This window comes from Caretta caretta, chromosome 1 (genome assembly GCF_965140235.1).
Source record: "Caretta caretta isolate rCarCar2 chromosome 1, rCarCar1.hap1, whole genome shotgun sequence".
NCBI classification, from domain to species: domain Eukaryota; kingdom Metazoa; phylum Chordata; order Testudines; family Cheloniidae; genus Caretta; species Caretta caretta.
The window spans coordinates 265,499,244-265,757,435 of record NC_134206.1 but is presented as its reverse complement, the minus strand read 5'-3'; the positions used below and the strand labels follow the sequence as shown (position 1 = coordinate 265,757,435).

At 45.1% G+C, this 258,192-nt stretch overlaps 22 protein-coding genes, 2 long non-coding RNA genes and 1 pseudogene across 27 annotated transcripts; 10 read left to right on the top strand and 15 right to left on the bottom strand.

Annotated features, from left to right (window-relative positions):
• Positions 1 to 46,730: 46,730 nt before the first annotated feature.
• LOC125630017 (histone H4) lies at positions 46,731 to 47,235 on the top strand. Its single transcript, XM_048835404.2, has one exon. The coding sequence runs from the start codon at positions 46,795 to 46,797 to the stop codon at positions 47,104 to 47,106; it is 312 nt and encodes a 103-aa protein (XP_048691361.1). The 5' UTR covers positions 46,731 to 46,794; the 3' UTR covers positions 47,107 to 47,235.
• A 1,087-nt stretch (positions 47,236 to 48,322) lies between these two features.
• Positions 48,323 to 48,967, top strand: LOC125629997 (histone H3). Its single transcript, XM_048835380.2, has one exon. It carries the CDS (start codon positions 48,384 to 48,386, stop codon positions 48,792 to 48,794), a length of 411 nt encoding a protein of 136 aa, XP_048691337.1. The 5' UTR covers positions 48,323 to 48,383; the 3' UTR covers positions 48,795 to 48,967.
• A 557-nt stretch (positions 48,968 to 49,524) lies between these two features.
• Positions 49,525 to 50,116, bottom strand: LOC142070712 (histone H3). The gene has a single exon (XM_075124676.1). The coding sequence runs from the start codon at positions 50,053 to 50,055 to the stop codon at positions 49,645 to 49,647; it is 411 nt and encodes a 136-aa protein (XP_074980777.1). The 5' UTR covers positions 50,056 to 50,116; the 3' UTR covers positions 49,525 to 49,644.
• A 1,087-nt stretch (positions 50,117 to 51,203) lies between these two features.
• LOC142070711 (histone H4) lies at positions 51,204 to 51,702 on the bottom strand. Its single transcript, XM_075124672.1, has one exon. The coding sequence runs from the start codon at positions 51,642 to 51,644 to the stop codon at positions 51,333 to 51,335; it is 312 nt and encodes a 103-aa protein (XP_074980773.1). The 5' UTR covers positions 51,645 to 51,702; the 3' UTR covers positions 51,204 to 51,332.
• A 1,790-nt stretch (positions 51,703 to 53,492) lies between these two features.
• LOC142070710 (uncharacterized) lies at positions 53,493 to 55,449 on the top strand. Its single transcript, XR_012666660.1, has 2 exons — positions 53,493 to 53,660; positions 54,985 to 55,449. It is a non-coding gene; the product is annotated as an uncharacterized LOC142070710 (long non-coding RNA).
• A 1,719-nt stretch (positions 55,450 to 57,168) lies between these two features.
• Positions 57,169 to 58,301, bottom strand: LOC125629989 (histone H1.01-like). Its single transcript, XM_048835373.2, has one exon. It carries the CDS (start codon positions 58,274 to 58,276, stop codon positions 57,641 to 57,643), a length of 636 nt encoding a protein of 211 aa, XP_048691330.2. The 5' UTR covers positions 58,277 to 58,301; the 3' UTR covers positions 57,169 to 57,640.
• A 14,819-nt stretch (positions 58,302 to 73,120) lies between these two features.
• LOC125630006 (histone H2A.J) lies at positions 73,121 to 74,824 on the bottom strand. The gene has a single exon (XM_048835390.2). The coding sequence runs from the start codon at positions 74,790 to 74,792 to the stop codon at positions 74,403 to 74,405; it is 390 nt and encodes a 129-aa protein (XP_048691347.1). The 5' UTR covers positions 74,793 to 74,824; the 3' UTR covers positions 73,121 to 74,402.
• Positions 74,825 to 76,600: 1,776 nt separating this feature from the next.
• On the bottom strand, positions 76,601 to 77,159 carry LOC125630019 (histone H4). Its single transcript, XM_048835406.2, has one exon. It carries the CDS (start codon positions 77,095 to 77,097, stop codon positions 76,786 to 76,788), a length of 312 nt encoding a protein of 103 aa, XP_048691363.1. The 5' UTR covers positions 77,098 to 77,159; the 3' UTR covers positions 76,601 to 76,785.
• An 8,000-nt stretch (positions 77,160 to 85,159) lies between these two features.
• LOC125630025 (uncharacterized) lies at positions 85,160 to 89,475 on the bottom strand. Its single transcript, XR_007354532.2, has 3 exons — positions 89,321 to 89,475; positions 87,058 to 87,104; positions 85,160 to 86,565 (listed from the first exon to the last, which is right to left on the bottom strand). It is a non-coding gene; the product is annotated as an uncharacterized LOC125630025 (long non-coding RNA).
• LOC125629990 (histone H1.01-like) lies at positions 87,792 to 88,424 on the top strand. Its single transcript, XM_048835374.2, has one exon. The coding sequence runs from the start codon at positions 87,792 to 87,794 to the stop codon at positions 88,422 to 88,424; it is 633 nt and encodes a 210-aa protein (XP_048691331.2).
• An 8,178-nt stretch (positions 89,476 to 97,653) lies between the features above and the next one.
• Positions 97,654 to 99,256, bottom strand: LOC125630018 (histone H4). The gene has a single exon (XM_048835405.2). It carries the CDS (start codon positions 98,861 to 98,863, stop codon positions 98,552 to 98,554), a length of 312 nt encoding a protein of 103 aa, XP_048691362.1. The 5' UTR covers positions 98,864 to 99,256; the 3' UTR covers positions 97,654 to 98,551.
• Positions 99,257 to 100,072: 816 nt separating this feature from the next.
• Positions 100,073 to 101,679, bottom strand: LOC142070703 (histone H3). Its single transcript, XM_075124648.1, has one exon. The coding sequence runs from the start codon at positions 101,516 to 101,518 to the stop codon at positions 101,108 to 101,110; it is 411 nt and encodes a 136-aa protein (XP_074980749.1). The 5' UTR covers positions 101,519 to 101,679; the 3' UTR covers positions 100,073 to 101,107.
• A 3,166-nt stretch (positions 101,680 to 104,845) lies between these two features.
• On the top strand, positions 104,846 to 105,563 carry LOC125629988 (histone H1-like). The gene has a single exon (XM_048835372.2). It carries the CDS (start codon positions 104,873 to 104,875, stop codon positions 105,524 to 105,526), a length of 654 nt encoding a protein of 217 aa, XP_048691329.2. The 5' UTR covers positions 104,846 to 104,872; the 3' UTR covers positions 105,527 to 105,563.
• Positions 105,564 to 106,338: 775 nt separating this feature from the next.
• Positions 106,339 to 107,299, bottom strand: LOC125630007 (histone H2A type 2-C). The gene has a single exon (XM_048835391.2). The coding sequence runs from the start codon at positions 107,075 to 107,077 to the stop codon at positions 106,688 to 106,690; it is 390 nt and encodes a 129-aa protein (XP_048691348.1). The 5' UTR covers positions 107,078 to 107,299; the 3' UTR covers positions 106,339 to 106,687.
• A 117-nt stretch (positions 107,300 to 107,416) lies between these two features.
• On the top strand, positions 107,417 to 108,191 carry LOC125630010 (histone H2B 8-like). Its single transcript, XM_048835397.2, has one exon. The coding sequence runs from the start codon at positions 107,423 to 107,425 to the stop codon at positions 107,801 to 107,803; it is 381 nt and encodes a 126-aa protein (XP_048691354.1). The 5' UTR covers positions 107,417 to 107,422; the 3' UTR covers positions 107,804 to 108,191.
• Positions 108,192 to 111,258: 3,067 nt separating this feature from the next.
• On the bottom strand, positions 111,259 to 153,048 carry LOC125630009 (histone H2B 8). Of its 4 annotated transcripts, none has more exons than XM_048835394.2 (2): positions 152,489 to 153,048; positions 111,259 to 113,440 (listed from the first exon to the last, which is right to left on the bottom strand). In XM_048835394.2, exon 1 carries the CDS (start codon positions 152,870 to 152,872, stop codon positions 152,492 to 152,494), a length of 381 nt encoding a protein of 126 aa, XP_048691351.1. In that variant the 5' UTR covers positions 152,873 to 153,048; the 3' UTR covers positions 111,259 to 113,440; positions 152,489 to 152,491. The 4 variants fall into 4 exon arrangements, with proteins under 4 accessions (XP_048691351.1, XP_074980354.1, XP_048691350.1 ...); XM_075124253.1 differs by having other exon boundaries at positions 152,496 to 153,048; XM_048835393.2 differs by lacking the exon at positions 111,259 to 113,440 and adding an exon at positions 140,930 to 142,684.
• Positions 120,542 to 120,985, bottom strand: LOC125630002 (histone H2A.J). Its single transcript, XM_048835384.2, has one exon. The coding sequence runs from the start codon at positions 120,929 to 120,931 to the stop codon at positions 120,542 to 120,544; it is 390 nt and encodes a 129-aa protein (XP_048691341.2). The 5' UTR covers positions 120,932 to 120,985.
• LOC142070701 (histone H3-like) lies at positions 126,143 to 128,549 on the bottom strand. The gene is made up of 2 exons (XM_075124647.1): positions 128,121 to 128,549; positions 126,143 to 127,594 (listed from the first exon to the last, which is right to left on the bottom strand). The coding sequence occupies exons 1-2, from the start codon at positions 128,515 to 128,517 to the stop codon at positions 127,524 to 127,526; spliced, it is 468 nt and encodes a 155-aa protein (XP_074980748.1). The 5' UTR covers positions 128,518 to 128,549; the 3' UTR covers positions 126,143 to 127,523.
• On the bottom strand, positions 130,734 to 131,161 carry LOC125630013 (histone H2B 8). The gene has a single exon (XM_048835400.2). The coding sequence runs from the start codon at positions 131,112 to 131,114 to the stop codon at positions 130,734 to 130,736; it is 381 nt and encodes a 126-aa protein (XP_048691357.1). The 5' UTR covers positions 131,115 to 131,161.
• On the top strand, positions 134,034 to 134,467 carry LOC125630008 (histone H2A.J). The gene has a single exon (XM_048835392.2). The coding sequence runs from the start codon at positions 134,034 to 134,036 to the stop codon at positions 134,421 to 134,423; it is 390 nt and encodes a 129-aa protein (XP_048691349.1). The 3' UTR covers positions 134,424 to 134,467.
• LOC142070544 (histone H1.10-like) lies at positions 135,010 to 136,326 on the bottom strand (annotated as a pseudogene).
• LOC125629999 (histone H3) lies at positions 149,741 to 150,360 on the top strand. The gene has a single exon (XM_048835382.2). It carries the CDS (start codon positions 149,764 to 149,766, stop codon positions 150,172 to 150,174), a length of 411 nt encoding a protein of 136 aa, XP_048691339.1. The 5' UTR covers positions 149,741 to 149,763; the 3' UTR covers positions 150,175 to 150,360.
• A 142-nt stretch (positions 153,049 to 153,190) lies between the features above and the next one.
• On the bottom strand, positions 153,191 to 154,846 carry LOC125629985 (histone H1.03). Its single transcript, XM_048835369.2, has one exon. The coding sequence runs from the start codon at positions 154,823 to 154,825 to the stop codon at positions 154,157 to 154,159; it is 669 nt and encodes a 222-aa protein (XP_048691326.1). The 5' UTR covers positions 154,826 to 154,846; the 3' UTR covers positions 153,191 to 154,156.
• An 18,234-nt stretch (positions 154,847 to 173,080) lies between these two features.
• On the top strand, positions 173,081 to 241,202 carry LOC125635098 (uncharacterized). Its single transcript, XM_075126095.1, has 13 exons — positions 173,081 to 173,217; positions 179,795 to 179,949; positions 197,110 to 197,229; positions 219,951 to 220,236; positions 221,350 to 221,504; positions 224,403 to 224,447; positions 226,928 to 227,213; positions 229,000 to 229,158; positions 229,709 to 229,721; positions 230,597 to 230,636; positions 233,314 to 233,599; positions 234,311 to 234,465; positions 240,579 to 241,202. Exons 1-13 carry the CDS (start codon positions 173,081 to 173,083, stop codon positions 241,184 to 241,186), a joined length of 2,445 nt encoding a protein of 814 aa, XP_074982196.1. The 3' UTR covers positions 241,187 to 241,202.
• A 3,799-nt stretch (positions 241,203 to 245,001) lies between these two features.
• Positions 245,002 to 250,670, top strand: APOLD1 (apolipoprotein L domain containing 1). The gene is made up of 2 exons (XM_048835367.2): positions 245,002 to 245,133; positions 247,929 to 250,670. Exon 2 carries the CDS (start codon positions 247,933 to 247,935, stop codon positions 248,671 to 248,673), a length of 741 nt encoding a protein of 246 aa, XP_048691324.1. The 5' UTR covers positions 245,002 to 245,133; positions 247,929 to 247,932; the 3' UTR covers positions 248,674 to 250,670.
• Positions 250,671 to 258,192: the final 7,522 nt, after the last annotated feature.

Sequence of the window (258,192 nt, the reverse complement as noted above, 5' to 3'; positions counted from 1 at the left end):
CGCCCCTCCCTCTGTCAGAGCAACGGCAGACAATCGTTTCGCGCCTTTTTTCAGCGCAGACGCCATAGCACTGGGAACATGGAGCCCGCTCAGATCACCGCAGCAATTATGAGCACTATAAACACCATGTGCATTATCGAGCAGGGTATGCAGAACCATAACCTGCAAGAAAAGCGAAACCAGGCGAAGAGGAGGAGACTGCAGCGCAGTGATGAGAGTGATGAGGACATGGACATAGACTTCTTACAAAGTACAGGCCCCTGCATTGTGCACATCATGGTGTCAATTGGGCAGGTTCGTGGCATGGAATGCCAATTCTGGACCCGGGAAACAAGCACAGAGTGGTGGGACTGCATAGGGTTGCAGGTCTGGGATGATTCCCAGTGGCTGAGAAACTTTCGCATTCGTAAGGGCACTTTCATGGAACTTTGTGACTTGCTTTCCCCTGCCCTGAAGCACAAGAATACCAAGATGAGAGCAGCCCGCACAGTTGAGAAGTGTGTGGCGATAGCCCTGTGGAAGCTTGCAACGCCAGACAGCTACCGGTCAGTCGGGAATCAATTTGGAGTGGGCAAATCTACTGTGGGGGCTGCTGTGATGCAAATAGCCAGTGCTATCACTGAGCTGCTGATATCAAGGGTAGTGACCCTGGGAAATGTGCAGGTCATAGTGGATGGCTTTGCTGTAATGGGATTCCCTAACTGTGGTGGGGCCATAGACGGAACTCATATCCCTATCTTGCCACCGGAGCACCAAGGCAGCGAGTACATAAACTGAAAGGGGTACTTTTCAATGGTGCTGCAAGCACTGGTGGATCACAAGGGACGTTTTACAAACATCAAAGTGGGATGGCCTGGAAAGGTACATGACTCTTGCATCTTCAGGAACTGTGGTCTGCTTCAACAGCTGCAGCAAGGGACTTACTTTCCAGACCAGAAATTAACCATTGGGGATGTTGAAATGCCTATAGTTATCCTTGAGGACCCAGCCTACCCCTTAATGCCCTGGCTCATGAAGCCATACACAGGCAGCCTGGACAGTAGTCAGGAGTTGTTCAACTACAGTGCAGAATGGTGCAAGTGCAGAATGGTGGTAGAATGTGCATATGGGCATTTAAAAGCCCGCTGGAGCAGTTTACTGACTCGGTTAGACCTCAGCGAAACCAATATTCCCATTGTTATTACTGCTTGCTGTGTGCTCCGCAATATCTGTGAGAGTAAGGGGGAGACGTTTATGGCGGGGTGGGAGGTTGAGGCAAATCGCCTGGCCACTGATTACGTGCAGCCAGACACCAGGGCCGTTAGAAGAGTACAGGAGGGCGCGGTGTGCATCAGAGAAGCTTTGTAAACCAGTTTCACGAATGGCCAGGCTACAGTGTGAAAGTTCTGTTTGTTTCTCCTTGATGGAACCCCACCCCCCCCCACCCTGTTTTCACTCTACTTTCCTGTAAGCTAAGCACCCTCCCCTCCCCTCTTCGATCACCACCTGCGGAAGCAATAAAGTCATTGTTGCTTCACATTCATGTATTCTTTATTTATTCATCACACAAATGGGGGGATAACTGCCAAGGTAGCCCGGGAGGGGTGGTGGAGGAGGGAAGGACAAGGCTACACAGCACTTTAAAACTTCTTGAATGCCAGCCATCTATTGCTTGAGCAATCCTCTGGGGTGGAGTGACTGGGTGGCTGGAGGCCCCCCCACCGCATTCTTGGGCGTCTGGGTATGGAGGCTATGGAACTTGGGGAGGAGGGCAGTTGGTTACACAGGGGCTGTAGCGGAGATCTGTGCTCCTTCTGCCTTTTCTGCAGCTCAGCCATATGCTGGAGCATATGAGTTTGATCCTCTAGCAGCCTGAGCATTGAATCCTGCCTTCTTTCAGCAAGCTGACGCCACCTACCATCTTCAGCCCACCACCTCTCCTCACGGTCATACTATGTTTTCCTGCACTCTGAGATTGTCTGCCTCCATGTATTGTGCTGTGCTCTGTCAGCGTGGGAGGACAGCATGAGGTCAGAGAACATTTCATCATGAGCGTGTTTTTTTTGCCTTCTAATCTTCGCTAGCCTCTGGGAAGGAGAAACATATACAGCTGGTGGAGGGAAAAAAAAGGGAGAATGGTAGTTAAAAAAAATCATTTTATAGAACATGGGTACACTCCTTCATGGTAAACCTTGCTGTTAACTTTACATAGCACATGCACTTTCATTACAAGGTTGCATTTTGCCTCTTATTGAGGGTATGCTGGTTTGGTGTGAGAGATCACTCACGCAGGGCTGGGCAGCAGAATTCGGCTTGTAGGCAGCCATGGTAAGCCACAGTCTTTTGGCTTCTTTAACCTTCATAACATGTGGGGATGGTTTCAAACAGCAGCGCCCTTATTTCCCATATGAAGTAGCCGTTGGGTTGTCCATTAAAAATGGGTTGGCAATTTAAAAGGAGGGGCTGCGGTTTCCAGGTTCACATGCAGCAGAAACCCTACTAACCCCTCCCCCCCACACACACCCGCCCCACACACCCAATTTTCTGGGATGATGGCTTCATCCCTCCCCCCACCGCGTGGCTAACAGCGGGGAAGGTTTCTGTTCAGCCACAGGCAAACAGCCCAGCAGGAATGGGCACCTCTGAATGTCCGGTTACTAAAACCACCCTATTTCAACCAGGTGACCATGAATGATATCACTCTCCTGAGGGTAACGCAGAGAGATAAAGAACGGATGTTGTTTGAATGCCAGCAAACACTGGGACCATACGCTGCAATGCTTTGTTCTGCAATGATTCCCAACTACGTGTTACTGGCCTGGTGTGGTAAAGTGTCCTACCATGGAGGACGGAGTAAGGCTGCCCTCCCCAGAAACCTTTTGCAAAGGCTTTGGGAATACATCCGGGAGAGCTTTATGGAGATGTCCCTGGAGGATTTCCGCTCCATCCCCAGACACGTTAACAGACTTTTCCAGTAGCTGTACTGGCTGCGAATGCCAGGGCAAATTAATCATTAAACACGCTTGCTTTTAAACCATGTATAATATTTACAAAGGTACGCTCACCAGACGTCCCTTCTCCACCTTCAGGGTCCAGGAGCCTGCCTTGGGTGGGTTCGGGGGGTACTGGGTCCAGGTCCAGGGTGATAAACAGATCCTGGCTGTTGGGGAAACCGGTTTCTCCGCTTCCTTGCTGTGAGCTATCTACAACCTCCTCCTCATCATCATCTTTCTCGCCCCCAAAACCCGCTTCCGTGTTGCCTTCCACTCCTTGGATGGAGTCAAAGCACAGTGTTGGGGTAGTGGTGGCTGCACCCCCTAGAATGGCATGCAGCTCATCATAGAATCGGCATGTCTGGGGCTCTGAACCGGAGTGGTTGTTTGCCTCTCTGGTTTTTTGGTAGGTGTGCCTGAGCTCCTTAATTTTCACACAGCACTGCTGTGGGTCCCTGTTATAGCCTCTGTCCTTCGTGCCATTGGAAATTTTTTCAAATATTTTTGCATTTCATCCTTTCTAACGGAGTTCTGCCAGCACTGATTCATCTCCCCATACAGCGATCAGATCCCATACCTCCTGTTTGGTCCATGCTGGAGCTCTTCGGGAATTCTGGGACTGCATGGTCTCCTGTGATGATGAGCTCTGCATTGTGACCTGTGAAGGTGAGCTTGCCACCCTGGCCAAACATGAAAGGCCGATTTCAGCACTAATCTCCTCGTCAGAGGTGGAGTAAAGAAATTGATTTTAAGAGCCCTTTAAGTCGAAAAAAAGGGCTTTGTCATGTGGATGGGTGCAGGGTTAAATCGAGATAACGCTGCTAAATTCGTCCTAAACTCATAGTGTAGACCAGGCCTCAGACAGAGTGGGGCTGAGCTAAGGAGAGAGCAGGGGCCCAAGCTGAGCTAGGGAACAGAACAGTGCCAGCCAGAGGAGCCAGAGACACAGCCCAGGGAGAGCAGATCCTGTGCTGGGAGCAGGGCTGCAGCCATAGATCCAGAGAAGCAGCCCAGGGGGCTGGAGGCAGAGCAGCAGCAGCATCAGTGCTGAGGCAGAGTGGAGCCAGAACTAGAACAGGGGAGCTGGAGCAGTCTGGAGGTGGGTGCAGTGAGCAACTGGGGCCAGCCAAGGGAGACCCTGGGCAAAGGGCCCAATGCAGAAAGACACCCCCAGCCAAGGGTCCTCGCAAGACAGACTGGGAGGGTGATCTTAATCCAATGGAGGGCTGACGCTGGGAAGAAGGGTCCCACCACCCAAAGCCTGGAGGTGTGTGGACACCACCAGAACAAGTGTCGAACCCACAGCATCCCTGCAGCACAGCCAGGGCCTGAGAAGGAGGCCTGGGACTTACAAGGACAGACTGTGAACTGCCCGGACATTCCAGAGACACTGTTTGTTTTGTGTTCCCTGCCACAGAGCGGGGTGATGTGTTCCCTTTAACCTTTCCCATTTTTCCTTATTCTTTTTAAAATTAATTGTTGATTAAATAACTTGTACAGGGGTCGGCACCCTTTCAGAAGTGGTGTGCCAAGTCTTCATTTATTCATTCTAATTTAAGGCTTCGTGTGCTAGTAATACATTTTAACATTTTTAGAAGGTCTCTTTCTATAAGTCTTTAATATATAACTAAACGTTATGTTACATATGTTGTATGTAAAATAAATAAGGTTTTTAAAATGTTTAAGAAGCTTCATTTAAAATTAAATTAAAATGCAGAGCCCTCTGGGCCAGTGGCCAGGACCCGGGCAGTGCGAGTGCCACTGAAAATCAGCTTGCATGCCGCTTTTGGCATACGTGCCATAGGTTGCCTACCCCTGAACTTGTATTTGCTTTAACTTGTATGTAATGGTCAGTGGGTCAGGGAAGTGCCCAGTGCAGAGAGAGCACCCCAGAGTGGGGACACCCTATCCCCTCTCCTAGGTGACCACAGCAAGGTTGGGGGTCGAGCCCCCCAGGAATCCTGGGTCCAGCCTTGTCGGGGTTACGAGGACTCTGCCAGACAGGAGTGTGGAAGGGGAGTCCTCAAGGGCGGGGAGGCCTCTGGGTAAAGGAAGTGGAAGCGAGGACTCAGATCCTTTCACTAGCCCACTTCACCAGGGTAATGCAGAAGCCAGGAAAGTTCCCCACAATAGCAGAACCATTCACCAGCTTACATAAGACTTCTGAAAGCATGCTCCACACCTTGTCCCGCTCAGATTTTGGAAGGCACTTCAGATTCTTAAACCTATTTTTAAAAATCTCACATTGGTACCTTCTTTGCGTTTTGTCAAAATTGCGGTGAAAGTGTTCTTAAAACCAACATGTGCTGGGTCATCATCCGAGACTGCTATAACATGAAATATATGACAGAATACTGGTACAACAGAACAGGCGACATACAATTCTCACCCAAAGAGTTCAATCACAAATGTAATTAATATATATATTGTGATACAGCATGGCCAGAGGGTAGCACGTTCGCCAGCACAGACTTTAGCCACAGAGAGATTGCTTTCACTACAATTTTGTAGTCTGTGCTGAGGAGCGAGACGGGACGCCAATTTCGTAAATCGCGGAGGTCCCCCTTCTTTGGCAATAAGGCGAGCACAGCTCGCGTGCAAGAAAGAGGGAGGACCCCGCTCTGCACAGACTCGGCCCAGACGGTGACTAGGTCTGAGCCGAGGACGTCCCAAAACAAGCGGTAGAACTCCATGGTCAGCCTGTCCATGCCTGGAGACTTATTAGTGGGCATACGACGGAGGGCTTCCGAGAACTCGGCCAGAATGAGAGGCAACTCTAGCCGGTCTCGGTCACTCGCGCTGACTGTAGGGAGCTCCTCCCAGAGTACTCTGCAAGCTCTAGGGACGGTCGGATCCGGGGAGAAAAGACTTGCGTAGAAGGTTCGGGCCCTCCCGCACATCTCCACCGGTTCCGTGAGGGGGGTGCCATCTTCTGCCAGGAGGCAGGTGACGTGTTTCTTGGCCCCCCTCATTTTCTCCAGGGCATAGAAGAAGCGGGAGCCACGATCCATCTCCCGAAGGAGGTGGATGTGGGATCAAACAAAGGCGCCCCGGGCCCGATGGTCCTTGAGGGCCCGGAGCTCCTTCCGCTTCTCCCGGCACGCTCCGCAGAGAAGCGGGTCCTCGGGGCTGGCGGCCAGATGCCTCTCCAGCTCTAAGACCTCCCGTTCCAACTGCTCTATCGCCGCATTTCTCCATTGGCTGGTGCCCCGGGTGTAGTCGCGGCAGAAAAGCCGGTCACGCACCTTCCCCAGGTCCCACCATTGCTGCGCCGAGGGAAAGGCATGCCGCTGCCCTCGCCAGGCCAGCCAGAATTCCCAGAAGGACGTCACGAAGCCCTCATCCTCCAACAGGCTGTTGTTAAAATGCCAATAGGCCGGCCCTGGCCTCTCTGCACAGAGGGAGGCTGTCACGGTGGCTAGGTGATGGTCAGAAAATGGGGCCAGCCGAATGCTGGAGGAGTGGGCTCATGAGAGATGGAAACATGATAAATAAATGCGGTCCAACCGGGAGTGGCGCGACCGATGGGCCTCCACCCGGACAAAAGTGAACGTGGAAGTGTCATCCGGGTGGTGGTCACGCCAGATGTCCACTAGGGAGTGGTGTTCGACTATCTCCCGGAGGGTGTTCGCGGCGGCCGGGCTCTGCTTGGTCCCCGAGTGGTCCCGCTCCTCGAGGGTGATATTAAAATCCCCTCCCAGGACCAGGTACTCATAAGAATCTAAGGTGCCGAGGAAGGCGGACACCTGCTGATAGAATTGCAGCCACTCCGGACCCGATGTCGGGGCATAGACATTAACAAGGTTAACCACGATCTCCTCCATACGGAACCGGAGATGCAGCAGGGGACCCGGCACGGCCTCGGCGACCCCTAGCACCTCGGGCTGTAGGTCGGGGGAGAACAGGGTCGCCATTCCAGCCTGTTGAACCGTGGAATGGCTAAAGTAGACCCCGTCCCCCCACTCCAGCCGCCAACTGTCTTTGGCGGTCGGATCCATATGGGTCTCCTGCAGGAAAACCACAGAGTACCTTCCCTCCCGAAGGAAGGAGAGCACCTGGGACTACAACCCCGGGCGTTCAACATTGCGATCGTGAGAGGGGTCATGGGGAGGATCCTCACTGGCAGGGATGCTCACATCCCCCAGTGGGCTGCGCAACAGTCCTTGACCCATCCCGTAGGTGAGTAATTGTTCATGGAAGACGTGGACCCACCAGTAGGCCGCGGCATCCCGCTTCCCCGTCCCTTTATCTTCCCCCATGAGGGCCCTTGTGGCCCAGAGGATCTGAACCCCATCGCTGGAGAGCAAGCTGTATCATGTTGCGGGAGCCATGGGCATCTTCTAAAAACTTCTGCAGCTCTCCTTGCATCTCATGGCGGGGTGGGGTTACGGTTTCCCGATTGTTCCCCGGAGGGGCCCTTGGTGCAGCCCTGTGGCCCACTAAAACGGGCAAGCAGGGTGCGGACCCTCGACGGGGTGCCTGATGGGCTGGAGCTTCTAGGCCCGCCCCAAACCCTGGGGCAATAGAGGGCAGTGGAGGGAAAATAGCAGCCCCTAATGGGTCAGGGTAGGAGAACACAAAGGCCACTCCCTGGGGGTCATCAGTTGGAAAAGGGAAGGAGACAGCCCCGGGGGCGGCAATAACATTGCAGGAGGTAAACTGGATAGAGGTAAGGGCAGGGGCAGGGGCAGAGGCGAGGTTCTGGGAGGCAAGCAGCTGGATGGTGGCGCCTCCCGATCAGGCTCGAGGGTTAAGGGGGTGGGGAGGGAGCTCTCAGTGATACCGGGCGCAGGCTCTATGGTGGATTTAGCGGCCACAGCATCAGGAGGTGGATTATCTTCTGTAGGGCCCCCGCCCGGGAAGGAAGTCAATTGCTCCGCACCAACGGGGGGTGCCCCTGACTACTCCTGTCCCGGCCGCGTGGCGCTGGCTGTCACCTGAGCAGGCTTGGTGGTTGTCAGCAGGGTGCCATCAGTGGCTGGGTTGATGGAGGAGTCCAGGGGCTCCTTGGAGGTGGGAGCAGAAGCAGCAATTAGGAGGAGGGAGCATGGGGAATAGAGGGGTGGAGTGAGGTCGCCCAGATCGAGGTTTGCTGGCAAAAGGTCATCCTTCTCCTGGGCAACCGGGGTCAGATCTAGGGCCTTGATCTCCTCAAACATGGAGGAGAGGACACTTTCTGCCACCCTGGGGTTCTCCCTGCTGGCACCCGCCACGATGGTTGCCTCGGGGTTCATGGGGGATTCAGGTAGTGTCAGGACAGACGGGGCTTCCTCGAGGGTCTCGGAGGGGAGGGTCTCCCATGGAGGGGAGACACTACCTTCCAGTGCTGCCACGTCTTTCCCGGCTGACACCGGTGGATGGGACGCACTCGTGGGCAAAGCGGAAGGCTTGCATCCGTGCCCCGCTTCCTGGTCTTCCGGGGGGCCTCCGCTTCGGGTCGATGAGGCAGAGCTCGAGCCTTCTGCTTGCCTCGCTTCCCCTGGACTTGGGCCTGGCCCTCCATGGCATCATCTGGGGGCTGGTTAGCAGGAGTCGTGTCAGGGGGTAGAGGCGATGGCTCAGAGATTTGGGGGGGGGGGAACGGTGGGGCAGCATAAGGGAGGGAGGATTCTCCCTGGGGCAGGCTCTCTCCCATGCCTGGTGGTATCTCTGCTACACCCTCCTCCATGGGCCCCGCCAGATTGTCAGCAGCGAGGGCGGGGCTCTCCCGCTCGTCTGGGCGTTGTAGGGGAGGTGCCCCTTGGGCCTGAGCAGGAGTAGCGGTGGTCCGATTAGGACGGGGGGCGGATTCGGGTATGGGGCAGCCAGGGGCATCGGCAATGACGGGGCCGATGTCCGGCCAGGTCTCGGGGATCCCAGGTGCCCCTCCTTGGCGGGCTAAGGGGCAGTCCCTCTGGACATGCCCCGACGCCCGGCAGAGGTAGCACCGGGCTTCCCCCATGAAGAAGTACACCCGGTAACGGGCCCCCTGGTGGGGGATAGGAAGGACCCCTCGAGCGCCTCTCCGTCACGCGCCGCCGACGGCAGTAGAAGCTGCACTTGCCGGCGGAAGGAAAAGATGTGACGGAGGGTGGTCCTTGCAGCCCAACAGGAGAGGGCTGATAACAGAAACAGGTTTTCCCAGGATGGAAAGGGCAGGTAACAGGGCAGCATTGGGGAGAAAAGGAAGGACAGAGGTCAGGACCAGGCAGATGCCCAGGTCCTCTAGCAGCTCTAGGGGGACAAACACCCCCCCCCACCCACCGCCAGGCCCCTTTCCACCGCTTCCTGGGCGGCAGCCTCCAATGCTAAGAAGAAAACGACCTTCCTGTACATTTTGGAGGCTGCCACAATGGCTGAGGGCCCCACCACCCTCGCCAACGCCTGCACGTAGGTCTCCATGTGGGGCGAGGCGGACACCAGGAGGCATCGGACACCGTGCTTCCTTGTCATGGTGGGAAATGGGCCCCGGCCGCTATTGATGGTGGCGGAGGCGGTGGGTGGGAGAGATGACGAGGCAGCAGGCAGGGGGGGCTGCCACCGCCCGGGCATACATCCTGGGGGCTGAGGGAGGGACACCCACAGAGCTGGTGGAGGAGGCAGCGCGGAAGGACGCCGTGGTTGGTGGCGGGGCTGCAGCAGTGGGGGTGGCCCCTGCCATGGAGGACCTGGTGGTTTTAGTGGGGCCCTTCCCCTTCTTCTTGCCCTGGCCTTTCCTGCCAGCTGGGGGAGCTCCCCTAGAGTCTGGGGAGGTGATGGGCATGGCAGCGGCGGAGGTCACCCCGGTGCCCTCCATTGCCGATGCCCCAGCTGGGGCGGTGGCAGGTGGTTAACAGGAGTTGGGGTCAGGTAAGAAGGGACAAGCTGTGGGGTGGACAATTCGGGGTGGGGGGGCACATGAACCACCGTACGCTTGTCCAGAGAGTCCTGTTTGGTTGGCTGGTGCTTCTGGCCTACACAGTGGAATCAGGGCAAGCAGCTGAGTCCAGAGGCAGATGTTAAACAGCCAGCAAAGACGGTGGAGGGGGGCAGTGGTGAAGATAGTAGCGTGGGGGTTGGGAGGACACAGATGGATCGGGGGGCAGCTCCGTGCCACACCCCCTGTGTCCCTACAAACACAGTCAAGACACAGTCAAGGCCTCCCCCCACACGAGAGCACAGTTCGAAAGTTACTCAGTCTTAAGGCCCCCTCCATGGCGATTTGTAGATTCCCTGGGAGGTGTTCCTCTGGTAGATGGCTTTTTCCTTTTCTTTTCCGGGCTTTCTTTGCAGCTGTAGCATTCCAGGGATGCCGGAACAGATGATAAGAGTCTCTCTCAGCCAGATACAGGTCCACAAACAAACAGCAAGCAGCTGGGTCTGGGGGCTGGGTCCCTCCACTCCCCCCCTCCAGGGAGCAGGTCAGCAGGCCGCCCCCCCCAGGGGGTTTCAGCTGGAGTGGTAGCAGCGTCTGAGAGCGGGCGGGGGTGCTGACAGCCAGCAGGCAGCCGACCAGCACTCAAGCAACAGCAGAAAAACAAAAAAAAGGGGGGGGGGGGGGAGAGCGTCTGGCCCGGTTGGGGGGAAAGCTGAAAGCAGGGGCAAAAAGTAAGGAAAGCTCAGGCCAGAGGGCAGCAGGAGAATGCCAGAAGGGAGCCTTATTCCCTGCAGAGGGAAGCAAGTTTGCTATAAATTAATTAAAGCACCTGAAGCCAATTAAAGCACCTGAAGCCAGTCACATGATAACCCCCCCCCCTGCTTCAATCAGACAAGAGGAGGAGTTGAAGCAAAGTGGATTTGTGTTGGAGCAGAGAGCAGTTTGGAGGAGTTAGAGTAGAGTGGACTGGTGTTGGAGCAGAGAGCAGTTTGGAGGGAAGCAGAGGAGAGTCTGGAGAAGTGCTGCGGTGGACTAAGAAGACCAAGACCTAGGTAAAGGGACATCTGGCTTGTGCAGAGGGAGGGTAGGAAGTCCCACAAGCTGAAGGGCAGGTGAGGGAAGTAGGCCAGGGGAAGGAACCGCTAGTTCTAGTGGTTTACTGCTATCCCTAGGGCCCCTGGGCTGGGACCTGGAGTAGAGGGCGGGCCCGGGTCCCTCCTTCTCTACTCCCCTCCTCTAGGATACTAGTGGGGCAGTTAATACCCCAGTTCAGGGACAAGAAATGGCACCCTGAACCCCCCCAAGAAGAGAAAGTGCAAGATCCATCATAGTAGTGCCAGCAATTTGCCACAATATATATATATTTTTAAACGAGCATCATCAGCATGGAAGTATGTCCTCTGGAATAGTGGCTGAATCTTGAAGGGGCATACAAATGTATAGTACACCTCTACCCTGATATAATGTGACCCAATATAACATGAATTTGGATATAATGTGGTAAAGCAGCGCTCTGGGTGGTGGGCCTGTGTGGTCCGGTGTGTCAGCATGTCTGGCTCTGACATGCTGCTCTGAGCAGCGTGTTAAGGATGCCAGGCTGGGGCCAAGGGGTTGGATAAGGGGCAGAGGGTCTCAGGGGACAGGGAGTTGGGGGATTGGATGGTTCAGAAGTTCTGGGGGTGGGGCTGTGAGGAGACGGGGAACGGGGGCATTCGATAAGGCGTGGGAGTCCTGGGGGGGGCCTGTCAGGGGGTGGGGGTGTGGATAGGGGTTGGGGCAGTCAGGGGACAGGGAGCAGGGGGGTTGGGTAGGGGGTTGGGTCATGGGAGTGATTAGGGATGGGAGGGTCTCTGGAGGGGGCAGTTAGGGGACAAGGAGTGGGGGGTTGGATGGGTCAGGGGTTCTGAGGGGTCAGTCAGGGGGCGGGAAGTAGGTGGATAGGGGTCAGGCTGTTTGGGGAGACACAGCCTTCCCTACCCGGCAAGTTCGATATAACATGGTTTCACCTATAACAAGGTAAGATTTTTTTCGCTCCCGAGGACCACGTTCTATCGGGGTAGTGGTGTATATCTGGCATATAACTACCTTGCAACACTGACTACAAAAGTGCCATGAGAATGCCTGTTCTCAATTTCAGGTAACATTGTAAATAAGAAGCAGGCAGCAGTATCTCCTGTAAATGAAAACAAACTTGCTTGTCTTAGCGACTGGCTGAACAAGAAGTAGGACTGAGTGGATTTATAGGCTCTAAAGTTTTACATTGTTTTGTTTTTGAGTGCAGTTGTGTAACAAAAAAAAATCTACATTTGTAAGTTCAACTTTCACGATAAAGAGATTGCACTACAGTACTTGTACGAGGTGAATTGAAAAATACTATTTCTTTGTTTATCATTTTTCTAGTGCAAATATTTGTAATAAAAATAATAATATAAAGTGAGCAGTGTACACTTTGTATTCTGTGTTGTAATAGAAATCAAAATATCTGAAAATGTAGAAAAACATCCAAAAATATTTAATACATTTCAATTGGTATTCTGTTGTTCAACAGTGTGATTAATCACAATTTTTTTTAATTCCAATTAATTTTTTTGAGTTAATCATGTGAGTTAACTGCAATTAATAAACAGCCCTAAAAAATGATCAGTGACTGGGATAAATGTGAGCTCTGTAATTCATGATCAAGGCAAATATCACCCAGAAAAGAGCCTGTAACAATGTGTTTTAGAGGATTGGTTGTAAATGCAAAACATGTGAGATATGGATGAAGGAGATAAATGGGGAAGATGGATGTTGAAAACAAATATATTAAAATTATTAATCAAGAAAAATATATATAATCTATTTCCTGTGCCAGTTATTTGTGCTCAGAATTCTGGGGACAAAGGTCTCCAACAATTTGTTTTAGGTCAGTCTGAAGTAAGTTGAAGAAATCTGGAACAGATGATTTGTATGGAACTAGATTTTAAGGCCCCCTGAGGCTTAGCAATGGAGCTTTATTAGTGCAAGCCCCTAGGAAACAGCTAGCAATACCGATCAAATTCCTGCCCAGCATGGAATTGTCAAACTTGCTTACATTACACCTTTAAGTTTGTTTCCAGCAGCCAATTGGAAAAGATTACCAAAAAAACAAAACAAAACAATGATGAATAGACAAACAAAACAAAAACAAACAAGGGGAAAAAGTGATTTTTCACTCACTTTCCTCCCTAATTTGTGTAGGTGCCACAGAAAAGAATGGAGGGAGAAGGGGCACCCCTTAATCTGAGCTTCAATTTTGTCACTCTTGCACCCCAGACAGCAATACGTGTTTTTTGTGATGCTTGGGAGTAGACACAGGCCATTGTTTACTCCCATTGCCATTAATTTCCTTTTACTTGCTTGGGAGTTGGAACATATGTGGAAATTTAAGATTAACGTCTCTCATATTCTGAACTGAGTGGACTACACTATGGCTATTTTTTGTTTGTTTATGTTTTTTTTTTTCTCGTTCAATATAAGGTGTTTGTGATGAAGGAAGATGTCTTGGAAATATTGTTTGGGTAGCAGGATATAGGTTCTGTTAGGACAAGGCTTGATTACTCTTTGTGTATAGGATCTCCATAAAGGAGTCAGAATGTGTGAGGAGAAAGGAAAGTTGGTACTGGGTATTGTGACACATGAACAGCAAGGGTTAAACATCCTGCAGGATGAATGACTCAAAGTCAACCCTTAAAGACAGTATGGGGAGATAATGTTTATGTTTTTGTGTATTTACATATCTATGGGTAGTGGCCAACAATGTAATCAACAGTCCCTGTCTATGCTGTATGCTGATAAATCAGAGCTCAAAAGAACATCCTAGCATTTAAATGAATTGTAAATATGGGATATGCTGTATTCATCTCTCTTTGAAATGTATAGCAAATCATTTGTAAATGCTGGAGAAACAGGCAAATGCCTTCTTTTAATTCATATAGCTAAGTACTGGTGACTGACCTACTTAAAAGTCGCCCTAATTACCTATTGTTCCCTGAGGGACTTCCACTTGTCAAAGAAGGTTTGAAATTGTATAAAAGATCCTTGGGTCCCAATCCTTTTAATCTCATATCCGCTTAAGCGTCATCAGGGGAAGTTTGAGTTGCAAGATTGAGGTCTCAGTTCATCTGGAGACACCCTGAATATGATATTGGACATTGGACTATAACCTATGGACTAAATTCTAAAATAACTCTTTGCAGCTACAAAGCTCACCATCTCAGCTATGTATCTGAACCTTAAGAATTGAACTCATATCTGTATGTATATTAATCTTTTAACCATACTCTTTCTCTTTTCTTTTTAAATAAATTTTAGTTTCATTAATAATAATTGGCTGTAAGCGTGTATTTGGGTAAGATCTGGAATATTCCTTAACCTGAGACGCATTATGCCCATTATGTTTGGGATTGGTAGAACCTTTTCTTTTATATGATTAAATAAGATTTTCATTAATCCTCCTCATAAAGGGAACTGCGTTGTTGGCTTCTGGGCAACCAATGAGATAATAAAGAAGCTGTTTTTTGCTGGATTGGTAAATCTAAGCATTGAAAATATCCACCAGCTTTGGGGATTGTCTGCCCCATTCTTTGCAGTTCACCCTAATGAGTGACCTCAGATGGCCCCCCTGGGACTCCGGTCACAGTAGGTAACTGGAAAAAAAATAGTTTCTCTAACTCTATTCTGTCATGGTTCCTCTCTCCCTCCCCTCTTCCCCCTCAAATCCCCTCCCCATTACATTCTGTTTCTCTTTAAAATAAGATCCTGCCACCTTCCAACCTTCTGGAAAATATTAAGATTTCAGCCAATGAAAAGGTTCAGCAGAACTGAGTGGATCTAAAATACTGAAGTGTTTGCCAGTGACCTGGTATTATCAGTCTGGTTCACTCAGCTTCCCTATAAAGATAAAATTCTCCAAGGCATCCAACTCTAGACCTAGATGCACCAAAATATTAAGTTTTTAAAGCATAACATGTTGCCTTGTATTTCAATGTTTGTCCTCTCCTTCTTTGCTCTGGGCAAAAATACCAAAGAATACATGCAAAGATCCAATTGATCCTGGGAAGCACTATTTATGCTTTACTTAACACATGTAAACTTCATGCTCCTCATTGCTATGGGTATGAGAGCCCCCCCATACATATGACCCTGCCAGAGTCCCAAACACCACCCTCCCACACTGTCAAGGTTTCTTCTCCACTCCGAACTCTCGGGTACAGATGTGGGGACCTGCATGAAAACCCCCCTGAGCTTATTTTTACCAGCTTAGGTTAAAACTTCCACAAGGTACAAACTATTTTACCTTTTGTCCCTGGACTTTATTGCTGCCACCACCAAGCGTCTAACAAATATATCACAGGGAAAGAGCCAGCTTGGAAACCGCTTTCCCCCCAAGCCCTGCACCCCCTTTTCTGGGGAAGGCTTGATAAAAATCCTCACAAATTTGCATAGGTGAACACAGACACAAACCATTGGATCTTAAGAACAATGAGAAACTAATCAGGTTCTTAAAAGAATTTTTAATGGAAGAAAAAATAAAATAATCCCCTCTGTAAAATCAGGATGGTAAATACCTTACAGGGTAATCAGATTCAAAACATAGAGAATCCCTCTAGGCTAAACCTTAAGTTACAAAAAGACACAAAAACAGGAATATACATGCCATTCAGCACAACTTATTTTATCAGCCATTTAAACAAAACAGAGTCTAACGTATATCTAACTAGAAGAAAAGGAGTACTTGTGGCACATTAGAGACTAACCAATTTATTTGAGCATAAGCTTTCGTGAGCTACAGCTCACAAGTACTCCTTTTCTTTTTGGGAATACAGACTAACACGGCTGTTACTCTGAAACCTGACTTTTTACAGGAGTTCTGACCTGCATTCCTGCTCTGGTCCTGGCAAAAACCAACACACGCACAGACAGAGAGAACCCTTTGTTCCCCCCCTCCCCCCACACACACCCCTCCAGCTTTGAAAGTATCTTGTCTCCTCATTGGTCATTTTGGTAAGGTGCCAGCGAGGTTGTCTTAGCTTCTTAACCCTTTACAGGTGAAAGGGTTTTTTCCTCTGGCCAGGAGAGATTTAAAGGGGTTTACTCTTCCCTTTATATTTGACACACACATTCCATATAACACAGCTTCCTTGGGCAACATCCTGACACACAGCTCCACACTCTTTTGCCCAAATCCAGACACCTCCATGCTCCCAAATGCTCCACTCCATCTGATCTTTATCTGTGCACCCACCACTACCCCTTATATATCATAACCTGTCCAGGGACACAACAGAGGTGGGAGGGCCCAGGAGGCTCTCCCCTGCCACCCCCCCCCCCGACCCCCTCACTTGGCCATCTCAGAGCAGAGACCCAGCAGCCACTGCTTACTGTTTCATCCATGCCTGGTACAGCAACATAGGGTGGCCCTGCAGCAGTGGACCTATTGCCTGTACAGGAGGTAACAGATGGGGGCTCCCACATACCTTCCCTGCCAGAGTCCTGGAGCTGCAGTCTGGGAAGGGAGGTCCCAGCACTTCCCTGAACCCCTTGCCCCGGGTGGGACAGCAGTGGAAAAGGGGCTGCACCCCAGATGCCAGGGATTTTCATGGTAAATGTTAGGGGCTTATTCCTTCAGCCACTCACTTCCCTGGTCCTTCTCGCATGAACAGAGAGAAACAATACCCGAAGTCCAAAGATGCAAACAATTCGGTGTTTATTGGGGTGAACTTCCAGCAAGCATGATTCCAGTTTCCTTCCTTAGTATCCTCCTTCCCAGCTCTGACACCAGAGCCTTACACCTGTGTCCCTGTTCCCATTCCTGCCCTTAGCCAAACATGATTCCAATTTCCCCAGCCCCATTCCCTGTTCCCATTTCCCCTCTTAGCAAAACATGATTCCAATTTCCTTACCCCTATTCCCTGTTCCCATCTCCCCCACCCACACACCCACCCCCTCACTTCCTGATTGACTGACTGCAGACTATATAGTAAAACTTGAGTTCTGCTTAGCTATACCTGAACCAATCATTTTCCTGAAATTTAACTAACCAATCCTAACATATTGTAACATGATTATGTACCCAGTTATATCCCACCACCTTAATTAGTTTACACCCAGCAAAATTAATTATACAGCAGACAGAAACAATCACAGAACCAGACAGAGATTATACAGACAAACAATAGCAAAGTGGGAACTATAATGACAAAACAATACAGAAGTGAGGATTTCACATCCCAGCTATAGATAAGTGAGTTCTTGCCAGACAGGATGCTATCAAACTAAGTTTCCTTTTACATTTTCTAGGCACTTCCCTTTCTCTGGAGGTGATAGGCACTATCAGGACAGGATTGTATTTCTAACAGTCCAATAGCACCTTCTTTCAATGTGACTAGTTTGGAATGTGAGGATGTGACCGGTCGCTTCCCAGCTTATGGTTGCCTCTGTTGCTTAGCCAAAGGCCTTAGCCTAAGAACAGGGCCTCAGACTGTCACAGTAAGAGAAGGCCCTTACACGGGCAGACAGTGATTTTGATTTTCTTTTGTACCTCTATAACTAGCCAAGTGATAAGAATACACCTAAATTCTTAGGGTATGTCTACACTACAGAATAAGGTCGAATTTATAGAAGTCGGTTTTTTAGAAATCGGTTTTATAAATTCGAGTGTGTGTGTCCCCACAGAAAATGCTCTAAGTGCATTAAGTGCATTAACTCGGCGGAGCGCTTCCACAGTACCGAGGCAAGCGTCGACTTCCGGAGCGTTGCACTGTGGGTAGCTATCCCACAGTTCCCGCAGTCTCCGCTGCCCATTGGAATTCTGGGTTGAGATCCCAATGCCTGATGGGGCTAAAACATTGTCGCGGGTGGTTCTGGGTACATATCGTCAGCCCCCCGTTCCCTCCCTCCCCCCGTGAAAGCAAGGGCAGACAATCATTTCACGCCTTTTTTCCTGAGTTACCTGTGCAGACGCCATACCACAGCAAGCATGGAGCCCGCTCAGGTAACCGTCACCCTATGTCTCCTGGGTGCTGGCAGACGCGGTACGGCTTTGCTGCACAGTAGCAGCAACCCCTTGCCTTCTGGCAGCAGACGGTGCAATACGACTGGTAGTCGTCCTCATCGTGTCCGAGGTGCTCCTGGCCGCGTCGGCTGGGAGCGCCTGGGCAGACATGGGCGCAGGGACTAAATTTGGAGTGACTTGACCAGGTCATTCTCTTTAGTCCTGCAGTCAGTCCTATTGAACCGTCTTATGGTGAGCGGGCAGGCGATACGGACTGCTAGCAGTCGTACTGTACCATCTTCTGCCAGGCAGGCAAGAGATGGGGATGGCTAGCAGTCGTATTGCACCATCTTCTGCCGAGCAGCCATGAGATGTGGATGGCATGCAGTCCTTCTGCACCGTCTGCTGCCAGCCAAAGATGTAAAAGATAGATGGAGTGGGTCAAAACAAGAAATAGACCAGATTTGTTTTGTACTCATTTGCCTCCTCCCCTGTCTAGGGGACTCATTCCTCTAGGTCACACTGCAGTCACTCACAGAGAAGGTGCAGCGAGGTAAATCTAGCCATGTATCAATCAGAGGCCAGGCTAACCTCCTTGTTCCAATAAGAACGATAACTTAGGTGCACCATTTCTTATTGGAACCCTCCGTGCAGTCCTGCCTGAAATACTCCTTGATGTACAGGCACCCCCTTTGTTGATTTTAGCTCCCTGAAGCCAACCCTGTAAGCCGTGTCGTCAGTCGCCCCTCCCTCCGTCAGAGCAACGGCAGACAATCGTTCCGCGCCTTTTTTCTGTGCGGACGCCATACCACGGCAAGCATGGAGCCCGCTCAGCTCACTTTGGCAATTAGGAGCACATTAACCACCACACGCATTATCCAGCAGTATATGCAGCACCAGAACATGGCAACGCGATACCGGGCGAGGAGGCGACGTCAGCGCGGTCCCGTGAGTGATCAGGACATGGACACAGATTTCTCTGAAAGCATGGGCCCTGACAATGCATGCATCATGGTGCTAATGGGGCAGGTTCATGCTGTGGAACGCCGATTCTGGGCTCGGGAAACAAGCACAGACTGGTGGGACCGCATAGTGTTGCAGGTCTGGGACGATTCCCAGTGGCTACGAAACTTTCGCATGCGTAAGGGCACTTTCATGGAACTTTGTGACTTGCTTTCCCCTGCCCTGAAGCGCATGAATACCAAGATGAGAGCAGCCCTCACAGTTGAGAAGCGAGTGGCGATAGCCCTGTGGAAGCTTGCAACGCCAGACAGCTACCGGTCAGTTGGGAATCAATTTGGAGTGGGCAAATCTACTGTGGGGGCTGCTGTGATGCAAGTAGCCCACGCAATCAAAGATCTGCTGATATCAAGGGTAGTGACCCTGGGAAATGTGCAGCTCATAGTGGATGGCTTTGCTGCAATGGGATTCCCTAACTGTGGTGGGGCTATAGACGGAACCCATATCCCTATCTTGGCACCGGAGCACCAAGCCGCCGAGTACATAAACCGCAAGGGGTACTTTTCGATAGTGCTGCAAGCTCTGGTGGATCACAAGGGACGTTTCACCAACATCAACGTGGGATGGCCGGGAAAGGTGCATGATGCTCGCATCTTCAGGAACTCTGGTCTGTTTCAAAAGCTGCAGGAAGGGACTTTATTCCCAGACCAGAAAATAACTGTTGGGGATGTTGAAATGCCTATATGTATCCTTGGGGACCCAGCCTACCCCTTAATGCCATGGCTCATGAAGCCATACACAGGCAGCCTGGACAGTGGTCAGGAGCTGTTCAACTACAGGCTGAGCAAGTGCAGAATGGTGGTAGAATGTGCATTTGGACGTTTAAAGGTGCGCTGGCGCAGTTTACTGACTCGCTTAGACCTCAGCGAAACCAATATTCCCACTGTTATTACTGCTTGCTGTGTGCTCCACAATATCTGTGAGAGTAAGGGGGAGACGTTTATGGCGGGGTGGGAGGTTGAGGCAAATCGCCTGGCTGCTGGTTACGCGCAGCCAGACACCAGGGCGGTTAGAAGAGCACAGGAGGGCGCGGTACGCATCAGAGAAGCTTTGAAAAACAGTTTCATGACTGGCCAGGCTACGGTGTGAAAGTTCTGTTTGTTTCTCCTTGATGAAACCCCCCCCCCCCTTGGTTCACTCTACTTCCCTGTAAGCTAACCACCCTCCCCTCCTCCCTTTAATCATTGCTTGCAGAGCCAAAAAAGTCATTGTTGCTTCACATTCATGCATTCGTTATTCATTCATCACACAAATAGGGGGATGACTACCAAGGTAGCCCAGGAGGGGTGGTGGAGGAGGGAAGGAAAATGCCACACAGCACTTTAAGCACAGCACTTCAAAAGTTTACAACTTTAAAATTTATTGAATGACAGCCTTCTTTTTTTTGGGCAATCCTCTGTGGGGGAGTGGCTGGTTGGCCGGAGGCCCCCCCACCGCGTTCTTGGGCGTCTGGGTGTGGAGGCTATGGAACTTGGGGAGGAGGGCGGTTGGTTACAGAGGGGCTGCAGTGGCAGTCTGTGCTCCAGCTGCCTTTGCTGCAGCTCAACCATACACTGGAGCATACTGGTTTGGTCCTGCAGCAGCCTCAGCATTGAATCCTGCCTCCTCTCATCACGCTGCCGCCACCTTTGAGCTTCAGCCCTGTCTTCAGCCCGCCACTTACTCTCTTCAGCCCTCCACCTCTCCTCCCGGTCATTTTGTGCTTTCCTGCACTCTGACATTATTTGCCTCCACGCATTCATCTGTGCTCTGTCAGTGTGGGAGGACAGCATGAGCTCGGAGAACATTTCATTGCGAGTGCGTTTTTTTTTCTTTCTAAGCTTCACTAGCCTCTGGGAAGGAGAAGATCCTGTGATCATTGAAACACATGCAGCTGGTGGAGAAAAAAAAAGGGACAGCGGTATTTAAAAAGACACATTTTATAAAACAGTCGCTACACTTTTTCAGGGTAAACCTTGCTGTTAACATTACATACATAGCACATGTGCTTTCGTTACAAGGTCGCATTTTGCCTCCTCCCACCGCGTGAACGGATTTTGGTTGAATGCCAGCAAACATACACTGCAATGCTTTGTTCTACAGTGATTCCCCAGTACGTGTTGCTGGCCTGGAGTGGTAAAGTGTCCTACCATGAAGGACGAAATAAGGCTGCCCTCCCCAGAAACCTTTTGCAAAGGCAGAACCGCAAATGCCAGGGCAAAGTAATCCTTTCACATGCTTGCTTTTAAACCATGTATAGCATTTTAAAAGGTACACTCACCAGAGGTCCCTTCTCCGCCTGCTGAGTCCAGGAGGCAGCCTTGTGTGGGTTCGGGGGGTACTGGCTCCAGGTCTAGGGTGAGAAACAGTTCCTGGCTGTCGGGAAAACCGGTTTCTCCGCTTGCTTGCTGTGAGCTATCTACAACCTCCTCATCATCATCTTCTTCGTCCCCAAAACCTACTTCCGTATTGCCTCCATCTCCATTGAAGGAGTCAAACAACACGGCTGGGGTAGTGGTGGCTGAACCCCCTAAAATGGCATGCAGCTCATCATAGAAGCGGCATGTTTGGGGCTCTGACCCAGAGCGGCTGTTCGCCTCTCTGGTTTTCTGGTAGGCTTGCCTCAGCTCCTTCAGTTTCACGCGGCACTGCTTCGGGTCCCTGTTATGGCCTCTGTCCTTCATGCCCTGGGAGATTTTCACAAAGGTTTTGGCATTTCGAAAACTGGAACGGAGTTCTGATAGCACGGATTCCTCTCCCCAAACAGCGATCAGATCCCGTACCTCCCGTTCGGTCCATGCTGGAGCTCTTTTGCGATTCTGGGACTCCATCATGGTCACCTCTGCTGATGAGCTCTGCATGGTCACCTGCAGCTTGCCACGCTGGCCAAACAGGAAATGAGATTCAAAAGTTCGCGGTTCTTTTCCTGTCTACCTGGCCAGTGCATCTGAGTTGAGAGCGCTGTCCAGAGCGGTCAGAATGGAGCACTCTGGGATAGCTCCCGGAGGCCAATACCATCGAATTGTGTCCACAGTACCCCAAATTCGAGCCGGCAACGTCGATTTAAGCGCTAATCCACTTGTCAGGGGTGGAGTAAGGAAATCGATTTTAAGAGCCCTTTAAGTCGAAATAAAGGGCTTCATTGTGTGGACGGGTGCAGGTTTAAATCGATTTAACACTGCTAAATTCGACCTAAAGTCCTAGTGTAGACCAGGGCTTAGAATATAGGCCTTTACAGACAGGCCTGAATATCTATATCCTAACAGTAAACAGGGCTTCTGGGATCCCATGGGCCTGCATGGTACCTCCCCATGCACGCTCCTGGCTGTGCCCTGAGCTGGGCTAGTGGTCAGCATGTGCCTGTACTTCCTTCTTGGCCTGAAGCCCTGCAAACCTGCCTGTGGCTGTCTCTGCACTCTGCGAGCCTGGCTCAGAGCCATGCATCTGGGTCACCCTACACCCCCACCTTCTTCTCCATCCCATTACAGGCACCCTACTAGAGAGGTGTCTCTACCTGGGTGCTCCTTAGAAAAGTTCTGGTTGCTTCCTGGACTTCCCCTCCTGGGCATACACTTTGTTCAACTTGTATCTCTGGGCACTAGTGTAGCCCTGGTACCCCTTTGTAGGGGAAAAACTTTAGTGCTGAACATCATAGGTGTGCCATCTTGAAATGCCTAAACAACAACCCGGAATCCATCTTGGATGCCCTTCTTCCCCCTCCTCAGGTGTAGCTTCCTGCCCTTTCTACGGAAAGGCGAGAAACCAAGCAAACCATGTGACCTGTGATCTGCCCAGTAACAGCAGGGCATATAAGGGCTGGCACGTCTGAGGGAAGGGGCTTCCCTTCTGAGTGGCAGAGTCTGAAAGTGCTGCTGCTGCAACTGTTGGAAACCACAGCAGACACCTCAATACTCTAGGTTGCCTCAGAAGAATATGCTGAGCACCGCACTCTTCCAGGTGGTTGCAGGAGGGTAATTCTCACTTGCAAGCAAAGAGTGTGTCACCAGTGGCCACTCTTTCACTGAGGACAAACACACCCCCACGATGTTGCAGGGGAGTACAAGCCAAGTCATTGCTGGGGCAGAGCTGTCATTGCCTGATCCTGATGTCCCTCCTTACCTGTGGGTTCCACCTACCTGGACAGAGTCCGGAGCTGTCCTGTTGTCATGAGGGTCCTCAGAGCTGCAAGACATGGTAGTGGTCCATTGATCCTCCATCCTCTTACCTGGGTCCCATCCTAGGGGAGGGAACTTACTCTCAGTCACAGTCAGCATACTGCCAGTCCTTTACTTACCTTTATATCACCTGTTGTGGGGGTCCTTGCTTTACCTGTGTTCCTATTCATTTGGTTTACCTCTGGTTTACCTTGTTTAAAACTGTTGATGGTTTAATAAATACCTTGTTTGTTTATACCCACACATCCTAGTTGTTTTTTAAGGGGCTCACAACAAACCCTGATGACAGATGCGGGTATGGGGATATTCCTCTAGATTGGTTTCAACACCTTCAGCTTCCTCACAGGACACTTGCCTGTAAATATCAAGCAATTCTGGCTGTTTTTCTTAACTCTGTTTTGAATGCCCTGTAGATCTCTTCAAAGCCTATTTATTGACTATGCCTCCAACTTCTTGGTTTGAAAAACCACTTGTCAAGGTCCCTTCCCCACTCTGAATTCTAGGGTACAGATGTGGGGACCTGAATGAAAAAAACCCCTAAGCTTATTTTTACCAGCTTAGGTTAAAACTTCCACAAGGTACAAACTATTTTACCTTTTGCCCTTGGACTTTAACGCTGCCACCACCAAGCGTCTAACAAATATATAACAGGGAAAGGCCAGCTTGGAAACATCTTCCCCCCCAAAAATCCTCCCAAACCCTACACCTCCTTTCCTGGGGAAGGCTTGATAAAAATCCTCACAAATTTGCATAGGTGAATACAGACCCAAACCCTCGGATCTTAAGAACAATGAAAAAACAATCAGGTTCTTAAAAGAAGAATTTTAATGGAAGAAAAAGTAAAAGAATCCCCTCTGTAAAATCAGGATGGTAAATACCTTACAGGGTAATCAGATTCAAAACATAGAGAATCCCTCTAGGCAAAACCTTAAAGTTACAAAAAGACACAAAAACAGGAATATACATTCCATTCAGCACAATTTATTTTATCAGCCAGTTAAACAAAACAGAATCTAACATATATCTAGCTAGATTACTTACTAAATTCTAAGACTCCATTCCTTTTCTGTTCCTGGCAAAAGCATCACACAGACAGAGAGAACCTTTGTTTATTCCCCCACCCCCTCCAGCTTTGAAAGTTTTTCCTCTGGCCTGGGGGGATTTAAAGGTGTTTACCCTTCCCTTTATATTTATGACACCACTAAACTCTTGTTTAACCGGGGTAAACACAACATAAACATAACAACAGAGTTTATCAGTGGCATGCAGTCAAAGTATGAAATGCATGCCTTGTTTGCCCATGAAAGCCTTGACTATGACTTCCTAACTATCTATGCCCGTGGGACAATTCCATCTGAGCCCCAAACACTCATGGAGGATGCCATTTTTGTAGAGCATACACATAGTGTGACCATGCACACACCATGTGTGCGAGGTGATGCCTTACTTGCAAATGTAGAATTGCATGCCTTACTAAAATGTTGTGGCATGCCACTGGCATTCACTAACCATTCTACAGTAGGTGCTCTTTAGCAGCAACATTTCAGTGCCCTTTTGTTATGTTGCATCTAAGCAGCTGTTGCTGTTATAGGGAGTACCGAGAGTTAAGGGAGTTTCAGAAGGGATGGGGCAACCATGCTGTGTATGGGTGTGAGGTGATGGAACCCGAAGTTTGGTGGGAATGGGGCAGGGGAACCCTGGGTTTGGCAAGGGAGACGCCAGTCAGCAAAATGGCTGAATGAACACGGCTGCTGGGGACAGGCTGAGGATGCTCCCACTGGCAGCTTCATGCTTCCCCCTGGATAGGGATGGATGGCTGGGGAGAGCACTGTCCTCACCCTCCAATGGGGGATCTGGGTGGCTTCTAGCAGAGACGGAAGGGGGGAAGGGATCCCCCAACCCCACACTACAAAATAGCACACCTACACCCTGCTGCCAGCAACCAAGTTGGAGGGGACAGCTCAGTGTATGGGGGGAGTCCCCAAAACACCCCACTGCAAAATAGCAACCCGCCATCACTGCCTGCAAGCCAGATGCTGAGAAAGGGAGGAGGAACCCTTCCAGCTGCACATCTGCTGCAACCCCAGCTTCCCCCAACCCCCGAAAAATCCCTCTCTTCCAGACTTTCTCCCTACAGATGCTCTCTATGCAGCTTCTCTCAGGTAGAATCATAGAATATCAGGGTTGGAAGGGACCTCAGGAGGTCATCTAGTCCAACCCCCTGCTCAAAAGCAGGACCCTTACCCAATTAAATCATCCCAGCCAGGGCTTTGTCAAGCCTGACCTTAAAAACTTCTAAGGAAGGAGATTCCACCACCTCCCTAGGCAACGCATTCCAGTGTTTCACCACCCTCCTAGTGAAAAAGTTTTTCCTAATATCCAACCTAAACCTCCCCCCTGCAACTTGAGACCATTACTCCTGGTCCTGTCCTCTTCCACCACTGAGAATAGTCTAGAACCATCCTCTCTGGAACTACCTCTCAGGTAGTTGAAAGCCGCTATCAAATCCCCCCTCATTCTTCTCTTCTGCAGACTAAACAATCCCAGTTCCCTCAGCCTCTCCTCATAAGTCATGTGTTCCAGACCCCTAATCATTTTTGTTGCCCTTTGCTGGACTCTCTCCAATTTATCCACATCCTTCTTGTAGTGTGGGGCCCAAAACTGGACACAGTACTCCAGATGAGGCCTCACCAATGTCGAATAGAAGGGGACGATTACGTCCCTCGATCTGCTCGCTATGCCCCTACTTATACATCCCAAAATGCCATTGGCCTTCTTGGCAACAAGGGCACACTGCTGGCTCATATCCAGCTTCTCGTCCACTGTCACCCCTAGGTCCTTTTCCGCAGAACTGCTGCCTAGCCATTCGGACCCTAGTCTGTAGCTGTGCATTGGGTTCTTCCGTCCTAAGTGCAGGACCCTGCACTTACCCTTATTGAACCTCATCAGATTTTTTTTGGCCCAATCCTCCAATTTGTCTAGGTCCCTCTGTATCCTATCCCTGCCCTCCAGCGTATCTACCACTCCTCCCAGTTTAGTATCATCCGCAAATTTGCTGAGAGTGCAATCCACACCATCCTCCAGATCATTTATGAAGATATTGAACAAAACCGGCCCCAGGACCGACCCCTGGGGCACTCCACTTGACACCGGCTGCCAACTAGACATGGAACCATTGATCACTACCCGTTGAGCCCGACAATCTAGCCAACTTTCTACCCACCTTATAGTGCATTCATCCAGCCCATACTTCCTTAACTTGCTGACAAGAATACTGTGGGAGACCATGTCAAAAGCTTTGCTAAAGTCAAGATACAATACATCCACTGCTTTCCCTTCATCCACAGAACCAGTAATCTCATCATAGAAGGCGATTAGATTAGTCAGGCATGACCTTCCCTTGGTGAATCCATGCTGACTGTTCCTGATCACTTTCCTCTCATGTAAGTGCTTCAGGATTGATTCTTTGAGGACCTGCTCCATGATTTTTCCGGGGACTGAAGTGAGGCTTACTGGCCTGTATTTCCCAGGATCCTCCTTCTTCCCTTTTTTAAAGATTGGCACTACATTAGCCTTTTTCCAGTCATCTGGGACTTCCCCCGTTCGCCACGAGTTTTCAAAGATAATGGCCAATGGCTCTGCAATCACAGCCGCCAGTTCCTTTAGCACTCTCAGATGCAACTCATCCGGCCCCATGGACTTGTGCACGTCCAGTTTCTCTAAGTAGTCCCTAACCACCTCTTTCTCCACAGAGGGCTGGTCACCTCCTCCCCATGCTGTGCTGCCCAGTGCAGCAGTCTGGGGGCTGAACTTGTTCATGAAGACAGACGCAAAAAAAGCATTGAGTACATTAGCTTTTTCCACATCGTCCGTCACTAGGTTGCCTCCCTCTTTCATTAAGGGGCCCACACTTTCCTTGGCTTTCTTCTTGTTGCCAACATACCTGAAGAAACCCTTCTTGTTACTCTTAACATCTCTCGCTAGCTGCAGCTCCAGGTGTGATTTGGCCCTCCTGATTTCATTCCTACATGCCCGAGCAATATTTTTATACTCTTCCCTGGTCATATGTCCAACCTTCCACTTCTTGTAGGCTTCTTTTTTATGCTTAAGATCTGCTAGGATTTCACCGTTAAGCCAAGCTGGTCGTCTGCCATACTTACTATTCTTTCGACACATCGGGATGGTTTGTCCCTGTAACCTCAACAGGGATTCCTTGAAATACAGCCAGCTCTCATACAGTAGGGCAAGTGGATGGAGCTGTGTGCCCTGGAACTGCGCTGAAGGGCCAGGCCGGGAGGAGAGTGGAAATATTCAGTTTCAGGGGGGAGGCAACACTCTTATATGCCCCCCCCATCTCCACCCCTGGATGTGACGTCACCAATGTTGCTCTAATGCGGTGGCTCTGTTGCTGTTACTGAGTGGACAATTCGCTGTAGGGAAAGTGTTGCTCGTAAGCGGCGGTTGCTCTTGCAAGGTATTGCTGCAAACAAGTGTCTACTGTACTTACTGCCAGAGGGAAAGGCTAATCTTGAAAGGATACGATTTAGTCACGGATTCTGTGACTACCTGCAGCTGGATCCAGAACTGGAGCTGGGGTGTGCTCCTCCCCTGCCCTGTGGCTGCTGCTGGGGCTGTGCCCCTCCTCCCCTTGTGGCGGTGGGGCTCTGGCTGTCACTCCCTTCTCGGTCCACCCACCCCAATGGGGCTCCCGCTATCATTTCTCCGGCCCAAGCCCTCACCCACCCAGTTATTTTTAGTAAAAGTCACAGATGGGTCACAGGCTCCTGTGAATTTTTGTTTATTGCCTGGAACCTGTCCATGACTTTTACTAAAAATTACCATGACAAAATCTTAACCTTAAAGCTCAGCAGTTTCCTGATCACAGCCTAGCTCTCCGACCTCCTCTGTGATTCTGCTCCTTCTACTCACAGGAGCCAACTCTTGAGCTTTCAAATTCAACCCCTGCACATTTCTAAATGGGCAGTCTGGGTAGATCCTCCATCCAGGATCCAAGCTTCATTCCTCTGTGCACCCAGCAGCTTATGTTTGGCTTTTGTTTTTTGTCTTCATTCAGCAACATACTCATCATACAATTTTGCTTAATAACACCTACCCTAAAACAATATCTCATATCATACAATTTTAAGTTTTCAGAGGCCCTTCTCCACACACCTGTAAACCATACACTCCCTTCTAGATACCCTCTTCCCCACATTGTGGAAAGTTGGAATCAGAGCTATGGCTCCTTGGAGCACCATGACTCTTCCCATAAGAACCCTCCCAACTCAAGCCCCATATTTTCCAGTGCCACTGTTGTTGTTGTTGTATTCTAGCAACACCTAAGGGTTCCAACCTGGATTGGAGCCAATTTTCTAGGCATTATAGTGTGTCTGAGTCTTGCTATTTTATTCGGAGTAATGTGAAGTTGGTCTTTGCTGCAGGCTGTCTTGAGATGAAGAGAAAAGCTGCAGTTTATACACATTTATTTCAGTACTTTTAAAATTAAATTAAATTCAGTTTATTCATTCATTCATTTATATAGAGGTATTTTTTAAAAGGGAAGAAACTCTGCTCCAGAGTTTCTTAGATTTGTTGTTGTTTCAAGATACAACTAGGCAAAGCTACAGACAAAACAACAACAGAACTTGGGTGGGACATCAGGGGATCTTCTTTCTCTTCTGCTTGCAGTTTAGTTGCTGAAGAGACACAGACATATCACACAACAGGCAATTTTAATGGACAGTCCAGGTCATGAGAAACTTTCACTGGAATTCAGCTGCTAAGGCATCATTCCAGCTCGCCACTCTTGTTCCAAAGTAATGTGACATGGGTACCTTTCTTGTGGCTTGCTAAACTGGACACTTATGAAGCAGAAAAGAGTAAGACAGATAGAGAAGAGGTAAGAGAACAAAAATACTGGAAAGAGTAATATAATAAGGACCTCAGGTTCACAATTCTGGAGTTGGTTAGAACACAGCCATGTGGGTAGCAAGTCCAGGCCTAGGGAACAGATTCCTTGATCTCCAGAGTCATCCACTAGTATCCATTTCCATCTGGAGTCCAGGGTCCTAAACTGAGTTCCCCTACAAAAGAATAAGTACCCCAAAATCTCTAGCATGTCAGCAGTCAAATATTTGTCTACTGTGGGCTCTGCAAGTAGCCGAAAGACAAGGCCACATTACAACTGACAGTTACCTCAATTAACTCCTCTCTGCAAGCACTGACAGGATGGATGAATGAAGCAGAAGGCAAAATATCATTGGTAGAAAATCAGATAAAAAAACCTTTCTGCCTAGGTGCAGAGAAGCCTAACAGATTTACCTTTTCTGAAATTTAAAGTGGGCAGACTTGGAGAGGAGCTCTCTCCACTTTTATTTGAGAATTATAGAAGTACCTGTAGTAGGCCACTAGAATTTGCCTAGAAAGTCAACACCCTAGAATTTGTTCCCTGGCTCCTTACGGAAGTGCTCAGTCTGCCAGATGATTTTAAATTTGATTTAGAAAGAGCACATAGGTCCCTGGCTCCTATGATGGTCTCAAATGTCAAACCTCATGCTTCGATTGTCAAATTACTTTGATTTACTGTTAAAGAAAAAAAAATGCAGCTAGCATATGTGGGGAAAACAGTTTTGGGGGAGGCCACAAAATAAGATAATATTTTTTTCAAGTTTTTTTTAGAGATGTGGTTGAATAGAGATTAGCCTTTTAGAAGGGTTCAGGAACTTGCCAAGATGCGAGGGCTGAAATGTTTTTTGAAGTTTCCAGCTCAGTCCCATATCAAGGTTGTTGAGGAAAACACAAAGGCATACCCTTGTCAGACCTGGTTAAAAATATCATGTTTGTGGAGTGTGTGCTACATTTCACCTCCTTATGATGTTGTTGCTACTTTGTGGTCTGGGAATTATAGGACACTTGTTAAAAAATGTAATTTAAATAATGGTCATTGATGAAGCTTCCAGCCTGGATGGTGGGTCTTCCGGATCCATCTCCTCTGCAATTTACAGTTGGTTTATTTTTGTCTATAGAATTATAGTTTTGTTTACAGAATCATAGGAAGGGACCTCAAGAAGTCATCGAGTCCAGCCCCTGCTAATGAGGCAGGACCAAGTAAACCTAAACCATCCTTGACAGGTGTTTGTCCAACCTACTTCTTAAAAACTTCCAGGGATGTGTGATACTTTCTTGGCATGTCCAGAACTATGGGTCACCTTGTTACCTAGACTTGCTGGGGTTAAACTGTGTAGCTATTCTCTAACACTCACAATCACTTAGCCACCCAAACAATCTCCTCCAAAGCTCTGTTAGCCTTTATTTTGTCTTGCAGGCAACACTTGGCATACCTCAGTTCCAGAGCCCCCTGGAAGAGGGTTCCCCTGGAGTATCCACCCCATGTCACTGGACACTCACAGAAGTAATTAAGTTTGCTATCTCCAAAAAGACCGTATACACACCAGCTTGTCTGACTAAACTAAGAATTCACACCTTGCTTAATATTACATCAAAGAGATCTACTTATAATAAAACAAAAATAAGTTCATTAACAAAGATAGAGAATTGTTACTGAATAAGGATAGTGGAAACATAATCTTTGCTGGCTAAAATCTTTGTCTAAGTTAAGCTTCTCACCAAAAGCAACTTCTCAGTGTCACCAGCCCCAGGATCCAGCTTTAATGGATGCAGAAAGCACTCTCCTTTTTCCCCCCACAGTAATGGATACTGAAAATATCTTTTTGCCTCCTTCTTATGGTCAAGTGAACCTTTAAAATGTGTTCCTGCTGTTTGTTCTTCAGCATGCTGGTACCATGTTGCTTTTCTCATCCACTTATTAATTTGCTTTTCCCATTGACTTCAGATGCAAATGAACTCCCATTGTGTTTGTCTTATCCTGTTTACTCTGCATCACAGATCTAGGCAGACAGTGAAATCAATATTCCTTTGACTGGGGGAAAATTGTTTATCAACCTTGCCTGGTTACATAGTATAAACATATTTTCAGTACATGCATAAAACTTCTTGACAGATGTCTGCACATACATCTCTCAGTGATTATAAGTTTTTTTATTTTATATATTACACAACATTAGCAATGCGTTGTGTAGTGACTTTGTCAGTCCTGATAGAAGTTGCTGTTACATGACAGTGAACTATTTGCCAGTTGGCACTGATGCCCATAACCATCCTTGGAAACCTATTCCAGGGTTTAATTACCCTTATAATTGTAAAGTTTTCCCTAATATCTAGTCTAAATTTCCCTTGCTGCAGATTAAGCCCATTACTTCTTGTTCTATGTCCAGTGGAACTGGATAACAATTGATCAGTTTTCTGTATAACAGCCCTTAATATATTTGAAGACTGTGATCAGATCACCTATTAGTCTCCTTTTCGCAAGGAGAAACATGCCAGCTTTTTTTGTTTGTTTGTTGTTAACCTTTCCTCATAGGTCAGGATTTCTAAACACTTTTTTCTCGCCCCCCCGCCTCCCCTCTGGAATCTCTCCAATATGTTCCCATCTGTCCTAATGCGTGGTGCCCAGAATGCAACTTCAGATGAGGCCTCGCCTGTGCAAAGAGGAGCAGGACTATTATCTCCCATGTCTTATATAAAACACTCCTCTTAATACCACCGTGAAGGATATTAGCCTTTGTATCAACTACATCACATTGTTGACTCATATTCAATTTGTGATCCACTGTAGCCTCCAGATCATTTTCAGCAGGACTACCACCTAGCCAGTTATTCTCCATTTTATAGTGGTGCATTTGATTTTTCCTTACTAAGTATAGTATTTTGCAATTAACTTTATTGCATTTCATCTTGTTGACTTCAGACCAAGTCTCCAGTTTCTCAAGGTGATTTTGAATTCTAATCCTGTTCTCCAAAGTGCTTGCAAGCCCTTCAGGCTTGGTGTCATCTGCAAATTGTATGCACATATTCTCCATTCTATTATCCAAGTCATTCAAGTCAAACACTGAATAGTAACAAACCAAGTATTACCCCCTGTGGGACCCCACTAGATACACCCTCACAGTTTAACACTGAACCATTGATAACTTCTCACGAAAGCTCATGCTCAAATAAATTGGTTAGTCTCTAAGGTGCCACAAGTACTCCTTTTCTTTTTGCGAATACAGACTAACACGGCTGTTCCTCTGAAACTTCTCTTTGATTATGGTCTTTCAACCAGTTGTGTATTCACCTTATAGTAAATTCATCCACCCCACATTTGCCTAGTTTGCTTATGAGAATGTCATATGGAACTGTGTCAAAAGCCTTACTAACCTCAAGATAGATCACATCTACCACTTGCCCTCTATCCATTAGGCCATCATTCCTGTCAAACAAGGAAATTGAGTTGGTTTGGCATGATTTGTTCTTGACAAGTCCATACTAGCTATTCCTTATAAGACTATTCTCCACCAGGTGCTTACAAACTGATCGTTTAATAATGTGTTCCACTATCTTTCCTGGTATCAAAGTTAGGATGACTCAGCTATAATTCCGTGGGTATTCTTTGTTCCCCTTTTTAAAGACAGGTACAGTAAAAGTTTTGTTAGCCGGCATGTTGGGAGAATAGGGGGTGCCGGTTAGTCAAAAATTCTGGTTAACTAAGAGTTATATGGAGGGACGGAGTTTGGATGTGGGAAGGGGCTCAGGGATGGGAGTTGGGACGCAGGAGGGGGTGCAGGGCTCAGGCTCTTAGAGGGAGTTTGGGTATGGGAGGGGGCTTGGGGCAGGGGGTTGGGGCATGGGAGGGTTTTGGGGTACTGTATCCGGGCGGTGTTCAACTCGGGAGCTCCCCAGAAGCAGCGACATGTCTCTGCTGCTCCGCAGTGGCGGCGTGGCCAGACGTCTCCACACGCTGCCTCTGCCTGCAGGCACCGTCCCCGCAGCTCCCACTGGCCACGGTTCCCGGCCAATGGGAGCTGTGGAGCCAGTGCTCAGGGCGGGGTGGGAGCAGTACACAGAGCCCCCATGGTTGTTTCTCCACCTAGGAGCAGAAGGGTCATGTTGCTGCTTCTCAGGAGCCACGTGGACCCATGCCAACCAGACTTTTAATGGATATCAGAAATGCTGGTTTCTAGAGCTTTCCAGTTGGTAAAGTGCCAGATAACACAGCTTTTACTGTACTAAGTTTGCCCTTCTGTGGTCTTCTGAAACCACACCCATCCTCCATGAGCTTTTGAATATAATTACTAAAGGTTCTGAGATTTCTTCAGCTAGGATGAATTTCATGAGGCCCTAATGACTTGAATACATTTAACTTATCTAAATGTTCTTTAACCTGTTTTTTCCCTATTTTGGCTTATATTCCTTCTCCCTTGTTGTGATTATTAATTGTGTTGAATATCTGGTCAGCATTAACTGTTTTAGGGAAGACCACCCTATACGGGAAACCTACTGACCGCTATTCCTACCTACATGCTTCCAGCTTTCACCCAGACCACACCACATGATCCATTGTCTACAGCCAAGCTCTAGGATACAACCACATTTGCTCCAACCCCTCAGACAGAGACAAACACCTACAAGATCTCTATCAAACATTCTTACAACTACAGTACCCACGTGCTGAAGTGAAGAAACAGATTGACAGAGCCAGAAGAGTACCCAGAAGTCACCTACTACAGGACAGGCCCAACAAAGAAAATAACAGAATGCCGCTAGCCGTCACCTTCAGCCCCCAACTAAATCCCCTCCAACGCATTATCAAGGATCTACAACCTATCCTGAAGGACGACCCATCACTCTCACAAATCTTGGGACACAGGCCAGTCCTTGCCTACAGATAGCCTCCCAACCTGAAGCCCCCCCCCCCCCCCCCCCCCGTTCCTCAGACGTTCTTGTTAACTCTTGGAAATGTGCTGGAAATGGCCCACCTTGATTATCACTTCAAAAGGTTTTCTCTCCCCCCACCCCACTCTCCTGCTGGTAATAGATCATCTTAAGTGATCACTCTCCTTACAGTGTGTATGGTAAACATCCATTTTTGTATGGTCTGTGTGTATATAAATCTCCTCACTGTATTTTCCACTTTATGCATCCGATGAAGTGAGCTGTAGCTCACGAAAGCTTATGCTCAAATAAATGGGTTAGTCTCTAAGGTGCCACAAGTACTCCTTTTCTTTTTGTGAATACAGACTAACACGGCTGCTACTCTGAAACCTGAAGGAAAAGGGGTGTTAAACATCTCAGCTTTCTTGATGTAACCACTTATTAGCTTTCCTGTCCTGCTGAGTAAAGGACTACACTGTTCTACATCTTTCTCTTGCTGCTGATGTATTTAAAGAACCTCTTCTTGTTGCCTTTTATGTCCCTGGCTAGGTCTAATTCAATTTGTGCCTGAGCAGTTTTGAGTTTTTTTCCTACCTGCTTGTGTTATTCTTTTGTATTCCTCCTGAGTAATTTGTCCATGTGTCCACTTTTGCAAGGATTCCTTTCTGATTTTCAGGTTATTAAAGAGCTCCTGATGGAGCCATATTGGCTCCTTACTATTTTGTCTATCTTTACTTCACATTGGGATAGTTCACAGTTGGATCTTTTATATTGTCTCCTTGAGAAACTGCCAGCTCTCCTGAACTCCCTTTTCCCCTAGATGTACTTCCCATAGTAGCTTGCCTGCCAGTTCTCTGTGTTTGTTAGAGTCTACTTTTTTGAAGTCCTTTGGCCTTATTCTGCTGCTAAAATGGCTGTCTCTCTGGTTACTTCCTCCACTTTCTAAAACAAAAAGTTTTTCTTTGAGTGCTTGTTCATGTCCATTCAAATCAGGTGTGTGCGCATGCATGTGCACGTTGGCCGAAAGATTTTTCCCCTAGCAGCATCCATCGGGTCAGTCTGGGCACCCCCTGGAGTCACACCTAATATATAGCCCTGCCGACCTGCCACCCTTTCAGTTCCTTCTTACCGCCAGTGACGGTGGCTGGAACTTCCCTTAGCTCTTTCACCGCAAGTTCACTCTCTATCCAATTGTATGTAGTTAGTTGTTAGTGTTGTCAGAGTGATTAGAGTTTAGTATAGTGTTTGTTGGGGGCTGTTTGCCCCTCCCCCCCCCGCCCACTCCGGTTCCTGGAACCGTGGTATGTCACGCTCCCCGGGTTTCAAAAACTGTGTGGCCTGCGCCAAGCGCATGCCCAAGAGTGACCAGCACTTGTCATGTCTATGGTGCCTGGGGCAGACCCAACAGAAAGATCGCTGTAATCTGCCGTGAGTTCCATCCGAGACCTCTTAAGGAAAGGGAAGAGCAGCTCAAGGTGATCCTCATGGAGGCAGCTCTACGCCCCCACTTTGATCCAGGCTTGGGAGACCTGACCCCCTACTGCGTCGTCCTCTACGCGAAGAGCCTCGGCACCAAGAAAGAACTCTTCCCGAGACGCTCGGCACTGTCACAGCTCTTCAAGGGGCCTGTCTGACAGTAGGCACCGTTCCCACTCACTGATGCCTCAGAAGAAGAAAAAGCCGGACAACTGTTCTCCTCTGGCTGAACCATGAGATGTGCTACCCCAGGTGGGCCACTCCTTGGGATCTCGTTCCAGGGCTGTATCGACTACTGCCCAGGTGCGGCAGTTGAGTCCGGCCCTGCCTCGAACACCGACACCTAAACAGCAGCTGCAGCTCCCATCCATGCTGGAAGCGTACCAGGCTGCTCGGGACCTCCTCCACCTGACAGCACCATCCTCGCCTGCCAGGGAGGAACCCTCAGTACCTGCAGACTTGCTTCCTCTGGTGCATTCGAAGGGGAAGCCAGCTATGATGTTGAGACGCTCCCCCTCGCCATGTCCCTTGGCGCCCACCCGCTCCGACAAAGAGCCTACCTGCTCCCCGAGCTCTCAACGTTTGAGGCACCGAGGACTGACTCCTCCATGGTCTTCAGTGTCTGAGACCTTGGAGTCAGAGTCCAACTCCTATCGCTCTGGTAGGAGCAGAAGTCGCACACTGAGGTCCGGTAGAGACAGAAGAGAGTCCCAGGTGTGGCCTCCGCAGTGGCAGAACCCACCTCAGTGGCTCTTCTAGACCCCCTAGGCTTTTCACCAGGCAGGAACCCAGGGTCCACGCTCAGCAACATCTTCCATGGCCTTTGGCACCATCATGCCACCTTCTGCTGCGCATCTGCCCTCGGTGGCTACGGTCCCAATGCCTCTGCCTCCAGCACCGTGCTTAACTCTGATCTTGGCACCTTTTTTCACGACGTCAACACACCCGTCTACCACACCTGCACCGTTGTCGACATCAACCTCGAGGCAGGCACCTGCGGCCCCAGTGTCAATGTCAGCACCAGGCCCCCTGCTTCTGGTGGCTCCTGTGAGCGTGCTGACACAGCTCCCTCCTGTAGGACTGACGCTGTTGCCATGGTCCGTTCTGACATCCATAGCCCGATGTCACCGTCACCGCCAGCGGCACCACTACCTCCGATGCTGCCCCAGGAGCCATCTGACCCCCTCGGGAGTAGATGGTAGGGAGCTTCCACTACGAGCACACACGTCTTCCTCCTCGTTACCGGACAAAGCATTGGCAGGGACAGCCATAGCCCCTGCATTAGAGAACAACAGACTCCTGCAGCAGTTGCTGTGCAGGGCCGCCCAGGGTCTGGGCATCAAGGCTGAGGAGATGGTAGAGGAGACACATCCTGGCACCCTTGGAACCTTCACATATAGCCTTGTCTCTTATAAAGACCATTGTGGACACCACTAGGACCCTGTGGCAGACGCCGGCATCCTTGCCATCTACTGCCAAGCACAGCTGGTTTCAGCCCAGCACATTTCATCATGGATCGTGGCCTGTATCAGTGAGGGCTACAATCTAGCAGAGGTTCCTGCGCCTCTGATCACAGCGCACTCTACCAGGGCACAGGATTCATCGACGGCATTCCTGGCTCAAGTTCCCACCCAGGGAATCTGCAGGGCAGCGACATGGTCATCCATACACACTTTCGCCGTGAACTATGCAATCACCCGACAGGCCAGAGATGATGCGGCCTTCGGAAGAACAGTACTCCAATCAGCTCTGACCCCACCTCCTGAATTTGGCTTGAGAGACACTGATTGGAATGGACATGAGCAAGCATGCGAAGGAGAAAAAACGGTTACTCACTTCTTGTAACTGTTCTTCGAGATGTCTTGTTTATGTCTATTCCAATACCGACCTTCCTACCCCTCTGTCGGAGTAGCCAGCAAGAAGGATCTGAGGGGGTGGGGGGGTCAGCAGGGCTATATATTAGGCGCCATGAGGGCGTGACTCCAGGGCCACACAGACCAATCCGATGGATGCTGCTAGTGCAAAAATCTTCCAGCCAACGTGCACATGTGCTCACATATACCTGATTGGAATGGACATGAACAACATCTCGAAGAACAATAGTTATGAGAAGTGGGTAACCGTTTTTTTGTCCCCAGTGTGACGGGTGGACCCCCTTTCTGGGGTGCCACCTGATGTGCTGGGGTCCCACTGAGCCCACCTGTCCACCAGCCTGGGTCCCCTCCCCCCACACTGTGCTGCTGTGTCCGGCTCTCCAGTCCCCTTCCAGCACAAACACAGGTAGGGACATGTCCAGCTGTAGAATCACACAGCATCTGCAATCAGCTCTGTGTAGGAGGACTCAACTGGGGAATTGCCCAGCTCTTCAATGCACACCCCCTCTGGTGTGTAAACCCCAAATGATATTGTCTTGCGCTGTATAAAAATGTATACAGCATAAGCTCATAATATTCATCTCCTCCCTCAATGTGAAGGAAGATATGTACAGCTTTCTCTCTTCTCCCACCCCCACCCCCCAAGTTATGAATTGCACAAACTGGGTTTTGGAATAAACAAAGAACAAGTTTATTAACTACAAAAGGTAAATGTTAAGTGACTATAAGAGATTGCAAACAGAACAAAGCAGGTTACGGAGCAAATAAAACAAAACACAGAAACTAAACTTAATACACTTAAGAATACTGGCTACAGATAATAATTTCTCACCCTAAATGTTCTTTCAAGCTGGTTGAAGAGTTTCTTGAAGATAAACTGCACTGCTTGCAGCTTAAATCTCCAGGGATTCCTTTTACAGGCTGATTTGTCTCAGAGTTTATATTCCTAACTTCAGATACAGCAATGATACATATAGGATAATCATATTCAGTAAATCATAATCTTTCCAACGATACTTCATATGACCTCTCTTACATAAAATACATCAGTTATGCCATATTCATAACAATTTTTCTATGAAGAATAAGGGGGCTTAACATCACACCCATTATTTTCCAAAAACTTGTTGGACATTTTGTTGTATTACTTTCCCACCAATATGGATAGTTAAATTTCCACATTACTGCCAGGTCTTGTGTTTTGGATATTTCTGTTATTTGTTCTAGAAATGCCTCATCTACCTCCTGTTCCTGATTTAGTGGTCTATAATAAATCCCTATTATGATGTCACCCCTACTTTTTACTACTTTTCCATATATAGTGTTTGATAATTCCTGATTTTTCATTGTGTTTTGCTTTTTAAGTGGGGAATGGGGGGACACCACTTGGGATAGAGTTGGACAGCCAGTGGTACTTGGCAACAAGTCAAGTTGTTACGTTTATGTTATGCACTTTGTTTTTGTTTTAATCTCTATTTTTGTGCTCTTCCCTCTCCCTCTCTGGTTCCCTCTTCTATAGCCCCTTATGATGCCCATTCTTTTTACCCCGTCCCAGTGCCCTTTGGACAAGCAACACTCAGGAAAATTATACCCTAGACGATTGCGATTTACATCAAGCTTCTGCAGTTGATGGCACCTTATGCTCATGCCTCCCCATAATTCTCCTGCACCTACTTTATTCCCTGGAAGTCTGGCAAGTGGCTGTTACCTGAAATTGGGCCAGCTAGTGGGCTTAGGGAGGACGAATGACCCATGAGAGTTTGGCAGAAAGCAGCACATTCATTATACTGATAGCTAAGCTCAAAAGAAGTGTGTGTGTGGGAGGGGAGTCACATTCACACTCGCATGCTCACACTCCCAGAACAGGCACAGCACTGGAGATGTCAGGATCCTTCAAGGTAAGTGTCCCACTGCACAGCGATGGATGGTGCGATAAAGGTAAGTCTTCCCGAGGCACGATGGAATGCAACGCGGCGAACCACTGGTCAGGCGGTCCAGGCAAAGGGCCTTCACAGGAGGTACAAGCTTGTGAGTGCACTCCTGAGCACATGGCCGCTTCCCCTTTTAAGGACCTGCTCCTCATGGCCTGCGACTAGAGATGACTTGGCCACGTCCGATTGGTCACACTGCACCTCAGGCAGTGTCCATGCAGTGTCCATGCACTGGGGGTGTGAGTGCTGCCTAATTAGAGTTCCAGAGACCTTGTCTACCTGGGAGCTCTTCTGATCTTCCAGCTGTTCAACCAGCCCATTCATCCCACAAGCATTCTAGGAGGGAGGGGGAGGGGGAAAGCCACTTCACAGGTATTCAAAGAGGGAGAGGAGACAACAGCGGGGGGCGAGGGAATGTAACAGATCTTTTGAGCATACAAGTTATATGTAGCATAGTCATACAGAGCATACAGATCACTGCTGCTCCTACAACAGTGGCAAGCATCAGACAAGGTAATCCAACAACTGTGAAATATATGTATGAAGCATTTCATCCATATACTCCCCCTCCTCCCCACCCGCTGGAATTCTGTGTAGGGAGTAGGATGGAATTCAATAGAGAAAATGATACAAACTTTCCATCACCCTCATAAGATCACACATTTAAATAATAATAATGAAAATATCTCTTAACCAGCCAAATGATCCTGAATTTCAATTTTATTTCCTGGAATGTAAAGGGATTCACCATGTAAATCCAAAGGATAAGGGGGATAAAAACATTCTCATTATTAAAGAGAGCAAAGATCAATATAGTTCTTTTGCAGAAGACACACTTGATCACAGATGAGGCTGCTAAATTAGAACGTGACTGGGTAGGAAAAGCAATGTTTTGTTACTACTCATGCAGATCCAGAGGGGTAGCAATCTTCTTCCATAAAGTACTGGAAATAACAGTGTCTGAGTCAATTTCAGATGATAGTGCAGATCTTTAATCCTTAAAGTCGCCAGAAATAGATCTGAGCTAGTCATTGCTAATATATATTTTTTAACTTCTTTATATGGAGCACCCCATCTCCCTACTGTAATTGTTGGGGATTTTAATTTAGTGCTTTAAGTGGATACATCTGCCTATAGGGTCATAAACCAACCAAAAGTAGAATGGCCCTGGAATTGCATATGTAAGCGAGGAAATGGTCCTGCTATTATGGGGAACTTTTCTGGCTTATAAATTACCCCGGCGAAATGGGCTAGAGAAAGGATCTGAGTCTTCGCTCTCACTCCCTTTACCCAGAGGCCTGCCTGACCTCAAGGGATCCCCTTCCACTCTCCTGTGTGGCAGAGTCCTTGTAACTCCAACAAGGCTGGGCCCAGGATTCCTGGGAGGGCTCGACCCCCAACCTTGTAGTGGTCACTTAGGATGGGGCTAGGGTGTCCCCACTCCAGGGTTCTCTCTCCGCACCAGATGCTTCCCTGACCCACTGATCATTTAATACAATTCAAAGCAGATACAATTTATTAAACAGCAATCAATTTAAAAAATAAGGAAAACTGGGAAAGGTTAAATAAAACACTTAACCCCGCTCTGTGGCATGGGGACATCACAAACAGTGTCTCTGGAATGTAAGGGAAGTTCACAGTCTATTCCTCACATGTACCAGGCCTCCTTCTCAGGCCCTGGCTGTGCTGCAGGGATGCTGCGGGTCACTCACTCTGGCGGTGACCACACGCCTTCAGGCTCTAGGTGGCAGGACTCTTCTTCCCAGTGTCAGCCCCCTGTTGGGGTTACGATCCCCCTCCAAGTCTGGCCTGCAAGGCCTCTTGGCTAGGGGTGTCTTCCTGCGCTGGGCCCACTGCCAAGGTCCTTCCCACTCTCCCCAGCTGCTCACTGCACCCGGCTCAGACTGCTCCAGCCCCAACTCCACTCTGCCTCAGTGCAGCTCCCTGGGCTGCTTCTCTGGCCCCTCTGGCTCTGATTACTGCAGCTCTCCTCCCAGCACAGATCTGCTTTTGGGGCTGCTTCTGTGGCTCTGCTCCCAGCACTGACCTGCTCCCTGGGCTGCTTCTCTGGCTTTTGTTGTTGTGGCCCTGCTCCCAGGACGGATCTGCTCCCTGCGTGCTGCTCTGGTTCTCTCTGGCTGGCATGGCCCTGCTCTCCAGCTCAGCTCGGGCCCCTGCTCTCTCCTTAGCTTGGCCCCACTCTGTTCCCCGCAATTCCAGCTCACAGGGAGGATGAGACAGCCCCACCCCCACCCCTGGTCTTCTGACTCCCTCATTAACCTGCCCGCCTTGTCAATCAGGCTGACCTGGAGCATTGGCCTCTCCCCATTGCTCCTGCGGACTGTTAGTCTCAGGGACCTGATTTCTCAATCCATCCTTCCCCTTCCATTTGGTACTGGGAGCTAGTCAACCGAAAAAAAACCCACTTAATTTTAGTAAAGTCCCCTTACACATATTAAAGATCTGGGACTATTTGATATCTGACAGCACATACATTCAAAGCGTAGGGGCTATTCATACTTTTCTCCAGTACAAGGATTCTATTCCCACATAGATTTCTTTTTGCTCTCCAGGGACTTGCTTAATTATATAATTGATTCCTCCATTGATACAGTTGCTGTTTCTGATTGTGCCCCTCTTCAAATAGGAACAGAACTGCATAAGAAACAGACATGTAGATGGAGATTTAATTCTTCTCTTTTATTAGATCCTCATTAAAAATATATACATTGAAAAAGGAATTGGCCTTTTCCTGGAGACAAACAAACCCTCAACATCTTCTAGCAGGATGTTGTGGGAGACTCTCAAGGCCTATTTGAGAGAGAGAATTATTAGTTTCATGACTTCCAAGAAGAGGAAATATGAAGAAAATTTGATTGCCCTGAAGAAAAAAAAGTAAGAGCTTGACTCATCTTATGCCATAGCCCCATCTCCAGATTCGTTGTGATTCCTGATCAATTATAGATATGAACTCAATGAGCTTCACTTGGCACAGGCTGAACTCGCCCTATTTTGACTGAGTAGTATTTCTGGAAATGGAGTGAAAAAGCAAGCAAGTTGCTGGCATATCAACTAAGACAAAAGGCCTCTGTGTGTAGAATCATGGTCTTTTGTGATAAACATGGTAAATTACGTACATCACCCAATGGGAATAATAAATAGTTCTTTAATTTCTACAAAGATCTGTACAAACCCCTCCGCAGATTATTTGGATTGATTTTTTAAAAAATATTACATTATCACAAATTACTGCAGGCCAGTATGGAAAACTTGATGCTCCCCTAACTGAGGATGACTTAAGTGAGGTGATTAAGAATATGAAAGCGGGGAAAGTCTCAGCCCCAGATAGGTTCCCCACTGAGTTCTATAGACATTTCTTTGAACTTCTGTCTGGCAAGATAATTGAAATGTTTAATGAGTCACTTCTAGAAGGCATCCTTCCTTCATATGCTGAGGGAAGCCCTAATATTAGTTATTCCTAAACCAGGAAGAGATGGTGAGATGCCACACTATGTTCCAACTGCAGGCCAATATCCCTTGTTAATAGTGGTATCAGAATACTGTAGTGGCAAAAGTTCTGGGAATGAGACTGGAGAAGGTTTTGGGCTCTATCATACATCCAAATCAATTGGGTTTGTCAGAGACCTTCTTGGCTCTGAAAACCTTTGACAAAGTTAATCGTATCATACGATAGCAGTAAAATATGGTGACCCTGAACCACAAGCTGTTTTAGCCTTAGTTGCAGAAAATGCTTTTGAGAGGGTAAGCTGGAGGTATGTTTTATACTCTACAAAATTTTTTATTTGTACCCATGTTTAGTTCCTACAGCCAACTGTTATATTAGTCCCCAACTTCTCACCTCACAACCAGCAAAGTGATCTTGAATATTTTCAGCCTTTTCAGAGGAACCAGGCAAGTGTGACTGTTGTCTCTATTACTTTTTGATTTGGCTCTTGAGCCCCTGGCAATATTTATACAGTCTCATCCAGATACCCCAGGCATATAACTTGGTTCCATGTTGATGTTATATGCAGAGGATGCCCTGTTGTATTAATTTAGATGGAATATATAGACCCAAAGAGTCCAATGTCTTAACAAGACTGTGATGGGGCGTGCATACCCCGCACTAGGCAGTAAAAGGTTAATCCCACACTATGGGCGGCAGAAGTGCCGCCCCTTAGACCAGATGGGGCATGCTCCAAATGCTGCACTAGTATAAAGGAGAGAAGCCCAGCTCACTAGGGTGGAAGGACACTTGGTGGAGGCGCCAGTCCAGGAGCCACTTTAGCCCTTGATTGCAGGAATCAGAGAGCCTGAGGCCCAGACTGGAGACCGGTTGCCCTCAACCAGTCGACAGGAGTCGGCGTCCCAACCAGCTACCTGTACCAAGGAGCTCAGAGATCCCAATGATGAACAGACCCCGGCTTCGGGATTTACTGTAGGAAGTGGCCTCGAGGGGTGTAGTGAGTGGTGCCTCGCACCTTAAGAGAATCAGCGTGTTGCAGTAGGATCCCCGCTCACTGGGTGGTGATCACACTCACCGCTGACAGGACTTTGGGCCTGGACCCAGTGGAGACGGAGGGACCGGGTCCCCCTATCATCCCTGCTGCTACCCACCCTTGGGTGGTGGTCTGCTTCTTTGACTCTGGCCACTAGGTCACACAGACTTGACCCCAAGGGTAGCTGTGTTGAATCTGACCACTGTGCCTTATCATGGCGAGGTCTGAAACAGTCGGGTAGATGGTTACACGGTGTCAGCACTCCCATCGCCTGCTGCATCAGGGGACAGGGAGTGCATGCATACACTGCTACAAAGACCCAGTCACTGTCCAACATTAAACAGTTTTAAACCAGGTTTGGTACTCAGAAATGCTTAGCACCATGGCAAACACCATTAAAAATCCTTGTATTAAAGACACAGAAAAGGAAGAAAAAGTTAAAGTATTTGAAAAGTAAAATATTAATAAGTAAGGCTTTCACTTTAACAACATCCCTTGTTCCCTTTCCCTGCATCTGTAGCCAGTGTTTAAAGGAAGAACACAAACAAAAACAAACCATCTAAACCTTGTTTGACAGTCTCTTTGATTATAGTAAAGATGGTAACTACTGTCCCTCAGGGAAAAGACAAGTTAGTTGAGATTGGCTGGCGCTGTTTTTGTTGCTGTTGCTACAGTCGTAAAAATCTGATCTCATTTCCTAGAAGACTGTCAGGGTTCCCTCCCCGCTCTGAACTTTGGGGTACAGATGTGGGGACCCGCATGAAAGCCCCCCTAAGCTTATTTCTACCAGCTTAGATTAAAAACTTCCCCAAAGCACAAATCCTTTGTCCTTGGACGGTATGCTGCCACCACCAAGTGATTTAGACAAAGAATCAGGGAAAGGACCACTTGGAGTTCCTATTCCCCCAAAATATCCCCAAGCCCCTTTCCTGGGGAGGCTGGAGAATAATATCCTAACCGATTGTTTCCAAAGTGAGCACAGATCAACCCTCCTGGGTCTTAGGGCATTGAAAAAAAATCAATCAGGTTTTTTAAAAAGGTAAAAGAATCACCTCTGTAAAATCAGGGTGGAAGATAACTTTACAGGGTAACAAAAGATTCAAAAACACAGCAGAACTCCCTCTAGGCTTAGTTTCAAAGTTACAAAATACAGGAATACACTTCCCTCTAGCAAAGGGAAAATGCACAAGCTAAAACAAAAGATAATCTAATGCGCCTTGCCTTACTTACTCTTTTTGCAATATTGAGACTCATTTTAGGATGGTTTATAGGAGAAGGAGTTTTCTGACCTGATGCTTCTCTGCTTCCCAAGAGAACACACACAAACTAAGCCCCTCCCCCAAGATTTGAAAGTATTTTCTTTCCCCATTGGTCCTTTTGGTCAGGTGCCAACCAGGTTATTTGAGCTTCTTAACCCCTTACAGGTAAAAAGGAATCCTAGGCTACCCTTAGATGTATGGTTATGACAAAGACAAAACGAGAAAAAATGTGCACAAAAGGGGAAAGAAAATAAGAGCAAAGATAGAAAATGTATCTTCTGTCTTTGGTATTGACTTTCACTTACAACCTCACTTTTGGAAAACCACAGGAAGAGCACATGGTCTTACCTGCCACTCTGAGACCTGGCAAACTTGTACTAGCATCAAGTTTTTTAGGGTCTGACATTTAGCTGCCTATTTCAAGTCACGGACTTTCAGTTGCACAATATGCAGTCCTGGTCAGTGTTGGGATTATCTGAAATAATAAGGGAAACCTCTATGTTTCCCATTTGTTAGAACTCCTACTTTGCAAACATATCTATGTGCAATTGAAGTTCTTCCGGCTTCTTGTAGTGTTCTCTCTTTGTTCAGGGAGAAATAACCTGGTATTCAGAGTACTAGTAATCCTCCTGTGAGACTGAGAGGCATGAACAAAAGGTATCTATTTAAAAATAATCATCAGTAGTAAATAGGAAAAGTAACCAGAATGTTGTATCGTTTAAAACTCCTGCGGCTTAAAAAACAACAACAACAACAACGTCCATCAGAGGACAGTGGAGGATAAGGAATGAGAAAGGGCGACAAGTTTTTCAACGGCTTTTGAGAACCCCCTTCAGATAACGTCCACCCATGCTTTCCAAAGATATGAGGGTTCCTACTAAACGGGTACAGTGTAGCCTTTGCGTTGCCACACGTGCAGGTATAAACTCCTTTTCTAAGTATTGCCCCCGAGCCCCCCCTTTGCATCTAAGCAATTCAGAAGCTGACCCCTTCCCAACATGAAACAATGATTTCTGCCTCTGAGGTAGAGGAACGAGTTCCTTTCTCTGGAATGGGAAAGCAGGCTGGTTTTGTGAGCGATTATCTCTGTAGTCGTTTTTATGCATTAGTCACACTGTGGCTGTGTCACATGTACTGTGAAAGAAACAGTAAGAATGAGCATACCACCAAATGAACAAATTTAAGGAATGGAAGAAAAAAATGCGGTGTCCCCCGCTTTATCTTTTGATGAAGAAATGTGCACGTTTCGTTCACATTAACCCTCCCTGTACAGCCTTTGGAAAACACAGGGGAGAGACGATGCGTCCGGAAACTTGATTGGTCAGATTTTGATGCAGTCTGTAAATGTTTGAAAATCAGAGGACGGTTTAAAAAAAAAAAAAAAAGCCACAAATATGAAGATCTCTGGATGGAAGACCCTCCAGAAAGGAAGATCATAAGCTAAGGACAAATACAAAGTTCAGCTGGGAAGTGGCTCTTATTTTGCACAATTCACAGAGACGGGCGATATTGCCAGAAACCGCGGGGTTGCATTACAATCCTAATTGCTGCAAGCAGGACTTTTTCGTGGATTCTAAGGCCAGAAGGGATCATTGTGACCATCTAGTTTTGATAGTGTGTCTCGGTATTACAAACGAAGGACTTATCCTGGATCGGATCGAATCTATCTATTTTAGCTTCCTTCTTTAATTCAAATCTAGAGCAGCGTACCCCTGCCACCAGCGGCGGGTGGGCTGGGAAGGAAGAGGAGAGGAGAGGAGGGACAGCAAACTCAATAACCCGCCTCTTTTCTACCGAAGCACGCCTTATGCAGGCATCGGCAACCGGAGGAGGGGGAGTTCGGTGGAAAACAGGGCCAAGGCTCCACCCCTTTTCTTGAGAGTTCTCAAACAGGTCGGCTCCCAGACCATATACGGAGAGTAGAACGAGCCGAAGCAACTTGCTCGTTCTGGTTTTCTGAGAGCGGTGCTTCTAAGGTCGTAGCACTATGTCTGGTCGCGGCAAAGGTGGTAAGGGCTTGGGAAAGGGGGGTGCTAAGCGCCATCGCAAGGTACTCCGTGATAACATTCAGGGTATCACGAAGCCGGCTATTCGTCGTTTGGCGCGCCGTGGTGGCGTAAAGCGTATTTCTGGCTTGATCTATGAAGAAACCCGAGGAGTGCTGAAAGTGTTTTTAGAGAACGTGATCCGTGACGCTGTCACTTACACTGAACATGCCAAGCGAAAGACTGTGACTGCTATGGACGTAGTTTATGCTCTGAAACGCCAGGGTCGCACTCTCTACGGCTTCGGGGGCTAAGTTTCCATCCGGCTTTAAAGTTGAAACATCCTCAAAACCACAAAGGCTCTTTTAAGAGCCACCCACATTTTCACAACGAGAGCTTAATTACTAGTCTGCTTTTGAAATTGCAGAGTGTGTGCGTGTGTGTGCGCGCGCGCGATAAATGATGTGTATTTTGTTAAGTTTTCGGAGTGTTTTATTTTCTCACTTTACCTAAATCATAGATCACGTGGAAAGAGAAGGATTAATGTTCTTTCGCTGCAGAGGGGAGGGGGGTGACTAAACCCCGTGGTCAAAAGCTTTATGGCCGACCTTTATGCTCAGACAAAATCTGTTTCGTCAGCTCTCCGGATAACGAGAGGCAGAACAGCGTGGGGTTCGCGGGAAGACCTTTCTGCTGCCTCACCCGCGTCGTGATAGCTCGAGAAACAATTGATGGGTAAAATGCAATAGCGTCCACTCTGACTAAAAACACTAGTGTCCGTTTTGGTTCCTCCCGCATTTGGGGAGGACAAAAGAGATTTCCCGCTTTGTTCCACAAGGCCCCCTATTTCATACACACTTTTTTCATTTTGGTGGAGAAGATATGGGGGGCATGAGAAGATGTCAATCGAGAACATATGTAAGAATTACAATTGATAAGTGACCTTTGGTGGCCTCTGAAGCTTAAGGCAGGACTGAAGGAGAGTAAAGAGGTCCTTCCTTCATAAGGAGTCAAGCGCTGTCACCTTCTAAAAGCCGATAAATTAGCACACGAAGAGACTTTTTTATGTAGTCAACACATCCTGTGGTTTCAGTGTTACCTTCCGGGGATTCGTGCTCGTGCAAGTTGTTCATATGTAAGATACCGAACATCATTCACGCTTCTTCGCAGTACTGTATCAGAGATTTGGCCCGTTTGGAAGTGAAATATGAGACGACGAGCCGCCTCTTTAAAAGAGAGAGAGGTAGAAGGTGAGGGAGGGAGCGGCGGAGTTTCAGAGGGAGGGGGGAACCGCAAGAATCGGACTATGGGGACATCCAGAGAGCGCGAGTTTAGTGACCTGACCGTTAAAAGCCAGTTTGGGCGAGACTGGTCCCGCCGACGCTGGGGGGTGGGGAAGGGCGGGTCGGATGTTTCGCTGCACAAGCGCGGGCTTTTCAAATGTTCAAATTGTCCAATGATAGCTGTCTCCATGTCAACAACGAATCAGAAAGGAGCACTGGGCTATATATACCACCGGAGCCGGGGGGCTCTACCTTACTTTGTTCTTTTGCGCTGTTTGTCTCAGAGTTGTGATTGAGGGTTGCTGAGAATGGCCCGGACCAAGCAGACCGCCCGTAAATCCACCGGTGGCAAAGCCCCCCGTAAGCAGTTGGCCACTAAAGCTGCCCGGAAGAGCGCTCCTGCTACTGGGGGAGTGAAGAAACCCCATCGCTATCGACCCGGCACCGTGGCCCTGCGAGAGATCCGCCGCTACCAGAAATCTACCGAACTGCTCATCCGCAAACTGCCCTTCCAGCGCCTGGTCCGTGAAATCGCCCAGGACTTCAAGACCGACTTGCGCTTCCAGAGCTCGGCCGTTATGGCCCTGCAGGAGGCCAGCGAAGCCTACTTGGTGGGGCTCTTTGAGGACACCAACCTGTGTGCTATTCACGCCAAGAGAGTCACCATCATGCCCAAAGACATCCAGTTAGCTCGGCGTATCCGAGGCGAGAGAGCTTAAAAGTTTACACCCACCACCTTTTGGCAACTAGGAAACCATTACGAAAGATCCAAAGGCTCTTTTAAGAGCCACCACATTCACATTCAAAAGAAGCTGCAACACACAGTCATAAAATTGTGTATCAATATACTTTGAAATCTTACGATTCTAACTGTATTGCCTGTAATGAGAAAATGTCACTTTAAATTTCAAATTACTAATCAAATGTAAATTGAGTTTTTTGCATGATTTGTTCCGGTTTTGGGGCGGTGGGTGTTTTAACGAGGCTTGTTTGAACTCACTGCCACTGACTAACACACGAGATTTGTATTCTTTTATGTTCTTTAAACGGTTAGGAGAAAAATCCCATAGGCACCTACATTTCTACCTCTAGTTATGCGCACTACTGCCTCACGGTAGGCATTCTGTCATCTCCTGCCTAAACCACAAAACAATGTACACAAACCAGTGGAAGACAGGCACAGGCACACCTATCTCAGGCCTACGGCTGGATATGGAAAGTCTAAAGAGCATTCTAAGCGCCATCCTTAGACGAGCTCACGCAACAGACGGCACGATGTGAGACACGCATAGCAGAAACCAAACTCACGAGAAGAGTTAAGTGCAGGAGGATGTATTTCGGGGAGACAGCAATTTCGACAGGGATCGGGTTGCAATGTTATGTGGTTTTCTCAGCGGTTTTTTTTTTTTTTTTCTTACATAAACCTGATTCGCAAGTATGACTGTCAAGGGTGCACAAATGACGAGTGTGTTGCAGCTTCTTTTGAATGTGAATGTGGTGGCTCTTAAAAGAGCCTTTGGATCTTTCGTAATGGTTTCCTAGTTGCCAAAAGGTGGTGGGTGTAAACTTTTAAGCTCTCTCGCCTCGGATACGCCGAGCTAACTGGATGTCTTTGGGCATGATGGTGACTCTCTTGGCGTGAATAGCACACAGGTTGGTGTCCTCAAAGAGCCCCACCAAGTAGGCTTCGCTGGCCTCCTGCAGGGCCATAACGGCCGAGCTCTGGAAGCGCAAGTCGGTCTTGAAGTCCTGGGCGATTTCACGGACCAGGCGCTGGAAGGGCAGTTTGCGGATGAGCAGTTCGGTAGATTTCTGGTAGCGGCGGATCTCTCGCAGGGCCACGGTGCCGGGTCGATAGCGATGGGGTTTCTTCACTCCCCCAGTAGCAGGAGCGCTCTTCCGGGCAGCTTTAGTGGCCAACTGCTTACGGGGGGCTTTGCCACCGGTGGATTTACGGGCGGTCTGCTTGGTCCGGGCCATTCTCAGCAACCCTCAATCACAACTCTGAGACAAACAGCGCAAAAGAACAAAGTAAGGTAGAGCCCCCCGGCTCCGGTGGTATATATAGCCCAGTGCTCCTTTCTGATTCGTTGTTGACATGGAGACAGCTATCATTGGACAATTTGAACATTTGAAAAGCCCGCGCTTGTGCAGCGAAACATCCGACCCGCCCTTCCCCACCCCCCAGCGTCGGCGGGACCAGTCTCGCCCAAACTGGCTTTTAACGGTCAGGTCACTAAACTCGCGCTCTCTGGATGTCCCCATAGTCCGATTCTTGCGGTTCCCCCCTCCCTCTGAAACTCCGCCGCTCCCTCCCTCACCTTCTACCTCTCTCTCTTTTAAAGAGGCGGCTCGTCGTCTCATATTTCACTTCCAAACGGGCCAAATCTCTGATACAGTACTGCGAAGAAGCGTGAATGATGTTCGGTATCTTACATATGAACAACTTGCACGAGCACGAATCCCCGGAAGGTAACACTGAAACCACAGGATGTGTTGACTACATAAAAAAGTCTCTTCGTGTGCTAATTTATCGGCTTTTAGAAGGTGACAGCGCTTGACTCCTTATGAAGGAAGGACCTCTTTACTCTCCTTCAGTCCTGCCTTAAGCTTCAGAGGCCACCAAAGGTCACTTATCAATTGTAATTCTTACATATGTTCTCGATTGACATCTTCTCATGCCCCCCATATCTTCTCCACCAAAATGAAAAAAGTGTGTATGAAATAGGGGGCCTTGTGGAACAAAGCGGGAAATCTCTTTTGTCCTCCCCAAATGCGGGAGGAACCAAAACGGACACTAGTGTTTTTAGTCAGAGTGGACGCTATTGCATTTTACCCATCAATTGTTTCTCGAGCTATCACGACGCGGGTGAGGCAGCAGAAAGGTCTTCCCGCGAACCCCACGCTGTTCTGCCTCTCGTTATCCGGAGAGCTGACGAAACAGATTTTGTCTGAGCATAAAGGTCGGCCATAAAGCTTTTGACCACGGGGTTTAGTCACCCCCCTCCCCTCTGCAGCGAAAGAACATTAATCCTTCTCTTTCCACGTGATCTATGATTTAGGTAAAGTGAGAAAATAAAACACTCCGAAAACTTAACAAAATACACATCATTTATCGCGCGCGCGCACACACACGCACACACTCTGCAATTTCAAAAGCAGACTAGTAATTAAGCTCTCGTTGTGAAAATGTGGGTGGCTCTTAAAAGAGCCTTTGTGGTTTTGAGGATGTTTCAACTTTAAAGCCGGATGGAAACTTAGCCCCCGAAGCCGTAGAGAGTGCGACCCTGGCGTTTCAGAGCATAAACTACGTCCATAGCAGTCACAGTCTTTCGCTTGGCATGTTCAGTGTAAGTGACAGCGTCACGGATCACGTTCTCTAAAAACACTTTCAGCACTCCTCGGGTTTCTTCATAGATCAAGCCAGAAATACGCTTTACGCCACCACGGCGCGCCAAACGACGAATAGCCGGCTTCGTGATACCCTGAATGTTATCACGGAGTACCTTGCGATGGCGCTTAGCACCCCCCTTTCCCAAGCCCTTACCACCTTTGCCGCGACCAGACATAGTGCTACGACCTTAGAAGCACCGCTCTCAGAAAACCAGAACGAGCAAGTTGCTTCGGCTCGTTCTACTCTCCGTATATGGTCTGGGAGCCGACCTGTTTGAGAACTCTCAAGAAAAGGGGTGGAGCCTTGGCCCTGTTTTCCACCGAACTCCCCCTCCTCCGGTTGCCGATGCCTGCATAAGGCGTGCTTCGGTAGAAAAGAGGCGGGTTATTGAGTTTGCTGTCCCTCCTCTCCTCTCCTCTTCCTTCCCAGCCCACCCGCCGCTGGTGGCAGGGGTACGCTGCTCTAGATTTGAATTAAAGAAGGAAGCTAAAATAGATAGATTCGATCCGATCCAGGATAAGTCCTTCGTTTGTAATACCGAGACACACTATCAAAACTAGATGGTCACAATGATCCCTTCTGGCCTTAGAATCCACGAAAAAGTCCTGCTTGCAGCAATTAGGATTGTAATGCAACCCCGCGGTTTCTGGCAATATCGCCCGTCTCTGTGAATTGTGCAAAATAAGAGCCACTTCCCAGCTGAACTTTGTATTTGTCCTTAGCTTATGATCTTCCTTTCTGGAGGGTCTTCCATCCAGAGATCTTCATATTTGTGGCTTTTTTTTTTTTTTTTAAACCGTCCTCTGATTTTCAAACATTTACAGACTGCATCAAAATCTGACCAATCAAGTTTCCGGACGCATCGTCTCTCCCCTGTGTTTTCCAAAGGCTGTACAGGGAGGGTTAATGTGAACGAAACGTGCACATTTCTTCATCAAAAGATAAAGCGGGGGACACCGCATTTTTTTCTTCCATTCCTTAAATTTGTTCATTTGGTGGTATGCTCATTCTTACTGTTTCTTTCACAGTACATGTGACACAGCCACAGTGTGACTAATGCATAAAAACGACTACAGAGATAATCGCTCACAAAACCAGCCTGCTTTCCCATTCCAGAGAAAGGAACTCGTTCCTCTACCTCAGAGGCAGAAATCATTGTTTCATGTTGGGAAGGGGTCAGCTTCTGAATTGCTTAGATGCAAAGGGGGGGCTCGGGGGCAATACTTAGAAAAGGAGTTTATACCTGCACGTGTGGCAACGCAAAGGCTACACTGTACCCGTTTAGTAGGAACCCTCATATCTTTGGAAAGCATGGGTGGACGTTATCTGAAGGGGGTTCTCAAAAGCCGTTGAAAAACTTGTCGCCCTTTCTCATTCCTTATCCTCCACTGTCCTCTGATGGACGTTGTTGTTGTTGTTGTTTTTTAAGCCGCAGGAGTTTTAAACGATACAACATTCTGGTTACTTTTCCTATTTACTACTGATGATTATTTTTAAATAGATACCTTTTGTTCATGCCTCTCAGTCTCACAGGAGGATTACTAGTACTCTGAATACCAGGTTATTTCTCCCTGAACAAAGAGAGAACACTACAAGAAGCCGGAAGAACTTCAATTGCACATAGATATGTTTGCAAAGTAGGAGTTCTAACAAATGGGAAACATAGAGGTTTCCCTTATTATTTCAGATAATCCCAACACTGACCAGGACTGCATATTGTGCAACTGAAAGTCCGTGACTTGAAATAGGCAGCTAAATGTCAGACCCTAAAAAACTTGATGCTAGTACAAGTTTGCCAGGTCTCAGAGTGGCAGGTAAGACCATGTGCTCTTCCTGTGGTTTTCCAAAAGTGAGGTTGTAAGTGAAAGTCAATACCAAAGACAGAAGATACATTTTCTATCTTTGCTCTTATTTTCTTTCCCCTTTTGTGCACATTTTTTCTCGTTTTGTCTTTGTCATAACCATACATCTAAGGGTAGCCTAGGATTCCTTTTTACCTGTAAGGGGTTAAGAAGCTCAAATAACCTGGTTGGCACCTGACCAAAAGGACCAATGGGGAAAGAAAATACTTTCAAATCTTGGGGGAGGGGCTTAGTTTGTGTGTGTTCTCTTGGGAAGCAGAGAAGCATCAGGTCAGAAAACTCCTTCTCCTATAAACCATCCTAAAATGAGTCTCAATATTGCAAAAAGAGTAAGTAAGGCAAGGCGCATTAGATTATCTTTTGTTTTAGCTTGTGCATTTTCCCTTTGCTAGAGGGAAGTGTATTCCTGTATTTTGTAACTTTGAAACTAAGCCTAGAGGGAGTTCTGCTGTGTTTTTGAATCTTTTGTTACCCTGTAAAGTTATCTTCCACCCTGATTTTACAGAGGTGATTCTTTTACCTTTTTAAAAAACCTGATTGATTTTTTTTCAATGCCCTAAGACCCAGGAGGGTTGATCTGTGCTCACTTTGGAAACAATCGGTTAGGATATTATTCTCCAGCCTCCCCAGGAAAGGGGCTTGGGGATATTTTGGGGGAATAGGAACTCCAAGTGGTCCTTTCCCTGATTCTTTGTCTAAATCACTTGGTGGTGGCAGCATACCGTCCAAGGACAAAGGATTTGTGCTTTGGGGAAGTTTTTAATCTAAGCTGGTAGAAATAAGCTTAGGGGGGCTTTCATGCGGGTCCCCACATCTGTACCCCAAAGTTCAGAGCGGGGAGGGAACCCTGACAGTCTTCTAGGAAATGAGATCAGATTTTTACGACTGTAGCAACAGCAACAAAAACAGCGCCAGCCAATCTCAACTAACTTGTCTTTTCCCTGAGGGACAGTAGTTACCATCTTTACTATAATCAAAGAGACTGTCAAACAAGGTTTAGATGGTTTGTTTTTGTTTGTGTTCTTCCTTTAAACACTGGCTACAGATGCAGGGAAAGGGAACAAGGGATGTTGTTAAAGTGAAAGCCTTACTTATTAATATTTTACTTTTCAAATACTTTAACTTTTTCTTCCTTTTCTGTGTCTTTAATACAAGGATTCGACCCAAGAAGAAGTGGTTTTTTACCCACGAAAGCTTATGCCCAAATAAATCTGTTAGTTTTTAAGGTGCCACCAGACTCCTTGTTGTTTTTTTTTAAAAGTATATATATCAACTTTGTAATGGTAGAAAGGTGAGCTGCCCCTTTAAAAATAGCATGGGGGTATTTTGAGAATTAGGCCAAGAAATTGACGTAATTGTGAGCTCTCTGTAAAATGTATGTAAATATTAATAAGTTGCCACAATAACCTATAACAACAAATTTTGATGGCATAAGGTCTGAAAAGGAGGCAGAAAGACTGAATTAGTTTACATTAAAAGGTCTACTGGTATATTTCAATATCTGTTTTAAGATCTTGCTTGGTAAACAAGAGAATGTGGATCCATAAATCAGTGAACCAAAATTGGTGTGTTGGACATTAGGCCTAAATGGTGGGCAAAATTATGAGGGGATTGGCTATTCTACTCATCATTCTCTTTTTTGGGTCCTGAAAGAAAAAGATTTGGCTGTGTGTGGAATAGACAGAGGCCTCTGAAGCAAGTTTCAGCATCATGGCTGTCATCCCCACCATCACCTGTGACCCTTGCCCTTCATCCTCCGCCTCCGGAGACTGTGATGTCTACCAGACCTGGCCAGAGAGAGGAACACAGATAACACTGACATCTAGCAGCTCCAGCTGAATTGTATACACCACCTTGGATGAAATGGGTTTGGTCTTTAACAACAACAGCTCCAGCCCATGTCAACAAACTTCTTCTCTTCTCCCCAAAAGGACATTTATTACCATCTTTGATACCATCACAGGGGTTTTCCTTCTAAAACTCTCTCCAGCTAAAGGGAAAGAGAACAAAGGATATTGTTAAAATTCAAGCCTCGTTTAATATTTTACATTTCTATGTTTGAACTGCTTTTTCCTATTCTATATCTTTAATAAAAAAAGTTAAACTGATGTATAATAATGGGCTTGTCAACCCCAAACCTTATTTAATTCTGGCAGAGTGCACCAATTGCACATCACAACATTCATAGTCTACACCAGTGCAATCTCATTGACATCAATATAATTGCCACAAAGAAAAAGTTCAGCCATTGGTCAAGGTTGGAGGAAAATACATTGTATTGCCCACATTAAAATGTTCTCACAATTGTTGTCTTGAGATGCTTAAGCTCCTCCATGCTTTAAGGTACATACTTAACGTTAAGCAGATTGGCCACAAAAGTGTCAGGGATATCCTTTTTGTTATCCCCATGAACATCTACCCCAGTGTGGCCAAGTTGTTAGCCTCTGAAAACTCTCAATCCGTACATGTTCAGCAGAGCATTTTTCCTTTGGCAACTAAATTGTCTGAAGTTTGGCTTCCCTTACTATTGTCCCCCCTCAGACCGTTGAGCAGAACTTCCCCTGCAAAAACTCCTGGCATCTACCAAGGATCACTATGGTTTCAGGCACTGGAAATTAAAGCAGGGAGACTGTCTTTTCTGTAGTTTCCATGCCCCCATTTTTGGCACACAGGCAGGATGAAGGAGTATATATTCTAACTCAGGGGTTCTCAAACTGGGGGCTGGGACCCTTCAGTGAGTCATGAGCTTATTACCTGTGGGGCCGTGAGCTGTCAGCCTCCACCCCAAACCCCGCTTTTCCTACAGCATTTATAATGGTGTTAAATATATTTAAATGTGTTTTTAATTTATAAGGGAGGCGGTGTTGCACTCAGAGGCTTGCTATGTGAAAGGGGTCACCAGTACAAAAGTGTGAGAACCACTTTTCTAACTGGAATACAGAGGGGTGAGGAGCTTGGTGAGGGAGCAGGAGACAGGAGATGGTGAAGGGGGAGGACTAGAACATGGACAAGTTAGAAGGGCCTTTATAGACGGGGGTCACACTAAAGATGGAAAGGGGAACTATAAAAAACACTCCCCTCTAGAGTCTGGAATAAAACCTAGGATTCCTGAATCTCAACATTCTTGTGTTGTAAGAAAATATCTGTAAAACCCTCTGAAACAAATGTGTTTCCTTTTTCTCCAACCGCAGGTCCACATACTGGATATCAATCTCAACCCGTTGTTATCAGTTGGACCAACTAACAGAGGTTTACACTTGATATAAATGTCCCTCCCAACCCTTAGGGAATTCCTAATGTATCCAGGTGAAGGTCATTCTGAGAAGCATCAGTAAGATGTGATTTCTAGAGAATTGGTTAAAGGACTGAAAGCACAGCCCGGGAGAGAAACAAGGATAGAAAGCGGACGTGGCGATGGAGGAGAGTATGAACAGAACGGGTATTAATCAAGGAAAGAGAGAACAAACTGAAAAATGCCCCCTCCCCCTCCCCCTCCCGCCTCCTTAGTAGTGCTCTGATTTCAGAGAATAAAGGTTTCCAAGTAAGTGCCAGACGAATCTCATTTGAAGATAAACAAAAATCCCCGTGTGAGGAGGTATAAATTTACATGGGAAACTAGTGATTCCCCCTACCCCCAATAAAAGAAGGGGGGACGAGTTGCCACAGGCCAATCCTTGCAGAGCGCGGGCTTTTCAAACCCACCAACGGGATTGATCCTGATCCCACCACTGTCAGCTGGGCAGAAGAGAGAGAGAGTGTGTGTGTGTGTAGACACGCAGTTTTCCCTCACACACTGTCCTCTCACTTTCCCCTCCTCCTAGACAATAAATCCTGTCCGAACCGAAGCTGATGTGCGAGGAATGGCCACCTTCCTCCCCTCCCCCTCCCTTTACACAATAAGCATGATTGTTAAAGCTCGTTCCTCTCAGGGTTGTTTTTTTTTTTGTTTGTTTTTTCTGAATGGGTAGGGGAGAAAACCTGTTTAGCTGCTAGTAATCATGAATTTGGGCCGATCCTCTAGATCGATTGTAATACACTCCTCTAAAATATAAATGAACCAGCGTCCCACATTTTAAAGAATGGATACCATGTTGTTTCTTGTCGCGGGCAAAAAAGGAAAATGTACGAAACCGATCATTTTATGTCTCCCTCCTTTGTATTACTTTCGTTTCTTAAAGTTGTGCGCCTCATGAAAAGCAGCACGAGGTTACTGAGGTGAACCTGGTGTTTCAGCTCCTCTGGGAAAGGGTGGGTGGCTCTTAAAAGAGCCGTTGGATTTCTCTGTATGACAAATTACTTTCTAACCCTTTTACTTCTTCTTGAGCGCTGCCTTCTTAGCCTTCGTTGCTTTGGGCTTCGTCGGCTTGGGCTTGGCCGCCTTGGGCTTCACCGCTTTGGCCTTAGCCGGGCTCTTGGCTGCCTTCTTAGGCTTGGCGGCAGCTTTCACCTTTTTCGGGCTCTTGGCTGACTTCTTGGCCGCGGCAGCTGCTGGCTTCTTGACTTTTTTCGGGCTCTTTTTCACGGCCGCAGCCTTTTTGGGTTTCTTGGCAGCTGGTTTCTTAGGCTTTGCCGCTGGTTTTTTCTTGGACGCCTTTTCCTTAGTCTCATCCGGATTCTTGTTGAGTTTAAAAGAACCGGATGCGCCAGTACCCTTGGTCTGCACCAAGGTGCCCTTGCTCACCAGGCTCTTGAGCCCGAGCTTGATGCGGGTGTTGCTTTTTTCCACATCGTACCCTCCGGCGGCCAGAGCCTTCTTAAGAGCGGCCAGCGAGACCCCTTTGCGCTCCTTGGAAGCCGACACCGCCTTGGTGATCAGCTCGGTCACGCTGGGACCTGGAGGCTTGCGGGCTTTAGAGCCTCCTGCCGCCTTCTTCGGTTTTTTAGTAGAAGTTTTTGCCCCAGGACCGGAGACAGCAGGAGCTGCGACAGGCGCCGTTTCCGACATAGTGATTCGTGTTTTCTAAAATCAGAAAAAGAAAAAAAAAACTAAGACTAGAGAAAGGCGGACGGCTGGTATTTATAGAGAGGAGCTGCTCTGTGATTGGCGCATTAAAGAGCCCGCCCCACTGAAAGCAAACAGATCTCTTCTCCTCTCTCTGTGTTTCTTCGGAGTTAAAAAGGGGTATTTTTTGCTAAATATCTATCACCAAATCACCCTATTTCTTAGCTGGGTGAAGGGGAAACAGGGCATTTTCATTCAGTAGAGTTTCCAGTAGGAGAGACTAAAGATGAGCTAAAAAAATGCCAATAAATCCTGAGACCTGGGGTTGGAGAGACCTCTGAAGAGAGAAACTTTAGTTTTTCGTTGTAAATTTAAACCATATCACTGTCAATAAAATCACATGTACAATTATATCTCATTCTTTAGAAGGTTTTCTCCAAATCAAGGTACAAAGCCAGTTATTTGAAGTAATGTTGTCAGTGTAAAATGATTTCAAAAAGAAGAAAGTAACACAAGCTCATCCTTGTGCTTTGAATAAGGATTAAGAATTGGCTCTCTTAACCAAATATTCTACCCCCTAAAACACTTAATTCTGTTGAAAAAATCCATTATAGAAAACAACAGAGAGCTGATCATATACCTCAGGAAGGATGTTTATGTTCCAGGAATTGTATATAAAAGTAGTTGTGATGTACCTTTTTTGCTATTTTAATAGAAGATAAACAAGATGTCATTATTATTTTGTAAAGTTCAAATTCATTTTACTGTACTGCTCTTTAACTTAATTTTATTCCAAGAAAGTCACTTCTGTTCATTAAAAGCAGTAGCCATTTTTTAAATGATAGTGTTCTGAACTTTAATTTAAAATAGAAGAACTATTAGGGTGTTTGTTTCATTATAGTCTGTTAAAACTCATAGAAAGTCAGAAGCAATGCTTCAATAAAAATCTAAACCATATGGAGAATTAAAGATCAAAATCTAATCAATCAGTGCTTTTTTTTATTTTTAGCTTTAATATATTATATGAAAATGGCTTCTGTAGTGAGGAAAAATCAATGTTAACCGTGTGATTTAGTCATATCTGTATTGCATCAAGAACTGAATGAGATTTTTAATCTGTTCTGCAACATTACTACAAGATGATTCACTGTTTTGGTTTTTTAAAAGTGATAGGGGCATTCGAACAGTTTCAAACCCAATATATATATATATATTTTTAATAAAATGTAAAATTCCGGATGGGGGTTGGGGGAGGAGGCTAATTTATTCATAATTTACCTTAGAGTTGCAAAAAAATTGAGGAAATCGCTTTTCTTTCAATTCTGCAATGGTAATTAGCTCTTACTTGTGATTATATTGGGTGAAAACTAGGCCACAATCAGCTACTAAACAACGGTGAAGACACCCAATTTTAGATTGAATGTAATATAGTACAATAATAATAATATTTAAAAATAATTAATAAAAATGCAAAACATAATATCTGACCAGTCTGCAACAAGTAATGAGCAAATATTTACTATTCTGAAACTCCACTGGTTGTTTAGGAAATATAAGAGGTCTTTCCTCTCTCCCCTTCCCCTCTCGCACCCCCCCCCCCCCCCAGACACACGGGTTATGCTGTGGATAGGGCTCTAAAGTAAAGTAATAGTAGGTATATGTCATCCAATCCCAGGTTAAAGGGAGAGAAGTTGTTGTGACATTTCAGCAATCACCCAGACCAGTAAGGGGTTCTGTCACCACCCGACTTGTAACTTTGAATGCCTGTTGCTGTGCAGCTATGGGCTCAGCCTTGACACCAGTAGATAGCCTACAAGCATAAAGGTCTCAGCCTGGCTTCCACCAGACTAGTTACTCCTTGCCGGGTGACCTCAGCAGCCCTTCCCATCTTGTCTCCTCAATCTATACCAAGTTCTTAACTACTAGACACTCAGAAGATGTAGTTTTGTTTATTTACAATGAATGTACAAATGCCTGCATCTCAGAACACAGAAGGAATCAAGCAGGAAAACAGCTTCTTTTGCTCAGAGCACCGACAACATCCTTCTCAGCTTGTACCCCTGACTCAAAAAAACTCTCCCCAGATTTCTTTCAGAGTCAGATACTGCTTACAGCTGCTCCTTCCAGATGTCTGTCTGTCTCTCAGACCATGTCTACACTATGGGGACTATAGAAGCATAGCTATGGTGCCGTAGCGATACTGTCATAATCCCATAGCGTAGACAAAGACTACAGCGATGGAAGGGCTTTTTCTCTCTCTTTAGAAACACCACCTCCCTGAGTGAGAGTAGATAGGTGAAAAATTCTTCCGGTGACCTAGCTGCATCTATACCAGCAGTTAGGTCAGCAAATCTATGGCATTCATAGGTGTGGCTTTTTCACACCCCAGAGTACTGTAGCTATGTCAGTCTAAATTTTAAGTGTGGACTTAATTGTGTGTCAATTTGAATATTTTCTCTCCTCTCCCGCCCCCACCACCTTACCCAAAACAATACTCAGCAAAACCCATCCACCTACTTAGTCCAAAAACTCCTTGGCAAGTTCACAAATCCTTTGTCACTGAACTTAGTATATTACTAGTAGTGTGTGTGAATACTGGGCTGCTTGCTTCAGCACTGTGTGCATTCACCAGGAGGGTTTGTATCAATGTGCAGTGCACCATGAATCCGGAGCCTCGTGTGCAATGTGCCAGCACCTGACAGGATGCCTTTGGGGAAATTTTTGCAGTGTCTGACAGGATAGAAATGATTCTCCTAGGGATTTCTAGAGCCTGGGGTCATGATCTTAGCATGCAACTTTGTCCCTCCCATAATACCGTCCATATCCCATAATTTTTGTGCCTTTTTTCCCCCCTAAATTCCACAAGCTAGTGTGGCACTTTTTGGTGCCCACCATCTCCGACAGAAGCGTGGAGCCTGCACAGCTCTATACTCGTCTCAGGAATGTTGCAAATACAGGTCACTCATTTCTCCTGTATTTGCAGACCTGCAGGAAGTACTGCAACAACTGGGAACGTGATGACTGCTTGGAGGACAGCTTTCTGTGCAATAGAGCAGGAAAAAAAAAATCAAGTTTGTTAGTGGCATTCACGGAGCTGCTGGAAGTGGTTGAGCACCAGTTCTGGGCCCAAGAAATGAGCAATGACTGGATACTCACCAGTGGAGGGAGAGACGACCTCACATTTACTCTCAATCAACCAGAAATCACTATGTGGCAAGTAACATCACTCTCTGGGTTAGAAACACAGCTTATTTGTAGATTCATGGATTCTAAGCCAGAAGGGACCATTTTGATTTTCTAGTCTGACCACCTGTATAAAAAAGGCCATAGAACTTCCCCAAAATAATTCTTGTTTGTACTAGAGCATATCTTTTAGAAAAATAGCCAATCTTGGTTTAAAAATTGCTAATGATGGAAAACCCACCACAGTGTGGATAATATTTACCTCCCTAGGTCACAGGAGTATGCATTATGGTAGCCTTTTCCCATAAGTCTCCTTCCTCATTCAGGGCACAGGACGTACCTTCTCAGGGAGACTGTTGTCTGTACAACCCCTACTTCTTTTGTTGCAGAAACTGGAAGGTGTACAGTGACAGAGGCAGGGAATCGCAGGAAGGTCTCATGGGGAAGGCAATGGGATGCTGCATGGGAGAATGCTTTCCTGACTCTGCCACAGAGTTCCTATATGATCCTAGTCAAGTCACTTAAACCAAACATTTATGGCAGACTGTCACTAATTGTGTGTTCCCCATTTTCTTATACAACTTCTTACTCTGGGTCTGGTTTACAAAAGTGCCAAACAATTGAAGTCAATGGGAGTTGTACTTTGAACCTATAATGTGCTGTATAATGCTAAGTAATTTGGAAAATCAGGTCCTAGGAATCAGGTCCAACCTAAATTAGTGGATATTTTTGTCTTTAATCTCTCTGTGCCTCACCTCTCTATCTATCTGTAAAATAGGGAGAATACTGTCCCCTCACCTCACAGGGGTTTTGTGAAAAGGGATTCATTAATATCTGTGAAGCAGTCAGATGTTGTAGGAAGGTACTCTATAGAAAAGCCCATGAGGAATAAATAATTCTCTCTTTAAAACTTGTGTGTAAGAAATAAGGCATGGAGTCACAAACTGAAGAATGAAGTGAAAACAAAATGTTGGATAGTTGCACACTAAAGTCTGGTCTACACTACAGACCTTATAACTATGTCACTCAGGGGTGTGAAAAACCCCCTCCCAAGTGATGTAGTTATACAGACCTAACCCCTCCCCCAACGCCATGTAGACAGCACTAGGTGGGCAGAAGAGATTCTTCTGCTGACATAGCTACTGCCTCAAGAGGGATGGATTAACTACGCGGATGGGAGAGTTCTCTCTGGTCTGCTTGGAGTAGCTCCATGAAAGCACTACAGCAGCACAGCTGGAGTGTCATTTTAAGTGTACATTTGCTCTAAGTGAACATTGTCCATTCTGTGTAGCGAGTGAGGCAGCAATACTATACAAAAAATAGTATGTAATCATGGATTGTCAGTAGAGCCTGCATTATACGAATTTTCACAAGGGGGAGGGGCTGAACTGAAGTTCACAAGCAACCTTAATTCCTGCATTTTCTAACTTTTGAATGACACTGCTACCTTAATAAATGTGCTTTTAATCTAGCTTTTCGTTGTGTAATGGAATAGAATACACTCCACAAACTTAGAGTGGGAAATTATTCAAGAATAGTGAAGGACAAAAGGAAGGAAGCTCACTCTGGAGCTGCTCTGAATTATATATCAGGGGAGCAGGTTTACAGAATCCTTGGTTTAGCTTTGGCTTTGTACAGTGGGCTGAAAATTACACTCTAAGTGGCTCAGCATCCTCAGGTCTGCAGGGTGTGCACTGCTGAGAAGACAACCAATTTATACCCTGCTGAGTGAGGACTCTGACTTTATTACTGCTCTGTTTTGGATTACAGGCCTTTGAACTTCCTCCACATATCGGGGCAATTGGGAATATCCCAGACAATCCACATACAAGATGAGAGAGGCATAGTTTATTTCTTATTATCTTTCACAGAAAATCAGAAGAATTAAAATGCTGATACCTCGTTCCTGTTTCTAAGATTACAGGAATGGCTTCTGGTGACAAGGGCAGAAGACAAGGCTGCATTAATAATGCGTTCTCATTCTAATTTGAAGATTATCATTTTGTGTCCCTTCACAGATCTCCTTCAGCACAGACCCTATTGGAAATATTTGGCGACAACCCCAGATAGGTTTGTAACCATCAGGAAACCATTACTGAGCCTTTAATTAACAGCCTTGTGTTAGTGCAATACATAAAGGATAGAAAGCAAAGGCTCACCAGAGAACAAAAAGAGACTAGCTCTTTTCAGGAAGTTTGATTTTTTTTTTTAAACGTAGTAATTGAAAAACGACATTATTCTCTAGTTTAGACACTAGACACAAAATGCAACTTTATAGAGGAAAACGAACAATGGATTGGCAAAATTAAAAACCAGGATGTACAGTGTAAAGTTGAAAGTTAGACCACTCACTGTCAGGGATAATAAGTCTCTTCACAGGTTGAGGACAAAGCACCCAGGAAATTTATCTAGCTTCTGGATAATCCTCTCTTTGGTGAAGAGTTTGGCTGCAACCTTCCAAATAATGGATTTTAGGGAGCCGTGGGGAAGGGAATGTGCTATCCTTTGGATGCCAGGGCATTTGTTTGGAGGGCTCTTCTGGTTCCTCATATCCTTTACAGTATGGCTCCTAAAGTACTCATCTTCCCATTGGCTATCATCCAGATATCTGCACAAACTCTCCTAACCCAAGTGTGGTTCAGATGCACAGTGCACCTTTATACTATTTATCTAGCAGCATGAGGTTTGGCATACATGTCTGCCAGTCCTGGGGGGGAAGCATAGCTAGGGTTGCCAATTTTGGTTGGACATATTCCTGGAGGTTTCATCACATGACATAGTATTTAATTTGAAGATTAATCTTTAATTCCTGGAGACTCCAGGACATTTCTGGAGGATTGGCAACCTTAAGCCTAGCACACAATATGGCTGCTTTCTGGGTTTCACCCTCTGTCTGTCTTGGCACCCATTACATGATACTTGAGTGTCTTCTGTCCTCAGAGCCATCTGAAAAACCCAGCAGAGCCCTGGGCCTAGGGAGTTACACATGACGGGCATTTGTGGGTTCCAAAGGGAATGGAAAGCATTTAACAACCCACATTTTTTCCTCACCCCATGACAGGGGTCTACAACTCATGGTTTTGCTGAGCATAGAGATGGACAGACTCATTTCCTGAAGAAAATAACTGCGAATGTACTAGAGAAGGGAAAGATCACATTTAATAGGAGTTCCCTCAATAGCAAAGACACGGTACTAGAGAAGTAGTTCCATAGTTCAGGTATGTGGTTTTCAAATAAGAACGAAATAGGAACCATAGTTATCTAAACAGTTAAGTGAGAAAACAAAGTTTGCATTCTTGTTTCATTTCTCTGAAATATGATTTATAGAAACATTTAATGTGTTTCATCTTGTAAAAACCAAAGTAATTAATTTTACTAGAAAGGGGTTTATCCAGTCAAAACCCTGCATCCACTAACACCCACAGGTCCTTTGATTACAATGTACCATTGCCCTATTAATACATATCATATAATATATTGCTTGAAACGGTCAGACTGTATCCTCCAACTTTTATTTTAATAGCACAAACATTTAGAATCAAAATGTGCATATGGATTTGAGGATTCATTCCTGAGATAGTGCTGAAGGTTGCTGGCAAGTACAACTTATAGCAGTCAACCTCACAACCAGAGAATTTTGATCCAGCTCTTATGGACGACCATCCCTTACAATGGTCAAATGGAGGGGTCTATCTTTACCAACAAGATGGGGAAACTTGCATGTCAGGTCCATGTGAAAAGAAAAACTGCATCAGCTTCTAAAAAAAACCCTTGATATTTTTATTCTAAGCAGGGGTTTTGTTGCTTGACCTTGTGTGCGTGTGTGTGTGTATATATATATATATATATATAATTTATTGAGAGAAAAAAATAGTTTTGCCTCTAATTCTGAAAGCCGTGAGGTTCCATGGCTGTTCTTATCTCTTGCGGAAGTAAATTCCATTGTCTAAAAATGTGTTTCCTGCACACAGAAGTCGCCTCTACTGGTCACTAGGATAATACCAGAGGTGTCATAGACCACTAGAAACACCTTTTGGGGGTACATTGGCCAGATATCCCAGCAGGAGTTGCGAGCATCTTGCACTGTTAAGCCACAACTGAGTCAGATTTACCACTGCAAGGGTCCCCAATCTGAGCTGTGTCCTTTTACACAAAGGCAACTGTTAAGCTGTCTGGAGTGACTCCAGGGTACGAGTATTAGCCTCTGAGCAGACTGTTAAGAAGCACGGCACACATCCTAAACCGTATGTAAGATTTATACATAGATTTCACTAACCAAGTTGTGACGTTATTGACATGAATTGTGACCGTATAGATCATTGTTGCAATCAAGGTCCTGTAGTGGCACCAGATCTTGTACAAAGGAGGTTAAGAAAGGTGTCTATGGAAAGGTTATGATTTGCTGGTTATGATTAGTCTATCTGTATGCATGTATCATTTTTGTATATAAAGTTATAAGTATTGGCTTTATATTGTCTGTATTTCAAACTTGTGCTGTGCTTCTGGGTGACACCCCAGACAGTTTGGCATCTGCACTGCCTGGCCTGCTTGATGGCCCATTAAGGACCATCAGCTATATAACTGACCCATTGAGAGAAGGTAGATACACCTTGTGTCTCAGCAAGGCATGCAGGGATATGCCTATGGAGAGGACGCTAAGGCTTTCAAGCCATGTGCTGGGCAGCTTATGTTTGGAAGAAAGGTAGCACAGGCCACATGGCAAAAGACTATAAAAGGCAGCTGCATCATCTCCATTTTGTCTTAATTCCTGCTTCTTACCTCTGAAACAAAGGACTGAATGACCCATCATCATAAGCTGTGGATGTACTATACTACAGAGAGTTGATTTGAGCCTGCAGTTTATTCTGCCACTGCTACAAGCCTGAACCAAGACCTTTGCCATTACTGTATGTAATTACTTCCATTTAACCAATTTTAATTCTCATCTATATTTCTTTCTGTTTATGAATAAACCTTTAGATTCTAAAGGATTGGTAACAGTGTGATTTGTGGGTAAGATCTAACTGGTATATTGACCTGAGTCTGGGACTTGGTCCTTTGGGATCGGGAGATCTTTTTTCTTTTACTGGGGTATTGGTTTTCATAACCATTCATCCCCATAATGAGTGGCACTGGTGGTGATACTGGGAAACTGGACTGTCTGAGGAAATTGCTTGTATGAATTCTGGTTAGCCAGTGGGATAAAACCAAAGTCCTCTCTGGCTGGTTTGGTGTGCCTTAGTAGTGGAACCCCAGTTCCACTGGCTGAACCCCAGCCTTGGGCTGTGACTGCCCTGCTCTAAGCAATTTGTCCTGAATTGATATTCTCAGTGGTGTCCCGCCAAAGGCCGCTTCATTACACAAGAATCAAGTGTGAACTCCTCAAGTGTTATAACAGCCTAACCATGGAGTCACAGACAGTTTCTTGGGTACTGAGGTCTATCTTTCCACCCAGTTCAGCTTGCTTTTGTGATAGATGGCCCCTTCCACCAAAACTCACAAGATTCGGGTTACTCCCAGTCCCAAAAGACCAATCATTTACCTCAGGGCAATTGTACCTTAGATCCCAGGAATGGGAAAACTACCTTATGAGAGGACACTCAAAGAGCTTGGATTGTTTAGCCTAACCAAAAGAAGGCTGAGGGGAGATATGATTGTTCTCTATAAATACATCAGAGGGATAAATACCAAAGAGGGAGAGGAGTTGTTGAAGTTAATTACCAATGTGGACACAAGAACAAATGGATACAAACTGGCCATCAACAAGTTTAGACTTGAAATTAGATGAAGGTTTCTAACCATCAGAGGTGTGAAATTCTGGAAAGGGCTTTCAAGGGGAGAAGTGGGGGTAAAACACACAGCTGGTGTGATAAATAAAAGGGACGGGGTGGCTCCCTTTTATGGGCACCCAGCCAGCCAGATAGATATCAAATTCCTCTTAGTAGTTGTTCTCTACTTGCTTTACCTGTAAAGGGTTAAAAAGTCTCCCTTCATAGGTAAAAGGAAGGGAGTGGGCACCTGGCCAGAAGAGCCAATAGGAAGGCTAGAACTTTTCAAAATGAGGAAAAAATCCTTCCCCTTGGTCTGTCTGTTGTTGTTCTCCAGGAGAAGCAGAGACAGAGCTGGAACTATGCTGTAAGAAGCTTGAAGCCAGGTATGAAAAATCATGTAAATTATACCTAGAAACTACTCACTTGAAACCCCCAGATATGTAAGTAGATCAGGAAATATCCAGGAAAACACGATTAGGTTTATTTTTTTATGTCTTGTGGACTCCTCTGTGCTAACCCCAAATGCTTTTGTTTTGCTTGTAACCTTTAACCTGGACTGCAGGAAGGTTATTCCTGATGCTTAATTTTTGTAAGTGGGTTTTTTAAATCTAGCAATAGCCTGAGTTTTTAAATGTGTTTTTTTTGTTTAATAAAATTTACCTTTTTTAAGAACAGCACTGGATTTTGTGTCCTAAGAAGTTTGTGCATGTTGTTTAATTAGCTGGTGGCAACAGATGATTTCCTTTGTTTTCTTTCTCCGCTCTTCCCTGGAGGGAGGGTGAAAGGGCTTGAGGGTACCCCATGGGAAGGAATTCCCAACTGTGCCTTCCTGGGTTCTCAAAGGGGTTTTTGCACTTGGGTGGGGGCAGCATCTACCCATCCAAGATCAGCGAAAAGCTGTGACCTTGGGAGTTTAATACAAGTCTGAAGTGGCCAGTGTTATTTTTTAGAATCCTTGCTGGCCCCCACCTTCTGCACTCGAAGTACCAGAGTGAGGAATCAGACTTGACAGCTGGCTTCAGGACCGAGCGTGATAAGTTTATGGAGGGTAGGGATGATGAGACTGCCTACTGTGGCGTGTAAGCAATCTGTAACTGGCAGCAGCAAAGCTCCAATGGCCAGTGATGGGGCACTAGATGGGGAGGGCTCTGAGTTTCTACAGAGAATTCTTTCCCAGGTATATGCCTGGCGGGTCTTGCCCACATGCTAAGGATCTAATTGATTGCCAGATTTGGGTTGGGGAAGGAATTTTCCTGCAGATGAGATTGGCAGAGACCCTGGGGATGTTTTGCCTTCCTTTGCAGCATGGGTCTCTTTCCAGTTTAATCTAGTGTAAATGGCGGATTTGCTGTAACCTGAAGTGTTTAAATCATGATCTTAGGCATGGGCAGCTGGTGGAGCCATGCTTTGGGAAGGTTGGCCCCTAGCTCAGCCCCTTCTGCCCACTCCCCTCCCCCACCCGGAGGAGCCCTGAGTCCCTCCCCCAGCTGGAGAAGCCTTGGGCGGGCGGGCTGGCTGGCTGGAGGCCTGAGACCCCCTCCCCTACCTGCCTGGAGGTGTCCCAAGCCCCCACTTGCTCAGAGGAGCCCCGAGCCAGCCATGCCACACCTCCCCTCCCCAGACCCCAAATGGCTGCAGGGAAAAGCGTCTTGGACTCGTCTCTTCCGGCAGAAGCTTTTGCTATGCCCCATGCAGCTTCCAGGGCAGCTGAGGAGGCAGTATTTGCTATTTAGTTTCCTGGGTTCATCCGTAATCTCTCTGGAGTCTAGGGAGATTACTGATGAACCTGGGAAGCTGAATAGCACATACAACCTTCTCAGCCACCCCAAAACCTGCATGGGGGCATAATAAAACAAAAACTTCCCCCCACTAAACCCCACAACCGGGTGTCCAGCAGCCACTCCAGGGGAGGCTGAGCCTTCCCATGCCTATTATACCCACCACCCATAATCTGAGGATTTCAGTAACTCAGCCAGAGGTGAGGGGGTCCATTACAGGAGTGGTGGGTGAGGTTCTGTGGCCTGCAGTGCTCATGAGGTGAGACTAGATGATCAAGATAGTCCCTTCTGGTGTTAAAGTCTATGAGATCCTACACCAAAGACAATACTTGTAGCCAATCCTACAATAAACTATCCAAAAATGTATCAACTAAGAAAGATAAATGAGAGAGATTTATGGGGAAGGGGATGTGGGAAAGCAGTGCTCTCAATACCAGGGGGTGAGGGTTAATTTTCTACCCTGCTTAATCAGTCGCTCCAATACAAATGGGCTTCCATCCCCACAACTGAACCCAGATCACTGTGCTCTCAGCCAGGATCGGGGCACCTGCCCGGTTGGAATCCCCTGGGTGGGAAGAACACACCACCCCTTGTGCAAGGGGGTCCAGGATTGGGCTCAGTTCTCACCTCCTCCTGGTGCAGGTCTCCTGCTGGGGGAAGACCAGGCAGTGCCTCCTGCTGAGCCTGGCTGCTGCTGGGGGCTGTTGAGATCACAGGCACCATGGCGGGGTCAGCGCCCCCTGGCCAGAGTGTAGAGCCACCTCTCTGCCTGGTGCATCTTGCGCACCCTGCTCTGTCTGTTCCATGCACCTGCTCTACCTTCCCTGTAATGGCCCAGCCTGTAGCACCTGGTACACTTCCCAGAGCCTCTCTCCTGCCCCAGTACCTAGCTCCCTCTGCCCCAAATTGCCCCCTGGCTGCATGGTCACCTCCCTTCTCCCTGACACCTCACCTCTCTCCTTGCTGCCAGCACTGTGGGAGCCCCCCAGGAAGCCAAGGAGATGCTGATGCTGGTGGAAGCGCTGCCAGGGGGTGGCATCCCCATCCCCAAAGGACTTTCAGCCCAGGATGCAGGAGCTCAGCTTGCCCAAAGCAACTCCTCCCCCACCCTGCCCTGGACTATCACGCAAGGCGTAGGCGTATGTTTGGGGTGAGTGTTTGTGATGGGGTGTAGGTTGGGGAGTGCATGGGGTAATAAGCAGGGCTGGTCAGGATGAGGGGGTGCATGGGGGATAGGTGGGGCTGAGGGTGCATGTGCTGTGTGTGGGATGGGTTGGTGAATGGGGGAATCGGCAGGGTTGGGTCATTTGGGTGTATAGGATAGGGGATGTATCAGTGCTTAATTTGTGCCAGAACTTTCTGGAGCTGAGCCCCAGCACCTCTTTCATTAGAAATTAAGCACTTCTGGTCTGCCTTTTCACCTTGCTCTAGACCACAGAACAAATGTATATTTTCTTGGTGTGCGATGAAGCACATCCTCCATGTTTTCCCTGCCTGTCCTTCCTGAACAAACTATACCCCAGAGCCATCCCTAGGGGATTGCGAGTCGGGGTGACTGCTCCAGGCCCCGAGCTTTGCGGGGCCCTGTGGGCCGGCGTAATTGGCCGGTGCCACATGGGCGATGGGTGAACTGCTGGCTGGGGGAGGCTACTCCCAGCCCCGCCCCTTCCACCTGAGGGAGAGCGCGCCGGGAGGGAGAGCGTGCAGTGGTGCCATTGCAGCCTCCCCCACCCTGGGAAGTTGGGCGGCATGGCCCCAGCCCCAGTCCCCTGGAGCCCAGTGGCACAACTGAAGCAGGACCGAGGGGGAGGGGGAGAGAGCAGAGTGTGGATGGTGACATGTCTGGCTGTTTAGGGAGTCACCGCCTCCCCCAGCCTCCCTAACCCACCCCCGATGCAATCAGTCCTGGAATGACATCATTCCATGCCTGGCCCTGCCTCTACCAATATTCTAGTCATGAGATGTATCCCACCAAGTCTCTGCAATGCCAGTGAAGTCATACATTTTCTTTGTGTACTAAGACTTCCAGTTCTTCCTGTTTATTCCCTATACTCCTAGCATTTGTACAGACACCTAAGATGTAGAACAGATTCCCCAGCCATTTTTCCTCTTGTTGTTCCTATGAGCCTATTGTAATTCTCCATTTTCCAGCTCTCTGGCAAGGTCACCTTTTTTTATACCCGTGAGTTTTTTTCACCTGGCCCCTTTGAACTTATTTCAAAGCCCTCCTCACCAGGTAGGAGATTTGGTATTCCAAGATGTTATTCTTCTTTGTCAGGTGGACCTCATCTCTTCCCAGCAATCCTTCTTCCTGGCACAACGTCCCATGCTTCAGGAAGCCAAAGTCTTCCTGTCAACACCATCTTCACAGCCATACATTCATACCAGGAGATATTTTTTTCCCCTTCCTGGGCCCCTTCCTTCAACCACAGGCTTGATGAGACCACCACTTGAATCCTTCACTTCTTCACCTTAGATCCCAGAGCCTAGTAATCGCTGCTTATCTCAGGGTCATGCCAGGCAATACCATTAGTCCCCAGGTAAATAAGCAGAATGGGGTAGCGATCAGAGGGCTGGATGAGACTCAGCAACCTTTCCATAACACCTCAGATGTGGGCTTCAGGCAAGCAGTACACCTCCCATGACATCACATCAGGCCACCAGATGTACACCTCTTTCCCTCTCAGAAGGGAGTCCTCAACCACCACCACCACCACCACTTGTCGTCTCCTCTTGGATATGGTAGCAGTGAGCCTCCCAGCCTGGGGGGCAGTTGGCTCCTCCTCCTCAGCTATTGGGGTCTGCTTCTCTCCTCCTGTTGCCAGTACAGCATAACAGTTCTTGACCTTGGTGGATGAAGGACCAGAGTGGGGGTGGAGCGCATCCCACTGCCTGAGGGTCCAGCTATCAGTCTCCTCCCTCCAGAGCAGCCCAAAGCAATATCCAATATTTCATTGGAAGACCAAGACTCAGAGGATCCACCAGACTCCTTGATATTTTGTTCAAATGATTAATAATCTCTGTTAAAAAAATGTATTTTATTTCTAATTATAATTTGACTGGTTTCAGTTTTCTACCATTGGCTTTGGGCCCAGCTTGTCAGGACGTTCCCTGTAGAACTGGTTTTTACTAGGTCAGGGACAAGGAAATGGGCAGCAGGTTCCCAGGAGCATCCATCAGGGCGATAGCCCTCCCAGTGTATAAGGTAATAGAATTGGCCTTGCTGCAGTTTGTAATCAAGAATAGCATGCACTATGCATTCCTCATGACCCTGTATCTTGACTGGTGGCAGACGCTGTTAGGCCTGGTCGAGGAACTGGTCCTATATATAAGGCTTCAAAATGATATGTGGAACACTGACTATATTTTGAGGGGCTTGGAGAGTTGAAGTTTGAAGGCGACAGCATTCATCTGCTGACATGTCCAAAAGGAGAGGAGGAATTGGTTATCCAGCTTGTGGGAAGGTCGATTTGTGTGTAAGTGTCTCACAACAATTGAGTTGAGTAACAAATAGTAGCAGTAGCAGGTTGTCCTCCTATATGAGGACCAGTGCCCTATAGACACACCACAGGTCATCCTCACTTTGCTCATTAGTCACATTTTGATTGGTTTGAAGATTGAGAGGCATGGAGAAGATGGCCTTGGAAATTCAAACTGATGTCTTGAGGCTCTACAATGATCTAGGACAGGAGGGTGCATAACTAGAAAGTAGCACTTGTGCTGAAAGTTTGTAAATTTTCATAAAAGTTATTTATAGTTGTCTCACAGTCCCCCCCCCCGCCCTTTTTCTGTGTATCAGTGAATGTGGCAGCATATGAGAAAAGAGGTAAGTGAGGAAGTCCACAAGAATGAATGTTAGATCCAGAAATCATGATGTATAAACATTTATCTTATGTTTCACATTTGAAATTTCTTGGGTAAAGTGAAGGTTAACAAACACCAAAAGGTTGCACATTTATTAAAAATAAAGCAAAATTGTTTTTATTTACTCCTCCCCCCCCACACACTTGTCAGGCTCCAAATTGTGTCAGACTATATTTTAAACATGTTTAAAATCTGGTCTGCCACTTGCTATCTGTTTGTTCAGAACCTAGCATTATACGGCCTGCACCTGATTAAGATACCTAGGGGTCCCCTCAAGGTAAAAGGGGGTTGGGGATTATATGAATAACTAATACTGGAAAATATTTATTAAAACGTTTCCCAGTAATTAGACTTCAGATATAGCAAATGTACCTTGTATAACTGATTTTCTACTGAAAAGTTCCAGTCCTTTCTCCATGGGGAAAATCAAGTAGTATTCCAATAGAAATTAAAATAAGCCTATTGTGAAACTGACAGAGGTGAACAATGGGGCATTTAAGTATTTATGATTAAATACATATTTATTATTCCTGCTGTTTTGTTGTATGATGGTCTTTATTTCTTGGCTGTTATTAGTAAATATTGAACAGTAAAACAGGTTTTTATATCATTTTCAAGTTCTGCAACTTAAAAAAGAATGTCCATCAGATGGCAGTAAGGGATAAGAAATGAGAGAGTGAAATACATGCCACAGTTTAGCAGAACCCCTTCTGATTATTTTGATCTATAGTTTTCAAAGATCTGCAAATTCTTAAATAATTTGTACAGTGTAGCCTTTGAGTTGACACCTGCACGTACAGCATTGTCTTCTAAATACTGCACTCTGTTTTCATATAAGCAATTCAGAAGCCCCTTCTCAACATTAAGTAAATAAAATCTGCCTATCGGTTTAGATGAATGAGTCTCTTTCCTTGAAATGGCAAAGGGGTCTAGTTTTCTGAGCGACTAGAGATTTGTCTGCAGACTTTCAAACCAAGTCACACTACTTCCTGTATGTACTGCAAAAGGCATAGTAGTAATGAAATTCTTTCCCGAGTTTGAAAAGCCCGCGCAAGGATTGCCCAGTACCAACCCTCCTTTTTTACTTCTTCAGTGAGTTACCTAGACGCATGAGACCTCTATTCTCGTACATTTGAGAATAACCTATAAAGGAGAAGGTTGGATGGGAGCTTGAGAGCTGTAAACACTGACTTCCTGTTGCAAGTTGTGCCGTGGAAAAATGAGTTATGCGTCAAATTTTCCACATCATCTTCAGCCAAAGTTATTCTCTCCCCCTCCCGTACGTTTAGTGCGTGTGTGAACGGGACGTAATTTACACATCCCAATTTAACCCACCGCTAGGTTGAGGGCAAAATCCTGTCCCCGCTGATGTCAGTTAATTGTTTTGTTTGTTTGATTTTTGTTACGCTGGTTTTTGTAAGAGGAGGATTTCACCTTTTGAAGATAATCAAACCCTTTTTTGACTTTGTGGGTGGCTCTGAAAAGAGCCTTTAGGTTAGTTTTAAAGTCGAAGTGTTTATTTCTCAGTCAGCTTTACTTGCTCTTTGCCTTGTGGCTCTCGGTTTTCTTGGGCAGCAGCACGGCCTGGATATTGGGCAGGACACCCCCTTGAGCGATCGTGACTTTCCCCAGCAGCTTGTTGAGCTCCTCGTCGTTTCGGATGGCGAGCTGCAGGTGACGGGGGATGATCCTCGTTTTCTTGTTGTCCCGAGCAGCGTTGCCAGCCAGCTCCAAAATCTCAGCGGTCAGATACTCCAGCACCGCAGCCATATAGACCGGGGCGCCAGCCCCCACCCGCTCCGCATAATTGCCTTTGCGAAGCAAGCGGTGCACACGGCCCACCGGGAACTGCAGCCCAGCCCGCGAGGAGCGAGACTTTGCCTTAGCCCGCACCTTACCTCCCTGCTTTCCTCTGCCCGACATTTGCGATTCACGTTCTGTCTAAGACCCTTTACTCAGGAAAAGAAATGCAAAGTAAACCAAGGGACAGCCAGCAGCCGCCCTTATATTGCTGCCGTTTTCAGAGTCAAACGATTTGTGATAGGCTGGAGACTTGCCTTGTCTGAACAGCCAATGGGGAAGCGGATCTAACTGTGACCATTGGTGAAGCAGAATATGCCTGTTGGGAAGGGGGTGGCTTTTGTATCTCATCGAATTAAAAAATAAGAGGGGGTGGGGGGCTCGGCACCATTTTTCCACGTTGTTATTGCTGACTGAATATCAAGGGAGTTTTCTTTGTGTATTTACAGATTATAAATGTCTGCAACGGGTCTTGTACATTGGTGCTCAGTGACGTGACCACTCATTGAAGGTGCTCTTACTTCTAATTGTGATGAAGTGAGCTGTAGCTCACGAAAGCTCATGCTCAAATAAATTGGTTAGGCTCTAAGGTGCCACAAGTACTCCTTTTCTTTTTGCGAATACAGACTAACACGGCTGTTCCTCTGAAACCTGTCATTACTTCTAATTTAGTTTCTTTGAGGTAAATTTATCAATTAAATTTAAACAAAACCCTAGCCCTCTACCTTCGAGACTATCTTGCGGAGATAATTAAATCAGGACACTGATAAATGGACCAACTATTGATTTAACAGTAAGGATAGATGTAATCAGAAAGACTGGCTAAAGTGAGTATTCCATAACAGCAGTGCACTCAGTTTACAGAAAGACACACAAGAGCATATCTGTAAATATCCAGTGGGTGAGAAATAAGTCTGCAGATGAATGGGGGAATTGAGATGTAATGCATAATGATCATTCTCCCACAGCGGGACTTTTAACAGGAACAGTCAGTATTTGTACATGCATCTCACGTTCCCCACACAACTTTCTTTTACAGATTGTTGTCAGATTTACGAGAATAAAGGTCTTCAAATGACTGGTACACCTGTTGGAAAGTCAAATAGAAAATCCCCGAGACGTAGTTTTGTACCGAACTAGTATTCAAAACCTCCCCCTCCTCCTCCAACCGAGCAAAGGGGATTAGGGATCTCTCCTTGAAGGGGTTAAAAGGACGGTTTGTCACTGGGCAATCCTTGCACAGCGCGGGCTTTTCAAACGCCCACAAGGTTTGTAATTGACTAATCCTTGCACAGCGCGGGCTTTTCAAACGCAGGAAGTTGTTTTTAAACCGCGCCCAGAAACCAGATAGAGAACGGATTTTTGCTTCTAAAATCGCCAACATTTCCTCCCGCTTCCCTCCCTCTCTCTCTCCTCGGAGACGTAGGCCGATATGCGTTTACACGGTAATCTTATGGCTATTGTAGATCAGTCCCCTAACGGCAGCATTTATACGGAAGGAATGATTGGCTCCCGCACTAATCCTCTTTAACTGTTTTACAAAATGCATCTTCCTAATAGATTTGATATAGTATCTCAAAATAATATTAGCAATTATTAGGAGGTGTTTTTTAATGCCCCCATAATGCTGCTTTCTAGAAAATGCGCTGGACTCTTCCTTGTAAATCCACCTTCCTGTACCTCTGCGACTGCTGGAGGAACTGGCCAGAGACTGCGTCTGAGGACACCATCTACAGCTAAATGCTGCTAACTAAATACCTTCAATACTTTAAAACTATTACTTCTATATTCTAAACCAAATATGAATTAACACAAAAGGTAGGAGTCCAGTTAAGGTTTGTGGTGTGTTCCCTGAGGCACTGTTTTACTTGTGGTTTTCAGACCTTCATGATTGAACCCCGCTCCTCTACGTGAGTTAGCAGTAAAACAGAGGCGTTATCTATACAATTTGTCTAATAGAGTGACAAACATGTTGCTTAGATAAAAAAAATTCAGTACCAAGTATTTTTTCCTCGCTCATCTTCCTTCCCGTGCTGATTAGACTGATCCAGCTCTTACTGTGAAAGTATGGGTGGCTCTGAAAAGAGCCGTTGTTAATTATACGTGGGAAAAAGACTCAACCACCAAATCCGTACAGAGTGCGGCCCTGGCGTTTCAGAGCATAAACCACATCCATGGCTGTGACCGTCTTACGCTTGGCATGTTCAGTGTAAGTAACAGCATCGCGGATCACGTTCTCTAAAAACACCTTCAACACGCCACGCGTCTCTTCGTAAATCAGTCCCGAAATACGTTTTACTCCCCCACGGCGCGCCAAACGACGAATAGCCGGCTTTGTAATACCTTGGATATTATCACGAAGAACCTTCCGATGGCGTTTAGCGCCCCCCTTTCCAAGTCCCTTACCACCTTTACCACGTCCAGACATAACTACCTCAGCACTACTCCACACAATGAAAAAAATATAAACTGGTTTATTTGTGAACTATGTAACCGTATGTGGGCTCATCTCCTTATATACAACTGAAACCGACCTAATTGAAAACTGCAAAGAGGCGGTTCTATTCTAGTGCTCTTCCCTTTCCTTCCCCCACTGACCTCTGTACAATGCTCATTTAGAAGAGAAAAGCGGGAGAGCATTCCCCTCCCCCACCCTCCTCCCGCTCACCGTTGGCAGCAGACTGCTTCTTTTAAAATTCAGAAATCTTTTGAGTACAGATATATACATTTATTTCTGTAGTATTTCCTGAAATTTTGTACTTTTATACATTACTAAATCCTACCTAATTATTGGAATCCCAGATTTTCCAGCAATACTGGTCCTTTTAAACTCCTTAAAATAAGAGCCACATTCAAAATGTGCTTTTTATTTGTCACTGGTGTATTTTCACTTCTGGAGGATCTTCCAGAAAAAGTGTTTCACACCATGGGCTATTTCTTTTGAAAATGTTCCTTAGATTTTTAAAAAGTTGCAGTGTGCAGCAAAATGTGGCCAATCAGATTTCCTGACACCTCTTTCACTTTTCTTATACCCCACATTCACTGCCATTTTCCAAAGCATGCATAAAGACGGTTAATGTGATAAGTACGCCTTAATTTCAGCCAAAGGATGTGCTAAAATGGCATTTATTACCACTTCCAGAATCTGACATTCCATTAGTTATGTATGGAAAATTGGGGAATATGTGAGCGTTACCTGTTTCTAACCCTTTTCTATATTCTCAGTGACCTGTAGCACCTGCCATCTGCACTGGAATTCACACAGGCCCAGGTACCCTTTCTCTCTCCTTTCTGATGCACTATTGGACAATTGGTCTGAAATCAACAAGATTAAATGCAATATCGATACGTGCAAGGTACTACCCTTAGGAAGGAAAAATAAAGTGTACAACTACAAAATGGGGATTAACTGTCTAGGTCAGGGGTGGGCAAACTTTTTGGCCCAAGGGCCACATTGGGGTTGCAAAACTGTATGGAGGGCTGGATAGGGAAGGCTGTGCCTCCCCAAACAGCCTGGCCCCTGACCATTATCTGCCCCCTCCCACTTCCTATCCAACCCCCCTGCTCCTTGTCCCCTAACCACCCCCCCCGGGACCCCAGTCCCTATCCAACCCCCCTGCTCCCAGTCCCCCAACTCCTATCCACACCCCTGACAGGCCCCCCAGGACCCCACACCTATCCAACCCTTGTTCCCCATCCCCTGACCGTCACGCCCCCTGCAAAACCTCCGCCCCATCCAACCGCTTCCTGTCCCCTGACCGCCCCCTGGGACTCCCCGCCCCTTATCCAACCCACCGGCGCCAGCCCCCTTACCGTGCCGCTCAGAGCAGCATGTCTGGCAGCCACACCACCCAGCCAGAGCTGGACACGCTGCCACTCTGCTCGGCAGGAGTGCACAGCTCCTCTGCCCAGAGCAAGGTCCGCGCTGCAGCGTGGCTGCAGGGGAAGAGGGACAGTGAGGGAAGGGCCGTGGGCTAGCCTCCCTGGCCAGGAGCTCAAGGGCCAGGCAGGATGGTCCCACGGGCCGGATGTGGTCCGCGGGGCATAGTTTGCCCACCTCTGGTCTAGGATGTAGTACTGCTAGAAATGATCTGGGAGTTAGAGTGGAATACAAATTGAATGAGAGTCAACAATGTGATGCAGTTATGAAAAAGGCAATATTCTAAGATGTATTAACAGGTGTGTTGCATGCAAGACACGGGAGACAATTATCCCACTTTACTGAGCACAGGTGAGGCCTCAGCTGGAATACTACATTCAGTTTTAGGCAACACACTTTATGAAAGATGTGGACAAACTGGAGAGACCAGAGGAGAGTAACAAAAATAATAAAAGGTTTAGAAACCTGACTAACTGGGCACAGACTCACCGGCAGTGCCTCCTGCTGGTTGTCCTTGGGAATTAGCGTTCCAGCCTCCAGAGTGCCCTCTTCAGGCCGGCATCTCGCCTTGCTGCTGGCTCCCATGTCCCTCCCAGGACCCCGGTGCCCCTGTCTTGGGTGCTGCCCCCTGGCACTACCCCACAGTTCTGGGTCTCCCCCTTCCAGGGGAACCCCCCACCCACTAGCCCTACCTTGCCTCAGTCATAGGCTCCTGCCAGTCACCAGCTAGCCCCCACACCCTGGGGCAGACTGCAGTATGAGCCACTCATCACCAGCAAGGTTGGATTTGGACCTGCTACCTCTGCCTACCCGTGGCTGCCCCCTGCAACCCTCATACATAATAGGATTTACCAGGCCCTCAGCCTGGGGCTTCCCTAGGCCGGAGCACCCAGGCTCCCTTGGCCTTTCCCCAGCCCTGCACCAAACTAGGTGTTCTGCTTGACACCTTACACCCAGACCCTTCTCCCTCGAAAGAAAGAAAGAAAGTCTTTTTGAGTGTCTGGCTCACAGCCTTTATAAAGCCAGCTGGGCCCTGATTGGGGCGTGGCCCGCAGCTGCCTCCACTTCCCCCAATCGGCCGGGGTTTTGCTCCCTTCCCCAGCCCCATCCCTCTGCAGGGCTTTTCCAACCCCTTCAGGGCTGGAGTGGGTGCTCACCCCACTACACTGACCTATGAAGAAACGTTGAAAAAAAGTAGGAATTAAGATCAATTGTTCTCCATGTCCACTAAAGGTAGGACAAGAAGTAATGCGCTTAATCTGAAGCCAGGGCGATTTAGATTAGAAATTAGGAAACTTTCTAACTATAAGGGTAGTTAAGATTCAGAATAGGCTTCCAAGGGAGATTGTGGAATCCCCATCATTGGAGGATTTTAAGAACTGGATAGACAAACAGCTGTCAAGGATGGTCTAGGTTTACTTGGTTCTGCCACAGTGCAGAGCTAGCTCAACTTGATGACCTCTCAGCCCTACTTTTCTATGATTCTATTGCTCTGGGTCATTCCAGCAGTCTGGTGGTACATGACACAGTGTACTACAAGGCTTAGTTAAAACTAACCAAAGACAGGATTTTCTTTGGGACTCGGCCCATTGCTCAGAAAAGGCAGAATTAAGATTTGGGGGGTGAGGAGAGGTGTTAGATATTGCCTTAATTGTATTTCCTGATTTTAGTGTTTGGGAGCATATTGGATTTTAGCTAAGGCCTAAAATGGTGGATTTGGCTAACCTTTTCTCACATGTCAATGAGAACATGTTGATATCAGTAGTTCACACACTGTGTATACAGTTAAGGGAGTCATTCTTTACATTGCAGGGAGCATGTGACACACACTGACGTTCTGGAACTGTGCATACTAGTTCCTGAAGTTTTTACTTTATGTTTGAAATTTTGAGGGCGGGGGAGGAGAGTATGGATGTGTGTATCTAGGTTAAGGAACAGGAACCCCCTCCCCTGTAACCGTATCTTTACTGTAAAGAGGCAGTGGACTTGATCTGTGTGGTTATTGACAATCTTGGACAACAAAACACAGCTGTCTTTAAAAGGCTGTATCTGGAGTACAGCTTTGCAGACACAGCTTCAAAATGTGTAAAGCTGAAAAATGAATATAAAAGACACAGAGATAAGCTTAAAGCTTCCAAATGCATTGGCTAAAAAATTGTGCCACACTGGGGAAAAAGGTGAAAAGTTTACAATCCCAGAATTTAGAAGCTAGTGAAGCCTTAGGAAATGTCCTATTCCAAAATGAAAAATGGAAGCTGAGTGATTTAAGGAAGGGGATGTGACGTTAAATGGAGTTTTGTACAGATTATGAACACTACAGAGAGAAAAAGTTAGTGCAAGTATTAAATTGTTAAAAAATGTTAGTATTAAAGGGAATGTTGATGATTCTTTTTTTACAAAAAAGGCATGTTGAGAGAAGGACTATCTACTAAGATCAATAAAAAAATAAAGTAACGTAGCCACTAATATTGCTGTCAGAAAAAGAACAGTTTAAGTGTAGCAGCAATGGTACCTATATTGAAGCTGGATGAAACTTAGAAAAGAATAAGGAAATCAAAGCGGTCTCGATACAGAATATTTCTAACATACAGCAGTTAACAGAGCCACCACCCCCAAAGTTATCTCAGCTGTGAAAAATGTATTCAAAGCCAACATATAACATTAAAATTGCAGTTTACAAATGTAAACGTCTTAATTTAGGGAAGGCCCAATGAAAACTGAAAAGGTATTTTGATGGCCAAGTCTCTGGCGTGGAGCATGAAGTAGGAGATCAGGTGCTTGTACAGTATGTCTCAGAGAAAAAGCCCTTTCCCAAATCCATTTTGGAGGGTCCCTGCTATGTAATGGATAAGGCTAGTCCATCAGTATACCTGGTTCAGGTAAAGGATGAAAAATGGGTGGTGAGTTGATGGTTGCATGCAATGCAGCTGAACCTGTACAGAGGGAGGGACAGAAAGGAATCTACTGATGTAAAAAAAGGGAAGCAAGAATAATTGTTTTCTTTTTCAGATGTTGATTAACATGGGAGGCATAATATGAACTACGTTGGGATCCATGGAATTCAGGATACAGCAGAGAAACAATGAGGGGACAGTGCATGAGGGGGAGAATACCACCCTAGCCTTACGGTTCCCAGGTAGTCATGCAAAAAAGCCTACAATGTTCTGGTACAGACTGGACTGCAGCCAAGGTGGAAGATCCTAACAGCTCTCAGGAGCAGGGACTTGGAATGGGGGACCTAGTGGGGATGGTGTGTTTAAATGGGATGGTAATGGCTAACCTAACCACACAGTTAACACTGTTGGGAAATATTACAATTATATTAGTAAATCATTGAACTACCGCCCATGAATCCACTACCATGCCAGGAAAGTGACTGAGACTTTGACCTTTTTTTCTGAATGTGATTAAGGACTTGCAGAGTACCACTCCCACTCCTGAACATACTGGAGTAACAATGTCTACTACTCTAGAATTGAAGGAAGATAATGAACCATGTCCAGAAATGGAACCATGACCTGATGATGGACTAATGATAAATTGTGAACATCAGATTATGAGTAATAACACACAGTAACAAGTGATACCTATAGTATTGAATGTATCCGATTTTACATTACCACAGCAGCTCTGTCATGTGAAATATTTGCACGTCTAAATACAAATGATATAAGAAGTCAGGCAAAAATTCAGACAGCCAATGGATGGGATTGAATTCAAGGAGATTTGGTGGCCTGAGAAGGGAAAGAGTCAGGGGAAAAGAAATTAAAAAAAGATATGGAAACTGTACTAAGGGTTGGGGCATTGGGAACATCAGCATGGAATCACAATATTGTGGGAGGAAAATTAGAGCATGAGAGTTCAATTGTAAAACCTGTTAAAATTAAATAAACAATGGAATGAGGATATAGGGGAGAATTTAAAGGGTGTTCAGGATGCTAGGATAACAGGACAGATGTTTAGAGAAGTGGAAGCAGCACTCAATAAACTAGGAAAAATCATGAACCATCATAATCTGTCAAAGGCAAAGTACCTGTTTGTGTTTCTTAACACAGGAGCTTCAAGTTGGAGTAAATGAAATTGAGCATGGGGAAATACATGGGTTCATAAGAAATAAGCTGCTAGAACAATAGACAAAAATAAAAGGAGTAGATTGGAGCAGGGATGCTACTCAGGAATCCATTATGCTCAGAAAAGGTGCACGTTTGATGAAACATGGATAATTCCTTGGGTACTAGCAGTACCAGTGGTCACAGGTCTAAGTGATGCATTAAGAGTGTATAGTGTCCAGCCTATAGATAAGTTGGAACCTACCATGGCAGGTTACATCCTTAAGGTATATGTCATTCCTCCTTGGATACTAGTAAGGACAGGTGGGGGAGTCTGGAAATCCCCAAATACCTCATGTTGTTCAAAGAGCCAAGGTACCTAATATGTCATTGTGATGAACTGCATTGCCAGTTTGTGGATTCTCCTTCGATGAAGAAAAAAATCACACAGTACAGCTGAGGCAATGGGGACAAGGTCAAGTCAAGATTGCGAAGGCTGGAGAAGACAAATATTGTGCAATCTCTAGAGTTGGACATTTCCAATTTGTCCACATCTTTCCTGAAATGTGGCACCCAGAACTGGACACAATACTCCAGTTGAGGCCTAATCAGAGCTGAGTAGAGTGGAAGAATTACTTCCGTGTCTTGCTTACAATACTCCTGCTAATCCATCGCAGAATGATGTTTGCTTTTTTTTGCAACAGCGTTACACTGTTGACTCATATTTAGCTTGTGATCCACTATAACCCCCAGATCCCTTTCTCCAGTACTCCTTCCTAGGCAGTCATTTCCCAATTTGTACGTGTGCAGCTGATTGTTCCTTCCTAAGTGGAGTAATTTGCATTTGTCCTTATTGAATTTCATCCTATTTACTTCAGACCATTTCTTCAGTTTGTCCAGATCATTTTGAATTTTAATCTTATCTTCCAAAGCACTTGCAACCCCTCTCAGCTTGGTATCATCCTCAAACTTTATTAAGTGTACTCTGTATGCCATTATCTAAGTCATTGATGAAGATATTGAACAGAACTGGACCCAGAATTGATCTCTGTGGGACCCCATTCATTATTCCTTTCCAGCATGACTCTGAACCACTGATAACTACTCTCTGGGAACGATTTTCCAACCAGGTATGCACCCACCTTATAGTAGCTACATCTAGCTTGTATTTCCCTAGTTTGTTTATGAGGTCATGAGAGACAGTATCAAAAGCCTTACTAAAGTCAAGATCTACTGCATCCCCCCATCCACAAGGCTTGCTACACTGTAAAAGAAAGCTATCGGGTTGGTTTGACACAATTTGTTCTTGACAAATCCATGCTGACTGTTATTTATCACCTTATTATCTTTTAGGTGTTTGCAAATTGATTGCTTTATTATTTGCTCTGTTATCTTTCCAGGTACAGAAGTTAAGCTGACTGGTCTGTAATTCCCTGGGTTGTCCTTATTTCCTTTTTTATAGATGGGCACTATATTTGCCCTTTTCCAGTCTTCTGAGTAGATGTCCAAAACATTTGTTGACCTGAAGACAGGAGAGTCAAAATATTCAAAGCAACATAGATACACTGTGGAATTCCTCATAGTGGAAGTTAGTGTACTATATTGGGGAACATCCATGGATACGCATGATATCAACAGGCTTTGTAATTGTGCAAGCCATCCTAGTAGTGGTGTTAATTGCATTTATTTGGAAGGTTAGGAACATGGTTAGGTAGTGGAGAAAGAGAATAATGTCTATGAAATACAGGCTTTGATGAAGCTTTAGAAAGGATTCTATGGCTTCATGATGGGAAGTGTTGAGGCTGATGATATATTTAGGCTTGACAGAATCCTGCAGTGAATTTTAAGAGTCTGTTCTGACAACATTTAACAGCGTAAGCATAAATAGAACTGTGCATGTGTAAGAAATTGCAGAGTAATCATGTTTGTGAGAAAAAGAAATGACAAAGTAACTAAAAAGATGCAGAAGACCAGCTTGAACACTAAACCTGTACTGACAGAGGAGAGTTAACATGAAAATATGTGTAAGAAAGGGTAACAAAAAGCTGTAAATAAGTAAGTTATAAGTTTGTTTAACAAAGGGAGGTTAAAGCTGTATTGGCCTGTGCTGGAGGTGACTGTGATTAGATCATCCTGATGAACTTCCCACTTCTAAGTAAGTGATCACCACTTGCTGAGTGTTTTGCCTAAATAAAAGATTTGTTAGACCCATCTGCTGAGTAAGTGAATCTCAATCCAACACACAGATGTTCAAGTTTAGGTGCATTTGACATTTAGAGATAAGAGGCACTGCCAGTCAACATAAACTCTGTATTAACCAAGATTTTGGGTAGTGAGTTTTCCTTGATTTTTGAGGAAGTGGTGGCAGAGAGGGGGAAATGATGATAGAGACAACTATGGGAGGGCATGAAGGATCCTTGTGGGTTTACTTTAGCCTCCCCCTGCACCAGCTCTGGGCTTCTCCTGCATCTTGCCCTCTGCCCCCAGTAAAAGTGCAGAGGCCAAGGTGAAAAGGGAATCTGGTAACTGAAGGGTTATGAGGAACAGATCAAGCAGCTGAAGACAAGGCAAACCCCAGATTCTTTATTCCTTTTTGGAGGCTGGGAAGGGGAAAAGAACTGTGCACAATCCATGGAGATAAATGCATTCTGATACAACACCTCCGAGAAGGGTGAGCTGCTTGGTTCATCTCCAAACTTGTTTTCATCCACCCCTCAAAGTAAAATTATCCCCCCACAGTTTTTGTGGAATACCAGTTTTCAATACAAATGTCCTATGTACATGGATATTAGAACAATAGGAATATTGAAATCAGGTCCATATTGGAGGAGTAGAATAAAAACACCTTACACAAATGATCCCACAATTATGAAACAAATCTGCCACAGACCCTGATGCATCACACTTATTTTCAAGTCTCTGGATTATAGAGGAATTTGAATATTAAAATCATCTTCTTAGTGGAAGGGCTGTATATGAGGAACTTTTTGACTCAATGACCCTCAACATTTGTATAACGGAGTGTACCTCTGCTCCTCTTTTGCTTTTAAAATATTACTATGCATGTGGATTTTGAATATTGGGGGTATATCATCACCCACTGATCAAATAACCCCAACTTTGCCACGCAATTTTTACCTGAGGCATTGTTCCATCATGCCAATTTCTAAGGCAATTTACCTATACATTTGGACTTTATAGAATTTTGATATGTGCAAACATCTCATTTTGGATATGTTATATCTCAGGAATCCCTTGGCTGAATGAATCTGAATTTGCTTTATATAGGCTACCCAAATCCTGTTGAATGCCTGTGCACAACCCTTCATCAGTCAGCTACCCGGTCTTGCCGCCTCCTGGCCACTCCATGCCCCTGGGTCTACTGCATAGGGATGGGACTCTGCACTCCAATAGGGAACATGGGAGCCTGTACAACAGTCACAGGTGAAAGACACCTAATGAGAATGAATGAAAACTGAAACAAGAGCTCTGATGTGTGAAGTTCTCAATTCATCACCATGAATGTTCTCATCTCTTCCCCTGTCCCAGTGCCTGGGTGTATGTGTCATATACTGCATCATATACAGTATTTGAGAAAGAGAGTCATTTTAAGGGACATAGTAAAATAAACTTGGGGATTCATTAGGATATAGCTATTGTTATTTCTAACAAATATTTTTTGAGCCTTGCTCACATCACAATGTGTGTAGGGTGGAAAACAAAACAAAAAGAGACAAAAAAACCCTCTGACATTATTACCAGAATCTTCCCTGGATATTTAAGTAGACACTTGCTTATTAGCTGTTACAGGCTAATCAAATAGTATATGATGCCTTAATTTTATCTTTCACATTATATTATCTTCTGTCACAGAATCAGCTTCTTTCTGCTTTTTTAGGAGATGATTTGTGGGCTAGTTTTCACCAGCTTAAACCCAAGATCATCACAAGAAGTGAGAACTGTTATTCTGGAATGCAAAGAGAACAAAAAGTTTCATTCCTTTGTTGTGAGTGCAAAGTAGGTTACAGATAATTCAGTCCTTTTCTGAAGTGATTGGCTCTGAGAAGGTACACAGAGAGAGAGATTTAAAGTTCCCTTTAGCTGTTAAAAAGGCATCAAATGAGTCATATTATATTAGTGCTACAGAACATATACAACAGTCTCCTGCAATTCAGACAACTAAATAAAGTGGTATCATTAATTATACGCTTTAAAGAAGCCACCTTTATATAACATTAAATTAAATAGAAGAAAATAATTTATTAACTGAATTTTCATCTCTAGATAATGGTATCCCTATAGTTTATGTTTATACTACAACATTGTACCTTAATTGTTGTTTTAATCAATAATGCTGTAAAAAGAGACTAAAATACAAAACACTGTTTAGCAAATTACTTGCTTGATACATTTTAAAAAGTTACTTTTTAAGGGAAAATACAAATAACATTAAAATTACTTTGAAACTGTAAAATAGGCTAGCGTGCTTATCTTCAGTCGGAATATCTGAAAAGGCAAAATATAACAATTATTTGCATAAATGTTCAGAGCATAAACATTCTTTTATAAGTATTTAAAAAGTCCTTCATGATTTTGTTTGTGGCACTATTTCAGCAGAATTAAAGGATTGTAGGAGGTAAAAGACATTGTTAAGGGAGCCAATTCTTATTCTGTTTTCAAAACTCAGGGACAAGTTTGTGTTACTTCCTTCTCTTCAAAATTAATTTACACTGAGGAGATCCATTCATATACTTAGTTTTATATTCTGACTTGGAGAAAATGCCCTAAAGAATAATATTTCATTGTGAATGTAATTCTATTGACAACTGTACCATTTTCATTTGTAAGCATAAACAAGTTACCCTCTCCCCAGGTCTCTCTAGCTTCGGGTTCCAGAGTTTATGGGCTCTTCTTTAACTCATCTTTATATTCTACAACTGAAAACTCTGTAGACTAAAAATACCTTGTTTCCTCTTTACCCAGCTAAGAAACTGAGCGATTTGGTAGCAGATATTATCTAAAAAATGAACTTTTTAATTACAAAGAAACACAAATTGAACTGCGAGGCCTTTTGCAATGAAATTGGGCGGGCTCTTTAACTCACCAATAAGACCTCAGTTCATCTCTAAAAATACCAGGCAGCTGATCTGCTACAGTTTGTTTCTGTCCCAGACTGTCAGATACTCTGCCAGTATGTTAGAAACGGCACCTATTGCCTCTCCCCATGTCACTGCTCCTGGGGAGAAATCCCTCGCCAAAAAAACGAAGGCAGGAGGAGGCACCAAAGCTCACAAACCCTCGGGTCCCAGCGTGACCGAGCTGATCACCAAGGCGGTGTCCGCATCCAAGGAGCGCAAAGGGCTCTCCTTGGCCGCTCTTAAGAAGGCTCTGGCCGCCGGGGGGTACGATGTGGAGAAGAACAAAAGCCGCATCAAGCTGGGACTAAAGAGCCTGGTGAGCAAGGGCACCTTGGTGCAGACCAAAGGCACCGGCGCATCCGGCTCCTTCAAACTCAGCAAAAAGCCTGATGTGACCAAGGAAAAGACGCCGAAAAAAAAGGCAGCGGCAAAGCCTAAGAAACCAGCTGCCAAGAAACCCGCCAGCGCCTCCAAGAAACCAAAAAAGGCTGCGGCCGTGAAAAAGAGCCCGAAAAAAACCAAGAAACCAGCAGGTGCCGCAGCCAAGAAAGCGGCCAAGAGCCCCAAAAAGCTTACAGCCGCTAAGCCCACGAAAGTACCTAAGAGCCCGAGTAAAGCCAAAGCGGTGAAGGCCAAGTTTGTCAAGCCGAGTAAACTTAAAGTAGCGAAGGCGGCCCCCAAGAAGTGAAACTGATTAAAGAGGAAAGGAATCGTCTCAGCCAAACAAACCCAACGGCTCTTTCAAGAGCCACCCATCCCTTCCCAAAAGGAGCTGAAATGTCGGGATCACTTACTTAATAACCTAACCGTGTCTCTCTTGAAGGGCAGAAATTCCCTTCTCAGATGGCAACAGAAGAGGACAGATACACGGCTCTGGGAAAGCGTATTATCCTACCTGCTCCATATCAGCTTTAGTTCCGCGCTCTCGGAGAAAAACAGTCTGAAATGCTAAATTTTTAGTGATCTATAGACAAAAGTCTCTTTTCTGACCTGGAAGGAGCGGGGATAGGGATTAGAGCCGTAGTTAGTTTGAAAAACCCGCACTTTTATTTTCTTTAACAGTAATTTAACAGTATCATAAGAGGGGGAGGGATGGATTAGAATCTATATGAACTCACACTGCCCCTCCTTGAGAAGATTAATGGCTACAAAATTATTCCCCCCAGGAAATCTATTTGTTTTCCAGTCAGATTTGTGGGCTATTTTGAACTCTACGTTCTTTTAAATCGGCATCCAAGCAGTGGGTAAGGGAACGCTGCTCGTTGTTATTACCCTTTTGCTATAATATACTTTTCATATAGATTCTAATCCATTCCCCACTCTTATGATACTTCTGAATTACTGTTTCCAGAGATAAACCGGGAATAAATAAAATTTCTTTTGTAGTTGTTTCACTTTTCTCAGAAAGTCAGATAATTTCAGCTCTTGCTTGTTAAACTCCTCGTCTTTACGGATGGCGAGCTGCCAATGGCGGGGAATGAGTCTGGCTTTCTTGTCCCGAGCAGCATTCCCAGCCAACTGGAGAATCTCAGCGGTCAGATACTCCAGCACCGCAGCCATATAGACCGGGACTCTGGCACCTACCCGCTCCGCATAGCGACCTTTCTGAAGCAGACGGTATACACGGCCCACTGGAAACTGCAGCCCAAGAGCCCGTACTTTACCTCCCTGCTTGCCGCGGCCCGACATTATGACGCAAAAACTATTAAATGCGCCTCACTCAAAAAAAAAAAAGTGTGTGTGTGTGTGGGGGGGGAGAATAACGTTTTCACACATTGCTTTTATATCTCTTCTCTTTTTTCAATAAAAGGGCTTATGATAGGCTAAAATGTTCACAGATCTGTCAACGTGCCTTGGGGATGAGGATCTACCTTTAACCAATGGTGACGTCGGATGGGAAAGTTTAAGTCTAACAGCCAATAGTTAACCAAGAAAAGCAGTCCGCAAATTTGCATTAATAGTGGGGCGGGAACTATTATTCTCTTGTTTTGGTGGTTCAACTAAAAAGAGAGGGTTACTTTTAGGACCCTCCGTCTGTAACGCAGGAGCATAACTCATTTTACACGTTCCATTTAGTGCAAGACACTCATCAAATTTCAAAGCACCCTGCCTAAAAGACATTTTGATACGCATAAATTACGTTATATGAGATATCGAAATTATGTTGATTGCACGCTTGACCACCGGTATTTAACGTTCTCGCAGCAAGCTTCTCATGGGAACATTGATTAAAGGTGTTCTTCCCCCTTATTTGGTTTATGAACTATGCTTATAAATAAAAGCGTGCACACCCTGATGGCTGCGACTTTGAGCCCTGGTCTACACTAGGACTTTAGGTCTAATTTAGCAGTGTTAAATTGATGTAAAACTGCACCCCTCCACACGATGAAGCCTTTTTTTCGACTTAAAGGGCTCTTAAAATCGATTTCCTTACTCCACCCCTGACAAGTGGATTAGCGCTTAAATCGGCCTTGCCGGGTCGAATTTGGGGTACTGTGGACACAATTGGATGGTATTGGCCTCCGGGAGCTATCCCAAAGTGCTCCATTGTGACCGCTCTGGACAGCACTCTCAACTCAGATGCACTGGCCAGGTAGACAGGAAAAGGCCCACAAACTTTTGAATCTCATTTCCTGTTTGGCCAGGGTGGCAAGCTGCAGGTGACCATGCACAGCTCATCAGCAGAGGTGACCATGTTGGAGTCCCAGAATCGCAAAAGAGCTCCAGCATGGACCGAACGGGAGGTACGGGATCTGATCGCTGTATGGGGAGAGGAATCTGTGCTATCAGAACTCCGTTCCAGTTTTTGAAATGCCAAAATATTTGTCAAAATCTCCCAAGGCATGAAGGACAGAGGCCATAACAGGGACCTGAAGCAGTGCCACGTGAAACTTAAGGAGCTGAGGCAAGCCTACCAGAAAACCAGAGAGGCAAACGGCCGCTCCGGGTCAGAGCCCCAAACATGCCACTTCTATGATGAGCTGCATGCCATTTTAGGGGGTTCAGCCACCACTACCCCAGCCGTGTTGTTTGACTCCTTCAGTGGAGATGGAGGCAACACAGAAGCAGGTTTTGGGGACTAAGAAGATGATGATGAGGAGGTTGTAGATAGCTCACAGCAAGCAAGCGGAGAAACCGGTTTTCCCAACAGCCAGGAACTGTTTCTCACCCTGGACCTGGAGCCAGTACCCCCCGAACCCACCCAAGGTTGCCTCCTGGACCCGGCAGGTGGAGAAGGGACCTCCAGTGAGTGTACCTTTTAAAATACTATACATGATTTAAAAGCAAGCATGTGAAAGGATTAATTTGCCCTGGCATTCGCAGCTCTCCTGGATGTACTCCCAAAGCCTTTGCAAAAGGTTTCTGGGGAGGGCAGCCTTATTGCGTCCTTCATAGTAGGACACTTTACCACACCAGGCCAGTAGCATGTACTCGGGAATTATTGTACAATAAAGCATTGCAGTGTATGGTTGCTGGCGTTCAAACAACATCCGTTCTTTATCTCTCTGTGTTACCCTCAGGAGAGTGAGATATCAGTCATGGTCACCTGGTTGAAATAGGGTGCTTTTCTTCAGGGGACACTCAGAGGTGCCCGTTCCTGCTGGGCTGTTTGCCTGCGGCTGAACAGAAATGTTCCCTGCTCTTAGTCACGGGGAGGGGTAAGGATTGAGGGGGTAGCCACACGGTGGGGGGAGGCAAAATGCGACCTTGTAACGAAAGCCATGTGCTATGTATGTAATGTTAACAGCAAGGTTTACCCTGAAAGAGTGTAGCCATTATTTTATAAAATGTGTCTTTTTTAAATACCGCTGTCCCTTTTTTTTTTCTCCACCAGCTGCATGTGTTTCAATGATCACAGGATCTTCTCCTTCCCAGAGGCTAGTGAAGATTAGAAAGAAAAAAAAAATGCACTCGTGATGAAATGTTCTCTGAGCTCATGCTGTCCTCCCGCACTGACAGAGCACAGACGAATGCGTGGAGGCAAATAATGTCAGAGTGCAGGAAAGCACGAAATGACCGGGAGGAGAGGTGGCGGGCTGAAGAGAGTAAGTGGCGGGCTGAAGAGAGTAAGCGGCAGGCTGAAGACAGGGCTGAAGCTCAAATGAGGCGGCAGCATGATGAGAGGAGGCAGGATTCAATGCTGAGTCTGCTGGAGGATCAAACCAGTATGTTCCAGTGTATGGTTGAGCTGCAGCAAAGGCAGCTGGAGCACAGACTGCCGCTACAGCCCCTGTGTAACCAACCACCCTCCTCCCCAAGTTCCATAGCCTCCTCACCCAGATGCCCAAGAACGCGGTGGAGGAGCCTCCGGCCAACCAGCCACTCCACCACAGAGGATTGCCCAAAAAACAGAAGGCTGGCATTCAATAAATTTTAAAGTTGTAAACTTTTAAAGTGCTGTGTGGCATTTTCCTTCCCTCCTCCTGGGCTACCTTGGTAGTCATCTCCCTATTTGTGTGATGAATGAATAAAGAATGCATGAATGTGAAGCAACAATGACTTTATTGCCTCTGCAAGTGGTGATCGAAGGGAGGAGAGGAGGGTGGTTAGCTTACAGGGAAGTAGAGTCAACCAAGGGGCAGTGTGTTTCATCATGGAGAAACAAAGAGAACTTTCACACTGTAGCCTGTCCAGTCATGAAACTGGCTTTCAAAGCTTCTCTGATGCGCACCGCGCCCTCCTGTGCTCTTCTAACCGCCCTGGTGTCTGGCTGTACGAAACCAGCAGCCAGGCCATTTGCCTTAACCTCCCACCACACCATAAACGTCTCCCCCTTACTCTCACAGATATTGTGGAGTGCACAGCAAGCAGTAATAACAGTGGGAACATTGGTTTCGCTGAGGTCTAAGCAAGTCAGTAAACTGCGCCAGCATGCCTTTAAACGTCCAAATGCACATTCTACCACCATTCTGCACTTGCTCAGCCTGTAGTTGAACAGCTCCTGACTACTGTCCAGGCTGCCTGTGTACGGCTTCATGAGCCATGGCATTAAGGGGTAGGCTGGGTCCCCAAGGATACATATAGGCATTTCAACATCCCCAACAGTTATTTTCTGGTCTGAGAATAAAGTCCCTTCTTGCAGATTTTGAAACAGACCAGAGTTCCTGAAGATGCAAGCATCATGTACCTTTCCCGGCCATCCCACGTTGATGTGGGTGAAACGTCCCTTGTGATCCACCAGAGCTTGCAGCACTATTGAAAAGTATCCCTTGCGGTTTATGTACTTGCCGGCTTGGTGCTCCGGTGCCAATATAGGGATATGGGTTCCGTCTATGGCCCCACCACAGTTAGGGAATCCCATTGCAGCAAAGCCATCCACTATGACCTGCACATTTCCCAGGGTCACTACCCTTGATATCAGCAGCTCAGTGATAGCACTGGCTATTTGCATCACAGCAGCCCCCACAGTAGATTTGCCCACTCCAAATTGATTCCCGACTGACCGGTAGCTGTCTGGCGTTGCAAGCTTCCACAGGGCTATCGCCACACACTTCTCAACTGTGCGGGCTGCTCTCATCAGGATCTTTGATTGCGTGGGCTATTTGCATCACAGCAGCCCCAACAGTAGATTTGCCCACCCCAAATTGATTGCCAACTGACCGGTAGCTGTCCGGCGTTGCAAGCTTCCACAAGGCTATCGCCACTCGCTTCTCGACTGTGAGGGCTGCTCTCATCTTGGTATTCATGCGCTTCAGGGCAGGGGAACGCAAGTCACAAAGTTCCATGAAAGTGCCCTTATGCATTCGAAAGTTTCGCAGCCACTGGGAATCGTCCCAGACCTGCAACACTATGAGGTCCCACCAGTCTGTGCTTGTTTCCCGAGCCCAGAGTCAGTGTTCCACCGCATGAACCTGACCCATTAGCACCATGATGCATGCATTGGCAGGGCCCATGCTTTGAGAGAAATCTGTGTCCATGTCCTGATCACTCACGTGACTGCGCTGACATCGCCTCCTCACCCGGTATCGCTCTGCCAGGTTCTGGTGCTGCATATACTGCTGGATAATGCGTGTGGTGTTTAATTTGCTCCTAATTGCCAAAGTGAGCTGAGCGGCCTCCATGCTTGCCTTGGTATGGCGTCCGCACAGAAAAAAGGAGCGGAACGATTGTCTGCCATTGCTCTGATGGAGGGAAGGCGACTGACGACATGGCTTACAGCGTTGGCTTACAGGGAATTAAAATCAACTAAGGGGGTGTCTTTACATCAAGGAGTATTTCAGGCAGGACTTCACGGAGGGTTCCAATAAGAAATGGTGCACCTAAGTAATTGTTCTTATTGGAACAATCAGGTTGGTCTGGCCTCTGATTTATACATGGCTAGATTTACCTCACTGCACCTTCTCTGTGAGTGACTGCAGTGTGACCTAGAGGAATGAGTCCCCTAGACGGGGGTGGGGGGGGGGGGGAAGCAAATGAGTACAAAACAAATCTGGTCTATTTCTTGTTTTGATCCACTCCATCTATCTTTTACATCTTTGGCTGGCAGCAGACGGTGCAGAAGGACTGCATGCCATCCACATCTCATGGCTGCCCGGCAGAAGATGGTACAATAGGACTGCTAGCAATCCATATCGCCTGCCTGCTCACCATAAGATGGTTCAATAGGACTGACTGCAGGACTAAAGAGAATGACCTGGTCAAGTCACTTCTAATGTAGTCCCTACACCCATGTCTGCCCAGGCGCTCCTGGCCGAAATGGCCAGGAGCACCTCGGACACGACGAGGACGGCTACCAGTCGTACTGTACAGTTTGCTGCCACAAGGCAAGGGGTTGCTGCTGCTGTGTAGCAATGCAGTACCGCGTCTGCCAGCACCCAGGAGACATACGGTGACCGTTACCTGAGCGGGCTTCATGCTTGCCGTGGTATGGCGTCTGCACAGGTAACTCAGGAAAAAAGGCGCAAAACGATTGTCTGCTGCTGCTTTCATGGAGGGAGGGAGGGAACGGGGGCCTGACGATATGTACCCAGAACCACCCGCGACAATGTTTTAGCCCCATCAGGCACTGGGATTTCAACGCAGAATTCCAATGGGCAGCGGAGACTGCGGGAACGGTGGGATAGCTACCCACAGTGCAACGCTCCGGAAGTCGACGCTAGCCTCGGTACTGTGGAAGCACTCCGCCGAGTTAATGCACTTAATGCACTTAGAGCATTTTTATGTGGGGATACACACACTCGAATATATAAAAACAATTTCTAAAAACCCGACTTCTATAAATTAGATCTAATTTCGTAATATAGACATACCCTAAGTAGTATTAGTGATTAAAGCAAGACATCTAAAAGGCTGCCTAGGTTCTCCCACACCAAAGGTGATTTTAAGATATTAAGAGCATTTTATTGGTTTTATATTTTGCCAGGACAATTTTATATAAATCAAGTACACAGTATTCTTGATATTAGAAGGGCAGATGTTGTGTAAGGATTCTCAAACTGGGGGTCAGGACCCCTCAAGGGGTTGTGAGTTTATAGCATGGGGGTCACGAGCTGTCAGCCTCCACCCCAAACCCCTCTTTGCCTCCAGTATTTATAATGGTGTTAAATATATATAAAAGGTGTTTTTAACTTATAAGGGGCGGGGGGGGGGGGTCTCACTCAGAGGCTTGCCATATGAAAAGGGTCGCCAGCACAAAAGTTTGAGAACCACTGTGTTACAGCTTTATCCAGTGTGAATGTAATGGCTCTTAGGAGAGTTTTTGTGTTGTCCTCCAGCGTAGTTATTAAGTATGAAAATTTGGTGGCGTAGCTTTTAAGCCTTCTCACTCCAGATGCTCCAGCCTCAGCATCCTTGGCATAACGGTAACCCTCTTGGTGTGAATAGCACAGAGATTACCGTCTTTAAAGAGTCCTCCCATGTGTGTGCACTGTCTGCTCTGGAAGGTCAATTATTCTGAGCAGATGGGGGCTGGACTAGAGCTCTGGCCCATATGGCCATGGTTCTGGAATATCTGATCACTGAAATTCTTGAGCTGCTTGGCAGACAGTACAGCTTGGGACAGCAAGAAGAAAAGGAGGACTTGTGGCACCTTAGAGACTAACAAATTTATATGAGCATAAGCCTTCGTGCGCTACAGCTCACTTCATCGGATGCATTCAGTGGAAAATAGGATTATCATCCCACGCTATCTACAACTCTTTATACATAATGACGAGGAGGTCTGTAACGCAGTAAATCTAAACACACACACACACAATTAAAAAGCTAAAAGCAATCTACACTGTCACAAATTTAATCCACTGTTTTGAGCCAGCCTGATTTTAGTTTGATCGTTGGTTATTTTACTTGTTCTTGGCATTGTGACTCTCTGTTTTATTGGGCAAAAGCATGGCCTGAAGGTAGGCAGGACACTCCCTTGTGACCAAGAAGATATATCAAGCTAAAATCAGTCCAAAACCAATCCAAAAACTCTTTTAAGAGCCACCTGCAAGGTCAAAGTAAGGATTTATTTATGTTTTAAGATCCAATAGGAAACAGGGTGACAGAAAATAATGAAATCCTTATCCTATAAAAATAAATGGCAAAGCTTTCATACACATCAGAGGGGCTAGGATATTCCCCTTATTTTTCAAACAGGAACTATGTTCAAACAAGAGCAGTGGCATTTTCCCCTCCCATGAACACTGAATTAAATTGTGGTCAGTGTAGATCGCTTTCAGCTTTTAAATTGTGTGTTTGTTTAGATTTAATTCATAGTCATCCATTTTCCACTGCATGATTTTTACCAGGAACAGTCAGTATTAATCTCTACACCTCTCAAGTCCCACACACATCTCTTGCAGGTTATTTGTGGTCAGATCTAGGAGAATAACGGTCTCCAAACGGATGCCCAATCTGTTTGTAAATCAAACAGGAAACCCTGGGGAATAGTTTGGTGCGGAATGCGTATTCCAAACCACTCCCTGCGACAGACTGCAGGGGCGTTTAGGTAGCTCCGTTAACTGGTAAAATAGGACAGGTTGGGATTGGGCACTCCTTGCACAGCGCGACGTTTTCAAACGTACAAAAGGGTTTATCACCCACCAATTCTTGCACAGCGCGGGCTTTTCAAATTTACGAAAGGGTTTAGCCACCTCCCCGGTGCAAAAGGAGGTTTTGCCTATAACTCACCAACAGCTTTGCTTCTCTGACTGTCCTGGCTTTTGTCACTTGGAGACTGAAGCCGCTGTGCCACGGCAACAGACATCTTCCATCCCTTACGCTGCAAAGTTGTGCCTTTTCCCGCGTAGTCTCCTAACCGTGGAGTGTATAAAGAGACAATGCTTGTCTCCCGCACTAATCCCAGTTACCTAATTTGGAAAATGCAACTTCCAAATTGATTTCTGTAACTCTCAGTCTCAAAAGAATATTAGCCACTGTTATGAGTATTAAGGATATCTCGACAATACTAATTTGTAGCTAGAGCAGCAAAGCCCTCAGTTACGATTACCTTTTTCGGGGAGATCCAGGCTGCTGCTGTGGCCGGGGAAAATAGCTAAAGAGACTGTGTCTGATGCTACCGAGACCGCCTCCAACCACATGCTTTCTTACTCCAGAAAGAATTTTGAGCCACCAACTCAATAAAAAAGATGTAATCCATTAAAACGCATCTGAACACGTTTCAAATTAAGAATTAAATAATGCAGTAACAAACGAGCCAAAGTAGGTTTTTGTGTATTTTAAGTTTCAGCATTTCCGGTTTTCCAAAGTGTGTAAAAAGAGCTGGTGAACACAACCACAGCTGCTTTTATATGTAAAATTTATAGTAGGCGGATTAACAGGGTTTTTTGCTTGTTTCAAATATAGACTCCAGCACCAGCAAACAAAAGTAGTTTTCTTCTGAGAATATAAAATAATTTATTGTCTGGATTAAAATGTTTTTCTTTCTGTTTAAGGAACTTTTAGAGAAACTCAGTTTATACTGAAAGCCTAGCTGGGGGATACAGTCTCCTACCATGAGGATGCCAAAAGAAAGTTGGTGGCAACCATGAATGTAGTTGTGAGCTGAAACGTCAGGCCTGCACTCTTCACAGTTATGGAGGCCAAAGGTAATGCAAGATATTGTATTGTGACTTTCAAAGCTATAAAAGATTATACTAGCTTAGGTTCTCAGTCACTAAAGAAACAAGACAATGGAAATGACCAGTGACCGGTGATTTAATGTAACAGCTTGCCTCTGCTCATGCCAGGTACCTATTTTAGATCAAGCTGAAGATTATATATTGTTTCAGGCTAAGTGGATAGGGCATTTTGATATGAATGAGACTGGCTTTGACCCAGTGACATGACTTTGTGTAAGAAATACTTTTATCCAACTGAACTCACCAACATAGATTCAGAAATCTCTAATTAATGCAGATAGGCGAAAGGGGAGATATTAAAAGAGTTCCATAACTAAGATTTTAAATTAAACTGAAAACAGAGTAAAGGTTTTCAATAGACTGGGATTTTTTTTTACATTTTTTCATCATTTTTCATTATGTTTTCCTCTACCAGGAAACCAGAGTGTTCTGCTTATTAGCAAGAAAGCTGGCTATCAGACTTGTGCTAAAGGAAACAAAGATTGGTCTGGCTAAATGGTCTCTTAATACAAATGCTTAGCCGCCAACGCTACAATAAAAGAACTTCCTTTATTTTCTATTTCATTTCCAATGCATGTTTTATCAAGCAAAACCACTAAGACAATACAAAAACCCTATCTAACTGAAATATAATACATTGTACTTTCATAAGACTATTTAGCAATACAACTCTTATTGCGAAAATATGGGTGGCTCTTAAAAGAGCCTTTGTGTTTCTTGCTATTTGATTTTTAACTTAAGTCAAAAGAAAAGCTTAACCTCCGAATCCGTACAAAGTACGACCCTGTCGTTTTAAAGCGTAAACCACGTCCATGGCTGTCACAGTCTTCCGCTTCGCATGCTCGGTGTAAGTAACAGCATCACGGATCACGTTTTCGAGAAAAACTTTGAGCACACCACGGGTCTCTTCATAGATCAACCCAGAAATACGCTTGACACCACCACGACGAGCCAAACGACGAATAGCCGGTTTAGTAATACCTTGAATGTTATCACGAAGTACCTTCCGATGGCGCTTAGCCCCTCCTTTTCCGAGTCCTTTACCGCCTTTGCCGCGCCCAGACATATTGCTACGAGTATCAAAACACTCTATGCACGCTTAGGAACCTCTTCTCTCTTTATATTGCTGTGAGCCGACCTGACTGAAAACTTGTACTGGAAAAGGGGCGAGGCCTAGTTTATTGTCCATTCCTTCCTTCTTCCGCTCACCGCTCTCTTTATGCTGTTCGATTGAGAGGCAGCTTATTGACCCCCCCCTTTTCTTTCTTTTTCCTTTCCTCCTGCACTCACCATTGTCTGTATACTGCTCCATTTATCCTCCACAAATTTTCGAATTATATTTCAATTATATTTATACCGAGACACATTATCTATTCCTACCTCTATTAATTCCTACCTCTGCTGAATCCCACATTTGTGCCAATATCGGTCGGTCTCTGAATTGCTCGACATAAGAGTCTATTTCAAACTGCACTTTCTCTTTTATTTTCTATTATTGTAGTTTTTCTATCTGGAGGGTATTCAGATAACAGTGCTTCCTATTTGTGGCTATTTTCTTTGGAAAATACTCCTTTTGTTTTCAGTGATTTGTAATCTGCGGCAAAATCTGACCAATCAGATTTTTTGACAAACCATCTGTCGCGGCCATTTTCCAAAGAGTACACTGGATGAATATTATAAGTAGAGTCATGCCCTCATACGCTACGTCCGTATTTCTTTCTCCACCTTCCCCCATTTGAAGGTATTTTTATTGTTGCTGTTCTTTTTGCAGTACATTCAAAAGTATGACGTCATTTGAATGACTGCAGAAATAATCGCTCAGAAAACCAGACTCCTTTCCCCTTTCCAGGACTCATGCCTCTTCTTCATAGGCATAAATAATTGTTTTATGCTCGGAAGATTTGAGTTTCTGCATAAAAACTGAGGAAAATACTTTGAAATTGCTACTGTCTACACACATTTTTGACAACACACATTGAAAGCATGGATGGAAACGATCAGAAGGGGTTCACAAAAACTGAGAAATATGCCACCTTTTCCCCTGTCGTATCCTCTGTTGCCCTCTGATGGAAATTCTTTTTCAATCTGCACAAGTTGTAAAATATATAAAAAATGGGTTTATTGGGTTTATATATATATTATATAATAATATAATTATTATATTACTAATTATAATCAAACAACTATAATACAATAACATACTAGTAATAATTAATAATAATAATAATAATAATAATACAACTAGAGACACAAGAAAAGGAATACTTGTGGCACCTTAGAGACAAACAAATTTATTTGAGCTACAGCTCACTTCATCGGATGCATTCAGTGGAAAATACAGTGGGGAGATTTTATATACACAGAGAACATGAAACAATGAGTGTTACCATAAACACTGTAACAAGTGTGATCAGGTGTCATTACACAAAGTAAAACTATTTCCCCATGTTTATTCTGTTTTTAACCCCTTCATTAGACAGTCTGATGATTTTACCTCTGGATTTTATCCTAAACTTCTTCACAGTTCATTTGTAATTTGCATCATACATTTTATTGTGCACAAAGACACTGTTGTATTACTAGTGTCTTTAAATAAATGCCTCTGTCTAACTTTTGTGTTCCTCAGCTCCCCAGATAAGTCTCCTCCCAGGCCATCCTTACCATTCCCCCCATGCCCTTTCCTGTACAATATTCTGATTTCAAGAGGAACAGCCCTAAACAATCCACTAAGTGAAATACACAGACATTCAAACTCTGAATACCAGCCTTCATTTGCTTATTTACAATGTATGAATATTATCTGAAAGACATACCAGTGATTTTACTTTATTCATTAAACCAATCTTTAAAGCCAAATGCTAAATACGGCAATATGTATTTGGTTATACAAAATATACTTTTTTAAATGAAATACATTTCACATTTGTAGAATGACAGGTTTCAGAGGAACAGCCGTGTTAGAAGTTTGTATTACATCTTGAAAAGGGAACATTGATAAACACAGATAAAGGACAAAAGCATCACCAAAGTACCCATTAATTTGGCTAGAAAAAGTTAAGAATTTAATTAAGGCAGCCTAATGGGAAGTTGTGTCCTATCTCAAGCATATACTTTGAAAAATTAGAGCCATGCTTGATGGTTTCTTACGGTCGGAATTATTAATTTAGGTAAGCCGCACACGGTGAAATCTTGTGATTGAAGAGTACAGGATATGGGCGTGTTACAGCTCTTTTCAATGCGCACGTAGTGGCTCTTAAAAGAGCCTTGGAATGTTGGGAGTATTCAAGTAGTCAAAATGCAGTGGTGCAGCCTAAGCCCGCTCCCCGCGGATACGCCGGGCTAGCTGGATGTCCTTGGGCATGATGGTGACTCTCTTGGCGTGAATAGCACACAGGTTGGTGTCCTCAAAGAGCCCCACCAAGTAGGCTTCGCTGGCCTCCTGCAGGGCCATAACGGCCGAGCTCTGGAAGCGCAAATCAGTTTTAAAGTCCTGGGCGATTTCACGCACCAGGCGCTGGAAGGGCAGTTTGCGGATGAGCAGCTCAGTGGATTTCTGGTAGCGGCGGATCTCTCGCAGGGCCACGGTGCCGGGTCGGTAACGATGAGGCTTCTTCACTCCCCCAGTTGCAGGCGCGCTCTTCCGAGCAGCTTTAGTCGCTAACTGTTTACGGGGAGCTTTGCCACCGGTGGATTTACGGGCAGTCTGCTTGGTCCTAGCCATTTCAAATAATGTGCGCTCTCCTCTACAAATGAAAGACTGCTGTACTCCGGAGACATTTATAGAAAAAAATCTTCTCTCTGATTGGCTAAAGAGAAGAAGCCAAGCTCTATTGGTTAATTTGAAAATGTGTAAATCCCGCGCTTCGCTATGAAAAGAAATGCGATCCTTCCTCACCGCGAGTATACTCTTACTAAAAAAGAAAAGGAATACTTGTAGCACCTTAGAGACTAACAAATTTATTTTAGCATAAGCTTTCGTGATCTACAGCTCACTTCATCGGATGCATTCAGTGAAGTTTATGCTCAAATAAATTTGTTAATCTCTAAGGTGCCACAAGTACTTCTTTTCTTTTTGTGAATACAGACTAAAACGGCTGCTACTCTGAAACCTATATTCTTACTGTTTCCCAGATCCAGTCTTGCCACCACTATACCCTTCCCTGAAATTTATGATTCTTGGAACACACCAGTATCCCATTTTCCTGCAGTTTCCTTTCTTGCTGAAACCTCATAGCCATACAGAATTCTTCCCTTCCCTGCATCCTGGGTTTCTTTATCTCTTTTCATGTATATATTTATTTTTAAATTGAACAGTTTGTTAATCTGTATACCATTCCCGCTTCCTCCTTCTCTTAAAATTGAACAATTGTCACAAGCACCAAACTCAGGAGACAGGGGAGTTAAACCACAAAATGTTTAATGGGTAGAGAATCTCTTTGTGTTTGTTCTAGTTTGTGTTCTAATTAGCAGACTTTCAGAAGATGAAAGCGCTACCCCACAATTCTTCCCTCTTATATTGAAGGGCACCCCCTTTTTTATAAAGAATTTCTTTACTGTCCTTCCACACTGCCTTAAATCTCAAACAGATTACAGACCGGGGGGGCAGTCTTAAATAGTAATCCCTTGCAATACTTAAGTAGTAAAAGGATAACTTTTTATCTGCATGCAGATGGCCTTCAGGAGCAGAAAAAATAGTACACAGCTTGGTAGACATAAATCTCTTTCCTTCTCCTGACTTTCTTCCTTCTTAAAACAAACACAAAATCACACCTTTGCTCACTTTTCAATTAGATCAGACATCATTACATAAAAACTGTTCAAGCCACCTGCCTATCTCTAATATACCTCACCCCAAACTACACACAATCATTGCTCTCTTTTAAATGTTATTTTTCTTCAGGTTTATGGGAATAGAGGTCTTTAAAAGAATGAGGAAGTTTTGTTTTGTTTTGGAAAGTCACAGAGAACATTCTGAATGTGTACTTAAGTCATCCTCCAACTGCTATAGATTGTTTATATCAGTGGTTCTCAAACTTTTGTACTGGTGATGCCTTTCACATAGCAGGTTTCAGAGGAACAGCCGTGTTAGTCTGTATTCGCAAAAAGAAAAGGAGTAGTGAGCTGTGGCTCACGAAAGCTCATGCTCAAATAAATTGGTTAGTCTCTAAGGTGCCACAAGTACTCCTTTTCTTTTCACATAGCAAACCTCTGAGTGTCCTTATGTCCCCCCTTATAAATTAAAAACACTTTTTTATATGTTTAACACCATTATAAATGCTAGAGGTAAAGCAGGGTTTGTGGTGGAGGCTGGCAACTCGCGACCCCCCTGAGAGTCCCAACCCCCAGTTTGTGAACCCCTGGTTTATATCATTCTAATATTCTCTTTTAAGCAGAAATACAGAGGATTTTCACTGGCTAATCTTTGTAGAAGAATTTTCATATACACCCATGGGTTTCATCCCATTCCCAGTAGCCAGACAGAGATCACAAAAAATCTGACCCCTTTTCCTCACTCAGTTCCCACCCTTGAAGACCTAAGCCAATGTGCAAAGAATGGCCAAAAACATCCAATCCCATTATACAAGTACATTGTGGCTATTCTCCTATAGGGCAGGGTTTACAGAGACAGAATGGTTGGCTCCCATATTCATACTCTTCACTTGTTTGGAAGCTGTATCTTTCAGATCTATTTCTTAAAACATTACAACCAAAAAGTCTTTTTAATATTTCAATAATGCTGCTTTCTAGTTGGAGCAGGAATCTAGTTGATGAGTGTGATGTCACTCAGCTTGTCAAACAATGTTTTGCAAGACCCTACAGCCATCCCTAGTCATAGGATCATTTACTGCAGAAAGTATTTAGAACAGTCTTCTTCTCCATAAACCTTTAATATTTTAAATCCATGAATGTTCCATATGAGTTTCAACTCTTCAAGGATCCACCCTTTTCCCACATATGTGATATGGAGCTGGAAAAAAAAAAAGACAACAAAAACCCTGCTTTGACACAACCTATTTCTAATAGGCCGAAGGAGGATAATTTCTTGCTTAAAATAAAGGAAGGAATATTAAATGTAGTTTTACTGAAAGTTATGTATTTAGTAGTTTAGCCTTCCTCCCTACCCCACAGGAGTTAAAGAAGAAGCTACTAAAATGTCAGCTCTTATTATCAAAGTGTGGAAGCTCTGGTTTGTTTTTAATGAGGTGGAGGGATGGACAGCCCCATTTCTGTAGAGAGTGTGGCCCTGGCCTTTCTCAGCATAGACCACATGACAACCATCCTTCTGTTTAGCATGCTCAGCATAGATGATACTATTGTGGACTATAACCCCAGAGAAAACCTTCAGCACACTCCAAGTCCATTTGTAAATCAGCTCCCAATGACAAGCTAAGAATGATAGTTTATTTTATACTGAAACAGTTAGAAAGATGCAATTTACAAATTATTCCCATAAGTATTTCTAGTGCATAAACATATCTCTATAAGCCTCTAATTAGTTATTGGTGTTGTGGAATTAGGAATATTTTAAACAGATTTAATGAAAGTGAAAGATTTAGTTCACGGAGCTAGATCTCAATCCATATTCAAAGCCTGAAATAAGTTTGTGTTACTTTCTTCACTTTTAAATAATTTTACAGAGGAAATTTATTCAAATCAAGGGCTTTCTACCCTGTTATATAGAAAACACCTTAAAAATAAGATTTAATTGTAACTGTGGTTTTATGAACAACTACTACCTTATATTTCATAAGGAAAAACTAGTTTTTCCCAACTTTATTCAACTTGAAATTCTTCTGAATAAAAATACCCTGTTTCCTCTTCACTCAGATAAGAAATTGGGTTATTGTGAGGCAGATATTGGGCAAAAAAAAAATACACTCTTTTTTCGTTACTGTGAAAAAACACAAATCAAGCGGGAAGAAGACTCCGATCCTGCCTTGCTGGGCGGGTTCCTAAGCGCGCCAATCACAGGGCTTCTCTTGTATATAAATACCAGGCAACTGAACTAGTCCAGCCCAAGTGTTTTTTTTTGTTTGTTTGTTTTTTTTGTGGTGTATAACAAATAATAGTCACTATGTCCGAAACGGCGCCTCTTGCAGCTCCTGCTGTCTCTGCTCCTGAGGCAAAAGCTTCCGCTACAAAACCGAAGAAGGCGGCAGGAGGCTCTAAAGTCCGCAAACCCTCGGGTCCCAGCGTGACCGAGCTGATCACCAAGGCGGTGTCCGCTTCCAAGGAGCGCAAAGGGCTCTCTTTGGCCGCTCTTAAGAAGGCTTTGGCCGCCGGGGGGTACGATGTGGAGAAGAGTAACAGCCGCATCAAAGTAGGACTCAAGAGCCTGGTAAGCAAAGGTACGTTGGTGCAGACCAAAGGCACGGGCGCCTCTGGCTCTTTTAAACTCGGCAAGAAACCGGGTGAGACCAAGGAAACGCCACTCAAGAAAAAGCCAGCGGCAAAGCCTAAGAAACCAACTGCCAGGAAACCCGCCAGCGCCCTCAAGAAACCCAAAAAGGCTGCGGCTGTGAAAAAGAGCCCGAAAAAAGTCAAGAAGCCAGCAGCTGCCGCGGCCAAAAAAACAGCCAAGAGCCCGAAAAGGGTTAAAGCAGCTAAGCCCAAGAAGGCAGATAAGAGCCCGGCTAAGGCCAAAGCGGTGAAACCCAAGGTGGCCAAGCCCAAGCCCACCAAACCTAAAGTAGCAAAGGCTAAGAAGGCAGCACCCAAGAAGAAGTAAAGACTCCCCCCCCCCCTCCTTTTTTTTTTTTTTAGATAAACCCAACGGCTCTTTTAAGAGCCACCCATCCCTTTCAAAAAAGAGCTGGTTCACTTACCGGTAACCTCGTGCTGCTTTCTACGACAGAAGATTCCTTCTTCCCTTACCCCTTACTTTTACCCCTCATTGTGTGTTTGTATAATGTTAACACATGAACTGTGCTCTGGGTCAAAGAGAAGCGACTCCAGTCAAAAATATGTATGTGAGATATACTGTAGTAGCCCCATTCTCCGTAACCCCCAGTAAAAGGATTACAGTTCTTTTGGCTTTAATTTCTTCCCCTTCGCATTATGGTTATTTTACTTTTCTTTTCAGAGCGATATATTAAAAAACTGCCTAGAGGGTGCAGCTTTCAAGCAGTTGGAGGAATCAGGCATCACCATACATTGTCAAAGGGAAGAGTCAGAATATATGTGCCCTGTCCTCGCATAACCACCTTTGTTCATAGGGGCGACTTAGAGGACTCAGTGTGGAAGGAATTTTGATTATATATAGACAAAATCTTTTTCTGTTTTGCTGGTGGGAGGAAATGGAGCAGTTGGTAAATTTGAAAAGCCCGCCCTCTGCAAGGATTGGTCAGACAACCCGAAACGTTATTCCTCTTCAGAGGAAATCCCTCTACTTTCATAGACGCTCTAAAAGTTGAAGAGGAGAGTCTTGATAAAGGTTTTAGTTCAAATTTCTTCCCCAGCCTTCCCGCCAAAGTCAAATTCACAGGCCATTTAGAAAACCTTTTTTTTCCTGAGACCTGAGAAAAAATAACCTAAAAAGGGTACCGTATTTCCCATTTTATTTTATTGCAATTGTTGCATTGTCTCTGGAAACGACATCTAGTAATATGTTATATTAGAAATTTCTACTTTCCGCCTTTTCGCACGTTCTACAAAATTGACGAACACGTATTTCAAACGAGCAGAGATTCAGTAACTTGTTTGTAGGAAAACAGTCTCGTGCAGAATCTATATTCCGGCCACTGTAACTCCAATATTTATTTACAGGAAGGAAAAATAATAATTATGATTATCTGTAACAATCAAGCCCTTTTTTGATTTTGTGGGTGGCTCTGAAAAGAGCCTTTGGTTTGGTTTTGGACTGCAGATTTTTGCTTCTTCCCGATCAGCTTCACTTGCTCTTGGCCTTGTGACTCTCGGTTTTCTTAGGCAGTAGCACGGCCTGGATGTTGGGCAGGACACCCCCTTGAGCTATCGTCACTTTCCCAAGCAGTTTGTTGAGCTCCTCGTCGTTACGGATGGCAAGCTGCAGGTGTCGGGGAATGATTCTGGTTTTCTTATTGTCCCGAGCAGCGTTGCCGGCTAACTCGAGAATCTCAGCGGTCAGATACTCTAGCACTGCGGCCATATAGACCGGGGCTCCAGCCCCCACCCGCTCAGCATAATTACCTTTGCGGAGTAAGCGGTGCACTCGACCTACCGGGAACTGCAGCCCAGCCCGCGAGGAGCGAGACTTTGCCTTAGCCCTCGCTTTGCCTCCTTGTTTTCCTCGGCCTGACATTGCAAATCACGATCCAAAATCTCCTATGTTTTAATCAACGAGAGTCAGAAAAAATGCTTTTTTGCGCTGTCTTATATATTTTCTATTTGGAGTTTTCAAACATTGTGATAGGCTGAAAGGTACTAATTTTCTGAGCAGCCAATGGCGATGGAGATGTAACTCTGACCAATGAGAAGGTTAATGGGACATTTGGAACGCGGCTTTTGTCTCAGAACCAATAACAAATCAGAAAAGTGAGACTTGAATGTGCTTTCATTCTCTATAAATAAAGCTACGGTCACCTTCTTTCACCATTGAAGATTTTTTTTCGTTTAAAGAGAGTGTGTGAGAGAACACAGAACAAAAATGCCGGAGCCAACAAAATCTGCTCCCGCACCCAAGAAGGGCTCTAAAAAAGCTGTGACCAAGACTCAGAAGAAGGGCGATAAGAAGCGTAGAAAGACTAGGAAGGAGAGTTATTCCATCTACGTGTACAAAGTGTTGAAGCAAGTTCACCCGGACACCGGTATTTCCTCTAAGGCGATGGGGATCATGAACTCTTTTGTAAACGACATCTTCGAGCGCATTGCGGGGGAAGCGTCTCGCCTGGCTCATTACAACAAGCGTTCAACCATCACTTCCAGGGAGATCCAGACCGCTGTGCGCCTGCTTCTGCCGGGGGAACTGGCCAAACACGCCGTGTCTGAGGGCACCAAGGCCGTCACCAAGTACACCAGCTCCAAGTAAATGGTTTGTTGTAAGACTTACCTTCACTTTTAACCCAAAGGCTCTTTTAAGAGCCATCCACTTTCTCATCCAAAGAGCTCTGATATCACTAATTACTGTTGCTTGTGTTTTTCAAATTCCAACAAAGCTTATTTTAAAAAAAATATTAATGTGCTTTAGTCTCAGGCGACTTGTGAAAGTATTTTTTCATTGCATATGCTCCCTATATCGTAGGGGACTGATTTCGCTCTAGTAAATGTGGCATTAAGTCAATTTAAACTACCACTGGGGTTTCAAATTTTAATGAAAAATGTCAGTGTCCCTCGCCCCGTCTCAACTAATAGTTCGGTGAGGTGTCCAGTCCTGTCCTCCCTAAGAAATATAAAATATGGCTAAACGGTTTGTCCGGTAAATAAAAATTGAAATTTGATCAGATTAAACTGTTCAGTTCTCTATTTAACTGAAGAATAATCCTAGAGGTTTGACTAAAAAGTTTTGGCTCCATTAATATCATCCTTATCTGCTTATTGAAAATTTATCAATCCTATCTGCCTGAAGGGTAGTTCGTTGCCTCATTGTTTCTCTCATTAAGTTCCTATAGCTAAAACTCAAATGCCTTCTCTTCTCCCCTCCCGCCACCTCCCCCCTTACCTGAATAATCTTGCTATTTGGGAATGTTAATAGAAAAACATAACTTTGAACATTTGTTAATTTTTATATTTATTTATGGGGGTGTTACAGCTCCTTTCAGCGTGAATGTAGTGGCTTTTAAAAGAGCCTTTGGGTCGTTTGGAAGTTGCAGAAGATGGCTGAGCTGAGCAGCCTGTAAACCTCTCACCACGGATACGCCGGCGTAACTGGATGCCCGTGAGCAGGATGGTGACTCTCTTGGTGTGAACAGCACACAGGTTAAAGTTGGGTTTCAGAGTAGCAATCGTGTTGCTGTGTCCGCAAAAAAGAAAAGGAGGACTTGTGGTATCTTAGACTAACAAATTTATTTGAGCATGATGCATCCGATGAAGTGAGCTGTAACTCACGAAAGCGTATGCTCAAATGAATTTGTTAGTCTCTAAGGTGCCACAAGGCCTCCTTTTCTTTTTGAGGTTAAAGTTAGTATCTTCAAAGAGCCCCATCAAGTAGGCTTCGCCTCCTATCGGGCCATAACGGCCGAGCTCTGGAAGCACAGATCGAAAGCGGTCGCCACAAGCTGGCCGCTTCCCTGAAATTCAGGCTCCTGGAACCACCCCAGTGCCGCGTTCGTCTGCTGCCCTCGCCCCGCCCCCCGCTACTCAGTCTACAAAACCGCCTTCCCTTTTCTGCCACCTCGGTGCATATTTATTTCTTTTATTATATCAGAGGCTCCGTGTCTCGCTATTTTGCTTTCAAAACGACCAATTCATTAAACAATGTCTTTCCCCCTCTCTTTCTCTTACATCTGAACACCCATTACGCACATCAATCCCCAGAGCTAAGGGGCGGGGATAATAGTTAACCCACAGAATGGGATGAAACGTCTCTCGATCCTCGTATTTTGTGTTTTAATTTGCGGTTATTTCGAGGGTGGCACAACTACCCTTCAGTAATTATTCAAGCCTCCTGTTTATCATTCACATACCCCACCTCAAAAATTGGCGGCTTGTTTACAGTCACTTTTAGCGAGATTGAGAATAAAGGTTTCCAAGTGATCAATCTGTTTAAAAGTAAAATAGAAAATGCTTTGACTACCCCACCCCTTTGTTATACGATGGTGTTTCAAAATTCAATAGAAAACCCAGCAGAAGAACTTTTATACTCCATGAGCATTCAAAACCCCACCTGTAGAAGTCTATGTAGTTCTAAGTATTTTCAGGGGAAATGCAGAGGAAGGTTATTAACCAATCCTTTAACAGCGCGGGATTTTCAAACTAACCAATGGGTAAATCTCGTTCTCAATAGACAAATAGAAAAGCTACTTTGGTCAGTAAATCACCCAGTTGCTCCCTTCCCTGTTCCCTCATTTGCTATCCTCGTCTTCACCCCTTGGAGACCGGAGCTGATGTGCGTTCCAGGAACAGCCATAAAGCAAGCTTTCTAGCACAGACTGGAAAGAGCTCTGCTCTCCTTCCCCGGGAGATTCTGCCCCTTATGAGACTGCTGCCGGAGGAAATGGCTAAACAGACTGCTCCAAAGGCCACCTCCAATTAAGAAGAGTCTTTAGAACCCCCCAATCCTCGTTAAAGGGTGTTAATACTTTTCTTTAAATATATTACTTGAATATGTAGCAAATGAAATAAAGTCAATAACTAAACAGTAATCAAGCTTTTGCTCTCCTGAGCCTTCTTATAATTAATGACTTGTTCTCCAAGTATCCCCACCCCAATATGTGCCATGGAGCTAGAGAATATAAACACAGCCGTTTTCATACAGGTTTCAGAGTAGCAGCCGTGTTAGTCTGTATTCGCAAAAAAAAAAAAAAAGGAGTACTTGTGACACCTTAGAGACTAACAAATTTATCTGAGCATAAGCTTTCATGAGCTACAGCTCACTTCATCGGATGCATTCAGTGGAAAAAAAAACACTGAATGCATCAGAGAAAAATTAAATATGAAGCAGTTATGCCAACCGAACCAAAGACAGGCCAATAAAGGTTGCTGGGAAAGCCCCTGAACAAGATAAATAGAATAAAAGAATACTTGTTTAAGCTTCAGGGAGTAAGAAAAAAGGGGAGGCCTGCATTCTTGTATCAGATATTCTGGGAACTGTCTTGTTGAGATACGGAGGAGCTGTTTTCCACTCCTTGTTTTTGTGTTATGTTTGTTCTTAACTCCTCGTCTCCTGGTTGACACCCATACCGATAAAGTGAGTGAAGCATTACGATTTGCTAAAAGTTATCTACAATAAGGGGGTAGAAGTGCATGCATAATAGAGAAAGAGGATTTTAACTAACATAGGGGAGGGGTGGGCTGCTTTATGAATAAATCTGTGACGTGACGGAACTGCCTATAAAAACCTATTAGTTTTACTTAGAGGCTGCTGGTTCTCTTTGGAGACAGGCTCTTCTCTATTGTTCTGTGCACTCTTCAATAAAGAGCTTTGAGTTCGGACCTTGCTGGTGCTGCCTGTCTGTCTCCGTCAGACAACAAACCGTGCCGTCTGGGGTTCGAGTCCTCGACAAGTTCTTATAATGAAAGCATAGGTGGCTCTTGGAAGACCTTTTGAGTTAAAATTTGGGTCATTCCTAGGGGAAAGAAAACAACCTTTATTTGCCGATTCAGTAGAAAGCATCTCAGAGCATAGACCACATCTATGGCAGTCACAGTCTTCCACTCAGCATGTTCAGTGTAAGTAACAGCATAACGCATCACATTCTCCAAGAAAACCTTTAGCACCTGTAAGGATGTTTCAGGATCAACAACCAGGCCCACAAGTTACCTTATGAACCTAGCAAATCAGACAGCCACTACTTGCTGTAGCAGATGACGACAGTTAATTCCAAGTTCAGAACCAACAAACAGGTTTATTTCAGCAGATGTACAGAATGTCACAACCCAGTGATCAATTGGGGGTGAGTAGCCGAAATGCATTTGCTACATCTACACACATACAAAATGCTGTACAGAAACAAAGGCAAAGACTTAAGTCTCAGCACACTCTTTATATATCCAAAACAACGCCTTTTTATCTATCACTCCCCCTGATTTGTTGTATTATAATAATATTTATGATAATCTATAAAATTCCACAGTACACAACAGATTATATATCATGTTTATCTACTGACTAGCAATAACAAAGCTATTAATCTCATTTAACACATTAAGTTTCCTCTTTTTTTTTCCCCCTGGTCATGTTTGGCAGGTGTTTTCTTTGTCCTGTACCCAAGTTAGGGACATTTGAAAAACTGAATAAAAGGATATTTAGTAAGTCAAGAAGGTTTTGTTTGTGCTCCTTCCCAAAAGGTTTATCCAAAGGTCTTACTAACCAAACTAAACTAGGACAACATTTATATGACATATGCATTTGCTTATATATTAGCCAATATATGAGTCATTAAATATACTTAGGCCCTTACCAACTTATGTAAGGTAGTTCCCCTTCCCTTCCTTACAGTACCCAAAAGTCTCCTCATAGAGCAGTCCAGAAATATGCTTCATGCCCCCAGGGCATGCCAGGCAATGAATAGCCTGCTTCATAATATCTTAGAAAATACTGCAAAGCTCCTTCTGTTCCAGTGGCATTTAGCACCACTTTCCTCAAGTCCCTTACCACCTTTGCCATGAAAACATCTTCAGATTACTTAGTAGCTACATACTACAATGTGTACAAAGAGATGACAATGTGAGTGGAGGAAGTCTGTGTGTAGTCCCTGGGAGATGGCCTGAATGAAGATTGGAAAAGGGAAAGTTAGTCTTTTTCATCCTCCCTTTGCCTCCACTACTTGCTGCTGTCTGTATGATGCTGATGCTTGATGTAGAGGGAAAGAAGTGGGTTATTGCATCTTCTCATTTTGTCCACTCTCCCATCCACTCTATTAAGAGTCCCCAAGACTTGATTTTTAAAAATCATTTCTATAATAATTCTTCATTTTTGTATGCTGAGTCATGTTATTAAGTCCTGCTTAATTATAAAGACAATGAAATGCCACATTTTTGGACAATACCAGTCGCTTCTGAGAGTTGCTGAAAATAAAAGCCCCTTTCAAAGTGAATTTTATTTTGTTTTCCATATTCCATTGTGGTATTTTCATTTCTGGAAGGTATTCCAATAAAAATGATTTCCATCTGTGGCTTTTTGTTTGTTTGTTTTAAAATGTTTGTCTTATTTTGTAGGATTTGCAGTATCCAGCAAAATCTAACCAATCAGATTTCCTGATCTATCATCTTTTTCCTGCCTTGTCCCTAACTTTCCTGTCATTTTCCAAAGTGGGCACATGAAAGACACATTTATTTAATTCAAAGATAGAACTGGGGTCATCTTAGAGTGCTGGTCGCTACCTAGCTTGTCTATATTTGTTTACTAAAGTATTACATTTATTCATTTGGTAATATAAAGTAATATTCCTTTTGCAGTACATGCAATAGTGTGAGTGTTGATTTGAATAAGGGCAGAAATTATCACTCAGAAAACTAGACTCCTTTCCTATTCCAAAATAAGGAACTCATTCCTCTAATTTATAGCCATAAGTAACTGTTTTATGTTGAGAAATGGTGAACTTCGGAATTTTTTATATAAACATTGGGAACAATACCTAGAAATTGATGCTATATACATCACATCACACACACACAAAATCAATACAATGCAATTTTACTTTAAGTCTGCAGATCTTTAGAAATCATGGGTAAAACTGATCAGAAGAGATTTTCAGAAATTGTGAAGAAATCCATCACCCTTTCCCATTTCTTATCCTCTTCTGCCTTCTGATGGATATTGTTTTTCAAGATGAAGAATTTTTAAATGCTATAACATTTCAATATTTACTACTATTGACACACAAACAACAAAACTAATAAAATAATTATAAATATTGTTCGTTTCTGTCAGTTTCACTTCAGGCTTACTTGTAGCTTGAAGAGCAGATTATTTTTTCCAGAACAGGGAAAGTTGTAGAATTTGCCAGTAGACATTCAGCTTTCTCCATTGAGTACAGACAAAGAGGATCTCAAGTAACAGGCACACCTGTAAACATATCTAAAATATTACCTCTGTATTAACACAGTAAATGGGAACTGAATGTTAAACACTGTCAAAGTTCAATCAGATACCCCGGTGTATTAATATAGCCGTTTCTGTCTGTAGCTAGAGCAGACACAGTGCTAGTACTAATTTCCAATCAAAGCTGGATAATCCATCCATTGGTGCAGCCTCAGCTTCTCAACCTCCTCCTACAAGCTCCTGAAATTCAGTTTTGTGTGCTCGACCTTTCACGTTTTACCAATATCAACTGCATCTCTGACCTCATCTCCAATTTCCACTGCAAACTTAAGATCACCTCCTTTGATAGCATTTGCATCTCCCTCAAGTTCATGTTTTTTCTCTGCTTCTCTACTTTTCCATTCTGATACGTTTCTGTAGATGCAGGCAGCTATTTTGGCTGGGCCTTATTGAGGCATGTGCTAGCTGATCATATTTAGCTCTGCCTGCAAGGACTTTTTTATTTACTTCTTTTTATGTCACCAGGAAGAGATGAGAATGTGTTGTAAAAAGTAACAGTGTGATTTTTAAAGTGTGAAATAATAATAATACTGTTACTATACTAGCATGAATAGTATTACGCAGAGTTCATTCCCAGTGTTGTGACTGGATAATTTAATTTAAAATTCAAAAAAGTATTTGGCCAAGCTTGTGAGGACTTATATTCAGCTCAATTGCCTTTCACTAATATTTTTTCCCATCCATCATGGGACCTTTCCAATGATAACTTCAGAATGTCATCATATCCAATTAATTCCAGAATTTCAAGGAATGTTGAAGTCACCAGTGGACGGAATCCAATTAACGTTGGGGGGAATGAAATACTGAAAGACGGGAAATGGGGGACACATGTAGATGCTGTCATCTATTAATGGCATTTATTAACACCTTGCAGAATAACAATACTCCTGCTCATCCTCCCAATAGATTTTAACATATTGATACCCTGAATGACAGAAGAGAAATAATTGTTCACCTTACTAGGAGCTGTGGGGCAGATACTCAGTCAGAGGGAGAGAGGAGGCTTCATTCTTTCCTTCCTCCTTAAAGACTGTTCCAAATGGGGAATAGAGAGTACTAGGGTGTAGGATCCACAAAAGGATCTAGCTATTGCAAGGCTGAGTGTCACATCACCTGACTTATAGGCACCTAGACAATCACAGGAACGACACTATGATCCAGAAAGACAACTTAGGTTCCTAGGTTCCCTATAAACTGAATGGGGAGAGAGAGGCCCCTAAAAATGAAATGCATAAAAGCCAGCACACTTGGAGGTAAACCACCTAAGATACCAACAAAATGGAGGAGTTAAGCCCTTCCCATCTCTTAAAGTTAGGCATCTAAATCCAGGCTGTAAGAAGGTATCTAGCTCTGCTAGTGATCCACAAAGGGGAACCAGCTTGGAGTCATATCGCTTAGGCACCTAAAGTGTTTCTTGAGGCCAAGAGTTAGACGCCAACCTTGCTCCATGTGAAACGGCCAGAGGATCAGACACTGCCCAGGCTATGGATTTTAGCCCAGTGGTTAGCACCCTCACCCAGGATGTGGGAGACCTAGATTCAACTCTCCCTCTCTGTCAGAAAGGATTTGAAGAAGGGTCTCCCACCTCTCAAGAGGGTTCACTAACCACTTAGCTATAGGATACACTAATGTGGAACTCCTTCAGTCTCTCCTACGGAAGTTGCTCCCCTGTGGATAAACAAAAGAGAGATTAGAGCTGGGGGCTCTAACCACTGGAGTACAGAGTCATTCAGTCTTTTGCTCTCTGTCTTGCTTACCCAGAGACTATTTAAGTATTTCTCCACAGTGTATGATCATTGATCCAGGGAGAGCAAGATCATGACTCTGTAGTCCAGTGGTTAGGGCACCCTCCTTAGAGGTAGAAACCCTGGGTCTAGTCCCCTACCTTAATCACTTTTTCATTATTTCTGCACAGTAGAACACCCTTCACAGGAGAGACTGAGAGAGCCCCACTTATTCTGAAGTTTTTTCTTTATTATATAAATCACAATATGTGGTCAGGAGAATGAGGTGATAAATTAATGAACCATGTGATAACTTAATTTACTGTGTTCCTTTGTCTCACCAGCTGTCCACAAACAGCCTATTCTTAACCACTTCACCTACTCTGTGCAAACCAGAGCTGCAAGATGTTACCAAATCTTGACCCTTGTCCTAAGGACTTCCTTTAAAACATCACCTACACTTAATCCCACCCTATAGTGCAGTCACATATGCTACCACACTGCTACAAATCCTCATGGAGAGATTCAGGCCTTACCTACACTGGCAAGTTTCTGCACAGTAAAGCAGCTTTCTGCATTGTAACTTCCGAGATGTACACACTGCCAAGCCATGTAGTTCGCAGAGACTGCGCAGTCGCAGCTCTGTGAAAAAAACACGGCAACGAGAGGCGTATAGATTTCTGTTCCGGGGCTACAGCACAGCGGTACCAGTGTAGACACCCTTGTCGATTACAGCTCTGCGATTGGCCTCTGAGAGATGTCCCACAATGCCTGTTCTCACCTCTCTGGTCATCGGTTTGAACTCTACTGCCCTGCCCTGAGGTGACCCACCGTGAGCCCCACCCCATACATTCCTTGGGAATTTTGAAAGTCCCCCTCTTGTTTGCTCAGTGATGCATGCAGTGGTCCCAGCACATCACTGCATGTACCAGGTGATCCCCTGCTTGGAGCAGTGCCAAGGTACTGGACCTCATCAGCATTTGGGGAAAGTAGGTTGTCCAGTACCAGCTGCGCTCCAGCCATAGGAATTATGATACCTATGGCAGTTTTCACGATGAATGACAGAAGGGGGCTATGACTGGGACACACTGCAGTGCAGGGTCAAAGTGAAGGAGCCGCGGAACGCCTACCACAAGGCACGGGAGGCAAACTGCCGCTCCAGTGCTGTGCCCACGAGCTGCTGGTTCTACAAAGAGCTGGATGCGATACTCGGTGGTGACCCACCTCCACTGCGAAGGCCACTGTGGATACTTAGGTGGCTCGCGTGCCAGTCAAGAATGGACCGAGCCAGAAGGAGGAAATCTTGGACGAGGATGTGGAGGGGGAGGGGAACCCAGAGGCAGAGGATGACTCGGAGGTCAGAGATGCATGCAGCTAGGAGCTCTTCTCTACAAAGGATGAGACTAGCCAGTCACAGCAGTCAGATCTTGGCAAAGTGCAAACAGGAGAGGAGACCCCTAGCAAAATTCACACCCCTGAGTGACGCAGTTAAACAGACCTAACCCCTGGTGTAGCCCAACAACCTAGCTACTGCCTCTGGAGAGGTGGAGTACCTATGCCAATGGAAGTAGACCCTCCTGTCAGCATAAGTAGCTTCTTGACCGAAGTGTTATAGTGGCCCAACTGCACCAATGCAGCTGGGCTGCTGCAGTGTGTTATAAGTGTAGGCAAACCCACAGAGAATGCAGCTGCTACTTGTGCCTGCTTACTGCAGTGGTGCCAGCCAAAGTCATTGCAAGGTGGCATGGGGAAATGTCCTACTGCAGAGGAAGAAATAGAAGACAGCCATCCCTAGAAATTGTCAGGAAAGGACTGCAGAGCATCTCCATGAAAGTTTAATTGACATCTCTCAGATGGATAAAGAGACATCCCTGTGTACATAGACAAAATGTGCCACATACCTACCCACCTCCTGCCTAGCTCAATAAGGGGAATGAAAAGCAGATGCCAACTCTACTTCTGTTTCTTATCCTGCTACCTCTTCTCATACAAGCAAAACAATGAAAAGTTCATACGTTTGTCTTATTAATTTGGGGTTGAGCCAGGTGCCATCTTTTAAATTAAGCATAGTAAGGGAAAATGCATAGACCTCTAACCTGAGGTCTCTTCCCCTTCATCGGGTACATCTGTGCTAGACTGTTGGGACTGGGTAGATTATGGCAGAGTTGTGAACAGGTCCTGGGCTGTGGCATGGCTGGAGCCCCCTGCCACATCTCTCCCCTCTTCTTTGCTGTTCACAGTAAGTATGACATACAGCTCATTGTAAAAGCAGCAGGACAACAGCTCAACACCAGATCGATTGTTGCGCTCCCTGGCCTTGTGGTATACATGGCAGAATTCCTTTGCTTTCATACAGCACTGCTGCTGAACCTTGTCATGTCCTTTAGCCTGTATCCTCATGTTCAGAGATATCCATTTTTCTAGGGCCGACCCATAGCTGTGCTTGCATAGCCTCTTCTCCCCACAGGCCCAGAAAATCAAATGCTTCCCATCTATACCAGGCAGAAGCACATCTAGTAAGTGGAGCAGGCATCGCTGGTTGGGCAGTTGCACTCAACAAGGGAGAGCTGTTAGATGTCGTGGTCAAGGTGTGCAATCAGGAAAAGGCATTTCAAAAATACGTGGCAGGTGGGTTTGTGTGGTTGGGGATGGGGATCTCCCATTTCTGACCCCTGGGCAGTGGAGTTAAAAATAGTGACCAGAGCCATCTCAAGGAACTGGGCATTGTGAGACAGCTGCTGGAGGATTGTTAGGGTCAACACACGTCATGCAATGTCTACACTTGGGAACTGGTCAACTTCAATATGTCAGCCAGGCTCCAGGTTCTTAGGGGAAGTGGTTTACTGTGTTGCCATAGTGGAGTGTTATGTTGCCCAGAGATAAATTTGAGTGTAGACACATGCACAAATAGGTTGACTCAAGGTGATTTGTGATGAACTAAATTTGTAGTGTAGATCAGGCCTGAATTGCAAGCATAAGATTAAAATTCTGCGTTCTCTTAAATTCTGCTATTCTTTTGTCTTTTTGCTGATTTGCATCTTGAAATAAAGGGATCTGAAAAGCTAGAAAACATATTTCCCCCAGCCATCACCACTAGACCACCCCTCCCAAAACATGCATAAAAGAAAGTGATTTAATTAAAAAAAAAAAAGTACTATGTTTAATTGAAAACCCTTCCTCCCTTCTCCAATACAAGAGGGTAGTGGAGATGGACGCATGCAGGTTGATTGCTTTGTGTAAGTGGTGGGGGGAGAAGTGGAAAACTTGAAGGTGAGTGACCTAGTGGGGCCAAATTGAAGTATCTCTCTATGATAAAGATAGGGAAACAGTCTCTGCACCAAGCAGTCAATATTTGAGGGATTCCCCAACCCCGATGCGTTGGCTCACAGGGGTACTTAAGCAGCATTATCATGGGGCGCCTCAGAGCAACCATACTTTAATGCACAGGCATTTCTCATCATTGCTCCAGCCCTAATCCTCCAAAAAGTTTTTGTTGTTTGTTGATAACTATTTTTCAGTCCTGTCTTTTTAGAGTGTAGGTTCTGGGGCAGAGACAATCTCCTATTCTATATTGGAACAGTATCTAGAACAATGGGGATCTGATGCTGGTTGGGGCCTTCTACATCTTCAGCTTTTTAGAGGAAGCTTTTGCTCCAGGAGCAGAGACAGCAGAAGCAGCAGTAGTTCCGACATACTAGCAGAAGTTTTCTATTATTAATTCTTCGCCCATATTCAAAGCTGAGGAATCAGGCTTGTGTTGTTATTTCTTTTCTACCTCAATTTGCACTGTACAGATTAATTTGAATCCCTGCCTTGCTACACAGATTTGGAGAAAACCCTTTAAAGAAGATTCCATTGTAGTTGAAATTTTATTTCTAACCTTAGGGATTTCATTTCCATGGAAAAAACACACGTTTCTTCTGTCTCTGGTTCATCTTTAAGTGTCTCCAACAGGAAGCTGCACTGAATAAAAATACCCTGTTTCCCCTTCACTCAGCTGTATGATGAGATGATTCTGTGGCAGATATTGTACAAAAGTACAAGTTTTTAACTCAAAAAAAGATACTGAGCTAGGAGAAAAGTCCTTTCTAGCTCGCAGCGAACCAATCACAGAGCAGCTCTAGCTGTATGACAAACGGGCACCAGCTGTCCTTTCCCTCCCTTCTTCTCGCTCCACCTTAGTATGTAGGAAACTGCGCTAGAAAGCAACAGGAGGCAGTTTTTGAAACCCCTTCAAAAGGCTCAGGCAGTTAGAGGGTACGATGTGGTGAAAAGCAACAACCGCATCAAGCTGAGACTCAGGAGCCTGGTGACCCAGGATAGGTCCAGATCAAAGGCTCTAGCGCCTCTGGCTCTTTTAAACTTAACAAGCCGAGGAAGGAAACCAAAGAAAAGGCGCAGAAGAAAAAGCCAGTGGCAAAGCCTTAGAAACCAATTGCCAATAACTGTAGCCCTGGAAGTGAGTTTGGGGGCCAAGAATACAGAAGCTGCAGCTGTTAAGAAAGCAGCCAGGAGTCCCCTCCAAAAAGCCGCCAAGCTAAACGAGGCAGCTACGAGCCCGACTGCCAAGCCTACGCCAAGGAAACCTAAAGCAGGAAAGCTAAGCGGCGGGACCAAAGCAGTGAAATTACTGATAAGGCTTTTCCCACGCAAATAAACCCAACGACTATTTTAAGAGCCACCCATCCGACCGTTGCCAAAAGGAGCTGAAACACCAGGTTAATCTAACATCCTGGTGCTTTCCACAAAAGGCAAACATTTCCTTCTCTTTACTTAATCTGGGGAAGGAGGAATAAAATACTTATTGACATGTACCACTGTGAATGAATGTGAAACGCTCCCAGAAAGTGTTTTGTTCCTTTCTTACCTTAATTGTTCAACCTACGATAGAAATCTGTATTATGAACACTTTTTAAGTGTTTATAACTTTTTAGATTAGTCTAAACTTTTTAGATTGCCAAGCAATCTAAAACAGACTAGTCTTGGAGTCCAATAGCCTCTGTTTGGCGTTGTGCTCTCAATTTGAAAAAACCCGCGTTGTGAAAGGATTGGCTAGTGACAACTACCACTGTAAATTCCCTTCGAGAGACAATTACAGACACTCCTTTACCATTTTCGTTATTAGTCTAATACAGCTCCGTTAATATCCTAATCTTCGCCCAATGCTACAAGTATTAATTATTTCAAAAAGAAAATAAACTTATTTTATGTTAATCGGTTCTTTCCTAAAGTGAGAGAAAGCGAAAGATAACAGAGCTCTTTTTTGACTTTGTCGGTGGCTCTGAAAAGAGCCTTTGCGATGGTTTTTGGAGCAACGCTTTCCGTTTCTTCTTGGTCGTTTTTACTTACTCTTCGCCTTGTGACTCTCAGTTTTCTTAGGCAGTAGCACGGCCTGGATATTGGGCAGGACACCCCCTTGAGCGATTGTGACTTTCCCCAGCAACTTATTGAGCTCTTCATCGTTACGGATGGCGAGCTGCAGATGGCGAGGAATGATCCTAGTTTTCTTGTTGTCCCGAGCAGCGTTGCCAGCCAGCTCCAGAATCTCAGCGGTCAGATACTCCAGCACCGCAGCCATATAGACCGGGGCGCCAGCGCCCACCCGCTCCGCATAATTGCCTTTGCGAAGCAGGCGATGCACACGTCCTACGGGGAACTGGAGTCCAGCCCTCGAAGAGCGAGATTTCGCCTTAGCCCTCACTTTACCTCCCTGCTTTCCTCTACCGGACATGATCAGCACTTTCTAGAAATCAACTACGGTACTATACTTTCTCCAGTAATATATATATATATATATATATATATCAGGCTATTTAATTCCCAGCCCGCCCTTATAGCCTTTCTGTGTGCGGAGCTAAATGCTTTGTGATAGGCCAAAAGGAAGCTATTGTTTGAATAGCCAATAGTAACGCGAATCTAATTCTGACCAATCATAAAGTTCCACGTGACCTTCATGAAGAATTGTGTGTCTCACATGCAATAGGAAATTAGGAAAGAGAATAGTCATTTCCACAAGATGTCCATAAACAGGCACCCGCCAGAGTTTGTGTGCATGTTGTTGAGCTGACTGGAGACAGAAACGTACACAAAAAAGGCAGAAGGCATGGAAAAGTAAAATGTCCTGGTGCCCTGCGCAGCTGCGTACTGCTCCCGCCCCTGCTCAGGCTCTTCCCCAAGCCCCCGCCCCTGCTCTGCTCCGGCCCCGCCCCCACTCCCCTGAAGATTGCAGCCAGGACCGACCCTGCACTCACCCCGTGGTAAGTGGAGCGACCCACCCCCAGCCTGCTCCGCTCCCCTGGCTTGCAGCCGGCGAGTGCTCGGGGGCGGTTCCCCTCTGCTTTCAAGCCTGGGAGCCAGGGGAGCGGAGCAGCCTAGGGCCCCAGGCCTCTGCGGGCGGGAGCTAGCCCCAGGCCTGTGTGGGACCCCACCCCAGGCCTCCGCGGGAGAGGGAGCGCTGGCCGGCCCCAGGCCTCCGCAGAAGGGGAGCTGGCCACTTCCTGCGGGAAGTGGAGTGACCCGGCCCCAGCCTACTCCACTCCCCTGGCTCCCAGGCTTGCTGGGAGGGGGGAACCGCCCTCGCGGACCGCGTGGCTGGGAGCCAGGGGAGCGGAGCAGGCTGGGACCGAGTCGCTCCATTTCCTGGAGGAAGTGGCCAGCCCCCGCCCCGTGGAGGCCTAGGGACCCCCACAGGGCACCAAAATAGCTAGGGACGGCCCAATAGGTGCTATCAACGTGCCTGGGCCATTGAAATCTGCTCCTGCTCCTAAGAAAAGTTCTAAGAAAGCTTACCAGACCCACTAAATTGACTGCAGATCGCTCTCCCATCGAGTCCCATACTCTACTGGAAGGAAAAGCATAAGGTAAATCGATAGGAGAGTTTCTCCCGCCAACCTAACCTGATGTAGACACCACAATAAGTCAATCTAAGAAACGTCAACTCCAGCTATGTTATTTCACTTAGGTCCACTTAACCCCGTAGTGTAGGCCTGCTCCTATAACTAAGCCCTGGTCTACACTGGGGGGGGGGGGGGGGGATTGATCTAAGTTATGCAACTTCAGCTATGTGAATAAGTAGCTGAAGTCAACCTACTTAGATCAACTTACTGTGGTGTTGTCACCGTGGTGAGTCGACTGCTGCTGCTCCCCCTGTCCACTGTTTGCACCTCTCGCAGTGCTGGAGTACATGAGTCCACCAGAGGTGATAAATCGATCCCCGCTGGATCGATCGCTGCCTTCCTATCTGGGGATTAGTGAAGACATACCCTTAGAAGAAGGGCAATAAGCGCAGAAAGACGACGAAATAAAGTTACTCTATTTAGGTGTATACAGTACTCAAAGAGGTTCATCCGCACACCAGCATCTCCTCCAATGCTATGGGTATAATGAACCCTTTTGTAAATGACAGGTTTCAGAGTTCAGAGGAACAGCCGTGTTAGTCTGTATTCGCAAAAAGAAAAGGAGTACTTGTGGCACCTTAGAGACTAACCAATTTATTTGAGCATGAGCTTTCGTGAGCTACAGCTCACTTCATCAGATGTATACCGTGGAAACTGCAGCAGACTTTATATACACACACAGAATATGAAACAATACCTCCTCCCACCCCACTTTCCTGCTGGTAATAGCTTATCTAAAGTGATCATCAGGTGGGCCATTTCCAGCACAAATCCAGGTTTTCTCACCCTCCACCCCCCCACACAAATTCACTCTCCTGCTGGTGATAGCCCATCCAAAGTGACAACTCTTTACATAATCAAGTTGGGCTATTTCCTGCATAGATCCAGGTTTTCTCACATCCCCCCCACCCCCATACACACACAAACTCACTCTCCTGCTGGTAATAGCTCATCTAAACTGACCACTCTCCAAGTTTAAATCCAAGTTAAACCAGAACATCGGGGGGGGGGGGGGTAGGAAAAAACAGGAGGAAACAGGCTACCTTGCATAATGACTTAGCCACTCCCAGTCTCTATTTAAGCCTAAATTAATAGTATCCAATTTGCAAATGAATTCCAATTCAGCAGTTTCTCGCTGGAGTCTGGATTTGAAGTTTTTTTGTTTTAAGATAGCGACCTTCATGTCTGTGATTGCGTGACCAGAGAGATTGAAGTGTTCTCCGACTGGTTTATGAATGTTATAATTCTTGACATCTGATTTGTGTACATTTATTCTTTTACGTAGAGACTGTCCAGTTTGACCAATGTACATGGCAGAGGGGCATTGCTGGCACATGATGGCATATATCACATTGGTAGACGTGCAGGTGAACGAGCCTCTGATAGTGTGGCTGATGTTATTAGGCCCTGTGATGGTGTCCCCTGAATAGATATGTGGGCACAATTGGCAACGGGCTTTGTTGCAAGGATAAGTTCCTGGGTTAGTGGTTCTATTGTGTGGTATGTGGTTGTTGGTGAGTATTTGCTTCAGGTTGCGGGGCTGTCTGTAGGCAAGGACTGGCCTGTCTCCCAAGACTTGTGAGAGTGTTCAGAGTAACAGCCGTGTTAGTCTGTATTCACAAAAAGAAAAGGAGTACTTGTGGCACCTTAGAGACTAACTTACAGAGCTGAGCTGTAGCTCATGAAAACTTATGCTCAAATAAATTGGTTAGTCTCTAAGGTGCCACAAGTACTCCTTTTTCTTTTGTAAATGACATCTTTGAGCGTGTTGCTGGAGAAGCGTCTCGTCTGGCACATTACAACAAGAGCTGTAATCGCTTCCAGGAAGATCCAGACTGCTGTAAGAGTCTCCTGCTGTGAGGCAAGCTGGCCAAACATGCTCTTTCTGAGGGCATACTTGTCTCCACTTACCTGAGGATCAGTGTGTGGAGATCCAGCCACGAGGGGTTGATTTAGGGTAGTCTAGTGAACACCACCGAATCAACAGCAGATTGCTCTCCAGTAGACCCCTGTACTCTACCCCTGTCAAGAAGAGTAAGGTAATTCGACAGGAGAGTTTCTCCCATTGACACCCTCCCCAACCCCCCCTCCCCCCGTGGTGTAGACCCAACCGTAACTGGACCTAAGGTATGTCAACTCCAGCTACGTTATTCACGTAGCTGGAGTTACATAGCATAAGCGTAAGGTACGTTTAGTAAGGTAAGAAACTCTCCTGTCGGTCCAGCGGGGTGTAGACCGCAAAAGGTTGACCTAAGCTATGTTGACTCCAGCTATGTTATTCACATAGCTGGAGTTGCATACCTTAGGTCGACTGAGCCTGATAGTGTTGATCTGTGGACATCAAGTACACCAGTTCTAAGTAAATAGTTTCTCAGTAGGCTATCTGAATCTGTAACCCAAAGGCTTTTTAAGGGCTGGTCTACACTACGGGGGGGAGGAGGGAGGATCGATCTAAGTTATGCAACTTCAGCTACGTGAATAACATAGCTGAAGTTGACGTACTTAGATCTACTTACCACCGTGTCTTCACTGCATTGTGTCAGCGGGAGATTCTCTCCCATCAATTCCCCTTGTGCTTATCATTAAGGTAGAGTACCAGAGTCAACACGAGAGTGATCGGTGGTCAATTTATCGTGTTTAGTGTAGACACAGCAGTATAGGCACGATAAATTGACCCCTGCTGGATCGATTGCTGCCCATTTCTCTGGCCGGTAATGTAGACAAGCCGCCATCCACCTTCTCATTCAACGAGGAGAACATCACTTATTACTATCGATTGTATTTTTCAAACTGCATCCAGTGGCTTGAAAGTAAATAATTAATTATCATAATTAATAATACACAGCAAGGAAGCTTTACAAAACTCTAATCTCAAGCAAGCTGTCTGTAAACTTCTCTATTCCCACACCATACCTAGAGAGAAAGTGAGGCTGATTTCTCTTTGCTACTAGTAAATAAGCACTTGAAGTGTCATAGTATTCTAGAAGATATAGGTTTCTTATCTATCATATAAAATGATTAATATCCCCAAACTGCTGAAATGAAGGTATGATTAAACTGGTATTCACCTAAAATTCATTCAGCATATCAGAATCACACTTATAGAAAGCAAATTTAAACCGCTGGAATCTCACTGGGCTTACTAACTAAAAATCTTAGAAACTATAATCCAAATCTCTTGTTTCTCCCCATCCTTCCTCTGTCCCTGAAAAGAGTCCTTAGAGAGTTCCGCTGAATAAAACCAACTCCTTTCTTACATCAAGTAATTTCCCTATTTTCTTCTGCATTTTCAAAGCAGCTTTTTCAACTTATCCATAAATGTATTTAATTTGTGAACATGTCTGTGAAATTAGAGAGGAGGTATCTGTTCTGAGGAACTTTCAGTAAGGTGGAATTTAAAACAAAATATGCACAGGAACCAGGATTAGATCTGATTATGGAATCACATTGACACAATTATTCTATTAGTTTATATTATAAAACCCTTTAAATTACTAAATCTCCAGGATGCTAACCTATTTATCTGCCATTGTGAAAAGAAGTTTTGTTACCTTTAAGTATCTATGTTGGTCAATTTCTTTTACCCTTTTACTTTAGTGGCTGAGAAGAGACGCTCATAAGTCTTTTATAGTGTTATAAAAGCTACAGCGTAACTGAATGTGTCCACTGAAGTTTCAACTCATTGGCTGGAGTTGGAGTTCTCCCTTAAAAGAACTTTTGTATTTGTAGATATATAGATATGGATAATCCTGAATGAACTTTAACCACCGAAACTGTAAAGAGTGTAGCCCTGACCTTTCAGGGTATAAACCACATCCATAGCTGTTAAGGTCTTTCTTTTTACTGGCTTGGGAGAATCACCTTCTCTGGATAAAAAGAAAAGGAGTACTTGTAGCACCTTAGAGACTAACAAATTTATTTGAGCATAAGCTTTCCTGACCTACAGCTCACTTCATCGAATGCATTCAGTGAAGCTTATGCTCAAATAAATTTGTTAGTCTCTAAGGTGCCACAAGTACTCCTTTTCTTTCTGCGAATACAGACTAACACGGCTGCTACTCTGAAACTTCTCTGGATACATTTTCTACACTCAGCAGGTCTCCTCATAGAGGAGACAAGCTGTACATTTCATGGCTCATCAGATAAGGCGGTGGGTGGCCGGTTTACTGATTCCTGGATTATCTTTTAGAGCCTTTTTCTGTGATGTCGAGAGTCATGTTTCCTAAGTAACTTTCCTCCTTTACCACATCCAAACATTTTCTAAGATGTCTTCAATAATAAATAATAACATTTATTAATAAAAGGATGTTAACTGCTGGCTTGAATGGCTCTTTTATACACTGATCCTTCTGATTGAAAACTGACATGGGATACTGGGAAAGCCAGGGGTTAGAAGAAGAGACTTTATTTAATGATTCTCCAGCTCCTTAAAGCTACATATTAAATACAGTGTGGTTCTTTTGAGAAAGGAGAAATTCACAATGGAAATAAAATCCCTATTTTTTGTTATTTTAGTAATTAAATATTGCAACTTGTGATAAGCAAGTAAAGAACAGCTACCAAGAGGGATTTTACAGCTAACTGGCTGGCTGGATGTCCATCAAAGTGAGCTACCTCTCCCCCCATCACAACTAATTACTATGAAGTCCTCCCCTCTGTCAGATTTTAGGTTTTAAGGAGTGCTAGAAGAGAGTAAACAGATATTCCAGGAGGTGTGAGTGCCACACAGTCCGAGAGGAAGAACTGTAGGATATCACTATCTTAAAATATGCAAATTAAAGCACAAAATTAAATGAGAACGAAGGGATTCTTCTATGCATTCGAATCCTGCAGTTTATTACCCTCCTATTCGCTGGACATTGGGGCTCATGATGATTGTTTGTACCTAAGAAGAGGAAGCTGAATAATGTTCATGATCACAGATTTGGTTACTCTGAAAGTCAAAATTCCCGACCAACAATATGTATAGCAGAAGAAACGACAAAGAAATACTGGAGAGTGCATGCTGTAGAGTGAAAGTGTTTGTTTAAAAAAAAAATCAGAGGAAACGACGAAAGGGGCCACTCAGGGAAGCGCAGGGTTTATGTACCAGGCCCATGAGCTTCACTTTGACGAATCAACAAGGGAGGGATGGGGCATATTTCTCTACGCACAGAGCGGGCTTTTCAATTTTTCAAATTGCCCAATGACATTTGCCTCCTTCCGTGTACCGGCGTATCCGGGCTGAAGGGGCTGAGAAAAGTCCAACCATCTTCTGGGCAATTTGAGAAACAGAGAAACACTAAAACGATCCCAAGGCTCTTCCAAAAGCTACTACAGTTACACGGAGAGGAGCTTGATGCTTTTATAGCTTGAACACAAGACTTTTTGGAGGATGCGGACTTACTTGATGTGAAATATTTCTTTTATAAAGCTTCAAACTTGACTTCATTTTGAACTTCCACAAATGTAATTCAAAACAGAAGCCCCGACGCCCATTTGTAGTAATGCATTATTTCCTTAAAAAATAAAAATACAATAAACACGATCTTTCATTGGGGGCAATTAATAGCAAGAAGCAGTGCTGATCAACTTCAATTTATAATAGCACTGCTTTTTGGGGCACTGACGTAACCTTTTAGTTTTATCTGCAGACTTGTACATTTAAATTTGCAATGGAATTATGCAATTTTTAAAATGAACAAAACAATAAATGGCTAGCTTAAATAGTAAATTACTTGTGTTTAGGCGTGTTGATGGTAATGAATTATAAATTTAAGATAAATCATAAAAGATAGATAGCTGGTGAATGAACGTTAGAGGATTAGTAAACTACCTCCTGCTTTTAATAAAATGTGTTTATATTTAGTCCGCAATTTTCACTGGAGAAAAGCGTTGACAGGTTCCGTACTGAGCAGAAACGGACCGTATGAACATGTTAAAGCTCCTTTCAGTGTGAATGTAGTGGCTCTTAAAAGAGCCTTTGGGTCGTTTAGAGTAGTTTTCATCATTAGAAGATGATGGACAGCCTTTAAGCCCTCTCACCACGGATACGCCGGGCTAGCTGGATGTCCTTGGGCATGATGGTGACTCTCTTGGCGTGAATAGCACACAGGTTGGTGTCCTCAAAGAGCCCCACCAAGTAGGCTTCGCTGGCCTCCTGCAGGGCCATAACGGCCGAGCTCTGGAAGCGCAAGTCGGTCTTGAAGTCCTGGGCGATTTCACGCACCAGGCGCTGGAAGGGCAGTTTGCGGATGAGCAGCTCAGTGGATTTCTGGTAGCGGCGGATCTCTCGCAGGGCCACGGTGCCGGGTCGGTAACGATGAGGCTTCTTCACTCCCCCAGTTGCAGGCGCGCTCTTCCGGGCAGCTTTAGTGGCCAGCTGCTTACGGGGAGCTTTGCCACCAGTAGATTTACGAGCTGTCTGTTTGGTCCTGGCCATATTAACACACCTAGTCCCTGTGAAAAATAAGTTGAGCCAGAGAGAATAGAATGAACTGAATAAGAGCTGTACGTCTCGGGCGGTATTTATAACTAAATTCTCTTTTCTGATTGGCCGTTTCGAAGAAGCCGAATGTCATTGGACAATATGAAAATTTGAAAAGCCCGCCTTGTTCATAGTGAATTCCCCCTCTCTTTCTTGCTTTTCAAACTAACTTTCAACTGATCATTGACCTAGTGACCAGTTTCCTAGCTCGCTATCACACATCTGCCACGCCGGGGTTTTTGTGTGTGTGGCTCGGGGATCTGACTATATCGTTTTCAAAGTGATCGAATCTGTATCTCTGAACGTTATTGCCACTTCCTTTCTTCAAAATAAGAAAATTTAGCACGAGCAGCACCACTCCCAGAGAGAGGGGAAGAACATTTAAATCACGTGATTCGTCGAACGTATAAAAATCTCTTTGTTCTGGTTCTTTTTTGTGTTTTAATTTGCTGCTTTTAAACGATATAAATGCCTTATATTTTTCTTCCTTTCAGACGGAGGGCCACCGGCACCTTATAAAGGATATGTTTATTCTGCTTATGTCCTGCTTTATAACCTCAGTTGTGATTGTGAAAAGAGAAGTTTTATAATAACCAGGCGCAATATCTACATACTGAAATCAAGTTCTTATTTAGTTTTATAATAACGAAATAACTTGTCTCCAAAGAATCAGCCCCAAAAAAACCAGGCTATGTATGTTCAATATCTGGCTTTAAGGAGTAGGAGTATCATTAAATAAACTTTCACCCGTTCCTCTCCCCCCAAAAAATCTCAACTCAGTTTTCAAGCAGGTCGAATATATCGTAGGCGCGCTATTCAAGCCAGCAGCCCATAGTCATTTTATTATTACTGAAGATGTCTAATAAAATGTTTGAATATGGTAAAGGAGAAAATGATCATAGTAAAAGTGGACTTAAGTATCACAGAAAAATGCCTCGAGATAATATTTAGGTACTACCGACCTTCTATTACCGCGTTTGCTGTCGGGGTGAAATGTATCTCTGGTCTCATCTATGAGGATGATCCTCGATGATGTCATTTACACTTAGACCAGGAAAAGAAAGACTTTGACAGCCACGAGCTTGGTTAATGTCCTGAAATATCGAGCCCAACTCTTTATGGGTTTGGAGGTTAAAGCTCATCCAGGATATTTAAAGGGCCAGCTCCAACTCCTGCTAATTAACTGAAACTTCATTTTCCTCTTTAGTTCGTACTGTAGCTTTTTCAAGACTACAAAATGACTATTAGCTTCTCAGCCATGAAAATAAAAAGGCAGTGGAACTGACCATTTTAGATAATATACCATAATCAAACTTTCTGTACCCCTCCAGCTAAACAGGTGAGAATGGATCAAAGTGAAATCCTAGAGGATTACTACCTATAGTATATAATTCTATAGTATAAAGTAATAGAATAATAACTGTGTTGCTATGACTCTTTAATCAGATCTGATCCTTGTTCCTATGTGTGTTTTGTTTAAAATTCGGTTTCAACAAACTTCTTCAGAATAGCTAACCTATCTGTAATTCTATAAATCTATACACTGGCCAAATGAAGGTTTAAGGAGTTTACGGCTAAGTAGGGAGAAAGCGCTTGAAAATAAAAGGAAAACTTTGTTTTTTAATGTCTTGATGTAAGAAATTGACAATTGGTTTAATTCAAGGGCTAAAGTTTTCAGGGATGGGGAGATGGAAGGGAGGAATGAGAGATTAGGGGAGAGTGACAAAAATGATTAGTTTGAAAACCCAGTGAGATCTCAGAAAATTAAAAATCAATTTTAGACATAATGAACCTAATGTATTGCTAAGATGTGGTCTAAATACCTTTGAATAATAATGCTACTGCAATAATGGGGGGCTTTAATCACTTTTACAGAAGAGACAAGAATCCTTTCACCTAGACTGTAGCAAATACAAATGCTTGTTTACTATAATTAGTAAAGAGAATCCAGGCTCCTTTTCTGCATAAGGTTTGAGAAGAAAGTTTGCTGATAAATTACTTCGAAATAGTTATGTAAAACTTAATGCCTGCCTGATATTTTCTCTTCACTAATGACATGATGCAATTTGAAAAGCACAAATAATACTTGTCAGTGATGCTATGCTCTTTGAATGAAAAGGTGGTTGGCTCTTAAAAGAGCCTTTGGGTTATAGATTTAGTTACCCAGATGTTTACTTGGAGCTGGTGTATTTGGTAACAGCCTTGGTTCCTTCAGACACAGCATGTTTGGCCAGCTCGCCGGGCAGCAACAAGCGCACAGCGGTCTGGATCTCCCGGGAAGTTATAGTCGAGCGCTTGTTGTAATGTGCCAGGCGGGACGCTTCCCCAGCGATACGCTCAAAGATGTCATTTACAAAAGAGTTCATTATACCCATAGCCTTAGAAGAGATTCCAGTATCTGGATGAACTTGCTTCAGCACTTTATATACGTAGATGGAATAACTCTCCTTTCTTGTCTTTCTACGCTTCTTGTCTCCTTTCTTCTGAGTCTTAGTCACGGCTTTCTTAGACCCCTTCTTTGCAGCTGGAGCAGATTTTGCAGGTTCAGGCATTTTCAGACTATTAAATGTAGTAACTTCCTTAAAGCTCTACCTTAAACGTTCTTACAAAAAGCAGTATGTGTGAAATTTTCTGCTGCCCCTCATTTATATAACCTCATGCAAAAAAGAAACCTCTCTTTCCTCTTTTCCTATTGGACTTGACAAGTCACCCCCTCACGTCTTGTCTCGCTATTGATCAGAGTTAGATCTGCATTACCATTGGCTGATCAGACAATCACATCTTTTTAGCCTATAGAAAATCATTCAATGCCCCAAAGATTAATAGGTTTCAGAGTAGCAGCCATGTTAGTCTGTATTCGCAAAAAAAAAAAAGGAACACTAGTGGCACCTTAGAAACTAAGAAATTTATTTGAGCATAAGTTTTCGTGAGCTACAGCTCACTTCATCGGATGCATTCAGTGGAAAATACAGTGAGGAGATTTATATACACACAGAACATGAAAAAATGGGTGTTATCATACACACTGTAAGGAGAGTGATCACTTCAGATGAGCTATTACCAGCAGGAGGGGGGGGGAGGACTTTTGTAGTGATAATCAAGGTGGACCATTTCCAGCAGCTAACAGGAACGTCTGAGGAACACTGGGGGGGAGGGGGGCGGGAATAAACATGGGGAAATTGTTTTACTTTGTGTAATGACCCATCCACTCCCAATCTCTATTCAAGCCTAAGTTAATTGTATCCAGTTTGCAAATTAATTCCAATTCAGCAGTTTCTTGCTGGAGTCTGTTTCTGAAGTCTTTTTTGTTGTAATATTGCAACCTTTAGGTCTGTAATCGAGTGACCAGAGAGATTGAAGTGTTCTCCGACTGGTTTATGAATGTTATAATTCTTGACATCTGATTTGTGTCCATTTATTCTTTTACGTAGAGACTGTCCAGTTTGACCAATGTACATGGCAGAGGGGCATTGCTGGCACATGATGGCATATATCACATTGGTAGACGTGCAGGTGAACGACCCTCTGATAGTGTTCCTGATGTGACTAGACCCTATGATGGTGTCCCCTGAATAGATATGTGGACACAGTTGGCAACGGGCTTTGTTGCAAGGATAGGTTCCTGGGTTAGTGGTTCTGTTGTGTGGTGTGTGGTTGCTGGTGAGTATTTGCTTCAGGTTGGGGGGCTATCTGTAGGCAAGGACTGGCCTGTCTCCCAAGATTTGTGAGAGTGATGGGTCATCCTTCAGGATAGGTTGTAAATCCTTGATGCATTGGAGAGGTTTTAGTTGGGGGCTGAAGGTGATGGCTAGTGGCGTTCTGTTATTTTCTTTGTTGGGTCTGTCCTATAGTAGGTGACTTCTGGGTACTCTTCTGGCTCTGTCAATTTGTTTCTTCACTTCAGCAGGTGGGTATTGTAGTTGTAAGAATCCAGCAACCACATACCACACAACAGAACCACTAACACAGGAACCTATCCTTGCAACAAAGCCCGTTGACAACTTTGTCCACATATCTATTCAGGGGACACCATCATAGGACCTAATCACATCAGCCACACTATCAGAGGCTTGTTCACCTGCACATCTACCAATGTGATATATGTCAGCAATGCCCCTCTGCCATGTACATTGGTCAAACTGGACAGTCTCTACATAAAAGAATAAATGGACACAAATCAGATGTCAAGAATTATAACATTCATAAACCAGTCGGAGAACACTTCAATCTCTCTGGTCTCTCGATTACAGACCTAAAGATCGCAATATTACAACAAAAAGACTTCAAAAACAGACTCCAAGGAGAGACTGCTGAATTGGAATTAATTTGCAAACTGGATACAATTAACTTAGGCTTGAATAGAGACTGGGAGTGGATGGGTCATTACACAAAGTAAAAAGAAAAGGAGTACTTGTGGCACCTTAGAGACTAACCAATTTATTTGAGCATAAGCCTTCGTGAGCTACAGCTCACAGATGCATCCGATGAAGTGAGCTGTAGCTCACGAAAGCTTATGCTCAAATAAATTGGTTAGTCTCTAAGGTGCCACAAGTACTCCTTTTCTTTTTGCAAATACAGACTAATACGGCTGTTACTCTGAAACCTACACAAAGTAAAACAATTTCCCCATGTTTCCCCCGCGCCCCCAGACGTTCTTGTCAATTGCTAGAAATGGTCCACCTTGATTATCACTACAAAAGGTTTTCTTCCTGCTCCTGCCCCCACTCTCCTGCTGGTATTAGCTCATCTTAAGTGATCACTCTCCTTATAGTGTGAATGATAACACCCATTGTTTCATGTTCTCTGTGTATATACATTTCCCCACTGTATTTTCCACTGAATGCATCCGATGAAGTGAACTGCAGCTCACGAAAGCTTATGCTCTAATAAATTTCTTAGTCTCTAAGGTCTACAAGTACTGCTTTTTCTTTTTCGAATATAGACTAACAGGGCTGCTACTCTGAAACCTGTCATAGATGGAATAATTTTCTTTCCTGCTCATCCTAGGTTTCTTATCCCCCTTTTTTTTTTTTTTTTTTTTTGGACCTTAGTTACAGCTTTCTTAGATTCTTTCTTAGAAGCCGGAGCAGATTTTGATGGTTCAGCCATTTTTAACAACTGCTATTCTGCGTGCTTTCCTCACTCACACACCTACTGCTATTCAACCTGAATACACACGAACTGTCTCCGCTACTGCAGTATTCCTTATGCAAATAACGACTCTCCTTGATGGTTTACTATTGGGTGGACGCGCAAGAGACTTCTCCACCAGTGCGTCGAATCCCACTATTGGCCAGAGTTAGATCCGTGTCACCATTGGCTGTTTAGAGATTAAGGCCATTTCAGCCTATCAAAAAGCGTTTACCTCTTCAAATAGAAAGGATATAAGGGTAGGGTGGGCTGTAGCAAGATCATTCTTATCTCTATTTTACTTTTGTTACTGTGAGCGCTGTTTGACGCGAACACCAATCATGTCAGGCCGAGGAAAGCAGGGAGGTAAGGTGCGGGCTAAGGCGAAGTCTCGCTCCTCGCGGGCTGGGCTGCAGTTCCCGGTGGGCCGTGTGCACCGCTTGCTTCGCAAAGGCAATTATGCGGAGCGGGTGGGCGCTGGCGCCCCGGTCTATATGGCTGCGGTGCTGGAGTATCTGACCGCTGAGATTCTGGAGCTGGCTGGCAACGCGGCGCGGGATAACAAGAAAACCAGGATCATCCCCCGTCACCTGCAGCTCGCCATCCGTAACGATGAGGAGCTCAACAAACTCCTGGGGAAAGTCACGATCGCTCAAGGGGGTGTCCTGCCCAATATCCAGGCCGTGCTACTGCCCAAAAAAACCGAGAGTCACAAGGCAAAGAGCAAGTGAAACCCGAAGAACAAGAAACCGGCATCTTTACTCCAAAAACACACCAACCCAAAGGCTCTTTTCAGAGCCACCCACAAAAATCAAAAACGAACTGTTATCACTCATTTTCATAGTAGTAAACAATACGTTAATAGAAAATAGCTATGCTTTTACTGTTCTTGTGAAATATTAACCAGCAGCACTTCGGTTGGGCGTCTGGTGTTAGGTACAATCTTCTCTACATTCTTTCCTCACCAGGGTGGTAAAGCAGCGTTCATATAATGCCTTTTTCCCCTTAAAAGATCAAGCTGTGCGGATTGTTACGAGCCAATCCTTGCACAGCGGAGCAGGCTTTTCAAACTTAACCCTGTTCTCACCAGTAGACTAGAAAAGGGACTCTTGTCTATAGGTGATCGCCAAATTTCTCCTTACCCCCACCTGGTGGCCGAAGCTACATTTTCTCAGGCGCGCACAACTCCTCTCTTCCCTCTCACAAGAAGCGTGGTTATAGTCGCTCACTCCCCTAACAATTTATAGACGCTCGACTCCAGCCCTAGTACTGAATTTTCTTAGTACAACGAACCCCAAGAAAACGAAAGCTTTACAATCGATTTGTACAAGTGTTCCCATTTATTTGCTTTCTAGCAAGGGCGTCCGCTCTAGGGCGCGAATGACACAAATAAACCCCTTTTCCTGGGTGCTGCTTCATGTTCACTCCCAATGAGCCCACCAAAGTATGATTTATTGGTCCCTTTCCTGTGATTTTAAGGGGCAAGATCGAAAAGGGAATTTCTCCCTTCCATGAAAAGTACCGTGAGGTTATTAATAAACGAACCTCGTCAGCAATTTTGGGGCAGGAATGGATGGTGTTGGGTTTCTTTGAATGACAAGAACCTTCTTTCATTTCACTTTTTCCTGGGCGCCGCCTTCTTTGCCTTCATCTTTCCTTAGCTTCCGATTGGCAGCCTTGGGCTTCAACGCTTTGACTTCTTGGCCTGGGTCGTTTTTAAAGCTTTCCGGGCTCTTGGCTGCTTTCTTGGCATTTTTTCTGGCTCCTTTTCGCGATCTCAGACTTGGGCAGCTTCACAGCTGGTTTCATAGGCTCTGCCATTGTTTGTTTTGGGGTTGGTTGTGTGTTTGGTGGGGTTTGTTTTTTGTTTTTGTCCCCTCCACTCCTCCTAACCGGCATACTTTCCTTGTTCTCTCCCGACTTCCTGCTGATTTTGAAGAAATGAGAGGCCCGGGTGCTTTGGTCTGAACCAAGATGTCCCCGGTCACCAGACACTTGATGCCACTGTTGCTTTTCTCCACATCGTACCCTCTGGCGCGCCAGCTAAGAGCAGCCAAAGAGAGCCCTTTGCGCTCCTTAAAAGCAGACACTGCCTTGGTGATCAGCTGGGACCCGAGGACTTACGGGGTTTGAAGCCTCCTGCCGCCGCCTTCAGCTTTTCAGCGGAGGCTTTAGCTCAAAGATCGGACACAGCCGGAGCAGCAAGAAGCGCTGTTTCCGACATACTGTACTAACAGAATTTTTCTGTAACTCATTTAAGGCGGGGGACGGGGAGAGAGCACAGCTGGCTCCTGTGGTCGTACACCAGAGGTATTCTGTGATTGGTGCATTAAGGAGCCCGACCGGGAAGGACTTTTCTGCCCGCTCAGGGTTTCGGTTTGTGGGTTTTTTTTGTTGGTGGTGTTCCCCCCACACCCCCGAGTTAAAAAAAAAAAAAAAGTTTTCTTTTTCACAATAACTGCCACCGAGTCATTTGATTTTACAACTGGGTGAAGGGGAAGCAGGGTATTTTTATTCAGTAGGGCTTCTCATTGGATAAACTAATGACGAGGTAAAGAAGAACTGATAAATTAAAACTGTAGCCTTGGAAATAAAATTACAACGACAAGGGAATCCGTCTTTAAAGGGTTTCCTCCAAATCAGGGTAGAAAGGTAATGATTTCAATTTTTTTTTCAGTTCAAATTGATTTTGAAGAGGGGGGACCGACTTCCTCTGAATTTTGAATATGAGAGAAGAATTGGTTCCCTTAACCAAGTATTTTACCTCCTAAACACAGTAAATCTATATATGTAATTGTCATAGGGTACATTTATAGATATTCCAATGCAACATAAAAAGTTATTTTTAAGTTTTAAAGACATTTTATTATTTGAATTAATTAAATTCCAATGCATACTTTGTTTATTAAATGCAAAAAAGCAAAGTAGTTGTTAGAGTAATATTTTGCATGTATTCTCAAAAGCAAGAAAGATTAGGATTTTTTACACCATTATTTATGACAACATTTTGCTAGTCAGAAATTGTTGCTGTAAAAACCTGAAGTTATATAGAGGACATTAATTAAAGATCAAAATGCTTTCAATCCATTATTTCTTTTCCCACTTACATTTAATAGAATGCAAAAGTGCTTTTGGTAAACTACACAATTAATGTTAGCTCTATAAATTACTCATATTTGTATTGCATTGTGAACTGCATGAAAACTTTATACCTAGGGATCGTTTTGTTTTGTTTTTTTATTTGTTTTTTAGCACTAATAGAACATGATTCAGTGTTTTGGGTTTGTTTTGTTTTTTTTAAAGGTAATGAGAGACTTACATCAGTTCAAAAATGAGCTCATAAGCTCTAGTTATAACTAATCAATTAAAGGTTCACAAAAAGATCTGAATTATACATCTGAATTATCCATAACAATAAAAGTGAGTAAACTGTATACTCTGTCCATTCCACAACACAAGCTAGAGATTGTTGATGATAATCTTGGTTGTAACCTGGTGAAAACTAAGCCACAATCAGGTCCTAAACAACAGGGAAGAAGCTGATTTGCTATTGAAGATAATAAACCATGATAAATAAAATTAAGGCACATCGTAGTAATAAGTAATAACAGTAATAAGAAAAAGAATACTTGTGGTACCTTAGAGACTAACCAATTTATCTGAGCATAAACTTTCGTGAGCTACAGCTCACTTCAAGTTAATTATCCAGAATCAACACTGGTTATTTATGAAATATAATGGTGGTTTTTGCTTTGTTTTTCCCCTGTACACTATGTTGTGGACATGCCCTCATGTAGTTATTAGAAACAATAGTCAATATAGCTTAATGAATCCCCAAGATAAAATGAGAGAAGTCAGTTAGCACTTTTAGTATGACCCTTTAAAGGACTTCTTTGTCATTTAAAAAAAATGCCAATATGTGAGACATGATAAACATGTGATGGTTACTACAAAGCATACTCTGATGAAATGCGAAGAATACATGGAAGCTATTAAGATAAGCAATCTCCTCCTTGTCTCCTGTTTTGATTCATCTCAATTTGTGTTTGTTTTTTTTTTTAAAAAAAGGGTGGTGTAGGGTTAACTTGGAAGAGAAAGGGGATGAGAAAAAACAGTTCCATGTTTCATCCTTAATGTAAAAGTCAACCTGAGAAAGGCTCAGAGCAATATGATTTTAGAGAATTGTCCATAAAACTGAAGCACAGGAGGTAAGATATGGATGCATAGTTTGCTAGTGGCATGGTATTGTCAGTCTGGTTCACTTGAAGAAAAGGAGTACTAGTGGCACCTTAGAGACTAACCAATTTATTTGAGCATAAGGTTTTATGAGCTACAGCTCACTTCATCGGATGCATCCTGTAGCTCACGAAAGCTTATGCTCAAATAAATTGGTTAGTCTCTAAGGTGCCACTAGTACTCCTTTTTTCTTTGCGAATACAGACTAACACATCTGCTACTCTGAAACCTGGTTCACTTAGTTTCCTCTTAAAGAGAAAATTATGCTAACATCACCCCGAAAATGAGGATGTTTTAAAAATACTTTGAATTGTCTGAGTGTCTGTCCTCACCTCGGGGTATAAATAGCTCATCTTCCCCAAATTACAAAATATATTATGAAAATATGCATTTTAATTTGTTAATGATTTTATCTGGTTCCAAAACTGACTAATGAACCCTGGTAATCATGATCTTTGCTTCATTCAATACTTGTACATTTCATGTTGCTTCATGATAGGTGTACACACAGTCACTCTTCCCTCCACCCACACACCCATTTATCCATTCATAAACACCCCACATGGAACAATCCTGCACTTGGGGAAAGCCCAGTGTCCCAACCAGACTCCTACACAAGCCACTCCCCCCCTATTTCAATTAAACTCACTCCCCTGAACTCTATCCAGATGTAGTCCCCGCACATGTCACATCCCTTTGCTCAAATCCAGACACTCCCATGCTCTCAAATGCCTCCTCTCCACCGTTTGCACATTGTCACCATTTACCGTGTACCCTCCTCTAGATTCCAACTTTCTAGAATGCAGGATATGGGGGTAGCAGAGCCGTTTGTTTTTCCTCTCTGCTGCACTTCTTCCCACCTGGCCCTTCCCAGCTCAAGTGCCACTTCTTCCCCAACAACCATACATTGTTACTATTTTTAATCCAGTAGGACCTAAAGTGCCCAACCAGTGCCACAGTCCTATTGCTCTAGGATTTGTACCAACTAAGGCCTTGTCTACACTACAGAGTTTTGCCAGTGCAAGTTATGCCAACATACAGCCACCACTGTAATTAAACCGCTGTTGCATGCCCACACTGTGCTCCTTGTGTCAGTGGAGCACATCCACAATAGCAGCTCTTGCATTGACACAGAGAGCAGTGCAGTGTGGGTAGCTTTGGGAAGGGTTTGCAATACCTCATGGGGACAGGTACAGTGTCATATGATGAAGATTTCTAAGTCCCATCATTCCATCGGCATCCTACTAGATTGCCAACTGCTTTGGTAACCTGCAATCCAGTCATCTCTGTCAGAAAGCATGGATCCTGCACTGCTCTTCAGTATTGTGTGGTGCATTATGAACACAAGGCTACAAGAGGAGCCCAACGGGAAGCTATTCAGCTGGGGATACCTTGAAGGAGCATGATAACACTGAGCCACAATAATGTGTGTTGCTATAATGTGCTGAGCCTGGCATTGTTTGTCTGCACCGTGCTACGAACCTTATAATGATTGCTGTGTGTGCCTGAAAAGTAACACATTTTAAATCATTTTTTTTAAGTAGCACTTAGTAATATGACCAAACTGACATTGCTGAACACTAACACAAGAAGCCCACAGTGTGTTGGGGGAGTGTGAGAGACTCTGTTGTGGAGGGGAGGGGGGAGTATGTGTTTGTGTTAGGGGAGAGTGACTGTGTGGGCAAGTTATCTCTAAGTTCAGACAGCAGCTGGAAGTAAACAATCCTGAGGCAGAAGCTGGTGCACAGACAGCTGGTGTCCTCCTGTCCCTCCATCTCAGCTCAGCGGAGAAAAGTACACCAGCAGGGGGAGGGGAGCACCCCAACATCAGCCCCCTACTCACTCCCTGGCTCTGCACAGCACAAGTCTCTTCCTCTCCCTCCTCGCAGGTAAGCGGCCCACCCTGCCTGCCACTGTGGTCCTAGATCTGGAGAGAGCAGGATTCTGCATTAATGTTTTGATTCCATGGTTCCCTCTGAGTTCTCCCACAGCCTCCTCTCCCCACAGACCAAGGAGACCCACCTGTTCCCTGTAGTCCAGGCAGAAGTGCATTTGCTGCCAAGGAGCCGCCATGCTCAGCTGGGCAGTAGCTATGCAAGCTGTCCATGCTGAGCAGTTTCAAAACTTCCTGAGGCTTTGAAAGGGAAGGGGTGCATGCCTGTGTAGCTGGGTGCAGGGCAGTGGAGTTCAAAACGTGAGCAGAGCGGTCACAGTGGGCTTTGTGGACTGGGATACCTCCTGGAGGCCAGTTACAGCGACACTGATGCTTTGTCGATCTAACTTTGCTACATAAAGCTCTACGCATCTTGTCGAGGTGGTTTTATTTTGTCAGCGAAGCAGAAAAGTTTTGTCAGAAGGAGGAGCATTGTACCGTGTGCACCTCTGCTGTTTTGTTGAAAAAAGTTGCCTTTTGCCGACAAAACTGTGTAGCGTAGCCAAGTCCATGGCATAGAATAAGAAACGTTCCCTCCCCGGCAGCCTACACTCTAAAACGTCAGGGCAGACAAACAAATAAGCTGTTTGGAGGATTCCAGCAGGAGGACTGATAAGAAATAAGAATGCCTTTGCACCAAGATATTAGTGCTCTAAGACTCCCCATACTACTACTGCCAAAAGCGCCCCACTGGGCCCCAGCCCTAGAGCTGGGGAATCCTTTTAAATGTTGACCGTTTGATGCAGAGGCACTGGCATCACTTTTATCTTGGGCACATCCTTGTGGGGCACCTCTAAATGCCCAGGGAAGCCCTAAAGTCAGTTACCCTCATGCCATCTCCTCTCCACACACAAGAACAGCTCATCAACCTGCATATATCCATGTCCACTAACCCCTTGTCTCCCAGGCAAGAGGTGTGGGGTGGGGACGGTTGGTTGGTTTTGTTTGTTTGTTCATGTTTTGTCACTTTTAATTGATATTTTAATTATTACGGGTTTTTACACCACTTTATTAAGGCTTTTTAATGTTGTTTTTTGGGGGACAGGGGAACGGAGAGAGCATGACATGTTCTTTAGTTTTTCAGATATTTTAATTTCAAGATTCACATATGCAAAAACACAGAGGTATCAGAAATTAGGGGAAAAGAAGCTTCTGTCCCTTATGCTTGCAGTTTAGTTTCTGGAAGGCCACACACAGACACATCACACAATCTTACTGGACACTCCCCAAAAAGATGAACATTCACTGGAATTCAGTTGCTAAGGCATCGTTGCAGTTTACCATTCAGGTTACAATAACTTGCCACATGGTTATTCACTGTCCAAATCTTTGTTCACACAGTGTTCAGAGTGCCCGACAGTGCCTCATGCCTTTACAGAACAAAGCCACTGAGCTGCCAGGCTCTGAAAACCAGGACATACAGAATTATGGTGCACAATTAACTAACCCTTTGGAGTTGTCAGTAGCCACTGAGGATATATTGTAAGTATATTTCAGTGAGGGCTACCCTATATTAAGTGGACATGAGGAATGGCTTACAAATTAAATAGCAAAAATAAATAAATAAATAAATAAATAAATAAATAAGTTAACACAGAGTTAGGCCGCCCAGTCTCGAGGCAGGAGCCATTCACCAATGAGGTGACCTCCCCTGTAGTGTGGACTTGTTCTCCTCCTCCTGGCAGTCCTCGCTGAGTCTCTGCTTTGCACCTCCAGGACCACTGCCTTCCTTATACCTTGTGCCTGCAGGAATCAGGTGTCACTGGCCCGGTGTCTATGCAGGGAGGCTTCTGCAACTCCGCTACCATGGGCCTGCTCCCTCACACACCAGACAAACACGTAAGAGTCATCCCTGAGTAGGCACTCTTCAGCAGCACCCCACAGCTGGGGACTCAACACTTTCCTTGCAGTTCCAGCCGGGGGTCTCTGCTCTGCAGGGCCAGGACCGCAGTCTCCCCCACCCCTTGTACCCTAGTGTCTTGGACCCCTCGGATGTGCAGGAAACCCTATGCTATCGGTGCTGCCCTAACTCTACCCCAACCCTACTGCCCACTTAATTTCCAACAACAGTAGAAATAAAAATCAATACAAACAAAAGCATCTTAAAAAATCAAGATCAACATTAATCATTACAATTGGAAAAAAATAAAAATGGAATTCTGACAAGCCTAGGCACAGATAAGAGAAAGTTAACCAGTGCAGTAAGATACATAAAAGCTACTGACAAGAAGTCCCTGTATTAGGGAAAAATTCTACATAAAGTGGTATGATTGAAGTACAAAAACCAATTAGAAAAGAGGTATGATGACATAAAAATAGCATGGACAGCTAAAGTTACATAAAATGAAGCTTGCATATGCATATTGTATGGGTTATGTAAGACACAAGGCTTAATGTTGATTGGATAGTCAGATAATGCGGAAAGGTATAAATAGTTTAGTGTGTAATGGGGTAAAATCCTCAGGAAAAATCCATTGTGACCTGCCTATGCCCCAGGAGAAGGTAATTGATTGATAGTTTTTTTCCTGAATATCTGTCATTCACTGCTTTCACTGCACATGGTCAGCAGTACCCAATGCACCCCATGCTCTGTCTACACAAAATCTGTGGCTTTTAAAGTAACCATCACATACTATTTTCTGCACAGAACAGCTGCCTCATTCAGCTCCAGGGTGGATAGTGGTTCATGGAATAAATCAGTGGTGAAGGAGGCTGTTGTCCACAGAACCTCTTCATCATTTCTTGAAGAAGTTGGAAGATTGCCAAGGCCCCAGGTCTCACTGAACACTGACAAATGCATAGCTGGACAGCAAGCTGGATCACCTGTGTGTTAGTATAGTTAAAATAGGTGTTAGATTTTATACAGGTGTGTTTAGTATTTGGACTTTATGAAATGCTTGTAAGTTGCTGCATGTCTTAATCTCACTTATAATATCTTTATCCGATGCTATAAGATAATATTTAAGTGTTTGCTTTGTAACTATAAAAGTGTTTGCTCTAAAACTATAAACTGGCACGGTCAGGATAGAAGCATCACCAAGTGTGAAGTACAAGTTCTTTGGGACTGGGAGTAACCTGAATATTGTGGTGATTTTTGGTGTAAGACACCATCTGGCACAAAGGCAGGTTTGCTTTCGGAGGCTTGCTATAGTGCTTTAGGAGCTCACACTGGTTACTTAGTTGGTGAAATGTAATTATAGAACATACAACTAGTTTGTGGTTCTTGCCTTGTTCCGTGACATTCTGCCCTGAGGTTGGCACTCATGCGCCTGAGCTACTCTAGGCAGCTCAACAGTGTATACTATCTGAAGTACTAGTACAGGCGAATCTAGACCTTCCCATAACTAAAGTGCCTACCCCTCAACTAAGAAGCCAGGGGGAACCACTAAGCCCAGGCTGCAAATGATTATGGGGGACAAAAAGGAGAAAACAGGATTTTGAGTAAGATCAAAGGTTGAAAATCAGGGATCCGCAAGGGGTACCAAGCAGAGGAACCCCTACAACCCCCACTACTATTCAAAGGAGTCTACAAAGTCAGTGGACACCACCCAGAGGAATTCATCCCAGAGACACGAGCAGACAAGGGACAGGAAACAGGCCTGGCAGTTGCAGAGTACCCCCATTCAACTTCCTCCTCCTGGAGGGATGGATGGCCATCTTGGCCATTGCCAGGAGGAGGTTTATGGGGAGGACCTATGAGTGCGAGGCCATAGGCAGGGTGTTCACAGACCAGGAGACATGGGGAAAAGTGCAGCCAGAATCTCAATAAGAGATTCTGGAGGAGCTGGGAAAGGAGCTGAAACCTGATGCCCCATATATAAATGTGTGCCAGTGTAGCCCGCTTGTCGCAGAAGGAATCGGTGTCAGAGGAGATAGTGAATGACTCCAGTTGGAAGGCATGCACTGTTTGAAAGTAAAGTACTGGTGTGGGTGGGTCTGGGTCTGCCCAAAACTAAATGCCCTCCCCCTCAGAAAAGGGAGGGGCCATTAAAACTAGGTTTCAATTGATTTATTGGGACAACTAATGAAAAAACAGGATTGGGAGCGCAGGTCATAAGGTAATAATCAGGAATCTGGTGGGGGACACCAAGCAGAAAGTTCCTGACAGCGCCCACTGCTCTTCAAAGGTGTTCAGGGAGTCAGTAGACACTGTTGGGAGTGAAGGTATATTTAGGCCTGACAGAAGCCTGCTGTGGATTTTAAAGAGTCTGTTCTGATAATGTTCAACTACGTAAGCATAAGTAGGACTGGGCATGTGTAAGAAATTGCAAAGTCATCATATTTAAATTGTGGGAACAAGAAAAGATAAAGTAACTAAAAAGCTAGAAAAGATCAGTTTGAACTAACACTAAACCTGTCTTGACAGGGGAGGAGAGTTAACATGTGTCATAAATATAAAGGGAAGGGTAAACCCCTTTGAAATCCCTCCTGGCCAGGGGAAAGCTCCTCTCACCTGTAAAGGGTTAAGAAGCTAAAGGTAACCTCGCTGGCACCTGACCAAAATGACCAATGAGGAGACAAGATACTTTCAAAAGCTGGGAGGAGGGAGAGAAACAAAGGGTCTGTGTGTCTGTCTATATGCTGGTCTTTACCAGGGATAGACCAGGAATGGAGTCTTAGAACTTTTAGTAAGTAATCTAGCTAGGTATGTGTTAGATTATGATTTCTTTAAATGGCTGAGAAAAGAATTGTGCTGAATAGAATAACTATTTCTGTCTGTGTATCTTTTTTGTAACTTAAGGTTTTGCCTAGAGGGGTTCTCTATGTTTTTGAATCTAATTACCCTGCAAGATATCTACCATCCTGATTTTACAGGGGGGATTTCTTTATTTCTATTTACTTCTATTTTTATTAAAAGTCTTCTTGTAAAAAACTGAATGCTTTTTCATTGTTCTCAGATCCAAGGATTTGGGTCTGTGGTCACCTATGCAAATTGGTGAGGCTTTTTATCCAACATTTCCCAGGAAAGGGGGGGTGCAAGTGTTGGGAGGATTGTTCATTGTTCTTAAGATCTAAGGGTCTGGGTCTGTAGTCACCTAGGCAAATTGGTGAGGCTTTTTACCAAACCTTGTCCAAGAAGTGGGGTGCAAGGTTTTGGGAAGTATTTTGGGGGGAAAGACACGTCCAAACAGCTCTTCCCCAGTAACCAGTATTAGTTTGGTGGTGGTAGCGGCCAGTCCAAGGACAATGGGTGGAATATTTTGTACCTTGGGGAAGTTTTGACCTAAGCTGGTAAAGATAAGCTTAGGAGGTTTTTCATGCAGGTCCCCACATCTGTACCCTAGAGTTCAGAGTGGGGGAGGAACCTTGACAACATGGATAAGAGAGACTAATACCAATGTATAAGAAAAGCTACCAAAAAGTTCTAAATAAGTTTGTGTAACAAAAGGTGGTTGAAACTGTATTGTCCAGTGCTGGAAGCAACTGTGATGAGATGGTCCTAATGAGCGTCCCGCAGTAAACCTCAACTCAACAGACATGGCCCAGAGAAACTCTGTCCAGCATCATGAGTAGACAAGGGAACGGACATAGGCCTCCCCAGTCGCAGAGCACCCCTTCCTCCCCCATGCAGCTTCCTCCTCTTGGTATGATGCATGGCCATCTTGGCCAGCACCAGGAGAAGGTTGGTAAGGAGGTCCCATGACTTTGCAGGGCCACGGATGAGGTGTGCCAGAATCGGGAGGTGTGGAGAAAAGTGCAGCCAAAATCTCAGTAAGAGGTTCTGGAGGAGCTGGAAGAGGGCTGCAACCTGACACACCCTAAGTAGAGGTGTGCCATGGTCTCTGGCGAACAGGGGTCAGGGTAGTCAGTGAACTGCATCATGTGAAGGTGTGTAGTCAATAAGGCATGGGATTACAGGAAGAGAAGCGAAGCCCTCATGGTTATGACAGTTGAATGCTGCCCTGGAGAACTGGATTCTATCCTGGCCTCTCTCATAGAGTTCCTATGTGATGCAGAGCAAGTCACTTAAACCACACTTTTTAGCGGTGGTCATGAATTGTGTGTTCCTTATTTTTTCTATGCCTTACTTGAGCCCTTTTGTCTGATTTGAAGAAGTGATGAGAGCTCATAGCTGCATCTGAGCAAAATGGAAGTTCTGGTTGTATATATTATGCTAAGTACTCTGAAAAATCAGGCCCTAGCCATCTGGAATCAGACACCCAAAATCCATGGATGTTTTTTCTTTAATCTCCGTGTTATTTGGCTCCTCATCAGAGAAATTGGATTAATCATGTCACCTCAACTCACAGGGGAATTCTCTAAGATTAATTAATATTTGGTGAGCATTATGATACTATGGTGATGAAAGCCTGTGAGAAATGAATAATTGTGTTCAGAGGAAGGTCCGAAGAGTGTGTAACAAATAAAAATATTTCCAATAGGCTTTTTTTTTTTTCTTGTTCAGTTCAAATGTTATATCAAGATTGTATTTTGGCAGTGTGTAACATACTGTTTTCATTTATTATATTAAGAGACATGTCATATTTTAGACATATTTACAGCTGGACTTGTCACTTGCTATCTGTCCAGTACCTTGTATTATGGGGAAAGTTGAGTTTCTATCAGAAAGTTCTAGCTTTTTGCTCCGTGGGGGGGGGAGGAAATAATCTGTTATTCAAAATACAAGTAATCTTAATGTAAAAGCTACAGAGATGAAGAAAGAATATTTATTATTGTATTGCTATTGTATGTTTTTGTTGTTAATAGTAAATACAGCAATGTAACAGTATTTTAAAATTCTGAAGCTTGAAAAGGAGTGTTTTATTTTCTTCAGTGTCCTAGAACCCTTAGTGATCATTTTAATCCATGCTTTCTAAAGATCAGCAGACACATAGTTAAATTGTGTTTTAGTAGCAGAGTTAGCATTAAGGTGTATTACAATTTGATATACACACGTGACAGCAAAAAAGTTATTTTTTAAAGCAATTTCCAAGCCTTTCCCACACAAAATAATTCTTTCTATTTATCAGTTATAGAAAGGAATTCCTCTATCTGTCCTGGAAAAGGACTCTGGGTTTCTGCTTGATTATTTGTACAGCCATTCAATCAGTAGTCAGACTACTTACAGTACGGTACAGCAAAGGGAATAATAATATTGGAAAAGGAACATACGGACGTAATGAACGAAAGAAAATAATACGGTATCCGATAATACAAGAGGGCCCTGCTCTATCTTTGGATGAAATACAGTAAATGCACTGATCACATTAGTTCTCCCTTCGCACACTTGGGGAAATGGCGACGAATGCTGGGGAGCTGAAGAAAGGTGATGTGTCCCGAAACCTGATTGGTCAGATTTTACTGCAGATTGCAAATCCATAAAAACCAAAGGAGCAGTTTGAAACCAAAATAGGCACAAAAGTGAAGCAGTTTTACCAGAAGATCCTCCAGAAGGCAAAATAAGGTAATGGCAAATGAAAAATGCCATTTGACAGCTGCTCTTATTTAAACAATTAACAGAGACGCCAGGTATTGCCAGAAAATCAGGGATTCATTTGAATTAATAATTAGTAGAGGTAGGATTTGATAATTTGCCAAAGTTTGAAAAAATGATTATATATATATATATTGCGGAGTCTAAATGGAATAATGCTCAGACAATGGCAAGCGCAAGGGCCGGGCTAATAAGCCGCCGCTTTTCTTCTAACTCAAGCATCACGAAGACAGAGGCTAGTGGGGGAGGATAACAGAGAATAGACCCCGCCCATGTTTTTCTTGACAGTTTTCAATCAGGTCGTCCCCACGGATCTCAGCCTCAGGTGATGTTTCATTGCACGAACTATAATCTGCAGTTTCCACGGTATGCATCTGATGAAGTGAGGTGTAGCTCAGAAAGCTCATGCTCAAATAAATTGGTTAGTCTCTAAGGTGCCACAAGTACTCCTTTTCTTTTTATAATCTAAACTGCACTCGGTAAACGGTAGGGGGAGGGCTATCAGAAAGTGCTTCTCCATAATGTCCATGGTATTTCAAAGCTTGGATCGCTTGTAGGGGTATAAAACGTATCTCGAAGAGAATACTGAAGAAACTTGAAGATTCTGATCTGTTATCTTCATTAAGCATGCTTTACTTTTTCCTTCTCCCAGTCAGACCAAAACATCAACAATACAAAGGCGCTTTTCAAAGCCTCCCTAGACTTTCACAATAAGAACTGTTACTTTTAGTAACTTCCTTCAAAGGTGTGGGGAAAGACTTTTACCTTACACATCAAATCGTTTATTATTATGTGATAATTCCCAATTTCTTAATCTTTATCAGCAATCTGTTCACAGCCATTGATCTATGAGAAACATTGTATGAAAGCAGCTGTCTGCTCTCTAGTTCCATATATATATATATATATATATATATATAATCTGAAACAAAAATTGAATGCTAGCTGATACCTATAAGAGGTCTCAGGAGAAAACTCACAAAAAGTCTAACTCAGTTCTTTCCTGTTGTATGTGGTACTTAATTTTTAATTTGTACCATATTCAGAGAATAGATTTAAATAAAAGTATTAAAGTGATTTTAATAAGGGGTAGGTGGTTCTGAATACTGTCTAGAGAAAAAGAGCCTTTTCAGGGAGATGGCCTTGGTGCTCTCAGAGCTACTGTTTGGGCAGCCGGCTTGCAGCAGCCGCAGAGGGACAGCAAGCTATATCTCCTAGGAAGGGATACCCGAGGACTTTCCGGTCCAGGCTAGAAAGCTTAGTTAAAACTATTCCTCTCACAGCAGCTTCTGCCTCCAAAGGGGGGCAGGGGGAACCCGTGAGTAAGGGAAATGGAGAGACTGGGGATGAGTTAGAGACCAAAATACCTTTTCTATCTGGCTAGTGGGCCCCTGATTTGACACACTTATTAGTTTGAAAAGTCCACTCTGTTAACAGATAAATTAGTGATAACCCTCCCCTGTATGTCCTCCTAGGGACTATTCATAACCTACTTAAACAATCTCTACCCCTGCCGGTCGGAGGTGGGAGTTTGAATACTCCTTTAGTATAAAATTGTTGGGGGGGGAGGGGAGGGCGAGTATCTAATGATTTGTGTCCATTTTTTCCACTGATTTGTTAGTCTCTAAGGTGCCACACGTCCTCCTTTTCTTTTTGCGGATACAGACTAATAGGACTGCTACTCTGACATTTATTAAACCAAGTAGATTATTGTGAACAGAAACAGATTAGACTGTAAAATAGAAACTTAATCCTTTTACTAGGTAAGTATTGCAACGCAAGTGATTACTGTTTAAAAATTCCTTCGGTCTCGCGTGTTTAATTAAGGTTTCAGGGAGGACGAAAGGACTAAAGGTCTCAGTCTCAAAGCGGGGTTAGAATTGAAGGATCATCCAACCCTCCAAATAACCACAAACTGAAACATGAAACACAATGAAAAGGGGGGGATTTTATTGTGTTTCAATAAAACAATAAATAAACTAGGGTTTAGTTATTACCCTTCTCTGTCTCCAGAGATGGGTGTTCGACTGTAAGAGAAATAAGGAGCGGGAATGACATTCATAAACTGGCTATTTTGAAAGAGAAGTCGTGAGACGTGGAGCCTCCGATATAAAAGAACAAGAAACTGAGATAGTAGAGAAGGAAAGGTGGAGTCTGTTTCCGAGAGAGGAAACCGCACAAATGTTCGGTGCTGGGCTGTCCAGGAATCGCGGGTTTCAGGGAAATGAGCTGTGGTGCAGCCACATTGGGAAAGCCGTAAGCTTTGGGAGAGTGGTGAGGCGGGAAGGGTCCTATTTCAAGAGTACAGAGCGGGCTTTTCAAATTTTCAAATTACCCAATGACATATGGCTCGTAACCATCAGCCAATCAAGAAAGAGAGTTTGCCTATAAATACAGCTAGTGCCACAACAAACGCTTCTCTTCTTCCGTTTTCTTTCAGAAGAAATAGCGCTCTGTGTTTCTTGCAATGGCCAGGACCAAGCAGACCGCCCGTAAATCCACCGGTGGCAAAGCCCCCCGTAAGCAGCTGGCCACTAAAGCTGCCCGGAAGAGCGCGCCTGCAACTGGGGGAGTGAAGAAGCCTCATCGTTACCGACCCGGCACCGTGGCCCTGCGAGAGATCCGCCGCTACCAGAAATCCACTGAGCTGCTCATCCGCAAACTGCCCTTCCAGCGCCTGGTGCGTGAAATCGCCCAGGACTTCAAGACCGACTTGCGCTTCCAGAGCTCGGCCGTTATGGCCCTGCAGGAGGCCAGCGAAGCCTACTTGGTGGGGCTCTTTGAGGACACCAACCTGTGTGCTATTCACGCCAAGAGAGTCACCATCATGCCTAAGGACATCCAGCTAGCCCGGCGTATCCGCGGCGAGAGAGCTTAAAGGCTACTCAGCCCTCTTCCAAATGACCCAAAGGCTCTTTTAAGAGCCACTAAAGTTACACTTGAAGGAGTTGTAGCACACCTATAAGTAAGTCTCTAAGATGCCACAAGTATTCTTTTTCTTTTTATAATGTAAGTGTTGTTCCGCGGTGGTACACCACTGTAGGTAAACTGCTTTTTAATTTAATAGGAGTAGTGTTCTGTCTTTTCAGTAAATGCACTTATTCCCTATTAACTTCTAAAGAAAACCCGAGCCAAATACAAAGTTGCTATTTAAAGCTTTAGCTTCAAGTCCCTTTCCCACTTTGGGGTGATCATTTGACAAACTCTAGAAATATTTCATATGAAAACCCTTTGCAATTCGAAAAACAGTGATATTTCCTCTTTAAAAATACTCAACTACATCGACTTCTGTAGGGAGCTGGGGGTAGTCAAAGGATTCCTTAGTTTACTTTTAACCAGATTTATCACGTGGAAACCTTTATTCTCAGTCTGGCTAAAAGTAACCTGTAAACAAGCCGCCAATGGGTTACTTTGGGGTGCGGTATGTGAATGATAAACAAGGTTTGAACAATTCCTTTGTAAAATTCAAGCTAATCTAATTGGAAACGAAACACAAATGTGATCTTTTTCAGAGGAGGGAAGGAAGGTGGGAGACAAAGAAAGCGGCATTCCTGTGTCCTATTCTCCTTAACGCCGCGTATTAAACCAGCTAGATTCTTTTGCTTGAAGATGTATCAGGATGAAACTGTAGACAGAGAAATTCAATCATTTCACTTTTGCAAATAACTATTTAAAAACTCCTCCAGTCTTTCATCTGTTTAAGGCAGGACTGAAGGAAATTAAAGAGATCCCTCAGGAGGGTGCAGTACCCCATAGTCACAGAGGAGAGAATTACTGAAGGGTAGTTGTGCCAACCTCTAAATAACCGCAAATTAAAACACGAAATACGAGGATCGAGAGACGTTTCATCCCATTCTGTGGGTTAACTATTATCCCCGCCCCTTAGCTCTGGGGATTGATGTGCGTGATGGGTGTTCAGCTGTAAGAGAGAGAGCAGGAATGACATTGTTTAATGAACTGGTCGTTTTGAAAGAAAAATAGCGAGACACGGAGCCTCTGATATAATAGAAGAAATAAATATGCACCGAGGTGGCAGAAAAGGGAAGGCGGTTTTGTAGACCGAGTGGCGGGGGCGGGGGCAGCAGACGAACGCGGCACTGGGGTGGTTCCGGGTGCCTGAATTTTAGGGAACCAGCCAGCTTGTGGCGACCGCTTTCGACCTGTGCTTCCAGAGCTCGGCCGTTATGGCCCGATAGGAGGCCAGCGAAGCCTACTTGGTGGGACTCTTTGAAGGTATTAACTTTAACTGTATTTTCCACTGCATGCATCCGATGAAGTGAGCTGTAGCTCACGAAAGCTTATGCTCAAATAAATTGGTTGGTCTCTAAGATGCCACAAGTCCTCCTTTTCTTTTAACTTGTGTGCTATTCACGCCAAGAGTCACCATCCTGCCCAAGGACATCCAGTTACGCCGGCGCATCCGTGGTGAGAGGTTTACAGGCTGCTCAGCTCAGCCATCTTCTGCAACTTCCAAACGACCCAAAGGCTCTTTTAAAAGCCACCCCCATACCTTTGAACATTTGTTATCTTTTAAATATTTATTAATGTTCTTCTATTAACAGTCCCAAATAGCAAGATTATTCAGATAAACTAGAGAGGGAGAGGGGAAGCATCGAGTTTTACCTTCAGGAACTTAAAGAATTAGAGAAACCATGAGGCAACCAACTATCCTTCAGGCAGATATGATTGATACATTTTGAATAAGCAGATAAGAATAATATTAATGGAGCCAAAACTTTTTTAGTCAAATTCAGTTAAATAGAGAATTTAACAGTTTAATCTGATCAAATTTCAATTTTTATTTACCGGACCAAACAGTTTAGCCATATTTTATATTTCTTGGGGGTGACACCTCACCGAACTATTGGTTGGGAGCGGCAGAAAAGAGAAGAACGAGAGACAGCGACATTTTGCATTAACATTCTAAAACCTGATATAGTTTAAATTGACTTAATGCCATATTTACTAGAGCGAAATCAGTCACCCCACGATATAGTGAGCATATGCAATGAAAAAATAACTTTCATAAGTCACCTGAGACTAAAGCACATTAATATTTTTAAAATAAGCTTTGTTAGAGCTTGAAAAACACAAGCAACAGCAATTAGTGATATCAGAGCTCTTTGGGTGAGAAAGTGGATGGCTCTTAAAAGAGCCTTTGGGTTAAAAGTGTAGGTAATCTCACAACAAACCATTTACTTGGAGCTGGTGTACTTGGTGACGGCCTTGGTGCCCTCAGACACGGCGTGTTTGGCCAGTTCCCCCGGCAGAAGCAGGCGCACAGCGGTCTGGATCTCCCTGGAAGTGATGGTTGAACGCTTGTTGTAATGAGCCAGGCGAGACGCTTCCCCCGCAATGCGCTCGAAGATGTCGTTTACAAAAGAGTTCATGATCCCCATCGCCTTAGAGGAAATACCGGTGTCCGGGTGAACTTGCTTCAACACTTTGTACACGTAGATGGAATAACTCTCCTTCCTAGTCTTTCTACGCTTCTTATCACCCTTCTTCTGAGTCTTGGTCACAGCTTTTTTAGAGCCCTTCTTGGGAGCGGGAGCAGATTTTGCTGGCTCCGGCATCTTAACAAAAAGTAATCTGTTTTAAGAAACTCGACGAACACTAATCTGCTATTCCTGTACACGTAAAAACAGCAAGTATAGAAAAAATGGCGGCCGCCCCTCAATTTATAGAAGCCTTATGCAAATTAGGTGTTTCCCTTTCCTCTTTCTTATTGGATCTGAGAATCAGGAGCCGTCCCCTCCGGCACATTTTACCTGTCTATTGGTCAGAGTTAGATACGCATTACCATTGGCTGTTCAGGCAATAACTTTTCAACCTATCATAAATCATTTAACTCTCTAAAGAGAAGTGGTAGGACCGTGAGCCAGAGAGTGTCATTTCTTCGCTGTTCTTTTATTAAGTTGAGTGTTAGAGCACAACGATGTCCGGCCAGGGAAATTAAGGAAGTAAAGTGAGGTTTAAGAACAGGTCTCGCTTCTTGTGTCCCTTCTCTGAGTGTAGTGAAAATATGCTAATGCAAAATAACGTATCCATCCCTTTATGTTCTTTCGAAACAATCATTAACGGCACCCTTTAGAAAGTGCATTAGGGTATTTACGAGAGAGTTGTATTAAATTAACAAAATGATAAATTATACACACATCTTCCTTTCCAGGTTATTTTTGCAGTTACGAACGAAACAATATATATAAAACAGCCGATTAATCTGACTGGAAACCAAATAAAAATCCCTGGGAGATAATTTGTCGTTTTCTCAAGATCGCCCACCCCGAATGCGCGAAGGAGAGTCTATATGACACTGAATCCCCCTTAAGAAAAAAATAGTTGTTACTGGCCAATCCTTGCACAGAGTGGGATTTTTAAACTACAACTGGTTTAAATCCACTCTCAAAGAGGGCAGAAAATGAACTTTTATTTCTAAATCGCCGTTTCCGATCACACCCTGTTCTCTATCCCTCCCCCTCCGACAGAGACTGAAGCTGACACAGGAGTAATGATCGTAAATATCTTTCCATAAACAAACTCCTGCCAATAGATTTGAAATACGCCCCCCCGGTTGATTTCTAGCAGGAGTGGTAAAATTACAGTAAGAAAGGTACACAGTAGAAAGAAAGACTATCTCCAGAGGCTCTTTCATGTTCCTTCTGAATGATGCACAAACGTATTCTATTTGCCTTTTCTTTACTGTGATTCTCATGTGGCTAAGCGAAATGGGAATATCTGCCTTTCACTGAAAAGGCACCATGACGTAAGTGAATCTAGAGTTTCAGCTCCTTTTGGGAAAGAATGGGTGGCTCTTAAAAGAGCCGTTGGGTTTTTTATGGTAAAGATCTCACGCCATTTCACTTCTTCTTAGGCGCGCCCCTCTTAGCCTTCACTGTTTTGGGTTTCGTCGGCTTGGGCTTGGCCGCCTTGGGCTTCACAGCTTTGGCCTTAGCCGGGCTCTTGGCTGCCTTCTTAGGCTTGGCGGCAGCTTTCACCTTTTTCGGGCTCTTGACCGTTTTCTTGGCTGCTGCAGCTGGTTTCTTCGCTTTTTTCGGACTCTTTTTCACGGCCACAGCCTTTTTGGGTTTCTTGGCGGCGCTGGCGGGTTTCTTGGCCGCTGGTTTCTTAGGCTTTGTCACTGGCTTCTTCTTGGGCGCCTTTTCCTTGGTCTCACCCGACTTTTTACCGAGCTTAAAGGAGCCCGAGGCACCGACACCCTTAGTATGAACTAAGATGCCCTTGTTCACCAGACTCTTAAGCCCCAGCTTGATGCGGCTGTTGTTCTTCTCCACATCGTACCCTCCGGCGGCCAGGACCTTCTTAAGAGCGGCCAGCGAGACCCCTTTGCGCTCCTTGGAAACGGACACCGCCTTGGTGATCAGCTCGGTCACGCTGGGACCCGCGGCCTTGCGAGCTTTGAGTCCTCCTGCCGCCTTCTTCGGTTTTTTAGCTGGAGCTTTCGAAGCTGGAAGAGGAGCTGCAGCCGCAGCTGCTGTCACTGCAACAGCGGGCGCGGTTTCAGACATGGTCACACCGTCGATTTACAAACGCTCTACACACGCCTCACTACAGTAGATGGCTTGTATTTATAGAGACGAGCTCGTCTCTGATTGGTGAGTTTAAGAACCCGCCCAGCTGTAAGGCAGACAGAGCTCTTTTCCCCGCTCAGTTTGTGTTTCTTCGGAGAAAATAAAATGTATTTTTTGCACAATATCTGCCACAGAATCACCCCATTTTACAGTCATGAGAAGGTGATATAGAACATTTTTATCTGTCAGTATTTTCTGTTGAAAATAATAATACTGTGATAAAGAAGACCCAATAAATCTTGCATCCTGGAGCTTGATGTACCTCTGAAGAGAGAAAGTTTTGTTTTTCTTTGTAAATTAAAAATGTTCTTTTAGGAATAAGATCAGAAAAAGAATGCAGTACTAATCTTTAGACAGTCTTCTCCAAATCATATAAGAAAGTGAGTGATTTGTATCAATGTTCTCATTATAAACTGATTTAAAAGAGACAGAGGTAGCACAAACTCCCACAAACTAGATTTCAGCTTTGCTTACCAAGGTCTATAACCCTTGAATACTAGGAAATAGTACTGACTTAACTTAGGGGATCTTTCCACACCATCTAGACTAAAGTTCTGTGAGGGGCCGTTTACTTCCCATAAGGTAATAATATGTGTTTTGTGGTATTATCCCCCACAAATTATCTACTCTTGGTACAAAACCCAGATTCTAGTTCTTGTAAAATAGGAAAGGGATGCATACCTTAGCCTGATGACCAATGGGTATATAAAAATATTAAAGCATAATTACTGGCTATTGTTTAATTCTAAATTACAAAGAAACAAATCATACTCTAGGTTAAAAAAAGGGGGGGGGTATTGTTTCTGTAAAATAAATTAGAAATCATCCATTAATCTGAAAAAAGAAAGAATGGCAGATGTGAAAGTGTGTGTGGTGTGTGAATCTCTGTAATTAAAATGATCTGAAAACACAATTCCTACACCCCTTTAGCTTCTAAACTAGGGACAAACAGTAGTTGTTTCTGGACAATCCACTTTGCTAGGTCTCAAATCAGTGCATAGGGACATTCCTATATGTAAAGTCTGTGTCAACAGGACCTAGCTGTAGAAATTGAATGATTGTAGTCAAGTGAATCTGAATAAATTATACCAGCAATGCCATTCATGTTTCTTTCCTTAAAGAAATACTTTATGTTTATTCATTCATGATTGGCTCCAGTGCTTGACTCATATAATAAAGGAGTGTTGTATCCATTAGGATCAAAAGCCCTGTTTAATAGCATCACATTAATTCAATGAATATCTTTCCCTTGGAGACAAATCTCTGGAAGGGAGAGGTTGGCATATGAAAGGCATAACACCCTTTAACCCTGTGGGGTCAGAGATGGTAGTAGGCCCTGAGAAGGATTTCTATAGACCAAGGCAGAATCTATTTTCTTTATCCTTATCCTGAGCACAGCAGGTAAGGTACTTGTCTCTGGAGAGCCATTGCCTTCAATCTGTGTCTTTTAAGGGGTTATGTTTAATGAGGTTTGGATTAGTGTAACTGGAAAAACTCAGTCTTTTCCTCTGTTCTCACAGTACAATGCAATTAGTTGGAAGCATTCTTCTCTTCCATTTCTCTATTTTCTTGTTCTTTCTTTTTTTCCTCTCCCTTCATAAGTGGAGTCCGCAGCCTAGGTCACCCCAGCTATGGAAGAGGGTATGTGTGTGAATGGGGCAATTTGGGAAATCTCAATGGTGAATCAAATTCCCCCAAAGCACACTCCCTTTTTCTGACAAACGCACATTTGCACACATGTTCCCATCCCTAAAAAATTCAGCTAATTTGGAAAGTTCCCCTTTTGTTATTTATTAGAATAAATGAACAACCAGTTCTGAAAGAATGGCAGGGGCTGTGAACCGTTCCTGGGCAGGGGAGGGAAAACCAATGGATATGGCACCTCTTGTTTTATCAACGTGTGAAAAAGGTAGCAATGTCTTTTTTTCAAACTCAGTCTTACTTTCTTGTGTCATGGAGAAACTCAGCAGGTCTGTGTATATATATATATATGATGGCTCTCATCTCAGTTATAAGGGAGCCTAATAAGGATATGTAAGCACTTCCAGCTTTAATAGCCAGAGAGCATAGTGACTTGCCCATTCTGTGGTTGACATGCATGGAAATGGAAACTCAAAGCAGTGCACATTGCCCTGTGATGCAAACACCAATTAGGAGGATGTGGCCTGGGGTGCTTACAGAGAGGCCACTCTTGCCGAGCCCTTTTCTACACATGAGAAAGGTGGCATGCGTGGTCCCAATAGTAACACACTTCACATCCCTATTCTAAAAGGCTCCTAATGGTGCAGCAGTGATCACACTAGACAATAAAAAAACAAAACAAAAACACTTAACCTCCCTGTAGTATTCCACTCTGCCAATTTCCAGGGGTACCATGGCAATATGGATGGGGATCACTGATGCAAAAGCCCCTGAGTGCGCCAACAGCCATCAGACGGAAAAAACTTTCCATCGCTACAAACATGAGCTAGCTTGGCAAGGGCAACCTAGAGGTGAAAATGTTCTGTTGCCCCTTACCAATCCCATGGACCATCCACTCTCAATTGGGGGGGAGGGGGGATGGAGGGATTTTATTGGAATGGTTACAGCCAATAAATAAAATAATAATAATAATATTTCACAAGTCATAATTTATTTAGATAAAGAAGAGAGATGGTAATATACCCCAAACTTATTTGGTGCCTCCAAGGTAACAGATAACCCTGGTGGGATCAATTTTAAATTATTCTTGCTATGTAAATAAATATCACATCTTTTAAAATTATTATTATTGATTTGTTTGTTTCAGTAATGAAGCATGAGTTTATATTATTTGCTGAATAGCCTGGTATGTTGCCCAGTACTGTAATGCTGTGTAATGATAGACACTGGGAAGGGCAAATCTCAAAAAGGTTCAACAGTTTGGTTCAGTCTGTGCAAGTATTAAATAGTCTGGATATTTTTCTTAATACCAAATCTCTTTAAGCCCCTTCCCATGGACCTTCTCCCTAGCACCCCTTTGCTGTGAGGAGGTTTCTCCTTCCCATCTGATAGCAGTACCTTGGAGGACAAGCTTGACCGCCCTTGCTAGCTGATGAAGGGCAATGAGTTTGCGACAAATCAAAAGAATTGAGCTTGAAAACCGAGAGACAAACCTTAAGAAAACATCAGCAATAAAACCACAATCTCCCTTGCGAGGGGATTACTTCTCTTTTAGCATCTCACCTGAATATTCACATGAGAGATTGGCGATGGGAAGTAATAGTCCTAAAAGAGGAATACATCTCACGGCTACCATGCAAATGTTGGCTACAATGCTGAACTTGATGAGACAAGTGTAAGGACTGTTGTGTTGATAAAGAGCATGTTCAGGGTCAACAGGAGAAGAGATGCTAATTAAACTGTCCTAGAGCCTGATCCATTCAAGGGAGTTACAAACCAGCCTACCTGGCACAGGCTCTGCTAAGGCGAATGAGACAACCCAGATCCACCTGTGAGTAGTTAATTACCTAAGTGGCTGGGTGGAAGTAAATTAGTTAAGAAACGCCCGGGCCTAATACAGATGAATGAGGGCTCAGTTAGGTGGTTCTAGGACACAGAGAGGAAGCTTGTGAGGAGAGGGGCTTTTCAGGGAAGGTGATTAGAGATCTTACGAAAAAAGAGGGCTTAGGAAAGGTGTTCCTGGAGGCAACAAATTCTGTGAGTGCAAAGGCCTAGGAAGATCAGTCCCAGTGAAAGGCCCTTAGTAGATGATGGCAAGCAGTCCAGGTGGTTGAGGCTCTGCATGCTGCTTCAGAGGAGACTATAGCTGTTTGACATCTGCATGGGTCCTGATTCCAGGAACTCTTTCCCAGCTGATGGCAAGAGCTTGCTTCTAGAAGAGGGTTCTCAATTGAAAGGGCCTTACCGGTGATGAGCGTGGACAGAGGAGCTGGATGGACTCAGGTGGAGGCAGATAGACTAAGCTTAACACACGTACCCTGGGTAGGACAGTGGGGGTGAACCCCTGCTTGCAAATCTCTGTGGCCAATGATTAAATAAAACTAGACCCTTGAAGTGGTACCATTTGCTGTATACAAGCCTCACTGAGCTTAGTGATAGCCTGTAAGAGGAAACTGAGGCAGGGACAGACCCTGTTGCTCCCCACCAAGCTGCCAGAGGTTATGCAGGTTAATGTCAGCATTGAGACAAGGGGGAGCTCTGAGAGTAAGTGCCCATGCTGTAACAGAAACCCTTTTACAACATTAAACAGTTAATGCAGGCCTGAGATTTAATATCAGGTCTCTGATGGCTTACTCCCTTTTTTGTTAACCATTATACCACTTGCTCAATTTGCAGGAGACTTGAATCTCCTGCTTCAGAAGCCAGGAATTTAGATCTTTTCTGGATGGAGCCAGCCCCCCACAGTTAGAGAAGTACAATTCTTTGGGTGCATCAACATGGACATGTATACAGATCACTCTACATCCTCATTTTCTCCCAGAAATCCCCTGAGTTGGGGGTAATGTGTATGATTCGTTCTAAATATCTTTTCAAATACAAGGTGATGTGGAGGTCACTGTCTCTCACATAAACAACCTCAAGATTGTAGAACCTCACTCTCCTGAAATGTATGCGATGATTATCATGATAATAATATCTAGCTCTTATATACAGCTTTCATCAGTAGATCTCAAAGTACTTTACAAAGGAAGTCACTATCATCATCACTTTTTTACAGATGGGGAAACTGAGGCAACAGAGGTGAATTAACTGGGCAAGGTCACCCAGCAGATAAGCTGGGTGGAGAGCTCAGGTCTTCTGAGTCCCAGTCCAGTGCTCTGATCCATTAGACAACACAGAACCTTGACCCAAACCCCAGCCAGGCACTTCAGACACCAAGTATCTTGTAATAAACAAGGGCACAACCAATTTTTACCCCGTGAGGACCATGCCTCCTAACTTTCCCCTACACTGAGCAGAGAGTTCCTCTTCTTTTTGTCCCAAAGTCTGCATTCTTCTCAGAGAAATGCACTTCCCCCTAATCAAACTTCACTGGCACCTGGAACAATCACGCTCCATTCAGTGCTGGTTAGTTGTGGCAGAGCTAATCTCATTGTATGAACTTTAATTTTTAATTTACTGATATGCTTTGTATTTCCAGGGTGATCAGGCATCTGGGTTTACTGGCTTTTGTCCCGGTTGTGCAGAGCAGTCCTAGTGTCCCAACAGGTTCTGCTGGCACAAGGGGTTTGACTATTCACCCTCTCCCCCTTCTTCCCCTGCAGCCATTTGACCTAGTTCTTTCTGTGATAGACCAGAATGCACAACCTACAAGGTGCTGTCTATAAAGATATTTTAGAGTGCTGGTAAGACTCACTACCCCAAGTCTGTCAACCCGGCTGGAGGGCTTGGTCCAAAATGCTGCATAGACCCACACTCTGAGAACAGCGTTTAATGAGTCAAGGAAAGAGGTAGAGGTGGCAGCAGCACTGGGGCCCAGTCAAGGCAGTCAGGACCTAATGGCCTACACGGTGGGGTTAAAGTGACAGAGAAGTGGGAAGTGATGGGTTAGAATGTGTGAGTGGCTGATGCGGGACTGTAATTAGCTGCTTGGGTGTGAAAGAAAGTAATGTGGCTGTTTAGCGAAAAGGGAGGTAAAGCGCATGGCAGGGTGGGTAGAAGATGCCTGACTGGGGGAACGGGAAGCCAAGGTAGCCATCTTAGAAGATGAGAGAAGCAAAACAGGAGCAGGCATTTCTTCCTCCAGCCCAGCCTAGCTGTCAATACCTTGCCAGGCATGCATCAAGCTCTCATTAGAGACAGCTCTGCCTCCTGCCACATTTGAAAATGGGACTTTGAAGAAAAATAGGGAAAATATGTACATTTATAACATTTATCAGTTTCCTATAGTTAGTGACCACATGTTTGCAATAGCAAGTCAGAATTTACAACACTCTAAGTACTGGAATCTTCTGAACAGCTATGAACCTGAGATTTTGTTACATGTCATTGCTCTGGAGACGGGTAGAGCTCTATGGTACTGAAGAAAGCAGATGCTCTTCTGTCTCTTTAGTCTGGGGTTTCTTTCTTCTCTGGGACTGCAGTACCTTTTTATAAAACAAATAGGTGAAGAGTATATCCTAACTGGTCCTTTCACAGAGTTACTGTCTCTCAAACCAAGAAAGTCAATCAATCAGGGAGATGCCCACCACCTCCATTACCACCCTTGTCATTTCTCACAGTCAGTAAAGAAAGGTGTTTTGTTTATTGGCAGAACAGGACAGTCTTTACTCTGGTATCTGTTCCTTCTCTGTTCTTTCAAAGTACTCTCCTTTTCCAGTTCACTGTCCAATTAATCTTACTCCTGCCCCATCTCCATGACACCAAGCCCATTCTCCCAGCAAACAATGTCAGTTCGGATGTTAGGAGAAACACACTTTCCCTCTGTTCTATTGGCATTCATTGGCAAAGGCTTTGCTGGCATCTTGCTGAATATCACTATCCATTACTCCCATAGCCTCTCATCATTAAGGTGGTCAGATTCTTCCTTTCCCTTTCTCAGACACTCCTACCTACCCACACAAATGGAGCTTTCCAGGTGATGCTGCTATGTGCTCTTTTAAGGGAGAAACTCTTCATCTCAATACAGTCAAGTAGTATAAGGGTTGTTATAGACAATAGAAAAGTCCTTCTGAGACCAAACCAAGGTACTATGTCCTGGTTTTACCATAGTACCTAAAGGTTCTTTTAGCTGGACTCCCCTTTACCTCTCATTTGAATTATCCAATTTTATTATTCTTACCTGTGGTAGACTCACTGACAATCTTCTGTCAGGGCTACCATTAGGTCTCTGCATAATGTTCCCAGACCTGGGCCTGGATGTCTTCAGGCAAGATTGTCAGGAACTGTTCTAAAATTACTAGTTCATGGTCTGCTTCTTGGTATGGATCTCTGGTTTCAACCATTTATGAACCTGTCTGTAAATCTCTCTGGGTCCTTCAGTGTCTTGGTAGAGGAAAGCCCTAAAACACTGATGTCTTTGTGTGCAGCTGATGTACAGAAGGATTGCTTCTATTGCCTTATTCTAGTTACCTGCTTCTCTGGCAACCAAGCCTCTACAAGCCTGTTGTGCTTTTCCTTTGAGATATGACAGCAAAACTTTATCCATTCCTTAGGCCACTCTTTCAAAGGTCTTGAGATATATCTCAGTACCATCTTTCATTGTGAGCATACATAGTTTCAGGTCTTCTTCTACATCAGTGATGGCTCCAGCATGAGGGTTCCATAAGACCAGCAATACTTCTTGGCATTGGTGATTTTGATCCCAATATATCACCTCCCATTGGTCATTCACTGTCTGTTGTGGTTTCAGCTACCTCATAAATCCACAATGGTCTCAGCCTAAGAGAGGTATTTCCTGCATGATCCAATCTTTTTTTCACTGCCTCAAAGCCTAGTAGATTTTACTTCTCTGCCTTAACATTGCCTCATCTGCTAAAAGGAGCATTTTCTGCCATAAACCTTCAGTTGAAGATTCCTAGTTGCATCCACATCTTGTTCTGAAGTCATAGCCTGCCTCAGGGCAGTCTTATTTCAGGTTCGACTTTCATTGCTACCGCATTTCTCTATCTCATGCCTGCATCTGGAGAAAGATGTACAGACTCTGCATTTGTGTATTCATTTGTCTTACTTAGACCACTACAACTGGTCCCATCCCACTCCTGATGCAGCATGTGTTGGGTTGCTTATTGTGAGCCCGTGAGTGACATTTTGGAAACTGCAAGTCTGTCAGTAGAGAAGAAAAAGTTCACATCCACTGAGATCCTTTTCCTAAAGTTCATGTGGAAAGAAAAACACATGAAAATTGTATATACACACGCAACTTCATCACAGCAAAAGAAAATCAAACCTTTTCTCAGGACACCATTGGTGAACTGTCATCCTCCCTTTAAAATAATCACTCATGACATCTTCTGAAAATCAGATATTACTCATATAAAACAGCCAGGTTTTAGACCTTGCACCCATTCCCCTGCTGTTGATCACATGAGCTCAGCACAAAGAGGAAGGCAAACGTAGTGTCTATACAGAATGGAAGCAATCTATGCAAGCATACTGAAACCTCACTGTAACGGACACCTTGGGAGACAAGATCACTATTCGTTAAAGTGAAGTGACAGAGACCATTATGTTATAATTAATTATTCATAAGACTACAAGTCAGTCATGAAGGTCATGGATTTCGTGATTTTACATGACCTCCACGACTTCAGCCCTGGGCAGCAGGGCTTGGGCTTCTGTGATTTATTGTTTATTGCCTATGTCCTGTCCGGTCCATGACTTTTACTAAAAATACCCATGACAAAATCTTAGCCTTAATGATGCATAATGGATTCCATACTCACCCTGTTGTCAGGTACTCATAAGCTTCTGAAATTGTCATCTTTTCTGTGATATTTTCCATGCTGGGTTTGTGTCCAAAGGTGGTGTGTAAAGCCTGCAGGGAAAACAGCTCATCCATTTTTAATCATAATTTGGGGGGGACCTTTACTCGTTATATATGTAACACTTTCAAATGTCTTACAGCCAAAACAGCTAGAAGTTGAAAGATGGAAGCTGACACAGAAATAGTCCTCACTGAGGAGTAATAATTTTCCTTGTTCCTTGGTTTTATTCTGGCTCAATCCTGAGTCTGAAAATTCTTCACCACCAAACATAAGGAGATGAAGGTGGCTGTTTGTTCTGGCACACAGGAAGAATTTGAAGCACTGGCATATGGATAAGCCATGCAGTGAAGCACAGAGAATCTAATAGCAGCACAGTGAAGAGACTGACATATTGCTGCCAATCAGTAGGGACAACAGGGGCTGAGCTTCTGATCACCTTGTAATACATAAAGGGGCAGAAAAAGGTCTCCTGTGGACTTGTGGGGGGAGGGATAGCTCAGTGGTTTGAGCATTGGCCTGCTAAACCCAGGGTTGTGAGTTCAATCCTTGAGGGGGCCATTTAGGGATCTGGGACAAAAATTGGAGATTGGCCCTGCTTTGAGCAGGGGGTTGGACTAGATGACCTCCTGAGGTCCCTTCCAACCCTGATATTCTATGATTTAAAAAGATGCACAGAAGGAACCCCTGCTCTGATGTACCTTAGCAGCTCTGCCGCTGGTGACTTCCCCCAGCCCCTCATTTCTCTAGATGCACAGGACAGGGCTAGAACTGGTCATTTAAAAAAAAAAATGATGAAACAGTTTGATGAACTTCTGCCAGAAATTTTTGGGCTTCCAGGGGTCCTTGCTCCCAGTAAAATTGGGCAGAAAATGGTAATTCTATTTCACAAATAATTTCTTTTTTGTTGTTGTTTTTCATTCTGAATCATAATGAATCCACATTTTTTAAACAATCCACACACAAAAATTACCATTCTCCCATCACTTCTATGTGGGACATTCTAATGGTGTCTAGCCAAATAATTTCCCATTATGGAATTTACCCATACTATTTTCAGTTCTTACTTTTACAAGTCAACAGAGCACTGAAGAATTTGAGAGTGGATCTTCTTTTATGTTTATTTTTATCTTTTAAAAAATCCCTAGGAAATACCATAGAAAATGTACTTTAATAGAATGTTCAAGTTGCATAGTTAAACATTGCCTAGTAAGGGTATGTCTACACTAGAAACTGCAGCTGTACCGCTGTAGCATAGACGTTAGAGCGATGCAAGGGGTTCTTCCATCACTGTACTAAATCCAGCTCTCTGAGAGGCAATCACTAGGTTGATGGAAAATCCTTCCATCAACCAAGTGGTGTCTAAACCGAGGGTTAGGTCAGCTTAATTACATCACACAGTACGGACATGACATTTTTCACAGCCCTGAGCGATGTAGTTAAGCCAATCTATCTTTGTAGATTAGACCAGCCCTAAAGAAAAGCTGAAGTTAAGGTTACAAGTGCAACTTTAACTCTACTCCTTTTATAAGTGTTATGATACAGTCTTTAATCCTATGGTTATTTAGGCCTTGTCGGTACAGCTATACCAGCAGAGACCCCCTATTGTAGATCACAGTTTATTCTGACAAAAGGAGCTTTCTCTCAGCATAATAACACCATCTCCCTGAATGATGTTAGCTATGAAGCACTCTTATGGCAGCATAGCTACATCCACACTGTTTTTTTGCCAGCACAGCTGTGTCGGTCAGGGGGTGTGGGGAAAAAACCCTTTACGTACAGCCAACATAGTTGTGCCGACAAAACCTTATAGCGTAAGGCCCTACTAACAATAAAATAATCTAACATAATATACTTTTTTTCTACAATTGTAGATAAACATTTGTAGAGGTCTTCTAATACTGTGTATTCCTTTGCATATGCCACGTCATCTATGAAAGCCTTTATTTTTTTTTCTGAAAAGTACAGAGTAAACTGAATTTACACCATTTACTACAGATTACGGGCCAGATTTGCCACTTCATTACACCACTTTTGTCTTGGTGAGACTCTCTTGAAATCCAGTTTAACATCTTTAAAATATGGTGACAACTCACTCACAGAGAGAGGAGGTATGGTATGAGGCATCAGAGGAAAGTGCTCTATATATAGATGTTTTAGTGAAAACCAGATGAAGGTAATCCAGGACACAGTGGGACACAAGGATCCTGTGGCTCTGCCCCTGGATCATAGGCCCAATTCTTACTGAGGGTGGCAGGGTCTCATCATCCCAACTCTCATCTTCCAGGGGTAGCAGCGGAGGTTCCCTCTCATCCTTGGTGAGACAGAGGTGGCAAAATGGTCCGGCCCATTACTTATCCCAGCAGCCAGAGTGCAGCTGTTTTGGTGGGTGGGTGGTCCACATCCTCTGCACTCTTCTTCTTCCACACATAGAACAATGGGTGTTGCTGACAGAACAATGGGTTTGGGAGTTAACACCCCATTGAGATGAAAGGGTCTGTTGACACATCTCAGAGCTATTGTTTCAAGATGCCTTTGTTGATTCAAGTAGACACCCCTGATCACATTGCTGAGTTTTTCTTTGCAATCATAACAGCTACAGACTTAACTTTCATTACCCCCTCCCCCACAAAAAAAAAATAATAATAAAGCTGCCGCTCCCCCCATGGACTCCGCCTGCGCCTCTCGTGGTGGTGGAGTACAGGAGTTGACAGGAGAGCACTCGGAGGTCCATTCATCACATCTAGATTAGACACGATAAACTGACCCCCGCTGGATTGATCACTGCCTGCCAATCTGGCTGGTAGTGTAGACATACCCTCAGTTGTGGCCCAGCAAAACTGTAACATTCTTTGCCTGTCTAGTCTGGCTGAACTGAAACATGTCCTTTTAATCTGGTTAGTACCTAATTTGGCTGTTTCCACATGGCCCAGAGATGTAGGCATAGAAGGGACTCTGCAGGTGCATCTCTCCTTCACATGTGGAATGGGGATTCAGAAGCTTCTGCAGTAAAGTCTCCCACCACTTCCCACTTTTTTTTTTCTATTGTTACACAGGGTCATGGCATGGATCAGGTTGAAAACCAGTGCACCGGGGGTAGGGGGCCAAGGAAGAATGGGTGGAAATGGAAGGGTGCACCTTGTCCTTCCCATTAACCCTGCAGATTTCCCCACAGAAAGGCAACACCGGCTCTGGCAGAGTTATCTTTTGTATGCACCCACTATGCACTGGGGACACTCCTTAAAGGGGAGTCCCAGGGCCGTCACCAGCTCTGGAACTCAGGATTAAGTTGCATCTGTGTAATTCCCACCCCCTACTGGTTCAGTGCATCCATGTTAGGGTTTGGCACAGTTCTAACCACACTGATGTAACTATGCTGATGCGAATTTCCTTAACGTGGGCAGGCGCCAAATTTCCCTGGTGGGTGAAATGATTCCTGCATACATATAAAGTTAGTACAGCATTATGGAGACTTTGGGATAAAGAGCACTATGTAAAGGTAAATGATCGCTATGTTTGTGTGTGCTTACCTTCAGGGCCATAGGTGTTGAATTAGTATATATGTTAGGAAATAAACTATTCAAGCAGAGAGTTTTAAATACACCAGTTATTTCCCTTCACGTCATGGAGAGACGAATCAAATGTCTGTTTCATTAAACATAAGGTATGCCCATTTGGTATTTCTACTAATACTCAGTCTCATGTTCTTAACGCTGTTCCTGACTGCACAGTTACCTCCACAGCCCACTACATCTTTATCTTGTCAAATAAGATCAAACAGTCAGTAAGTGTGCCATTGCTCCAGAACTATTCTGATTGGAGGATGCCAGTGCCTGAGTGGGCATGATGGCTTTTAAAATCCCCAGCAGTTCTCAGATCAAAGCATCACTTATATATATTGGAGAGGGGGATACGCACTCACAACCTTTGGCAAACATGGCGAGATGTCTGTCATGAATATAGCAGGCAAGTAATGTACAACTATGCTGCGTAGCTTTACCCTCCGGGTTATTGTCACTTTGCAAGGGCCGCTCACAGACATAAGTACAGCTCTGATGAGCTTCTTTTAAAATAAATTAATGGGTTTCCAATATTTTATCTTTTTTTTTTAAATCCAGTCATTGAGTGTATTGCTCTTTCTTGGTTACTAACCGTATAGGCTGAGATTTTCAAAGGTGGTTAAGTGATTAATTGAAATAGGATTTGGGCACTTTGGGTGCCTTTGAAAATTCCACCATAGAGAAATGGAGGTCCAAGAGGACCCAATGAGAGGCAAGATGGCCCAAAGGTTAGGGCCCAAACCTGGGACCCCAGTTCAAGTCCCTGTGTGGCGTTGGGTAAGTCACTTGGGATATTAAACTCCCACAGCTGGCCCAGGTCAGCTGCCTCAGGCTCTCAGAGCTCAGGCTGTGGAGCTCTTTAGTTGCGGTGTAGATGTTCAGGCTCAGGCTGGATCCTGGATGTTGGAACCTGCGGTGGGAGAGCGTCCCAGAGCCCAGGCTCTAGCAGGAGCCCGAACATCTACACAGCAATTTGTAGCCCGAACCCCGCTAGCCCCGGTCAGCTTTTCCAGGCCAGCTGTGGCTATACCATGGGTCTTTTAATCCAGTGAAGACATGCCCTTGGTCTCTCTGTACCTGGGTTCCTCATTTGTAAAATGGGGATAACATCATTTCCCTACCCTACAGGGGTGCTGTGAGGATAAACACATTAAAGATTGTGAGATGCCGAGATATTACAATAAGGGGCAGCAGAACATGACGTAAATACCTTAGGTAGGTAGAACTGGGTAGCATATAGTGTAATGACAGTGGTCCTGTTGTTAAAGATGAATTTATTATTGTATGCTCAGCTTCTCTTTCAGGTAATTCATTCCTTCATGTGGATTGAGGGGGTTGTTTCACTCAGTTTGGTAACTGCTGTTATTTTGAACATGTTCCGGGTGGTGCTGGAAAGGTTCGTATTGCAGATGCTTCTTTAATCCATGTTGGAGGTAAATGCTGAATCCTTTAGTATCTGATGTGGCACACTATGTGTTGAGCAATCCTTATTTTTCTCTGTCTCCTACATATTTTTAATTTAAAAATACATCATTCCCTGTTTTAATAAACTTCCATTTACAACACGTGTTACCTCTTATGGTTACCGCTTAACAATCTGTCTTGCCGGCTCGAATTTGAGGTACTGTGGACACAATTCGACAGTATTGGCCTCCGGGAGCTATCCCAGAGTGCTCCATTGTGACCGCTCTGGACAGCACTCTCAACTCAGATGCACTGGCCAGGTAGACAGGAAAAGAACTGCGAACTTTTGAATCTCATTTCCTGTTTGGCCAGCTTGGCAAGCTGCAGGTGACCATGCAGAGCTCATCAGCAGAGGTGACCATGATGGAGTCCCAGAATCGCAAAAGAGCTCCAGCATGGACCGAACGGGAGGTACGGGATCTGATCGCTGTTTGGGGAGAGGAATCCGTGCTATCAGAACTCCGTTCCAGTTTTCGAAATGCCAAAACCTTTGTCAAAATCTCCCAGGGCATGAAGGACAGAGGCCATAACAGGGACCCGAAGTAGTGCCGCGTGAAACTGAAGGAGCTGAGGCAAGCCTACCAGAAAACCAGAGAGGCGAACGGCCGCTCCGGGTCAGAGCCCCAAACATGCCGCTTCTATGATGAGCTGCATGCCATTTTAGGGGGTTCAGCCACCACTACCCCAGCCGTGCTGTTTGACTCCTTCAATGGAGATGGAGGCAACACGGAAGCAGGTTTTGGGGACGAAGAAGATGAGGAGGAGGAGGAGGAGGAGGTTGTAGATAGCTCACAGCAAGCAAGCGGAGAAACCGGTTTTTCTGACAGCCAGGAACTGTTTCTCACCCTGGACCTGGAGCCAGTACCCCCCGAACCCACCCAAGGCTGCTTCCTGGACCCGGCAGGCGGAGAAGGGACCTCCGGTGAGTGTACCTTTTAAAATACTATACATGGTTTAAAAGCAATCATGTGAAAGGATTACTTTGCCCTGGCATTCGCGGCTCTCCTGGATGTACTCCCAAAGCCTTTGCAAAAGGTTTCTGGGGACGGCAACCTTATTGCGTCCTTCATGGTAGGACACTTTACCACTCCACGCCAGTAACACATACTCGGGAATCATTGTACAACAAAGCATTGCAGTGTATGTTTGCTGGTGTTCAAACAACATCCGTTCTTTAACTCTCTGTGTTATCCTCAGGAGAGTGAGATATAATTCATGGTCACCTGGTTGAAATAGAGTGCTTTTCTTCAGGGGACACTCAGAGGAGCCCATTCCTGCTGGGCTGTTTGCCTGTGGCTAAACAGAAATGTTCCCCGCTGTTAGCCACGGGGAGGAGGGAGGGTTGAGGGGGTAGCCACGTGGTGGGGGGAGGCAAAATGCGACCTTGGAACGAAAGCACATGTGCTATGTATGCAATGTTAACAGCAAGGTTTACCCTGAAAGAGTCTAGCCGCTGTTTTATAAAATGTGTCTTTTTAAATACCACTTTCCCTTTTTTTTTTCTCCACCAGCTGCATGTGTTTCAATGATCACAGGATCTTCTCCTTCCCAGAGGCTAGTGAAGATTAGAAAGAAAAAAAAACGCACTCGAGATGAAATGTTCTCTGAGCTCATGCTGTCCTCCCGCACTGACAGAGCACAGACGAATGCGTGGAGGCAAATAATGTCAGAGTGCAGGAAAGCACAAAATGACCGGGAGGAGAGGTGGTGGGCTGAAGAGAGTAAGTAGCGGGCTGAAGACAGGGCTGAAGCTCAAATGTGGCGGCAGCATGATGAGAGGAGGCAGGATTCAATGCTGAGGCTGCTGGAGGACCAAACCAGTATGCTCCAGTGTATGGTTGAGCTGCAGCAAAGGCAGCTGGAGCACAGACTGCCGCTACAGCCCCTGTGTAACCAACCGCCCTCCTCCCCAAGTTCCATAGCCTCCACACCCAGACGCCCAAGAACGCGGTGGGGAGGCCACTGGCCAACCAGCCACTCCACCACAGAGGATTGCCCAAAAAACAGAAGGCTGGCATTCAATAAATTTTAAAGTTGTAAACTTTTAAAGTGCTGTGTGGCATTTTCCTTCCCTCCTCCACCACCCCTCCTGGGCTACCTTGGTAGTCATCCCCCTATTTGTGTAATGAATGAATAAAGAATGCATGAATGTGAAGCAACAATGACTTTATTGCCTCTGCAAGCGGTGATCGAAGGGAGGAGGGGAGGGTGGTTAGCTTACAGGGAAGTAGAGTGAACCAAGGGGCGGGGGGTTTCATCAAGGAGAAACAAACAGAACTTTCACACCATAGCCTGGCCAGTCATGAAACTGGTTTTCAAAGCTTCTCTGATGCGTACCGCACCCTCCTGTGCTCTTCTAACTACCCTGGTGTCTGGCTGCGCGTAACCAGCAGCCCGGCGATTTGCCTCAACCTCCCACCCTGCCATAAACGTATCCCCCTTACTCTCACAGATATTGTGGAGCACACAGCAAGCAGTAATAACAGTGGGAATATTGGTTTCGCTGAGGTCTAAGCGAGTCAGTAAACTGCACCAGCGCACCTTTAAACGTCCAAATGCACATTCTACCACCATTCTGCACTTGCTCAGCCTGTAGTTGAACAGCTCCTGTCTACTGTCCAGGCTGCCTGTGTACGGCTTCATGAGCCATGGCATTAAGGGGTAGGCTGGGTCCCCAAGGATACATATAGGCATTTCAACATCCCCAACAGTTATTTTCTGGTCTGGGAATAAAGTCCCTTCTTGCAGCTTTTGAAACAGACCAGAGTTCCTGAAGATGCGAGCGTCATGTACCTTTTCCGGCCATCCCACTTTGATGTTGGTGAAACGTCCCTTGTGATCCACCAGAGCTTGCAGCACAATTGAAAAGTACCCCTTGCGGTTTATGTACTCGGCGGCTTGGTGCTCTGCTGCCAAGATAGGGATATGGGTTCCGTCTATGGCCCCACCACAGTTAGGGAATCCCATTGCAGCAAAGCCATCCACTATGACCTGCACATTTCCCAGGGTCACTACCCTTGATATCAGCAGATCTTTGATTGCGTGGGCTACTTGCTTCACAGCAGCCCCAACAGTAGATTTGCCCACTCCAAATTGATTCCCAACTGACCGGTAGCTGTCTGGCGTTGCAAGCTTCCACAAGGCTATCGCCACTCGCTTCTCGACTGTGAGGGCTGCTCTCATCTTGGTATTCATGTGCTTCAGGGCAGGGGAAAGCAAGTCACAAAGTTCCATGAAAGTGCCCTTACACATGCGAAAGTTTCGCAGCCACTGGGAATCGTCCCAGACCTGCAACTCTATGCGGTCCCACCAGTCTGTGCTTGTTTCCCGAGCCCAGAATCGGCGTTCCAGAGCATGAACCTGCCCCATTAGCACCATGATGCATGCATTGGCAGGGCCCATGCTTTCAGAGAAATCTGTGTCCATGTCCTGATCACTCACGTGACCGCGCTGACGTCGCCTCCTCGCCCGGTATCGCTTTGCCAGGTTCTGGTGCTGCATATACTGCTGGATAATGCGTGTGGTGTTTAATGTGCTCCTAATTGCCAAAGTGAGCTGAGCGGCCTCCATGCTTGCCTTGGTATGGTGTCTGCACAGAAAAAAGGCGCGGAACGATTGTCTGCCATTGCTCTGATGGAGGGAGGGGCGACTGACGACACGGCTTACAGGGTTGGCTTCAGGGAGCTAAAATCAACAAAGGGGGTGGCTTTACATCAAGGAGTATTTCAGGCAGGACTTCACGGAGGGTTCCAATAAGAAATGGTGCACCTAAGTTATTGTTCTTATTGGAACAAGGAGGTTAGTCTGGCCTCTGATTGATACATGGCTAGATTTACCTCACTGCACCTTCCCTGTGAGTGACTGCAGTGTGACCTAGAGGAATGAGTCCCCTAGACGGGGGAGGAGGCAAATGAGTACAAAACAAATCTGGTCTATTTCTTATTTTGATCCACTCCATCTATCTTTTACATCTTTGGCTGGCAGCAGACGGTGCAGAAGGACTGCATGCCATCCACATCTCATGGCTGCTCGGCAGAAGATGGTACAGTACGACTGCTAGCCATCCTCATCTCTTGCCTTCCCGGCAGAAGATGGTACAGTACGACTGCTAGCCATCCTCATCTCTTGCCTTCCCGGCAGAAGATGGTACAGTACGACTGCTAGCAATCCGTATTGCCTGCCTGCTCACCATAAGACGGTTCAATAGGACTGACTGCAGGACTAAAGAGAATGACCCGGTCAAGTCACTCCAAATTTAGTCCCTGCGCCCATGTCTGCCCAGGCGCTCCCAGCCGACGTGGCCAGGAGCACCTCGGACACGACGATGACGGCTACCAGTCGTATTGCACCGTCTGCTGCCAGAAGGCAATGGGTTGCTGCTACTGTGTAGCAATGCCATACCGCGTCTGCCAGCACCCAGGAGACATACAGTGACGGTTACCTGAGCGGGCTCCATGCTTGCCGTGGTATGGCGTCTGCACAGGTAACTCAGAAAAAAAGGCGTTGGGATCTCAACCCAGAATTCCAATGGGCAGCGGAGACTGCGGGAACTGTGGGATAGCTACCCACAGTGCAACGCTCCGGAAGTCGACGCTAGCCTCGGTACTGTGGAAGCACTCCGCCGAGTTAATGCACTTAATGCACTTAGAGCATTTTCTGTGGGGACACACACACTCGAATATATAAAACCGATTTCTAAAAAAACGACTTCTATAAATTCAACCTTATTCCGTAGTGTAGACATACCCTTAGAGTCATGGTGAATGGTTGACTTGAATTCAGCATTTGTGGTGACCTTGCTGGTAAATACCAACAGAGGAGACTGTTGTGCATCACAGATAAAGGAGGCTGAGATTCATATCAGGGACTCAAGAGAGGAAGGTAGCCCATTGAACCCTAGGTATTATTCTGCTGTCTTGTAATATAATTTCTGAGCATTAGTGAAAAGTGGAATAAAAGTAACCGAGTACAATTTGCTGTCACGGGACCTGATCCAAGCATTTAATTTCAGCCTTTTGTACCCTTCTAGATGAATCTGGCAAACCTGGCCTGGGGTTTTTTAGGGTTTCAAGTTTTGAGAAAATGCTAAGTAATTTTCAGGGGGTGTGGTCCCTCGCAAATTGAACCCACCTCAGTTCAAGGTAGTTGTGTGACTCCACATCATCAAATTTTGCACAGCTCTGTGGTATCTTTAACTTTTCAGGTAACAGGCCATGAACACAGCAAGCGAGTGGCCATGATTTTCAGAAATGGCTAGAGATTTGGGATGCCTCCATTTTTGGGAGCCCAAACTAGCAACACTTTAAAGGGGTCTAATTTGCAGAAAGTGCTGGCCATCCTCCCTTTGAAATCAGGTGTCTCAAGTTGAGCACCCAAAATCTCTAATTAGTTCCTAACATCATGATTCAGTATTTGAAGGCAAACCAGTTGCCTACTGTAACTGTTGATCTTTTGATGACCACATATTTGTGATAGATTGTCAGCCAAGCCACCTTAGGTTTTGCCCTGAATATGCCTGCTAACTCCTGATGCAGTGTTGTTCTTCCTGTGTTGGTCCCAGGATATTAGAGAGACAAGGTGGGTGAGGTAATATCTTTTATTGGCCCAACTGCTGTTGGTGAAATAGACATGCTTTCGAGCTTTCTCAGAGCGCTGTGCTTACACAGAGCTCACCCACGCTGTCTGTGCTAAGTTCTGAGTTATTTTATTAGTAGTATTTGTTTAGCAGTAGCATGTAGAGGCCCCAGTCAGGGTTTGGGATTGTGCAAGGCACTGTACACACCCAGGCCATGTCTACACTACAGACACTACAGTGGCAGAGCTAAGGCACCGCATCTGTACCTCTATAGCACTGTAGTGTAGATGTTTCCTAGAGCAGTGGTTCTCAAACTTTTTTACCGGTGGCCCCTTTCACGTAGCAAGCCTCTGAGTATGACCCCCCCTTATAAATTTAAAACACTTTTGTATATATTTAACACCATTATAAATGCTGGAGGCAAAGCGGGGTTGGGGTGGAGGTTGATGGCTCGTGACCCCCCCATGTAATAACCTCACGACCCCCTGAGGGGTCCCAACCCCCAGTTTGAGAACCCCTGTCCTAGAGTGACAGAAGGGTTTTTTCCATTGCTGTAGCTAATCCACCTCTCCAAGTGGCAGTAGCTGGGTTGCTGGAAGAATTCATCCATCGAGCTAGCCACAGTGCCTTAACTGTGCACTGAGCAACACAGCTGGCTCAAACTAAATTTTAAGTGCAGACCAGGCCATGTAATGAAAAGATGGCCGCTGCCCCAAAGAGCTTATCATTTAATGTACATCATCTTCTTCACTATGTTTTCTTCTGGCATTCTGCTCTTTCTTTTGTCTAGATCTTTTCCTCTTTGTACCACTTCCTCTTTTCACCTAATTTAAAGCCCTCATTGCATAAAACCAAGGAGCCTGATTCCAGTGCTGTTTAAAGGGAGGCCATCCAACCAGTGCATCACTGAAAGAAAAGCAGTGCTCCATGAACAGCATTCGTTCATTCTCTATAGTTCAGCTTTATTCAACCGCGGCCCTGTCAAAATCCCTGCAAAGAATGTTGTCTTCAGTTCTAGGTTCAAGTCTCCAAAGTCATCTGACATTCTGCCTGTTAACCTGTTGGCGGTTTCATTACAACCTTAGCACTTTCATTAACCTGGCATGTTATTTTTCATGCTGTCTTCTTTCCCATTCTGCTCTTCTTCCTGCCTTGGTCTACGACAGTTATCTCCTGTACTGACCTTTTGATAAATCCTCCCCATTGCCTGATCTTTCTCAGCCCTGGTCTACACTAGGACTTTAGGTCGAATTTAGCAGCATTAAATCGATGTAAACCTGCACCTGTCCACACGATGAAGCCCTTTATTTCGACTTAAAGGGCTCTTAAAATCGATTTCCTTACTCCACCCCTGACAAGTGGATTAGCGCTTAAATCGGCCTTGCCGGGTCGAATTTGGGGTACTGTGTACACAATTCGACGGTATTGGCCTCCGGGAGCTATCCCAGAGTGCTCCATTGTGACTGCTCTGGACAGCACTCTCAACTCAGATGCACGATTCTTTGCCATTGCTCTGACGCAGGGAGGGGCGACTGACGACACAGCTTACAGGGTGGGCTTACAGGAAGCTAAAATCAACAAAGGGGGTGGCTTTACATCAAGGAGTATTTCAGGCAGGACTTCACGGAGGGTTCCAATAAGAAATGGTGCACCTAAGTTATTGTTCTTATTGGAACAAGGAGGTTAGTCTGGCTTCTGATTGATACACGGCTAGATTTACCTTGCTGCACCTTCTCTGTGAGTGACTGCAGTGTGACCTAGAGGAATGAGTCCCCTAGACGGGGGGCGGGAGGGGGGGGTTGCAAATGAGTACAAAACAAATCTGGTCTATTTCTTCTTTTGATATACTCCATCTATCTTTTACATCTTTGGCTGGCAGCAGATGGTGCAGAAGGACTGCATGCCATCTACATCTCATGGCTGCTCGGCAGAAGATGGTACAATAGGACTGCTAGCCATCCTCATCTCTTGCCTGCCCGGCAGAAGACGATGCAATAGGACTGCTAGCAATCCGTATCAACTGCCTGCTCACCATAAGATGGTTCAATAGGACTGACTGCAGGACTAAAGAGAATGACTTGATCAGGTCACTCCAAATTTAGTCCCTGTGCCCATGTCTGCCCAGGCGCTCCTGATCGACCTCATACAGGCGACCAGGAGCACGTCGGACATGACGATGACAGCTACCAGTCCTATTGCACCATCTGCTGCCACAAGGCAATGGGTTGCTGCTGCTGTGTAGCAATGCAGTACCGCGTCTGCCAGCACCCAGGAGACATACGGTGTCAGTGAGCTGAGCGGGCTCCATGCTTCCCTGGTATGGCATCTGCACAGGTAACTCAGGAAAAAAGGCGCGAAACGATTGTCTGCCCTTGCTTTCATGGAGGGAGGGAGGGAACAGGGGCCTGACGATATGTACCCAGAACCACCCGTGACAATGTTTTAGCCCCATCAGGCATTGGGATCTCAACCCAGAATTCCAATGGGCAGCGGAGACTGCGGGAACTGTGGGATAGCTACCCACAGTGCAACACTCCGAAAGTCGACTCTAGCCTCGGTACTGTGGAAGCACTCCGCCGAGTTAATGCACTTAGAGCATTTTCTGTGGGGGGACACACACTCGAATATATAAAACCGATTTCTAAAAAACCGACTTCTATAAATTCGACCTAATTTCGTAGTGTAGACATACCCTCAGTAACTCCAATTGCCATTCCTGTCCACCTGGCTTCTCCTTGAGAAGGGTAACCAGCTTGCACTTTGTGCAGAGGAAGACCCCTGCATCTTGTTACAGCATGAGCATCATGTATCTACATCACTTATGTTAGTTCAGTGGCTGCTGCCATTCCTTGTTGTTCTATCTCTGGTCTCCTGGGGTGCGTCCACTGGAGGTGGATGAGGGAGACATTTCCACACATGTGCCCAGATTGTTGCTACCATGCTGATGTCCCTTTCCAGGACTCAGTCGTTCTCACTTTTTGATCAGCCTCACCTTCTCTTATGTGATTGCACCTAGATCTGGATTTGTTCTGACATTGGCTTGTTCTTCAATTCTTCCCTCTTGCTTTCCGAGTGAATTCAGCGCTGGTGGACAGCAAAGTCTTCCATTTATCCCCACAGGGCTGACAGTGGCAGGACAGGCTGAGCCACCCTGTCCTGCCAAAGGGTAGTTCACTCTTGGATCCATTCCCTCTTCGGCATCTCTGCAATTATTCCTGGAACTGCCAACAAGACGGGTAATTGTTACCATAATTGACAAGAGTTAGGCTGCTGGTGTGCTGAGACCACAGCCTGTCATGCTGACCAATATTGTCTCACTGTTTCCTTGTACTCCCCCATCTGTCTCTACCACCTGTTTTCTTATACTTGGATCGTAAGTTCCTGAGGGCAGGGGCAGTCTTTTTGTCCTGTGTTTGTACAGCACCTAGCACAATGGGTTTCCGCTCCATGATGGGGGCTCTCAGGCGTGACAGTAATAAAAATAAATGTTGGTGGCCTTTTGAATAAGGGAACTTGTTAATTAAAAATAGATTGAAACCACCAATTTATTTCATGTAAGCCACTGAAGAACAGCCAGAGGGCTAAATTCCTTGTAAACTGCAAGGCCGCACGGCCACTCAGCAGCCTATTTAGCATTGCACACAAGCTCAGGGAACCTGCCCGGCCAGGACCTGCCCCGGGCCAAGGGAGGGGCGGCCAGAACACAGCTCCAACGGGACCTGCCACAGTAGCCGGAGAAGGGGCGCTAATCCTGCAGCTCCAGCCCAGCCCCAGCCCAGACCTGCCGTGGCTGGGGGAGGGGCGCCTATCCCACAGCCCCAGCCATGAAGCTGCCGCGGCTGGGAGAGGCACCTCTCCCGTGCAGCCCAGGTGCGGCTGCAGCAGGGAAGAGAGCTGGAGGAAGTCCTCTCTCCCCTCTGTAGCCCTGGAGCACCCTCCTGAACCCCAAACCCCTCATCCCTGGCCCCACCCCAGAGCCCTCACTCCCCCCCACACACACACACACCTCAACCCTCTGCCCCAGCCCTGAGCCCCTCATCCCTGGTCCCACCCCAGAGCCCTCACCCCCAGCCAGAGCCCTCACCGCCCTGCACACCAACCCTCTGCCCCAGCCTGAGCCCACCCCACACACACTCCTAACCCCTCGACCCCATCCCCACCACATGAATTCTGTTATGTGCACCAATATGAAAGTGATGTGTCACACATCACCTCCATATTGGTGCACATAACAAAATTCATTCCACACATGGGTGGGAAAAATTAGAGGGAACACTGCCAGAGGGTAACAAATTTTGATCAGTAAAAACCTATTTCACTATCTCCCTAAATGTGTCCCTTCCTAAAAGATTAAACCACTAGTATTCTTTATCATTATGTAAGTGAGTAATGATTAGGGATCCTAGAAATCCATTTGCAACCAAAAAACACGGAATTTGTGTTTTTACAGAGAATCTTTAGTTTTTACATTTTGTGAAACAATAAAAACATATGAAGTACTAATTACCAGTGCCACTTATTCAAGGTGTGCAGCCCCCCCCCTTGTGGTTGATTTTTAAATGCACTTTAAATTTACATAACTAAACATACTCCAATAAACTGCTTCCGGAGTATAGAGGTTACTCAACGGTGTATAGGGGTTTATATGTTAATGTATCTCAAATTTCACTTCAGATGCTGAAAACTTTAAAAATCACTGTGTCACGGAGTTTGGCAAGAACAAATTTCACGTTGATGGCAATGTGCTGTTCTGTACTGTCAGCAGTAAGGCAATAGATTAAGTTTGAAGGCAGACAAGTGTAGAAAACATGGAATACACTAAACATAAAGTGAATTAAAAGAAATGAAAACAAGAGACTGAAACAGCAGGGCCATCGACAACAGTAAAGAAACAACTCACTATGATTGGTTCATTCCAGCATTTTACAAATGCCAAAGAACAGCGTGAAACTGTCACTTCAGATTTTGTTCGAATATGTGTAAAAGTAGACATTCCTCTGTATAAAATGGATTTACCTGTTGTCAGAGTTTTTTGAGCAAGCACCTTAAGAGAGGCGGTGCCATTTCCAAGTCAAATCAGTTGTATTCCCATTACTTAACAACTCTTTGTGAAGAGAAAAAACAGCACCTTCTTAATGGCCTGAAAGAAAACTCCATTGCCGTGATCACCAATGAAACAACCAACTTCCAAAATAGACCAGTTTTCAACATTTTATTTCAGGTGCTCAAGACAGACCCGCCTAAGCATGCTGTCAGTACCCCACCACAGCTTGTAAAGACAGTATCCCTGGGAAAAGTTAATCATACAACCATCTCACAAGCCTTGATGTCTTCTATGGTGGAAGTCAGCGTCCCACTTGATTGAATCTAAGCATTTGTAACAGACAGTGCAAGCGACATGGCAAAGGCTTGGAATGATGTGCTTTGCAACCTGAGGTCAAACTGTGTTAATATTCATTGCTATGCACATTTAGTCACTGGTAGAAAATACTTGGCGAGATACCTTTAAGCAAGTGGGTTGCTTTGTCACTTTGATGAAGTCACTGTTAGTGAAAGCTCCAGCTCATGGTGCACGTTCTTGAGATGCCTGAATGCACAGAGTGTTGATTTGCCAACACTTCCACCTGCACCAGTTGTGACCAGGTGGAATACATGGCTCAATTGTGTAATGACTGATGGCACTGGTAGGCTTCAAACTTGCTGAAAAACTTTAAATATGTCAATAAAACATTGTATTCAACTGATACCTATTTATAGTGTGGCTAGGGAAACTAAAGTTCAGCATTTCATTTTAACTGAGGAAAAACATGGGGGCTTATGTTTTTTTACTGGAGAATGTTGTGGGATTTTTTTTTAATCACAGAAAACTAGGATCCCTGGTACTGCTCCAGTTCATTTTCAGATGTGCTACAGTCGAGGCTACGGAGGTCGGGCAAACACTCGCATTTGGCTGTGAAGGGGTGCAAGGTCAGTATGTGACTGTGATAATCCCTGGGAGAGAAGAGTTCCTCTCACTCTGTGAAGTGCAAGTGCTTGGCCAGCCGTGGATTTATGTTGGTGAGTGGAGGTCCTGGATCTTCATTCATGTGGTTTTCATGAACACAGCAGGGATTCAGAGTAGCAGCCGTGTTAGTCTGTATTCGCAAAAAGAAAAGGAGAACTTGTGGCACCTTAGAGACTAACAAATTTATCACCCACCATATGTCTCCTGGAGTACAAAAGAATTAAACATTGGAGTTTCTATTATGAATTCCTATACTCACTATCTACTAACCTAAAGAGGAAAAGATTCCTACTGAGGAGTACGTTTGGGGGAAAGGGACCATTCATTCATGACATCCCAGGCTGTGGAGAGTGTCCTCTGGAATGATTTAGAAAGAAAGAACATACAAATAACACTATTAGGTATTAGGTATACAAAAGGCTGCAGCCTGATCAGCGATGCAGTGGTTAACACAGTAGCTCAATCTGTGGTCTCTGTTTGTTGGGAATATAGGAAAGTGCCTAACTTGGAGGAAAACCCCAGGAATGTCAGTTGATGTCAGTATGCATATTTTTACCTTATGAATTTGAACTAAAACTTTGCCTAAGTGCCAAGAATATGATCCATAACTAGTTCTTGTAGCTGTAGTTTGCAGCCAACCTTAGGAGACCCTAGGCCAAACTCAGCATTTAACTTCAATGGAGTTAACCCAGGACTGAATTTGGTCACCTCTCTAAAGCCAGGGGGAAAGTTGTATCCCAGAGGTGAGTCATGTTGTTGCCTGGGGATTAGCGCACATCACACACGTCTTCAGCACTCCTCTCCAACATATTCATTACAAAGCACTAATGACAGCAACCTTAAACTGTATTTCTACTCTGATGAGTTACTGTGAAACTGTATGGCTTTCCAGGTTTGTTTCTCAGCCATTTCCAGAGCAAATGTACTCAGTTAACAAGGAAAAGCAGTACCCCCCCTCCCACTCCAAATTTCCAAACCTTCAAATTTAACCTGGAATCTGAGAATCAAACTAGACTCTTCATCGTCACCAGTGATAAAGGATCAGCCAGCAAATTAGCCCATTTATTAAATTTTTATGACCCTGCAGCAATCCCTCAGTGACACCTGGGAGCCCCATTGCAATCAACAGAACCTGGCAGTTAAGGAATATAAATCTGTAAAAGAAACCTGGTTTTAGTCATTAAAGTAATAACTTGATTCCTAAAGGGGGAAATCCCCTGAGTAAGGGTCATGTTCATACATTTACTCTCAGGGCAGAACTGCATTTGAATGCAGTTGGCAGAATCCCATGGCTCCAACTAGGGGTCAAATGTCACACTGCCACCAACAGTAGTCACTAGACGGGCAGCCATCTTGTGAGAGAAGAGAATTGGCTTGAGATACAATCCTAGACTGTGGAGGTAAAAATGCTACAGTGTGAAATTTACTGCACTTCCTGTTACTCCTGCCCCCAGGTCTGCCACCGCTTCACCTCTATCCTGATCTGAAGCAACCTGTACACAAGTGACAATATTAGATCCCTCACATAATCACCATTGACTCATGGAGTCTTTTCACATTTCTGGGGCAATGCTGCCATCACATGGCCATTCTAATTTAAACAACAACAATTTAAAATGTTCTTATCCCATAAGCTTTCACCCTATTTAACAACAAAGCCATAGCCATCTACAAACATCATGGCTGTTAGTTTGCTGCACACACTGATCCCCACAGCAGCAGCAAAGGCAGAATTCAGATCGTCATGTGCCAAAAGTACAGGACCTTACTACTTGAGCTAAAAATGAATCTCTGTAAGCTAGCAGCAATATAGGGCTGGTGGCACGCACATAAGCGGAGCAGCTCTGATTCTACTCTCTAGACAGCAGAGGGGCTAGCCTTTTCATGACAGTAGTATGTACTGTATTCTGAAACTTCTTCTGTTTCAATCATATAATCCACAGCCTGAGCCAACTAAAGTAAATGAAAAAATGCCCATTGACTTCAGTTGGTTTTGGATCAAGTCCCTAATTAAGTGCTCTTTTTTCCCATGGAGGGAAGCTGTCTCCCAAGTAAAGGGACATACAGATTACACATTCTGCAGTTGTAAATTTAACCTTGCCCCATTGCACTAAGTAGTGAGCCAGAGCTGTGTGCAGAAAGGAGTTAAACCCCAGACTAGATCCCATTTCATGCACAACTGTTTATTAGCAAAAAGAAAAGGAGTACTTGTGGCACTTTAGAGACTAACCAATTTATTTGAGCATAAGCTTTCGTGAGCTACAGCTCACTTCATCGGATGCATACTGTGGAAAGTGTAGAAGATCTTTTTATATACACACAAAGCATGAAAAAATACCTCCTCCCATCCCACTCTCCTGCTGGTAATAGCTTATCTAAAGTGATCACTCTCCTTACAATGTGTATGATAATCAAGGTGGGCCATTTCCAGCACAAATCCAGGGTTTAACAAGAACGTCGGGGGGGGGGGGGGGGGTTGGAAAAAACAAGGGGAAATAGGTTACCTTGCATAATGACTTAGCCACTCCCAGTCTCTATTCAAGCCTAAGTTAATTGTATCAAATTTGCAAATGAATTCCAATTCAACAAACAATTTCCATCCCACCATCAACCTCAGCCTGGTCCAGTCCACACAAGAGATCCACTTCCTGGACACTACAGTGCTAATAAACAATGGTCACATAAACACCACCCTATACCAGAAACCTACTGACCGCTATTCCTACCTACATGCCTCCAGCTTTCACCCTGACCACACCACATGATCCATCGTCTACAGCCAAGCTCTGCGATACAACCGCATTTGCTCCAACCCCTCAGACAGAGACAAACACCTACAAGATCTCTATCAAGCATTCTTACAACTACAATACCCACCTGCGGAAGTGAAGAAACAGATTGATAGAGCCAGAAGAGTTCCCAGAAGTCTCCTACTACAGGACAGGCCTAACAAAGAAAATAACAGAACGCCACTAGCTGTCACCTTCAGCCCTCAACTAAAACCCCTCCAACGCATTATTAAGGATCTACAGCCTATCCTGAAGGATGACCCAACACTCTCACAAATCTTGGGAGACAGGCCAGTCCTTGCCTACAGACAGCCCCCCAACCTGAAGCAAATACTCACCAGCAACCACATATAACACAACAGAACCACTAACCCAGGAACCTATCCTTGCAACAAAGCCCGTTGCCAACTGTGCCCACATATTTATTCAGGGGACACCATCACAGGGCCTAATAACATCAGCCACACTATCAGAGGCTCTTTCACCTGCACATACACCAATGTGATATATGCCATCATGTGCCAGCAATGCCCCTCTGCCATGTACATTGGTCAAACTGGACAGTAACTTGACTATCATACACATTGTAAGGAGAGTGATCACTTTAGATAAGCTATTACCAGCAGGAGAGTGGGGTGGGAGGAGGTATTTTTTTCATGCTTTGTGTGTATATAAAAAGATCTTCTACACTTTCCACAGTATGCATCCGATGAAGTGAGCTGTAGCTCACAAAAGCTTATGCTCAAATAAATTGGTTAGTCTCTAAGGTGCCACAAGTATTCCTTTTCTTTTTGCGAATACAGACAAACATGGCTGTTACTCTGAAACCTGTTTATTAGCAGGTATTACACAAAGAGATAGTGGTGTGTGTGATGGGTTGTCACCCCCGCGCTGCAGTCTGGGAGCCATGGGAACCGCTGTGGGCTCTAACCCCCAGCTGGGCAGGCCTCTGTCACACTGCTGAATTGGATATACAGCCAGTCTCATCAGGTCCTGTTATCACCCAACACAACAGCAGGTGGTGCCACACACCCAACTGAGTTAGCTGAGTGCTTTACGTAAGCGACTCAAGGACATACAGCCAATTTTCCAGCTCCCCCGCCTTGCAGGTCTGCTGGAGTATAAACCCAGAATTGTACCATTTTACACTGCACAGGGATTTGTACAAAGAAAGCACATTAATATAGTTCGCTCTCCCCTCAATGTGGGGAAGATATGCACGACAAATTGTGTTAACCAAGCTGAGATTTTCCCCAGACACTTCAATCAAAGCATGCTGGTAAAGATAAAACATGTTTATTAACTACAAACAGATAGATTTTAAGTGATTATAAGTTTTTGTAAACAGATCAAAGCAGATTACCTAGCAAATAAACAAAAACGGCAAACTAAGCCTAAAATACTAGATAGGATTTGAATCAGTAATCTCTCACCCTGACTGATGATACAAGCAGTTCACCAAGTTTCCATACACAGGCTAGAAATTCCTTTAGCCTGGGAGCAGCGCTTCCCCCAGTTCAGTCTTTTTTCCTTAGGTGTTTCCAGTTCTCTCGTGTGGGGAATGAGGCCAAGAGATGATGTCACTCCCCGCTTTATATAGCTTTTCCACATGGTGGGAACCCTTTGTGCCAAAATCAGTTCCCAGTTCAATTTGTGAAAAAATACAAATAAACCCAAAAGGGAGTTCAGTGTCATGTGCTCCAGTCACATGCCCTTGTATGCCTTGCTGAGTCATAGAATCCATTATCCATATGCTGTTTGGCACGTTCTCAGAAAGGCTCAACAGGTGGGGGATAAGCTTCTCCTAAAAGCCTATTGTTTCCCCTAATGTCCCATTACCTTGAATAGGCCCAGCTGTCTAGACTGGGAGCATCTTGCCCCATGGGTGTCATCCAGGTGTAACTACATTTGAAATACAGCTACATAGTCACTATTAATAACTTCAGATACAAAAATGATACATGCATACAAATAGGATAATCATATTCAGCACATTATAACTTTTCCATAGACCCTGACAAGACATATCTTGTACAAAATATATCATAATTATGTTATAATCATACAACTATGAAGAATATGGGGTGCAATGTCACAGTGTGATCCAGAGTGTGGAGTCTTTCCTCTTCAATAACTGAACAACAAAAGCGAATAGGAGGTTTAGCAGTTTTTAACTTTCTGTATAATGCTGCTTATTTGCTAGTCCATCCTCCCCTAAACTGAGCCTGTGGGGGTAGGAACGTAGTTGCTCAACCTAAGAATAGACCAGCCTTGTATGATGATTAAGAGTGACTGAGTACAGTGTCTAACCCGAGAAAAATCACCAAACATTTCCAGCTAACTTTAGCTTGAGATCTCTCCATTTGCAAGGCAACAGAGACCTAATTTTAAACACACAAGTAATTGTTAGAGGTGGTTATTTCTTACTTGAAATCTTTGAAGTGTCAGTTGAGAATGATACTAAAGCGTGGGTATAACTTCAAGCCAAGTCTCCATGGGACTGCTCCCATGTTTAACATTACACACCTGCTTACGTACAACTCCTAGATCTGGACCTCAGTTTGTTTAATCACTTCGAGCCAGACTGATTCCCTTCCTCACACTAGTCCTGTACTGTGTACTCCACAAGGAGCCCCATTGACTTCAAGGGAACTATTCATGGTGTAAGATTCTAGTCAGTGCAAGTGCATCACAGCCTGGTCCTTAACTGTAAATCCAATGTGAAATTGCACAACTACTAACTGTGTTATGTAATCAAGGGCACCAGAGCCTTCCCAAAGGTGGTGGGGAGGAACACACCCCCGAGACCCCACCCCTACCCCCCTAAGTCCCTGCCCTCAGCCAACCCAGAAGCCAGAGCATGGCCGAGGAGCCATCCTACCCAGGGTGGGATGAAAGCAGCCCCTGCCCATGTCCCAGGCCACCTGCCCAGGGCAGGTGAAGGAACTCAGGCTCCCAAAGCTGCCCATGTGACTCTCCCCAACCTGGCTCTGACTGGAGTGGGGGCCTAAAAGCCACAGCCTGGCCATGATAAGAGCCGGGCAATCAGGGTAGGGGAGCAACAGTGGACCCTCCACCTCCCCATGATATGGGGGGCCCAAGGAGACCAGCCCTCAGCCTGCAGCTCCGAGGGCTCCCCCAGCCGGAGCCAGGTCAGGGAGAGCCACGAGAGAAGCTGTGGGCAACCGGTACAGAGTCACGGACCTTCCACCTTCACCTGCCCTGGGCCGGGCAGGGAGAAGGGGGGCGGGGACACAGGCCAGGGGCTGCTCTCAGCCTCCCCTCACCCCGGGCAGGTGGAAGGTCTGCCGCAGCTCCCCACAGGTGCCTGGGCTCCCTGGCCAGGCTCCACGCTGGGGTGGGGCCTTGGGGGGAAGAGGAGGGGAAAGGGGTGGGGTCAGCCCCGGTGAATAGTGAACTAACCAGGTCCATCCATTTTCAAAAAGTGAAAAGGTTATGGCCTCCCCCGGTTCTGGCATCACTGTATGTAACCTATCATTTAAATGAGCTTCTGTACCAGATGACCCGAGGATAGCTAATGTGACACCAATTTTTTTAAAAGGCTCCTGAGGTGATCCGGGCAATTACAGGCCAGTAAGCCTAACTTCAGTACTGGGCAAACTGGTTGAAACTCTAGTAAAGAACAGAATTCTCAAACACATAGATGAACACGATTTGTTGGGGAAGAGTCAATCTGGTTTTTGTAAAGGGAAATCATGCCTCACCAATGTACTAGAATTCTTTGAGGGGGTTAACAAGCATTTGGAAAAGGGGGATCCAGTGGATATAGTGTACTTAGATTTTCAGAAAGCCTTTGAAAGATCCCTCACCAAAGGTTCTTAAGCAAAGTAAGCTGTCATGGGATAAGAGGGAAGGTCCTCTCATGGATCTGTAACTAGTTAAAAGATAGGAAACAAAGGGTAAGAATAAATTGTCAGTTTTCAGAATGCAGAGAGGTAAATAGTGGTATCCCCTAGGGGTCTGTACTGGGACCAGTTCTATTCAACATATTCATAAATGATCAGGAAAAAGGGATAAATAGTGAGTTGGCAACATTTGCAGATGATACAAAACTACTCAAGATAGTTAAGTCCAAAGCAGACTGCGAAGAGTTACAAAGGGATTTCACAAAACTGGGTGACAGGACCACAAAATGGTAGATGAAATTCAATGTTGCTAAATGCAAAGTAATGTACATTGGAAAACATAACCCCAACTATACATATAAAACGATGGGGTCTAAATTAGCTGTTACCACTCAAGAAAGAGATCTTGAAGTCATTGTGGATAGTTCTCTGAAAACATCCACTCAATGTAAAGCGGCAGTCAAAAAAGCTAACAGAATGTTGGGAATCGTTAGGACAGGGATAGCTAATAAGACAGAAATATCATATTGCCTCTATATAAATCAATGTTATGCCCACATCTTGAATTCTGTGTGCAGATGTTGTCTCCCCATCTCAAAAAAGATATATTGAAATTGGAAAGGGTAGAGAAAAGGGCAACAAAAATGACTGAGGTATGGATCATCTTCCATATGAAGAGAGATTAATAAGACTGGGACTTTTCAGCTTGGAAAAGAGTAAGAAATGACTCAGGGGGGATATGATAGAGGTCTATAAAATCATGACTGGTGTGGAGAAAGTAAATAAGGAAGTGTTATTAACTCCTTCTCATAACACAAGAACTAGGGTTCACCAAATGAAATTAACATGTAGCAGGTTTAAAACAAACAAAAGGAAGTATTTTTTCACACAACGCACAATCAGCCTGTGGAACTCCTTGCCAGAGCATGCTGTGAATACCAAGACTATAACAGGGTTCAAAAAAGAACTAAAAAAATTCATGGAGGGTACGTCCACCAATGGCCGTTAGCCAGGACAGGCAGGAATGGTGTCCCTAGCCTTTGTTTGCCAGAAACTGGAAATGGTCAGCAGGGGATGGATCACCTGATGATTTACGTGTTCTGTTCATTCCCTCTGAGGCACCTGGCATTGGCCACTGTCAGAAGACAGGATACTGGGACAGATAGTCCTTTGTTCGGACCCAGTATGGCCATTGTTATGTTTTTATGTTTCTAGTAGTTGTATTTACCCATAACTTTCTGTGCCTGAAATTACTTATCTTTGAATCTGATTGACATAATGTTTAAGCTGGTAATGAGAAATGCAATGTCCAGTTGGCTGTTTTGCAAATGCAATATGTTCCCCTGGTTCTCTGTATTGTTGTAATTGTAATGTTCTTCTGCTTTTGTTCTTTCTTTTGATCATCTTTTAAGTAAAGTAAAGTAAAGTATATATGTCAATAACAGCCACCTAAGGAACTGCTAATGTTCTCATTCAGGGACTTTTGATTCACTCAGCTATTGACCAATAAAATACATGTAACATTAGAGCTAAACTTTGGGTCTAAGCACCAGTGGTGCACTGAGGGACAGGTGGGTTTTTGCACCCGTAGCATCCAAGTGCTGATAGAGGGGATGGATGGTCAGAGGTACTGAACACCACAGCACCCATTGACTTCAATTAATGTTGAGGGTGCTTGGCACTTCTGAAAAATCAAGCCCTACGCCCATAACACTTTCAAAAGCCCTAAGGGAGGCGTACTCAATAACTGCCCTTAACAGCCTGATACCAAAGCGTAGCATGTATCTACCCACCACTTAACCCAGAGCTAGCCACTGTGTAGAGAGCGTGGAGCCCTAGCTGAATATGCCAACACGTCCAATGTATTAGATTTGGGAATCCAGGGCTTCTGTTTCAGATGTTCACTTTATTCTGGGTAAATTTTGCCTTTTTTGTTTTGTTTGTTTAGGAATGATTTGTGAACGGATCCTGATTTCTGTCAAACATATTTGTTGCTCTCCAGATAATTTGGAAAACATTGAGTCTGTGAGATGTCTGCACGTATTTCAGCTGTTCATTGTTTGTCATGTGTGACAGGTAACTCAGGCTCATGGGGCTCAGGTTGAGGGGCTATCGAGCTGCAGTGTAAACATCTGGGCTCAGGCTGAAGAGTGGGCTCTGGGACCCTCCCCCCCACAGTTGTCCCAGAGACTGGGCTACAGCCCAAGCACAGAGGTCTACGGTGCAGTTCTATAGCCCTGCAGCTTGAGCCCTGTGAGCCTGAGTCAGCATACATGGGCCAGCCTCAGGTGTTTCATTGGGCTGTCAACATGCCCTGATTCATAAGCGATACAGCAACTGGGAATCTGGGAGTCACGTGACATGACTGCAGGTCACCGGTGCACACGTTTTGCTCTGCTCGCTTTTAGGCTGCTGCTTACTCACATGCATTTTTTTTTAAAGATTGGGTTATATTAAATATCTGTATCTGTAAAACATCCTTGGGGCCTTCGCTTCTGTAGTAGTTATTGTACCCCAACTACTGTGCCTTTGGGATGGATTGTCTTCTCGACCAAACATGGTGTTAATTTTTGCCCATTTAAAGGATTAAGAGCATGGAGTAGGATAAAGCAAAATGAAAACAAAGAGCTTTTCACCTGATCCAGGTCCCTTTTCTAAAAATATTTGATTTTTCATGCATTTGGTACCCTGCTGGTGCTAATCCACTTTTTGGAGCATCCAAAGATAGATAATTTCTTGCAGGTGGGAAGAAAAGTCACTATTTTTGCTGCAGATCTAAGAGTGACACAGTGGATCTTACTGAAGTATTTTGCCCTTACAATAGAGATGGAGGCCCCAATTTTCCTGCAGTAAGAGGTAATTAATGTCCATTTCTCTGTGATTTTTCCCCAGTGGAAGAGGAAAACTATGATTCAGCAGGTGGTGTAAGGTCTCAAAGTCAAGAAGATATGTTTGTGTATTGGATTTGGTTATTTCCACACAACCCCAAGACAAACACCACTCCTTCATCCTATTTAATCTGTAACTAATTACTGTGTCTTCTGATGGATATTGACTGGTAATTTATGTAATATAGTTCCCCTTGAACTCTGTGAAAAACAAATTCAACAGAAACCATAGACATTGGCCAAGTCTCGCTAAAGGCTAGATTGTAAATGTGGACTGCACAGCCATTCAACAAAACAAGGGGACATAACCAGTGGTGAGCTGGAGCCAGTTCGCACTGATTCACATGAAGTGGTTGTTAAATTTTGAAGCAGTTTTAGAACCAATTGTTAACCCGCTTCCCCTGAGGGGGGCGCTGAGGCTTTGATGGGCTCTGGCGGGGAAGTGATGTAATTCCTCCTCCGGCTGCTGTGGGCGCTGCGCTACGGGAGCCATGTGGGCTGCCGCCTGGCCCTGGGCACGAGCCCTGTTGCTGCTGCTGCTCCCCTGGCCCTGGGGCTCCTGATGCTGCCTGGTGGGTCCCCGGCTGCTCTGCTGGGCCTGGGCTGTGTCCTGCTGCTCTCCCCGTCAGCACCCACCACCCTGCCCACAGCCAGCCCCTGCCTCCAGCCACCCCCTGCCCTGCCTCCAGCCACCCCCGCACCCGCTACCTGCAGCCAGCCCCTGCCGTACCCCCTGCCCTCCAGCCAGCCCCCGTCTCCAGCCACCCCCTGCCCTGCCTGCAGCCAGCCTCTGCCACACCCCAGCACCCACTGCCCGCACCAGCCCCCGTCTCCAGCCACCCCTGCCCTGCCTGCAGCCAGCCCCTGCCTCCAGCCACCCCCGCACCTCCTGCCTGCAGCCAGCCCCCATCTCCAGCCACTCCCTGCCCTACCTCCAGCCACCCCTGCACCCCCTGCCCTCAGCCAGCCAATGCCACACCCCCTGCCCTGCCCGTACCAGTCCCTGCTGCACCCTCTGCCCTGCCTGCAGCCAGCCCCTGTCTCCAGCCAGCCCCACACCCCCTTGCCTCCAGCCAACCCCGCACCCTCCAGTCTCCAACCAGCTCCGCACCCCCTGCCCTGCCCGCAGCCAGCCCTGCACCCCCTGCCTCCAGCTAGCCCTGCCCCACGCCCCTGTCTGCAGCTGGCCCCACGTCCACTGGTGCCCTGCAGTTCCCAGGGCAGTAACCCTGCACACCTGCTTCAATGAGGGGGGTAGGGAGCAGCTGGGACCCACACATGTGCACACCCTAGGGTGACCAGACAGCAAGTGTGAAAAATCAGGACGGGGGTGGGGGGTAATAGGAGCCTATATAAGAAAAAGACCCCAAAATCAGGACTGTCCCTATAAAATTGGGACATCTGGTCACCCTTGCACACCCCCAGGGAGTGGCGGGGACCCGCACATGTGAAATGGAGCTCATTTCTAGTTCAGGCCCATCTTTTTAAAAAAGAGCTTTAGGCTGGGTTAACATACAACCGTATTTTCCCAGACAGGTCAGGCTTTTTGGTTCTTAAATCGCCATCCGGGAGGAATTTTTAAAATTTAAAAATTCCTCCCAGGAAAATACGGACGTATGGTAACCCTGTTGGTACAAAAAATACATACTGGGGCACATGCCTTAAATCAGAACTTTTTATGGGGAACCGGTTGTTAAGATTTTGGCAGCTCATCACTGGACATAACCCTCTCTGCCTCCAGACCCCACCCCACACACTCCTCTGTATAACCATGCAGGACCTACCTGAGTCTGGGCAAAGGGGTAGGTGTGGGGAGTAGGGGCTGTCTGAAACTCCATTTCTCCCCTCCACTAACAAGTGAGTGCTGAGGGGGCCTAGGCAGAGTCATGACTCCCCCCACCTTTCCCAGCATGCCCCAGCTGGGAGAACTGGCTGGAGAGGAAATGGCGAGTATGTTGCGTCTGGCAAGGGCCTGACAAGTACGCTCCCTATGCCTCTAACCCTGTGTGAAACAGGAGATCGGGAGGAAATGTTAACCCAAACTGGAGCTGCAAAACAAAGAAAACAAATGCCTCCTTTTCCAGCTTTGTGGTGAGAGAACTATGAGTGAAGATTATAATGCGGGACACTGACAGCCTTAAACCAGCTGCCTCAGGAATCTGTCAAGAACTTCACTGAAAATATGTTCTTCATCTTAGCAATGGAGCTAAGGCCTTGTCTACACTGCCACTTTACAGTGCTGCAACTTCCTTGCTCAGGGGTGTGAAAAAAAAAACTCTGAGCGCTGCAAGTTTCAGTGCTGTAAAGTGGCAGTGTAGACAATGCCCTGGTGCTGGTAGCTACTCCTCTCGTGAGGGTGGGTTTTTTACAGCGCTGGGAGAGGGGAGGGAGGCTGCAACAGGATTAGCGCTGGGAAACCTCTCCCTGCACCAGACCATTTCCTTACTTGGGATTTCTTTTTGGTCTGTTCCGCCCACTTCAGCCAAGGCGACTGGCAACATGGTGCAGGGCATTCTGGGAATAGTAGTGCAGCTGTCCTCGCCGGTCCCAGGGCCCGAGTGGAACACAGAGGCATGCAAACTATAACTCCCAGCATACCCTTCAATACCCAGTCCCTGTTGCACCTGCATACTGTGCTCCCCAGGCTGCTGAGTGTTTCAGCTGGTGCTGGGAAGTTGCTGACTCTTCACATTTCTGGGCTGTGGCCCAAGCTGGATTAACCCTTTGTGGGCCCCTTCCAAGCCACGGCACCACTGGAGCCATTGTAAACCCAGTACTGTTTAGGATACAGTTCTACTGAAAATTTGTCTTTTAATAAGTCAGACATATGCTGAAATGGCTCCTCACCCAACTCCCATATTCCATATAAACAGACTGAATACTACATATCTGGGGGGGAGAGTGAGTAGTTAAGCATGTTGATGTTCGTATATACAAACACCCATTTCATCACTGTACTGGAAAATATAGCTGAACTTAATTTTCTATGGAATTAGAAGGAAGTTTAACAGCCCCAATTGTTTTCTGTGTTAATCAGTCTGTACCTGAAAAAATTACATGCCTTCTAAGAAAAAAGAATCAGTCCACACTTACTGAAAAAAAAATTTCTTCCAACTAGTGTTCAGAAGAGTGCTACAAGACACATACATAACCTTATGAGCAGAGGGTGGAGAGTTCCACTCCTCCCACATTATGACCAGCAAAATAATAATAATAATTAATAATAGAATCTCAAAGAGGCAGAGGTACACAGATTTGCAAACCTGAAAACTTGTGTTGTGCTTTAAACCACCTCAGCACATACCATGTTTATGACCCTTAAAAGGAACAGTGAAGCCCATTAACATGAATGTGTGCCAGTCAGTATGCCCTCACTGACTAAAGGTGCAGTCACACTTGAACAGCTAAAAATTAACCTTGCCCCTTTAGGCTAAACAGAGTCATGTCACTGACTCCATCTCTGTTCTTACATAACAGGTAACAAAACTCCAGTGGGGCATAGTGCTGGTACACAGGGTCTCAGGTACATGGTGTGATTTTTCAGAATCTTTTCTGGGAACAGTCATGTAGGTGAAATAGCTGGTACTTATGATTATGCTATTTCTATGCATGTATATTCATCTTGGTATATGAAGTTATGAATATTAGCTATGTTTACTACATGTTTTCTTGCTCTTGTGGTAATGCTCACAAGGTATTTAGCCAGCACATAGAGGAACAAGTCAAGTTGAATGGCCCATTAAGGAACACTTAGCTCACAATGGACCCTGGAAGACACTGTCTACACTTAATGGACTTTTTGTGAATGTTCTAACTAGAATATGGGTGGGGGTGATGGACATGTAACTTGCCCATGTGACTCCAAACACCATCTTTCACAGTGAGAACAGATTTCCCTTTCCTTGGCACTTGGCAGAAGCTAAAAGGCCCTGGCCTGGAAACATCTCCATTTTGCCTCTTTCCTGCTCTGGTCTCTTTCCTGCTCCAGCCTCTGGACTGTGAACATATTCTAATGGGAGCATTCTAACCAAGGGACTGTGGACTTGAAGGTAATCTGGAGCCTTCATATTTCCTTGATCCTTTGCAGATGGACTTATGAGTTGGTTATGGTACAGAGACTGTTCTAGCCTCATTGATTGCTGATTTCTCCCTTGCAATGGACAAAGATCAGATATCTGCTGACTTTCTCACATGAGTCAGCAGCTTTTGATACCTGTAGTATAAGCAACATAGCCCTTGCTTGAGTGGTTTTGTTCTTTCCTCTCCAAATGTCAAAGCCTGTTCCCATTGAACTCAATAGCAAAACTCCTTTTGATGTCAATGGAAACAGGATTTGACCCCAAGAGATCAGACAATGTGATTTTGATCAGTTGCTTATCTGTCTAGAGACAGTTCTCATGCATGTTCTGCCAGGCTGATTTTGATTGCCCCTCCTGTATGTCATGCTGAGGAAAATAATAAAATCATTTGGGCTGTAGTTCTATCAAGATGTACATGGCACAGACAGTTTGATGCCTCTTTTCCATCAAACCCAGATGGCACAGCATCTTGCCTTTCCTAGTGCCTGGCGGAGAGCAATACTTAGATAAAGGCAAGCTGCAGAAGCTTAGTTTGGACATAAGGGAGGCACTGATAGTGTGTTACGGGAAATGGGGTGATTGTTCTTCCTATCCTTCTTTCATTTAAGAAGTTTTCAATTTGGGGTGCTGCTGGATCCTCAGTGATACCTAGAAGTACAGTTGGCACCAGGGGCCCAAAGCATTATTTTTACAATTGCATCTGTTCAACAGATGCAGTTGTAAAATTTGAGACAGGTAAGGGGGGTGTTGGAGGGGATGGGGAGAACATGGAGGCCCCAGGCTGGGGAGGAGTCACATGGGTAGGTCACGTGCCCTCCCTTGTGTCCCTCCTATGAGTGCAGTACTGGTAAGAAATTATTTCTACTTGCACCATTGTTTTCAGGTCATTAGAGTGTTCCTGATGGAGCCATATTGGCCTCTTCCTATCTTTCCTTTGCATCAGGATAGTTTGCAGTTGTGCATTTATTGAATTCAGTGGGGTTCTGCATGGATACGGGACACCACCCTCATGCAGTTCCCCTCTCATTATTGAACTTTCTTCCCACTTTATCAGTCACAGGGACCTTTAAATATTTGGTCAAACAACATTCCTCTTTCTAGAACAATTCTGATTGGAAGATATTGTGCTCAAGTGAGTTTAATCCTCTCAGAATCTTTCCATCTCCCAGAACTGGGGAGTTGTCCAATTTTCAAACAGGGTATTTAAATAGAAATCGAACATTTTGTTTGCAAATACAGTGAAAATGCCACTATACAACCATGTTACGTAGACTCTCCCTGCTTCTTATGCTAGTCCTGAAGGGACCGTCTGCAGATGAAGGTAAGTGCTAGTTAGAGATTATTCTTTACTTTTATTTCCCCACTCCCCATTATCTGATCATTTTATTGAGAAGGATTCCTATTAGCAGGCCAAGTCCACCACTGCCAAAAGCAGCTACAGAACCAGCGTGTTGACCCACTTACATTAGCCGTGATTCTGCCACTGAGCACTCTTACATGCCAACTGTTTTCTCCGTTGATCGTTGACAGATTTGATCGTAATCCTACAAGATACTATTAGTTTCCAAATGCAGACAATGGGACACACCCTCCAGGGACGCCATTTAGGGGGGCAGGAGGGGCTTTAGCCCTCCCCCCCCCGCCCAAGTTTCTTACCTGAGGTCTGCTCACAGTGCACCTCCAGCCCCAGACAGAGCTCTTATCTGCAACACAACTTGAGTGTGATATGTGATGAGTTCTGTGCTGCTCCCAGCTTCTGCCTTTGGGGCAGGCAGTTTGTTTATAAACAGAGGAAAAGTGATTAAGATAACAAAAAGCTTGCCATTAAATTAAATTAAGGATTATTAAATGATCCTGAAAGCATTGCCAGGCACTCCAGTTAAAAGATAGGAAACAAAGGGTAGGAATAAATGGTGAGAATGGAGAGAAGTAAACAGTGGTGTCCCTCAGGGGTCTTTATTGGGACCAGAGCTGTTCAACATATTCATAAATGAGCTGGAGAAAGGGGTAAACAGTGAGGTGGCAAAATTTGCAGATGATACAAAATTACTCAAAACAGTTAAATCCAAAGCTGACTGCAAAGAGTTACAAAGGGATCTCACAAAACTGGGTCACTGGGCAGCAGAGTGGCAGATGAAATTCAATGTTGATAAATGCAAAGTAATGCACATGGCAAAATATAGTCCCAACTATACATACAAAACGATGGGGGTCTAAATTAGCTTTTACCACTCACGAAAGAGATCTTGGAGTCATTGTGGATAGTTCTCTGAAAGCATCTGCTCAATGTGCAGCAGCAATCAATAAAGCTAACAGAATATTGGGAATCATTAGGAAAGGGATAGCTAATAAGACAGAAAATATCATATTGCCTCTATATAAATCCATGCTATGCTCACATATTGAATATTGCTGCAGATTTGGTCACCCCATCTCAAAAAAGATATATTGGATTTGGAAAAGGTACAGAGAAGGGCAACAGAAATGACTGAGGTATGGAACAGCTTCCATATGAAGAGAGATTAATAAAACTGGGACTTTTCATGTTGGAAAAGAGATGATTAAGGGGGGGATATGATAGAGATCTATAAAATCACAAATGGTGTAGAAAAATTTAATAAGGAAGTGTTATTTACTCCTTCACATAACACAAGAACTAGGGGTCACCCAATTAAATGAATAGGCAGCAGATTTAAAACAAACATAAGAAAGTATTTCTTCACAGTCAACCTGTGGAATTCTGTGCCAGAGGATGTTGTGAAGGCCAAGACTATAACCGGGTTCCAGTAAGACCTAGATAAGTTCATGGAGGACAGGTCCATCAATGGCTATTAGCCAGGGTGGGCAGAGATCCAACATCATGTTCTGAATGTTCCAAGCCTCTCTTTGCCAGAAGCTGGGAGTGGGCGATGGAATGAATCATATGATGATTGCCCTGTTCTGTTCATTCCCTCTGAAGCACCTGGTATCGGCCACTGTGGGAAGACAGGATACTGGGCTAGATGGACTATTGGTCTTATCCAGTATGGCCATTTTAATCTTCGTATATGGAACCCAGATGTATCTGCTCCCTGCTGTAGACCCCACTCCCCTCCCAGAGCTGAGATAGAACCCAAGAGTCCTGATGGTGTCTCTCTGTAGAGTTAGTAACAAAGTAAGAATATACATTAAAATTTTAAACCTAACCGGAATCCCTTAAGTGACTTGCCACAAGATGTCAAAACATGTTAGTATTAGAGTTGAATGGGTCTAATATTTATTTAATTTTCTTTCTTTTATATGGGAATTAGATATAGTAGTCCTGTCAGCTAATTGCTAAGTTATCTGCCTAAAAAACAGAGTTTTCAAATGCCTAAGTAGCCCCTGGAACCAAGGTTAAAGTTGCCCCCACAAACACACACCAAAATCTGAAATAGTGCCGCTGGCACCCTCCCCTACCAGCAAGACCTTCTCCTATCTAAAATTTATCTGGGAAAATGCTCCCAGAAGAAACCCTTCCCAGGTCCTCTCTGCCAGTGCAAATGGGGTTTATCATTTGAAAGTTTAAGTTCGCCTGCAGTAAAACAGGGTATTCCTGATTATTTCCTGCAGTTTCTAATGTGGCACTTGAAGGTGTAGCATCCCAGTCCAGCACCTTTAACGAATATGGAAACCCTGGCAATGCCATTGATGGGTCTCCATCCAGTGATTACCTGAGTGTAAAATGCCCCAGTGGAATGCACTGGCTTGTGTTCAGATACATGGCTGCCTTTTGCTGGAGAGACTCAGATCTACATGGATGTGTGTATACGCACCACTGCTTTCTGATCTGTAGAATAAGACATACGCAAGTGTGTGATGTATTGGATACACACCAGCAATGTTAAATGTATGTCACTGAAGAGAAGAGACTTCTGGGGAAAAGCCTTATCTGCTGCAAAGAGTTTTTGGGAGTGAAGTCTCCAATCTGACTGTGCCCGCCGAGATGGTAAACAAAGCTTGTGAGATGCCTGGAACTGTATAAATAACTGGTATGAATATTGTCCTACATTTTTAAAGAACAGTTTGTCTCTCTTTTTTTCTCTGTTTCCTTCCATATTTTTCCTTGCCTTTCTTTCTTTTTTGTGCCTTACTCTTGGTTTCTAGTTTTGGTTTCTACTTTGGGAGATTTTTGTTTGTTTGTTTAATTTTCGTATACCCCTCTGCCCTCTCTACATCCCCTAAAAGGGACAGTCAATTTGATTTTTGTTAACGTACTCCTTTTCAGTACTCCAGTTTCTGAGACAACCCTTTCTGACTTGATTTTTTTCTGCTTCCCTATTGATGTTTACAGATGTTTGTAGATGTTTTTTCCAGCAAGGGAGAAACGGACTAACTGAATCTATAAAGGAGCACTGAAACTAACTGTACACAAAATGTTGTCAAATGTACAAGGGACCTGTGCTTACTCTATTTAAGTCTCATTTAAGGCAAAACTCTCCTTGACTTCAATGGTGAAGGACTAAGCCCAGTGTAAATAAACTGCAGGTAGGAGAGGATAATATTAGGTGTAGGAGTAGAGCATTGCCTCGGTGGAATGCACTGGCTTGTGTTCAGAGACATGGCTGCCGTTTGCTGGAAAGAATCAGATCTACATAGGTGTATGTACATGCACCACTGCTTTCTGATCGTTGGAATTAGATATAGTCAAGCGTGTGGTGTATTGGACACACACCAGCAATGTTCAATTTATGTCACTCAAAAGAGAAGGGACTTCTGGGGGAAAGCCTTTTCTGCTGCAAAGAGAGTTTTGATGAGGTTTGTGAGTGAAGTCTCCAATTTGACTGTGACCACTGAGGTGGTAAACAAAGTTTGTGAGACGCCTGGAACTGTGTAAACAACTGGTATGAATGTTTTCTTACATTTTTAAAGAATAGTTTGTCTCTTTTTCTTTCTCTGTTTCCTTCCAACTTTTTCCTTGCCTTTTTTTGTTTTTTTTTTGTGCCTTATTCTTGGGTTATAGTTTTGGTTTCTGCTTTGGGGGATTTTTGTTTGTTTAATATTCTTTCACCCCCTCTCTACATCCCCTAAAAGGGACAGTCGACTTGATCTTTTGTTAACATACTCCTTTTAAAATACAGTACTCCAGTTTCTGAAAGACAACCCTTTATTACTTGATTTTTTTTTCTGCTTTTCTGTTGATGTTTACAGATGTTTTAGATGTTTTTCCAGAAAGGCAGAAACTGACTAACTGAATCTATAAAGGAACACTGAAACTAACTATACACAAAATGCTGTCAAATGTAGAAGGGGCCTGTGCTTACTCTCACTGAAGTCAGTGACAAAACTCTCCTTGACTTAAATAGTGCTAGACCAAGCCCAGTGTAAACAAACTGGGGGAAAAGGGGATAATTTTAGGTGTTTCTTGTTACTAAAGTAACAAACACAATTTCAGACAAATATGTAAATTTTCAAATTGACTACATCCATTTAACAAACAAACTAAACTTGTGGCCTGCAGTTTTTCCATCATAAAAACATAGGGTTGCCAACTTTCTAAATGCTGACAGCTGGTCCCCCTCTGCCCCACCCCCTGCCCTGCCTCTTCCCCCTGAAACCCTACCCCTGCTCCACCTCTTCCCTTGAGGCTCCACCATTGCCCTGCCCCTTTCCCCAAGGCCCTGCCCTCTGCTCTGCCTCTTCCCTCAAGGTCCTGCCCCCCACTTGCTCCTCTCTCCCTCGCCCCCTACCAACCTCCTTCCCTTGCTGACATTAGGAAAAGAAATTCATTATGGAGTCAGGTATTTCCTTGAAGCAATCCTTTTATTCACAAGCAATGTGCACAAAGTCCTGTTTCCCAGAACACAGTAGGAATTAAGAAGTAGGAGGCAGTTTCCTTGCTCTCAGTTCCAAACCTCTTTCCAGTCAGCACTTCTGCCCAAAAAGTTCTCCCTATAGGCTTTCTCTCAGGGCCTTGTTAACTGTGTTCCACTTGTTGTCTCTTTGGCTTTCTGCTTCTGCTGCCTTCTCTGCCTTCTTCTGCTTCTGGTTGCTTCTGCCCACAGACAAGCACGCTTCCACCAAACAACAGCCAGCCAGCTGCATTGGCATTCAGTCACCAGTGAAACCCCTCCAACCACATAGCTCAACATCTAATGAGCCTTGCATGTGTTCTGTGGTTTGGTCAGTGGTCCCTCTTGTTTCAGTTATCTTACTCCAAAAAGTAGCTTAACTGCTAACATTATCCCAGATGAAAGGCAGCTATCAGACCCACCAGTGTTAGACAGGTTCCACCCATCCTCTAGCCTAATAATATACAAAGTGTGTCAAATGCACAAAGTACAGAAAGGGAAGTATAGAAAACAAAGAATATTCTTTCCTGTAGTCTTTTGCAGTGCAAGAAACCTGAAGTGTTAATAGTTAAACAATTTTCACAGAAAAATGTGATTTTGGGGGGGCTTATATGAAAAAATTTGGTTGTTTCAATCCATTTTTAAGGAACAAATTTCCTCATCCAAAAGGCCACCAACACTGATTCATATTACTGTAGTGCCTAAAAGGCCCACCATGGACTAGTGTCCCATTGTGCTGGACGCTGTACAAACACAGAACAAAAAGATGCTCTCTGCCTCAAGGAGTTTACAATCTCAGTACAAAACAAGAGAGAGCCTCTGGACTCTCTCGTTCTTCTCCCTAAGATACTTGTGTGTACCTTTTTGAATGGGTGATCTCATCAAAGTCAAGCCACCACAGAACACGTCAAGGTTCGCCCATCACTTATTACGACTGAGCATGCTCACACAACCCTCCCCGGTGTGACTCACCATTTGGCAATAATTATCCAAACCACTCTAACGTTCAGAACAAATACTGTGAAGGCAAGTGAATGAAATCTCACACTGAAGAATGAATTTCATTCTCTTCAACTGTTATCACACACTTGTTTTGAAAGATGGACACATTTGTGGAGGGTTCTTTATTACTTTTGCCTAAGTCACATCCTGTCTTCTTTCCTGATCTTATTCTGACTCAAACCCATTCATTCCTCACAGAGAGTCAAGTGATGAGAGAATTACAGTTGCTCTAGGATGGGTGTGATTATAACTAGCTATGATTTCTGTCCTAGGTCTCCTTGAAAAAGCCTTTATTTTCCCAGAGGAAACAGAGACTAGCTATGTTGTCCTGTCCCCAGATCTGCCCTTTAGTCTTGGAGCATTTACATTTTATATGAAGGTGGCCTCAGAGTTACCAGCCAAATGGGAAACCATTCTTTTCGCCTACCGCACCAAGGACTATGATGAACTTAACGTGTGGCAAGAGTTTAATGGCACTTTCAGCTTGTACCTGAGTGGTCCTTGGGTGCACTTTACTCTCCCAACACTCAACACCTTTGGGAACCATATGTGTGTGTGACCTGGGACTTCAAATCCGGTCTCACAGCCCTTTGAGTAAAAGGTAAAGGAGCCAAAGAAAAGTGTTGAGACCAGGGCATAGGATCCAACCACAGGGCATTGTCATGTTGGGGCAAGATCCAGACACTTTATTGGGCAGCTTTGACAAGGCCCAAAGCTTTGTGGGAGAAATAAGCGACCTTTATATGTGGGACCATGTCTTATCACCTTCCATTATCCATTATAGGCATGGATTATCCATTATCCATTATTCCATTATCCATTATAGGCAGACTAGTCCCATGCTCACACATGCTAATGCCACACTTGTATCTAATGTATTATCTCAAGACACCTTGAGACCAAAGACGCTATGCAGATTTGTGGTGGAAAGTGTCTAACTTGGAGGAAAACCCCGGGAAAGTCAGGTGATGTCAGTATGTATATTTTTACCTCATGAATTTGAACTAAAACTTTGCCTAAGTGCCAAGAATATGATCCATAACTAGTTCTTGTAGCTGTAGTTTGCAGCCAACCTCAGGAGACCCTAGGCCAAACTCAGCACTTAATTTCAATGGAGTTAACCCAGGACTGAATTTGGTCACCTCTCTAAAGCCAGGGGGAAAGTTGTATCCCAGAGGTGGGTCATGTAGTTCCCTGGGGATTGGCACATATCACACACGTCTTCAGCACTCCTTTCCAACATATTCATTACAAAGCACTATTGACAGCAACCTTAAACTGTATTTCTACTCTGATGAGTTACTGTGAAACTGTATGGCCTTCCAGGTTTGTTTCTCAGCCATTTCCAGAGCAAATGTACTCAGTTAACAAGGAAAAGCAGTAACCCCTCTCCCACTACAAATTTCCAAACCTTCAAATTTAACCTGGAATCTGAGAATCAAGCTGGAATCTGAGAATCAAGCTGGGCTCTTCTTGCCCATCGACACCAGTGATAAAGGATCAGCCAGAAAATTAGTCCATTTATAAAAATGTTACAACACCGTAGCGATGCCTCAGTGACAACCTGGGAGACTCCATTGAGATCAACGGAACTTGGCAGTTAAGGAATAGAAGTCTGCAAAATAAACCTGGTTTTAGTCATTAAAGTAACAACTCGCTTCCTAAAGGGGGAAATCACCAGAGTAATTGTCATGTTTATACAGTTACTTCAGGCAGAACTGCATTTGAATGTAGTTGGCAGGATCCCATGACTCCAACCAAGGGTCAAATGTCACACCGCAACCACCAGTAGTAACTAGACTGACAGCCATCTTGTGAGAGGAGGAGAGAATTGGCTTGAGACACAATCCTAGACTGCGGAGGTAAAAATGCTATGTATAAAGTTTACTGCAGTCCCAGGGGCTCCTAACTCCAAGTCTGCCACCGCTTCACCTCTATCCTGATCTGAAGCAACCTGTACACAAATGCCAGAATATGAGATCCATCACATAAACTCAGGCAGTCTTTTTGCATTTGTGGGGCAATGCTGGTCATTCTAATTTAAACAACAACAATTTAAAATGTTCCTTTCCCGTAAGTTTTCACATTATTTAGCAGAGCCATCGAGGAACTTCACAGGTGGCGCGGCTGTTAGTTTGCTGCACACACTGACCCTCACCGCAACAGTAAGGATAGAATTCAGATCCTCATGCTCCAAAAGTACAGGACCTTACTACTTGAACTAAAAATGAATCTCCTTCGCTATCAACAATATAGGGCTGGTGGCACACAGCTGAGCAGCTCTGATACCACTCCCTAGGCAGTTAGGTTTGCCAACTTTCTAATTGCACAAAACTGAACACCCTTGCCCCTGCCCCGCCCCTCCTCTGAGGTCCTGCCCCTTCTCTGGGGCCCCGCCCCCACTCACTCCATCCCCTATCCCTCTGTCGCTTGCTCTCCCCCGGCCTCGTTCACTCACTCATTTTCACTGGGCTGGGGCAGGGGGTTGGGATGCAGGAGCGTGCAGGCTCCAGGAGGGAGTTTGGGTGTGGGAGGGGGGTCCGGGCTGGGGCAGAGGTGTGGGAGGGGGTGCAAGCATCAGGCATGACTTTGGGTGTGGGAGGGGGCTCAGGGCTGGGGCAGGGATTAGGGTGCAGAAGGGGGTATAGGGTGAGAGTCCTGGGAAGGAGTTTGGGTGTGGGAGGGGGATCCAGGCTGTAGCAGGGAGTTAGGATGTGGGAAAGGGTGTGGGCTCTGGGTAGTGCTTACCTTGGTGGGCTCCCAGGAAGCAGCAACATGTCCCTCGACTCCTAGGCATAGGAGTGGTCAGGCAGCTCTGCACTGTGCACGTGCCTCCTCCTGCAGGCGCTGCCTCAGCAGCTCCCATTGGTTGCAGTTACTGGCCAATGGGAGGTGCAGAGCTGGCACAGAGGGCGGGTGCAGCACTTTTAATGGCCCACTCAGCTGTGCTAACTGGAGCTGCTAGGGTCCCTTTTCAACTGGATGTTCTGGTAGAAATCGGACACCTGGCAACCCTATAAGACAGAAGAGGGGCTAGCCATTTCATGACAGTAGTATGTACTGTAGTCTGAATCTTCCTCTGTTTGAATCATATAACCCACTGCCGGAGCCAACCAAAGTAAATGAAAAGATGCTGAATGACTTCATTGGGTTTTGGATGAAGTCCCTAATTAAGTGGTCTGTTTTCCCATGGAGTGCAGCTGTCTCCCAAATAAAGGAACAAACAAATTATATATTCTGAATCTGAAGAGGTAAATCAAGTCCATGTGGTGTAAATTTAACCTTGCCCCACCGCACTAAGTAGCAAGTCTGGGATGTGTGCAGAAAAAAGTTAAACCCCAGACTAGATCCTGTTTCAGGCACAGCTGTTTAATAGCATGTGTTACACAAATAGTGGTGTGATCCAGAGTGTGAAGTCTTTCCTCTTCAATAACTGAGGCCTGGTCTACACTGGCAAGTTTCTGCGCAGTAAAGCAGCTTTCTGTGGTGTAACTCCCGAGGCGTAGACGCTGCCAAGCCACTTAGTGCCCAGAAACTGCACAGTTGCAGCGCTGTAAAAAACCCACCCCGACGAGAGGCGAACAGCTTTCTGCGCCGGGGCTACAGCACTGCAGTGCCAGTGTAGACACCCTGGCGATTACAGCGCTGCGATTGGCCTCCGGGAGATGTCCCACAATGCCTGTTCTCGCCTCTCGGGGTATCGGTTTGAACTCTACTGCCCTGCCCTCAGGTGACCCACCGTGAGCCCCACCCCATACATTCCTTGGGAATTTTGAAAGTCCCCTTCTCCTTTGCTCAGTGATGTGTGCAGTGGTCTCAGCGCATCTTTCCAGGTGGCCAGGCCTGCTCCACGCACCAGGCGATTCCCCGCTTGGAGCAATGCCGAGCGGCTGGACTTCATCGGCGTTTGGGGAGAGGAGGCTGCCCAGTCCCAGCTGCGCTCCAGCTGTAGGAATTATGATACCTATGGCAGATTTCACGATGCATGACAGAAAGGGGCCATGACTGGGACACACTGCAGTGCAGGGTCAAAGTGAAGGAGCTGCAGAGGCATGGGAGTCAAACTGCCGCTCTGGTGCTGCGCCCATGAGCTGCCAGCTGGGCCGTCCTTAGGCATACGCAGAATATGCAGCTGCATAGGGCACCATGAAATTTGGGGCACCAAATTGCCCCAAATTTCATGGCGTCCTACGCAGCTGCATACTTCATATGCTGCAGCGCCAGCGGCCAGCCCCATCCCCCATCTGGCCCTCCAGTGAGTTCCTCGGGGGATGCGGGGCCCGGGACAACTCCCTCCACCTCAGGCCCACCCTGTCCCCATTTTCCACCCCTTCTCCCAAGCCCCCTCCCCCAGCGACGGATGCGGCCCGGGTGGCCTGGCGATGGCAGCAGGAATCAGGCCTACCCCTGCACTCACCAGCGGTGGCGGGAAGCAGAGAAACCCAGCCACAGCCCGCTCCACTCCGCTGGCTCCGTGCTGTGTCACTCTGCTTCCCACCGCCGGTGAGTGCGGGGGTGGGGGGCAGATGCCTTCCCCCAAGCCCCCTCCCCTGAGCGACATGGCTGGGTCCGGGGGAGCGGAGCGGGCTGGGTCCGGGTCGTCCCGTTTCCTGCTGCCAGTACCAGGCCCCCCGCTAATTCCCCAGGCTGCTCTGGGCCTGTGGGCCCCCCCAAAGCGGCCCTCCACAGCTCCTGCCTCTGTGGCCCCACAGGCCTTGAGCTAAGCCAAGACCCTCCGCACGGGGGGAGCAAGTGCTCGGGCTGTGTAAGGCACCATAATTGGTAGGGATGGCCCTGGCTGCCAGTTCTACAAAGAGCTGGACACAATACTTGGTGGCGACCCCACCTCCACTGTGAAGGCCACTGTGGATACTTCGGTGGCTCATATGCCAGTCGAGAGTGGACTGAGCTAGGAGGAGGAAATCTTGGACGAGAATGTGGAGGGGGAAGGGGACCCAGAGGCAGAGGACAACTCAGAGGTTAGAGATGCATGCAGCCAGCAGTTCTTCTCTACCCCGGAGGAATCTAGCCAGTCACAGCGATCAGATCTTGGGGAAGCGCAAACAGGAGAGGAGGCAACTGGTATGTGGCTTTGATTTTGGGAATCGCTGAAGCAAGTTCTCAGGGGCAGGAGGTTTGCAGAAAGCAGGCTTGTGTCTGTATGATGCATGTACCACCACATGCCTAGTCTGGGCAACGGAACAGGGTGTTGATTGACTCCCTCACTTCACAGGAATCTACCTCAGAGATCTCCACGAAACTCTCATGGACATACTGAGCAAACTGCTGCTGCAGTTTCTTTGGCAGAGCTGCTGCAGTTTCTTGCCCCATTAAGGGTAACTTTCATGCGCCACTGTGCCATCACTGGCGGGGGGATGGGACCATTCCTGCACACAGACGAGCCGCATAAGGGCCAGGGCGGAAGCCACAGTCTTGGAGAAGACCCTCCCTTGATTCCCTGCTCACCCTCAGCAGCGAGATATCTTCCATAATGAACACAGCCTGAGGAAAATGTGGGGACAGGAATGATTATAAGGCCCCCCTACAGTGCTGGCTCTCCCCAATAGCCACATACCCAGTGTATAGTACAGTCCTGGAACACTGATTTCCCCTGCCCCTGTGGTTACTCACCATTCACATTGGGTGTCTTGTGGCTCATGTGTGCTTGCCTGGGGTCAGCCAGTTAGTGACAGGTATGTGCATAGTGGCTGTGTTTTAAATCAGCGGTCCGTGTGCTGCAAACAATTACTGCTTCTGTAAAATGTTGCATTTTGGCTTCACAGATATGACCTTGGGAACCCAGCCGCCCTTTTTGTTATCGCCAGCTGAACGGCTGCGCAGAATTAGAAAGCGGCCACGAAGAACTAAAGAGGACTTTCTGCCTGATGTCATGATGCACTCCGCGGCCGGAAAACAAGAATTGAAGGAGTGGCCAGACAGCGAGAAGAGGGGCGGAAAGTAGAACATGGCACACCAGAACAAAGCCACGGAGCGGCTCTTAAATATTATGGAGTGCCAAGCGGACACACTTCAGGCGCTACTAGCATGCCCGCCCTCCCCTGCAGCCGCTGTTGCAAAACTCTTTCCCACGGACCCCCCAGACCCCACCAACACACTCTTATCAACCTTCTGGCTCCAGTCTGTACCCGCGGCATTCCACTCCTGCCCAGTCACAGTCCAGCCCTGCGGACTCCCAGTGCCCCACTGCATCAACACCCGTCCCTCTACAGTTTAGCCCTGCTGAAGTACAGTACCTGCTGCACTGTACTCCAGTGAAGAAGGCTGGATATGATATGTGGACATACACAAACCTTTAACCGTCCCGGGACCCCTCCTCCTCCTGGGACCCTCCCTTCCCCCATCCCCCTCAGTGCCGATGTGTTTTTTTGTTTGGCTCTCTCCTCCAGTTATTGTTTTTTAATAAAATAATCGTGTTGGTTGGAAAGCAATCTTTATTCCGTTAACTGAAAGCAAGCAGAGCCCTGCAAAGCAACAGGCAATTTCCTTAAACCTTCACAGTGCATCGTCTGCACCAATCACAGTCACCTGCTAGCATTACAAGCACTGCACTCCCGAGCACAGCAACAAATATTAGTGGCTTTCAGCTTCAAATTGCTGCCTCAGGGCGTCCCTGATTCTTATGGCCCCATGCTGCGCCCCTCTAATAGCCCTGGTCTCTGACTGTTCAAATTCAGCCTCCAGGTGCTGAGCCTCAGCCATCCAGCCCCGAGTGAAGCTTTCACCCTACCTGTCACAAATATTATGGAGCGTACAGCATGCGGCTATAAGTATAGGAATATTGTCATCGGCCAGGTCCAGCCTACTATATAGGCTGTACCACTGGGCCTTTAAATGGCCAAAAGCACACTCCACAGCCATTCTGCACTTGCTCAGCCTGTTGCTGAACTGCTCCTTGCTACTGTCAAGGTGCCTCCGTGTATGCTTTCCTAAGCCGTGGCATTAAGGGGTAGGCTGCGTCCCCCAGGATCACAATGGGCATTTTGATTTCCCGTACTGTAATCTTCTGGTCCAGTGAGAAATCCCTGCTTGCAGCTTCCTGAACAGGCCGCTATTCCAAAAGATGCATGCATCCATAGGCTCCGACTTCACCTCTACCCAGTGGGTGCTCGACCTCACCCTCACCCCTGACCCCACCCCTGCCCTGCCTCTTCCCGTCCCTGCACCACCATCACCCCACCCCGATTATTGTACTCAGTGGCTAGGTAATCTGGTGCCAGAATTGGAATATGAGTCCCATCTATCGCCCTCCACAGTCAGGGAGGCCCATTTGTGCAAAGCCATCCACAATGTCACGCACGTTGCCCAGAGTCACGGTCTTTCAGAGCAGGATGCGATTAATGCCCCTGCACACTTCCGTCAACACGAGTCCAGTGGTCGACTTTCCCACTCCGAACTGGTTAGTGACCAATTGGTAGCAGTCTGGAGTAGCCAGCTTCCACAGTGCAATCACCATGTGCTTCTCCAATGACAGGGCAGCTCTCATTCTCGTGTCCTTGCGCTGCTGGGCTGGGGCGAGCTCATCACACAGTTCCATGAATGTGGCTTTCCTCCTCTGAAAGTTCTGCACCCACTGCTCATCATCCCATACATGCATGTCAGTGTGATCCCACCACTCAGTACTTGTTTCCCGAGCCCAAAAGCGGCATTCCACTGTGGTCAGCATCTCCGTGAATGCCACAAACAATCTCATGTCGTAGCTACTACGTGTAGCAAGATCAATGTCACACTCCTTTTGCCTTTGTAGTTTAGGAATAACTCCACTGCCACTCGTGACGTGTTAGTCACAGCGAGCAGCATACTGGTCAGCAGTGCGGGATCCATTCTTGCAGACCGAAGAGGCAGGGTGCACAATACACAAACCGTTGACAGATGGCGCCAAATGCGGACGGAAGCACAGGGATTGCTGGGATGCGAAGCAATGCATCACAGAGCACTGGGACAGGACCCAGGATGCCCTGCGACCCCCTCCACCTTTCCACAACTCTTAGTGGCAGAAGAGGAAGAGGTGCTCTGGGGGATAACTGCCCAGAGTGCACCGCTCTGAATAGCTCTGCAAGTGCCGCAAGTGTGAACACGCTATTGCGCAGGCAGCTGTCAGTGTGAACACACAACAGCGGTTTCCCTTCAGCACTCTCTGAGCGACGCGGTAACTGCCGGTGCTGTAACTCTGCCAGTGTAGACATACCCTGAGCAACAATAGGGAATTGGAGGTTTAGTAATGGCTAACATTCTGTGTAACGCTGCTCATTTGCTAGTCTGTCCACCCCTAAACTGAGCCTGTGGGGTAGGAATGTACTTTAGCTCAACCTAAAAACAGACCAGCCTTGTATGATGATTGAGTGTGACTGAGTACAGACAGTGTCTAACCCAGTGGAAAATCCCCAAACTCCTTTCCATTTCCAGCCTAATATAGATTTTAGATACTGTAGTTTGAGGTTTCTCCATTTGCAAGGCAACAGAGACCTAATTTTAAACACGCAAGTAATTGTTAGAAATGGTTATTTCTTACTTGAAGTGTCAATTGAGAATGATACTAAAGTGTGGGTATAACTTCAAGCCACGTTGCTGTGGGACTGTTCCCATGTTAAGATTACATACCTGCTTATGTACCTTCCTAGATCTGGGCCTCAGTTTGCTTAATCACCTAGAGCCAAACTGATTCCCCTCTTCACACTAGTCCTCTACTCCGCAAGTAGCCCCAATAACTTCAAGGGAACTATTCATTGTATAAGATTCTATTCAGTGCAAGGGCATCACAGCCTGGCCCTTAACTACATAAATCATGTTTCTATTAGCTGTATTTACACAAAACTGTCTGTGCCAGACATTACTTACCTTTGAACCCGATTGACGTAATATTTATGTTGGTAATGAGAAATGCCATGTCCAGTTGGCTGTTTTGCAAAGGCAATGTACTCCCCTGGTTCTGTGCATTGAACTTCTGCTTTTGTTCTTTCCTTTGGTTGTCTTTTAAGTAAAGTCAATAACTGCCACCTAAGGGACTGCTAATGTTCTCATTCAGGGACTGCTGATTCACTCAGCTATGTACTGATACAATAAATGATGCAATTTTAGAGCTAAACTTTGGCTCTAAGGGCCAGTGGTGCACTGGGGATAGGTAGGTTTACGCATCTGTAGTGCCCAAGTGCTGATAGAGAGGGTATTAGGGGACTGATTTTCAGAGATGTTGAGCACCACAGCACCCACTGACTTCAAATAATGTTGAAGGTGGTCAGCGCCTCTGAAAATCAAGCCCTATGGCCATAATGCTTCCAAAAGCACTAAGGCATATTCAATAATTGCACTGAACAGCTTGATACCAAAGTTTATGGATTGTCTTCTGTACCAAACATGGTGTTAATTTTTGCTTATATAAAAGATTCAGAGTACGAAGTTGAATAAAGCAAAACAAAAACAAAGAGCTTTTCACCCGATCCACGTCCCTTTTCCAAAAATACTTGATTTTTCATATATATGGTATCCTGCTGGTGCTAATCCATTTTTGGAGCATCCAAAGATAGACGATTGCTTCTGGGAAGAAAAGTTTCTATCTCTGCCTCAGGTCTGAGAGTGACACAGTGGATCTTATCAGAGTATTTTTTCTAATCCTAATCTTCTATGATTCTGTGTGGGTATGTCTACACTACGAAATTAGGTCAATTTTATAGAAGTCGATTTTTAGAAATCGATTTTATACAGTCGATTGCGTATGTCCACACTAAGCGCATTAATTCGGCGGAGTGCGTCCTCACTACCGTGGCTAGCATCGACTTACAGAGAGGTGCACTGTGGGTAGCTATCCCACAGTTCCTGCAGTCTCCATCTCCATTGGAATTTCTGGGTTAAGCTCCCAATGCCTGATGGGGCAAAACATTGTCGCGGGTGATTTTGGGTAAATGTCATCAGTTGCCCCTCCCTCCGTGAAAGCAATGGCAGACAATCGTTTCGTGCCTTTTTTCCATGCAGATGCCATACCACGGCAAGCATGGAGCCTGCTCAGCTCACCGTCACCGCTGCTATTGTGTCCTGGATGCTGCTGTCAGCAGACGGTACAGTACGACTGCTAACCGTCATCATCCTCCGCTTCTGCTGCAACTTTGCTCTCCTGCTCTTGTAAATTAACTCAGTCTCAATAGCAAATTTCTCCATGTTGTCATCATCCGCCGCTGCAGCTCTGCTCTCCTGCTCTCCTGGTGCCATGAATCCATTTCGCAGGTCCTCTCGTCTTTCTGTATAAATATCTATTCTCGTGGTATCTGTCATCATCCACCGCTTTCGCTGCAACTCTGCTCTCCTGCAGACGCAATATCATGGCACGCATGGAGCCCACTCAGCTCACTGTTGCTGTTGTGAGTATTGTAAACACCTCACGCATTATCCTGGAGTATATGCAGAACCGGGCTAAGAGACGCCAGCACGAGGACGATTTTGATGAGGACATGGACACAGACATTCCTGAAAGCATGTGGCAATTGGAACATCATGGTGGCAGTGGGGCTGGCTGATACAGTGGAACGCCGATTCTGGGCCCGGCAAACAAGCAGAGACTGGTGGGACCACACAGTGTTGCAGGTATGGAATGATTCACAGTGGCTGTGAAACTTTTGCATATGTAAGGCCACTTTCCTGGAACTCTATAAGTTGCTTTCTCCTGCCCTGAAGTGCAGGAATACCAAGATGAGAGCTGCCCTGACAGTTGAGAAGTGAGTGGCAATAGCCCTGTGGAAAGTTGCTACGCCTGACTGCTATCGGTCAGTCGGGAATCAATTTGGAGTGGGCAAGTCTACTGTGGGGGCTGTTGTGATCCAAGTAGCGAATGCAATCATTGACATTCTGTTAGCAAGGGTAGTGACTCTGGGAAATGTGCAGGTCATAGTGGATGGCTTTGCTGCAATGGGTTTTCCTTTAACTGTGGTGGGGCGATAGACGGAATGCATATCCCTATCTTGACACCGGACCACCTTGCCAACCAGTACGTAAACCGCAAGGGGTACTTCTCAATGGTGCTGCAAGCACTGGTGGATCACAAGGGACGTTTCACTGACATCAACGTGGGATGGCCGTGAAAGGTGCATGACACTCGCATCTTTAGGAACTCCAGGCTGTTCGAGCAGCTGCAAGAAGGGACTTACTTCCCAGACCAAAAATTACTATTGGGGATGTTGAAATGCCAATAGTTATCCTTGGGGATCCAGCCTACCCCTTGCTCCCATGGCTCATGAAGCCGTACACAGGCAGCCTGGACAGTAGTAAGGAGCAGTTCAACTATAGGCTGAGCAAATGCAGAATGGTGGTAGAATGTGCCTTTGGACGTGTAAAAGCTCACTGGCGCTGTTTGCTGACTAGGTCAGACCTCAGCACAACCAACATTCCCTTTGGTTATTGCTGCTTGCTCTATGCTCCATAATATCTGTGAGAGTAAGGGGGAGACGTTTATGGCAGGATGGGAGGTTGAGAAAAATCGCCTGGCATCTGATTTTGAGCAGCCAGACACCAGGGTGATTAGAAGGGCACAGCAAGGTGTGCTGCGCATCAGAAAGGCTTTGAAAACCAGTTTCATGACTGGCGAGGCTTCGGTGTGACAGTTGTGTGTATTTGTCCTTGATGCAAACTCGCCCCCTTTGTTGATTTTAATTCCCTGTAAGCCAACCACCCTCTCCCCTTCGAAATAAAGTAACTATTATTTTGAAACCATGCATTCTTTCTTTATTAATTTTTTTAAAAGGGAGGTAACTGACAAAGTAGCCTGGGTGGAGTGAGGTCAGGGAGGAGGGAAGGACAAGGCCACATTGCTTATTGTAGCCACACTAAAAATAAAACTGTTTGAATGATAGCCTTCTGTTGCTTGGGCCATCCTCTGGAGTGGAGTGGCTGGGTGCCAGGAGCATTCCCCCCCCCCCCAATGTTCTTGGGCATCTGGGTGAGGAGGATATGGAACTTGGGGAGGAGGTCAGGCGGTTGTACAATGGATGCAGTGGGGGTTTGTGCTCTTGTTGGCTTTCCTGCAGCTACACCAGATGCTTCATCATGTCCGTTTGCTCCTCCATTAGCCTTAGCATCGCCTCCCACTCCGCTCTTCGCGCTCCTGCCTCTGCTCTTCGCGCTCACTTAATGCTTTCCTAGCCTATAACACTGAATGCCTCCATGCATTCAGCTGTGCCCTATCAGTGCAGAAGGACTGCATGAGCTCAGAAAACATGTAATCACGAGTGCATTTTTTTCTCCTTCTAATCTGTGATAACCTCAGGGTCGGAGATGATAGGGGGAGCTTAGAAACATTTGCACCTGGGGGGAGATAAAAAGGGAGAGTAAAATTTAAGATAATACATTTCTGAGAACAAAAGGGAGACTCTTGCACAGTGAATCAAGGAATTCACAGGAGACAGCACATGTGCTTTAGGTATAAGGTCGCATTGCGCCTTTTATTTTGAGCGCCTGCTGGTATGGTGACACATCACACATGGCGGGGCAACAGAATTCAGTTTCCATGCAGCCATGGTAAGGCAAAGGGTATGCGGGGTTGGCTTCTTACGCATAACTTGTGGGAATGGTTTCAAACAGCAGCGCCATCATTTCCCACAGCAAGCAATGGGTTGGGTTTCACATTTAAAAGGAGGGGCTGTGGTTTTCAGGTGGATGTGCAGCACACACCTCCCCCCACCCCACCACGTGGCTATTCTCTGGGATGATCCCTTTTAGCCAAGTGCAAACAGCCCAGCATGAATGGAGTCCTTTTACTGTTCCCTTACAAAAATTCCCCTATTTCAACCAGGTGACCATGAATGATATCACTCTCCTGAGGCTAACACAGAAAGATATAGACCGAATGTTGCTTGAATGCGACCAAAACCCAGGACCATTCGCTGCTATGCTTTGTGCTGCAATGATTCCAGAATACTTTCAGAGTACCTCCAGGAGAACTTCATGGAGATGTCCCTGGAGGATTCCTGCTCCATCCCCAGACATGTGAACAGACTTTTCCAGTAGATGGACTGGCTGCGAATGCATCCCAATTCTTCAGGGCAAATCAAACATTAATCACTATTGCTTTTAAACCCTGTACTGTAGTTACAAATGTGCACTCACGAGAGGTGCCTTCTCAAGCTTCAGGGTCGGGGATCCCACATTTGGAGGATATTGGCTCCAGGGTGATGAAAAGGTCCTGGCTGCCGGGGAGAATGGATTCACAGCTTGCCTGCTGCACATTCTCCTCCTACTCCTCATCCACAAAATCTTCCTCCCTGTTGCGTGAGACTCCCCCCTTGCAGGTGTCCACGGACAGTGGTGGGGTAGTGGTAGGTTCCCCCCCTAGAATGCCATGCAGCTGATCATAGAAGTGGCATGTATGGGGCTCTGACCCAGAGTGACCATTTGCCTCCTTTGTCTTTTGGTAGGCTTGCCTCAGCTCCTTAACTTTCACGCAGCACTGCTGTGTGTCCCTGTTGTAGCCTCTCTCCAACATGCCCTGTGAGATTTTGGCAAATATATTTCCATTTCTTCTTTTTGCTCTGAGTTCTGCCTGCACAGATGCTTCTCCCCATACAGCAATCAGATCCAGTGTCTCCCTTTCGGTCCATGCTGGAGCTTGTTTGTGATTCTGTGGGGACGGCATGGTCACCTGTGCTGCTGAGTTCACCACGCTGACCAAACAGGAAATGAAATTCAGAAGTTACCGGGGCTTTTCCTGTGTACCTGGCTAGTGCATCAGAGTTCAAAGTGCTGTCCAGAGTGCTCACAATGGAGCACTCTGGGATAGCTCCCGGAGGCCAATACTGTCAATTTGCATCCACACTGCCCCAAATTCGACCCAGCAAGGTCAATTTTAGCACTACTCCCCTCGCTACAGGGGAGTAGTACAGAAGTTGATTTTAAGAGCCCTTTAAGTTGATGGAACGGGGTTGGTTGTGTGGACGCGTTCATTTTAAAATCAACCTAACGCGGCTAAATTCGACCTAACCCCATAGTGTAGACCAGGCCTGTGATTCTGCCCTTACAGTAGAGATGGAGGCCTCAATTTTCCTGCAGTAAGTGGTAATTAATGTCCATTTCTCTGTGATTTTTCAACAGTGGAAGAGGAAAACTATGATTCTGTAGGTGGCATAAGGTCTTGAAGGCAATAAGTTATGTTTGTGTATTATACTTGATTATGTCCATATGTTCCCATCCCAAGACAAACAGCACTCCTTTATCCTATTTAATCTGTAACTAATTACTGAGTCTTCTGATGGATATTGACTGGTAATTTATGTAATGTAGTTCTCCTCGAACTCTGTGGAAAACAAATTCAACAGAAACCATATACACCTGCCAAGTCTCACTCAAGGCTAGATTGTAAATGTGACCTACACTGACATTCAGCAAAGTATGGGGACATAACCCTCCCTGTTTCCACACTCTCGCAACCACAGTCTTCTGTACAACCATGCAGGACCTACCTGAATCCTGAGTCTGGGCTAAGGGGATGGAGGTGAGGAGAAGCAGGGGCTGTCTGAAACTCTTTTTCTCCCCTCCACTAACAAGTGAGTGGTGAGGGGGCCTTGGAAGAGCCATGACTCCCCCCACCATTCCCAACATGCCCCAGCCAAGAGAACTGGCTGGACAGGAGCTGGCAAATGTGTTGTGTCTCTGGCAATAGCCTAACAACTATACTCCCTATGCCTCTAACTGTGTGTGAAACTGGAGAGCTGGAGGAAATGTGACTCAGAGTGTTGTCTTTGAAGATTAAAACAAAGACTGTGAATGGCTAGCCAACTACAAAAGCAGTTTCTCCTCCCTTGGTGTTCACACCGCAACTGCTAGAAGAGAGCCTCATCCTCCCTGATTGAACTAACCTCGTTATCCCTAGCCTGATTCTTGCTTGCATATTTATACCTGCCTCTGGAAATTTCCACTACATGCATCTGACGAAGTGGGTATTCACCCACAAAAGCTTATGCTCCAATACGTCTGTTAGTCTATAAGGTGCCACAGGACTCTTTGCCGCTTTTTGAGTTACAGTGACTTCCTGGGGTGATGCAGCTCCGTGTTTCCCCTTCCACAGGACTCAGAGTAAACTCACCATCTCGTGCTATCTTAGAGGAGACTCTTTCATTCAGGACTCATTTTAAGACATTTTCATAGTACTGTATCTCCTAATTGTTGTAGGAGCAGCAGTGATCTGTATGCTCTGTATGACTCTGCTCTGTATAACCTGTATGCTCAAAAGGTCTGTTACACTTTCCCACCACTTTTGTCTCCTCTCTGTCTTTGAATATCTGTGAAGTGGCTTTCCCCCTCCCGCTCCCTCCTGGAATGCTTGTGGGATGAATGGGCTGGTTGAACAGCTGGAAGATCAGAAGAGCTCCCAGGTAGACAAGGTGTCTGGAACTCTAATTAGGCAGCACTCACACCCCCAGTGCATGGACACTGCATGGACACTGCCTGAGGTGCAGTGTGACCAACCAGACGTGGCCAAGTCATCTCTAGTCGCAGGCCATGAGGAGCAGGTCCTTAAAAGGGGAAGGGGCCACATGCTTAGGAGTGCACTCACAAGCTTGTACCTCCCATGAAGGCCCTTTGCCCGGACCGCCTGGCCAGTGGTTCACTGCGTTGCATTCCATCGTGCCTCGGGAAGACTTACCTTAATCGCACCATCCATCGCTGTGCTGTGGGACACTTACCTTGAAGGAGCCTGACATCTCCAGTGCTGTGCCTGTCCTGGGAGCGTAAGTATGAGAGTGTGACACCTTCCCCGCCCCCCCATCTTTTGAGCTTAGCTATCAGAATAATAAACGTGTTGCTTTCTGCCAAACTTTGGTGGGTCATTAGTTCTCCCTAAGCTTACTAGCTGGCCCAATTTCGGGTAACACTAATCATGAAAGATTTGCTGTGTATTTCAGTGGAGCATCTTATTGTTGCACTTCAGCTTTTCCCGGCTGCCAGCATGGCCTCCTGCAGCTGTGGGCAGCCACGCATAAATGAGAGCCCCCTTTGGCCTACTCTAACTTACAACAGGAGTTGACCTGGCCCCTGGCTGGTTCCAGAATTGGGGAGCCACAAAGGTGGCATACAGCCACCATTACTCCCCCGTACCAAGTCAGCCCCCAGCTCAGAGCAGCCAGACCCAAGAATCAGGGGCTGTATTTACTGGGGGAGGAAGAAGGGCTTAGATAAAATAAAATAAATATACATAGATTGAGGTGCACTGATAGATCTGTGTGGTGACAAGAGACTGGAATAGAAGGTGTCCTGAAGCTGAGCCTTTAGGAGCATAGATCAAATTGTGTGTGGACAAAGCTGGCATAGTGTATTACTCAAAATGCACTATGTCCGGCTGTTACCAGTCCTCTCACTCCCCCATTTTTAATAAGACCTAGATTTACTTTTTTTTTCCAAAACAAGACATTGCTAAATGTTTAAAACAAATAAGAAAAAAATATCCGAGTGCGTTACCAGCAATGTTTCTGTATTGTTCGCTTTTATGATCATTCACAATTTCAGTTTATAATCATGCAATCATAGAAACTTTGGGCTGGAAGGGAGCTCGAGAAGTCATCAAGTCCAGCCCTCTGCACTGAAGCAGCACCAATTAAACGTAGACCGAGGTGGACAAACTTTTTGGCCCAAGGGGCACATCTGGGTATGGCAATGTTATGGCGGGCCATGAATGTTCACAAAATTAGGGTTGGGGTGAGGGAGCGGGTGAGGGCTCTGGTGGGGGCACGGGCTCTGAGGTGGGGCCAGAAATGAAGAGTTCAGTGTGCAGGAGGGGACTCCGGGCTGGGACAGGGGGTTGGGGTACAGGGGTGTGTGAGGGCTCTGGCTGGGGGTGCAGGCTCTGGGGTGGGGCTGGGGATGAAGGGTTTGGGGTGTAGGAGGGTGCTCTGGGCTGGGACTGAAGGGTTCGGAGGGCAGGAGGGGGATCAGGGCTGGGGCAGGGGGTTGGGGCACAGGGGGGAGGGCTCTGGCTGGGAATGCAAGCTCTGGGGTGGGGCTGGGGATGAGGGATTTGGGATGCAGGAGGGTGCTTTGGGCTGGGACTGAGAGGTTCAGAGGGTGGGAGGGGGAGGCTCAGGGTTCAGGCTCTGGGAGGCACTTACCTCAAGTTGCCAATGGGAACTGCAGAGGCAGCGCTTGGGGTGGGGGCAGCGTGTGGAGCAGAGCCCCATGGTTGCCCCTATGCATAGGAGCCAGAAGAGGGACATGCCACTGCTTCTGGGAGCCGCACAGAGTTGCCCCCAACCCTGCTCCCCAGCTGGAGCACTGGAGCGGGGCAAGCCCCAGACCCAACTCCCCAGTGGGAGCTTGAGGCCCAAATTAAAATGGCTGGTGGACTGAAAGCAGCTCGCGGGCCATATTTTGCCCACCCCTGACCTAGACACTGAGTCCCCATATTGTAGTTTTGCATTTGATTTTTCCTTCCTAAATATCATATTTTGCACTTGCCTTTATTGAATTCCATCTTGTTGAATTCAGACCTACTCTCCAATTCGCAGAACTCATTTTGAATTCTAATTTTGTCCTCCAGAGTGCTTGCAATCCCTCTCAGCTTGGTCTCTGTGACGGGGTCCCTGTGGTGCAATTTGGAGTGCGGGACTATTGAGCCCTCCAACCCCACCAGCCTGGGCTGCCTCTCACACTGTGATGCTGATGTCAAGCTACAAGCCTCTGACAGGCACTGAACTTATCCTCTAGGGGCTTACAAATTGATTATTTAATAATTTGTTCCAGTATCTTCCCAGGTATCGAAGTTAGGCTGACTGGTCTATAATTCCCTGGGTCCTCTTTGTTCCCCTATTTAAAGAGAGGTACTATACTTGCCCTTCTCCAATCTTCTGGCACCTCACCCATCCTCCATGAGTTCTTGAAGATAACTGCTAACGGTGCTGAGATTGCTTCAGATGAATTTTATCAGGCCCTGCTGACTTGAAGACATCCAACTTATCTACATATTCTGTAACCTGTTCCTTCCCCCTTGTTTTTAATATTAATTGGGTTAAGTATCTGTCACCATTAACCTTCTCAGTGAAGACTGAAGCAAAACAGGCATTGAACACCTCAGCCTTCTTGATGTCATCAGTTATTATCTTTTCCCCTGCTAAGTAGAGGACCGACACTTTCCATCATCTTTCCCTTGCTCCTAACGTATTTAAAGAACTTCTTTTTATTACCTTTTATGTCTATTGCTAGGAGTAACTTATTTCATGCTGAGCCTTGCTGATTTTGTCCCTACGTGCATGTGCTAGTCTTTTGTACTTCTCCTTAATAATTCATCCACATTTCCACTTTCTGTAAGATTCCTTCTTGATTTTCAGGTCATTACAGTGCTCCTTATGGAGCCATATTGGCCTCTTCCTATCTTTCCTTTGCATCAGGGTAGTTTGCAATTGTGCCTTTGATATGCTCTCTTTAAGAGAGCTCTCCTGAACTCCTTTTTCCCTTAGAGCTTTTTCCCATGGGACCTTGCCTACCAGCTCTCTTGAGTTTTTTATAGTCTGTTTTTCTGAAGTCCATTGTTCTTATTCTGCTGCTCTCACTCCTTCCTTTCCTTACAATCATGAAAAGTGTCATTTCATGATCGCTTTCACCCAAATTGCCTTCCACCTTCAGATTTGCTACCAATTCCTCCCTGCTGATTAGAATCACCTCTAAAATGGCAGTCCCCCTGGTTACTTCCTCCACTTTTGGAAGTAAGAAGTTGCCCCCAATACACTCCAAGAATTTATTTATTGGCAGGTCATGAAACAGTGTTGCTCTAAAACTTTACAGACTTGGCCACTGATCCTGCAATGTGTTATGTGTGGGCAGAGCCCTGCAGAAACGTGTTTAATTCAGTGGGACTCTGCATGGACATGGGACTCTACCCTTGTGTAGTTCCCCACTCATTATTGATCTTTCTTCCCACTTGATCAGTCACAGGGACCTTTAATTATTTGTTCTGCCAGATAAGAGCCAATGGCAACAAAATGTTCCTCTTTTTAGAACAATTCTGATTGGAGAATATTGGTGCTCAAATGAGTTTAATAACCCTCAAAATCCTTCCATCTCCCAGAATAGGGGAGCTGTCCATTTTTCAGACACAGAAATTGAATATTTTGTTTGCAAATAGAGTGAAAAGGTCACTATCCAAACATGTTACATACCCTCTCCCTGCTGCTTATACTAGCCTTGAAGGGACTGTCTACTGATGAAGGTAAATGCTATTTAGAGATTATTCTTTTCTTTTATTTCTCCCCTCCCTGTTATCTAATTATTTTAGTGGGAAGGATTCCTATAAGCAGGCCAAGTCCATCACTGCCAGATGCAGCTACAGAACCAGTGGTGTGGTACCCTCTTACATGCCATCTGTTTTCTCTGTTGACCATTGACAGACTTGATCATGATTCTGAAAGACGCTTTTAGCTCCCAAATGCAGACAATGGAATGCACTCCCCTACCCCAAGACCTTCTAGCTAAAATGTTTCCCTGAAAAGAGTTTTACAATATTGCCAGCTATTCCTTCAGATTGTATCTGGGAAAGCGTTCCCTTAAGAATTTCTCTGCCAGTGCAAACAGGGTTTGTCATTCAAAACTTTAAGCTCACCTGCAGTAAAACAGGGTATTCCTGATTATTTCCTGCAGTTCCTGAAGTGGCACTTGAAGGTGTAGCATCCCAGTCCAGCATCTATGACAAATATGGAAACCCTGGCAATGCCATTGATGGGTCCCCATCCAGTGATTACCTGAGAGGCAAATGTAGTCACACGGATTTAGAAATTAATCCATGGTGGACACTGGATTTGCAAGCAAGGGTTCAAGTGTTCAGAGTAAAGATCACCAATCGAGGAGACTGTTGTGAAGAGCGGATAAACGGGGCTGAAATCCGAATTGGGAGCTCGCCGGAGAGAAGCGGCACAACAAATCCCAGGTAATATGCTCTGATGGTCTGAATGAAAGTGCTTGAGCACACAGAAGGAAATGTAGTGGAAGTGGTTAGAACAGATCTCAAATGGTTTTGTTGCTCATAATGGTTTTAATTAAGCTATGCTCAGTTCCCATTGGCCAGCACAACTGCCTCTGTTCATACCACTTGTGTTTGTGCGTGTGTTTGTGTGTGTGCTTTTAACATGCTTTAAAATGGTTTCTATCAAGCATGATGTGTAGTTGGGGTTTTAGAGGCTAAAAGTAATTTCCTCATCTCTCCTGCTAGTAATTGCATGATCAGCTTTTTGCTCTCTTAAGACTCTTGATGCTGCACTGGAAGTGAGAAGCACAAACCCCAGCATTCATGCCGAGTCCCTCATGGTACTATTGTGTGTGAGTGCAGAGGACCAAGCTAGTGGCTCCTGAACCAAGATTGGTCCTTTAATTAGACTTTCACAGTTTCTTTCTCAGAACCGCTTTCCCTTGGGACATTGATTTAATGCAGTGTCCTCCAAAGTGCGGTGCGCGCACCCCAGGGGGTGCGCAAGACCATCCCTGGGGGTGTGCAGCAGGAGGAGCGCTGCCGAAGGAGCAGTGCTCCCGGACCTTTGATTCTTTCAGCGGCATGCTGGCGGCAGCTCGGCTCTCCCTGCTCCGTCTTCGGCGGCAGCTCTTCTTCTTTGGAGACCACTGATTTAATGAATCTACAGTATCGATTTAAAGAAAGCTGTTGTTTAAAATGATTCAGCATCAGATTCTTCCACCCTTATGAGTATTACCTGGAAACTCCTTGAGGAGTGAGGTACTACACAATGTGAGTAAAGGTGGCAGAATTTGGCCCTAAAGATCCTCATGCCAAACTTGTAGAATCAACCTTATCTATAGCACTGCTATAGACGACACTAGAGTAAATAGTCTGTGTGTGTTGTTCTGCCTTAATAGTGATTCATTGTTTAACAAATAACTGAGGAAAAATAAGATGATGATGACATTTATTTGCTGAATTATGGGGCCACTTTGTATTTTTCATCCTTCCCCCACCTCCTCCCGTGATCTGAGCTATTGTTGTTGTCAAAGTATAATCATAATAATGGCTATTAATCTGGTTCAACTCCAGATGTGCCCAGATCGACTCCATGGGCCCTGGGGAAACACGCTCATTTGACTGTGAAGGAATGCAAGGGCAGTATGTGACTGTGACCATCCCAGGCACAGGAAAATACCTCACACTGTGTGAAGTCCAAGTGTTTGGTCTACCAGTAAATTCTTCTGGTAAGTAGAGCATTGCTCCGATGGAATGTATTGGCTTGTGTTCCGATGCATGGCTCCCCTTGGCTGGAGAGAATCAGATCTACATGGATGTGTGTACATGCTTTAAACATACTCAAGCGTGTGGTGTGCTGAAAAGGACACACCAGAAATGTGGGAAAGCCTGTTCTGCTGCAAAGAGAGTTTTGATGAGGTTTGTGACTCAGTGAAGTCTCCAATTTGACGGTGAGCACAGAGATGGTAAACAAAGTGTGAGACGCTTGGAACTGTGTCAAGGATCGGTATGAATGTTGTCCGACATTTTTAAAGAACAGTTTGTGTCTGTCTGTCTTTCTCTGGCTGTGCCTACACGAGCACTTTTGTCAGTAAAACTTAATGTCACTCAGGGCTGTGAAAAAAACCACCCCCAGATGGACATATGCTACACCGCCAGAAGCTCTCCCATTGACATAGCTACCGCCGCTCATTGGGGTGGTTTAATTATTGCAATGGGAGAGCTCTCTCCCTCGGCACAGAGCGGCTAAATGGGAGACTTTACAGCGGCACAACTCCATCGTTACAGCTGTGGCGCTGTAAGACCTCTAGTGTAGACATAGCCTCTGTTTCCTTCCATCTTTTTCCTTGGCTTCCCCGGTTTTCTGTGCCTTATGCTTGGGTTCTGGTTTTAGTGTCTGCTTCTGGGGATTTTTGTTTGTTTGTTTAATTTTCCTTCTCTGCTCTCATGAACTCATTTTAAAAAACTCCAGTTCCGGAAAGACGGCCACTTATGACTTGATTTTTTTTCCTGCTTCCCAGTTGTTGATGTTTACAGATGTCTATAGATGTGTAACATACAAAGGAACCCTGAAACTGACTATGCACAAAATGCTGTCAAATACACAAAGGGCCTGCACATACTCTCATTGGAGTCAAAACCCTCCTGGACTTAGATAGTGTAAAACTTAGGCCACTGTAAACAAATGCGGGGGGAGATAATCTCATTAGATGTTACCCATTACCAAAGTAACAAACAAAATTGCTGACAATATGTGATTTTTTTTTTCTAGTTGACAATGTCCATTTAACTAAGAAACTAGGCTTGTGGCTTACAATTTTTCCAGCATAAAATACCTGGCAAAATGCTGTTGGGAAACATAAACCCTAAAATGGTGCTAACAATCCTGAAACTGTTTTTGTCTCCTAAGGTATTTTCAGAGGAGTCAGGGGCCCAAATCCCAGTGAATTCTAGTGGGCTTTGGATGACTCACTGCCTTGGGCTTCTTTGAAAATTCCAGACTAAAGAACGGTTTCAGAGGAAAAGCCGTGTTAGTCTGTATTCGCAAAAAGAGCTGTAGCTCACGAAAGCTCATGCTCAAATAAATTGGTTAGTCTCTAAGGTGCCACAAGTACTCCTTTTCTTCTTTAGACTAAAGAACGTTACTATCATTTTGAATTGCCTGGCATTGTTGCTGAATGAAGATAGTGGGCCTAAAAAGCTTGCTGGGCTTGCAAGTCCTCTTGTCACCCATGAGAGTGGTAGACAGTCAATAGGTGGACGCACCATGTGGAGCCAAGCTGGCTCTGAGCTAACCTTGGACTAAGGGTCTGGCTATACTGGAGCCAGAAGGTGTAAATTCCAGCTTGAGGAAACATACCCACACTAGCTCTGATAGAGCAAGTGCACTAAAAATAGGAGTGTAGCCATAGCGGCACAAGCGTGGGAGGGGCTAGCTGCCCCGAGCACGAACCTCTGGTCTTAGATAGAATCAGATAGCTTCTCAGAGCTAGCATGAATATGTCTCGTAAAGCTGGAAATGACACCTTCCAGCCCCAGTGGAGACATACCCTAAATTCCTTCTTTATCACTGCTGCTGCACCAGCCTCCAAGACGAGCTCCTTTTCTCTCTTAGGGACTCTGCTGCTCCATGCCATCAGGTGAGTCCTTTTTATGCTCCTGCTTAAAATCAGGGTGAGCCACAAGACCAGACTGGACGGTGCACAGTCCTCGGCACAAAAGCAGGATGCTGCCATCTAAGGCTGGGTGTAATTGGTCTCTATTCTGGAGCTGGTGCAAGCTCTCTGCTCTCCACAGGCAAGTTGGCTGGCTGACCCTCTTGAGCCAGTCACACATCTGAGAGAAGTGTAGGGTAGAAGTAAAGCAATGGAATGACTGTTTCAGCTCCCTTAATGAATATTCTAAATGTAGGTGTGTATGACAGAGGGCATCCCAGAAGTAGGTGATTCCTTCCCAGACTCACCTTCACTTTATATTAGAGATCCAGAAGAAATGCATATACGTCTTAGTTTGTTTCATTGGACATTTTTGTGCACTGCTATCAGGCAGGCAGACTGGGGAGTTAGTTTTAGAGATGGTTGGAACATTTTTGACTACATGAAATTTTGTTGAAGTACAGTATGTGATTTTGTCAAAGTCAAAACAGATCGGTTTTGACAAATGTTTCACTGGGAAGGGTATTGAGGTGGGGGCAGTTGTTTTTCGTTTTGGTCCAGGGATCTTTGGTCACTTTTGACCAGAAAGAGACTGACTCAAACTGAAAAAGCGGCAAAGAGTCATGTGGCACCTTATAGACTCACAGATGTACTGGAGCATAAGCTTTCATGGGTGAATACATCCGACAGGACTCTGCCGCTTTTACAGATCCAGACTAACAAGGCTACCCCTGAAATAGAAAAGTTCTGGTTGTCAATCTGAAAATGGATGTCACACAATTCTGTTTAGTGAAAACATTCAAAAGGTTGTGGGTGTTTTTTTTTTCATTCCAATGTGGAACGAAAACAAATTTAGAAACATCAAAAGTTGTGCAAAATGGAATTGTTGTCCTCTGGACAGCACTAGTTTGTGTCAGGATGGAAACTGAGTATTTTTTGTTTACTTTTGCTTTCATTTTTGTTCTTTTGTAGACCTCATGCTCAATGAAACTCTGGGCCCAAGGATCCCCAATGGAGGTAAGTTAGAATCTTATAAGAAAGATGAAATGAGATGCAAGAGGCCTGGTCTACTTTGCTTGCTTCACTTCTATTTCTTAGATGTCTCCAGAACCAGAAGTGATTCTGTTGGGTAAGAGGAGAATCATCAAACCCAACTCTGTCTTCTCCCTTTGTCCTGATTTTTCTTTCTCCTTTTCTCACATCTTCCTTGTCTGTAAATCAGCCTCTTATCACCTTCAGAACTTTGCCCATGCATGCCACTGGCTTGATTTCACTTTTGATACAAACTTCATCCAACTTTGCCTTCATTTCTTCACACTCTTTAAGTTTTGCAACTCCTTTTGGATCTTAGCAGTTACAGAAGGAAAAGATCTGTTAGATGATAGCCTATCTTCCTGCCAAAACATAATATAATCATTAGCATTCATCTAGTGTCTTACATCTTCAAAGTTCTGCATGTAGATTAATTATATGTGTATTATTATTAATAAACATAGCCACACATTATAGAACTTATTAGATATTAAAGGGATGCCAACTTGAGAGCCAGTCAATTTCAAAACATGTGTTAAAAGTAAATAGATTTTTACTATCTAATTTTCTTGTTTTTAAAATGTTTTTCTCTTCCTTGTTGCTGTGTGAACAATGCATCCAAACAGAGAATATAGACTAATTGTATGGGGGAGACCATGACATTCATGGTATTGTTACCCCTTTTACCTGAACGTGTTAGCCAGTATTTGGAGTCTTGTGTGTTGTTGACATTAGGAGAAGAAACTGATTATGGAGTCAGGTATTTCTTTGGAGCAATCCTGGTTATTTACGAGGCATGTGCACAGAGTCCTGTTTCCCAGAACACAGTAGGAATTAAACAGCAGAAGGCAGTTTCCTTGCTCACAGTTCCAAACCACTGTCCAGCCAGCACTGTGCCCCAAAAGCTCTCCCTCTTGGCTTTGTCTTGTTGAAAGAGCTCCTTTTGCTGTCTCCTTGGCTTTCCTGCTGCCTTATCTGCCTCCTTCTGCTTCTGCTCACAGATGCACACACCTCCACCAAACAATATCCAGCCAACTGTATTGGTATTCAGTTGCCAGTGAAACCCCTCCAATCACATAGCTTAGCTTCTGACCAGCCTTGCGTATGGTCTGTGTTTTGTTTGTGGTCCTTCTTGTTTCAGTTACCTTACTCCAAAAAGGAGCTTAACTGCTTACCTTTGTCCTAAACGAAGGGCAGCTATCATAGCCACCAGCTTCAGCCAGGTTCCACCCAACCTCCATTATAACAGTATACAAAGTGTGTAAAATGCACAAAATAAAGAGAAAAATAGAGAACAGAGAAGAATATTTTTCCTGTAGTCTCTTTCAGTTCAAGTAAACATAAGTGTTAGTAGCGAAACAATTTTAACAGAAAAATTTGATTTTTTTATAAAGCTGACATACCTGTGAGCAGATCCTAGAATAGATCTGAGCCAAATGGTGAAGAGGTGGTCTCCGCAGATTTCCAGATCCTGGAATATGCAGATTGCTGCTGCCCATGTTCTCCCATGTGCACTGAAACATTGACCTTGCCTGGGTAAACTACCAGGAAGTGAGGTTTCTCTGTTATGCCTGCTGGGGGACAGCAGCAGAGAGAAGACATGGGCTGTGCTCTAGTACTGGGAACAAGGAACATGCAATAGGATAAATGATCCTTGTCCTCAAAGGCATCTTGTGACTCCTGCTCTGCTTAATTTTTCAGATCATTTTGAAACTGACATATGGATCACTCTGAATAACTCTAGAGCAGGTAAATATTGGAGGGTTTTTTTAAACATGATACTGGGTTCCTGAGCAAATCATCATTGTGGTGTCAGGTACATCCCCTGCTACAGCCTTACTGGGAAAGTAAAAATTTCTCTTTGTGGGAAAAATCATACGTCCCCACTGGAATAGTTCACTTTCCATTTGCACAGTTTTGATCAGGGCTGTCTGACCGTCAGGTAATTTTGAGCCCTATAGAAGAATCCTTAGATTGGAGGAATTGGGCAACAGGAGCTACAGAAATGCACTCTATATCTGAACCATAAAGGTGATATTTGTAATGTAAAATCCAATTCAAAATCAATGTTGACCTTTAAGTGCTGCATTTGCAGCCCCCAAAGACGGAAGTACTCTTGATCCCTGAGCAGAGAGCAGTCCGAGTTTCCCTCAGGTAGTTCCTCACTCTCTCTCCAAGGCATTTTAACCTGATGGGTTGGGAGGGGCAGGCTTCATAGGGGTGATAAGAAAGTTCAGTTTCCAGGCCCATTCAGTCCTTGGCTTCTCTCTGCTGAAACTGCAAATGGTGACCAGAGCTGAGAATTGAACTCCTGTCCTTGAGGAAATGGACTGGAACTCTGGCTCATTAACTCAGTGCATCTTATAAACTGCCACATTTTCTTTCTGTGATAATCAAGCTGTTCTTACTCTAGCACTTCTCTCCAAAGCAGGTTATGCATAAGAACTGTGTTTGTTGTTTTACAGCTCCTAATGTAGCCCTGGGGAAAACAGCCTCCCAGTCTAGCACCAGAGAGATTGAGGACAATCCTATGAGGGCCACTGATGGATCTTTATTGAACCATTTCCCGAGCCAACAGTGCTCACAAACACGCAGAGAGTTCCAGCCATGGTGGACAGTGGATTTGAGCAAAACATTTATTGTGTCCTCAGTGGTGATCACAAATCAAGGTGACTGTTACAAAGAGAGGATCAATGGTGCAGAGATTCGGATTGGGAACTCATCAGAGCTTGGTGGGACACTGAATCCCAGGTACTGGTCTGTTGTAGTTTGCGGAAGTATTTGAGCATGTAGAAGAAAACTGAATGAAAGTGACTGGGTACCTTTCCTGTACAGGACTTGAGCCCAGGTTTTATGTGCAGTCTTTTCCACGCTCCTGCAGAGTGGTGAAAAGTCAGTCTTCTCAGATGGTCATTTCCCATATGTGAGGATTTGTTAGTCTCTAAGGTGACACAAGGACTCCTTTTCTTTTTGTGAATACAGACTAACACAGCTGCTACTCTGAAACCAATCCAAGTCTTGTGCATCAATCGATGCAAAAACCTTTTAACTGGTTGCTAATCAAAACCCACCAAAGTCAAGAAATATATAAAATTCTCACAGCATTTAGTATTGTACTAATAATGCTGTCGCACTTACAAACAAGGGCAGATTTGGTGCCCTTACTCCAGGTGAGCTGCACCTTACACTGGAAAATTATGTTGTGTAAGAACACAGCCCTGAGAAGTCATGGTAAATAATTACATGTTAAGCAAAACTGCACTCACTGGCCACAGGACTGTTGTGTTTAACTTTGTGTCAGTGGGTCATGAATAACCCAGCTGACACGATGATGAGTGCGACAGTCCTTGCATATAGCGAAAGCCTGATTCTTGTCTATACTAAGGCCCCTTTATATTGCTCTGACAGTAATTTACCCTCATTTTAAGGGATTTTACACTGTCAACAGCATAAAGGGGCCTCAGTATACACGAGAATCAATCCCCATCTTGCTAGTTACCATAACTCCTCAAAGTCATGTTCTGACACAATGTAATTTCTCAGTGTAGACAAGTCCCTAGATGATGCTCCAACCCTTCCTGCCACTGCTTTCTTTTTGATCTCTCAGGTTAGGGGCCACACAGGTTATCAAACAATTTTTTAATAGATAGCTAAGGTACATGTTTTAATAGTGATAGAACAAACTGCCAAGACAAGTGTGGATTCTCCATCTCTTGAGGTCCTCAGATTAGGACTGGCTGCCTTTCTGGAAGTTAGCTTTAGCCAAACAAAAATTAGTGGGCTCAATACAGGGGTAACTGGGTGCAATGTAATGGTCTGTGATATACAGGAGTTCAAACTAGATGACCTAATGGTTCCTTCTGGCCTTAAACTCTATGAATAAGAAGAATTGCTGAATAATGCTGCAGAATGCAGTGTAGTTCAGAGAAGGCAGGGCTTCAGCCTCTTCTGCTCCTCATGCCCTTATGTTCCCAGCCAGACACTCTGTCCTGCAGAGCTCCTAAAACAGCAGCTGGACAAGATGAAGAGCTGGAGAATGGCAAGAAAATACAGTAGCTTTTTGTTGTTGTAGTTCCTTTTAAAAAAGGATGCAATGCAGAGAATTATGCAGCATTGTGACTGAAAAATCAATTCTTTGGTTTTCTGAGTGGCTACAAAGCACATGAGGTCCCTGTTTTTGTGGTAACCATGCTTATCTTGACTTTTACATTCTTAACCATACTACTGCATGAACGGTGTTCGTGTTTCACTGACTTCATTTTAATAGCTACGTCATTTAAGAAAATCATTAATAGAAACACTTTTAAGTGATCAACTGAACCTCATGGCTGAGACATTTGAAAAGGCCTAAGGATATGAGGAACCCAGGTCCCTTAGGCCCTTTTGAAAATCCCGGCCAACATGTGCTTATTTCAGCGCGTGAGCATACAAGAGGTGGGAGCTTTCATTCCACAGATACAGACTTCATGGTGCTAGTGCTCTCTCAGATTCACAATGCATAACCGCTCTCTGTGAATAAGATCCTGTTCATTTCCAGATGTGCTACAGTTGAGTCCATGGAGCTTGGGCAAACACTCTCATTCGACTGTCATGGAATGCAAGGGCGTTATGTGACTGTGACCATCCCAAGGCGAGCTGAGTACCTGACTCTGTGTGAAGTGCAGGTGTTTGGTCTGCCATTGATTTTCCCTGGTGAGTACAGTTACTGAATTCACACACAATAGATTTCTGGCTGTGTTTGGGGAAAGTTCCCCCCAAAATTTACTGGAGCCCTGTGCAGAGGGAGTGCAGAATGAGCATAAAACACTATCAATGGGGTAAGTGAGTAAAAAAAATCTGATTTAAGGCTTTTCTATACAGAGAATTCATGCATGGTAAGATGGGATGTAAATCTACAGCACACTAGCTGTCATGCACTAAAACTTCCATAGTGTACTTTGATCTGCTCCCTTTATATGCTCCCTTTGTACAGATATGAATGACTACACAGGCTGCCAGGCAGTGGAGAATCAGGATCATTGTCTTTTCATAGGAAGGTAGGGTCAAGGCCAAAGCACTGAAAGGGGATGTCTAAATCCAAAAGAGGTACATTGGGAGATCTCCTGTGGACACTGGAACTGATTGACCTTAGGGGCTCTGCTCTCCAGCATATCTTTGATATGTTTCATTAGGCCTTTCGGTACTGTTATTGTCCACCTTGGCCTTCAGCCTTCCTGTCCAGCCTATTCATCAAGCATCACTGGCAGCCACTTTAATGGAGTCCTTACGCCCAACAGTGCCAGCCAGGGACAAATAATTTCAGCCAGATGGAAAACACCAGACTGAGATGAAGGAGGGGAAGGTAATAGTGGGATGAAATGCAGCGTCAGACTGACCAGACAGAAAAGGCTCTGGGTCATTTGCCTTTCTCATAAGGGGCTAAATGAGCGATGATATATTGCTGCAGAATAATTTAGTTCTAGGCAAAAGGTAGGCAAGCCCCATATACTTCAGGGGCAAGGTGTTGGGTGCAGCGTAATGAAAAGTATACCAGCAATGTTAAGGCATGATGTGGCACAACAAAGCCCCGTGCCAAGGGCACAATGTTTAATACCCAATAGGAATCATTTATCCTGGGGTGGGGGGGGGGGTGTGATCACTCACATAACACTATACATCTTCAAAATGCTTTACAAGCAATGAAGTCTACAGGCAGATCCCCTCAGTTTTGTGTTAGATGTCAATCACGAAATCAGCGTCTGGGTCCAGTGCCCCAGAACCCTCACAGGAGAGACTTGTATGTAATGCAGCGCTGAGCCAAAGGAAAGCTTGGATAAGGGAGTAATTCTGAGAAACCCAACAGTAATTACATGTCCAGGGGCAAAATTTTGGATCTGGCATCTTTTTTCTTTTGAAAAGTGGCCCAGTACATAAGAACAAACACATTCATGCTTCCCTTCTGCTATGTGACCAGCTCTGGTAATGATTTGGTTTTTTTGACTATGTTTCAGGTGAAACACTCCGAGCACCAAAGACAACAACAGGAGGTAAATGCTGCCAATTTGATATGGATGATGGAATACAGCTAGACAGACTGGACTCTATGTTCACTTGGCACAGGCTTGCAGAGCGACTATTCAGCATGTGCTTTATAGAACCTAGAACAGTGGTTTTTAAACCATGGGTCGCGATCCAGTACTGGGTGGCAGAGTGTCAGGCACTGGATCGCAGCAGCTCTGGTCAGCACTGCCAGCCGGGCCGTTAAAAGTCCCGTCGGCGATGCTGCCCGGCTAAGGCAGGCTAGTCCCTACCTGTTATGACACCGCGCTGTGCCCCACAAGTGGCCAGCAGCAGGTCCGGCTCTTAGGCTTGGGGGCCACGGGGCTCCGCATCCTGCCCTGCCCCTAACACCCCAAACCTCTGCCCCAGCCCTTAACCCCCCCCACACCCCAAACCCCTCATCCCCAGCTCCGTTGGGTCATGGGCATCAACAATTTTCTTCCACTGGGTCACCAGAAAAAAAGTTTGAAAACCACTGTCCTAGAACACACACTTTATAGTCCCAAGCTGTAATAGAGAGAGCACAAGTCTATCATTTGTTATTCTACACATATATGGAAAAATGCCTAGCTCGGTGGCCTATAAATAATGCTACTAACCTACAGCAGGTAGCAATAATATTTTGCATTCATACAGTGCATTTCATCCAAGGATTTCAAAGTATTTTGCAGAGGTGGGTGTTATATGTATGGAAAGGAAACCTGAGGATCACAGAAATTAAACAACTTGACCAGGCTATAAGAGCAAGTCTGTGGCAGAGTCTCCAAGTTTCCTGACTCTTAATCACCGTAACCACTAGACAGTTTCTGCCTACTTGTTCAGCTCCTGCCTATATGCAGAGCATGCTGAAACTGCAAATCTCCACTGCATTGCTAATACACACCTATAGTGAGCGCTGATAAATGGTGCCTGTGAAAGCGTGCAGAAGCCTTTTGGGAACTGAGCAAATAAATCTTCTCAGAATACACAACAGGAGAAGTCTCATCATCCGTTCACAAGGTGTTGGGGTGTATACAGGCCACCAGGACTGCAGAGGTAGCTATAGGCGGCTACGTGGGAGCAGTGCTTCCTCTTCACCCTGGGTGAAATCCCAGCCCTATTGAAGTCAATGTCAAAATTCCCATTCATTTCAATAGGGTCAGAATGTCACCTTGTGTTCCTGGCCAGGCTGAACTGTTTGTTTTCTAGCTTGTATGGCCACAGGGAGACTGCCAAGACTCATTAGTAAGGCTATGTTTTAGTCACAGGAAGTTTTAGTAAAAGTAACCCCCCTCCCACACTGAAATGCCTGCTGCTGCTGGGGAGAGGGGTGGCCCAAGACTGCCCCAGCAATGGTTGGTGTGGCTGGCCCAGGTGGCCCCCGGGGCCAGTCACACTACCTGGCCACTGCAGAAGTCACAAGGTCCCGGAAAGTCACGGAGCCATGACCTCCGTGACAAACTCGCAGTCTTACTCATTAGTAAACCAACCAGGCATGGCAGATAGCCTCGGATTATGCTGCCCAGCCCATCAGAGAGCATTTACATGGTGAGCCTGGCGCGCTGCGGGAGGGAAGCGGGCAGGGTTGGCCACCCCCACCCAGATTTGCTGCTTGGCTTGTACTGAGCATGCTCACACAGACTGAGCATGCTCAGTAATACTGCTGAAGCTGGCTGCCCTCACTCCACCCCCTCCCCCATCGGCAGGCATGGGTCACCTCAAGAGTCTGTGACAGGAGCCAGAATAGTCTGGGACAGTTAGCAGTGCTTGATAAGGTTTTCCAGACCTCATTTAAGCTCAGCCATATGAAATACAATATAGCTGGTGCTTGCAGATTGGAATGCAGCACATCTTAGTCTCCAGCTTTCTCTTTACTAACACTTCATAGAGGTTTTGAGTTATTTTTTCATCACTACACACCTATAGCACGCACAAATAATATCTGTCCACAGTACACCCTAATATCACATGTCACAGGGAGAGTGCACCAGTGTATAGCGCTGCCTACAGCAAGCATGCCAGTAGCATATTGTGACAGATCCTGATTCAGGAAAGTGCTGAAGCACGTGCTTAAGGCCATCCCTATTCAGGAGAGCACTTAAAGTTAAGTCCTGTCCTGGAAAAGGGATGCTTTCCTGAACTGGGGCCATAGCAAGCAAATCAATATCCCCTATAGTGAGCAACTATAAAGTGAGCTGGGTGCAATCCTGGACCCATTGAAGTCAATGGCAAAACTCCCATTGACTTCAATGTGGCAGGATGTCACTGCTCGAGAAGAGGCGAGGAAAAGAGCTGCCAGTCCTCCACAGTGCTCTGCAGACACCTGATTCTATTAGTAGGGCAGCCAACCAGCCAGTTTTCAGTAAAAGATGTGTCTAAATTGAGCGAGATTAACCCACGCAATGTAGAGCGTCGGTGGAGGTATCTGACATCCCAGAGGCCAAGCATGTCCAGTCTATGCTGAGAAGTGGCTTAGCTTGGCTTGACAGTAACCATGTGGCATGGCATTTGCCAGCTGTCTCTCAATATTAGAGACCGGATAAATAAGGATCAGCAGATAGCTGAAGCAGGCCTCTGCCTTATGATTTTGATAGGCTAGATCTTGACTGATTTATTTAATCTACTTTATTTTGCAGCTGTGGGCATAGGGGTAATTCTTTCAATAAAATGTGTAGATCTTTGGCTGTTTCCTTATTTTGCCATTAAAGAGCTGCATTTTGTATCTCTTGGCACTAACTCTTACACGTTCTTGGGCTGATTACCTTGATGAAGCTACTAGTCTCCCTGGTACTACACCTGTAGTAATTTCACAACCAACTGTCTTTCTTTCCAGTCCCAAATGTAGCACCACATGGTATTGCCTCCCAGTCCAGCAGATATATGTACTCCTATAACGCTCAGAATGCTATCGATGGCTCTTTATCTGCCAACGCTTTGATGGGACAGTGTACCCACACACATAAAGAATGGTCACCCTGGTGGAGGCTGGATTTGAAATCAGAGCATAAAATCTTCTCTGTTGCATTAACAAACCGAGGAGACTGTTGCAAGGATCGGATAAACGGTGCTGAGATCCGGATTGGGAACTCTAATGAACAAGGTGGAATAAAGAATCCCAGGTATCCTTCCTAATCTTGAGCTGTCATTGCAAGAACATACCAAAATCAAACTCACTATGGGCCAAAGAAATATGGAATGAATTAGAAGCTGTTTCTTTTTCCCTTACTAAATACTAGTTATGGCTAGAGCGACAGCTCTGGAGAACGACCTTTTATCCATAGAATGCATGCAGTGGCCGTACGTATGTTACCTATACCATTTGCTACCACCTTAATGTGGAGAGACCATTAAAGAAGTAAGAAGGGGTTTTGGTCTCCATGCCTAGTTCAGTTCTAGGTCTTTTCTAGGACTCTCAACCACTGTACCAATTAGTGCCAGTTGTGGTGGTGGTTTTTCTGATGAGGATACCCATCCACTAGGAACTGGATTGAGCTCACTAACTCATTCTGGACTCATTCACAACTCCAGAGTGAAGGTTGCAAGATGTTCTCCATTCTTTGGCCTGCTTTCCTGCCCACTCTAACTTACAGGAAAAGTGTAGTTTCAGATTGTTTTCTGCTCAGTCCCAGCCCAAAGGAAAAAGTCTGAAGCAAATAGAACTAGCCATTTTTTTTAGTGATGAGAATGACAAAAGGAGCATATGTCTGTGTTTTGTGCAACCCTAACTCAAAATGTAACATCTTTTAAAAATTCAAATTGGTCATGGATTTAGTTATCCATGTATAGTGCAACAGCTCATTATCTTTTAATCAGAGTGCTATTCTTTCCAGATGTGGGACAGTTTTCCGCATGGATTATGAGGAAACCCTCTCATTTGACTGTGAAGAAATGCAAGGGCGGTATGTGACAGTGACCATTCCTGGGCGAGCTGAATACCTCAGTCTGTGTGAAGTGCAGGTCTTTGGTCTGCCTGTGAGTCCTTTAAGTGAGTACATTGCTGAAAATCATAATGTCAATGCAAGGATAGAGATGCAAAAAACCATAAGATTTATCAATCAGATGTAAAGTCAATCAGATGTAAAGATTTATCGATCAGATGTAAAGCTTCCCTCAGGCTAATGTCTTCCCTACACCGGAGGTTTGCCTCCATCCCAGCCATCACTAGCCACCAACCAGGTAGCAGTACCAGTGCACACCCCTAGTGTAGCCAAGCTCAACCACAATTTGCATGAGTGCCATTTATGTCTGCTTGAAAGCAGTTTGCCTTGGCTACATTTGGCATTTGGACAGGTGCAGTTACACTGTTGTCCACCCACCAGTGGCTGGAGTTGAGGAAGATTCTCATTGTTTGTAGGCAAGGCCTGCAGCCCGTGTAATTCTCCCACTGCTGAGAGGTGAACTTCTTGAATGATTAGCCTTATTTTCTACTGTGTAACTTAAATCTTAATGAGGACTCAGTGTTTAATTACCAAAATCCAGTCTTCTGGATTCTTTTCATGTCCATTCCACACACGCTGATGCAATGATTTCTGACAAAGTCCCAAGGATGATTAAACTGAAAAAGTGCAGAATACAGGGATGGAGAAGCAAATAATCAAACCTGTGTTATCCTACTTATTTCTGTGCCAGGAGGAAGGATACAATGCAATTTCCTTTAGAGACAAACTTAGCCTCACGGCACTATCTTAATATAAATAATAATCAATCATCATAATCAGAACTGCTTATTTAACTCTGTTCAGACAGGATTTGTCTCTTTTTAACCCAGTGGTAACTTGAAATTACATTTTTAAGACCGTGCCCTTTTGGTTGATAGCCAACCTTCTGCAGACCTTGTTCCAGCAAAGCACTTTGGCATGTATATAAATTTAAGTACTTGATTACTCCCTATCAAAATTGATAGAACTGCTCACATGCTTGATGTTTTGCATGTGCTTAAATGCTTTGCTGGGTCAGAGATTTAATTAAAGCCCCTGTGAAAGAATGATTTTGCGGGTGGTGAAGATTATAATTTTTTATGGGATTGAAAACCTGCTTCTGAAGCTCGAGGTTTGAAAAGGTAAACTGTTAGTTGCTTCAAAAATGGACTTTTGCAAGATGGAGACGCTTAACCTGCATTGGGGAGAAATGGTTCTTAGGGTCTGAAATGACTAGAGAGTAATTACATTTGCAGGTTACCAAGGGATGAACACACCTTTTGAACCACAGGAATTACAAAAGAGAAAGTGATGTCTAATCTCAATAGACTGGAGCTGGCCCACATACAAGTAGGAAGGGACCCGCTATGCTAAATAGTTGAAGGTAATTTGTGTACCTCCAAATAATAGAAGGTAATAACAATACTGAACATGTCATATTTCCCAGGCTACCTGAGCATTGAGGCTGACTGGCTGATGCCACTTCCCAAAACAAGCCCTGAACGGAATCCAGTAAAACAGAACGGTAGGTCTGGTTAATTCAAACGCACACACTCAAAACTTAGGCTACATGAAGATCAATTCCTCATTTAATGAAGAATATTAGGAGATGCTGCAGTTCTGTATATGTAGGAAAAGGCAAGTAATAGATGTGGATGGTGTTTACTGTATGCTCAGGATGAGACAAAAAAAAATTATCTCTAGATATGCTAGTTAAACACCTCATTGTGCAGAACAAACTGGCAACAATGTGAAATAAATCCCTTTTTTATTACTTGAAATATACTTTGCAAATTTAAGTCTCTTTACTTAGCTGGTGGATATTTCCTTAGACTGAAGATGCTCTTCCCAGTTTAATTAATAGCAGTCATCTGAACTGGTTGTTCCTGAAAACTGGGACCTTTGAGAGGCTGGTGAGGCCAAAGATTTTAGAATATCTTCCCAGGAAATGGCTTTACACCAGGGGATGATTCCACTGGCTCTTGCCTGGAGTGGAGTATAAAGCAGAATTGTATTCCTGGATAAATGAAAAACATAACCTTAGTGGGTAATTTTCATGAGCTTCTGCTGCCACCAAACCATCTGCATTACTTCATCTGTATTACTACTTGGGGCATAGAATTCTCTCTCCTCAACATTAGTTATAATCCAGTGACAGAAAGTTATCACAGATGGATCACTGTTCTCCACAGTTCTGATTCTTTATAATCTATAAAGTAATTGTTATAAAACTATGGAGATTTAGAGGGTTGTTCTTATTTCTAGTGTTTTAAATTATGCACTAAGGAAAAAATAGCAGATAGATCAAAATCAGGAGTGGAAAATACAGTATGTAAACACTTACTACAGGAGCATATATGTGATATACACACACACTCTCTCCCTCCCTCTGCAGTATGAATAGATTATCAGTCTCCCAGATCACCCAAAGTCCTCTTCGTCCACTGTTTACACAGATGACTGGAGCCACCCTATTGATCACCCTTCCTTTCCCAAGCTTTCTCAGGAAGGAGTTATGCAGATCTGCATCTCCATTTCCCCTTTCCTACAGGTTTACAAGGGAGGCCAAATTATTTCCCCACATGTGTTCTTCACCCATCCCCAGGGAAACACAGCATCTTCTCTGTCTAATGGGTAATGAACAAGATTCAACTGAAAGTTAGGCAGGATGATTCCGTGATGTCACCCAAGATTCCACACTACAGGGCTAACGTTCCAAATTCTCTGTAGTAATAGCAGATATCTGGGGCCAAATTCTGATTTAGGCACATTTGGCTTCAGGGATTAGGCTGGCTGGCTTCAGGTCACCTTCAGTGAGAACCTCTTGTTCATTATTATCCCCGAGTTCATGTGGCAGACAAGATCACTGCAGATCCCCCAGGTTCGCTTTAATACCATTCCTCCTATAAAGCTTATGCTTATTCCTCACATACACAGTGCTAAAGCACATGGAGAGGGAGCGTTGTTCTACACTCCATGGGATCATGGTTGCTTTTACACAGGAAAGAGAATAATGAGAATGAACACACAGAAAAGAACAATGAAAAATGGTAGAACTCTGGAGAAAAGAGAAAGGAGGGAGAGAAGCAGATAGAGATTTTAAAAGGAGAGAGAAGAAAAACTGGAAGATGGAAAGGAAAAAAGACAACAAAAGACAGAAATCTGTGTTTTTATTAAACAAAGAAGGTGTTTGAAATATTGCTGATGCTTTTTGATTTATGCTGCTTTCAGTAGTGGCCGAAAGTAATGTAAAATCAATGGCTCTGCCCTCCTGGGAATACCTTTAGCACAGGGGCTTCCCTGGATGGTTCTAGCTACTTACCCTTCCCCCAAGCATCCTCCCTATCCCCCACAAGCTCTCTGTGCCACCACCTCTTACAGCCCCTAGTGTAGAAGGCATCCAGTGGGAAGGGGACGTGGCCGAAGCACAGATGCACTGTGGCTAGTCTCAGGTATAGCAGTGGCCCCTAAGGACTGTGGTGGACAGTAACACATAAATTATTAGGGCCTCTCTGAGGCTATTTTAATTTATGCCAGGAGCCAGGTAGACCCCCACAAAAGCACCAGATTGTGGGGAGCCACATACATGGAATAAAGCCACCTTGCTCCTATTCCCACCCCATGCCTGTATGGAGCAGAGCCTCCTTCAAATAGTAAAAACAACGAGGAGTCCTTGTGGCACCTTAGAGACTAACAAATTTATTTGGGCATAAGCTTTCGTGGGCTAGACCCCACTTCATCAGATGCATGGAGTGGAAAATACAGGAGGAGTATAAATACATGAAAACACGGGAGTTGCCTTACCAAGTGCGAGGTCAGTCTAACGAGACGATTCAATTAACAGTAGGATACCGAGGGAGGGAAAATAACTTTTGTAGTGGTAATTGAGAGTGGCCCATTTCAAACAGTTGACAAGAAGGTGTGAGTAACAATAGGGAGAAATTAGTATGGGGGAAATTAGGTTTAGGTTTTGTAATGACCCAACCACTCTCAGTCTTTATTCAGGCTTAATGTGATGGTGTCCAGTCTGCAAATTAATTCCAGTTCTACAGTTTCATGTGGGAGTCTGTTTTTGAAGTTTTTTTGTTGAAGAATTGCCACTTTTAGGTCTGTTTTTGAGTGACAATACCCTGTGCTAAAGGTATTCCCAGGAGGGCAGAGCCATTGATTTTACATTACTTTCGGCCACTACTGAAAGCAGCATAAATCAAAAAGCATCAGCAATATTTCAAACACCTTCTTTGTTTAATAAAAACACAGATTTCTGTCTTTTGTTGTCTTTTTTCCTTTCCATCTCCCAGGGAAACTGAAGTGCTCTCCTACTGGTTTTTGAATGTTATAATTACTGATGTCAGATTTGTGTCCATTTATTCTTTTGCGTAGAGACTGTCCAGTTTGGCCAATGTACTTAGAGGGGAATTGCTGGCACATGATGGCATATATCACATTGGTAGATGTGCAGGTGAACGAGCCCCGATGGTGTGGCTGATGTGGTTAGGTCCTATGATGGTGTCCCTTGAATAGATATATGGACAGAGTTGGCACCAGGGTTTGTTACAGGGTTTGGTTCCTGGGTTGGTGTTTTTGTTGCGTGGTGTGTAGTTGCTGGTGAGTATTTGCTTTAGGTTGGGGGGCTGTCTGAAGGCAAGGACTGGCCTGTCTCCCAAGATTTGTGAGAGTGAGGGATTGTCCTTCAGGATAGGTTGTAGAGCCTTGATGATGTGCTGGAGAGGTTTCAGTTGGGGGCTGTAGGTGAAACCTTCAAATAGTAATGACATTTCACACTTTATATAGTACTTTTATCTGAGGGTCTCAGAGCAGTTTAAAAGCATTAGGCATTGCTACCTCCCGTGCCCCCTTGAGGTATGCAAGTAGTTTTATCCTCCTTTGACAGGTGGGGGTAAATGAGGTTAAATGAGGAAAAAAGGATAAGTAATGTATCCATGTTCAAAGGGTGAGTCAGTGTAAGATTGAAAATAAAACCTAGGGCTCCTGATCCCAGCCCCTTAACGTACCCACCAACTTTCTCTTCTCGGTCTTAATTACGTTGTTTGCAACTGCAGTGATATACTCATATTATTATTTACTTCCTATTGTAACATGCTGCCCCTGGATGGGCGGTCAGCAGCGAACCAAAGACCTCTACACCTAAAAGCATGAGCTTCTATTGACTATCTCCTCAAGAAGTACAGAGAGCTAGAGCCCTGCAAATCACGGATATCTATTTGATATCCGGAGACCATGTTTGCGGATCATGGATCAAATGCGGATGCAAATTTTGTATCTGCGCAGGGCTCTAAGGAGAGCCATGAGAGAGTGTGGGTTACACTATAATAATTTTAAAGGTCTAGTTTTGGGCCCAAACTCTGTGACAGTGTCCCTTTAAATTATGTCATGTTTAAGATATATCAGTGATAATTTGTATCCTGCACTAGCTGAAGCAAAAACCTCAGATTTTCTTCCTCTTTAACAGCTTCTGTTCTTTTTTAAAAGCTTCCATCACAGACTCCCCTTCGCCCTCAAAGGGGAGAAAAAGCTCACATAAGTACTGTTATCCTTTCCTCTGTTTCTCAATGGCAGGGGTTATTATTATTATCTTGTACTACCATAGAGCCTTGTAGCATTAGTGACAGACCAGGACCCCATTGTGCTAGGTGCTGTACAAACATAGAACAAAAAGATGGTCTCTGCCCCCAAAGAGTTTACAATCTAAGTATAAGACAAGAGACAGCCGCTGGACCATCCTTCCCCCTAATATACTTGAGTATATGCCTTTTTGAATGGGTGATCTCATCAAAGCCCAGCCACCTCAGAACATGTCAAGGTTCACCCATCACTTATTATGACTGAGCATGATCACACACGTGACACACCATTTGGCAATACTTATTCAAACCACCCTATCATGCAGCACAAAGGCTGTGAAGGAGAATGAATGAAATCACATATTGAAAAGTAAATCCTTTTCTCTTCAGCTGGTATCACACACTTGGTTTGAAAGGTGGACACGTTTGTGGAAGGTTCTTCATTACTTCTGGACATGTTGCCTTACTCACATTCTGTCTGCTCTCCTGGTCTTATTCTAATCAAACCCATTCATGCCTCAAAGAGGGTCATGATGGAAGAATTGCAGTTGCTGTGGGATAGGTGTGATTATAACTAGCTATGATTTCTGTCCTAGGTCTCCTTGAAAAAGCCTTTATTTTCCCGGAAGAAACAGACAATAGCTATGTTGTTCTGTCTCCAGCACAGCCCTTGAGTCTTGAAGCATTCACACTTTGCATGAAGGCGGCCTCAGAGTTACCGCCCAATCGAGAAATCATTCTTTTCTCCTACCGCACCAAGTACTATGATGAACTCAATGTGTGGCAAGAGTTTAATGGCACTTTTAGTTTGTACCTGAGTGGTCCTGGAGTGCACTTCACCCTCCCCAAACTCAATACCTTTGGGAGTCACATGTGTGTGACCTGGGAATCCAAATCTGGTCTCACAGCCTTTTGGGTAAATGGTAAAAGGAGCCTAAGAAAAGTGCTGAGACCAGGGCATAGGATCCAACCACAGGGCATTGTCATGCTGGGGCAAGATCCAGACACATTCTGGGGCAGCTTTGAGAAGGCCCAAAGCTTTGTGGGAGAAATAAGTGACCTTTATATGTGGGACCATGTCTTATCACCCTCCATTATCCAGAATGTTTACCTGGACCACTCATTTCCCAAGGGAAATATTTTTGATTGGAAATCATTATCATATGAGTGTACGGGAAATGTGATCGTGCCATCCAAACTGTAACTGAGTGTAATGTGAATGAAGGGGCTTCTGACATTCTAATGTTTCATTTCTCCTATGCGTGCACAAGAAATAAAACAGAACAAGGAATAGAGTGGAAAGCTCTAGAAATTTGTGGTTTTTTTTCTTTTTTACAAGATAGAAATTAGAGATAGCAAAGCCCTTATAGACAGCCTAGTCCCATGCCCACACATGTTAATGCCAATCTTGTATCTAAAGTACACTATGCAGATTTGTGGTGCAAAGATCTGCAATGACCTTTATTGGTAACAGTTTAGCTCTAGCCAACTGGATGGATGTGCAAAAGGTCCAGGGGGTGGGAATAGCTGGCCTGTCAATCATACCCCAGTGACCAGCTCCATTAGCTGAGTTCCCAGTGCCTATCATGTGACCTCCTATTCGGGGCAGCCCATCACTACAGCGAGGCTAACAACCTCATGAATCTGTGATCCCTGGCATTGACACACAACCAGGTGATCCAGATGTGGGAAATCCTGCTCAGTGGGGCTCCCTGCACCAGAGGGGTGCTGATTGGTCCCATGTCACTTTCCCGTACATGACCTTCTGCCCCACTGCTTGCTGCAAGAGAAAAATACCAAACAACTAGCCTTCAAGTCGCCAGACCCTAGCTTAACCGAGTGATCTGGAGCTCCTCCAAGGGCTGCTTGACAGAGAATAAAAAGTGTTAGAAAACTCCTGTGAAATCCCTTGAATAACTGAACTGATCAGTCCTCCAAGGAAGGCATAAAACATGCATCCTTGCTGGGGGTGGGAGAGCCTTCTATGCTAGATTAAATTGTGGTGGGGAACACCGTAGCAAAAATATCCTTCCTGGCTCTGGCAAGCAGTCAGTTACTCCTAAGGGTGCTGTGCTTATCTCTGTCAGATTGCAGCCTCTGGTTCCTACCTGGCCACCAAAAGGAGTGAGGGAGAGTGGAAGTGTTACAGTCAGGCTCATGCAAAAGACAATAATCTGTCCTCCTCTCTGTTTTATAGTTGGGGGTGGGAGGTAGCTGGCCATGTAAGGTACTGGCCAATCAACCTCCCCCTGCTACTTGCCCTGTGTTTTACCGCTGGGCCTCTATGGCTTTGTCTACGCTAGGGAAAGAGAGTTTGCTGGGGGGAGGGGGAGGTTCAATCCAGTTAGCTCAACTGACAACCCCATTTTGAACCAACATAGACACAGTTAAAACCTGTGGCTCAAATGCTTGAAAAAGCACTTTTTTCCTAGACAAAGCCACAAGGAGCTGTGGAAGCAGCCATTATTTCCATGCTCACGGTCCCACGGGGAGGAATGCTGCTGACAAGATCAACCACAAAGCAGCTGAAATTGCTTCACTGTCCATTGGAATGGTGGTGATACTAGAGCTGTAATCATCCTCCATGGTTTATGGAAAACAGTCTCCTCTAGGCTACAAGGCCCTGTCTTCACAGGCAAAGATAATGTGTTGCCAGTCATGCTTGTTCAATCATGTCAGCTCCCCACAGCTGAAAACCCTGATAACCCTTATTAAAAGGCAGGTTAACACATCTCAAGCTGTGTTAGCCGGCAGTGTTAACATGTTAAAAACTACAACTTGCCCTGGCTATACATGTAAAACTTTTGCCAGTGTAATAATGCCAGTTAGAGGTGTGGATTTTTATGACATTTATATACCAGCAAAAGCCCTTGCGCAAATGCAGTTATACCTGCAAAAAAGTCCTTTAATCAGCATAGCATATTTTGTTCTACAAACTGGAAAAAGTCATATTGGCAAAAGCCCTCTTTTGCAGGTACAGTATAAACTACCACCTATGCTAGGCGGATTATATCTGTATAGTTATACCAGCAAACTTTTGTAGTGTAGACTAGACCTTGGCTTTGAAAAGGTATTAGCTAGCATGTTTTAAACAACTCAACCATTTTCCTAATGTAGCCGTACAAGAATTTTAGAGGGTTTTTAGTTGTGTTACGCTAATTCAATTGAGCAAATACAATTGAAAAACACACCCTTTTGGCCTGTCAAAGCCCCAGAAGCTGGTAACGTATTTGAAGCCCCAATACAACATTCCATTCACAGCTGCATTTGTGCACATTCTCTTCCCCAACAAAACATTTTTGTCACTTACCTGGCATTTTTCATCTTCAAAGCATGGGACAAATACAAATTAATGAATCTTCACATCAGCTGGGTGATGTTGATAAATATTCTTACCATTTTACAGAGGAGGCACATGAGTCCAAGAGGATACTTGACTTGTCCCGGCAACAGAGTCAGAATTAACACTCAGACATTTCTGGTTCCTAGCCCTGTGCTCAGAGCAGTACACCAGTCCTCATCAAGTTTTAGGTTCTGCAAGAGAGGTTGCAAACCAAATGTATAGGGCTGGTCATTTTTTTGTTCAGTTTTGAGATTTTTGAAAAGTCAAATTTTTCCATTGGTGGGGGCTGGAATCCAATCAGCTCTACAAATGAAACATGCTGTGGTTCATTTAATCACAGATATCTAGGTCAGTACTTCCAGTATACTTGTCCTTAACAGCACTTTGTTGTATGAATGGTGATAGTCCAGAGGAGACGCGGGGGCGGGGGGGCAGGTTTGCTGCTTGGCTTGTACTGAGCATGCTCACACGGACTGAGCATGCTCAGTAACACTGCTGAAGCCGCTGCCATCACTCCGCCCCCCCCCACCACTATCGGCAGGGGTCACCTGTAGCTGTTCAATGTTTGTTCTGTCTTCTCCACCATCTCCTCAGCCACATCCATCCTCCCATCCTCAGTGCCATGCAAACCTTCACACCAACAAACATATCCTCAGCTCTGATTATTTATAACACTTCTGGTGAGAGACCACCTGCCAACTAACTAAAAGGCCATCCTGTGTGCATAGGTAGATAGCTGGCTACTACAAGAAGATTTTCAGCTTACACTTGGGTTTTGGTCACTGACATGGTCAATAATACAAGAATGCCACTGAGGCGGCCCTCTCCTGGAATATGCACTTTCCCGGGAAAAATATGGCACACCCAGGACTTTGCCAACGTCGCTTGTCTAAAGGCAGGCCAGAGGGTGTGTTAGAACTAGAGCTGGGTGACTAATTCATTATGACTAATTTATCCAGCAAATACACCCTTCATTCTGGTCACAAATTATTTGAACGTCCAATACCATGCTAGGCACCTAACAAAAGGAAATATAAATACAGTCCCTACCCTGAGGAATGTACAGCCTCAATTCAATATGACACAACAGGTAAGGACTGTAAACCGAACAAAGTCAGGATAAGGGATAAACCTCTATTAGCTCAGTCACTACAAACCTCTGCATGATCCTGTCTACACTCAAGAGTCAGCACTGGTGCAGCTACACCGATTGCTCGCCACCGATGACAGCTTCCCTGGTGTAGGCCAGTGATTCTTTCATGTTGTGTGTGTGCTCCAGCCAGTCAGGAACTAGGATCTCCATCAGAGTTCAGTTTTTAAAAGTACACTAGGCTTAGCGAATAAACTGATTGGTTGAAAGTGTATTTTATTTATTCCTTATTTGTTACAAGCACATGAGGGTTCACTCATCCAGCAAGCTGACTGGCTAGCACTCATCTCATTCGGTGTAGTACTAGATAAAGTCACTAGCTATTTAAAGGGGAGGAAGGGCAGTGATTCCCCTAAGAGGATGACTGCTCTCATTCAGAGCCAGGAATAGTCGGATTTTTTTTTTCTGCACTTCAGGAAAAGCGAGCACACAATGTTCATTTGACGGGATCATTTCCTGAACATGATGTGTGCTGCGCTGTCTCCAGGTCACTTTCCAGTGTGTCACATCCTTCTGGACGAGGGGGGCAGGAAATGGCAGACTCCCACTATGAGGCAAAGCATTCCCACTGCAGCAATTGGTTCGTGGGAACTATAAATTGGGTTCATCCAGAAACAGCATAAAATTTGTCCTTGGTGAGACTTGCTGGAAACAAAAGGTAAGTTGGAAATATTATTCCTTGGGACCCCTTCAGCACCCTTGATTAGGAAACAGTATTCTGCCCAGAAACGTTTTTGGTCTGTTTCAGACACATCTCTATTATTAATTATATTAATCATTATTATTTAAATAATTAATTACATAGGGAACTTTTTTCTGAAAACTGGGGGAGGGAGAGAACAGCTGGAGATTCTGTTCTCCCTGTAAATTGGGAGAGACCCCAGGGAAGCCTGGAATGGAGGGGGCTATATTTAAAATTATTATTTTACTAGTAGTGTCTGTGCAACTGCAGTTTTCTTTTTAGAAAAATGTTCATTTTCTCAGCAAGAAAATCAGTCGCACAAATGATTAAGGGGCTACCAGAATTGATTTCTTATATATTATCATCATATCAGATTATGTTCTGCGCAAACGTTTGGCTCAGTGCTTATCATCTGTACCAGTTTAGGGGACAGGAACGGTGGTTGAGAATAGTGTTAATGCGTTGATTTGGTTACCTGTGTCTTCTAGAGTTGGGGTGGGTTAGGATCCCTGCCACAGAAATCTTTCATCCTCTGGCACTCTAGTGGCTGCCTGTCTTTCCACATGAAATTGTATCAGACAGGAAACAACCTCTAAGGGTCTATCTCCAGTGTTTATCAAATGTGGCCTCCATGTGGCCACCAGGGGCTCTTCTTGTGGCTACAGCCGCCTGGGCTGTGATTGGGGAGGGGGAAACCAGTGCCCCCTCCCCATCCCTGGTGTCCTCAATGGACAGCCTTGGTTGCTGGGGCTTCTAGCAAGAGTTGGGAAGCCGGTGAGTTCCCCACTTTCCCAGGGGCGGTGGGGCTCAGGATTTGGGCTTCAGCCCAGGGGTGGCAGGGAAGGCAGGCTCCTGCCACAAGGCTTTGGGCACCAGCCACGGGGTTTTAGGCTCCAGCCCCCCTCCCCCCCGCCTCCTCCCCTGGCCAACACTCCCCCCCGCCATTGCCCCTGGGCCCTGTTGCCTCTCCCGATCCCCCATCCAGGGCTTAATTTGTCCCCAGACTTCTTGGGGCTGAGTAAGTCTGCTATGACAAATGATACTTGTATGTTTGTTAATACCACTTTTCACAGCAGACTTGCTAGCTAGCAATAAATAAATTACAATGATTTGGACGTGTATATGTGCATATTTATTTGTTTTTCCTAACGCTAATTAAGTATTTCAGGGGAAAGTGTGAGAGCGGCCACCAGCAAGAGTCGGGGGCCGCACTCTGAGGCCACTAAATAATTTGTCCTGAGAACCTCTTGCACTGTAGATGTGAGATGTGGTTGCAGGTCGTATAGATATACCAGAGCAAGCTTTAATCTAGCTAGTGCAAGTACCAATAGCACTGAAGGCGCGGCAGCATGGATTTCAGCATGGACTAGCTGCCCAAGTAATACCCCAGATCTTGGGCAGATTTGTACAGCTCGTGCTGAAGTACATCCTGCCACAACTTCACCGCTATTGGTACTCACCATTGCTAGATTAAAGCTAGCTCAGGGATAGCTACACATGCTGCAATCACACCGCTGGCTGCAGTGTACACATATTTGTAGCTCCTTTGCAAAGCTGCTTTAGCTAGGGAGGCAGTGTGGCCACTGCATTGGGACTCAGGAGATCTGCTTCTCTTCCCAGCTCTGCTGCTGTGTGACCTTGGGCAAGTCATGTCATTCTGTGCCTCAGTTTACCTATCTGTAAAATGGGGATAACGATACTTTTGAAAGCGATTTGAGAGCAACTATGAAAAGTGCTTTATAAAGAGCTAGGCATTATCATTAGATTGTTGCACTTTTCCCTTAAGCTAAGTACAGGGTACCGGTAGTGAAGTAATGATCACACAAGGCTCACAGCCTGAAAAGAGGTCACCAAGTCCAGCCCCCCCACACTGAGTCAGGACTAAGTAAACCTAGACCATCCCTGAAAGGTATTTGTCCAGCCTGTTCTTAAAAACCTCCAATGATAGGGATTCCACAACCTCCCTTGGAAGCCTGTTACAGGACTTAACTATCCTTATAATTAGAAAGATTTTCCTAATATCTACCCTCAATCACTCTTGCGGCAGAATACATCCATTAGGTCTTGTCCTACCTCCAGGCGACCTGGAAAATAATCAATTACTATCCTCTTTATTACAGTCCTTAACGTATTTGAAGAATGTCATGTGGGACTGTATCAAAAGCTTTACTAAAATCAAGATATATCCTGTCTACAGCTTCCCCCCATCCACTAGGCCAGTAATCCTGTCAAAGTAGGAAATTAAATTGGTTTTGCCTGATTTGTTCTTGACAAATCCATGTTGGCTATTACTTATCACCTTATTATCCTCTAAGTGCTTACAAATTGATTGTTTAATCATTTATTCTACTATCTTTCCATTCAAATTCACCCTAGAAACCTGGTTCTCAACATTTTCCATACAGTGACAATAGAAAAATGTTTCAGGATCTGACTCCCAACTAACCTTAAAGAAAAAGATGATGGATGCAGGACCCTCCTGAAACATGTTTGCAACTCCCCATGGGGAACCTGACCTCCACTGAGAATCCATGTCCTAGGGATTACCCCTCTAGGCTTCACCTCATCAGTCTCTGTATTTGCCACCTTTAAATAGAAAGGACCCAGGATAAATCCCATAGGATCTCCATCAAGGAAGAAGTGCCTGAGATTCACCTCCCTGGTATCTGCACTACCTTGATATAGCAGACAGGGCCTTGAACCAATCCTCAAACACACACTCCTAAGACTGAGCGGCTGAGTAAAGCCCATCTGTTTGTATTTCCTGACAGGGCCATGGAGAGAAGTGCTATAACCTTTCCTACAGCACTGGACCCTACACGCCACTTCCAAATGCTGCTGCTGAATCAGAGAAGCAGACTGCATGGCCAGATCAGGACGCTTCGCGAGATTGCACGTAACATCAACAAGCTGCGCAGGCGATCCCTGATTGCAAACATCACCGGGAGTTCCCTGAGTGCAGTAGGAGCAATCACAGCCATCGTGGGGCTCTCCTTGAGCCCTGCCACTTTAGGAGCATCTCTCCTGGCTTCTGCTGTGGGGCTGGGCGTAGCCTCTGCCGGTGGGGCTGTCAATGTCACTTCCGATCTCTCCTTAGTACTCTCTAACTCCAGGGAACTGAGAAGGGTGCAGGAGATCGCAGTGAACTGTCAGAACCAGATGAGGGAAATCCTGAGCTGCCTAGAATTCCTCCACCGTGGACAGGGCCCAATGGACCCCCTGTTGCTCCAGTCAGAGAAAAACGCTTCCATCTCGCTGTACAATTCCCTCTGCTTCATGGTATTCTATGGTTCGCGCAACTTTCTTGTGCCAGAGTACACGAGGGAGGTCACAAAGGTGAGCCAAGCTGTGCTAAAGGCAAAAATCCAGAAACTAGCTGAAAACCTTGAGTCCTGCATCAGAGCAATGGACGAAGTTTGTGAACTCTTAGAATCCAGAGTAGAACTTTCCTCCAACACAAGAAATCCCAGCTCAAGTGCCAGGATCACTGTCAAACCTCAGGGAACATCCAGCTGAAACAGCCAAACTAAGAGTGTTATTAGAGATGCTGCATTATTCACTATTTTTATTACTGTTGTTATTTTTACAAGCATTTGTGGCACCCATCCCCACAGCTGGGAACAAGTTACAAGGTTCTGATTTAAATATGCCAGCAAGCATGTCCCTAAAAGGGAGTTTATGCTTTTACCTCCCTGCAGCACTGAACTAAAATCTGAGGTCATGATGGAGATCTAGCCTGTAGGGTAAATGACAGGAACGACTCCAGAGCCTACATTTAGTGGAAGACCAGCTGGGTAAATGCTGGATTAAAGGTTAATCTGCCCAAATTTCCTTGGCTCCTATCTGGTGCCGCTCCCTGATGTCAGAGAGGAATGGGTCTGGAGTTAGATCCAAAGACTCCTTGCCTGGTCTTGCTCCCTGGTTGTAAATAACCTGTGAATTCTTCTTCTCATAGAGGTAAAGGGAGTGAGATCTATTGTAATATCTAGCACCCACAAATTTCCTACTTAAGTGGCCAGAGATGTGACAAACTATATCCACTAGATGGCGGTACAGCACACACAATATCTCAGTAGGAGCTATGCACCAAAAAGTATTCTATCCCGTGTAGAGAGATATTTTCCTTGCCACGTGCTGTGGGACAAAGTGGAAATTGTGATACATTTTTTCCTATTTATTTGTATAGAGTTATTTTAAGCTTTTAGAATTGTATTTAAAAAAAGAAAAAATGTTTAAGAAGATGTTAAAAATAATGGCTTCCAACCCAGAGGGAAGCATTCCACAGGGCAAAGCAAGTCAGTGCTAGAGTCTGATGGAAAGTCTCCTATTCACTCACCAGCCAGTGCAACACCCTATCAAAAAGGGAGATAATTGTCTGAATTCAAATAGGTACAAAACATGTAGATTGCAGGAAACCAAGTACAGCTCTCGGAATGGGAGGGGAAAAAAATGGAGGGGGGGGGCAAATTCCCTAAGAGGAGGACTCGCCTCTTGAAATATGTAGAGGACAGTGACAGTTCCTCAGGCAAAAAGGAGGTTCCAGTTGTGAGATGTGGAACAGGATTCGATAGGTAGAGATGTAAATAGTTAGGCGTCTTGGGATATCAGTGTGAAGGTGGCAGGTCTCATGAGACAGCAATACACTGTTAGCGAGTGCTGTGGAGGAGTCTGCGGTTGGGATGTATATCGGTATTCATGACAGAGAGTGATGTAGAAGAGATGGGTGGTCCAGGGATTAGGGTACTAGCCTAGCACTTAGAAGAGACCCTGCTCTGCCCCAGAGTTCTTGTGTGACTCTGGGCAAGTCACTTGGCCCCTCTGTGCCTCCATTCCCCATCTGTAAAATGGGAATAATAGCACTTCCTTACCACCACCACCCCCTCCCCCGGGGTATGGTGCACTCAATACTTTACATATTGTGAACTGCTTACACATTGAGGTGGTGGGGGCCATATAAGTACCTAAGATAGGTGCAGGAGAGAGGATTTGGAAGCTAGCTTTAGATTAGTAGAAAAAAGGCTTAGGTCTAGGTACATTTTCAGTCCCCCATGCAGAACTAGCTAAACAGGAGGAACTTCAGAATCATAGTGCAGGGATGAAAAAATGACCTAAAGAGGAGGATTTAAATGTATGAAGCACTGAGGAAACTCTTGGGGGGGGGGGAGGGAGAGAGAGAGAGAGAGAGAGAGAGACAAGCCAGAGTAGCAAAGTTTGAATTTTTGTCCTTGTTTTCTGCCCCTCCCACGTTCTTGGAACATGTGATTTTATGTACTTTAAGAAAACAAAAGCAGCGGTCACTGAGAGCATCTCACATCCGAGAATGATCACCACACACGAGTAATGACTCCGATGTGACGCTGATTCAATGAAATTAATATGAAGCTATTTTGTGCCAGTGTACATGTATTTCTGTATGTGTGTGACCTCTGATATTCTACCACATCCATACCCCAGTGTTGGGTGCCTGCTGCCTTTCTGGCTACCAGACATTAAATAAAGACCCAGTGCTAGAAGTGTTGTGTATATTTGGGGTGGGAGGTGTGAAGGGTGGGTGTATTGTATGTGTGTGTGATCTCAACCATCAGTCCAGCGTATCCATACCATGTAAGTAATGGGTGCACAAGTGTGTGCACATCTCCACTTGTGTGAGTACCCATCTACCTACGTGAGTGCTGTTTGCGCATGTCTCTGACCACATGAAAATGGGCCTGTGGATTGCATGTGAGCGAAAGTGTTTTATCTCGGTGTGAGTGCAGATGTATTGTGTGATCTCTGACATTGCTCAAGCAAAGCAATACCCCACAACTAACTCCTGGCCAGCTAAGGCCAGCCCTAGACACACAGCAACCTACAATTCAGACCAGAGAGCACAGGAAGATCAGCTAGAAGAGACCAGCCAGACTGGTCACAGCTTCTCCCTTTCTTTTCAATATTCATCATGAGCAAGGCTGCAAGTTTGTCACAGAGGTCGTGGAAGTCATGGATTCCGTGACTTTCCATGACCTCCGTGACTTCTGCAGCGGCCAGTGTGCTGGCTCCAGGGCTGCCCAAGCAGCTCAGGCAACCCCTGGACCAGTCACACCTGCCACTGCCGGGGCAGTCTTAGGCCACCGTCCCTCGCCACCCAAACAGCAAAAGGAGGAGTTTGGGTATGGGAGAGGGTTCAGGGCTGTGAGTTGGGGCGCGGGAAGAGGTGAAGGCTCTGGGCGGCGCTTACCTTGTCCACATGTTCCTCCCTCAGCTCCTAGCTCCAAGCGCTGCCTCCTCCCGCAGGCACCACCCCCACAGCTCCCATTGGTTCCCAGCCAATGGGAACTGCGGAGCTGGCAGCGCACGGAGCTACGAGCTTAGGGAGGGACATGTGAGTAGGGAGCCTGCCAGCCCTGCCAACTCCTCCCCCACCCCACCCCAACACCCATGATGACCCCCGGACCACTCCCCCAGCACTTGCTGAGCCCCCCGGACTGCCCCCCCAACACCTGCAAGGCCCCCAGTCACGCACAGCGCCCCTGGTTCGCTCCCCCCAAGCACCCACACACCCACACGAGCACCATCGGCACTCCCAAGATTTAGTCGGGGTATATAGTACAAGTCATGGACAGGTCACGGCCGTGAATTTTTGTTTACTGCCCATGATCTGTCCATGACTTTTCCTAAAAATACCCATGACTAAAACATACCCTTAATCATGGGTGGTGTTTGTTTCATGGTAAATAAATCATTGAAAGGCTGACTCTGTTTTCCAACTTCATTATTTGGGTGGCAATAATAATACAGATAAATTGCTTTTTTTCCTGCCCTCCCCTCCCCTTTCCCAACTTCCCAGGAACATAGTTTCAATCAGCTGCCTAGAAGCTGAGATCCAGTCAAAGGGTTCACTTCCATGTTCAGCCAGGCAGGCAGAAACTTCTGTCTTAATTCAATCTTTACTCAGGCAAAATGCCCATTGACTTTCGGATTTGGTTTCTTCCAGTCACGGTGTGCACATTCAGACTCATAGGACTGTGGTCTCCTCAGAAGGTCTCAAACTCATACCCAATATCTAATACTAAATACTAATATTTTTACATTTAGTTTAGCCCCTTTCACCCTCAGTAATCACAAAGTGCTTTACAAAAAGTTTTACTTACAGTACCCATAAACATGGAAAGTGGCACATGTTTAACTACACATCAACTCTATCCAACATGTTAGGACAGGAAGTAAGACTTTTATCAAAAGAAATCTTAGAGTGTAAGAATAGCCATACTGGGTCAGATCAAAGGTCCATCTAGCCCAGTATCTTGTCTTCCGACAGTGGCCAATGCCAGGTGCCCCAGAGGGAATGAACAAAACAGGTAATCATCAAGTGACCTGTCCCCTCATTTTCAGGCAAACTAGAATTACACAACCTGGACTTTGGCCAAGACACCAGACCTAACATTCCTACTCCAGGGACACCCTTAATAGTCACTAGAGATCAGGTCCTTGGTTTCACATCTCTTCCAAAAGATAACACCTGCAGCAGCAGAAGGCCCCATAAGGGCAGTGAGTTCACTCAATCAGAGGGAAGAGTAACTTCCTATTATATCACCAACTCCGTTTCCTGCACCACCGTAGCTTTTCCTTCGAGGTCATCCCATCTAAGTACTGACAGGCCTAACATGACTTAGTTCTAACATATGATAAGATCACAACCTAAGGTGATGTGGCTGCTGGCCAACTTTTGAAGAGTCTAGTCTAGAGCCCCCTCCAGTATTTTTTGCCCCTGAACACTGTAGGAAGTGGTAGTTCCATTCTCGATGGTGTCCTGGATATTGTTTCAGGCTTCCTCTCCTTTCCCTGTCACACAAAGTTTATTTGGATTTCCCCTCACTTTCCTCATTGTTCTAGGAGTACAGGAAACAGCACATTTGGAATCCATTGACAGATGTTCAGTTATGTCACCATTTCCTCTGTGCCACCCACCCAGATTTTCCAAACAGATTGAGAGAATGCTCATCAGAAACACACTCACGAGTCCCACTGAAATCAGAATCACTGTACTACTCTAACACAAATTCTGTGATAGTTTAGCATCCTTTCTTCTAAGTCAGGTGAATGATATTCAGCACGCCTAAGTTGGCTGTGCACTTTTGCATGTGTGCATGTGCATTACACACATGGGGCTGTGGAAGTAGACACAACTGATATCTGTCCAGGCTCCTGCTACCACAAATCCATCTCCTCTTCCACTACCCCTATGTGACCTCACATAACCAGAGGTCATATGGCTGAACCTTTAAAAATAATTTCAATCTAACAGACAGCCGCATTAGCTTCAATCCTTCTTATGTCACCAGGAGGTGTTTATAAGAACACTGCACACTGAAATCGATAGTAAAAATCAGTGGATTCTCAATCTTTTGTATAGTATGGCACAACTTAATAGAAAGGTTGTTGTATTGAGCAGCTCCCTTCTCATTCATAATTGCATGGACCCATCTCCCAGCTGTTATCATCTCTTTGGCACATCAAAAATGGTTTATTTTGAAAAATAATATTGGAAAGACTATAAGGTAATCTTAGCAGGGTTGGCTGAAAACAATCATCTGTTTTTTGACAGAAAAATGAGAGTCTGATTAAACAAAAATTATTTCAAAAAGTGTCCATTTTCTGCTGAAAAAAGTTGAAAAATTCAACACTCCAAAATAAAAATATTTCACCCCAAACCTGAAATATTTTGATTGAGAAATGCTGCCATGGTGCTTTATGGCAGTTGTAGTTCAGTTCCTTCATATACCCATTCTCCTCTGAGGCGGGCTCTCCAGCTGGAACACATCTCATCATGGATCACGGCCAGGGATTCCCATGGAAACCCACCACACCTCTCAGAGAGTGGAGACCAGGGTGCATCATGGGAGATGTCACCTGATCAGGAAGTCCAGCCAACAGAAGAGAATGGGAGCTTGAGACACCTGAACTACATCTCCCATGAGGCAGCAAGATTTCCAACTTGAATATTTTGGTTTTCAAATTTCTGGGGGGAAAAATTTCTGGGAATGGAAATTTTGGGTTTTTTTTAAATTTATTTTTAAAATTTTCCACAGAAACAAAAGATTTCAACCAGCTCTAAAGTTTAGCTCTCTTTGTGTGATTTAACACATGGAAACAAGGAAAAGAGGTATCTCCACAAAGGCAGCCAGTTTTCTGCAGACCACGAGATACCACTCAGCTGAACATCAGTGCTCCACAGCCTGGCCTGGGAGATCTGCTGTTATAGACATTTTTGTTCTCTTTGAGAAATTTGAATTTTTTTATGCAATTTTGACCCAAGAAACTCTTAATGCTAATTGGCAAGGGGGTTTACTGGACTGTCCTGATTATGGTATTTATATTCTGGTTCACCAAAGAATGTCATGGGAGGTCTTAAATGAAAGCTGGAGCCACATCAGTTATTAACAGCATTGTGAAATGTATGTACATACACTGTATAAGGAGTTATGTTTATATGATGAAAACATGTTTTAAAGTCTGTATTAAGGCAGACTTGACAAACAGGTTTTTTGTCAAACAAATGATGTTTATTCACCTGTGTTTGTTGAGGTGTAAATTAAGCTTTGTAAGGTAAAATAGTGGGCATCATTTACATACAAAGTCAACAGAGAGATATGAAATCAACAGGGCAGCAACACACAGGAAAAACAAACCCCAGGGAGTTATACTGTCTCTGAGTACAGACAATGACTTTTGGAGATAGAAGTAGAAGGCAAAGAAGACGTCCTCTTATCCTGCACTTAGGAAATAAATGGGCATGGTGCAAACTCAACCGGCCTGAGTTAGAAATGCTGTAGAAAGACTTTGGGAGAGAAAAGACGTCTTTAGCTAGAAGGTTAGCCTGTTAAGTTTAGTATCAAAAAGCATGTTATGGTTTTATGTGTAGCCTTTTGTTTCCATGATCCTTATTCATTATCTCTTGAATCTTTGATAATCAACTTATTGTTTTCATTATAACTCAGAAAGGAATAATCAATTGCACAAATACAAAATGGGAAATGACTGCCTAGCAAGGAGTACTTCAGAAAAGGATCTGAGGGTTTTAGTGGATCACAAAATAAATGAGTCAACAGTGTAACACTGTTGCAAAGGAATCAAACATTCTGGGATGTACTAGCAGGAGTGTTGTAAGCAAGACAGGAGAAGTAATTCTCCCACTCCACTCAATGCTAATAAGGCCTCAAGAGTATTGTGTCCAGTTCTGGGCATAATACTTTGGGAAAGATGTGGACAAATTGGAGAAAGTCCAGAGGAGGGTAACTAAAATAATTAAAAGTCTAGAAAACATGACCTAGAAGAAAAGATTGAAAAAACTGGGTTTGTTTAGTTTGGAGAAGAGAAGATTGAGGGGAGACATAACAATAGTCTTCAGGTACATAAAACATTGTTATAAGAGGAGTGGACAAATTGTTCTCCTTAACCACTGAGGGCAGGACAAGAAGTAATGGGCTTATATTGCAACAAGGGAGATTTAGGTTAGACATTAGGAAAAACTTCCTGTCAGGGTAGTTAAGCCGTGGAACCAATTATCTAGGAAGGTTGTAAAATCTACATCATTGGAGGTTTTTAAGAACAGGTTAAACTTACAGTTATCAGGGATGATCTAGATAATACTTAGTCCTGCCTCAGTATAGGGGACTGGAATAGATGACCTATCAAGGTCCCTTCCAGTTACGATTCTATAAATATATCTTAGTGCTGTGATATTAAGCAAGGAGCTGACCCTGAGTTGAAACATACAAGCTGGTGTGTGCATGGTCCCCTTTGGGGGGCAGAAGACATGGTATTTCTGTGTGTGATCAGTGGATAAGGGGCTGGATACAACAGGGGAAAGGCTTCAAAGGGGCTCAGGACTGGGGGCATCTCTTGTTAAATTGCAAGGTAAAATAAGGGGTTTGGGTTGCTAACAGGCTGGTGGTGTCAGGAAGCAGCTGACACCTAGTTAAGTACCAGCACTTCTCCTACTTGCTGGAGGCAGCAGGGTAACAAGGTGACTCAAAGTCCTGGGTATCCTGAGAACCATCATAGTAATTAAATAATGTAGTTTGCTATGAATGCAGCCTCTTCATTCCCACATAAAGAGATCAAGCTTCAAAAGCATTAGCTTTTGGGGAAAAGTTTTTCTCTTTTGTGATTATTTCATCATTTATAGAGCTATAGATAGTGACTGTCTTATCTGATTTTCTTTTTCAGGTTCTTTTGCTTCTTTTCACATTACAGGTCCAAAAATCACAAGTCAACCAAGAAGCTAAGGCAACAGAATTCTAAACCTGAATAATGTATTACAGTGCTATGTCACAGCCACGCCATACTTAATGTTGAGTAACAGTTTCTATGAAAACCCAATTCAAAGGGCTCAAAATGCACATGCAAATACTGTAAGGCCCCATCCTGTCTAGCCTTCCTGTAGATTTGGGTTCCACTACATCTGGAGAGGAAAAAATACTCCTCACCAATTCATTAAAAATTAGACCATACTTCATAAGATTAAAAACTTTGAAAATACAGAAAATATGCAATCTGATATTATTAAATAAAGTTCTAATTAAATTTGACAGTAAGAGCTCAAGGTTTTATCGGGTACTCTGATTTAGAAATTTGGTTTTACATCACAAGCTTGACATCCTAGAAAATTGATCCCAGGCCTCCAACCTGCATGTCTTGGATCTTTAAGCCCTGGTCTACACTAGGACTTTAGGTCAAATTTAGCAGCGTTAAATCGATGTAAACCTGCACCTGTCCACATGATGAAGCCCTTTATTTCGACTTAAAGGACACTTAAAATCGATTACCTTACTCCACCCCTGACTAGTGGATTAGCGCTGAAATCGGCCTTGCCGGGTCGAATTTGGGGTATTGTGGACACAATTCAATGGTATTGGCCTCCGGGAGCTATCCCAGAGTGCTCCATTGTGACCACTCTGGACAGCACTCTCAACTCATATGCACTGGCCAGGTAGACAGGAAAAGAACCGCAAACTTTTGCATCTCATTTCCTGTTTGGCCAGCGTGGCAAGCTGCAGGTGACCATGCAGAGCTCATAATTAGAGGTGACCATGATGGAGTCCCAGAATCGCAAAAGAGCTCCAGCCTGGACTGAATGGGAGGTACGGGATCTGATCGCTGTATGGGGAGAGGAATCCATGCTATCAGAACTCCGTTCCAGTTTTCAAAATGCCAAAACCTTTGTCAAAATCTCCCAGGGCATAAAGGACAGAGGTCATAACAGGTACCCGAAGCAGTCCCGCGTGAAACTTAAGGAGCTGAGGCAAGCCTACCAGAAAACCAGAGAGGCGAACGGCCGCTCCGGGTCAGAGCCCCAAACATGCCGCTACTATGATGAGCTACATGCCATTTTAGGGGGTTCAGCCACCACTACCTCAGCAGTGTTGTTTGACTCCTTCAATGGAGATGGAGACAACACGGAAGCAGGGTTTGGGGACGAAGAAGATGATGAGGAAGAGGAGGTTGTAGATGACTCACAGCAAGCAAGCGGAGAAACCGGTTTCTCACCCTGGACCTGGAGCCAGTACCCCCTAACCCACCCAAGGCTGCCTCCTGGACCCGGCAGGTGGAGAAGGGACCTCTGGTGAGTGTACCTTTTAAAATACTATACATAGTTTAAAAGCAAGCATGTGAAAGGATTAATTTGCCCTGGCATTCGCAGCTCTCCCGGATGTACTCCCAAAGCATTTGCAAAAGATTTCTGAGGAGGGCAGCCTTATTGCGTCCTCCATGGTAGGACACTTTACCACTCCAGGCCAGTAGCACGTACTCGGGAATCATTGTACAACAAAGCATTGCAGTGTATGTTTGCTGGCGTTCAAACAACATCCGTTCTTTATCTCTCTGTGTTATCCTCAGGAGAGTGAGATATCAGTCATGGTCACCTGGTTGAAATAGGCTGCTTTTCTTCAGGGGACACTCAGAGGTGCCCGTTCCTGCTGGGCTGTTTGCCTGCGGCTGAACAGAAATGTTCCCTGCTGTTAGCCACGGGGAGGGGGGAGGGTTGAAGGGGTA

What these genes read in the sequence shown, in the direction of transcription:
- LOC125629990 (XM_048835374.2), top strand. Translation starts at nt 87,792, where the DNA reads ATGTTAGAAACGGCACCTATTGCCTCTCCCCATGTCACTGCTCCTGGG.
- LOC142070712 (XM_075124676.1), bottom strand. Translation starts at nt 50,055, where the DNA reads ATGGCCCGGACCAAGCAGACCGCCCGTAAATCCACCGGTGGCAAAGCC.
- LOC125630010 (XM_048835397.2), top strand. Translation starts at nt 107,423, where the DNA reads ATGCCGGAGCCAACAAAATCTGCTCCCGCACCCAAGAAGGGCTCTAAA.
- LOC125629997 (XM_048835380.2), top strand. Translation starts at nt 48,384, where the DNA reads ATGGCCCGGACCAAGCAGACCGCCCGTAAATCCACCGGTGGCAAAGCC.
- LOC125630007 (XM_048835391.2), bottom strand. Translation starts at nt 107,077, where the DNA reads ATGTCAGGCCGAGGAAAACAAGGAGGCAAAGCGAGGGCTAAGGCAAAG.
- LOC125630002 (XM_048835384.2), bottom strand. Translation starts at nt 120,931, where the DNA reads ATGTCCGGTAGAGGAAAGCAGGGAGGTAAAGTGAGGGCTAAGGCGAAA.
- LOC125629989 (XM_048835373.2), bottom strand. Translation starts at nt 58,276, where the DNA reads ATGTCGGAAACGGCGCCTGTCGCAGCTCCTGCTGTCTCCGGTCCTGGG.
- APOLD1 (XM_048835367.2), top strand. Translation starts at nt 247,933, where the DNA reads ATGGAGAGAAGTGCTATAACCTTTCCTACAGCACTGGACCCTACACGC.
- LOC125630009 (XM_075124253.1), bottom strand. Translation starts at nt 152,872, where the DNA reads ATGCCGGAGCCAGCAAAATCTGCTCCCGCTCCCAAGAAGGGCTCTAAA. An exon ending in ACCAAGTACACCAGCTCCAA is followed by an intron (nt 113,441 to 152,495) that starts GTAAATGGTTTG and finishes ATATGTTTACAG; the next exon opens with GTGTGCCTGTTACTTGAGAT.
- LOC142070701 (XM_075124647.1), bottom strand. Translation starts at nt 128,517, where the DNA reads ATGGCCAGGACCAAACAGACAGCTCGTAAATCTACTGGTGGCAAAGCT. An exon ending in GCTAGCCCGGCGTATCCGTG is followed by an intron (nt 127,595 to 128,120) that starts GTGAGAGGGCTT and finishes TTATTTTTTAAG; the next exon opens with GAAATAATGCATTACTACAA.
- LOC142070711 (XM_075124672.1), bottom strand. Translation starts at nt 51,644, where the DNA reads ATGTCTGGTCGCGGCAAAGGTGGTAAGGGCTTGGGAAAGGGGGGTGCT.
- LOC125630008 (XM_048835392.2), top strand. Translation starts at nt 134,034, where the DNA reads ATGTCAGGCCGAGGAAAGCAGGGAGGTAAGGTGCGGGCTAAGGCGAAG.
- LOC125630019 (XM_048835406.2), bottom strand. Translation starts at nt 77,097, where the DNA reads ATGTCTGGACGTGGTAAAGGTGGTAAGGGACTTGGAAAGGGGGGCGCT.
- LOC125630013 (XM_048835400.2), bottom strand. Translation starts at nt 131,114, where the DNA reads ATGCCTGAACCTGCAAAATCTGCTCCAGCTGCAAAGAAGGGGTCTAAG.
- LOC125630017 (XM_048835404.2), top strand. Translation starts at nt 46,795, where the DNA reads ATGTCTGGTCGCGGCAAAGGTGGTAAGGGCTTGGGAAAGGGGGGTGCT.
- LOC125629999 (XM_048835382.2), top strand. Translation starts at nt 149,764, where the DNA reads ATGGCCAGGACCAAGCAGACCGCCCGTAAATCCACCGGTGGCAAAGCC.
- LOC125635098 (XM_075126095.1), top strand. Translation starts at nt 173,081, where the DNA reads ATGGTTGACTTGAATTCAGCATTTGTGGTGACCTTGCTGGTAAATACC. An exon ending in CCAGCCGTGGATTTATGTTG is followed by an intron (nt 179,950 to 197,109) that starts GTGAGTGGAGGT and finishes TATTTCCTGCAG; the next exon opens with TTTCTAATGTGGCACTTGAA. An exon ending in AAACCATGGGTCGCGATCCA is followed by an intron (nt 230,637 to 233,313) that starts GTACTGGGTGGC and finishes CTTTCTTTCCAG; the next exon opens with TCCCAAATGTAGCACCACAT.
- LOC125629988 (XM_048835372.2), top strand. Translation starts at nt 104,873, where the DNA reads ATGTCCGAAACGGCGCCTCTTGCAGCTCCTGCTGTCTCTGCTCCTGAG.
- LOC125630006 (XM_048835390.2), bottom strand. Translation starts at nt 74,792, where the DNA reads ATGTCGGGCAGAGGAAAGCAGGGAGGTAAGGTGCGGGCTAAGGCAAAG.
- LOC125629985 (XM_048835369.2), bottom strand. Translation starts at nt 154,825, where the DNA reads ATGTCTGAAACCGCGCCCGCTGTTGCAGTGACAGCAGCTGCGGCTGCA.
- LOC125630018 (XM_048835405.2), bottom strand. Translation starts at nt 98,863, where the DNA reads ATGTCTGGGCGCGGCAAAGGCGGTAAAGGACTCGGAAAAGGAGGGGCT.
- LOC142070703 (XM_075124648.1), bottom strand. Translation starts at nt 101,518, where the DNA reads ATGGCTAGGACCAAGCAGACTGCCCGTAAATCCACCGGTGGCAAAGCT.